This window comes from Athene noctua, chromosome 2, assembly GCF_965140245.1.
Source record: "Athene noctua chromosome 2, bAthNoc1.hap1.1, whole genome shotgun sequence".
Lineage (NCBI taxonomy): Eukaryota > Metazoa > Chordata > Aves > Strigiformes > Strigidae > Athene > Athene noctua.
The window spans coordinates 133540168-133828525 of record NC_134038.1 but is presented as its reverse complement, the minus strand read 5'-3'; the positions used below and the strand labels follow the sequence as shown (position 1 = coordinate 133828525).

General features: G+C 39.3%; 3 protein-coding genes and 1 long non-coding RNA gene across 7 annotated transcripts; 1 reads left to right on the top strand and 3 right to left on the bottom strand.

The window, feature by feature from the left end:
• Positions 1-171409: 171409 nt before the first annotated feature.
• On the bottom strand, positions 171410-174622 carry ARL4A (ARF like GTPase 4A). The gene is made up of 2 exons (XM_074900352.1): positions 174477-174622; positions 171410-174163 (listed from the first exon to the last, which is right to left on the bottom strand). Exon 2 carries the CDS (start codon positions 174077-174079, stop codon positions 173477-173479), a length of 603 nt encoding a protein of 200 aa, XP_074756453.1. The 5' UTR covers positions 174080-174163; positions 174477-174622; the 3' UTR covers positions 171410-173476.
• Positions 174623-175402: 780 nt separating this feature from the next.
• Positions 175403-181638, top strand: LOC141957988 (uncharacterized). 2 transcript variants are annotated; one of them, XR_012633217.1, is made up of 4 exons: positions 175403-175668; positions 176194-176344; positions 178481-178574; positions 179087-181638. It is a non-coding gene; the product is annotated as an uncharacterized LOC141957988 (long non-coding RNA). The 2 variants fall into 2 exon arrangements; XR_012633218.1 differs by lacking the exon at positions 178481-178574.
• A 9141-nt stretch (positions 181639-190779) lies between these two features.
• On the bottom strand, positions 190780-241555 carry SCIN (scinderin). Of its 3 annotated transcripts, none has more exons than XM_074900351.1 (16): positions 241459-241555; positions 235418-235572; positions 233700-233861; positions 221579-221728; positions 206880-206972; positions 204298-204430; positions 202482-202570; positions 202078-202293; positions 200803-200924; positions 200528-200618; positions 197851-198021; positions 197172-197349; positions 196577-196698; positions 194785-194862; positions 193388-193448; positions 190780-192454 (listed from the first exon to the last, which is right to left on the bottom strand). In XM_074900351.1, the coding sequence occupies exons 2-16, from the start codon at positions 235517-235519 to the stop codon at positions 192321-192323; spliced, it is 1902 nt and encodes a 633-aa protein (XP_074756452.1). In that variant the 5' UTR covers positions 235520-235572; positions 241459-241555; the 3' UTR covers positions 190780-192320. The 3 variants fall into 3 exon arrangements, with proteins under 3 accessions (XP_074756452.1, XP_074756451.1, XP_074756450.1); XM_074900350.1 differs by lacking the exon at positions 241459-241555 and adding an exon at positions 240751-240969 and having other exon boundaries at positions 204298-204423; positions 206873-206972; XM_074900349.1 differs by lacking the exon at positions 241459-241555 and adding an exon at positions 240751-240969.
• Positions 241556-256725: 15170 nt separating this feature from the next.
• On the bottom strand, positions 256726-268616 carry C2H7orf78 (chromosome 2 C7orf78 homolog). Its single transcript, XM_074897498.1, has 5 exons — positions 268575-268616; positions 262221-262352; positions 258569-258659; positions 257671-257786; positions 256726-256836 (listed from the first exon to the last, which is right to left on the bottom strand). Exons 1-5 carry the CDS (start codon positions 268614-268616, stop codon positions 256726-256728), a joined length of 492 nt encoding a protein of 163 aa, XP_074753599.1.
• Positions 268617-288358: the final 19742 nt, after the last annotated feature.

Genomic DNA, 288358 nt, shown 5'->3' with positions numbered 1-288358 from the left:
CTTAGCTGATTCACCTCTGGCCACATTTGGATTCACCCTTAACCACATTTGAATTCTGATAAAAGTGACTCAATTATAACACCGAAGATTTTCATCCTTCACCTACTTTCATGTATTTGACATCAAATTATGTTCATGTCCCTTACGGCCAAGCTGATTTCTGAAATATTTGCAAACACGAAGATTGGTCCATTTTCCCCCAAAACACATCATGTTCATCAGAGGAAGAAGCACATCACATGGATATCACTATGTTCTCCATGCACAGTTTATATCTGAATGCAGTCAGAAGGCTGGTGTCAATCTGTGCTGCACTGAGAAACACTTGGAAAAACACAGGTTTTCCCATCACTGTGAACCCATTTCTGGCACTTTTTTTAGCTTCATCTACTCTTAACCGGTTCCAGTAAGGATACTGGGGACTCACAGAGTGGGGTAAGATAACATGCTACCAAAAAAAAAAGGAGTGATGTCCTGGCCATAGTAGTGTAGCTGAAATAAAAATAATCAAAACATGCAAAGTAATCAGAGGCAGACTATGCTAGTGATGAGCTTCAACTGTAGGCTTTTCAAGAGCTGTTACTCAGCTACTGAATTACTGAGAGCTCTCTGCCCAGAATAATGACCCAATTCCCTATAATATCATTTGTATGAATGTTCAGCTTTCCCTTTGCTATCTCAGAGAAGATGCAATAAAAAGAGAAATAAATAAAAGATGATGTAACCAGTTAATCATGTAATGCAGCATTTCCATTGCTAGTAACAGGCCATAAGCTTCATACAGAATTATGAGGCCTCAGGACTGAGGCTGTCAGGGTTTGCTCTGTCTTGAACTTTTCTTGACCTGACTCTAGCTTTGTTTTACTTAGTTTAGCTGTGACAGTGATTTCTTTTATTGATCATGTGCCTATGGCTAATTTATTTCACTTCTGTTTATCTTTTATCTAGAAAGCAGTAATAAGCAGCTATCCTGTGTGGAATGAGGTATTTACAACTTTGCGCAAAGACAAGCCTGGTATGACAGCACAGCCCTTGAGCAGTGAATGCAGGATGCTGTGAAGAGGATCACAAGCACAGGATGGTGCAGATAAGGGCAGAGGCTAGCACTGGAGATGCCTTGACTATAAGCAATTTACTCATAGTCAGTTAAAGAAATGTAGACCTGGAGATGGACAGAACTCGTTTAGAAATTGTATCTAACATACAGAAAAGCACCATATATAGTAAACTCAGGTGTAATGAAGAACTGCACATCAGTGAAGACATAGTAGAGGTGTAAAGTCATGTTAGCAAATGTATAAAAATCACTCTCAATCAATCCTAGAGTGAGCAAGAAGAAACCATCAACACAAACATTATACTCCTCATGGCAAAGGACTCAAGATGCTGACAGTTCACTGTAACACCCCACCACTGCCATCAGCATGAAACCATCAAGCTCAGCAGCCAGAGAAGCAATGGAGACATGAGCCTAACATTAGCAGATGTGGTAGGAACTATTTAGAAAGTGCATGTATAAGAATTTCAACAGCATTATTTTTCTTTCTTTTTCTGTAAGAATTAGAACTAGAATAATGGTAGTTCTTGAACTAATCTATTAAATTTTCAACCATACTAAAATAAATTATTGACTTTACATATAGGGGGTGTTTCTTCTGTGCCTGTAAAAAAGATTTTGAGTGTAAAAATGATCAGAAATGAAGAACGCTTCTGTATATGCTAAGAATGAAAAAAGCCACCTCTCTGAAACAGGAGTACTACCTGTTCTCCATCAATAGTAGAATACTAGCCCAGCTGGCTAATTTAATCACAAACACAGATGATATGAATAGTCTCAAGATGAGCTATGATAGCAGCACATAAACCAGTGTGATACATACAGAATGTAGGTCAGAAACTTCTGTTTACCTTTTCATAGAATAAAACAACAATGAAGGATTCAGTAATATCAAAGAATATTACATTTAAGTCTGGCCACTAACATAATTGCATATTGCACATAATTAGCCTCTAATATTCATTGCCATGACGGATTGTAGAAGCCAATCATTTAATAGGATTCAGAGAAAGAATAGGTTATTTATTTAAAGCAGTAAGTACATCTCAGGAAGGATAAAATGGGCTGAAAACAAAGATACTCTATTCCTTCTGCCAAATATCAGATTTTCATCTGGAAGAAAATGGCATAAAGCCACTACTGACTTCCATCAGGGGGTGAGATCTGTTACAGGAATAACGACTCACATGCCACAGGGCACAAAACAATCTCAGTCTCTGATAGTATTACTCTATTATTGCCTGTTTGCTTGCCCCTTCCTCACTGGCAACTGTTCAAGACACTGTTTTAAACTACAGAGACAACTAATCTGATTCAGAAATCAAAAAAATATCCTGAAGAGCTAGAAGAATTCCTATGTTATTAAGACCACTGTTGATCAGTGACACCCAGTGTATAGGTTCCTGCACTACACAAGCTCCATCACAGAAGAGCAGTCATTCCTCTTCTCAACTTGAAGTTACCATGTTACATATTGTCCTCCTAATGACCTGCCTCAGGAAAAATAACAATTTAGCACATAACCATTGACAAGAAAAGACATTTTAAAAAGGTGATGGAGGGAGACAATTTTATAAAATCTTTACTTGAACAATAAATAAATAATAAAGCCTACATTTTAGATTTATGTAACTGATGAATGTAGGATGTATATTCAAATGTAGAATGTATATTTAAAAAAATAACCCCCTTCGTGAAATTATCACTCCACAATTACCTAGATGTCCTGAATTCTTTTAGGGTTCATCCAAACTATACCTGTTAACAAGGAGAGGAGAAGCACACAGAGGCAGTAGCCCTTCTGACACCAGCTAGAAGGATCAGTATGTTAACAAAGCATAGATGACAGAAATAAGATTTTTATATAAATCTGCTAATATGTAGAATTAAGGTTGTCAGAGACACTGAGCAAAATTATTCATATCTTGTAATTAAACCAGATATTCTATACATAAAAATGTGGTCAAAAGTAAAGTACAGTATCTGTTCCTAGCTATATAACTGTGTTGTCTAGTAAAATGTCGGATATCAGCCCAGCCAAAGGTACCCTGTAATACAGGGAGACAAGAATTTCTTTTGCCTAACATTTCTCTGGGCTGAATATGCCTCAACTTTCAACAGCCAGATACCTTTTTTCCAAATATAACATTTCTGCCCATGATGTTTCAATACCAGGAATTTGGATCCAGAGATAATCCATTGCTATTTCTGGAAAAAAGGGGAATATGGATGTCAAGTTTCTGAAGCTGGATTTGACAGTACCGAGAAACAGGATGCATGCTTCTACTGATTGCTACTTGATTTCATAACAAGAATAATTAAAAGACCACACACAGAGCCTTTTCCTGGCACTTAGAAAAACACAGCAGTTTGTTGTAATCCTCAATGAATTATTGGTGAACGTTTCTGCCTTTGAGTTGCTGACTTCTCTTTGCTGACAAGCAAACAACTGTAAAGTAAAGCTTTCTGTAACCTCTTGGTCTAATTTCATCACAGTTCAAAGGCAGGCACTTAACCAAGCACTTGGGAACCTAAAATGCTATTTGCGTACTGAGGAGAGCAGCTCAGGAAAACTTTCCTAACGTGTTTAGACACTGAAGACACCTTAGGAATCTAAAGCTTCAAGCTTTTACAGTGCATCAATAGAAGAAAATAATGGTCTTTCAACAGGATAAGAGTAAGGCTCTTTGCCTGTCATTTTGCATGATTCTAGCTTTAGCCTCAGTGCTTGGTCAAGCACTTTGGCAGCAAGGTGGGGATGGCATTACTAGAATTCTCTTGCAGCTCGGGTTGGTCCTCTCTCAGCCACCACAGCTGCTTCCTCTGCTGCCTCCCTGCATTTTCCACTGCTCACACAAATTTTCTATTTATTACAGAACAAGGGACATAATTTGTATTATTAGGATAATCCAGTTTTATGCCCAAATAACATTAATAATCCAAAAATACTGAGTTAAACCCATCATCTTCTATTTGTTCACAACCTGAAATTTGCACAGGGGTACTGAATTCATCCCCAGCTGTTTACGGAACTGGCAACAAAGTCAATTAAGGTTCTCCACATAGAAAAGATGGCAGAATCTGCTTCTTAGCTCTCCAAGCTTCATTTCTAAAACTCTGCCTTCCCTCCACAAGGAGCAATTTGAGTAAGTGGTTTCTCCATAGGCAGTCTTCAATGGCCTTGTCAGGAAGCAAAAAGCAAAACAAACAAACAAAACAAACAACACAATGAAAAATAATGGCTAATAAACAGGGAAGTGCAGCAATCTAATCCTATTGTATTTTCTGGTTAGATACACTGGGGACCAAATCCAGAAGTGATGTGAATCAGTTAAGACTGAAATTGGTCCTAATTCCTGCTGTCAAAATCTCTCTCAGGACATCAGAGAGGCAACTGAGGGGGGAAAAAAAAAAAAAAAAAAAAAGCTATCTCATTGAATATTCACCTCCCGGCAGTAATAGAAAAACTGAAGTTCTTATTTTTACACAGGTGGCTTTTCTACATACAATATTCTAAAATACTGTTAAAAAAACCCACTATATATGCACACACATATATAGACAAACATATGTTCATATATACACATATACACAGACATAGACATTACAACACATTTGTTTTAAAAGCCAGATTATTGCTTTATTGTTCCTAATCACTGGAATACCTTACACAGACAATCTGTGTATAGTCCAGAAGGAAATACATGATGTTGAAGCATTAGCATACCAGCAGTGGCATTGTTTTTTTAATGCACACATTTTACTGCGAAAAGCAGCTGAATTAAGGTGTACTCCACATTTTGTCTACCCTGCACTTAAAGAATTCAACCATGAGGTGGTCAGCTGTCTTAATGTAACCAGATTTAGGACTGTCTAAAAGTAAAATAACATAACATTCCCAGCATTTGCCCTAAACAGGGGGATGAAGAGTTTTGTTTTCCCTTCTGTTTTCATAATTGCGAGCAACCAATTTAGTTCATCAGAGGGATGGAGAAAGACAGCAGAGAGCAAGCGGTGTGTACCACCATCACCTTTTTGGGTGTGCATGTCGGCATCAGTTCTGGGGTCAGATTCTTGCCAGTGCAGTTCTGCTTGCATGTCACTACTGCTTTGCCTTCCTCTTGTAATCTCACTCGTCACATACTGTTCAATGCTTGGTTTGATTTTTATTATTATTTTGATTATTTATATTCCTATCTCCTTAATAATAACAAAGAATTCAAGCAATAAGGACATTGTATGTCTTACCGTTGTAACTCTAAGGCTGTTGGCAATTCCTTTCTGGGTGAAAGCTTGAGAAACAATAAGCAAGTTTGGCCCTGCTACTGAATACAATGTTTTGATTTTTTCTTCCTGAATGTGGTTTGTCCTAGGAAGAAAAAAAGGAACTGGTTTTAGGTACTGCTGAGAGAATAATAAAGGTTCCTTTTGTACCATTTGATTTCTGCTTTGTTATGTACCTTTCTCATTTCATGGGGCTAGTAGGTGGGTTTGATGCTCTGAACAGTAACCACAATCCTCTCAAAACTGGACAGCATTTTAACCTTCAGCCACAGCACAATGTCCTGTCATTGGATTACCTTTGACTTTGGAGGAAAATAGCCCTCATTAGATGATATATACTTGCACAAATCCAGCTGGATTTAACAATGGCAGGTTAGGTGTTGAGTAACAGGGGCAAATCATGATGATTTCTTCCTGTAGAAAGAAAAATATCAGACTGTCCCCCTCTAGAAATCCCTCTGTACGGAAGTATCACACCTACTTTACTTTACAATGACAGTTCCCACACTATGACAATGTTCTCAGACTACTTTAACAGTCTTGGGAACATTTCTACTGGCCAAAAAATTGTGAGATCTTAATACCTCTGTAATGGCTTTTGACAACAAACATGTATATCAGCCTGTTCTTAATGAAACCAGTTCTTTGAGAGGGAGGTAAAATCTAGGCCCAGATTCCTCATATTTTGGTGGGTTTTTTAGAGGGGCTGGGGGTTCTTTTTCGTATCCTTATGCACATTTCTTTATGTACATTTTATTAGTAAGAATCAGTCTTGTTAAATTATTAGTGAACTTTTGTGCTGAATTGACTCAGGAAGGGAAGAAGTATTATTAAATATCTCTTTAAATACTTCCGACAATTATGCATCATTTTTCTGACTGAATGTTGTGCGGATGTTCTTCTACTCTCTCATATTCACAATCTGGGAAAAGCAATATTGATCACTACTAATGAGACCAGTGTGACAGACAGTTAGGCCTTACTCTTTAGAGCCCTTTTCTAATCTCAAACTACAAATTGCCTGGCCAGGTCAACGATTGAATAGCATGCATTCATTCAATGACTTCTAATTGCTTTCTAAGTATAATTTGAAGTATTCTGTCATAATAATTTCACTAGATTCTCATTAGTCAAACCACAGTCATTTTTGCTTTAAAATTAACCTAAGATGTGTGGGAGGAAGACAGAGATGGGTCAAATTACTTTCCCATAATTTGTTTTTTAAAGTTTTGTTTAAAATTTTCTTTGAGCAAAGAAGCCTGAACCCAAAGGTTTCTAATCACAGCTTTATTGAACTCAAAAAACTAAAGTTATCACTTCAATAAGTGCTTCCTCTTGTGAATGCAAAGACTTAATTGACTTTGCCCCAAATTTGCAATCAGATGCAGGATTCTCCTGTTATCTTCTTTTCAGTCTTCCTATACCTGGGTGCTTCTCATAAACCTTTTGCATGTATAATTAGTAGTGAGAAACACTTCTTAGATCTGAAGGGTAAGAGATATATATTTGCCATTAAAGTAAATTTTTCAGACCAATGTAATATCATATATATATCCACATTCAGGCTTCTACATAAAATTGGCTTAAATTTTGATACTGTTTAACATCCATGACTCCTACTTACATTAGAAAGATTGTCAGAAAAATCATGCTGCTTTTTCTGAGCCACCATATGTCAGTGGACTTATTCAAGACCCCTACTCAACAGACATATAGGATTTTTTATACTTTAACCACCAAACATTAAACCAATACTACAGTTCTTAGAGACTGTTATAGTAATTAAAGAACTCCGTTGACAGAAGATCAAAGAAAACCACAACTGTAATCCCTCCTGCAGAACCTCACCCTCAGGCCAGGTGCAAGAGAGGCCACCTCAGTCTCTAACCCTCTGTTAATTAGAGTTTCCCAAAATCAGGCCATAGAAAATTGGGGTTATCTGTGTGTCTGCTGATACTTCCTTTTTCTTACATGTGTTTTTCTAAATAATAGCTTTGCTGGATGCTTAAGACAGGTCATTTTCCCAGCTTCAGCTTGGTTTACCTTGGTTTTATTCAAGAAACACTAATTCCATTTCCAAAGAAATAAAGCTTAAGAAAGAAAGTCATACTGTGCCCTACAGGCCTCATATAAAGAAGTTGAGATAGTAGCTCTGCCTTTTTTGTACCACTCCCATTACAGCCAGGAAGCCATCGCATACCACCAGCTGCTGAAAAACTTTCAGGGCTATTGATGCCTGCAGAATGTCTCACAGAATTTCAGCCATGTTTTCATAAAACAGGTTGGTTTAGTTTTTTCCCTTTGTAATGGAAAATATGCTAAACTAACTAAATAAAATTATTTCCTATTTGAATTAGGAAAACTGGAACCATTTTTGTGACAGGTATAAGTAAATATTGGGTTTTTTTCCCTGTTAATTAGCCCACAAATATCACTGGCTTTCTTCTTAATCTCTCACAATTCCAACTTCCTGGGGTGACATGACATAATGAAAACAGGAATCATTATTGTTTCACCTTCTACCTATTATTGTTAATAATAGTACCTCATTCTTACATATAAAACTGCCAATCAGAATGTACAATGAAATAACATCCCTTTAAAATAATACATGCATAAAATCAGAACCATCAGAATACATCATTTAAATTTTCTTCAAATCACTGTGATATTGGGTGTTATTTCTGTAAATGAGGTAGAATTTCATGGTCATTTTCCACTTGCTTTCAATCCAAAAATCGTTTATTACTATGTGGCAATGATAAGCTTTTTGACAGATTTACACACTTTCATCATGTTACACAGGCATAACCTTATTATGAACTTTTCTAACTATCCAGTCTGTAAAAGTTATCTTTTGTCAAAAAATCTAGATTCTTAATAAACCTGCCTTAACATTTCAAAAATTCAAAGGCAGAGAATACAGAGTAATCAACTTACAAGGATTTTGTCTTTAATTCTGTGGGAGAAGCAGCCTGCTGGTTTAATGAATAACCACTAAATGACTGCTATGCTAGTGGATATTGATTTCAGCAGGGGCTACTTGTCTCCTAGGCTGACATTTAATATCTGTTAAAGGGATTCACCTGCTGAGTGACTTCAGCAAAAAGCATTACATTAGGACTACAGCCAAACTTGTTGGGATTAGTAATTCTCCTTGAAAATATATTTCAATCAGCACTGTGAAAAGCCAAAAGCAAGGCAGTTTTGATTTGGCAAAATTAGAATGAATGGCAGTGGATTACAGAAGAGCAAGAACACCACAAGAGTTAACTCCAGTAGTTTTCTACACTGCATGTAATATATGAGGTAACAGATAACCTTATAGAAAGCATCCTGCCCCGATGGCATTGAAAATACACTCTGCACTCCCATGTCACTTCCTATGACTTCATCAGTGTACCTGCATAAACTTTCCCATTCACATTAGGGATGAGAGCTGCCTTGTCCCGTAAGTAGCAAAGATCTTGGGTTCGCAACACAGTACAACACATGCTCTTGCTTTCCTCTGTTTTAATCAATGGAGCAATGCTGGTTTACACCAGTTTGTTCATGCTTCTATTACATATGAAGTGTGAACCCAATAGACCTGAATTTCTTTCTAGAATTTAGAAGCCTTGCTTCATCCTTACTTTCATTTTTTCCTCCACTCTGGCTACTAAAAAGCATGATGTATTCACATGTCTAAATCTAAAACTGAGAGTTTTGTAAGAGTTCACATAGAAGCTATCTAATTTTCATTAAATTCTTAATTTCTTCCCTGCTCTTTGATGCATTACTCCTGTAATGAAGTTGGCAGTACCTTTTCAACTGAGGCATTCCTGCACTCAGAGCTTGATTTCTCCCCCTTCAGAGTCTGATTCCCAGCATTTCTTGTCATCTGCCACAAAATAGAGACCATGACAGTAAATTTCCCTGTTTTCACCTTAGACAGCAAAAGAGAAAAATATGTTGCAGTCTGATCTTCAGACGTGTGTGTTCATCACTGAATATGAATGTTTGGACCAGCTTTAACAGGAATGCTAAATTCAGAATAGTATGAGATAGCCCAGTACCAAGGTACCTTACAATAAAAGGATGAAAAGAGTTATCTGAAAGATGAGAAACCATGTTTAATACCACTTTCTCTAGTTTGGTAGAAGAGGAAGGATACAGGTCTTCAAAATCTGAGGCAAATGACTGAACCATAACTCACGTTTTAGGAGAGAAAGACACCACAACTCAACTCTCTCTTTTTGTTTCTTTTGTGAGAAAGATTCGATGACTAACCAGAGCTATGAACTTTAGTGATGACTGTAATGGGATTTCCTTGTTTTGAGGTTTTTGGTTTTTTACGTTACATTGTGTTCCCTTATTATGTCTCTCTTCCACAAAGGAGTGACTGGGTGAGATGGAGTGCTCTGCGACGGGGGTCAGGTTCTGCTACAATTCCTATCTGCTCAAGGTGTCAAAGGCTACAAGGTAGGCCAAATAGGAGAGTCACAGCAAGGGCCTGGGAACTGGGGGCACACAGCCTCAGAGAAGACATGCAAACTAGAGGGCATAGTGCATAGCTTGCTGCCACTCAGAAAGCTATTGAGCTGGCCAGAAACAAGAACCTTCCTGAAAGGTCCTATGGTACATAAAAAGTTGTTTATAAGACCTTTGTATGGTTTTTCCTGTGAGCTACTTTGAGTTTTCAACTTTAAAAGGCTCTGTTGCTAGTTTTCTTTTAACTAAAACTGGCTTTTTCAGTTAAAATATTGAATGTTCTTTAAAACTCTCCTAGGAGTCTACAATCATGCAAAGATCTAGGCAGATCTACTTTAAAGCTGGGGTCACCTTGGGCATCTGGTCAGAATTAGATTAAGTAACTCTCCACCTACCTTACCCATAGCTGACCTAATCTTATCTACATTTTCCCATACACATCATGAAAATAAGCTTGACAACTAATTTACAACTGAAAATTCAAACTAAGAGGCAGGTAGCCTAAAAGTTAATTCCTGCCGTTCTAAGACTAAGGCCCTGCAAGGATTCCACACAGGGTCTCAAAAACAGAACATTCAATCTTTATTGTCTGTGTTTCCAGTAAGTCTGTATAAGCATCAGCATAACAACTTTTTTTCCTGGAGCTGGCTTATTTATTGCTGTACACCTGTGCAAAACTCATTTTCATGTTACCACAAGCCTAGTAGCACTTTGACTCACTTTGCACTGGCATGAATGATGACAAAATAGCAAGCAGTGACAATCCCAATAGATAGGCTTCCTAAGAAATTAAAATTGTCAGAGATTTTCCAGTATCAAATTTAAAATAAAATATAAAAACCCCAAACAGTTGTATGACTTTTCCTTCTTTTATTCCCATGATGGTTTTAATGGGATCTCTTGAGAATTCTCTCTAACCATCTCTCTTATATGTCTTATTACCTCCTTTTTACAAGGTCATGTAGTGATAGGACAAGAAGTAATGACTTTAAACTGAAAAAGGTTAGATTTAGATTAGATATAGGGAAGAAATTCTTTACTATGATGGTGGTGAGACACTGGAAAAGGTTGCCCAGAGAATCTGTGGCTGCCCCCTCCCTGGCGGTGTTCAGGGCCAGGTTGGACGGGGCTCTGAGAAACCTGGGCTAGTGGAAGGTGTCCCTGCCCAGGGCAGGGGGGTTGGAACTAGATGATCTTTAAGGTCCCTTCCAACCCAAACCCTTCTATGATTCTATGAAGTTGTTGCCAGAAATTTGGATGAATGTCCTCTCAACATTACTATGTATTGTAATAATCTCCCACCATTCTGTTTCAGATTAACAGGCAATTGGGAAAGGAAATAATGGCTTTTATAAAGAAATATATATGACAAGAAGATTTGTTTTCTATCACATTCTGAAAGGTGAACTTCTGGGAATTTTGTAATAAAATATTGCCAGAAAGTCTGGTTTTGCTTAGAACAAATAAAATTTATATATAGAAACTCAAATGAATACTGCAGGTGAAAGGGTAAATTCCATTTCTGGAACATGCTGTTTCTGATTTTAACTTTGTTTCACTAGTAACAATTAAATAAGTTCTTAATGAGCTTTACATAAATACATTTTACTGAGTTAAAGCAGCAAATCAGAGGTAAATGTTTTTTTAAACTAACATACCACAAAAGACCATGTCCTAAATTGAATTGATAAAGGCCATGATAGCTTTTAGTATAACTCCACTGAAACAAATGTACAGAGCAGTGGGGTTTTGTTTGTTGGTTTTATTCTTCCACAAATTGTTACAACTCTCATGTCTGAGCTCTTATCTAAGACAAGCTGCTAGAGTCTCACTGCGACATCAAGTTCAGTTTTAAATTGGTTGTATCCTTTAGAAAAACATTCAGTCTGGATATAAAATGTGCAATAATGGAAAATCCACCTCAACAACTAATGATTTCTTGCCTAGACTTTTAAATATATAAGCCCTTTCTGTATTTGTCTAACTAGCTCTAAACCAGACCTTGCTGCACTGCTATATTTATATATTGCTAGATTAAAATGTCAATAATTTACTTCCAGAAATTTGATCCTGTGCTAAATCCTCAAGACATCACTTAAAGATGTCTTAGAAAAAAATGAGTAATATTCATTGTCCTAGGCCTCTCAAGGCAGGTGTGGTTCATCAGGTAATGACCCTGGGCCGTCCTTACAGTTCCTTCGAGAACCCTTTCTGGTTTGGAGAAAAGGGTGTTCCCGCACAGGAAGGCAGAACTTCTATGTATTCTATGTATGAGGCCAGACTCCATGCTGTGCGAGGGCTAAATGAGAGTTCCCTAACAAAAAAAACAGGTGGTGTGAGTTATTATTCACTGTGCTATGAAGTAATCACGAATGTAACACGGCTCACTCATTTTCATATGCTCTCTTCAGCTTTTTCTCTCCTTCTTCATTTAGTTCTTGGATATGACAAGAATGTTTTTTACAGCAGATGAGGAAAAAAGATATTTTTTCATTCATAGATCATGAGTAGGAGGGAGGTGGAAAAAGGCAGATCATTTCTCAGGCACTTTAGCAGATCATTAAATAGCAAATAAAATGTTAATCTGAATCTTAACAGTTGGTAAGACAACTGAAACAAACAATGAATTTGTATTTTCTGCAGAATCTAAATATCAGTCATTGTAAAGAATGCCTGAGTTTTACTGAATATTTCAGATTATTTTTTTTTCTATTTTAAAATACAATCACAAAGAGAGTTAAAACAAATAGTATCTAACTAAAAAATCTATACAATGTACAAGGGAAAAAGACATTTAGTGTGAGAATGAATGACAACAGGAGAAGCCCTTGGATATTTACCAGAAACAGTGTTCAATGTACTTTAACACATTTTTCTACAGCCTACTTCTCTGCTGAAGTACACTGCTCTTACAAGGTTTCTTCTGTGCAGGTCTTCCTGGCACTAAGATTTTAATCCAAAACCCATTAAATCCAGTGGTAGTCTATATATTCATTTCACCGAGTCCCAGATAACACTTCATGTGAGCAGAAACCAGAGAAAAAGGCTTCTGAATTTCTTGTAATACTTGCATTCTAAAAGCATTTCAATCTGTAGTACAAAGGCACCCCAAAGAGCCAGATATGATTTGTAGTTTCTAATTACTTGCTCTAGGAGAGCTGTACATCTCATTTTTTATATTTGTGTAATGTTCTCCTGAGAGCAGTACCCAACATGAGCAACACTACCCTATTTTCATAACAGTTCAGAAATGTGCTGGGCTATTGCCCTTTCCACCTCTGTGTCCACAGGGCATTGTTCAGCTCAAATTGTACCAGTGAGAGTGTATTTGGCCCCAAGCACTATGTTAACAATATATTAGCTAAAATCCACATGTTATAACACAAGGATGGTAAATCTGTCCTGCAATCTCACTATGCCCCTGGGCTTGCAGCTAAGCACTTTGCCATCTCGAACACTCCTTCCATTAGCTAAGGCGCTTGGGGTGCTTTGGTGATATTTTTTCTCTTTTCTGATGGTATGTGGCTTTGTCTTGTTGCTTTTTCTCTTTAGCTGTGGAATGGTACAGATTTGTTTATGTGCAGCAAGGCTACTGCCTTCAATGAATAGCTTGTAATACAGAAAAAATATGAGGGTCACAAAGTGCTCCATTAGTGAAGCTCTCTTCAGTCAGCTGCCATGTGGATGTAATATTACCAGCGTCGCTTTTTATGGTTTTCCCCAGAGTTTGTGCTCTTTGAAAACTGCCACAACTTTCTCTTATACTTGGTCTTGCTCAGTTAGGAAGCTGGAATCCAGGAAGAATGCACAGCAACACGAACAAAGGTTTCATTGCACATTTCCAGAATTTTTTACCAGAGGCTCTCAAGCATGTTTTGCAAACATTAATTAATTACTCATTCTGTAAGGCACTCACACATCATGGTCTAAATTATATAGTTGAGGAAACTGAGGTTCACCAAATATCAAGCCCTAGCATTTGCAGAGGCTGGGTACCCACTGGTCCCAACAAATAGGAATTACAAGCATTCAGTACCTGCAAATACCTTCCTGCAAGGCTTCTCATGAAAAGCACTGCAGATCTGGGAACAACCCAAGACTCCCAATTCCCAGCCCCTACACTCACTGCTTTTCCCACAATTAAAAGAAAATGGGTGCAGACAAACACCACAAACAGGATCAGACATCTTCAGTTACTGACCATGGCCAAATCAATTATTGTAAACAGGTGTTTTAACATCGACTAGTTAATGCTTATCATCATAGACTGTAATGCTTTTCTATTACAGAGAAGAAGCATCAAGAGACTGACATTTATGATTCAAGAAAATAGAAAAGAAAAATTAAACCCCATCTAGTTAAAAAAAAGAATATTCTAATATCTCTCTGACAATATTCTATGTTGGTGGCAAAACACTCTTCCTGAAATTCTGCATCTAACAATATTTCAGGATAGGGGAATTTCAAAGGCAGTTTCTCCTTTTTAAGGCTAGACAATTCTAATTTGGTCTTAACTTCTTAACTGCTTTAAGAAACAGTTGAAACTCAAAGCAAAATCTTCCCTCACTGCCAAAGCATTTGGATGCGAGCTGCCTTAGCCTCTTCTGTGGGAAGAGGTATATGCTTGGAATAAAGCTTGGGATTTTTTGTTATTCACACAGTAGAAGAACCCTTTCTATGTGCAACACAGATATTGGGGCTCACAGCATCCTTTTACACCATTTTTTTACACTGTGTGGTGATTTTGCCTGGATTTTCAAGCAAAGCACACTGAAGATATCAAATAAGCCCAGGGAGGAAAAAAAGGAAAGGGATTTGGTCTTTGTGTATACATTTAGAACTAATAGCAAAGGATTTTTTTTAATTCTCATCTGATCAGGTGGTTCCAGTTTTTGAACAGAAATTCCATTCCCTTTTCATCTGGAAGCAATACACTAGAAAAGAAAATATCCATCACAGAAGTACTGGGATATATAATTTCCATAAACCCTGGTTCTATTCCCTGCTGTTGTACTGGAGATGCAAAAAGACAGGAAACTTGATTTGAGTATAGATGCTGATACCATTATAGGGATGTATGTTGTTTGAAATTTGAAGCTATTATAGTACATAATAATTATTGCATGACATATATGGTATAAATACATTTTTCCAATTTCAGTGTTTCTACCATAGTCACATAAAGTTGTCTTCGTAGACAGTTGGAGGTTTTATTAGGCATTCTTTTCCTTCTGCACCACCCCTTCTTCCCTGGCACTGTTTAAAACTTTTGTAAAAAACTAAGAATGTCATTAATAGTTTCTGCAGCACCTTTTTTTCCCCTCAGAAGGAAGGTAAATGATTTTAACAGGGGATGCACTGTAGTAACCTTCCCCCCCTTTGGCAGGGGGGGAGTTGAGGAAGGGATGAGAGGGGTTGTACAGGATGGAGGCTTTTATTAAAAACCAACCACTATTCATCCATTCATTTCCCCAACCTGATATTTGCAACTAAATGCAGCTAGAATGTGGACGTTATGTCTCTGCATGTGTGAATTTAAATAAATTCTTATGCCGTGGAGAACATCAGTTTAATTTTGTTCTTTAATTTAAAGCCCAGAAATCCCTTGAGCTGTTTACTTTGGTCTCTACATTATGAACTCTTCAGGCTAGATAGCATGATATCTGTGTCTTGAACAGTACTGAACACACTATCAACTTTAAGCAAATAATAAATAACACTAAATTGTACTCACAATAAAGCACTGTTTTCCTGGCTTTAGAGTAGGCCTGGCAAAATTTCAAAGGTGTGGAAGTTCTGTCTGAATAAATATGAGTCAAAACAAAAGCCCAGAGACTTACTTTTAAGCAAATCCATCTCCCCAGAATGATTCAAGCCCAACTATGAAATCCAGACTTCAGGATTTAGTAGCTAGATGCATGTGATTTATTTCCAGGTTTTCAGGATCTCAGTTCAGCCTCTTACTAAGAGAATACTGGAGCTGATATCAGTGTTACAAGAACATGTTCTACCCTATTTTTAACATGAAGAAGTGTTGAATCTTGGAAATATGTATTTGTTATTAGTTGCTTCTATTGAGAGAGTCCATAGAGAATTGTAAAAAAAAAAAAAAAAAAGAAAAACCCCAAACCAAAACAAGTCCCAACAACCACTTTGCTTTTTTCTTTTTTTTTTTTTGTCTTGTCTTCAGAGAGAGCAGCTGGAGTGGCTCTCTGGAAACTAAACACATAAATACAACTAGAAAAAATAGGAAAAAAAAGACTGTCTGCATGTGCTTGACCTCCTTTGTTCCAAGTCTTTGTAAGTGTATGCACTGAATATATAATTCTTAAAGTATCTATATTATAGTTCCACACTTCTGTTTTCTCTGGTTGTGAAACTGTCTTTAAAGATCTGAAACATCTGCTTTTGGCACTAATATGGAAGAAGAGATAGTTGTTGCTGAACTCTTGGTCAAAACTCAAGTATAATTCTGAACTTTAAAACCAGATTTTTTTTCCGGAAACTTTTAAATTACAGTTACCACAACCATCTCATACTCCTTTTCTAAACCCACAAAGGCTCATGGCCTCTAGGTACTGAAAAACCTCCTCTTTTTCATGATTAACTATCCTATGCCTGACATAATCTTGTTTCATAAAATGCCCTGCTCCCATCTGACAGGCACTAACCTAGCCTCTAACCAAGCATTCCTCTTGATGTCTCCACTGAACCACTTCCATCATCTCCATCTTCATTATATTCTAATGGAACTCCAACCTAACACATACGCTCCCCCCCAAAAAAAATCCCAAATTCTACATTGTATGTCAATGACAAATAGACTTTTTGGATAAAAGGCATTAATAGAAGCACTAGACTTTCCCCTATGAATTAGTTACTATCCTCAATCTATTTCTTACCAGTTTTATTTTATTGATGAAAAATTATAACATACATTTTTTTTCTCTGCTGATTCAATTTGTTGTCCATGTGGAGTGCTCTGGATAAGATACTATTTTTAATTTAGAAATACAGCAGCAAAATAGAGTTAACCAAATCTGACATATCTTAACGAAAATCTACAGACAAAAAGGGAACTATAGAAAACAATTAGAGGTTATTACTGCCCCAATTCATCATTCGAATCATTTTAAATAGTCAGCATGAGTTGTAACTAAAATAGAATTGCAAAATTGCATTTTATTTCACAGCAAGTTCAACAACTGCACAATATCTAAATACTGTCCAGATTTAATTTTTATGGGATTTGGATAACTTAATTCACCAAAGGTCCTTTGAAAATCCCAGCCTGAGCTGTGTTAAATTACATTTGAATAAATGAAAAGAATGTGTATGCTTATGCAAAGGTTAATTAAAAGGTGATTTTACATCCCAGATGAATACTATTTGTTCTAGACTGTAGTAGATGAATACTAGGAATATATGACACCCAGATTTTCTTCTTCGTTGGGGATCAAAGCAAAAACAAAACATGACTCTACTCTTGTGCTCAGCCATCAGGTCTCCTTTCCACAAGACTAACTTTTACCCTCAAGGATATACCTCAAGTTATAACCCCTCTAAACACATTACAAAATCTGCTTTGGTAAGTCTTTACTTTATAAAATATGACATTTCTATTTTATTTTGCTCTTAGAATGCTTTTCTCGAATATGTACCCCTGTCACGCATGTCATCAGTTCACAATTTTTCACCACTCTAACCTACAACAGCACCTCCGCTAAACTCTTCTAAATTGAATTCCTGGTATTTTATCCAAAGGAAGCTTCTCTTCAACAAAGCAACACTGATATGTTTAGAAGTTATGCAAATCTTTAAGAACATAGGCAAAGAAAATACACTAAATGTCACTTGTTTCTGGTTACTTCGGTCACAGCATTTTAGATCTCCCAACAAAGCATCTGAGTAGCAAATGTTGTTTACAAGACTGAAATCACCAATATACCCAAGAGAGACAAAAGACTTTTGTGAAAGCAACATTTAGTCGCTATTATAAAATAAAAGTCCATGTCCTCCCCTTCAGAGACCCATGGCAGGAGAGCAGGAGTAGAGTAACCAACTGATAACTTTTTGCTGGTGTCACATATATGAGGGGTGTTTCTCATGATTCTCTTTAGCTCCAAATAGTGCACAGAAAAGAGCAGAAGGTCCTTAACAGGGCAAAGGCTGCCTAGCAGAGGCTGTTGACTCAAGCAGTTTCAGGATTGTAAAACAATTCCGACAGCTGCAGTTGGAAAACCCCTGAACCCAAATCATGTAATCAGTGAGAAAGATACTCTCAAGAATACTTAGGGCAACCATGCTGGATACTCCAATAATTTTAGTGAGTATGAACATGAGACAAGTTATATAAAAACAGAGTCTAATTCATTCCTGATTCATTAGTGTGTTAAATTATGTCAGGCACGGACAAGTTGTTCATAAATCTGTGCGAAACTGGTGCAAGAAGTAAGGAGGAAGGGGGAAGAAAGAAAAATTATACCTGTTCTAAGAGAAAGGACAGGAAAAAAAACAGAAAAAAATGCAAATGTCTGAGGCCAGACTATTGTATTAAGTAGTAGGATAATTGTTCCTCACTAACCCAAGTGATATGAAACAGAATGAACAGTGAAAACTACAGCTCCTTCTTCATGTGCTCAGTGGCTGCTGAGGGCCGCTGGGACCCCTGCCTTTCACGGTGAAGTGCCTCTGCTGACATTAGGCAGGAGAGACTGGAAGGACTGCAACCTGCAGAAAGGAAAAAGCTCTTTCCTCTTTTTTCCTCCCTTGCATAGCCATGCAGAACTGAAAGGCAGAAAACAGCGCTCGGATAAATGATTTTATTATGCAGGATACAAGAATAGGAAAGGGCTGAGTAAACACATGCAAATAATAAAATTCCAAAGCTTGGTGTCATTAAGAGGCCCAGACTCCCCACTTCATGCGTCTGTATATCATTTCCTTTTCAACAGAGGCTAAAGTCAGTACGGTGACTGTCAATATAGGAAACTGGAACAGTCACATTACCGGGCAATTGTTTGCAGCAGCAGAGCTTTGTCACAGAGGCAATAGACTTCATAGAAGAAACCTCCCAGAACTTTTAAGAGTTCGCCAGTTGGCTAACACTGCAATATTGGGTTCATAGAGCTCTATATTTTTTCAGTAGGAACTGTATTTACATGTAGAAAGAAGGAGGATTTTAAGAGTGCAGGATAAAGGTGTGTTTATTTTGTACCTGATTTCTACCATACAAAAGACTTTGTGTTACTTGCATAGTCATACAATAGTCTGGAAGGTAACAGAAAACTCCTGAATAGAAGGAAAGAGAATGGCATTGGAACAGGAAAGCAATCAACGATTCAAGTGAAATACAAAGGAAGCACTGTGAAGGCCTGGTCTGTAACCTTGACAAAGTTTTACATCATCTATATTTGATGTAAACTTCATGATTTATCTGTCCTCTGAAATGAAATGGCTTCAGTAATGTTACTCTGAAAAAGGAAGTGTGTAAGAAAGGGGAAGGGGCGTTTCAACCCAGTGGTAAAATATGCCTTTTCTTTTGTCTTTAATTAATATGTAGTGTGCAGTCTACAAAGACATTGAATGTGCCTCTGGGTTTCCCATTCTGAAGACCAAAATGTGATCACACAAGATTTGTCCATTCAGCCTGTTAGACCTGGTTCAAAACTATCCAGGACTCAAGTTCACTTTCAAAATTGCAGGCCCCCAACACAATCTCAATCCAGCAGAATGCTCTGTCTGCATCTAATAAAGTTTTTTTGTACATGTATGGTGCACTGATAATAGCAGCAGCTCTATATGGTGGCACCACTTCCTCTGTACATGCACTGACTGAAACCACAAGTCAGCCAGAAGAAAGTGAGCTGTATGATGGAAAGCAAAAGCAAGTTCAGTTGAAAATCTCTTCTATGATTTTTCTATCACACAGGGATTGCCACAGTTCCTGCTTTCATACTTTGTAAAATACTTGATTATCTTCTAATTATTCATTTGCTGGACTCTGAAGATAAATGATAAAAAAATCATTTTAACAAGTTAGCATTTGCTTTCCCTGTGAGCTGCTAGAGAGAGTGTGAGGAGAGAGGACGTAAGTGCTGCAGGGTGCCCAGCAGAAATTATGTCAGCACTGTGTGCACAAGGGATCCGATTTCCAGCCTGTTGAAGTCTGACCTTATTTCTGCTAGACTTATGATTTTCTGAATAGAAATCTGGCAGTCCATTTGGCAGTGAATGGGAGACGGGAAAGTTGGTTCTAGGCCAAAATCAACTTCTAGATCAATTAAACATGCTGTGCAACAGTCTGGGGATATTGTTCAATCTATTGTAAATACAAACACCTACAGAGTTCCTCTCAGAGCAGGGATTTCAAAAGCAACTGGCCAACTCCAGTAAAAGAGGTGAGACAGAAGCCCCGCTTTCTTGGTTTAACAAGAGGATTGCTCATTAATCTGCAAACAGGACTCGCATCTCAGTGTCTGTTACGTGACTCTTGACCCTCACTCTGTGCTGCCCTGCTTTGGCACATTTTCCAGAATGAGCAGAAACCTTTGTCCTGTAGCTCTTTCAGATTTCAAGTCACTGCAGGAGCAATAAGGAGATCTGCTCTTTCATTTGTTTTGATATGGAAAAGTACCTTTTTCTTTTACTTATGCCTTTCACAACCGTGAGTTTTGCTTTGTGCTTCAGTGAATATCTAGCCCGAATCTGTCTCATCTGCTGAGTGGTTCAGGCTTAAAGTAAACCCCTAGGGGGCCATGTTGTGTGGGACTCCTGTGCTCAGTCTGCAGAATCAAATCTTTCTTCTTAAGGCAAGATTTGTTGAAAAATCAGAGCTTGCAATATTTGTACTTTTCCACTTTGCAGAGATAACAGCATGCAGCTGCTAGCATGTTCCTCCCTGGAAACTCTGTATTACTTGGACAATAGCAAAGAAAGGAAGAACAAGAAGAGCGATACCTATGGCTTGTTTGTCTCAAAAACATGTCCTGCAGTTTGTATTCCCTGATTTTATATGATGGGGCAGGGGAATCTCTGGGGCATGACAAAAACGTCTCTTGCTCCTGTCTGAATTTTCTTCATGGAAACCAGGGCACGAAAAGAGCATCAGTAGATGATTCAGTCCTATTCCAGCATGAAGCTGATCCACATCCAGACTCAAGAACTACAGTCTTGGAATATCTGGGTGTATAATTCCTCCTCATCAAGCAAAATCCAGTGATGACATCTCTTCTGAATCTAGTACCAGATGCTTTTTGAAAGAATCATCTGAGGAAAAGACAACTTGAAACTGATACAATGTCATTCGCATTAAATATTTTAATATAACTCTCTGCAGAAAAATCTCATTATTTATATCACTTGTGGAAATGCATAGACCCAACTATCATGTTTTGTTTCTTACTATAGGTAGAATTAGTGAAGTCTATAATGCAGAAAGCAATGGCTATGTTTATTACAAAACACCGTCCCTTTCCTGAAGTGTTGTCTTACAGGTAAGAAGCTACAAATTCATTTTTGCGTTTAGACTGGAAATAAAGATTCCTAAAAACTTGCAGTTGTACAGTTGTTTGTCAGTTTCATCCCAAGAGTCTGGGACATGCCCACTGAAGCACACAGCTGCAGCGGCTGGAGATATTACCGCACCCACCACATTCTCCTCTGTCTCTTTGCTTGAGACTGCTAAAGGCAAAATATATGCCCACAGCTCAGCCACTCTGTTTCACAGTTTTCACAAAAATTGACCTTTGTGGGTAGCTTAAGCTCACGTGTGAACAGCAGCAGTAGCAACCTGAGTATGATCCTGCTACTGCTGCTCAAGGGCAGATGTACAAGGAAATGAGTTGAGAGAGCAGTAGCTGAAAGCACCGAAACCAGGGTGAAGGATGATGGTGGAAGACCACTGGGCAAAGAGCTATGTGGGCACAAAAAACAAACACCCATCCCCGGTTGTGCACTATCGTTGCTCTGCAGACCTGCTGGAGGAATTGCCTGCGTGAGGCCCTGTAACTGGCTTCAGCTTCAGAGGACAAAGGTTAGCCATGATCTGATATTTAAACAGCTTAAGCTTAAAGATAAATTGTAACTCAAGTGGCTTAAGGAGACCTTGTACAGGAACCTCCATGAAGAGATCTGAGAGAGAGAAAACAGGAGCTCTGAAAAGGGGGAAAGTTCTGCAAAAGGGTGTCTATCCACGCAGCACTAAACCTCACTAGGAACAGATTTTGATAGAATGAAAGAAATGGGGCTACTAGCTTTTGGTGATGTGAAACACTACAGATTTACAGTATTTCTGGCTAGCTACCAAACATTTTATTAAGGACTATTGTAAGGAAAAGCCCTATGACAAATGGAATATTAAAAATACAGAATAACAGTTCTGCAAAGCAAGAAATTTTTTTTATTTTTATTTTAATTTTTTTTTAATTCCTCATCAAATGATTGAATCAGCTTGATTGTTCACATGCTCCTGGAATAGTTTAGTCTGGAAGGAACCTCTGCAGCAGGCCCACACTCGGAGTGGAGCCAAATTTAAAATTGGATCCAACCTGCAAATTAGACCAGGTTGCTCAGCTATTACTAATGGCTAACAAATACAAAAAGAAATTTTTAAAACAGTTGCTTTCCAAGCGGCAGGTTTTTCATTCTTTAAATACAAATAATGTGTTCACTGTGCATCTCATTTTATTTCACAGGAGAATGAAGAGACCAGACTTCATGCACTTGATATTACTATGAGTTTGACCTTACAAAAGAAGTGTCCTGTAAGGACTAGGTCAGAAGGGCAGTGTGCACACCCACCCTAACTTTAAAGCACAGTGAGCACAAGACATCCTACGCTGAGGTAACTTGCAGTGTGCAGCTCTGCCTGGGATAGACCTCAGCAAGTGTCTCTCACAGCACAGCTAAAGCACCTCATCGTGGGATGACTAACAGCATTAGGCAAACTGAGGTAAAAATATGGCTTCTTTAACATTTAATTAAAGGTCTTAAATAACAAAAATATAGAAAAATATTTTAAATTAAAAAAACAGTCCTATACTACACAGAGAAGCAAGAAGAGACCTGCCTCAGCAACTTTGCTTAAGTATCTTAGACTGCATCTGTACTGTTTTCTCTGAGATCACTATGCAAATAGAAACTCATTCTGTGTAGCTTATGCCCTCGGTTAGTAGGTCAAAAAGCCAATTAAAAAAAAGGCCTGTTACAAAAATCTGGTGTTTGACTGTAAGCTTCATTGAATTCTCTAGGATCCTTAAGAGGAAAAATACTGTTCAGTGTTATGCAGACCACAGGCACACCTGTCCAAGTCTGTGGACTAGTGGAGAAAAATAAAGCTTGAGAAGTCATGCTTCCATGGCTGACTGACAACAAACAAAAGAGTCTACAGTAAGATATTTACAGCCTCAGTGTATCAAAGCAGGTTTGGCACTGTTTGTGTCATTTTACTTTTAGACCCATGTTTCCATCTCAGAAATAAAAATTATTATTACTAAGACAGTATTTGAAAACTAAATACTTCAAATAAAAACACATTTATTAAAAGCATATCTGTGTGAGAATAATTGTATTGCTAGATGAAACACTTTTTTTTTTTTTACTTTATTTCTTGCCAGTCTGTATTATTTAGCAACAAGCTCTAGTTCTAATCTCTCTACCTCTCTGAGAGCTGCTGATAATGGGCAATATTTCTTGTTCTCCAGCTGCAATTAAGAGTGTTATTCTTCCCAAAAGAAAGGGAAACATCTGTGCTTGTATCATGTTATGTTAACCACCTAGCAGCCGGATCACAGCACTAGAAACAGAGCCTAGCAACTCTAAAGGACTCAAGAGAGTAAGTGCCCAGAGAGCATAAAATACTGACAAGAGTTGGTTACATAGCCATCTCAGTCTGCCTTCAAAAACACCAGGCTTTTAGGGGTGATTCTCCTGGCATCAAAATATGTGCAGTATGTTATGATAAATCAGCTTTACAGGCAGATCTGAGAAATTAAATACACCTAAATTATATAGCAGGGACTGAACCATAATGTCAAAACTTCAGCCTTTTTCTGTCAAGCACAGGTATATTTAGGTTTGCTCCCAGGGGACTATTTAGCTCCTTTCTCCAATAGGTTTCTGGACACACAGGCTCTGAAAAATCTTCCTGGGAAGGTTTAAGGAATGCTGTTAGTCCTTTCCTAGGAACCCCCTCCTCTGAAGGATGCCTGGCTGCAGAAAGAAGTGGTTAAGCCGTGGCACATGTTACATCCTGAAAGAAGGGCAGTAACATCGGGCACAAGAGAGGTAACAGCTTAAATCACAGCAGCTCTTTTCTTCACCGCACATGGCTTGGAAGCTGGAGGTTTACAAAGACCACACCCACTCCAGCCAAGACAACCTGGAAGATTATCTTTACTAATAACTTTATGCTTTGGTAGTCCTGAATGAGTCTAGTTTGATGGCTCATAAGGCAGAGCGTGAGCACTGATGATCATCCTGATTCTTTGATGCTTTCTCATATGTCAGCAAGGTTCACTAGGCTCTTGAAAAGTAGCTTGATGTTTGAACTGCTCATGTTTCTGCTTTCCAGTGTTTAGTTTCCTGTAACTGTGACCTTAACGGTGATTTTTAACTTATATTTTAGCATTATCTTAATCATTTTCATCTATGAATTATCTGTCTCTCATCTCAGTTTTGACAGAATTCTTAGGAAGTTATTTCTGAAGGAATATATACATTTTAATGGCCTTAAATTAAACTGTGGTTCGGAATAATACACAGAAGCTTGCTGGCACAGTGCACTGTGCCAAATTAAATAATAAAAAGTTCGAGGTTTTTTTTTATTTTAGAATTCTGAAAATCCCTTGTAAACCATCAGCAGAATGACCTCCATAATGTAGTTTTGTTTTCAAGTAGCTTCTAGGTTAAACAAAAAAATCCCTATGCCTGCTCCCTGAAAGCACTCTCAGAACAGAAAGCTGCTCCCTATAGCTGCAAAGCTACATTCCACACTGTCCTCATCCTAAAAGCAGTTTATTCCTTCTTGAGCGAGCAACTACCAGGTACACAGCTCTGCCTCTCCTGTGGCAGGATTTACACACACAGTGAAAATAGATGTAAATGGCTCTTAGATGCACATCTGGAGGGATCTCGCCTGCTGTCTGCATGTCAGGAAGTATGAGGGTGTCCAGGCTATGTATGGCTATGTCAATACCCAAAATTACAGGCTATGTCAGCGTAGTGACTTCATGAGAAACTAAATCTTTGCTTTTGATAAAGCAGCAGAGAACATATAGTTTCATTGTCTGTTAAGAAGGGAAGGCATTTCAAGGCAATGTCTTTGAGATTTCTTTGAGATTTTTTTTAACTTTCTTTTTCACTCTTGTTAATGATTAGACTGAACCAAAGTGCCACAATTCTGTTTCCTATGTCCTCCTCCTCTAGTAAATTAAAAAAAAAAAAAAAAAAAAAATCCCACATTTTATAGGCCTGCCAACTACAGAAAACTGTATGTATTTGTGTACTTGGGAATTTTACACACTATAACAACACAGAATTGTGTAGTGGCTGGCAGGAAATTATAGCAATATTTCTAAAACACACATTGAGATATTATTAGAAAAGGATATAGGGCACACTTTTGCTTTGATGCTAAACATAAATTAGACCCCAAATTATTTCCACTGCTAATAATTTTGCTAATTATTTTTCCATTCAACCATTTACTAATTTTGCTTCCACTACACAAAGAAAAAATATATTATTCAGCATCATATAGGTGTGAATAAAAGTATGCAATATATGTTGTTCTTTTCTCAGCACTACTGATATGCAGTCAGTATGCGAGATAGGTTGGCTCAGGCATATCCATTTACTTCTTCCTTGGAATGTGCCACGGGGTCAGGCAGTGCACAAAGGAAAGTAGTTTGAGGGTGGGATTTAACATTTGTAAACCCAGTGCACTCATCTGTCTGCATTTCTCTCATGTTTTAAATGTTTGTCATACCTATTGCAGCAACACTCAGCAGCCCCAGACACACACCAGGACCAAGTTCTATACCTGCACAAACCAAGCAGTGACCCTAGTTTCAAAGACTAAGTCTACAACTTGTCTTCCAAGTAAAAATTTGCTTATTTTCCCTCACCGCCACCCATCCCAGTGTTAAGTCTCAGTAGTTCAGCTAACAGTTCCAGGAAGGTCTATTTTCAGGATACTTCAGCAGCTTGGACTTTATTATTCTATGCCCATCTTATATTAGATCAAATCAACACACAGCTGTGAGACAATTGATCTAGTTTCATAAAACTAGCCAGTACACAGTACCATTTCTAGTAACAGTCTCACACAATGCCATTGCACAGCCAGTGGATACTCACTTGATCATCCAAAAATACCCCAAATGATTCAAGGAGTTATTTGCTATGAATATCAAGAAAGTGAGTTAGTCCCCATGTGCACTAGGGAAGGTAGTCTTTACCAAAGAGCGCAAGAGAAAAACTAGATTATTTGATATCAGATAGCTTTCAATCACTTCAGAAAATCACAAGGACAGTATCAGGACAAAGCTAAGCATGAACATTTTTCAACACCTTAGCTGTTTTTCCAATTGTATGGAAAACATTTCCAAATGTGGAAATACCACAGTGCTGCCATCCAAAATCCATTGCACAGACTGCCTGACTGAGAACGCTGCTCTGTTGGGCTTTGTCATAGAGTGAAAACAAAACTAGACACTCTTAAAGAAACTTTCTCTTCACGAGAAGGTATTGCGGGCTAGGCTCTAGGCCAGATGACAAAACATGATACAAATGTTCTTAGTCACATAGACAATTGCCTGCTAACATTCAAATCCACTCTTCTAGCGTTTCACATTTATGTTACTCTCTTGGGTCTTTGCCTACATAGATATCACTTAAGATCAAATCAAGCAGTTACGACAAGCAGGGCACTTCAGCCCCATCCAGTAACTGAACCTTTGACACCATTTCTAAACACTTCAAAACACAGAAGAAAAAGAAGACAAAAGACACCAAAGCAAGGCTGGAACTCACTGGATATTCTTTGGGTAAAGGAACAGTAAAACAGTTGCCAGTACTTAAAACTATGTTCAGAAATGTCTGAGGCTTGTTCTCCAGATAGCATTTTGATTACATTTTTAGAGTAAGTACTACTTTCCCGGTACAAAATCTCCATGGTCCCCTGAAATCAAGCTCATCTCCTGTCTCTATATCCAAGACTGACTTTAAATTGTCCAGCTACCCGACAGCACAGGTCTTCCATCCTTCCATGTTCTTTTGAAATAGGGCTCCTCTTTCCCTGATCAAATGAGAACTATGGATCCAGACTTTTTTTTCTCCCCAGAATATTCATTCATAGTATTGACATTAAAAATACCTATTTTATAAATGTGACTCTTCCTAACTAGTCTAAATAACTAAATAAATGTTAGAATATATCTTGATTGGAACATCTATATATGGATACATCTCATTATAATTTAAACATTATAATCTATTTAAAAGGTAGATTTAATAATCAGAAATAATGCACTAAGTATAATGGAAACTACTGAGAATTTAATCCAGCACTGATGAGTTTTCCAGTATGGACTCCCAGTCCATGAAATGTCTGTTTTTCTTAGCATACAGTATTAGCTCTTAGAGAAACACATAAACTCCCTAGCTTCCCCAAAGCATAAGCAGATGGGTGAAATAATAGTGAAACACTTTGACATAGCTCATCTCTTTCTATGTGTGATTTAAAATCAACAACAGACTGCATTTTTCACGTCAGTGAAGATTTGGTTAGGACTTTTTCGGTCTGTGGTTACTTTCTGATATCTTTTCTAAATTATTCTGCCATTCTTCACTCAGGACGTGAATATGATGTACAATTCCTATTCTATATATAAATTGTAGAACCTATGCATGAAATATGTATTTACATCTAGGCCCAAAGACATCATATTTTCCACTGAAGCTGCAGAACATCTTCTAATGGCTTTGTGGTAAATGAAAAACTTGCCCAGTTTAAGAGGAGTTCCACTGTCATGCAAAAGCACACACATTTCTCACAGGGTCTGGCAGAATACCCATAAACTCCTGTTTACAGTCTGGTCTTTTTCCACTTTAAAAGAACAGAGAGAAAATACATACATAGAACATCAGATTTAGAAGTCTCTTGGTGAGTGTATAAAGATATATATATCTCCACTTATTTATGAATACGTGGTTCCACAAGCTCTACAGAGTACCATAATCAACCACAGAGTCGAGAAACATTTCAAATTAATAAACACCAGAAGATTTATTGTTCACTAGTATTTAATTAAAAACTGTATTATTGTTGCATTAATTGCTGTGAACCTTTCATAGTAAGTTATATAGAGCTGATTGGGAACATGTGGTATAGATATGTGACAATAATCTGTACGAATTATCCTCTTCGTTCTCTTCAAGTCTCATTCTCTTTTAATCTTGATGCCACAACAAAGGCCACTTTGAGAAAAAGATTGTATATCAGCACAAGTATTATTTATTACAATTGATTCAGGGAAAGGAAAACTGTAGAGAACTTGTGGGTCTAAGAATATTTTTCAGAATACGGAACTGTCAAGTGAGATGATAGCTATTAATTAAATGTAATTTAACTCACACTGTAATTTTAATACTTACCCAGTAATAATTAAAATCTAAGTACTAATAAAGCAATCAAAAAATATTTTCTCATTTTTCATAATTATGGAAATAGTTCCAACCTCAGATCTAACAGCAATAGGATACACTTCCCATACACTTCCAACAAGCACAACTTATTATCCTAACAAACATCAGTTTGAAATTACTTAGGTTAAGCCTTGCAAACATTTGTGGAAGTAAATATAAATAAGCCTTTGAACTTTTTTTATGAAACGAGATTGCTGAAAAACAAGAAAAAATCCCAAAGGGCCCAAAGCACAGGCAGACTGAGCAAGCATTTAAACCATGTGCACAAACCACTGGCTAGTGGCATTGCGTGTCCTTGAAAAACACAGGAATCGCAATAAGAGCAGCAATGATGTTCAGGGGAAGCTGGTCGTCTAAGAAGTGGTGAGAAAAGTAGAACTGGTCTGGGTGAGAATGGTGAGAAAATAAATGGTCTTTTAGTCTTTGATTCCTGATGTGTTCAGTCAAATGTGAGATTGCCCATCTTTTGCAACCTAAGAGGGACTATATAAAAGAAATACCTGCCTTTATCACTATTGATTTATCTTCATAACCAACACAGAAGCTGTAAATAAGGTCATATGGTTAAATGAAAAGTTCTATGAAACCAGATTGTAGCCTCATTACAAGCAAGACTGGTTCCCTATGTATTTGCAGCTCACAGATGGCTGATTTAGCTATTGAAGAAAGAGTCAAGCCTCAATTAAACTTCTCTTATGGCTGAGTTATAGGATTTATCTATTCTTCCCAGAGACATGCTTTTCCAAAACTTCAAAGGACCTAAATTACATCTGCGAACTCAACAACCTCTTTGAAACCAGCTGAAATCAACAACACTCAAAACTGACTTGAGCACACCCACACACAGTGTGAATTTTTAACACATCTTTCTTTGACCTTATAAACTTGGTAAGGCTTGAGTTTTTCTGGCTGCAGAAAAGCATCAGAAATATGTTTGATAGGGTGAAAATTTACAAGAGGATTAAAAAACAACTTTTTTTTTATGATTTCTCACAATTTCTAGAGTGCAATTTTTGCACACTAGCCATGAACAGTATTGCAGTCATGTCACTCACTTCCTTCTGTCCTACCATCTTCAATTTTCCACCCTCTGCAGTGTATCTATCTTATTCACTCCCAAGAATATCCATATGCTTCTGCTAAATTAGGTTATAAGTATTACTGCTTAGATTACTGACTGCTGAAATCTGGTAAACATTACACAGGGACAAACAAGCCTTTTATCTGAGTATGGCAGCTTAGATGCTTTTGCACACCAGAGAAAACATTTCTTCAAGCACTTGTATACCTCCCCTTTCCCCCATCTCCCTTCCTCACCAGACAGATCACCATGCACTGCCTTCCTTTCACTGCCTCCCAAAGACTCAACTTGTAGATCCTCCAAGCTGGCATCTAACACTTAAGAAAGTTGAGGCAACTCACATGTGTGACCAGTGCTTATTGCATTAAGCATAAATATACCACTGCTTCCTTGAGCTCTCTGACTGCTACTTTGTGCTTGTTGTATCCAGCTCTTCTTTATCTTTAGATTGGAAAGCATTTCAGGCAGGCACTTTTTTTTCTTCTCTTTGCCTGTACAGTGTTTAGCTCACTAGGACTAAGTGTGTGAATGAATTTTCCACTGCTACCTCAATATAAAATTATATTTGTTCCTTGCGATTTCAGATCTTGTCTACTCTGAACACAGGCAAGTAGCAATTAGCCTAAATATACAGACCAGCAGTTAGTTCTTTCCTTGTGCAACTGTATACAATCACCGGCTGTAAAACATGTATGATATCCAACCATCCACTTAGTTTGTTTCTTACTTCGTAGCTCACTGTGGCAGTAAATGGTTCTGGTACTGTTATTAACTATAAACTAATATGCTAAATATGTAAGACTTGTCATCTTTGCCATCTGAGCTATTCTGCAGCCATACAAGCAAACCAAAATATAAACAAACATGTAGGCAATGGCTACCTAATTTAGGAAGCACTCAGGCTTTCTCAAACTGCAGGGAGTCAAGTAACATGCACTTTTTGCCCTGGAAGGAATGCTCCCCTGGCCAGCAGACTCCAAACCACACCACATGGTTCAGCAGCAGCTGCTGCTGTGAGGCTTTCCCAGGCAAAATCCCCCAAATCTCTTCCCACTAGTTTAGCCATGTCCCTGCATGTTTCTGCATCTGCCAAGAAGTCCAGTGCCACAGTCCTGACTAGCATGAGTCAAAACCCCCCAAGCTTTTTCTTTTCTTTTCTTTTAATACATTTTTTTTCTCTTCAGTGACTGAAGATTTAAAAGAATAAAAAAGTCTTTTTCAAACAGAAATATTTTAGCTTGAGTTACTGGTGAATTTCCACTTTTTTCCTTAAAAAAACCCCAAACCTTAAAAGGCAATGAAAGAAATTATACTCATGGGTCTATGATCTACACAGATCAGAAATTGCTTACACTTTAGCCAAGACTGAATCTGAACTTTGAGACTGGTAAAGTTTGCTAGGTGTAAGGAGTACAGTGGGAAGAAAATACTTATGTCTTTTGTCAGCTACATGAGGAAATCAAAGACAAGATGGCCAAATTACCTGCCTTCTGCAGTGAACTTTACTGAGTATAAGTAGCTGTTGAATGTATAAAAGTCAGCTCTTTATGAATTAAAAAGGTTTCTGTGGGGGAAAAAAAAAAAAAAGAAAAATCAGCTGTTTCTTCTCTGCTGACCCCCACCCCCAAACCAACAAATGAACAAACAGAACATTATAATGGTATACTTAAATTGCCAGATCTAGACATTTGGGGACTTAATGAGCAGTAGACAGTGAGATCCTTCATGGGAGAAGAGTAACCTGTTATCAAATCTAAGACATATATATAGGCTGAACCAGGAGAAGTCCTTTTATGGAATCCATAAGAAGTTAGAGTCTGGTTTAAGTGGAAGATAATCAGTTATCTGTTTTGTTAAGTATCATTCTCTGTTTTGAGATCTGCTTTTCTTCAAAATATTTTTATTCATATAAATAATTATTTGGTCTATAAATTCCACCTGGTCATGAAGTAGCAGTTGCTTCATCTCTAGAGTCAAAAACAGTCTTGCTGGGCATAGCCTCATTTGCCATGATATCAATGGCTGTTGCACAGAGTCTGGTATAATACTGAACTCAGGTGATTTCATGTCAGGAAAAATGTGTTGATTAGGGGCTTCAAAGACAAAGCACTCAAGACACACCAGTAAGAGTGTATTACAGTCACTGGTGCATGGTTTCTGGACAAAAACCCAATGAATACGGTATTTGCCAATAATGTTTGCATGCCTTGTCTCTTTATTCTCCTTGTGAGGGCTGAAAAAACCTGCAGTCCCTATACAGAAAAACACGGGAATTTCTCAAGGCAAGAGTACAGTGATTACTGGTGTCTCTGACAGCAGCAGTACAGTACAGTGAGACCGACCTAAAACTCTTCCCTGCTCTAGCCAGTGGAAGAGAACACTTTTACTCTTGGAATTTCATCTATTTCACGATGTTTCTTGTTCCTGCTGTGTTCTGGACAAAGACATTGACTTTTGTGAGTCGTTCTTGATTCTCTATTCTTTAGAAAGAAAGAAAAAATGGAATAACTTAAATCAAGCAAGTCCAAGTAAGCACTTGTACTTGAGTTATTAATCCTGTTACATAAGACAGGTTTGCTTGGCATATAAACAAGTTAAGACCACCCCTGATTGAACGCCTGCAATCAACTAACAGCTGTTATGAAGGTTATAAGCAAGATAAGGGCAGCAAGCATCAAATTTTAAAAGAAGCCTCCAAATAGCCTTTGTTCTTTTGTACTTGTAGTTAACAGTGGACATCAGTAGCATTACTTTAAAATAGGTTTTTCCAAAGCACTCTGTAATTCATTATCAATTTGTTTCTAAATTCATGGTTTTCAATATGCAGGACCTACTCACTCCTTGCAGATGTGTAAGTGACACTGTGACTTTAAAAATGAGTGACCTAACATCAGCAGAGAGGCACCTGAGGATAGATGACACTTTCACAAGGGCAGCCTGGAAATGGGACATGAGTTTTCTACTCCTTGCCCTTACCATTCTGCAGCAGCAATCTCTGCCATCAGTTACTTGAATCAGGCATAGAGAGTCATCTTTAACTACCTGTTATGAACTCGTGGGTAGTAATATGCTAGCATTTGCTAGGATACCCTAATAAGTAGCTCTCTAGTCTTTTCCCACTGAAGTCAGCTACTGACTTCCACTAGGATAGAGACAGAACCTACATACCAGAAAACACGCTCTGCAAGGGCAGCCCTAACCAAGACCTAAGTTTGTTTTGAAGCTAAATAGAAGGTTTTGGTAAGTGCAGATGACAACTTAATGCCTAACAAAACCTGTGTCCATTCCATGACAGCCCTCCTGAATGACACATTCAAAGGAGACTGCATCATAAACATAATCATTTTCTCTCTCCTCTCTTTAAACATATATAGCATTAGGCACTTACACATACACATGCCATGACAAAAGACGGTGGTTTTAGGTCTCATGCAAAGAGATATTAAGAACACCATTTCACTGTGTCCCTTGGGACAAAAATTCTGATGTGCACAAGGAATCACGTTCTACATTCTCTCATCTGTACCATTGATTTAAATGGTAGATCAATCTAGTAAAAAAAAAAAAAAAAAAAAAAGAGCCAAGAGATAGCGAGAAAATTACTTCATAAATGAGAATAAACGACAATATCTAGAAATCCCTTCTGAGCAATTTTACACTTTGTGACAGCATAAAAAGCAAGAATCATAAACCTGGTTTATATACAGAGGATTGAAATCTAACCTGCAGACCACCCTTCATGGAAACATTTCTGTAGAGTTTACCTCTGGGTTTTCTGCAGTAGCAAACAGCAGATTTTCCTACACTGTCCAGTTAATAAATTTAGTGAGGAAATCACACTAGCAGTGGAGATGCAACTTGCAAAGTTCACTGCTCCTCAATTTGAAAGGAGATATGATTGTCTCTAAAAAAACCCCAAATTGTTCCTGGGATTGCTACTGTATTGGCAAGAACATCAAAATTTGAGTTAGGGTCAATGTTTGGTATGTACTGTAACTTTGAAAAATTGTCTATATATAATTTTACATATAGGGTTATTCTTGGCACCTAAGGTCTGTTGAGAGCATGGCGTCTTTTGGACAGTAATTTATTAACTGGAAGCTCTGGTCAATATAGATAAACACAACAAAAGCTTCTTTAAACACACAGGTGCTCAAAGCATTCACCGTGCAAGGAGGTTTCAGCTCTACACAGGCACAGCAGCTTCCCATATATTTTCACAAAGGCCATGTAGAACTGCAATGAGCAGAGCTCAATGCAGAACCTGTCCTGCACGAACAGCTCATTACTCACCTTGTACTGTCCTGTGCTTGCACTAACAGGCAAAATGAGACAACAATTTACATGGGAAATCAGACAAGTACTCTGTGCTCAGAACCTATTAAACCTGTGTAAAGTCTAAAAGCACTGCTGTAATATTAAAGTTGCCACTACTCTACCCTGCACTCGTGGGGGTAAGGTGTTTAGAGGCACTCTGCTTTTTCTACGAGGCAGACACCAGAACAAGTTATGCTGTTTGTATATTTAGATCCTAGGCATGTGCTTCTTTTTGTGTTTTAGGAACTAACCAACAGCTGTAGCAGCCTTTAGTAAGAAGTTTAGTGAATACCAGTCATGCTTATTTCACAGCTGTGCTTCCAAATCCTGTGTTACTCTCAGAAGGCAGTTGGGCTTTATTCATGCTGTTGCAGATGACCATCCTTTCAAGGGACAGCTCTCCCTGCTGAGGCACAGCTTTTGTCTTTGAACCACTTTCCTATTTCACGACTGTGAGAGCATATGAAAGACTAAGAGAAAATCAGCAGAACAATACAGATTTTATCTCATTCCTTTTTAGGTCATTAGAAAATGGTGTAATTACTCCAAGAGGAGCATAGTTGATACCATAATAAAATAATGGATTTTATACATCTAACACCACAATTTCCTCACAGAATGAATCCATCTCCAGCTGAGGGACAGATATTTATGCTGTTTACAAAAGCACACAGAATTATGAGAAACATTAGTCCTAACATTACATTCACTATTTAAATTACTGAAAGTCTAAGCACAGTGCATGCATAGCATTGTGCATCCTGTGACATTGCAAACTCCGTAGAATGTTTAGACTGTTGAGTTTGTCATTTCTACTACCCCAAAGAATTGAATTGCATTAGAAATTGAATAAATTGTTTTGTATCCATAATTAAATTCTTTCATTAAAGACATATTGAAATTAAGTCAGTCCATTACACAAACAGTATAAAGCAATCTACATGGAGTAACTTTGACATTATTTCTAACCATGGTTACAACTACTTGATTTAAATTAAAATAACAACACTGCACTTTCTTATGGTAAGAAGACACAAGTCTGTGTGCACAGTATAACAGCATCCTGATGAACCCCTGGAGAAATACTACCACCATCACCTACCACAGAAGGAAAGCCCTCTAGCAGTAAAAAAAATCCCTTTCTCACAACCCTGAGAGGGAAAAATGGTTGTTTGGCTTTTCAGATACTACTAAAAGTCCTGAGCAAATTACTATTCATTAACAAGAAAAGGAAGAGTTGAATTGGGACCAATGCTTGGTATGTACTATATTTTTAAAATTACTGATAAAAAAATCCTGGTGAAGTGTCTAATGATGCTGAAAGTTTTTAAGAATGTATATCCCTTTTTTTTTTTTTTTCCTTGAACTGTATGTTCTGGTCCCCATACATAGGTGTGGGTTTAAAAAACTTATACATGGCTTTGATTTGCAAATACAGTCATTAGCCTGTAGTCACCAAAACCCAGAATCCTAAATATACAAACAACATGAATAACAATGTATTGATAAGAGTAGTGAATGCTTATTTCTCCAGAAGAGCATTCTGAGCTTCCCGGGAAATGATGCTTGAAAGGTCCTAAGAAAAGAACTTAGATGAGTTAAAGTGTTTCTTCAACTCCTGATAACATTTTGTTTATGGATAGGGTTTGGATTGGTTGTTTTGATCATTTTGATCTTTTTTTAATTAATTTATTTGGATAGAAATGTTAACAACATTAACACACTTCAAGACACCCTAAGATTAAGTTCTCTTCACAAAGCCTTCTTTCCAAAGATAATCTAGTAAAAAAAGGACTAATTTCCTAGAGAAATCTTAAAAACAAAACCACTGTGAAAGACAGATTTTTTTTAATAGTCAGACATCTTTGAACCAACCCTTACATACAGCTCTTCAGTTTGTACATGTTGATGCAGCTCCCAAGCCCATGGAACTACAGCTGGGGATCTGGCAAACATTTATCTCAGGTTTGAAAAACTGATGTCAGGGAAAATGATGGTCAATCTCTCCCTACTGCTCATGGTTGAGCTTCAGACAGTCAATCTACAGTTAATGTTTTTCAAAGACTGAAGGGAGGGGAGATGAGTCCAGTAGAGGGAAAGGGAAGCCCAAGCTGAGACACAAAGCTTCACTTCCTGGGGAGGAAAGGTCTTAAAGTAAAGGGGCAGTAGAATAAAAAAGTAAACAGGTAAAAGAGATAATTCTCTCACATGGAGTAAAATCCTGCAAGCATGTTCTCATTTATTTTACTAGAGCAATTTATGACTAAAAGCAAGACAGCAAGCCAACTTTGCAAAGACTTTCTGGTATAACAGGATTTGACTGAGCATTACAGCTTTTCAAGCACTCTTCAACACCTCAGTCTAATCTCCTTTTGAATGTACCCAAGCAAATCCCCAGGGCTTTTCTGGCACCCCAGTCTGTGGAGCCGTTCAAGCCAGGGTGGGTGCTGCCCCAGCTGTGAGGACGGGCCCTGCCCACCCTCCATGCCCTGACGCACGCTGCCACCCACCCTCCCTCCCACTCCCAACCCACGCTGAGCTGTAATAGGGAACTGAACCAGAACTTCTGGAAAATTATGTTTGACTAGTAACCATTTCAGGACCAGTTCCCCAATCTGGTTCACTGCAGAGCCATGGAAATTGATGTACTGGCTTAAGGAAGGAGGAAATAAGCAGTCAGGAAGAGCAGAACCATCTTTCCATCTTTTTTAGCAGCAGTCCCAGCTTAAACTGACTGGGATGTTGTAACAGTAGCCTGTTCTTCCCCTTTCTCTTTTTTTGAAAAAAAGTCAGTCCTCAGATAGTCTCTCACAGCTGTGAGTAAATGAGGACGATTAGGTATGACATGCTTCTAAGGGATTTTCTTGCCCAGAAAAAATGCTGCTGTTGCTACCAACACTATTCCTAGAACAGTCCAGGCTCCAGGAACATCTGCTTGTTTTAAACACATGATGGTTCACAGACTACATGACATGCCAGTCTATAAAACCATTAAGTGAAAGTCTTCGTATTTGCCACAATATTTGTAGACTGTATTCTACCTAGAAATTAGCCTTCTTCATATGACTATCATGTTTAAATTGTGGCATGATGTAGCAGACACTTCCTAGCTAAATGGTACCATTAAATGAAACACTGCATGAGCCCTTGCCCCAAACCCCTTGTTTATTGTCCAGACATGTAAAAGACAGAGGAAAGAAGGGGGGACAGGAATAACTGTGGGGGAATAAATTTTTTAAATGCCCCACAAAACCCACATAAAATAATCCACTAAACTAAGACTAAATTTCTAGTCTACTAGGGATCTGCTTTCACCTTTAGGCTCAAAAATAACTTTAATAATCCATCCTTAGTTAGATTCCTCTGAAATAGACTACAAAACCCATAAACTGAAAGACACGGGAACAGTATCTCTTCCCCCTTTGCTTACAGACTCAGAAAACCTGAAAGAATTAATTTCAATATGGTTGTCAAAAAAACCCCAAACCAACAAAAAAGCCCCCCAAAATATCACAAAAGTTAGAGTTGAGCTGGGTTTTATGTCAAATATGTATCTGAATTTTGTTAGTCATTTGTTTATTTCCCCAGAATTTTAGTAGGAAAAGAATAGCATAATGTAATACTGTATAGCATTATGTGCCATATTTAAATCAGGTTTACCCCATGACATTAACAAAGGGCATAAGACAAAACACTATGAAGTCCAAGTCTAAATAGGAATAAAAATTCAATGATTTGTCCATGATCCTATACAGAATGAAAGCGCAGTACAACAGCATCACTTTAAAGCTTCAGATTATATTACTGTAGCTCAGTTCCCCAAAAAAAAGTTGAAACGGAGAAGATACTGTGCAACAGAATCATTATTTACTAAATTTTTACATCATTATAAAAACATTTTCACAAGCGTTCAAATTAGATTTGGTTAGATATATTTCAATACTGTTTCCTTTACTCATACACTGATCAGATGGAGAAAACAGTGAAGTTTCTACATTTTTCAAACACCTACAACACTATTAGTCAGCAGTTGCACACTGACTTGGTTGCCTGGGGAACACTTATGGGCTGCCATGCTTTTGAGGGATTTTTGTTTGCTTGCTTTATGTATATTTGGTGCCTAGCTACCCCTTTGAAAGTTTTGTGCAATTCACAAATGGTCAAGCATTTTTTCAAAAAGATGCTCCTGAGGTAGTCACATACGTGAGCTAGAGAGGGAAAAAGGGCAGCACAGGCAAGGTAAGGTGTCTGCCAGTCACAGAGTACTGAGGCTATTTCCCTGTGAAATTCTCATTTCAAGCAACATGATATGTTCATTCATTGGATAAATTGCCTTAAAATAACACCTATCGAGCTGTGAACTGTTTATTTTGTACATCTGCGTACTACTACTCATTAAAAATGTACATTGTTTTGTGCTTCCCAAATACTGACTTTTGTTAATTGTTCTTGGAAGAACTCACAGTAGATTCAACTTTTATGAGATGTCTGGGGAAACAAAATATTCTGTCCATAGTTGTTTTTTTTCTTAGGGGTCCAGAACTATAGAAAACAATGATTCTATTAAACTGTTGCAAGAATAGCTACAAAAGCTAAATAAGTTCTTACACAAATTCTCAGTTCCTCTGAATTCAAACAGCCTACACCAGCTTATGACATCTGAGAATCTGAAACATAAATTCCAGTCACTATTTTCAAATAGTAGTGAACCAAAGAGAATGTGAGAATTTTTAGTTCAAAGCACAAAGTACTGCAGTTATGAAGCTCAATGTATTTTAGTTGGGTATATGCACATTTAAGCAGATGGGCTATGGATTATTAGGCTTCTGAAGTAATACGAGCTAGGAATTTACTTCAAGCTTGCAAATTCTCTGTGGTATTCCTCACTTTCCTTGGAACACATCTAGAACAAATTTAATCATTGTGTATTTGTACCATTAAGTTAACCTTTTCTTTTTGCTCCACCAATGAAAACGTTCAACCAAAGCAAATAGCATTATCAAGGTGTACACCTGTGTAAACATAATTCAGCCTTTCATGCTCCTATGCCAAGATTTTTTTATTATAATAATTGAGTGATGATCTTTGTTTCTTTATAGCTACTCTAAAGGTTGTTGTAAAATGTATTTCTGAAGTAGCAGCACAAGCTGGGTCTGGGGATTGACCGCCAGTATGATAGACTTAATTACTTCTGGTGAATCGAAAGGAAACTGTAGTATATAATTGAAATTTAAGAACAAAGGATGCTAATGTTCCAATTCTCTATTATGTACGTGCCTTTATAAATCTAGATTTCACAACATGATTAAAGAGAATCTAAAATATGAAGGAGCACAGCTTATTATACAAGCACATTTTGTCTGTACTTGAACTACATGGCAGCCTTTGATCTGCTTAATGACAAATCACTTTTAACTGAGAACAAAGAAGTCTAACTGTAATTACCACTTGGACATTGGTGATTTGTTTTAGTAGCTCCTGTCAAAGAATAAAAAATAAATAAATGGAGCAGCTACAGCCACTTGCAAGGTGCCTATGTACTTATTGTTTGTTGTGTTTTTAAAAGTCACTTCAGGTACTGCAGATAAATGTCCCCTTTTGTGATTCCCACCAAATAACAAGGAAGTCTGTATAAAATTTATTTGTGAACCAGCTGATTTAATCAACACTGAATGTTAAGCTATTTTTCAGAAATCAATAAAACCTAACAAATCGAGATTTTTACTGACATGAAAACAGTACTCTTTCTGGATTATTTCCCCTTACGCATTTTAGAGTTTGTGGATACATGATCTAAAATAAAGTACCAGACTTGAGGACTATGTGAGAAGCTGACTTTCTAGTAGACGACTTCTGGATAACTGACGAGTAACAAGGATAAATATCAAGGTGACTCTAAGCTTCCCTAACTTTGCTGATAATGCTCTATAGGATACTGTCAAGTTAGGTTAAGTAACCATCTTTTCCTAACTGCTAACAGACCACTGCTAAAATGATTGCAGCATTAGCTCAGACATTATATTGTGCTGCAACTGGTTGGGATGGAGTTAATTTTCTTCACTGCCTCCTATATGGTGCCATGTTTTAGATTTGTGACAAAAATAGCGTTGACAACACACCCATATTTTAGCTATGGCTGAACAGTGCCTACACAGCATCAACACCTTCCCTGTTTTTTCACTGTGTAGGCTGAGTGTGGGCAAGAGGTTGGGAGAGGGAGAGCTGGAACAGTTGACCCCAACTGACCAAAGATATACTACATACCATATAACATCGAGCTCAGCAATAAAACTAGGAGGGAGTTTTTCCAAAGTAACTGTTGCTTGGGGACTAGCTGGGCATCACTCAACTGGTAGGAGGTGGTGATTGCCTTTGCATGACTTGGTGCTTTCTTTTTTTCCCCTCGCTTATTAAATTGCCTATATCTTGACCTATGAGCTTTTCTTGCTTTTGCTTTTCCAATTGTCACCCCATCCCACTGCAGGATGGGGTCTTAACTGTCAGCCAGGGTCAACTCACAACATATATTCATGAACTACAAATATACAGTGTACAAAGGACCTAGGATAAAATATTAAACGTGACCAAGCAGCGAATATTTGATCTTTAGATACTGGCCAGTAGAAAGGTCAATGTTAAACATCAGTAATACAGCAGGAGAACAGCTTTTTAACTTTCTTCTCCAGAAGAAAAAACATGAATCTTTAATCTAACTAGCCTTGTTGTATTAAAGAATTACTGTAATTGGGAGTACTCTGAAGTGTTTCCAAATGTGTACACTGAATTGTGAGAGAGAAAAATTAATACATAGTGCCTGATAGAATAAACATTGCACAATATATGAAGATGACTTCAGAAGTCTAGGAAGATGTCTCAGCCATTTATAAACTTTTTGCCATGAAGCCATATTAAGATGCTATACAAAGCACTTTTATTATATCAATCTTTAGTATCTTCCCTCTATGCCAGACAGCCAGCCATGCAGATTTTTCTCTGCCTTGTAAGCCTTTGAAGCTTGACTGCTGAGTGAAGTAAATCCAAGCTTCTTATTTTTCCCATTTTCCAATGCCAAAATGCATTTCTGTCAGAAAACTACAAAAGCCTTCTGATTTTATTCTGCTCAAGTCTGCTACTTTCATTTTAGTCTTTCCTATGACTGATACATAGCAGAAAAACAGAGATAGTTCTAATACAGTCTATTAAAAGCAATATTAAAAGAAAATAAAAGGATTCTTTCCATGGTATAATTCAAAGTAGCACCACTGCTATCTTGTGGAGAACATGAAGTTTATAGAAGATGAGGATGCCATCTTTCCTGAACACATTTGAGTAAATTCTTCTAAGTATGCTTCTTCTGGTCAACAGCATCAGCAGCACCACTGAAGAAATGGAAAAAGGGAACCGCTGATTCGAAGGCCTGTATTCCTCTTGCCTAAGGTTTATCACATAAAAGTTTGCCATCTAGTCTATGCTAGTCACATCATCTCCCTCTATTGTCAGTGGAAGACAATATAATTTTCTGGAGATTATTTCAATATCCCTATTTAAGACCACTGTAGAATGAAGCCTAACACCCTCTTTCCAATGCTGGAGAAGGCTGTAACTCTCCACTGACCAGAGAAGAATCTTATGTCTGTCTAAAAAATGGATGTGGTTTGGGAGGGTTTTGTTTTATTTGGGATGAATCATAGCCAAAATCCACAAATCTCCTGGCAGTCCCTACATGTCCCTGAAATTGCAAGACTGGGATCATAATATAATCTACCAATCATTTTTCTTAATTTGCTGAACTCACTTGTTTGCCAAAACATTCACCTTACACCTACATCCTGCAGACACCACACCCAGGTATATTTTGGCCAACAGGACACTCAGCAAACTAATCCATTGGGTTCTCCTGATGTAGGGCTTTGGGTTCAGAAGGTGTCCTTCAGCTGAGCAGACTCTAGTACTCTTTTTTTGCATCATTGTCACATTTCCTTATCTTTTTAAGAGAGGGGACCTTGCAGTTGCTGAAGACAATTTTAGGAACAATGCATATCCTTGGCACCACTTCCCAATCTCCCAAACAGCTTTTACTCATTGTTTCTTAAGTACCAAGTTCCTGCTGCAGTCTTAGATCACCTGCTCCCATGGTCCCATAACAGTGGTAGCAAAAAGATGCTCATGTTTGATAAAAGGTACTGAGAATTGCCCCACCCTTTAGCTAGCACCATAAATACAAACACACATACATTTCCTGGCCTCCTCATTCTCGAGAGCTCCCAGTGGCCACGTTAGAATCTGCTATGGACCCTCCAGGATCTTACATTTTATCTTCTCACTTGCCTCTGGCTGTCTAAAACAGTGGATTTCTTTCTCTTTCTCCTGTTTTACAAGCTGAAAGATGCTTCTTTATGGACAGTGCCAACTGATCTTGATGACCAAGTCAGTACTATGTACGGATGAATCTGTTAAAGCATTTAAAATATATCCTTGTACATTCTATATGTGGAAAGGAGAAATAAATGGAAAGAGGAATACTGGCTTGTTTAGGTAAAACATTGTAAAAGACAACCACATCATTTTTTTTAAGCTTACAACAAGAAGTAGCATATGGCAAAGTACACTGGTCATCATGGATACTAATCCATGGAGACTAGATTGAATGGCACTGGAAAGGAAAATGAGAAAATACACAGGAAAATAGATATTTACAAAAAAGCAAAATCCAACAAAAGTCTGAATGTAGAACAAGATCTAGAATCACATGCTTTGTCAAGGGACTCCCTCGGGAATCCTACATCATATCTCTCTCATCCTTTTCTTTCTCCTGCAGAATCAGCAGCAGCACTTCCACTTCCCAAGTTTGTCTGCAGCGTGCAAAATTCTCTGAATACTACTGTAGGGCTCCAGTTTTGTTTCCAAAACATAGGATCTCTGACTACTATCACTGCTTGCTCTCTGATTCCACACAGAAGGCCTGTCAGTTTGAGAGCATTTTGAGCTGGAGGTTACAGAAAAGTAGGGCAATGTTTTCTAATGAGATACCAGAATTAGCAGAAGGCTCTTCTGAATGCAAAAGGCACAGCATGAGCTGAGCTACTTTCAGAAGTCTGCCCCTCTTTCAGCTTTACAGCATTGTGTGTAATGTCTGTTCTACTTTGGGAAGCCTCTGTGTTGCCATGGGCAAGCTGACATCGAAATAGAGAGTTCATTCAAGACTCCAGGTAGTCATATTCTCATGTGCATTTACCTCCACCCTCCCACAGAATACCTGTGTAGCTCATTTTGTATGAGAGCAGTTAGGTGACAGACCACATCCTTTCCTAGTATTTCAGTTGAGCTTTCTGTACCTTTGCTCAAGTTAGTCACCACTTCATTTGAAACTTCATTCAATCTTCTCCCACTCCTGTAGAATTAAGTAACTTCAGGATCTACTTCCTGTACCAGGTCATCACAGAAGATCACCACCCAAACCTTCCTGTCCCATGGAAGCACATGGCAAAAACCTGGGCTCCCCAGCCCTGTTCATCCATCACAATGGCTTGTTCCATGCAGTTGAGCCAGTAAACCATAAAATTCAGGTGTATCATTCTCCAGAGCAGAGCAGATCATCTGCTCCCAAGAGAGAGCCGAATATCAGTCTATGTTCAAAATGTTGACTTGGTTCTGGGATGTGGTCTGCTTCTGCAATACTTTGTTGCCTAAAGTCCAACTGAGTTTTAAGTAAATGATAAACAAAGTGGTTTGTGTTTTCTCTTTAACTATCCTCCCATTCAGTTAGTTGAGAGCATAACAAATTTTTAATCTCTCTAATCTGACTGTGCTTTTAAGAAAAAGCATGGTTAAGTCCAAGAACATGCCTTCAAGAGTAAGAGGAGATGGAATGGCAGCTATAGATTCATAGAAATCAACAGGTATTAGAAGCATCTATTCCATCTTTAGCTTTATAGGTGCCGTGCATAGGTGTTTCTCCTATCCACTACTTTCTACACGAAATGCGTTTCACAATGACTTTGATTTCACATTAAAGCATTCTAATCCAGTAGGAGAATCTATTTGCCTGAAGGTAAGAGGGAAAGTAAGAGAGAGGCCATATTGTCAAAACTTGCCCAGTCCTGCTAATACACAGGGAAAATCCAGCTGTCTCTTTTCCCGTGACAAAGTTATGGATAGTCTAAAACTGCCCCAGGCAATACATTTACTGTATACTGTACCACTACATGCTAGAAAACTCATTTTGAGCTAAGAAGATGAAAATAAATCAGTTTTGTAAGCTTGGTATAAAAAAATATTTTCCTTTTAAAAAATATAGTTTAACAGTGCAGCTTGAAAACCAACACAACACCAAGTTCTAGATTAAAAACCAACCAATTATAATACACAGACTGTCAAGAGTATTTATCATAAATAGGGCAACTTGAGAGCTTTTCATGTTCCAGACTGTAGTTTCAGCATGCCTTTGATTTTCAAACCAGAATAGTCATCCTAAGAGATTTCAGAAATAATCCATTTAAAGACAGAAGAGTATATGTGCAGGTGTCATGGCAACCCCACCAAGGCAGTGCAGATATTGGCACTGCTTTTACTGAAGTATTTATTTTTCCTTCAGGTCAATTAAATGTCTACTAAATGCTTTTTACTTCATCAAACTAAATTTAGACAAATGCAACAGTTGTCAACAATGCACTGTATGAAGCCTTTCCAGCAGGTCCTTTTGGATCCTTTTGTAGATCTCCAAAGCAACAGTTTGCTGCCTGACTTAGATGACATTTTATCAGGTTTAAAAAAAAGAAAAAAAAAAAGAAAAAAAAAAAAAAAAAAAGAACAAACCTAAACACAACAAACTACACCAAATAAGCACACAAAGAAACCCAACAACCAGAAGTTCAGTTAGTAGTTAAAAATGGTGCATGTCCATACTGGGTCCATTGTGCTCCATAATCCACAGCACAGCACTGGTCTTCTCCAAAGGGCATTCATCTGTTCTTCTGATGGATACCCAAAATCTGTATATGTTTGAAAGCGTTGGGTGACACCAGTCACCCAGTAGCCGCACTCAGAGCACTGAGTGATCATGTAACACCCCATGGATGGTGACCCCTTCCTTCTGCAGAGTTCAGGGTACAAATATATGCATGCAATTGCACTTCTCCGAATGAATTTCTGATCTACTTCATACTAAAAAGCATATTTTTAGAGAAAGATAATGTGCTTACATTTGACAGATAATGTTTAGTAACACAACATAAATTAGCAGGGCAGACAAGGAAAGCTCCATCGTGGAGCACACAGAAATTTACAGTCTCTGAAATTTCACCCTTCCTTCGGACTTCCACAATCTTTAAAAAGCACCTGCTTATCAGCACATGCTCTGCAGCATACTGTAAGGGCTCTGATAGAGCACAAAAAAGATAATTTTGTTATAGGCACTATTCATTATGAATTCACAGCACCAGATAAAATCTGCAGGGACAATTTGCAAGTGAGATGCTTACTAAATGTGGTTAAAATTTCTTTAGTCTTCCCTGAAGACTTACTATAGCTAAATGCATCTCTGTCACCTACTCATTTCTGAGAGATCAAAAGGTGAGCAGAAAATCCTGCGTTCCACTTTACAGGGTGGCTGTCCTATGCATATACTGCACTTCCTTCGTCTGAGAAACATCTTGTCAATGCAAACATTTCACATGCATAATAGTTAAATTGGACAACATTCAGTTCTGTAGGACAGAAAGGGCAATGCTTCTCCACATTATGGAAGAAAGCAAACACTGGGTCAAAGCTACAAAGAATATGATGTTCTGCTTCCTTTTCATTTGCCACCAAATTACTTGTATCTAAAATTTAACAGAAACATGGAAAGCCCCATAAGCGCACACTTGGTGTTAAACATTTATATCTGCACTAAATATTTCACAATAAATATTTTAATGCAGTGCAAAGCTAAACACATTCCTGTTGCCTTATTTTGAACATTTTTCTGTATTTCATGGGCAGAAATCAATGCCACACTTTTCACAGGTTTGCTAATGTTAGCTCTCAACTCATCTGCAACTTAGAAGATTCTCTACTACAATCTGTGGTCACTATTATGCAAAGTTAAAATAGGGTGTTTCTGGAGTTCAATGTTTTAACACAAGTATGCAGCCATACCAGTATGTCTGTATGTGTGTTCTAGTACAAAGAATTACAAAGCAGTCGATCAACTCAAGAAGTTTGAGAAATGTATACAAAGCAAAACCAAAAGATTAACCCTTTAAAAAATATTATTGCTCATTCACCATGTTGTATCTTTCAGTAAATAGCCCCCACTTCCCAAAAAGCAAGTTCAAGAGAAAAAACTGCTGCCAGTTATTTCAAAGGAATTTTTTTCAGAAAGGCCTGGATTGTTCCAAATCACTAACCTGAAGTTAATGCACAAAACCCACAACAAAGTTTTACAATTTAATTTTGCATGCAATATTTTTCTCTGCCTATGTCAGAGTAGTAACCAAAATGTTGCCTTTTTATTTCTACATCTTTCCCCATGTGAGAATAAGACTACATCACAAGAATGAGTAAGGGCTGAATAATACTATCCAAAATCCAGCTGCCATATGAATAGAAACAAAATAGTCATTACTAAAACATCATGACATTTAGTTATTTATAGACTCCATTCAGACATCACCACTAGTAAGACAGCACATGCTACAAAGCACTTTTTGAATAGCCTTTCAGAGTACTTGAGAGACTTATTTTACAAGCCTGGACCACCATCCAGAGAAGAGTCATGTATATAAAGATAAAAGTAAAATACAACAGACAAACACATACACTTGAAGAAACAAAAGACATCTAATCACTTCTCACATAAAAGGAGTGTTGAAATGTTTTCCTGTAATGCTGACATTCACTCTGACAGCCCTTCTCATAGAAGACCTATTACCCTCAGAGATGCAGCATTTTTGAAACGTGCTATTATTTTTTAAGAGACCACTTGAAGAAAAAGAAAACTCGTTATCCCCAGCTGGCATACCCAATTAATTGTATCTGTTTTTCTGGCAGTAAAGACTACAAGACAAACTTCACTCAGAAGTATCACTTTCCCTTTTTGACCTGACCAATTAATGTTTTCAGTGTGGTCCTGCCTTCAGGGCAAACTGATTAAATAATGTCTTTGCAAATAAGTGGATCTGTTCAAAAAAGAGCGTGTGAAATCCTGTCTCCACAGATGAAAGGAAGAATCAGCAACAGGCACTTATGAACAGCAATGTCCAAAAGTTTCTTTTAGGCTGTTCTTGGTCCAAAACCTTCTCCTCTCATTGCTGTTTTCAAGGTGGGAGAAAAGACAGACTCCCAAGGCAAGCACAGCACAGCATCACCCCCCTGGAAGCAGATCTGCGGCGCCACGTTGCACCATTACTCCTCCTTTGCTCCAGGTCTCTCATAACGCTCTTTTTCCCTTTCTCCTCGTGGTGCACACGCAAACTTGCCTACACAAGCCAGTAGCCAGAGGCCACTATCCAAAAGGTAATTTGGGCTCCCAAACAAACTCACACCTGTGCTTCAGTGGTGCTGTCCATATACTCCGCTTCACAGGCAGTGAGCCATGCTTCTGACCAGCCAATGCACAGGTCTCCTGCTCTGACAGGTCCACAGGCAACAGGCCAAGGGGCAAAGGGCCTGCAAGCAAAGATCTTCTTTCTGATAGAAGCGGAGAGATTATTTCCTACCATTTGTCCTGGAAGACACGATGTTCCCCAAAAGTGGGGAAGGAATTAGTGACATAGCAATTTTGGCCAGAGGCAGAGATCTGTGGTGACAAGGTATAACAAGGTAATGGGGCAATGTGAATGATGACTTCATCTGCCAGGCAGCTCTGCTGTCAGTGTGCTACCAGGGCAGTGGCCACCTGCCAGACCTAAAGGTGCTTTGCATCATAAACACTCCAGGGTACTTGGAAAGTAACATTTGATACAGTGGTTTTTTCCACCAATATTTTTACATGTAAAAGAAGTTGTGACTTCACCTTGGCTTTTTGTGTCACTTCCGTTGTCCACAATGAGATAGATACATAAACATCTGAAGGCAGGAACTGACACAGCAGCAACAGCTGTACCACCTCTGTTCAGAGATTAAATGAGGGCAGAGAATAATCACTGGTGTTTGACTCTCCCCCATTTTTCTGCCTTTGGGGCAAAGCTCTGTATTGTGTGAGTAGACCGTGTACACAGCAGCAGTGGTGATGTTAGTGAAATGGGGACTGTAGGATCATTTCGTAAGAACCATACTGTGCTCTACAACTACCTAGTTCACGAGCCACACATGAAGAAGTTTATTGGGGTACCCCCCTCCTTTCATTCTTTTTCTCAGATGCATGTTTGTTTACAATCTACCAACAGCTATTACACATGTCTTAACCAGTGTATCCAAAACCATCAGTAAAGATCAAGAGAGAAAACACAATTACTTTTTTTTTATTTTATCAATAACTTTTCAGACGTTTTTATGTAATATGTGATCAGACTTTGACCTAACTTTCACATCCTTGGTTAATAATCAGATTACCAATGCTATCTGATGCATAATATACACCATCAGATTGGGTGTGGGGACTTCACTATTTTCAGGACAGAATCACTGATGAGACATTATTCACCCAATAATTTTTCACTCTTATTGGCCAGGCTGCCTCACAGCACTGTCCATTTGTGTCCTTAAACTCAACATTTACCGTGTGAGATTTCAATTTCACTTCTGCACGTCATACATATTGCTCATGTGATTTCTTTATGTTCCACATAAATATTAGTCAATGGGGCTACCAGCCACGGGTATGATTTGATGTTATAGTATTGCACAAGTCTAGTATATACACAACATCTAGAACAGTGCTAATAACATCACTGTCAAAATGAAAGCTGAACGTGGTATCAACTCTACACATTTTTCCAGTTCCTCTGCCCTCCTACAGATAAAAATTTTTAAATTGGAGACACTACAAAGAGTTTAAAGGCCAAGTCTTTGTCTTTCCAGTCATTAGATGCATTCCTGAAATGACTGTAAAATTAGAGGTTCTGTAAAAAACAAACGTTATTCTATGCTATTGTTTTGAAAGGAAATATGTAGTGATATAAATTAAACATGAAATGCGAAACTTTGCTGTGAGGCTACTGAGTCAGAAATAGAGATGCAGATAATTAATGAGAATATCTGTCTTTGCATATTCACCTCTCTCTCCAGTAGAAGTCATTAATCTTTAAATGTGTATGAAAAGAACGCACAAGTCAGCACACAAAGAGCATGTACTAAGGACACTAAATAAATTAAGAACACCTCACGTGTCAGCATGAGTAACCCATTTTATACTTCTTATCTCTCCAGGCCACTTCTGCACAGTCCTCTTTCTGCTCCTGTTACAGGGACAACCAGGAATTCCTGGGACAGAGTAAAAGGAGAATCCCAGCCTCTATTCCAAATCATTTCAGCGTTTTCTAAGTATACATTAAGACGTCTTTTGGTTTTGATTAACCTATAAAACATTTTGTCTTGTAGATAGATATGCTTAAATGTCACAAAGGGGGAAAATCATAATTATGAATTGAGTCTTGTTAAGGCAACTTGTCTTGCTTCTGGCAGCAAGAAGTCTTTTCTTTCCATAGTGTTTAGAGTGAGGAAGAGATATATCTGTACTTTGAAGCTAAACAAGCATTTTTAACAAGACTAATTCTGATTGTAAAAATAAATAGTAAAGTGAAGAAATGACAATATCTAAGGGTTCTTACTTCTTATCTCCCCTAATTTCTTCAAACACTTCAAAAACGTAGTAGACTCTGTTACACCTTAAAACATGCTTTGTAAGGAACGTTTCCAAGCAGCTCATGGGTAGCTGGATATTTGAAATTCCTTAGCTCTTCCCTATACCAAACATAATAATTTTACCAGGTAAAACAGTTTCAGTATAAAAAAATGTAACTCAAGCCAAAACTTTTTTCTAAGATCCAAGTCTTTGTGCCTGATTACAATGGGCTGTGTCTCTTCACTGAAGGGCTAGGCTGCACTTCACACACTTGGAGTGAAATACGTCGCTCAGTTCTTTTAGTTCCTTCCAGGACCCTCACCTGGATTTTGAGGAAACCTATTCACATTTTTATTCGAGGTTGCAGTCAGGAAGCTCTGCACTGAGAAACCAGTGTGTTTCCTCAAGCTGCAAAAATTGTGCAGCTTGATGACTGCATACAGTGACACTTCCTCTTCTCTTCCTTCTCAACCACCTTATGGACTTCCACGTGATTATTTGCAGGCTCTGGTATCATATTCCTTCCGCAAGAAAACCTGGAAAGCTTCATACATAACTAGTTCTCTTACTGAATTTCTCCTGTATGAAAAGGAACTGTATCTCCTGCCTCTGGCTACACAACTCCAGCAACCACATCTCACACAGAAACCTTTGAGACAGTACTACCCTGACTTACATATTAGAAAATTAAGGCACAAACAATGAAGTTGACTGAAAATGTCTTTGTCTTAACTGCTCTTCAGTAAAGCTTTTCAATTAAAAAAGTTTTTGAAAAAAGTGTCTGATATTTGTAATATTTTGTCTGAAATACTTTATAAGTTTTTCATGAGTTTGCAAGTTTACATTAAAATTTCATTAAAATCAGATTATAGTTGGGTTTTTCTGGTTGAAAATTGCCACATGAGAAAAAATAATGTCAAATTAACCTTATACACAGATCAACTAATGATAAAGGAAAACTACAGCAGAGCTGAAGGGCAGTCCCCACACTTTGGCTTTAACTTAATCATGAGATCATCCCAATGTAAACCTTCAGACATATATATATCCCCATATATAACTTATCTGGGAATAATGCAGTAATATTTACTACCCTGAAAACAGGAAAGGCATTTCACAGCTGAAAAAAAAAAAAAAAACCAACAGTAAAGGTGTGAGGGTCTTACGTACTCTAAATTACATTTTAAATCTATTTATTCAGATGTATGTGAAAATAATATCTGTCTTCCAGAAATACCTTGTCTCTGATGGAGGATCTTGCTCTCTTTTATTTCTGTTCTCACTCTACAAAAAGACTTCATAAGAGCACAGATTTCCTTTAGTTAATATAAAAAAAAACATCTCTAAAAATTCCATGGGTATGAAAGCTGATTTCAAGAGCTAAAAGCTCTTTAATCAGGAACTTATACTCAACAGAAAACACAGCTGCAAAGTTTACATCTCGCATGACTATAGACAGCAGCTGTGTTTAAACCATCAGCCAGCAACTGCCCAGAACAGCAGCTCCAGCTCTTTGAGAACTGCATTAAAATCTTTTTGGTAAAAGCCTATTCCTGAGCTGCCTTTCAGTCATCATCTCCTGCTACCCAAACTACATTCCAGTAATAATCACTCCAAAACTGTGGCTCAAAAGGATTTGAGCTGATCAGGGAACAGTGGCTGAACAAATTCTTAGCCAGCAAGTGCCAGCTAAGGGCTGAGCTTTCACTAGCTAGCTTGGGCAGTTTGCAGCCGCTGAAGGGGAAAGCGCTTCCCCCTACAAAGCTCTCCCCACTCATGTCCTCACACTCCCTCTGCTTCCTTCACATCCATTCTGCTGTTTCTCAGATTCCTTTTGTGAATTAAATCAATTTGCTAACCTGGCAGAAAAGTAACCCAGCAAAAATAAAAATGGATTTTTTTTCATAGAGCTATTGAGTTGAATGGCTTCACAAAGCACAGTGCCAGAGCTGCGAGGGAGGAGGGCACGGGGATCAACCTGCAGGAAAACGCAAGAGAAGAGGTGGAGCAACACATCCCCCTCACAATAGAAATGCTACACTGGATCAGCTCAGGATTGCTCCTGAAAGGGCAACCTAAACCTAACACTAAACCTAACCCTAACAGATTTTTTTTTCCTCTGCAAATAAATACAGGGTAACGCTCACAATTCACATGAAGTTAGTCAAGGCAAACTCTTCTTATATCTGTCAGATCGCTATAAATGGGAAATATAAGTTGTTTATTATGAGGGATCCAATTTAGCAGTTTCTAATTACTCAAAAGTTAATGGGTTTAATGGCTAATTTCCTTTGCAAGACTTCCACTGACTTCAGTTAAATTAGGACCAAAGTCTAGAGCTTTACCATTGTATTCTTACACTAATCTTAGTCTTAGATGCACGCATACAAACATAAAAATACAGCCAGTATCTGATACTGAGAAACACCTTTATGCAAATAAAGTGTTTTGATATGCTTGCTAGCATATTCCTACTTCTTTTGTTATTTTTGATTCAGGCATTATTCCTGGTGGGTTTGACCAAATGAAAACATAAAGCCACTTGCACTAGAACACTTATCAACTCAGTTTTGCATGAAGCATAGCCACAGAATAATGAATTAGAATATTCTGGCTTTGATGTCAGGGAAAAATTAAATTAAACTTTCACTTCTAGGTGTATTTGGTTTCCCAGTAAATACAATACTGCCATGAAACCTTTAAGAGCAATGAGCTAGGACATAAATGAAGGGGGAATACTTCAGTACTTTTACGAATAGTCAATAATTAGTAACGAGAAGTGCACAGAGCTTGCAAAACAGCTACATTTTTTTTTCCTTATCTCACTGAAAGTCACATTCACAAAACTATTATAAAAATATTAGTGGAATTAGAGTTTTGATGCACTCTCTAAAGCTCTTTTCTTTGATAAAAACTTTATCAAAATTAGGGGTTGTTTTCAGCAACATTTACCTATTCCTTCCTTTTACACTGCCAAAATCATGGGTATAGATCAAGTCGCACTGACAAAAAGAACAGGAAAAAAATCTGTTTTTTAAAAAGCAGGTCATTCTTATTTCTTTTTCCCTTGGGTGATGTCACTGAACAGCACTGCTGTGCCTACTGTCCAAGAATACAATCTGTACTAGTTTCTTGGCTTTGTTAGTCTGTGTGGCTTACACTAGCACTACCTTCACTGAAATTTCCCGAATTTAAATACAGGCAAACTAGAAAGATACACTTCAGAAGTCCCCATGAGCAAATTAAAGTAGAACATGCTCCTTTGTATTTCAGATATCTCTCCAAAAAATGCATTACATAAATGAACAATGCCTAACACCCACCAAAACTCCAGCTAGGGTAGAACTGTGCAAACAAGACTACTCACAGAGTATTGGAGTATGCTGAACAGAAACAATTTTGCCTTTATAGTACCACAATTTTAGCTCATCATAGCTTTGCCACAGGTTTTCCTGATTAATGAGGAAGTTCCTGAAATCCAGCTTTATCATACCTACTTATTCACTCAACGTTTAGCAAACACATCCACAACATAGAGCACATGAGAAGGCTGCAGAGCACTCTGGTCACAGCCAAGGCTTAAGCTGTGACGTGGGTGCTAGGCTAGCAAAAAAGGAGGTGCTGCTGAAAGCTCCTCTGCTTCCTCTCTTATGGGATGTGCCCTCCTGCCACTTCCATTAAATTAAGGGACCCTGAATATGCAAAGTAAATCATTTAAGAAGAAAATTAACCTTGCTGGGGAAAAAAGAAAAAAAAAGAAAAAATAAAAAGGTGTTTTCTTTTTCATTATGCAGTGAGCTGGCTAACCCTGAAGACAACAATCTACAAGATTTGTGGATCCATGGACGGTTGGCCACCTGTCCAGGGGAGGATAAGCAGGCTGGCTCTTTCCACTGTCACCTTCCCATTAGATCAACTTAAATGTAAGGTCTCACTGCATATATGGTGCGATTTCATTCAAGTCCTTTTTGCTATGGGATGAACCAAGACCAGGGAGTCCTAGAAGCTGAGGTGTGCGTGGGACTTGTGACTCCTTTGACACTGAAGACAGAAGCTGTGCTGTGCCTGAGGAAGGGAAGCAGACAAGGGTTTATCTTATGGCTGGGGTGATTGAACGACCTTCTCTAGATTCAGGTTCTGTCCCATTCATCTCACTCATGTGTGACAAGAGGTCATTAAGGCAGCTCCTCAAATATAGTCCCTAATCATGTGCACCCCATTGTTCAGGTGCTTGGCTTGAGTGACGGATGTGATAAGTAGAGCTACAAAATTTTTCAACAGGATGCATCTTCCACCTAAAAATCCTAATCCAGTGAGACAGAGCCATCAGTGGTACTTTACCCCCCAGCCTGTGCAGGTGCACAGCCCAGTCCCAGCCCCCACCTGTGCTCACCCCCAGATCTGCAGCCTTGTCCCACCAGCTGTGGCTCCCAGCTCAGATGCCCCTTCCTCAGCACCCATCTTGCAGATCAGTAGCACTCAGTGTTCCTCTGAGGTGGAGACACCCATGCCTTGCCAAGCACGGACACCAGACTACGCATTGCTGCGTCATTTGCACAGGAGTTAACCAGAAACTGAAAGTCTGATTTCACTGTCAGGCTACTGCAGACTTTTGACAGGCTAATTTCTCAGGAAACCTTTGCACAAAAAGCAGTAACACAGCCATGAATTATTCCTTCAGCCTTTCTTAAGTGATATTGTACACCATCTAAGATGCAGATCCCTCAGATACTCTCAATGTACTTGACTGGGCGTGCAAATAGATCAGCTGAGCCCTCCTGAGCCTACTCTTGACCATTCTCTTGGAAAGAACATTTCTGAGCTCACAGTACACTGATTATCCATACTAAGAAAAAGGAAAGGGTGAATTATTCAGAGACTTTATTTAATGTACTAAGATCTTTAGTGGCCATTAACTGAGGTTATTTTTTAGTTTATCCATGAATATTGTTGTGACTTAAGGGGTCATCCATCCAAATAATCTATGCATACTATGGCCAGCATTTATAAATACATACCAGAAAACGATTCCAGCACAATTAACTATTTGCATCTTCTAATATAAGGCAAGCCAACAAGTCAGAAAAATGAAAAGTATATTTCCAGGGGGTTTCTGGAGCTGCATGAGTGACACCTTCAATAAAAGATTGTTGTCAGCATTGTGTTCCTACAGAGTCCCAATTATACTTTAAATTTATTGGGGTTTTTTCCAGGTTTAATATAACTATTTTCTGCTTTTAGCTTCTGTTTTAAATAATAATCCCAATCAGGTAAGTCGTGCTGGTTACATGCATATACGCTCTGTAAAAAGAAAGAAAAAAGTGACTAAAACGAAGAATTTGTGGAAGCCTAGAAACGTCTCTCTTCTCCCTTATGTTTACCAGAAAAGCACTTCTGGAATGGGAAAGGATGCTATTTTAGACTTGGCCAGCTCTGGATTCAGGAGACGTGGGTGCTGGTTTAATGCCAGGACTGGTTTCCCCTCTTGAGCTCCTAGGATGTTTGTTAAGCATGTTTGTGTGTATGTTTAGGGCAAATAGATCATGCTTGTTGTAATATGAATTACTCAAATTATTGGCATAATACTTAAAATGGATTATGAAAATAGCTATATTTAGTCTGCAGCTCTAAATGCTACATGCTTTCCTCACCATAGTAACATAAATGTCTTTCAAATGAAGAGAAAAGAGGAAGGAGCTTGAATTCTCATACTACAGAGACTAAAAAAGTCCAAGGGGGGAGGGAAAGTGCTCACTGCACAAGCTGATGAACTTCAGATAGCAAATAAGAAAAAAAAAAAAATCTAGTTGCATTTATTCTGTTTAATGTTTTGCCAATATAGGGTAACAAACTTGTAGAAGCCTATTATAAAAAGAGTGAATACTCAATGAAAAAATGAAAATGTCTGGGTTTTCCAACCTAAGTTAAACAGGCGAGTTACGAAAACCCATTCCATGGTATCCCAACAACTGCAGCTAAGGAAGGTTTCTTTTTCTGTGTTTCACCCTTCATAGAGAGCCATTTAGTTATTCTATAAATGGAACTGGGAAAGAAAATAAACTGGAACTTCAGTACATCATGGCCACTTGCTGATGGACAGCTGGCAGAATATTTGGTACTAGAAGGATTCTCTTCAACAGAGTAAAGGTATAATAATGAACAACAGATCCTTTATGACTGCCAAAATAAAAGTTGCAGCTGAAACAAAAGTATGATGAAGTTAGTGGCCTTTCAGTGCTGTGATCAGGTAGCATAATTTACATCCTGCTGGCTTTCATTTACAGGTTTTATATACAGACAGTCAAGACCAGGAAGAGAAATTTTGCAACCTAAACTCAAAGATAACATTTATGCTGTATCATTAGTGGCCAGGCCAGGAACCAAGTCAATGCCCATCATTTTGCCTACAGTGGCTCTCCCTGGCCACAGAGTTAAGGTACAGGCAGCCTGCAGGTAGCCTTGCTGCACGAAGGCAACACCAGGCAACAACCCCTTCTGCCCTCCTACGAACAGACAGCAGTGCTGCCAGGCAGGGACTATTCTATCCCTTCTGCTCAGAAGGATATGCGGGATACACAGAGGTGCTCAGGCTGCTGGTAAGACCTAGTTCACAACTTTGACCTGCTGTGCACCAGTGCTTGCTCTGAGCCTGCATGTGTGCGTGTGCTTACAGACATATCACATGGTTGCTAAGAGAGATCAGATAGTCAGTTCAACTGTAGACACCCTGTGTAGTAATCTAAAATGTAGAGTTGAAACCCATGCAGAGTGACTTTAAACTTGCCTTTGAAATGCAGTATTGATCTAGCTGATAGCTCTCATTTAGTGGTATTACTTTAAAAGAAAATAAAAGTTAATTGTCTTATTCCACATGCTTCATAATTTCAATCAGTAACTCCAGACTGGCTACATAAAATTAAAAATACAAAACAAAACAAAACCACAAAGAAACCTAGGAAAACACACATCTACTAACTACTGCTTTGGAGGAATGTGGTGGAGCTGGTCATCCATGTTTGGCACTAGATCCACACTCTCAACTCAAAGCAGCGTGACTCCAAATGGCCTGAGAGGGGATTATAGTGTCTCACAGTAATGTATGCTATTATTATAGGATATACTATGAGTATGTAAAGAATTGGATCACGACCACATTACACACCCACTGCTGATGATTCTTTGTTTACCTGTAGATTATCAGCAATTGTGATCCCAAATTCTTTCCAATATATGTGTAGATCCTTCATGGAGTTCTCTGTACAGTCCACATCTCTAATATTTATTGTAGTGGTAAGTAGCAGAGACAAGAGTGGTGAACTCAATATATCAAGTCCTTCAGCTGTACAGATTCCAATTATTTCATCATCAATTCATTAATACTGCAGGACTAAAATGCCTTGCAGGATCAGAGTTTTTCTCTGGTGTAGTGTTATCCTCAATAAGCAAAAGAAAATAATTGTGAGGTACAATATGGTGAACAGTCATTTAAAACTATGCAATAATGCAATATGATCCATTCTGCAAGATTTTGTGGTTGAAAGGGAAATAGGACTAGGAAACAGCTTTAGAAGAAGAGAAAACTCAACCATCTATTGTTTTTTACTGAATTTCCTGTTAACATTACTAAGGCAATATGGAAAGATACCTTATTCTTAAGTATAAGTCCTTTGAAAATAGACCTACAAATACTTTTGTTTTTCCTTTTGATTTCACTGCATTGTAAGCAAATCCAAGCTTGAAAATACCGGGCATAAGAACAACCTGTGTAGGTGTTTAGATTGCTGTAGAACTGGTCTAATTAAAAATAAACACACAAACAAAATAAATACACCTCAGAACACTGCTCTAGAATAGCCCTTTTGTAGGACAGAGGTTTAGGTGCCCTGCCCCACTCTCATCCTTACACAGAGCTGCAAAGGGGTAACCTAGACTTCCACAAATGGCAATTTTCCCATTCTGTGGCAACGTGTCTGTGGTGTGAAGTCTGCCCCACTAATCCTATGCCCCTCATTTAGAGATTGCAAGGGTGGGATTGTTTTGGGGTTTTTTTGTTTTGTTTTGTTTTTTTTAAAATCTCTCCTCTTAGCTGAAATATGGCTATTTACAAGCCCATTTTACAGAGTACCTCTGCAGGAGTCTCGGACTATTCCGGTTTCTGCTACAAGCAACATACTTGTGGTTTGCGAACGTGAGCACTGTTTCATGCCCTTCTCTTAGTCACAGAACTGACACAAGGAGTCAATACTGAGGTGCAACGCTTCCTGAGCGGCTGATGCTCATCCCTTGCGCAAATTTGTCTTGATAATTAGCCGATACTAGCAAACCAAGTTGAAAAACTTGTGTTAGGATTCTCTGTTATAGCTGTACATATTACAGACTCTTTGGAGAATAAAGCAATTACTCCTTACATATCCATTTAACATACTAACATTGGAAGAAACCTGTATTTTGCAAATACACTTTAACTGGATTGTGTATGTACTATACGCCACATACGTTCATATTCTGTTCTTGCCAGGAAAAGTAAGCCATAGAAATCCATACAGGCATAAAAACTCATTTCGGAACTGCCCTGCATCATTTAAATGGTACAGATTATAGGGTTTTATTAAAGGTAATCACCTTCAGTGACCGATTATAATTTTCATAATAACATTTCAAAATACTGTTTCTACCCAATCTAAGCACTTCATGGAGAGACGAGTTTCCAGAAATTAACACTGATTGTCCTTCCTTGATAAATTACTCTCAACCTCAGGTTTGCGGGTTTTTTTGCCATTGTACTCTATGTTTTATCATTCTTATTCCTGATCAAGGCTGGTCTGTTTGGGAATTAGATTTGGTTTTCAAACACTGCAAAACTTAACATTTAGGAAATCTATACTCTCGTTCACCAAACCACTAAATCAGCTCTATTTCTCAATTTTACTAAGTACAGCTGGCTTGAGATACAATTCCTAAATTTAGACTACAAGTAGATTGCTTGAGAAATAATTAAGTATTGTTACATGGTTAAAAAAAAAAAAAAAAAAAGAAAAAGAAAAGGGCTGTCAAAGACTCATCTCACTCTGAGTAGGGGTGGGGTAATTACATACTCATTTCAAAGTAAGTGAGTCTGATCTCTGCAATATACAGCATCCTGGAACAAAAGTGATCTGTCTCAACTAAGAGTAATAGCAAAAAAACCAAGACCTCAGCATTCTGGCTAATGCTTCAGCCATTGTAAGACTGGATTCAGTGTTCAACGTACCTTATTTGGTAAACTGAATTTCCATTTCCCTCTATTTAAGGTAAGCAGCTCAGGTCAATATAGAATTGTCATAGTTTTTCTGTGGGATTTCACAGAACTAAACATGGATACATGCTTTGCATAGCATTGCAAGTCAGAGTTCTCAGGTACATATGAACTTATGCACACAGAGCAAATCTGACACAAAGCAGAAGTGCAAATTCGATAAAATAATATAATAAAATCTACCTGTGCACATTCAGTTGGTGTATTTGGACTTCTGCCTGGCTGTAACCCAGTCATATATCTAGAAATTCCAGCTAATGTACAAAATTCCTCTGCTTCAGCAAAAAATCCTGGTAGAGAATGAGCAGAGTACAAGGATAACTCTAGCATGTGGTTATCCCTACATCAGTAGGAGTATGAACACATATTTTTATAAAATAAAGATCTAAGGTTTGGTCTCTTATAGAGTCAAAAACTATTTGGTTATGCTGTTCAAAAATATTTAGCTCTATTACTGCTCATGGCAGCATATTCCACATACTAACAGTATGCTATGTGGAACAGCCTTGACATCTAAAAACTACTTTATTCTGAGAGTTAAATCAGCACATTTAGCAAAACTGCTGCAAAATTTTCCCATTTTTGAGTTAGTGTAGATTTAAGAAGATGGGATCATCTTCTAGAATAGGATAACAAGCATAAAAGAAGAATAGGATTGCATTTATGCAGGGGAGAAATATGAAGCCCATCTAGAAAGACTGACACTTCTGTGAACACATCTACTAGGACAATCCCTCCTCTTTCACAGGCTGTAGAATCTGTGTTAGTGTGAAACCTGATGAAATGAAAAACATGGATGTGAAATCAAAGAAAATTTTAGTACAAGGTCACAGAAATGTATCAAACATCACTATGTTTTGACACAAAAGGTAGAATTTCTCTGAAATCCACAGTTGTCTGGAATAAGTCCAGAAAATACAGCAAGAAGCAAATTATCTCCTGTGCAAATATAGATATCCTGCATTATTTTTCATTGAAGCTCATCCACATTCCCAGTCCTTGTATAAACCCATATGTTTTTCCTATAGTGTTATTTTTCATATTAAAAAGCAACTAGATTATTTACATCAGACACATTTCTGGGCCTTTCAACCAAAATACATAAGACACTAATTTCAGGTGGGGCAAATGGTGGGGAAATAATGAGTCTTCCCAGGAAAGGAGTGAATCTAAATAGGTACACAGGAATACTGCACAGAAGATTTCTCCTACACAGTTGCTGAAGGGCAGGCATAGCCTCAGTCTGCCCCCATGGTATAACCATATATACCATACCTGGATGAACACCCCTGGAAGGCTGAGTTGAATTAATTTAAATCTGTTATTTCCTAGGGCACAAGCTTAATGAAATTCTTACTGATTTAAATAAAGGAAAAATATTTGTATGCTTACAGTTTTGTGAAGGGAGCAAAAGGCAGAAGGAGACCAGAAAATGTAAATATTATTGTGCAGGAATAATGAAGGTAACTATAGTAAACCTAATTTTTAACCCAGAATTGACCAAGCTTAAGCACAACATTTTTTAATTGTATTACTTTCCTGTTTGGCTGATTCCTTAGTCCATTCACTTCACATCCTCATAAACAGTTGAACTGACACAAATTCAGGGATGCTGTGGAGGTGGCAACACATGGCTAAAGATTATGGGTGAGGGAGATTCTCAGTGAGCACAGGACTTCCTTAAGAAAAGTTGTATCATTAAAATGAATGCATACATCTTCAAACACTTCTTATTGCTCCTTTCCACAGCTCAGGAAAGAGAGTGGCATTTCACAGATGGAATGGCTTGCTGCCAACCAAACTGGGTGATCTTGCTCTCTTCCTGCCCCTGTCCCTGGTGATGCAGCCCCACTGTTTTCAGTACCTTGGAGATAGTTTAGCTCACTAACCTGGCAGAAGACTAAGTAGCAAGAATAATGACAGATCTGTGTTTGATCAGGGTAGCTGGCATGTAAAATCTCACCCTGAGTGTTGATTTCTGAAACACTTGCAAAAATCTATTAGTTGGTCCAGGTATCATTCAAAAAAAGCAAAGAAGCAGCAGATTTTCCATGCTGGCATTCCTGCTTCCACATAGTCTCTGAGATATGTGGAATTATAGGTCCCTCACTTTGCACTATCAAATTTGATGATTGCATGAAATCAATGAGAGGGGCTACAGTCAGGGAGCAAGCCCTGCTCTACCCAGGGTTTGTATCCATGCCTCTCCACCAGGTGCCAAGGTCACACTCTTCTTCCCTCTGTTCCCTGGGGAAGAGTGGAGCAGCCTGCTCCCCAACTGCCTTCCTTGGACTAAGCTGCCTTCCTCTCCCTCTCCTCCCCATGCTGAAGGAATTCAGTGTTTCACTCAAACTGGGGAAAAAAAAAAAAAATTAAAATAAAATAAAAGTAGTGACAGCAGCCAAAGAAACTGGTTTAATAGATTCACCAGTTATCCAAAAAGAAATTAAAAGACTGGAAAGGTTAAAACTGTATGACAAGGATGCTTTTATCCATTTCAATCACTTTAAGTTAGATCAGGAGTTCTGCAGGTGACTTGCTGTATCAGCTTGGGCAGATGGGCCACTTAGTTTACCCCACAACAACAGGGATCATGATGCGAAATTCAAATTTGCACACAGTGTGCTGAGATCTCAGAGCCATCAAAGAGGTGGAAAAGCGCAAGTATTCTAGTATTAGACTGATTTAAAACCCAGCAATGCAAAATGCTGGCAGGCAATTTCAAATGCCTCCAATTGTAAAACCTCTACAGCAGCTGTCGAAAAGTGTAAAGGAAAAGTATGCAGCTAAATTTTATCATCTGAGGTGGGGGTAAGTGCTGTCACAGAGAGAACATGGTGTGAGAACAAGAATGCTAATAAGCATGCCAACTAGTAAAGGCCAAATGCAGAATGGATTTTTTTTTTTTTCCCAAGTCTGGGAAGTGATTTTGCCAGTTTTTTAAACATTTTAAATAACGTGAGGAGCTTTGGCACTTGCAGAATATCAGAATTCTGAAGAGTGAGAAAATATTTCCCTTTCTTAAAGGACAAACCTGCACAAAGGTGAAGGAAAGTCCTTTAATAGAAATCTGGGGAGTTGCTCTGTGATGATCTCAGGAGAGCCTAAGGCCGCGGTTCCATTTCAATAAGCAGGCATGTTGGGTCAGATGCCCTACCTGTTTCTGAAATGTTACCTGGCCTTGTGTAACCTCTAATTATAAGTTTCAGTGAGAGTCTTTATAAACTACATTGCAACTGGGTCTCTTTATGCATTGTAAGATTTTAAATGGTTCAGGAACTCTGATACATACGCATTCTTCTTTTGTCTTTCCCAAATTTCTCTTCCTGGCCCTACCTCAATTCAAGCAGGATCAGTCCTTAAGAAACTGTTTCATTCTATGGGGTACTAAAGCCAGGAGAAACATGAGTTGGAAGAATTTAAGAAGGTAACTACTAAAAGAAATTAGAATTATACAAGTGATTAGAGCAGAGTAAACCTGGGGTCCTCCTCCATGGTATTAAGAAACAATCCACCTCCTTAGAACTGGACATCCAGTTCCTGACCATTTCACTGGAAGCTGGATATCACTCTGCTCATATAGCTTCACTTCACCATGCAACATTGTCACCTAGTTACTCAACAACACAATGCAAGAGCAGTATGATTTGATGCAAGATTTCTGCAATCTAGTTTAAAAGGACAAAGGTTTGTAGGGCTTCTCCACCTGACAGCCTCCCATTCACAGCCACCAGAAGTTCTGAAATGAAGCATCTCTGTGTTGAGTTAAAACAAATCTAAACACCAAACATTGTATTTATTATTCGAGGAAACAAAGTTATGGGTTTTACCCCCAAAAAAGCAAATTTTCATCAACACAATGTCAAAGCAGTACCTTATGTATGATTGCAGCTGTTGAATGCAAGATGCTCTTGAAAGGTACAGAAAAATAATGCAATAAAGTCAAAGTCTGCAAAACCCTGTCATCTCTTTGAGCTACTGAGACTGAAAGACTTTACTGGGACAAAGGATGTTTCAAAACACCCTTTTGTAACTGCATATTCAAGTCTAATTTGAGGCTTCAAGCAGCACTTGCATTTGGTTTGACACTTGTTTCTTACACATGTTCCTCAGATGGAAGACTGCCAAAATATGCTTATTATTTGAATTATAAACAAATGGTTCTGCTTGCGGAACAATAGGTCTGACACTGGGAAACTTCATGCACTCCCAGGTATGTGTACCATGCTTGAGAATTCGTACATGCTCATCTCTTTCTGTGCTTTCCCTATTAATAGCATTAAAACAAAAGCTAATCACAGCACACCCACTCCGCTAGAAGGTAGCACCTCACAGCTAGTGACACAACGACAGTAATTAGAAGGGTTTTGGTGATGTTTTGAAGGCCAGCCAAATTTGTGTGTCTCTTCTAGTAATTCCAGTGAAAGCAAAACAAGTTCAAAGCATTCACTTCACTCTCCAGAAAAACAAATACTGCAGACTACTAACTGAGCAGACTATTAACTAAGAATTACCAGGAGAAATATTTAAATTCACATATATGTGTATACATATTTGTACGTGTGTGCATCCACCTATATAGACATACATATATATGTATAAACACATAAATTGACCTTTCAGACAACAAACAAAAGACTGAGACAAAAAGTTTGTGACCAAAGACAGTGGTTGGCAAACACACAGAAAGGATAATGAGCAGCATTCATTTCTGCAGTCTCCTGTCCTGGAGGCGCCTGTGGAAGGTGAAGAATTAATCTAAAATGTTTGTTAAATTCAAAATAAAGGCCTAGAGAAAGGGCGTTGACTGGAGAGAAAGAAAGGAGTTGTAGGGAAAAAAAGACACTTTGGACTGGAAAAAGGGAGTCATAATGAGAAACAGAAAGAGTTCAATACCTAAGAAGAGGCAAAAAGTAGAGCAGGAGTAATATAATGTATTACATATGAATACAGTGTAGCCTGAAAGCAAAAGATTATCTTTAAAGGAGAGAGAAAGCACAGAGTGTTTTCCGAACAGCTTCCAATGCTGGTATGCTAACCACCAAACCCAGTGTATGAAGTACCCCATCATCTTCAGATAGATCACATAAATAAAGCACCTCTAGAGTTAAATTGTGGCAAAGGATACATGCCAAAAAACATAACCCAATGATGCTCTATGGCCAATTGACGAAACAATGGGACCTCTCATTCATGCATGCACAAGAAAACCCAAACATACACAAAAAAACCCCCAACGTAAATTTGGGAACTCAGTTTGGATCTAACCTTTCCAAACATTTTGTGCAAAAGGCAAAATAGCACAAAACAAAACCAAGCAAAAAGGCCATTCCCAGGAAAAACAGCAGCCCAGCAGTTAAGAGACATGCTTAGTTTGTGGTAGACAATTTTAAATTCCCAATCTGCAAGACAGGTCCTGACATGCCAGCAGGCAGTACTCTCACCTTTCAGCTATGGGCTTTCCACTCTACCTCCTTCCTACCCCAAATTCCAAACAATATTTTGTCAGATTTTATCCCTTTCAAAAATATACTTGTCTTTGAACAATTCACATATGTCAAACCCAGCATAACTTTAACCACAGAATTTCTAACAAGCTCTTATGACGAAATAAACATGATGACAATGATGAGGGAGGTGTTAAGAGACTCAGAAAACAGCTAATAGTCCAACTTTTATTAACTCTAGTTAATTACACATCTTCCCTTTGAAAATCTCACCCTTGGGGCATACTGCTTTTACTTTTCTTTTACTTCCTTACTGTTTTTCTCACTTGCCTAGACTTTTTTATATCTCCAATTGTTTTAAATTGTCCTTTTCAACTTTCATTAATATTCTCACTTCTCCTTCCCCTCTTTACTGTTCTCACTATCCTTGCCAATTTTTATTTTCATGTTGCATGTTCTTTAGTTGCTTACTGTATTTTCTTCCTTCCCTCAGATCTACATTTCTCTCCTATTTATTTCCTTCACTAACTTCAATTTGGAGACCTAGGACAAATCACCTATTCCACATTACTTCTTAAGGAGATAGAGTAGTTTTATTGAGGAATAGTAGCTTTTTCTTTCCTACACTTCTGAGAAAAAAGCAGATGTATGAGTAAATGGAAATACAGATAATGTAATATCCAGGTAATGTACACAGTCTGCCCATGTCTCTGACTACAGAGCTAAGTATTTGTTTTCTTTTGTATGTCATGTCTCTTTTAAAGTGATTGCCATTTATTTTCTGATTAAAAAATGCTGCTTTGTGTTGATACATTTTTAAGGTCAATCCATAAACTAGAAGATATTAGAAATGTTTCACTTACCTTTTGTGGCACCTTTTTTTCACCTTTAAATATTAAAGTGGAAATTCAACTACTTATTATATGGATGCAATTCACAACAATCAGTATTTTCAAATCTGGGCAGCCAAATCTTCACTGAGACACTTGGTGCCTGGTCTGAAGGTATCTTAAGGTCTTATATGTACAGCTAAACTAGAAGCCCCAAGTACAGCACATCTAAAAGTTGAGTATAATCAATATATGATTGTGCTGTGTTTGTGTGTATGGCGGGGTTTTTGATAGCAGTGGAGGGGGCAACAGTGATGGCCCCTGTGAGAAGCTTCTGGAAGCTCCCCTGGCTCCATGTTGGACCTGCTTCTACCCCAAGGCCAAGCCAACTGGCAACAGTGGCTGAGCCTCTGTGATAACATATTTAAGAAGGGGAGCCTGGGAGGAGGAGTGGGAGTTGTGAGGATGACTTGAGAGAACACCTATGTGAACACCAAGATTAGTGGAAGAAAGGAGGGAGGGAGGGGGAGAGGTGCACCACTGCAGACTCCTCTTAGCCCGTGGTGAGACGGCAGGGCTGCTCCCCTCCCAACCATGGAGGCCCACAGTGGAGCAGATGCCAACCTCCAGCCCAGGAAGGACCCCACACTGGAGCAGATGGCTGCATCTGAAGAAGCAGCCCCGCTGTTGTAGTTCAGCACTGGGTGCATTGCAATATGTGGGGGTGACCCATGCTGGAGCATATTGGGAAGAGCTGCAGCCCATGAGAAGGACTCACACCAGAGAAAGTTCATGGAGGACTATTGCCTGTGAGAGACACCACACTGGATCAAGGGAAGAACGTAAGGACTCCACCCCCCCAAGGAGGAATAAGCAGTAGGACTGACTGTAACCCCATTCTGTGCTCCCTGTGCCACTGTGGGGGATGAGGTAGTGAAATCAGGGGCAAAACTGAGCCCAGGAAGAAGGGAGGGGCAGGGTGAAGGTATTTTTAAGATGTAATGCTTCTCCCTGTCCTAGTCTATCTGTTAGATGTTGTTGTTGCTACTGTCAGAATTAAACCGATGTTCTTTTTTTCCTCCCCTAACAAGTCTGTCTTTTGCTCTTGACTGTAATGGGTGAGCCATCCCTCCCTATCTTTATCTCAATTTACAAGCCTTTTGCTTTATTTTCTCCTTCCCATTCCTGAGGGGGAAGGGGTGAGTGAGCAGCTGTGTGGTGCTCAGTCGTCCTCTGGGCTCAAACCACATCAAAGACATAAATGCACCACTGCTGTGGAAATGTGAGCTGGCTGTACTGACCCTCGACAGGGAAGCACTGAGGACAGCAGTACTTGGATGCAGAAAGTATCACACTCAATGAACCTATCAACTCTTTTAGCTTCCCCAAAGATTTGAGATTTCTGCATCACCCCTCTGTAGCAAGGTCTCTGAATATTTTTCTGATATTTTAAAATCTCTGCTTACCTATTTCCAGAGGCTTAGGCAGGAATTGTCTAATTTTTTCCAGTTTGGTTCTTGATCAAAAAGGAGTGGTCAGCCCTCTGTCCTGCACTAGGCTAATAGGTTTCTGGGAGGTACTCACAGTAAGGAACTATGAGTAGGATTCTTGTAGAAGCCAAATAATATATGGCCCTCTATATGGAAGGCTTTGGAAAGTAAAATGAGAGACATTTCTTGTCCTGTAGTCTATACTGATACTAAAAATGCAAAACGACAGAGGGAAAAGATCAGCTCAGTTGCTACTTACCATCACATTAAGTCTGTCTAAAGGCCAGCAGAAGGTGCGTTAGGTTTCCAAATACTTTAGATCCCACTTTTCTGCCACAAATTAAACACCAGCAGATTTCCCTTTTTTCTTTCTGGAAGCTCTGCAGTGCAAGAGCTTCATAGGAGATGCACTTCATCCCTTCACAAAAATGATGGGCTTTAAATATTACCTGTGACTTGCTGCTTTATCCTTGACCTTTCATTTTTGTTTTGGTGTAGAAAAAGACACTATTTCTGATAGTGGAGCAAGTGAAAAGCCCAAAATCTGTTAAATCAGGTATGAACAGGTTTCTGATTTCTAGCATATAGTAATAAACAACCATCACAGATTAAGTACAGTAAGGAAAAGACAGCCACTAGTCAACTTTTGTTCTCTGGGAAAGCCCTGGGGCCTTTTATCAAGGAGATGGTTTGTATTCTTGGCATTACTTACTGCATAAAGCAGGTCCTTTCTATAAATTTTCGATAGCTGCATAACTGCTGCTAATTTCTAGTGTATTATTCTGTTTCCTCCTCTTTTATGTCTAGTAGCTTACACATATAAATTTATATATTTATCTCTTATTCTGCCTTTATACTGGGTAGATTTAGGGCAGAAAACATATTTTCAGTGTCAGAAGGTGCAATAAATTATGATGAAGCCAGTAATTTATGTAAAGGCAAAGATTATTCTTCTGTGGAACAAAATAAATTTGCAGAATAACATCCCAAACCATAGTTTTTAAATGGTGTGTTCAGAAGAACTTTCCTCCCAACAAATCACAGACCACAGCTAGTCCTTAGAATATCTTTGGTTTAAATGAGAGCAGCAAAAATAAACAGATAAATATAATTTCCTATATGATGCAGTTCTGACACTTTAAAAAAAGAACATTTCAAAAATGAGACTGTACACTCTACCAGCTTCATTACTAACTTGCAATTTTTGCTCCACAATCTGCTTTGGAATTAATAATTATGCTGCACAATGAAGGGTGTTTTTTTTTTTTTTTCCAGTTGTTGTTTTGTTACATGCTCTTGCTCTGCAGAATAAACACAGGATCAGCAAAGCTTATATGTATAGATTGATTTCTACGATGACAGATTACTAACAATGATAGATTTTTTAATGATGTGTCAGCAAGTGTATGAAACTGTGGTTGTGAGGTAGCAACTGCCAAAAGAAGCTGTTATGAATGTTATATAGAAGATACATCGTAGTTTCACTTTTGTCGCTGACAGCCAATTCTGATGGTGTACATTTTATATAAGAAAATTCTTCCTTTCCCTGAATGAGGTCAGATGACAACTCAAAGAGTTGCTTTGTTTTAATCTGTGAGTAACATATTTTAAGGATGTGAACAGAAACTTCCTTTTTCTTTTTTTGCCCCTAAAACTACAGCAATTACAAAAAATACGGATTGATAAGTGACTTCAGTATGTGTTATGAAGCATGGACACCTACAGCAAAAAAGTGTGGAAATTAATTTTTGTAAGAGGACTAATTTGTATGTTTAATACACAAAAATGCCACAAAGTTATTCAGTTTGTTATAAATAAAACAGTAAAGCAGCTAGAAACACATTGCAGCATCTTCTTACTCTTTAGAACCAAAAAAAAATAACATGACAGATGCAATACATGCTGGTCAACAACAAAGATTTCCCTCAGCCATGAACAACTACACCAGCTGTCTCTTTACTCCAATTTTACATATAGTTTGCATGCTATCCTCACACTACCAGGCAACAGTCCCATATTTGCCACACTGATTTACCTATCAGGTTATTTGGCTCATGCCATTTGCACAAAGAGGCAACAGACACATTTCTCCATAATACACGGAAAAATAGTTCATAGAGAGCACGATTACAGAAACACCAGAAATAACGTTATTATGCCTCAAAGTTTTTGCACCACACACAGAGAAGCAAGGAGGTAAAGGAGTACTGGGTATGTGACACTTTTCACTACACTCGCTTGCCTTCGTCTCATTGCTGTCAGTGCACTAGCACTCTGTAAGGTGTTCCTAAACATAGGAACTCTGTTCCTAAAATAAGGTAACACTGAAGTAGAGCACGGGGGTTATTGCCATCTTTTAGGTATGCTTCAGGATTTCTCTATAGCAAGGATGTAAATATAGTGCTAATTAACAGCTAATATGCAGCCTTGATACAAGCATATAGGAATCCTAAAAACTGTCTTCCATACTAATAAAATTTATCTCAGCTTAGAACAGAGACAAAATATCCCTGACTGCACTGCAGGTGACAGCTAGTTTATCTATTCATGTGAAGGGTGTGGGTGGTACCATTCCTGTGCTGGTAGCTTAAATGCAGAAACTTCAAGCAGAGTCTAACATGAATCCTTCCAGTGCCTTTTTGAGTCATTTGTTTGCTTCAGGAACTAATCACCTTGATATTATACAAGAGCTGATCCACAGCACGTTGCATGTCTGAACTGAATGTCTTCACTGATTGTGCCGTAACAAGGACATCAGAAGTTGCAACCATCGTTCAGTTATTGCCACAGCAGAACAGGAGTTTTAGTCACATTAAGGCCGTTAAAACCAATGCAGCGAAGTGGCCTGTACTGCTTTAGAAAGCTCCATCACTAGCAAATTATCACTTGCTCTCTTTGGGCATATGTAATCTCTTCAAAGCTCTGTTCTCTCTCAGGTAGTTCAGCCGTTCTGTGAAGGGGCCTACGTTTCACTACAGCTGCTAAATCTTGAATTTAAAGACTAAATACACTTCTCAGGGGCTTTAATTAAAAATATTTCTGAAGTGCAATATGCATCTCTCAAGATGCACTTGAAACCTAACAAGCGAGATTTTAATCTCCTCACCTATAGTAATCACAGCAGGGGTACTAATGAAGACAGCAAGGACATATTGAGATTGAATTCAGTTTGTGCTGCTACAAAGGGTTTGGCCAAAGAAAAACCCTGAGACTCCAAACACATCAGTGGGCTTGTCTGAGTACACAAATCTCATTAGCAAAAGAAACCATGCAAGTCCCTCAAAGAACTGGATCTTTTCTGTTTAGTTTAGCTGAATTCTTATTCCAAAACATCTAAAACACTGCCATTTCTAACACGTGTCTTATCAGTGCATTCCAAGCCAATACAACAAAACTGTCTTAAAATCAAGCATACAACCAGAAGCTTTCAGTTCTATCCTGTACCAATGCATTATAGGCAGTGCAACGCAGAGAAGAAACTTGTGAGAAAAACACAAACGCACACGCTTAACATCTTGGTAGCCTGTGGCTGTTCGGAAACTTTTGGATTGAAATTCCTCATACATAAATCCACAGCCATTGTGATATCTACTGGGGAAGGAGAAGTTGCCGTTCTATAATTCAAAGACCGTATGTTTCAGAACATTCTTTCCGATCATCACCTGGACATCTGCGCTGAAAAGGCAAAACAACGCTTAAATCAAAAGGTATCCAACTCAGAATAATCCTGGCTGATAGTATGTGCATGCAAGCCTCTTATTCTAGGCATGTAGCAATCCTGATCAGTGTTTACACTTTGAGAAGCAGGGACCACCAATCCATTGTGCCATACTGGAGACCTCAGGAAACAGCACAGATACAGAAGCCCATATACGCAAACATGACAAGGCAAAGCACTACAAAGTTTAATTGCTTGTTGATTAAGGCTCTAGGCAATGTTATTTAAATACTGCATATATTTTTAATTTTTAAAAATACAGGGCCTTGTAACAGAAAAGAATATGAGCATCATCTCTTCACTACCTGTACAGTACAAGTACCTGCTGAAAAAAAGGGCCAAAACTATGCACTAGCATCTCAAAGGAACAGGGAAAACATTTTGGATTGGTTTGTTTATTAACAGGTCAAATGTGGAGGAGGATCAGTCCAGAAAACATCCACTTCTAGTTTTGTGTGTTCAAATATATGTGTAGCATTCCCACTTCCTTTGCAGTAATCTTTCATAGCAGATCCCTCTGGTAAGCTCTGTGGTAAGCGCAGACAACAGTAACAAAGCCCAGAATGAGAAATAATTAAATTCCAACCATAAAATCTTCAGCACTCTTCCTCTATAAGGGAGCAGCCAGTTCTGTGAGTTAACAGTTTGTATTACAGAAAAAGCCCTTAGTAATCAAACTACTAGACAAACTGTGTTCAGTGTTGGGTATCATTAACACCAGTAATTTACTGGGGGAAAAAGCACCAACAAAAGAGCAAAAAACAAATAACCAACAAGATCTACCAATATTTAACTAATGTTCTTATTGCATATGTTCAGCTCTGCATTTATTTATTCTCATATATAATGATCTAAAGAATTACCAGTCATGCCACATATCAAATGTAAAGAAAAGATCTATACAAAGACAAACAAAAATGGCAGAACCCTTTTCAGACATCATTCAGATAGCATAGATGTTCTCTTCTGGTTCTATTTCATAATATATTTTTGGAGAAAATTTACAAATAAACTTATTACAGTTTAGAATCATCCATTTCTTAGTGAGTCTTCATACTCATCAGTGATGGCAATATTACATGATTATACATTAAATATTTAAACATAATTTAATAAATGGCTCACAAGTTCTATAACACTATTTCAATGGCCAATAGATTTCTCTAACACATTTTATTGCAAGTGAGCAGGAATTACATTTGTATTTCATATGCATCTTCTTTCCTTTCCATTTTCAGCTCTGTGAGTAGCACCAGATGATGCTGAGTCTACCATATGGAGACTAGTGCAGGCAACTGGCTTGCATCTTTACATCTGTATTTACTGAGATAATGTTCTCCTAATGCCTAGGGGTTTTTGTGTTCCTTTGTGTTTTATTTATAAAGTAGGACTCAGAACTCAAAAAGTTTGGTTCACATAGTTCATTTATCAGCATGATTAACCTGTGATAAAAAGTTAAGCTGATAAAATATTTTTATCAAAATTGTCAAATTCACTCACTGGAACTGATTTTTTTTTTTTTCCCCCCTCAGGAGAACAAACTCTATCAGAAGAAAATACACTGCTAGCAATTTTCAGTCTCTCTCCCTTCACCAAGTTTTTCGTGGAGACATTTAAAAGCTTCCAACCTTATCCTGGGTGATGAAACAGGAAAACTGCAATCACAAAGTACTTTGCAGACTCACAAACCACTTCCTGCCCAGCTCCTCTGATGCATTTTGTATAGAGAAAATAAAAATACAAAAAACTGTAAAGAGCCATTATCACACAGTTCCCATTTGCAACAGGGAAACAGAGTTAAGTAGGGGTGCAGATACATCCACATTTGTTACTCAAATCAAGACTGCACTACAGAAATAGATCCCCCAATCATACCTGCTTCCTGCATTTTCTTTTGTATTGCAAAGCCATCTCTTGAATTGGGTTTCTTTCTGAGAAAATAAACTGTAAGATTCTTTCCAGGAGGACACCCAATATGCTCCATCCTCTACTAGATGTTCAGTCTAAGGGAGCAGGCTAGACCTACCCAAAAGCAAGCCATAAAAAATATGCATTGTGTGGACATGCATTCCTCACAACCAACTGGTCTGCTGTACAGATCTACACATAAAGTACCAAGCTAACTTCTAACATGAGCATAGACTAGACATAGCCTAAATGGTATGGCTTTTCTCCTGAACATAGCCTGTAATAGAAACACTGGCAACCGTACAGTGCTTAAATACCTTTAGAAGCGTTTTAAACAAGTAATCAACTCTGGGGGACTTAATCTAAAGAACAGTGCTGACTGTTATCCAAAGTCAAAAGTTGCTATATGCTTATGGAACAGAACTAATATGCTGATCAAATCCTCATGATCAAAGTCAGTTTAACTTCTATTAAATTTAAACCTAGAGACATGATACACATGCAGATGCCTAGAGGTGTATCCCTGAAATTTCTTCTGGGGAGTAAACTACCCTCACGTATACAATTCTTTAAGTTGTTTTTCTGCCCTTATTCAATTAAATCATAGTAAACAGAATTAAGAAAAAACTGCTAGTACAGATAGTGTGTTTCTTTCCTCCTCTTGACACATTATTCTGATGGAAAAACTCCTACTATCATCTGTTAACAAAAAAAACACTGCAGCTGCTCCTTTTTAAAATAGGAAGGTTTTCATATACTGTACTTGTGATTCAATAAATAATATTCTAATCTTGCAAGATATCACATCCTGTCACAGGTGTATATGTGTATAGTTTTATAAATATATGTATTTGCATATATGTTTATTTGAGATATTCTCATACATCAGAGCTAGAAATCACCATGTCTTCCAGCAAACCTAAAGCCTAAGAAAATCTAAGAATATATTTACAAAGACCAACACAAACAGATACAGGCATGTTGTTCTGATGTTCCATGCTGGCTTGACACCAGCCGACGTGGTACAAAAGCTGTTAGCACAGTTCTATAATCAAACCAGCAAACCCCGGGAAAAGCTAATAGCCTCCAAGAGTCAGGGTTTAACACTTCAGGGTGTAACGTTTGTGCACTAACATGGGCACAGAGGGCTTCCAGGCTTGGGACAGCCCATTCCTATCCTCACCTGGCCGTATGCATATATTCTAAAGCAACAATTTACAAGTCGTTAAAGTAAGAGCAACAAAGTTTCAGTAAAATATTGCTCTATCTCCCACATGCTGTAAGTATACATATAGTAGAATCTCAGTGCACTGAACGGTTGAATTACGAGATTACACCCAGAAAACACTACAAATCCTGTCCAATTGCTAAAGATCTACCTTTTTTAATTAGAATCATAGAATCATAGAATAGTTTGGGATGGAAGAGATATTTAAAAGTCATGTAGTCCAACCTCCCTGCAATGAACAGGGACATCTTCAACCAGATCAGGTTGCTCAGAGCCTTGTCCAGCCTGATCTTGAATATTTCCAAGAATGGGGCATCTACCACCTTTCTAGGCATCCTGTCGTTCCAGTTACATAATTATTTGTAATAAAAGAAATATCAGATAGAGCTGGTTAAAATATGTTCTGAGATTCACAGCAATGTTCCCGAAAAAGCGGGGGTTTTGTGTTGGTTTTTTTTTTAAAAAAAAAAAAAAATCAGATCTAGATTTTAAACAAATTCTTATAGGTTGAAGACTTGCTAACTTAAATCTCTTACCCTCAGAGAACAAAAAATTAATAATATATGTTTCCCTCACTACTTTGACAACATATATTTTTCTGTGCTGGAGAAACATTTATAGGAAACAAAAAGATCATGTGTTCTTCAGGCTGTTAATTTGAGATTTTCAAAAGAACAAAGCAAATCAAAAAATTATAAACTATCACACACTTTGTTTTCCTTATTTTTCCCCTCTCACTTGCATTATGCCCCAATGACTGGGTGTCTGGGCACTTACTGAATCCCAGGCCAAATTCAGACAAGCCTGATCTCATATGAATTTGAAGGAGTAGTTCCATTTGCAGTCCAAGGCAGCTGACACCATGACATCTAGATATGTGAGACATGAGGAAGTGTTTGTGACTGCAATGCTACCTTTGTAGGGAAAATTCTGTAATTAAATCAGTATCTAAGCTTCCTTTTGCTTCATTGAACACATTTTGAACTTGGGAATCTGTGGAGATGAAACGATTTTTGAACAATGTAACATCCTTGTAGAAAACTCATTGTGCTCTAGCATTTTCTCTACGTTTTAGCTGGAACACTGTTCTTAAGAATTTTTCCCTTAAAGATCCTTGAAGAAATCCTGTACACTATATAATGTAATTTCCTGTCAGCATGAATGTCTATGCAAACAACTGACACCAGGGACATGCATAAATTATCCATGTTTTGCCTCCTGGCCTCTAATATAAAAAGGACCGTGGGATGGAGACTTCAGCATTAGCAATTTTGTTCAAAAGTAGCTTCACGTTACCTAGGTAAACTCTTAATCCTGAAGAAATTCAGTTTCTAGGCTTGAGTCTCCAGTATTGGTAGAAGCACCTATGAAACAGAAATGCCATCAGCCACTGAAGAAATTCAAAGATCCTTTTAAAGATATACACACTAAAGGTCTGTGAAGATGGAGACACTTTGCCTCAGACACTGTACTTCAAGTGAAACCGTACTGTTTGAAGCAGTACTGGCAGTAATAGCTTCACGTTCCACAATTGAGGCAGTGCTGATATGTTAACTACCTGACTGTTTTTATAAGGTCAAGCAGTCTCACTAAGTAACCATCAAGTTAAGTAGTGCCTTTCATGAAGTACAAAATGAGATGTCATGACTTTTTTCCCTACATTTGGCCATAATAATCTTAATTTCCAACTAAGAAAAGCACCTATTTATATTTGAACCTGTCCTTCGGCAGTATGATAAAGAATTATTTTTAAATACAACTTTCATATTTCTATGAAGAGTAAAGACTCTTTAAAGGTTAGCATAGGAATAATGGCCATGGTGTTTTGCGCTCACAGGGAAAAAAAAAAAGCAATTATGCTTAATTAGTTTGATGAGTAATGCTTACCTAAATTAATGGTGCCATCTAAAATTCAGCTCACTCAATCTATCCCAATTTGTGTGGCAATTACTTGTTTTGTGGACAGATAGCACCAGGTCCTGACCTTTATAAATTATAACAGTGGTACAATGGTTCCCTAGATTATTGCCTGCTGAATGGCATAATACGCATGTGCGGGTAATAAAAACACTGTTAAATACAATTTAATGAGCACTAAGGCATTAATAGAAGATGGGCCTGATTCACTAATGTCTGGCATCTTGTTGTAATGAGAGTATAAAAGGCAACATTTTGGAAGCCCTCTAAGGTGCCCAAAGATCTTGACTGAAATTGGAGCAGAGCTAAGAGGACATCAGGTGATTTAGACGTGCATCTCTGAGACATAGAAGAGAAAGTCCCACCTAAAGTGATTTCTTACATTGGTGTTTTACTACTTTCAGACTTATTTTTAAGTAAAATAAGTAAAAGTAAAGTAAAGTATAAGTTAAAGTAAATAAATAAAAGAGCCCTCTCATCTGCTTTTTTTGTTTTCAATTCTGAAATTATTAAATTAAAATCTCTGGTACATCTTCACAAGAAAATGAACCTTACCGGTGCCACAAATATTTCAAAATTGTTTTCAAGTGTTTCTTACTTTCTAAGAAAGGAAAAGTTGTTTGAAGCCTATAACATTAAAATAAATATTTGGACTACTTCTGATCAAGAAAAGGAGATGCTAATATTGCAAGATAATTTTCATTTAACTTACAAATGGCTCCACTGAACCGCTCCTTTGTTGGCAAAAATCAATGTGGTGTAAACGCTGTATCTCATGGCAGGTGTAGTTATCCTTCCCCACTTAACACTGTGGTTTCAATAAGCCATCGGTTTTGCAGGATATGTCATGGTCTGAAATAGTTGGCAAGTTAACTTTAGAAGATAGATGTTATTGCATCAGCCCCCTTGCCATGTATAACACTTTTTCTGGGGAGTCTACCTATTAAAATCAGAGTGGCAACTTGTAGCCCAGCAATGGCATTAATTGGTAGGACTATGATTGGCAGAATTTTGCATGTTCAAAACAAAGAACAGTTCACAGAACTAAATTGAATTTTTTTTAGAAGACAGACTTTTTTGGATACATTTTTTCTCTTATTTTCATCTTCCTGACAAGATAGAATACCAGAAACCCAATGGGATGCCAACTACTGTGAGATTTGTAGCCAATTTTCAGTACAAAACTTTAGTTTGTTCATCTAAGCTGCAGATAAGCAAGCCAAACATTTGGTTGTTTATCTGAACAATAATATATCTTTTGAGATTCCCTTCAAATTATTTCACTAAAAGAAAGCAGAAAAGGATAAAGATATTTAATCTCCTCCTGTTAATAGACAAGTTTGTCTATGTGCTTGGCTTTCATCCAAACATAGTATCCCAAAGTATTTCCCAAACAACAATTAATAATAATATATTTGTTTTGTTTCTACAATGTTTTCATTAAAATTATGAAGTCAAGGTTTAGCCAACACACTTGCATATGACATTAGTAGTAAAATGAACACAGGAAAAATAATCCAGCTTGATCTAAGAGTGAACCTTATACCTAACACTAGTTCTTTGGAGCAGAAGCTGAGAAAGGTCTGCAGTTTTTTCTGTAAAGATATTTATTGAGGCATTAATGAAAATAATTTTATTAAACTTATGATTGGTTTCTCGAGGATTACATTGTAACATATGGGAAAATTCACAGGAAAATAAATCAGCCCCTTTGATCATCAGATATAGAAATTAAGGCATTTAGAAAGATAAGGAAGAAAAGCATCTCCATTAGCATCAATATAATGTTATTTATATACTCTGAAGTATTTGTTGGGGTTTTTTTCCCCTTAAACAAAGGTCCCTGAAAGTAGTTTTCAGGATGCAGGCACTATCCTTGCTTTTTAGTTATTAATGACATAGGCTTGAATAGGCTGCAAGATCACTAATGCTGTAATTCAATCATATGTGATCTAAAGGTATCTTATTTTTCACATTTCTCTCAAAGATTTTAATATTATTTAAACCCTTCAGCCAAATGCCAGTTTTATTAACCTTTCTTTCTCCTGTTGCATGTGGCCACATACTGTAACAAATGCATCGCTATATGCCTATCTTAGACTAGTGGCCATACACACCACGGCTTAAGTAGTCTTTGGATACCACAAAACAAATGTTATGCCTTCACTACAGTCCCAAGTGTGACTGCAGCAACAAGAGAAAGAATTTGATTCGATCAGCACCAGCATTAGACAACAGACTTCACTACACCCTGTCTGTATTAATAGCCAAGGTCCTGGGTCCTGGTAGCATGCACCAATGCTTTTGCTGCTGTAAATGTGCCCCCAAACATAAAGGAAGCTCAAATGCAGAAGTCTGGAGTCACGCTGTGCAGTGTAACATACCACCACCACTGAAATGTACCATTCCTCCTGTCTCTTCCCACCTTTCTCTCCTCCACCACTTACTTTGTACCGCCTCATCAGGCAATCCTTGAGAACCAGTTTGTTTTCTGCCTCTCTTAAAAAGGTAGAAAACTTCACAGGAAAAAAAAACAAACAAAACCCCCAAAACAACAACAACAAAACACTAGCCCCAAACAACTGGGTATTTTGCTGCTCTTTTGCTGAGTTAGAGCAGATCAAAGGAGGATCTGGAAATCTTTAGGGAGGCAAGTTATTGGGACCAACAGAGCTAAGAGTCAGAGAGAGGAACAGGAGGAACATGGTGGAATGGGAAGTCTCTGAAAAAACAGCTAAAATATCTAAGCAAAATATTCTCCATTACATTTTTATGGAGAACGTAGAGGTACGTGAGTTTTATGGTATCATTTCAAGTGATGCATAAACAGGATGACAGTGTCCGTAAGAACTAAAAACAGTATAATGATTTCTTGCAGGTTATCTTTTTTCTTATAAATCAGCTAGGTTTGTTGAAACAGCCATTACCTGTGTCTGGACAATGTTTCATGTAAACCTTGGTTAATTATTTGTAAATGGAAAACATATAAAACTCAGCGATTCCTAAGATTTTGACCACAAATCAAGGGGAACTGAAACACTCAGAACACTTCCAGATTAATTTAATTCAAGTATCAGGAAATTGGACAAGACCACAGTTGAAGCCTGACTGTATAATTTACATCCAAATGCAGCATTCTATCTCTCAGAAGGAACCTCTGAATAACTCTATGTATCCAGGGATACTGGATAATTTTACGCCACTCATTAATATTTTCTGCATTTTCCTAAGTCTAGGATATATTTTAAATAACTGATAGTATCAGAAATAAAGTTTTATTCTATTAAAAAAGGACATTTTCCAAGAATTTGCAAATACGGATAAATGCTGTTTACATTTACTAAGCAGAGATGGCCTGAGAACCTTTCTTCCCAATGTATTTTATTCTGGTATTTTAAAGTTTTAGTTATATTTCAAACTCACGATACTGAAAATGAAAACAGTATCTCATATTTCTCTGAGCTATGAGTTCTAGCTTTGAGCAAGTGCCCAGAAAAAACTTTTTTATTTGAAGCTTGTTCTCTGTAAAGTATGAGTGTGAGTAGCTATACTGCCCATATACACCTCTTTCTTTTCTTGGAATTTTATACTTCATATACCTTATTCACAGCCTGAATCAGTGACTTTAAAAAGCATGGAGAAATCCTAAAAGAATTCCACTACTTCTTAGCTGGGCACAACTTCTAAAAACACAAGTAACAAAAAACAGTTTAAATACCTGAACACAAACAAGACAATGTGCTTTACTCAGAAATCAGACACATCAGTAAGTCCTAACTCTATATGAACCATATGATATATAATGATTAGTAATTTATTTTTGGGACTGGACAAATGCAGTGGAATAAATTGTCTAATAGAAGTAGGTTTCACTATGTACTTAAGCAAAGGCACAAGGGGTCCTAACAATAACCAAAAAAAAAGCAGTCTTGAGAAAGAATCAGGACATGAAGGAGTCAGCAAATCAAAGCTCCATGTAAAATATATCTATTTGCTCTCAGAAGGTTAATAGGGTCACAAAATATATTTGAAAAACTAAGGTTGGTCCAAACTAGAGCACAGATGAATTAAGTATCACTATCCTGAAAGTCACATGACAAAACATGTTGGGTTTTTTTTTTTAAGTTTCAACTTTCATTTTCCTTCACAAGAGCTACTGCTGTCATCATCTGTGCAATGTCCATGAAAGTTTCCCTTGGAACAGGACTGAAGGATTCACTTGCAGGATGACTCGGCTGTAGCCCTACATGATTATCTCTTTGTCTCTCCTTTTTTGTCATCTCCTCACTGCAACCTGAACTATTCGGGCTAAGAGCTAGGCCTTTGCCACTAACAAGGCTTCTAGTCTTTTCAAAGGCTTTGAGCTGGATCTTTATGGAATCCAGATCTAGGGACCAACTCAGACATGAACAGCATCATGGGGAATTATCAACCCACTGAGAAAAGATCCTTCTCCATCGAGTTGTATATTGTGACTATAGAACACATTTATAAAAAGAAAACAGAGCCTCAAAATTGCTTTATCCACAATGGTGAAATAACAAATTAGTGGTCACATGCTATAATCTGAGGTACTGTTAATCTTCTCAATTTAGCAAATTTAAACCATTCTGACTACTATTCACATAAAAGCGATTTGATCAAGAATATTAATGAAGAAGTAGTTTTAAGTGTTCAAATGGAAAGATACCTAAGAACTAGAGAAGCAAAAATTGCTTGTTCTTCTTCTGTAACTTTTACCAAATCCATTATCGTGCAGTCTTCAACTATCACTTCACACCTTGAGGCATATAACATTTCTAGTCACAAGTAGCAGGGGTTTTTTGGGTTTTGTTTTTTTTAGTAGTTTTAATGAAGTTTAATGTTTCAGTCACACACCACAGAGCCAGAAAATTATAGCACAAAAAGATTTCACCTAGCCCCACAGAAGTACATTTTTTGTTAATTTCATGAAAGAAAAACTAAAAGTAATTTTTTTTCCTATTTAGTAATCTTTTCCTTTACAGAGTTCCTGCTACCACAAATTAACTTCATCTGAACACAGAAAGACAAAACCAGGGTTCTATAATTGTTACAGCTGACGAAAATGTTACATTATAAGGATACCTTTGATACGAACTTATTTATTTATAAAATGTAGAAAAAAAAGGTCTGCTTCCAAAGTTGTAGAAAATAAACTGATATTCTGTTCCTACATCTTTAAGCCAGCTGCCAGATTCATGCCTTCTGTTACTGTAGTGCCCATATAGCACTTCCTTGCAATCTTCAATCAACCTGTTGCAGTTTCCTTTTTGCAATTTCCAGCTTCAACCCAGATTTTTCACCATTGTAGGCCCCAGATAATTCCAAAATGTCTGTTTATGTTCTTTTCAAGTCTTGCAGGCTGCTCAATCTGCTGGTGACAGCATCTACTTTTTCATCTACTTGATTCTATTTAAGAAATAGGCATAGTGAAGGCAACAACCGTATTGTGCTGGGTTTTACCTAACACAGAAATGACACTTCTATCAATTTGTCTATTTAGTTGAACTACTCACATTGGCAGCCCAGAATACTCCTTCTTATAGCATCTCATCTTTCCAGTTAATCTCAAGTTTCCACAACTTTATTTCAAATACCTTCACCAATTCACCTGTAAGCTTTCATGGGATTCTTAAATTGAGACAAATACCTTCCTCTAGAGTACTGCCTCATCTAGTGATGCTATGAAAACAGCAGAAAACACTGAATGGCTCTGGCCAACTTAGTGCTCCTAAAAAATGGCTATGTATATCAGTACCTCAGTATGGTGGTACTGCTTGCTGAGTGCTCCAAACATCTGAAATCCTTTTCTTTTGATGCCTCCTCTGTGAATAAGTGAGTGTATAAAGATTCCTTAATGTTCTTGAGACAAGATGACCTCACAGGTTAGTCCAAACTTACAAGACCCTTGTTCACTCAACTCCAGCGTCTATTGACCAAGTCATTTGACATTTCCTAGGCCCCCAAAGGTGGTAGCTCTGCAGGGGAAAACCTCTTCCTCCTGAAGCTGAGATAGTCCCATCCAGTCTTGATATGGTGGTGTAGGTTCAACATGGAGCCAACAAAATAGCTGGTACAGCTGCATGCTTAAGCAAGGAGAAGTGGGATGAAGCACAGTGTAGACTGTCACATTAAAATCTTAGCCTTTCTGCCTTCTTCACTACCTTTAAAGGTAAAAGCAGGGCTCAACTTAAACACACTTCTCATATTTATGTCAATACTACAAAGGTTATTTCCCTGTAGTTATCCCAGATTAAGGCTTTCAACCTGACTGCTCCTACAATACCTGCGTTCGCTGTTTCTGTCTATAACCTTACATCACTGCATTTTTTCTTTTAGCAAGTATTTTTTCCTTTATTATTTTTTTTTCCAAGTTCAATTTTTCTATCTCAAATTCCTTTGTATTTCTCCAGAATTACTCTTTAGGAAACCTACCAGGATTCCTTGCATATGTGCAAAAAATGAAGATTACTTGAGTAAAGATTATGTTTTCTGATGGCTGATATCCCAGACTCAAGGTGACAGTAGTAATCATATGAAAAATAGTACCTTTGCTGATCATGTGAAAGGGAACCACATTTGTCATGCTCCCTGTCAATTTCCTCTTCAGGTCTGTACCAAACCCTGGATGTGTAGTCATCTTGTTGCTATCCTCAGAGTCACCAGAAGGAGAGAACATACGAGTTCTCAACCCTTTGATCTTTGTCTGCCAAGACAGTAAACTCACCTGCTAGAATCCATCCAGATATTTCCATCCTCCTGTTGTAGGTGTACAAAGACTACACAAGTTTGCTACACTCTAAAAACACTCACAAAACATGCTGTAATGCTCTGGATTCAAAATCTGTGTGCAATGGAACTAGGACTCTGCATATGGGGAAAGCACAGCCTCTGATTCCTTACAGGATTAACTTTGGACCATCTAATGAAAAGCCCCACAGCTATCAACATTGATTGCTGATCTCTATTTCAGGAAATGACCGCAGCTACTCCCTTTATGATGACAAAATATATAGCTGCTCTTTCCCTCCTACAGGAGAGACTTCTTCCATGTCATTAAGATCTTTTCTGCACACATTTACATCCTGCTTGCAGGTTACCAGACAGACACTCAGTTCTTACCTTGAGCAAGATTAATCTCTAATACATAAGTATTTTTAAGATCATGACACCCTCAGGACAACCAAAACCCATTTTATCTGGTATAATCATTATTTGGTATACTGTTTGGAGCGAACTATTAGTGTAATCCAGATGGGAAAGTTGGAAGATGAAAGGCAAGTAAAAGATTTTAAATGGATGGAGAACAGTTTGGTTTCTGAATACAGAAATAAAAGCATTAGTTAATTATCAACATTAAATTCAAAATTACATTCAAAATTAAACAATTTTCCTGTGAGTAGTCTTAATGTGTTCATGTTTGAATGAAAATCAATGCATACCTCAAGAATAAAAACAACCCATGAAATTGACTACAGACAAATGTGAATATCAAATATTAAGACTTTCAACCACTTTTTCATTAGGGTCTCAGCTCCTGAACACATAAGATCTTGTGAAAAGCTTAGCTTTTGTTTTCAAGAGATACACACTTACTTAATAGACTGCAAAGAAAAGACTGAAGATTTGAATTATTAAAGGCTCAGAAACTAGAAAGCCAATAAGACCTCTGAAAATAAGAGTAACAACAACAACAAAAAATAAAGGAGCAAGACAGTTTCACCCTTTGGCAACTATTTCAAGATTTTTTAATATGTAGTATCAATGATAATGAAGATGATAGTGTGGCTTTCCTATTCCATAAAAAACTACAAGTAAGGCTACTGTTATCTCTGTACAGAAGACTATGCAAAATACAGAAAGTGTTATAATAGCACTAATAACACACAGAATAACCTGGAAGAAAAATCTCTGAATTAATGAGAAGTTTCATTAGCTAAGTTGCTTATCCTAAGAATTTATAAAATTATTTTTTAGGAATGTTAAATTAAGTGAGTACAAAATGCAATGAGGAGATAACATGGTGATGAATGAAAACAATTCATTCCTGCGATGTCTGCCACTCAGTGCAACACATGACAACAAGCTGCATCTGCACAGAGCCCTACCAAACATCTGAGGTTTACATAGGTCTATTCTAGCTGCAGAATAAGTATAAACATACACTCAGGAGAAAAAAAAATTGCTTAAATCAAGATGAAACTGAAAAGATGTCAGTCTGAAACATGACAGTGGACCGCCCTGATTTACCTTCTTCTGACATGACGGTTTCTTTCATGTGTGGTTTTGTGCCTTTAGAAACATTACTATTATCAGATTTCTCCATTTTTTATGATTTGACATTTAAGACTGAGACAGTTGTGCCACTTCAGTACTACATGTAATTATGTTCATACTGTATTGATCAGCACAAGAAATGTTACTGACCTGGCCAATAGCTCTAAAAGGTCTACCAGTTCAAATTCTCCCAGGAAAATGTAATAAATGGGAGCACTAACCCCTTTGGGATTTTTTGTGGCATTATACCTTTGTTTATGCTCAACTTCCAAAGGAGTTAATACTTTCTTCTTTATTGCATTAATCAAATCTGTTAAACCAAATTATTTGGAATTAGGTAAATTATGCCACATTGGTTATTCAGACAGAATCTAGTTTATTTCTGACACATCCACACTATATTTCACCTCCCTAACTGGATTTACTTGAGTTTCAATACGGAAAGCCTGATTCTAGTCTCAGTTTCCTATTGGGGTTATACCCAAGTGAATGATATTACAACACAAATGACAAGATGACCTATGACCAGATGACTCAACACTGGTTTTTTGCATCCCTTTCCTCACCAAACACATTCAGTCCTAGTCAGAACAGACAACCTGGACCACAGGCAACTGTCAGGTTTACAGGGATTATACACCCCAGCTGCTTGTTTGAATTAGACTCACAATTAGGCCGCATATTAGAACACTTACTGCATATGAACATTTTATCTACAACTTTTAATCACTTGCAATAAGGCCTCCTTACATGAAAATTTTGTTTGAACCCCATAAAGACAACCTTCAAAACATAACAGATTATAACGCTTGCCTCAAGATCTAGATCACAAGTGATAGCGTCCTGTCTTCTACGCCCAACATTTGAGTAAACTGGGACACCACAGAGAAAGAGTTCAAGCAGATTAATTGCAACAGATAAGAAGCAACTATGAGACTAAGCTGAATCGCCAAGACTCTACAAACACACAAAAAGGCTGACCTGGTAAAAATAGGCCTTATTCTCCTTCTGCATGGCTGACTACACTGGAGTTACCCTGATTTACAGAGTAGTTGCGCAAGTCTAAAACTGTTGCCAGTTAGATCAGAATCTGGCCAAATGCCTACAAATGCAGTAGCTTCAGATGCTGGCTTAAATTGAAACGACAGATGTACTATCACATGGCGATCAGGAAATTTGTTCTGCTTTCTTTCCCAAATTGCTACTGACCCCAGCCATATCCTTATGTCAATAAGGAGGTGTGAAAACAGGAATCTGGGGAAAGAGTAGACTATTAAACAGCTTAGAAATGTCTTTTAAAATTGGGTTTATTCCAGTAAGACTTAAATATCTGGTAGTCTTGCTTCAATACTATTTTTACGTTGCTAAAAGCAGTTACCTAAAAATCCTGGGCTCTTTCCACTGGCAGCTTCCTCTGTCTTTTATTTTAATCATATAAAAACTAAATAGAAATCTTTTCAGACCCAAAAGAAAGCTGAATGCACTGTAAATAACTGACCCATTTCAGGCTTTCTCTTCCATTGTGACTAATTCCATCTTCTGAGATAAATGGAGAAAAGATTGACTAAACCAGAGAAGCTTTTTAAGTTACAATGAGCTTTTATGACAGTTACCATGTATTGGTGTTTCTGTAATGGAAGGGGTTCAGGACAGCACTGAAAGTAGCTTGCTTCTTTCCCAGATGATCTAATTGACCCCACTGGCAGAGGAAGTATAGCAAAGCAAGGTACACCCTTCCAAAACACGGCCCTTTGTTGGTAAGAGTAAATGCACAACTTAGTGAAAAGGAAGGGTTTATAAACCTTGAGATCAGGACTATAGCAGAACAGCTTTGCCAGTGGTATTGTTGTATAACTCCAAGTATCTCAGTATGAATTCAGCTAGTACCAGAAACCTGCAGCCTGGTACAGGTTGCTCTGTATGGTGGTTAATCCTACATTTTCAAGGCTTCTTCCCTAGGCAAGAAACCATACCCACAAACAACAGCTCTGAGAAAATTGTTTTACCTGCCCCGGGTTCTTTCATCTGAAGTAACCATATTTGTCAGAGACCTTGTCCTTAAACATTCCTGACTGACATTCCCATAGCCAGAAATCTTTGTTTTCTATAGCAAAGACAGGTCTTGAATGGTCCAAGGTCATTGTTGGGCTCCAAGCAAGCTAGAGGAATTGAAAATTTTTAAGCATTGTTTGAACTACATAAATAAGACACCTTGGAGTATAGGCATGAACATGTCTCAGCTGAAATACATAAATCAAATAAACGAGGTTAGGTACACCTTTGCATGCTCCATGAAGAGCCATTGCCAATGGCTCCCTATTGAGCTTCTACTACTGCTTGAAGGGCACTTACAGATGACAACAAAGTCAAACTGGGTGGTGGTAAGCAAGCTAAACATGGGTAAGAGCCACAAGCTGCATATTAAGACACTAGGAAAAAATTTTAAAACCTGGGGGAAAAAACGAACAAACAAACAAAAAAAAACACACCACACCAGAAAAACACCACAACCAAAAAACCTCCAAGGGCCATGCAGCACCGGGGCAGGTTACCCAGGGTACTCAGAGGGACTGCAAAATCCCCATCTTTGGCAGTTTTTAAAATTGAAGATAGTGGTGGCAATAATCCTTCTTTGAGAGAAAGGTTGGGCTTTGAGACATCCCTTCTAGTGACTTCTGCTGTGATTCTGGGAAAGCAGAGTGCTGGGTAGCATGGTTCAAAGATGGTTGAAATGCTTTATTAATGTGTTGTCAGAGCTAGGTAAAGCAAGGAGGAGCAAGCCACCCCTGAGCTGGAGAGGCAATGGAAGTGCTTCCACCAGGCCAGGGAAAGGTAGACTCCAGGGGAGGTATGGTGAATCACAAGAGTGTAATAAAAGAGGGGTAGTGAGGCCTGAACTAGTGAGGCAAAGTAAAAAAACAGTGGCAGGTAGAAAGGGCTAGGCTTAATGAGCTGAGGAGCATAATGAATTTTTTCAGGTCACTTGAAAAAGGATTGAAATATACAAAGCTGTTACTGAGGTACAGGATATTGACCAGTATTAAAGCTGCCTTATATAAAATGTGTTCCTGCATGGAGGATTTGTTTAGTACCATCTGCAAGGCAGGAACCGTTGGCTAGATCAGCTATATGTAACATCTTGCTTTCCAGAGTTATGGCTTAAGTAGACAAAAGATTTCCCAAGATAAACAGATAAAAGATCATTTTATGAGTTTAATACCAGTGTTATGGTAGCTATGAGTCACATTCAGAGGGACTTTTTATATTTTTAATATTCTAAGTTATGAGCTAGGAATATTAAAGAAAAAAGTAGAATATCCTTTACTTGTTTAAACTGTCCCTACATAAGGCCAGTTTCAGGTAATAAAGTAATGGTAGACACCTAAGCCAATCATTTTCTTTAGAGAAGTCAAGGCTTCTTGGAGTTAGTTCTCTGTCCCCATCTTGCTGCATATCATGGAGGTATCATTCTTACCTCACTGTTCAAACAGAGATCAACAACTAATCTCCTTTTCAGTGTTAAGCCAAGATGCCCTTCTTCATTTCAATCAATTTATACTATGTTACCCAGACTGAGTAATCTAACACAAGTGTGACAGGACTTTTGAGATTCAGTCTAGCATCAAGTGATCTTCTGATGACACAAAGCAGTCACATCAGCCAGCATAGATGTTATTTAGATTTGTGAATGCTCCATTAGGTTGTCCATATTTCCTAACCATCTCTTCCAGACATGCTGGCAACTGCCCTACAGCGGACAGAGAGCACAGAACACCCTCAGGGACAATTGTACTGGAAAATAAAATACTAGACCTCTCAGCCTCAGCGATTGTAAACAAGAGATAGATGTCACTCCAATGAAATGAGACTGCTGTAAGAAACAGTGGAGTTGGATCCAATCCAGGATACTTCACAGTCAATAGTACAAGCTGATTTTTTTGTATTGCATGAACATTTTGTCTCATACACTGTTACTAGCCTATGACATACTAAATATTTTTATTTAAGAAAATAGAGAACAATAAGCAAAGCAGAGGTCCATCCTAACAGAACGGGATGTACTGTGCTGAACTTCCTGCATGCAGGGAACGGGAAAGAAAAAAAAAAGGGGGGGGGGGGGGGGGGGGGGGGGATGATTTCCAGCTAATTGTTTATGTTCTAGTCTTTGGCAGCTATGCCAATAAAAGCACTGAATAATGATCCTAAATGGACCAAAACAAGAGAAATTACATGTTCAGCAATTCTTTGCTATTTGAAATCCAGTAGTGTGTTTTATTTGCTTTTCAGCTGTACTTTGGTGTGGCCTTTCAAAAGGAAATAATCCTGTGAACAAAGTATCTGGCCAAGAAACAAAAGGGATGCCAAGTCTGATCCACAGGTGATGAGTACTTGGCCAGGAACCAAACTTAGGCTAAATTAAAGACAATTAAAACAGGCAAAATTGTCCATCTGCTTGCATACTTAATATAGACAGAGTGTAAAAAGGTGCTAATAATCTCTGAAGAGAAAACCTTACACTACATGCTGAAGACCAAATGTCCAGCAAAAACCTCTGCTGTACAAAACAAGACAAAGCAAGAAATTTGGAAACAAAAGAATTCTAGCACAGCACTAATATGAAGAACTCCCTAATGTTTTCATGTTTATTAGCAATAAAAAATAGGCAAATTGTTCAGATCCATGCGAATTACAGAATTTGACCCTCAGATTGACATCGTTTACATCTTAACTGTATCAGCTAAAGGGATAGCTAAGAAACTCTTAGAAATATAAATCAACCTGAGACTAGAGTGTGTACTGAAATAATGTGTGTGAGCATCTTCCAAGTCCTACATGTGGCATGCATAAATGCAACTCCATAAAAAGAAGCTATGTATCAAGGAGGGATATGAATAATAAAACACCATAACTACTTAACTATGACATTTTTATATAACAGAGATTCAATCTCTGTCAAAAATCTAGCACAGTTAGAACCAATTTTGGGGGTATTTTTCTTAGTTGTCACCCACATGCATACCAACTTGCTCTTCCCATGAGCCAAAAGTTAGATAGCTGTGTTCATTAATGGCAAGTGGGACACCCAAATTCAATTTCTTGGCTTGACTCAAATCCACATAGCTAGAACCTTGGTCTGCTTTTTACTCTATAGCTGAATCTCTCAGTTTTCCATTGTCCATAATTAATCCATGTGTCCCATGCTGTGTGTTCCTGCTTTGCCCTGCACCCATAACACACTGGTTCAGGAAATCAAAGCAAAAGACTGTTCATTTCTTGCAGGTATTGTAGGTTTTTGTGTTTTTGAGTGAGATGCTTGAACTGGTCCACAGTGGGGTCAGCTAAGTGCTAGTGCTGGAACAAGGGAAGCAGCTGAGCACATGGCATAGCAGGAATGAGCAGGGGATCAGGACTGCCTCTTTCAGCAGCAGCCTGTGTTTACATTTTCTTAGCACTATCCTAAATCTACATCTTCAGTTTCATAATTATTTTAAATGAGTGGGTTGTGGGGTTTTATGGGTTGATGCCAAAAACTGTGGTTCCACCCTTGCTCTCTTGGCTGTTCATACCTTTGCTTACCCCTTCCCTCCTGCCAGCACTAGTATTCAGGCAGACATGCAATGAGCCACATTTGGAAACTCACTCTTGGTTTTGGTTACTTTTTCTTGATAAAGACAGAAAGAATGGAAATACTTTTCAGATACTCAGGAATTTTTAAAAAGTGATGTTATTACTTTCTCTTGCAAAGAAGAGATGTACATTTTTAGTATATACTCAGTGCCTCACTAGTGAATATTCATAGCTTCAAGCACATTCTGATTACTTTTAGAAAAGCTATTTTTTGTGCTTTGAAATATTTGTAATGGCTGCTTTTTTTTTTTTTTTTCCTTCCCTTTCCACCCCTCCCCCTATATAATTTGACTAATTTGACCCTGGGCAAACACCACAGGATGAAAATATATTACCACCTCCAAAAGGATCACTGATAGGAACTGGAGAGTTTAATCCTACCAAGTGCCTACAGGCACCTTAAATTACTCCTAATGTTAATGAAAGTTCAAAACACCAAACGATGCAGGAGCAGGGCTCCTGCAACCTGGATCCAGCTGTAGAAAAAAAGTGTCAACAAAAACACAGCCACTGCTAAGACATTTGGGTTTGCATCATAAAATTATTAAATGGAGATGGATTAATCTCTCTAAGGAAAGGACATTTTAGCAGGCATGTTTATTTTGGTCTCCCACAGTTGCTGAGCAGACTGCATCAGCTCTCCGCTTACTGAATTGAGTGCTACTCCAGTCTGAATTATGCTCCATAACGCAACAGGACCCACACTCACTGTAACGTTTCCAGACCAGCAGCACCATGGGTTTGGGCAATCCAGACCTAAGCTCCTCAAAACCACCTGTAACCCACAGGTCCTTTAGCTCTTGTTCTTCATCAATTCTTCCTCTAAAACTCGGAAGAAAGTAGGCAGAAGAAATGAAAGGGGAAGAACTTCACTTGTTCCCCAAGTAACCAGCCCAAAGGTGGTAGCAAGTACTTCATTAGACATGGTTGACATTCTATACCCATTTAGAAAAATATCCTGAAACAGAGTAGCAAAGAATGCTCAATATGAATGGCAATTAATTTATGTTGCACAGATGTCACTCATTTCACTAAAAACCACAAGATAATAACTCAGGTATCTTTTCTCTGGTTACATCCACAAGCTGTAGCTACTCATCAGAGACTAAGCAAGATCAGTTAAGGGACAGTAGTAGGACAACATAATGGGAAAAGAGAATTTTAGGAAGTTTATGTTTCTGGAAAATCCACTGAGTTCAAAGTTTAAACACACTTTAAACACATCCTCTGATGCTCAGCTCTAGCAGAGACAGATACATTTGTTGGATCATTTTAAAAGATTTGTACTGAATCTCCAGAAAAGATTTCCAATGAACATTCTACTTTAACAAGAGCTCTCACAGCACAAAAGGCATAACTTGTGACTCTACTAATCAAAAGCACAAGTTCAAAATGTAATTTTCCTGATAAAGGGGTTGGGTCTGAGAAATGCAGTACTCTGAGACCAAGCACAGAAAGCAGCAAGTATATAACATGCTTTTGTTTCCTGAAAGACAGACAATTTAGAATATTACCCATCCCTCGGGCTGGCTATTAACCCTAATTTTGAGAAGAGTGAGGTTCTTATCTGTGGATATGCTCCAGGGGGAAGAGGGCAAGGGTGGTTGTTTTTTCCACGTTTTTTCTAAATGCACGTATCTTCATGCACACGACTAGCTTACCAGAGGGTTTAACGCATCCCTTAACCTCAGAAGGCCTGGACTTACACACAGCCAGTTGTTCCTGAACTCTCCAGCTCAAAGCTGTTTGTATCAGTGAAAATACAGAACACACCCACCAATCGTATCCTTATCAGTCCTAGCCCTCACAACTGTGCATCATTCATTTTTATTGCTGGAGAGTTTGTGCTTTTTTTTTTTTTTAAGCTACACTAATTAACAGAATCCAATGAAGTACGTCATAAGATTTCTCCAGCAGAAACCCAAGGGCTACTATTTCAACTAGAAAGCAATCTTATAAGCAGAGTTATTATTGGTAGGAAGAGATTAGCTTGCCTTCAGTACCACTGGAGTGCTGATAGCCAGAGGTACATGCACAGTGAGCACACAAGCATGGTATGAGAAACCAGCCAGGATTGCAAATAAGACTGTGCTGCCAGTGAGGAACTGGAGGAATTGAAGCACTAGGAAGAGTCAATTTAAGATGCCCTCCTGTCTCAGCACTGCTCAATTTAATTGCCTCAAAGGGCCAAGTTACTTCAAGTACCCCCATCGACAGCATTAAACTTACTTCAAAACTCACCAGAAACTTTCTGCCCTCAAACTTGAGTTCACAACCAGTTTTTGTTTAGCTCAATAGCTATAAAAGCAGGTGCTTAGGTTTTACATAAAAACTGCTGTTTAAAGAAAAAACAAAAAAGGTACTCTGCTAGCAGTATATTCTTGTAGCAAATAAAGGCCTAGGTAAGCTATGCACTGATCTTCTCAATTTGCTGGCAAATTTTAACACTACACATTCAGACAATAAAAATAATTCAATGCTGGAATTAACCCAATATTTGAAACTTTTCTGCTCTTTCCACATTAAGGCAGATGATTAACTGGAAAAAAAAAAAAATTAAAATTGAAGCTCAAAAACAATAAACATTTAATCACACATGAACTGTTTTACATCCTCTCCACCACAAAACCTGCAAAAACACTGCCAGTGAAGAAAAAGAACGATGTGACAAGAAGAAATAGCTGGCTTTTGCCCTGAGGGTTGTCCAATATAGCACCACTTGGTGAGACTATATCTCAAGTTATGTTAAATTTTTATGTTGTGTTGAATTTTGGACCCCCAGAATTCTTAAATGCTCCTTGAAGTCTATTCTGTCAGGCCTTAAAATGATAATTGTAATCTGAGGCAATAACTAGAAGGGAAGAAGGTTATGATGGAGAACGGCCTTGGACTTTCTCCAGAGTATATGGTTTGCTGAGGGGAGTAGGCAAAACAGGACATGTGTTTGGATCTCTGTAACTTGTCACATGTTGGCAATGCTGTCTTCATTGGCAGCCCACAGCTCTCAGCTAGGCTGTGACCTGCAGCACTGCAAAAGCCACACAGATGCTCTCCTTCCCCCTCTGTAAAACTTCCCCAGGAGGAGCAACATCTTCCACTGTTATAGGCAAATACCCATCAGAGACCGAGTCTGAGATACCTCTACTAAAATAATAATGTCATGTTATGAAGCAGCTGATGGAAAGACAGAAACTGTTAGAGATTAAGATAGGACTAACAAGTATTTATTGCTTCTCTGTAGGCTTCAGATGAAACCACGCTGATCAAGGAAACTCCCTCCCCACCCTCCACTACCTAATAGCGTCTTACCTCAAACACGTCAGCTAACAAAGCTCCATGACAATCTAAAATGCTTTCATAACCATGATCTGGCCAAAGCTTTAACCTGCTTTTACTTTTGCAGTGGGAATAGGGACAGCTAAAGAGCCTGTGAACAATCTCAGACAAGCCTTTTCAGACTGAAGGGATAAAAGATTGTACTAATTCACTGTGAAACCCCAAAGACTGCATTTGAACAGTTTAACTTGAAGGTCAAGCCAATCTGTAGAGTTAGGCAAAAAGCAGACTACCTAATATTGCTGAACAAGACTTAAAATCTGAACTCATAGAAAGCACTTTCTTTTTCCCCAAAGTATGTGAATACTGTGAATGCACTTTGAATTGTTCACGTTCATTTGATATTTACCAAACTGGTCAAACACCATTTGAATAGAATTGTGGAAAATGTTAATGAGTTATACAATTATTAGAGCTACAGGTCAAATATTAGTCCCCAGTGAAAACAGAAGACATTCAGTTGATATAAACTGGCCTAGCTCCCTTCAAACACTGGAAGCAACACTGATTTATCCAAGACAGGAACCTTTGTAGAGTTCAGACTTATTTACAAACTTTCTGCTGTTTCAATCAATGACAAACATATTTCAGCTGGCAGATTATTCACTAAATAGTCATCATTAATATTATTGTTTATATTAGCTCATGAATGACCACAAGAGAGAAGCAGTTTTGTTCTATTTCCTGATGGAATTACTTTCAAGTTCAAAAAGCTTTCCAGAATAGAACTTGAATAACTTTAGTCCAAGCATTTGTGCGTGTATAGGTTTGTGCAAATACTTGCATGCTGAGGGATACTGACCAGAATTTTCAGAACCAGTTTTATTGACAAAGCTTATTAAATAACATTCTACTGAGAACTAATCTGATCACTATGATTACTCATGGAAGAAATTCAATTTTCATAAAATATATTTGCTAATGCTTTCTGCAGCAACTACCAGATGCTATTTGTAAGACAGAGACTGAATTATAGGCAGGAAAGAAATTAAACCCATGAAGCAAGAGATAATCGGTGATCCTTCTATGATCTCCTTATTTTTTTCTGTCTAAAGCTGAAATTAAGCATTAGTCAGTTATTTTTGTTATAGGGCATCATATGGCTGTTACACAATACTGGACTGAACAAGTCTAACATCTCAAGGCTGCAGAAAGATGGATGTCCTCCCTCCACATCTTCTTCCCCTCATTTCCAGCTGCACGTTCCCACAATCTCCCTTGAACCTGCACTGGAACAAATACACCTAGCCATATAACAGACTGTTTTAACTTGCTAGTCCAGTGGGGAAAAAAAAAAAAAAAAAAAAAAAAAAACAAAAAAAACAAAAAAAACACCACGTGAAAAAACCCTCATCATGAACAGTTTTTTGTCGAAGTTGTGAATTTAAGCACCAACCACTCTGGTGACCCCCAGAGTAAGGGCAAAGCAGAGCAAGACGACAGGTCCTTGAGGCTGGGAGCAAGGCACAGACAGAAAAAAGGGGAAGAAGCAAGGACAAGCTTATAGTGACAGCCACTGAACTGGCTTAACACGGGTATCACCTCCTCATTCTATCAGAAAGCAGTACAGTCTTCTTGCCCATGCATACACTGTCAGTAGCTGTGGTGCATGTACCTTCAATACAGTCTCCCTAGCAAATATTAAATAGATGCTCACTTATAAGACGTTTCCAGGAGATACACTTCTAAAATATTCATTGAAACACCCATGCTCATCCAAAAAAAGCTGTTTGTATGGTGCCCTGTTTGCATGACTGGTAGGAAAGTAATATGCTAGTGTAGAAATTACACTGGAAATAAGGCTACCTCTTTCAGTTAAAATTAGTTATGCTTCAATGTTTCTAGTTCCTCTTTAATATAGGAGTACATGCAAGATCCTTGTATACATCAACAGCTATAATGCAGGTGTTACCTAGACTAGCCAAGTATTTTTCCCATCTCCCCACTTCCATAGCCAAGAGAAACATTTGTCAAAGCATCATTGTTTTGCTTGTTTTCAAGCAGAGCAAAACTAGGCTCTCTTCACTCTGGAAGTCATATTTACTTAAAATCATTCTCTTGCACCTGAAAAGCCTTTTGAAATAAACATTCTCAATGCTCAAATTGTCCAAGGGGCACAAAACTGAGAAACAGATTGGGTGCAGCATGGAAGTCTAGAAGACACAACAGCAGATGACTTCTTTTTGTTCTTAAATTTGCCCTATGAAGCAGTAAATTGCTTAGAACAGAGGTACTAGCCACCCATATAAGCCCAGCGTACAACATTTCCATAGAAAATAAACAGCCAAGGAGTCAGATGAGAGAAGAGAAATCATGAATCAAACCCTCAACAACCTAAGTCTACGTAGCACTGTCATTTTCAGCTTTGCCATATGGCTTACCTTAGCCGAGATTCAGATTTTGCTCGTCTATAGTAGCAGTTTTACATGCAATTCCAGGGTCAGTGGCCCAGCTAGAGCTGCCCCCTCTGCTCCTCCCTACCCTGTACCACAGCAGTTAAACCCTTTGACCCTCTGGCAGAACCACTTGTGAGGCCACAATATGCATCAGATGATGTTTATTGATCCACTACCAATTGCATCAGGATAACTGATAGAGAAACATGTTTCAGGGTTAGGAATCCAACAGTTAGGATTGACCAGGAGCGTGCTTAAACTATTTTCATCATCTAAGCTGTTACATGAAATTGCAGCCTGCAGTAAGGATGTACATTTCTACTGTCATATACCTTTCTTAATGACTTAGGCCTATCCAAAGCTGTTGTAATATGTTACTGTTATGACCAACATGAGAATGCTCCTGGTTTCAACAAATTTCAAATTACCTTTTGCTTTCTCACAAAAGCATTTCACAAAAGCTTTCAGATGATCTCAAAAAATGGCAGTGCCTTGGAGGATCTATTTTTCAGAACAAAACAGATTTCTCTTAATCTTTGAGGTGTCATTTTTACACCTGTACAACATGGGTAAAAATATTTTAGGGACAGTTGGCCTTCCTTGCTCTTTCTAAAGTAGTTTTACTGATATGACAGTGCTTCCCACTGAGCTCCCATGGCAATAAAATGAGTTTCTTTTCCAAATGGATTCTGATCTTCCAGGAGCGGCAGGGGAGGGGGGGGTAGTCAACTTCAATGTTTTCCAGGGGGATTACCCTGGGAATTTTTTTCTCTAGCACTGGTAGAGCCTGAGAGCATTTCTGAGGCACAGCACGTACTCCCTTGGGTATTACACCACTAGAGTTTGCTCCCAGTTTCGTTAAAATAACTCCACCCTGTTCCAGCAAAACAGAGCTACAGTTGATCCTGAAAGTACCACAAACAAATTCCTTAGCACTGATCACATCAGGAGAGACCTATTACTTTATAACAACTCAGTCTGAAGTACATACTTATGACACAATCTTTGGTTCTTCCTCGTAATGAGGGAAACAATTGTCTGTATTATTTAAAGATAGGGCTTAATAGTTCTGCCACTGTTAAAGGTTGGTTATTGCTTTCTTTAACATCTTAATGGTGTAGGAAGGTGACTAGCACTTGATAAACAGACATCTGATAGATGCCAGGTGAGGAGCCTGGAAAAGGTGAACCTCCGTTTCCTTAATTAAAAGAGATGCTACTCAGCACACAAAGCCTTGAAGCTTGGGGGTTGCTATTAGACCTGTATATTGTTAAAACAAAGGATCTTTATGGTAAACTGTTCAGTCTTTTAAGTGTTCATTGTGTTTATCTAGAAAGTCTTATTCTGGATTTCATTTGACAAACTGCCACTACTTATCAGGTTATTCTTGTCACTGATGTGACAAAATAATGTATGAAGGGATTTTACATTGTATCTGATTTCCCTCCAGCTAGCTGTAGTCCCTAGCAGTTAGGGAACAGCAGTATGGAAGTACTCAAGGCAGAAAATAAATGTAGTTTAATAATAAGATTATAAAAAACTTATCTTGGAGAGCCTTTAAAATTAGTCTGTCTGTGGAAGTGCAGCATATCTAGAGGAAGTTTGGGGAAAGTACAATTCTACTTGTATTACTCAAGGGGACTAGGAAACTTGGAATTTTGGTGGTTTAGAAGAGTCTAGGAAAACAAATTAACAGAATAAGGGTAAAGATTTTTAAAACCCCAGTCTGAATTTTGAACTGAGAAATGTGAGAATGATGTGTAGTGTACCAAATTTTTAACTATATTTGTTTAAAATAAGCTCGATACAAAGCTGTCATCTTAATGTGAAAAATACTTCTAAAAAGGCCTATAGAGTTATCAGGCTAAATCAGATAAAGAATTTAGGTTAAAAGGAAACACTTAAAATCCAAAGCTGTAAATCGGACCATAAACCAACCCAGACGCAGCCTGACTGTATTGGGTGTGTGTGTGGGGGGGGGTTTTGGTAGTGGTGGAGGAGGCTACAGCGGTGGCCCCCTGTCAGAAGCTTCTCAAAGCTTCCCCAGCTCCATGTCGGACTTGCCTTTACACTAAGGCTGAGCCAATTAGTGACAGTGGCTGCAACTCTACAATAACATATTTAAGAAGGGAAACCTGGGAGGAGGAGAGGGAGTTGTGAGGAGAACACCTATGCAAACACCAAGGTTAGTGGGAGAAGGGATAAGGAGGAAGCGGGGGAGGTGTGCCAGAATAGAGACTCCCTTGCATGAGAAGGCAGGTGAGAAGGCAGGGCTGCCCCTGTCACCCGTGGAGGTCCCTCGCGGAGCAGATGCCAACCTGCAACCCATGGAGGACCCCACACCAGAGCAGGTGACTGTGCCCAAAGGGACTCTGTGGAAAGAAGGAGCCCCTCTGTTGCAGTTCAGCACTGGGAGCACCGCAACACCTGGGGGTGACCTATACCAGAGCAGCTTGGGAAGAGTTGCATCCCCTGGGAAGGACTTACATCAGAGAAAGTTTGTGGAGGCCTATGTCCTGTGAGAGGAACACCATGCCAGAGCAGGGGAAGAATGCAAGGAGTCCTTCCCCTCAGGAGGAAGGAGCAGCAGGACTGACTGTACCCTCCCATTCCCGGCCCCCTGCCCAGGGAGAAGGTAGAGAAATCAGGAGCAAAACTGACCCCAGGAAGAAGGAATGGGTGGGCAAACGTGTTTTTAAGATGTAGTAATACTTCTCCCTGTCCTACTTTGTCTGTTAAGTGGTGATGTTAGTGTCAGAATTAAACTGATGTTCTTTTTTCTTCCCCTAATGAGTCTGTCTTTTGCCCTTGACTGTAATGTGTGAATCATCCCTTCCTATTCTTACCTCGATTCCTGAGCCTTTTACTTTATTTTCTCCTTCCCATTCCTGAGAGGGAGGGCTGAATGAATGGCTATGTGGTGCTCAGTTGCCTGCTGGGCAGGACACTGACATCACCAGGTGCCCCATGCACTGCCCTTGCCCATGTGCAAGACTGAGACTTGGCTGAGCCGCCAAGTACCAGTCTCCCACCCAGGCTGCACAGGGTCTATAACTCTTCCACATAAACTCCCAAGGCATCTAGCCCAGTAAGTAATCTCAGAGCACATTTATGTCTTTTTTGACATATTCAAGTTTCCCTCAAAAAAGAAGGAGAAGAAAAAAAAAAAAAGAGAAGTTGTAAGATGCTTTATTTAGGGAATTTTGAGGTTCTTGTATGTGACATATTAAGCCAGGGACTTGCACTCCAGCTGAAAGATAATCAGAGGAGCTAACACCCATGTACCTATTTCTCAAAATGCTTTTGTAACAAAGACCATTTTCTACCAGGCCTGGTGAAGCTATCTTCTCATTCAGAAAAAGAAATAAATGCAAGGTGTATGGGAGCAATAAGAGAAGACCGATTCTGTAAGTTGTCATCAGACACACAAGCAGAAGGGAGGCTCCCGGCCAACCTTTATTCCTAGAACAGTATATGCATCTTACATGGTTTTCAGAGTCACTGGATAAAATGAATAAAATTAATTTTTAGGTCAAGATTAGCTAGAAGTGCACTCCTTTCTTGGATTTCCAAAGAAGGAAGGGCAAGGGGACTATAGACCCCTTCAGCTCCTGGGCACTTACTCCCAGACACATGACACAGTCATCATCATCCAACTCTTGTATAAGGAAGTTTAATGGAAAGACGTTACAAACTAGAACAGTACATAACATATCTCTAAGGACTCCCAGATCCAACTATCACGTACTGACTCTTGCAAGGCTGTTCAGCAATTCGTGATCATAAATATTTCCAACAAGGTAGAACAAAACCTGCTCAGCTTACAGTTCTTACCCCTACATATGATACATAAGGATACATACAATACTTATGAGGCATGAAGATACAGTTGTAATTGTTTTAATAGAATAACTTGAATTATTTAATTTTTTTTGCTCCTTATTTATGAAAAAAAAAGTTACATAGTATCTTTTTTCCTCCCATTAATATTTCATGCTAGAAAACTTAAATATTTATGCATATTGAGAAAAGTAGAAGTTATCTTCCTTCAAAACGGTCTAACTTCAGAAGAACAACATGGTCTTTATAGTCACTTCTAAAACAAACTAGATGGAATACTTTCTTTTTACTGCAAAATCTGCTCTTAGGCCTTATGTCCACTAACAGATATAAGACCAAACGGTTAAAAATTCAGCCTAAGTTATTTCCCAGACCTTTGGTTCAAAGGGGTTTTCTAAGTATAACATTTTGGTTGCTCCTTTTTTTATCATGAAATCATTTTATTCAGGTTTCTGTGCAAAATTAAGCAATAATCAAAAGAATCATACCATTAAAAGAGAGGTACAGAAACACTGCCACTGGTGATATTTCCCTCAGGCTTTGAAGGAGAACACCATCTTCAAACTGAAAGACTTCAGCAGAATTTAGGTTTTAGGGTACCAGGCTGTCACCTTGAAACCTCAGCCTGAGTAGACATGTAGGCATGGCTGCATTCAGAATTTCCTCTTCTTCAGCATTACATGTTGATGAGTTTTAAGTAATTCAACACTGGTGACTTTAGACAACTGCCTGGTCCACACACCAGCTATCTGCAGCCTTCTGGGACATCTAGAGATGCCACAAACAAACCCTTGCTAAATCTTGCTGTCACAGTTAAAAATAATTTTCCTCTTGTCTTCCCCCTTGCACACCCTATTTATTCTATATCTCTGCCAAAATGTTGCCTTCCCAAAGCAACGCTGGCAGACAGAAGTGTCCACCACAGCCACAATATTGTATGGTCTGACACGGCATGGCTCCAGCTCCTTTTTTAAGACAGGTTTAGCTGGGCCAGCTGACAGGAATATCTCCCGCTGTCCAACACATCCCTCCTACAACAGCTTTTGTCTTGTAACAAGGCAGCTACAGAGGATGTGTATCCATACCTCAGCTACCACAGTCTGCAGATTTTAGCAGTGTAAAGTAGGACAGTTCAGAAGCAACTGTCCCTTCCAACTTTTTTCACACAGACAGGGCAGACCCTGTTTAGCAGCAACAGGTAAGTCTCCCTGCAAGCATGATTCAGAGACACGAGTGTAAGCTACAAGGTCAGTTTATGATCCGAGGTAGCTTTGGTGTGGGTACATATTGCCTTTTCTAGCTCTGATACGGAGACTAGCAACTCCTACAGAAGGACAGAACAGACAGCTGCAGGTAGTAACTTTTTGATCTGCCACAGCACTTTCTTCAAAATCATTTGTAGCACCCTTTGTCTCCTATATATCAATCCTAGGCACATGATACATAATGCTCTGGATTGCATTCAAGAGAAGACACATCTAAACCACAGTTACTATAGCAGCAAATGTATTGCTTCTTTTCAGCTTAAGCCAAGTTGATTGTGGAAGCAGCACAGTCCAGAATCCATCATCATTAATACTACTCAAGCTGGAATTTTATTCTTGCCATGCCATGACACCCCTAACATTTCAGGTTTGCACACACAAAGGCCAAAGGCCTACACCCTATGTAGGCTTACCTGAGTCAGCCTGAAATCAGCTCAGGGCACTGCTGCACTGATGCTTTAAAACCACACTACTGTGAGAAAGGGCAAGCCACCCTCCCTGATGCCAGTTCAAACTCATAACTAGCCTTCATCTGTATCAGCAAGCAGATTCAACTCAGAGCTGTCTGTACAATCACTACTACTGGCTCAAAAGAAAGAATAAGACTGTCTTAAAATTTTTCTTGACGGGAGAATGGACCTCTGGTACACAGGAATACTGATTTCCACCAGTGTTAGCCAAGCATAGAATCACACCAACAAGCACCGGCAAGATTCAACTATAGCAGCATTCACATGGAAACCTAGATAAAAAACTTCCTGGAAGCTAAAGATGTTTTATGTTGCCACATCTCTATTTCTTAAGCTAGTTTACTTACTTCCAGACTAGCTCAGGTGTACTAGAACAAGCTACAGACACTCTTCTGACTACAATATGGGTTGTGGAAGTGTGAAAAAAGGCACAGTGAACTAGATGGAGTTCAAACGCCATAACCCAGGTTAGAGACCCTACATCACCTGAAACAATATATAAAAACAAACAACCACCTCTCTTAAAGAGTTCAGGGCAGGCACTGTTCAGAAGTTATTTTAATTCACAAGGGTTGGGTTTGGTTTTGTTGTTTTGTTTTTGTTTTTTATTTAGAGCATTGCAGATTCTTCATAAATCTCTTCATTATACTCTGACATTTCATACAAAAGCAGATAGACATATCATGTTAATGTCTGGTTCAGGCTTTACCAAGAATGAGACGGGGAATGGAGATCAGAACCAACACTCCTGTTTGGTGAATCTGTTCCACATAACATGATGTTAATTATGTTCTAGCCAAATTACGTTTTTCTTCTGCAGTCAGAAATCGAGTCTCAACTACTCCCCCTTCCCCAGGTTTGTTTGGTTTTTTTATAATCCTGAAGAGTATGCGTGGAGATGGTAGATGGATTGTAAATACCATGGCATTTACCTTTTTTATCAGGCGAAGCATTAGTAAGGTATGAACAGCCTGCGAACACTTCAGTATCTCTTCAGACCAGAACTAGAGCTCTAGTCACATAGACACTGAACTCAACATCAAAACTTTGTACATCACAGCTTGAATTCTAAGGTATTTGTTTTTGAGGGAGGAGGATTCCCAAGAGCTTGGAAATGCGACTTTTTACAGGCAAATTTTCTTTTGTCAGTTTCCCCATAATAGAAATCCTATATTCAGGCTCACATCAAGGTGAAAAATAAATGTTAATAACCTTTGTGAACACTGTAAAGGGAAGATGGGAGCTTCACTACTTCAGCTGTATGAGTTAACATTTGTGTATTAAGAGATCATTCTTTAAATAAATTTTATTTCAGAGTTGTCTCTCTATGAATTTTAATGGTTTGTTGTTTTTTTTTTTATTTTGCATTAGGTGATTTCTAAAGGATGACTGTAGTGATGAAAAGCACAGGTCTAGTTCCAAGTAGAAGCTCCTTAACAGCACAAAACCTGATTTGAATGGAGTTACACAGGAACTTTTCTGAATCAAGTTCTTTGTACAAAAATATTACTTATAAAACATCTACTCTAATAATGGACCCTATCCTTTCAGGCATCATATTTTCTATATGTGAACAAGTGATTAATCCAATTCAGTCATCTATGTTTCAGCCCTGAAGTATCCTTAGCTGAAGGTTTGTTTCTATATAGTCTTTTTCATACAGCAGTTCTTGCCAACCGCTTGAGAGTATGTACCTTTAAAAATAATCCAGACATAGATAGGTCTACACAACCTTAAACAAGTGCACTATCAGGCGAAAAATGTGCCATTTGACATGAGATGCCCGAGAGGTCTTCCATGTCTTCACCATAAACTGGTGATAAATTCCCTTTCTGCTACAGACTTTACTGAGCGGGTAGCTTGGCAGGTCTGAACACATGAATCAAAGTACAGAAAATCTTGGTATGAACTGTGCCTGGGATGTGCCAATTCCCACAATGTCTCTCCTAATTGCATTTTTACCCCAACTGATTTGCCTGCAATTAACAGTTCTGCCTCCCCTGTCTTTGACACTGATTTAATCCCTCAAGAAGACAGATTGTTGCAAAAATTGCTCTTGGCTGGAAGGATAAAGACCAGAGTGCCCTCAAAAAAGGGCAGGGAGAAGAATTCCTTCCTCTGGCTTTTCAGAAGTGTAATAATTCATTTGTGCTCATATCTTTATAGAAATGAAAGCCAGGGACTCCCCTGGTGGGTAGCTGTTATCAGTCAGATACTATCATTTTCCCCAGACACCTCATCTCAGATCTACATAGATAACATGCTTTAGTCATTTAGTGCAGCCTCATTTACATAAAGCACAATGATTTACATTGACTGAAAGGTCTTGGCTATCTTAGAGCGAACATAGACAAAGCCATGTTCACATGGAGTTTGGCTGGCAAGAGGTCCTTTAATAAAATAGCTTTGGATATTTCCAATTATAAAATTTCAGCTTTCCATAACCTTTATCAAGATGTATTGATGCCAGGTGCGATTATCCATAACAAAAGGGCACAAGTGGCAAAAAGAAAATTTAATAGCTCTGTCACAAGCAGCTTCATTCCTCTTCCTGCAAACACAATAGAAATCACATCCCAATTTCCATACGGTGAAGACAAGTTAATTTCCTCCCACAGTGTGTTATTCTGGACAGTGGTGCTGCAATGCATGTTGAGGTAGAGAAGAAAAAAAAAAAAAACCTAAGTACAGCCCTTGAACAAATAACTATTAGTTCAGTCATCATTGTTTCTTCTATCTTACTTCTATTCAACATCCACAAACACAAGAAAAAAACAAAAAGTAGCACCTCAGTGTGTTTTGCATCTGATATTCGTTATAAGACCCATACAATAGCCTCAGCTTGAAGCCTTAATGGAAGGGAGATCCTCCAAGCCCCTCCAGCCCAGCTTGAAGTTTACATTCATCCCACAGTTCCCAAATTCAGGCTTCCATCCTGCCTCAGACAACCTGTGGTTGGAGATCATTGTTCAGGAAAAACTCCTGGAGAGCTGCAAAAAGTAGAAGTTATTCCCACATCCAACATTAAACAAGCCTGTGAATCTTTAGAAGGTGAGCAAAGAATGGCTTTTTTTACAGGTCCACAACAGGGCAGGTATGAAATCTGAATAGGATTATATATGAATAGCAAACTCCCTAGTTAGCAGGAATGTGTCCGTCAGACGATGGAGTGGGGTCACCCACCTCTGTTTCAGTTGTAAGAGCAAACCATTTTATATGGAACTCAACTCCATAAATAGTTGCCCTTTTCCCTAATAAAACTCCATCCTCAATCTCTCCCACATGCACCCGTGGTTGCTTTGTTTGCTACACTTAGTTCTGCATTAAAAAATAATAAAAAGCAGTTTCAATAAGTGATCTCCAAGCCCATGTTATTTGTGTAATGAGCAGGGATCAGGCAAGAACCAGGATTAGTAACTAACCAGATCAGACACAGTGGGAGTCAGTCCTCCCACTCCACAGCAGGCCTAAGATAAGAGATACTTGTTTAATGAGGTTGGCAGCCACTGCTACGATAGGGTGGGGAAAAAATAATCGCTCACAGCATGCCAACTTTAAAAGCTGACACCCTAAGGTAAACATGCAGACAAGGAGCCTTTTTCAATTTTGTGTAGTCCCTGATCTTGATCCCAGGACAGCCTGCTCCTTCTGTCCATCTCCATTTGCGCACACTGCTGTGGCTACCGCCTCCCTCCCACACCGGTGGGGAGGTGCTGACAGTGCTGATGGACACCTTCCAGCTATACCTGGCTGAAACGGTCTCATGTTTCTTAGTGGCTGGCATAGCAATGTACAACATTTTTATGAAGGGCACTGCCTGTAACTCCTTATCACAGCGCTTAGGTGAGAAGAAAATTGCCCTGAAAGGACTATTTATCTCACCAGACCCAGAGCACACATACAGACAACAGTAGAGGGGAAAGCCTCATGCTAGGGCTGAGCTCTCAGGCCTTAGAAAAGTTCTGTTGAAAAACCTTCCCCCTCCATCAATGAGCTGAAAAGCCAACCTATTCTCACTAACAGCCTGACAGCTCAGAGCTGCCATCCCATGCGGGCTGTGAGGCACTGGGGGAAGAACTCATCTTTAAGGCCGCCCTGGTACTCTTACATGCAAGATCCAAGTCCAGGTGCCTCCTTGCTGCAGCTGGTATGGGTGGGAGTGCTGCAGGGCACCCATCTGACAGCAGCCACACCATTGGAAATGGAAGAGAAGCAGAAACTGAATGGATCACTTGGTACCAACCCACACCGGGAAAAGCATCAGAGCTGCACTGTCCCACCAGAAGGCAACAAACTCAGAGTTACTCCCAGATACAGACAGTACCTGTCCCAAGGATCTCAGCAGCTCATTAAGCTGAGGTAGAACCACGACTGCCATGTCCAAGAAAACGTTTACTACCGCTATTATACCATCCCTTGCAGGCTCAGCATCCAGAGTGATGGACATTCTCTACCCTTCTCCACGGAGAGGACAGTGACCTTCCTCAGCCTGATCTTGCTGTTGGTGGTGTTTTTATAAATGAAAGGTAGCCCTGGCAGCTGCTGTGAATTTACAGGTGCTACATGGTAGAATAAAACAGTCACCCTCTCCCAACCGTTTGCTATCTGATCTACACAGCACATGCAGGGCAGGTGAGTGGGAGGCAACTTAACATGTCTATATTCACACACGCACAAGGAACCACTCAGAGATCAGCTCTGCCTAGAGGCTGACAGGGAAGCAGAGGTGGCAAAACTCCAGAGGAGCAGTCCTCAGCTGCACTCCCTGAAGACACAGGGTTAGATGCACCTCCCAGGCTCCAGGCTGCTCTTGAGGAACTGGGTCAGCCCCAGCCACATGTTACAGCAGTTTCTAGAGATGCACAAGGTCCCGTCAATAGACATGTGGTCAAGGCCATCAAGGCTGCCCATGAGCTTGAAGTTACACAAAACTAAAGCTCTGCAGCCTCTCCCCATCCCACCTCTGCAGCAAGGGAGTGGGAAGAGGCCTAGGGAGTGGAACGCTTTTTTCCTTAAAGCAAGAGTTTTCTCAAAAGTTTCATACACTTAAGTGTCCAGAAAGAAGAGGCCAGAAAAAAGGTCTTAAGTGAAACTGAATGGAGGTAAGTTTAAAAGAACCCCCAAAGTTGGCTTTCACACTTTCTGTCCAACACAGTGTTTTCCCTCCACTTAAGTTCTGTTGCTTTCAAAGACCAAAAGCAGAAATTTCACAATGATACCAACCCACAGTATTATCATTTACAGTACCTTTTTATTTCAACATCTTTCACTGGATAGCCTTCCTCTGAAAAATCTATGCTTTGCTGCCTCAGTAGTACTATATTCTATTCAAGTTCAGTGTGAAAATACTTGGAACTTGAAAGTAAAACCCATACAAGGATCCAAAATTACACAGTCATCCCAAAACAGAGATTAGTATTGGTTTCTTTACATTTTTCCTCACTATTCTAATCAATGTAACTAAGCAGCTTATATTTTGGTGGTGAAAAGGATTTTATTTTGTTATACTTGTGGGGTTAAAAAAGTATTTTTAGTTAATATTAGGTCTGCTTTAACTCATCTCCCCACTCTACAAATGCAGATCTGGTTTCAGGATTCCTTAATTTGTTCTAGTAAACTCTGTTAAGGCCAAAAGAAACAATTTAAGTACTACATAGAGCTCTTTGCAGGAAACTATACTGAAGTGGTAAATTTCTGGATTTTTACTTTCTTAATTAAGAATCTGGAAACCGAGTCACACATTATCACACTACTGAGCCTCTTAACAGTGACTGGAAGACTGACTCCGGTTAAGACCCATGGACAAGATAAAAGCTATATCTGTTAGTAGATGACCTGGCCCGGGCAGACAATCCTTTATAAACTCCATGACTTCTTTGGAGGTTTCAGATGGGAGCAACAGGGCACTAATCAGTCACCTGGTATTGACAGTAAAACTTCAAGAGGAACAAAGAAAATAACCAAATTTAACATCCTTTTTATATGCAAAGTATGGTAAACTGGGAGATAGCAGAAATGTCCCAGTCAGAATTATTTTTCTCCTTTCAATGCTGGCTTCCTTGCTTCACTGCTCAGTACAGTATGTTCCATCTTCCACTTTTTTTTTTAGAAGGCACATAGGAACTTCAGAAAAACAGCACATGCTCACAGAGAAAAATCTTGCAGGACTGGCAGATACTTGTGATTTCTGAGTATCAGTGGGGTTTTCTAACTACAAATTGTTCAGATGTTGTGGGCTTGACAGAATCTATTCCAAGCTTGTTGTTTCCCTGCTCTTTTTCACAGATTTAGAGTCACTGATGAATGCTATGTGTACCAGCCCAGATGCTCTGTTCTAGTTATAAAACAGTTTTAGTCAGCTAACTGGATAAGAGAGCTTAAAATAGTACAGCCCTTTATTCTTTATCAGCTTAACATTTTCCAGTGTGCAACACTAGACTCCGAGAAGTACAAACCAGCTTACTTATAATTTACATACATTTTCTGGGGCATTGTTTGATGTTGTTTTAATACTGGGTTGAAAGAAAATAGGGTTTAACTCTTTGCATTGTCATTCTAACCAGTGACCAAAGATCTCAGCTCACTGAGCACTTTTCTGTTATAGCAATTACTTGCAAATTAACAGACCGTTTGAAGGGATTTTGCCTTTCTTTGAGTTACAGAAAAGACCCTGTTGCGATTTGTGCCTTGTGTCCTGAAGCCAAATTCTGTTTTCTAGACTGTCTCTAGACACTGGAAAGTGTCTTACTGTTTGGCCTTTGTCAGAACTTAGATTAAAAGACCAAGCTTTCCCTTATTCCTCAGCTGCACAGCTGACATACTGTTATGCTGCCATTACCAAGACTACTTATCTGAACCTCTAAGATAAGGAGCAGAGATAAAACCTTCTCCAGTTCTAATCATTGCAGAATAAAATATCAAATAACACTTATTTTAAGACCAAAATAATTTTGACAAGTTGCATCTCTCAAATCCCTAGTGGCACCGTGCCTTTTGGCAAAGCTTGCGACACAAGTCGTGCCAATAAAGCAGTTTGAATTGAACTGCTTTTTTGCCCAATCCCGCTAAAACCATAGTAATTGGTTCAGACGCAGAGGCCCAGCTGCCTCAATGAGTTCTAAAGCTACCAGCCAATCTCGACTATGATTTTTTCAAGCCTGGCAACATGAAATGTAAAGCAAATGTTCCTTTTTCACATCACTGGCCTGAAATGTTTATTCCAACCTGTCTGATTTTCCATGCATGTTCACATCCCCAGGACATGTTGACCAGTTTCAACCAAATATACCAGGAGAGAAAGGTGTTTAGTTCCTACACTTTTAAAGAAAAAGAAAGGAAAAACTGATTAGCCCCTAACCGGAGGGGGCTATGCAAGTACAACCCAGAAATTCTTACAGAAGGAAGACAAACATCTCAAAGACAGAAAAAGATTCCCTCAAAGCTCAAACCATTTTAAATGTCAGAAAATCCATCAAAAAACACAAACATTAAGAAACCACCGTTCAACAGCCAGATCCTTTGTCCCATGTAACTACTTGGCTTAACAACAGTTGAGGTTTTTTCCTCCTTATAGAAAGGATTTTCCAGCTCTAGGAGGGAATAGATATTGGTGTGAGGCTCAACTTCCTGTAAAAGTACACATTCTCCTTGGGCAATTGGGAAGCACTCATGTCAGAAGTGTTATATCAGAACCTGCCATTTTGTGACTCACTCAACACATCTGCCTAGATATGGCTGTCAATTTTATCAAAACCAAATATTAACACAACAAGTAATAATTACTCCCTACACCAGTTTCAAATACTGTGTAAAAATGTGTCACCTTCTTCAAGTTTTTCATTATTGTGTATTATCACAGCACCAGCCATATCACATCTGAACCTCCAAAGACAAGGACAAGACCTTGGTAGTCTTTTAATATTAAAACAGCGACAATACTTTGGCTGCCACTTGTGATCCCTATGAGAAATGCAAATGCTGTTGATTTTCACCAGTCCTTTCCAGCAGCAGTTTCACGTTTCAAGGAAATAATGAAATAAGCTTTATTCTACCTATTGAAGGGAATTAAGTATATGAACAGAAGCTAAGGAGATGAGCAGGCTAGACAAAAAAAATCTCTTTGGCATCTTCCCCGATTCAGAATTGCTTTGTTATCAATTTTGTTTATAAAAAAGATTGGGGATCTCTCTAGTTGACCATTCCCTCCTCCCTACGCTCTATTCTTCTAGCAGGACTCCTCTAATCCACTTGGGAGCAGCAATCATACAGAGGAGAGTCAAACTGATAAAGCTGTCCTTCCCTTCTCCTCCCCATCATTCTTTTTTCCTCTTGCTGACCCAGCATCTCACACATTATCCCAGCCTGCCATGTAAATGAGCAATTAATTCAATCTAATATTTTAGCATCCTGATGACATATCCTGTTTCCTTGCTGAATTCTCATCCTCTGGGACTTATTCTCCAGTTCTGCAGTAATCCATCCCAGGATAGACAACCTGCATTTAAAAGAGATATTTAAAAAAAAAAAAAAACAAAAAACAAGAAAACCACACTTAAAAACAAATTAATCCTTCAATTTATGTTACATACTAGAAGGAAACAAGAGAACTAGGAATTCAGAAGAGTTATGAACTATTATCCCCTTTTACAGTCTGCTTTGATGCTATTCTAAACTAAGGAAACAAGATACTTCCAGTTGTCCCTTATTTGCAGCTGCTCTGTAATTTATTTTTTAGGGAAACTTCTGGAGGGTTGAAGACTCTAGGGATTCTGCAGGTGCATTGAACTGCAGCACTGAACATTTCTAACCTTTAGAAACGCATTCGTTTATGCTACCAAAATCTTTTTTCCCTGTATCTGCATAAATAAAGTTGAACAGCATTTTAGTAACTGAAGGGTTTCTAATGTAGCTCTGATCTCTTAAAAGTGTCAGACATACGGATTTCCCCTGGCAAAACTCCTAATGACGTACTAGTCTTACCGTAACCAGATAGGAAAGCAGAATAATTTCCCTTATGTAGACAGGAATGTGCAGTATATATCACGACCTGGATTTTGATATGTCATTTACATCTCACATTCACTGACTGCAGTAAGCTTGGTATAACTAGGATAATGCTTTTGTGAGAGCATGTCTGGAGGCCACTCAAACTACAGCAAAATACTATCAAGAATTATAATAAATATCTTTTCATATAAATATGGAGAGAGCAAGTAGTTGTTTTTTATTCAAAAACACTTATATTCCAGTCATATACATGGTATTCCTGACAGTTGAACCAGTCTGAAAGCTGGCTACTATCAGGGTCTGATGCAGTCATAAACACTGCTATCATGCTGCAGTAGCCTCTTGGTTTCCATCATACATCTTAAAGTAGCTGACCTGAAAAAAAAAAAAAAAAACCAAAACCACAACCAAAAACAAGCCAAACAAAAAACCACAAAACAAAAACCAAAACAACAAACAGAAAAACCCCACACCCTCAAAGCAAAAATTTTATTCCAGATTTACAGATTTTAAAAGTTTGTCTAACCTCCCTGAAAGACATTAACAGAGGTTGAGTTACTGCTATTGTAGAGAACACACCGTGCGAAGGGGGCCTGTACCATTGGGATTCAGTGAGCCATGCAATAGGCAGTAAGTATTTTTGTGGTTTTAGGCATCTGTCCTCAAATTAGTCAAAAAACACACAATGCAGTTGCACATGGTTTCACACTGTCCATTTTACAGAACCCCATTCCTTTAGCTACCATTCCTCATGTTTGGAGAACAGGGGGATACAGGGAGATGGAAAAGTCCTTGGCTGAAAGAGCATTATTTGTGAAGTGCTTACTCTGTAGCAAGTAGAAGGACATAAAATACAGTCTGAAACAGAGGGGAGGAAAGATGTTGAAAAACCTTATCTCAACAGTTGTGGATAGGCGAGTAAAAAAAATCACTAGTCCTAGAGAATCTTGATGTATCCACTGTTCTGTACCATTCCCAATCTTAAAAGCAGGAGCATGACCCTATTCCATTCAAGCTTACAGTTTAGTCTTTAGGACACTGTGTTTTAAGAAATTAACGTGGGCTAATACAGCACCCAGAATCTGAACTCATGCTTCCCGTGTGAAAGCTGGCTGTGTTCTCCCCTGTTAGGCACATGCTCACAGAAAAACAAAACAAAACAAACAAAAACCAAAACAGACTAAAATTGGAGGTCAGGCTACAGTTACCTGCTTGACAGCAACTACAAGGGCCAAAGAAGTTTCCTGTAAGGAACAGGCTTAGATTCATTATGGGTTTTTTGGCTTTCTTCATAGCATCAACACAATACACCTGGATGCCAAAGAACAACATAGTCCAAGGTTTATTGCAGTTGGGGCATATAAGGCACAGTAAATAGAATTAGTGGTGAGCCTTGGCTATTCTCCATCACGTGATTAAGAAAAATAAGACCAAAATGAAGTAACTAGGGGACCAGTTCAGAATTGGAAAGATATACCTGAAGGCCAGAGTACAATGAGCCTTGGAAATTTAGAAGAGACTTATGCTTCTTCCTACAAGAGTCCAACATCTTCAGTTCTAAGAGCAACTGGGACATGCTAGCACCATACTTCCAGTTAGAAGAGTAGCCTAGCTGACCAGCGCCTGAGATGCAGTATGGAAGCAGCTTTGAAGTCTATCTGCATGTGTTCAGAAAAGGCTGAAAGTCAAATCTACAAAGGAAACCTGAAGTACTTAGAAAAATGATGACATGGCAGGATATGCAGAGCACAGAGTGGCACAGAGTAAGAAATAGGATTTATTCTCCTTCTCAGTGTGTTCCTTCTCTAGTGCAGCCTCATTCTCTGTAACAGATGGCATATCAAGCATGTGTTGGGTGAGCTTTGCTAACGTTTAACATTTTGGAAACTGATTTCCTTTAAGCTAGGCATTCACAGAGTTATGTGTGACAGTTGTAGTGAGTGAAAGCTGCAAGGATGCCTTTCTGAGCTGCTCCTACCTTACAAAGAAAACACTCTCCCACTGAGAAAGGCTTAAGAGGAAATTGAGAATGTGGGGAGCTAATGCAAGTGGTTGTCCCAAAAGCTTCAGGGGAAAAAAAAAACAACTACCCCACAGCCATGAATAAAAGCAAGATTATATAAGGAAAGAAGCCTACAGGAGGTTGTAGGCTATAGAACTTCCATATAGAGAAGCATCTGCAGTGTAGTTAAACCCTTTGGTTAGAGCAGAGGGAGACCCTCCACACTTCCACAGAATTACCCAATTGTGGTAAAAATACAAAACAGTATGGAAAGCACTTTTTGATGGAAACAAAGTAGTTTTCTTGTAAGAGATAAAGATGCTAAAGAGGTCCTCACAAGGCATGAGTATGGGTCTAAGCCAAGAAAAGGATGAACTGACACTTACTTTTCATGTCCGTCCTTGTCTTAGAAGAGAGTGACTCTCTGAGCTGTCTACAACCTTGAACAGCCAGAGGGAAGCAGGAGAGTAGACCAGAGGAAGCCCAGAAATACATAAACTGAAACTAACCATGGGGAGTAGCTGAGATTAATATAAAGTTGGACTGGATTAGATCAACTAATATGAACCTGCCTCTTACTGCTTGTTAAAATAAGAGTGAAATCTTCTGATGCTATGCATCAGAAACAAGCTTCAGTTTCACAGCTTCATTAACCAAACATCACATTTTCAAGTATTTTTATTTTCATTTTTATGTATCTATTATTTAAATATATGGTATAAAAGACAAAAGGTCTTACTTATATCACAGTTTATTCATTCCAGTGAAGATGTTGCATTATGTAAATGATACCTTTTGAAGTTGGAACGGAAACTGCTATGAGGCACTTCTGGGATCCATTCTGATTTCCTAGATATTTGCTCTATTTCTATATGTGACTGATGGAATTGCACGGAAATAAGGGTTTCTTTGTTGGTGTCGATACAAAAGGGAGAAAACCGGCAAGTAACAGAAGAGCAACGCAACAAAAGGTTCTAAATCAGGCACTTCAAAGAGCATGGGCTGGATTCAGATGACTTATTTCAGCACTGCAAAGGTGCACAGACCAACAGGGTGACTCAAAGAACTTAAGCTAGGAATTTGTTTCCCCTACAGTCAGCAGAAAGAAATGGATGCCTCTGAAGAACAATTCTAAGCATTTAACTGAGGCAGCTTTGACTTCAAACACATCTGAAATTAAACTAGGATAGGGAATCAATGTGGGTCACAGGCTATTCTATTAAGCAATCAAAACACAGACGTACACTGAAACCCAGTATAAGGGCATGGAGCACCACCTATATTCTCTAGTGGATGTCCCAAAACCAAAGCACAAAATGATAAGAAAAAGTGCTAGGTCATCCTTTTGACTTGATGTCATTACCACAAGAAGCAGCTGACACAGCTAGAGGCTCAGGACTTGCCTGCAATGCAGAACTGAATACCTGTGGGGATGCCACAAAAGTCAAACCCAAGGGTGCTCCTTACAGATGTGCCATGTAGAGGGGCAGGTGTTTCAACTGTATGATCACACTTCCACAGCCTGGAAGAGTACATAACACACAACCCAGCGTCCCAGCATCTCCCAGACATGATCTGAAAATATGACTCCAAACCAGAGCTAGGAAATTAATTTAGCAGATTGAAGCAAGTACATGCCAAAGCTGTGGAAGTGTTTTCCCAATGGCAACAGCACATCCTACAAGAGGAGCATCTATCACCAAGAGTTTCCCTGCTCCCAGTAGGACTGGCTGGCTGAACAGCAATAGCCACTCTGCTGGAGATGCTACCCCTTGACATGATTTTAAAAAAATGGCTTAGTCTTGCAGCATAGATGACACTGATCTGCTGTTACTAGCTTTACTGAGCCCTTCTGACCTTTCAAGGAGAAAAAAAAAAAATAAATGTGGCACAGTCCCAGAAAACCCCATTTGAACACTCTCAGGGAGCTGCTGTTTTGATTTGTACCAGTGCTCCCGTACAATAGGCACGATGAGACCTTTGTCTTCAGAAACAAATTAAGAAGGCTTTTACCCCACCGTTTCCTTTCCATCCCCTCAGGAACAAGCATGAGACTGACATGGATGAGGAAACACACAGTGGCCCTGGCAGGGACAGAATAAGGGAGTGTTAAATCCTAGTTCAAATACTGCTATTTTTGACTGATTACGTGACAAACACAAAAGAGAATCTCAGCACCGCACACAATAAACCTATGAAACTTGGCAGGTTTCTTTGACACGTCTGGGAAGCAGCCTGCTGCCACAGTGATTTTGCTCCTCCCTCAAACTGACATGGCTGGGAAGGAAAAAAGGTTCCGAAATACAAACAGAGATCAGGGACCATTTGCAAGGGGATTTAACAAAAATCTGCTTTTTAGGTAGAACAAATGTGATTTTTTTTTTTCTTTTTTCCCCCTGAAAACACAGTCCAGCAAAAACTTATTTTTAAATCAGCAGTAGGAATACTAAACGTAGAATTGCTCTGTATTTGCTTCTGAAAGTCTATTTATAAGAGTATTTTCAGTGTGACCAGCATTTTCTTTCTCCTAAGATGATCCCCACTGCTGGTACCTCAGGAATAGCTCAAGGAGTTTAAGAAGTAGGATAATGTCAGGTGCCTGCTAGACTTTAGCCCCAAACCTCACGTAAACCTTTTTGGCTCATCTCCACAAAGATGACGGTAAAGTGCTCAGAGTGGCCTATACTAGCACTAGTGGAAACGTATAGGTGCTGACAGTGAGGGGGAAAAAGGATTGTCTTGCAGCATGGAGGCAAGGCAACTGTATTTTAGACACCCTTTTTAGCATGAATCAAGAGATGATGGGCAAGATATGGAAATCAGAAGAGGGCTGAGAGTAGTCAGATCCAGAAATCTGTTGGTTTTTTTGTTTTCTTGTAATTTTTTAAATTAATAAATCTTTCCATGCATTTAAAATTATTCTTCAGATCAAGATACAGTTCAGCGACTTTGAAAAGCACTATTTTTATGTCATTATCATGAAGAACCATGACCTATGAATTCTACATATGTACATTTCATTTGCACGTTAAAGAAACCCTCTTAATTGGAGGCAGTCATTTAAACACTGATTTTCTATAGTGCCTCGTGATAATTATTCTGATGCCAACACTTTAAAGAGGAAGGTCAAAAGTCAGAAGCCAGTCACATGTTATCAAGAATGTCCTCTAGAGACATAGTCTGCTGAGAGTTTTACTCTAATCCTTCCAAGGTATTCCTTAATACTAACAAATCTGCAGCTAACCCTCTGCAGGAAACTCCTGTGCAGAATGTAATGCCTATCCAAGTTTATTGCAGAAAAGGCAGAATTAAAACAAGAAAAAATATTTTGCTGCTTTTATAGAATGAGATTTTATAATTTCTATGCAACGTCTATGAGCATCATTCAAATTTGGCTTTCAGATTTTTCTTTTAGTCAACTTCCAAACTGTACTTTCCCAATACAAAATGAAATAACATTTAGCCTGTGACCATCAGCCACAGACACTACTGGAACAGACAGCGTAAAATCAGCGTTGCACAGCAAGACTGAAGCACACTGACTGTATCACGTGTGTGGCTCTCAAGGAAGCTTCCCACACACAGAATGAAGCAATGAACAAATCCCCTCCTCCCCCTGGATTTTTTTTACTCTGGAATGCCAAAAAAATCCCTGGGGAAAAAAAAAAAAAGAAAAACCCCACACAAACAACACACAACATATAAAAGATCATCAGACAATATTTTAATTTGTTCTCAATTCTGAGAGCACAATGCAGAAAACCTGAAAGATATAAAGGCCATCAAGGATTGCTCAAATGTACCTGTATCTACTCACTTTAATAAACCAAATCTGTGGGATTATTCAAATAAGTAAGACTATAGATCAAAGTTATATACTAGAAGAGAAAAACAGAGAAGGATTTTATTGTGAGTTATCATGGTAAGAAAATATCACACGTTAAAGGCAAATCATAAACAAAATATAGAAGTAGGGTAAAAAAAAAATTGCTTTCAGTCTAATTAAAGCAAGCCTCATCCCTGTGCTGTAGTTAGATTTCTTCTCTCACTACCTTTGCAAACAAGTAGCATATTGTTCATATGAACAGACAGGAAAGTCAACATGAACTGTTTCTCAGTCACCACTGTAGCTAGATGGCTGTCCCAAGACATGGCGGAATTACAAAAGGATGGGCTGCTTGCTTCCTGCTCTACTGCACTGGTGAAAAATTAGAGCAAGCCCCAAATACTGAAGAGCTTAACAGTTCTTTTCTATCTTCTGCTTTCTTAAACACATTTTTAATTAGGCAAAGAGGACTCATACAAATCAAATGAAATTATGACTATTAAACTATGTCTCTTGGGGAAACTTTTCAGCATGTTTAGCAGGGAATCAGATAGACTTCTCCTTTAGCAGCAATGAGAGTTTTGCTCCCGCTTCCTCTGCATTACAGTTATAACAGCCCCTTCTCCAGCCAACCCTTACAAGTTCCATCATTTCTTTATATGAGTTTAGACTGGGCCCATTAAGCACTAGGAAACATGCATATTGCTTATTTATAACTGCAGGCAGACATGGGCAGGGACCCAGGGAGATTCCAGAACGATGTTTTATTATGAAAATAAGGAAGCAGAAGGTGTACCAGAGCTTTTATTGAAAATAATCTCTTTTTCATTGCTGTATAAAAGTAAGGTTTTTTGGTGTTGAAGAGGATATATTTGTAAAATTTCATCATTGCCAGATAAGCAGGACAGCCCAGAATAAAGCACAGATATATAAATAAGCACAGGTCCTCTCTTGGAAGGCATCCTGCCTCTCTGACAGACCAGACATCACCATGCTACTCCCCAGGGTACTCCCCTCCCTCCACAGCTCCTCCAGGCTAAAGCAGGGCAGAACATGAAATTACCCCCCAGCAATGCTGGTGGTGGTACTGATAAACTCAGGACTTTAAAGCCCTCCATCAGAACCAAGGGCTCACCATGTACACCCACATGACACCAGTGTTAAGTGGAAGGAGATTACTACAATGCCCATATTTCTCGTTGTAAAACCACTTTCTGCTGTAGGAAGAATGGGAAGTGGTCATTCAGTTGTATTTTTTTTTGTGCTACACACAATTCATTACAGAAGAAAAACAACTGCCAAAACTGCATTTTTGTTTATCCTGGCTCCATAAACAACAAGATCGTCAGTGAGCAGTTTTGCTGGATGTTCCTTTTGCCCTTTTGACCCACTTTTCCTTCTTTGATTTTGAAAGAACTAGAAAATAGGGAAATGAAACGTTGACACATGCTCCTCTTTCCTTTTTGAGCTCGGGAAAGGCTTAAAAAACTTTTTAGATATGATCAAGCAAAAGCATTTATGAAAACATACATGGTTTTGAAACACTACATTGAATTTATTTGCATTTCTGATTAATTTTTACTACATGCTATCTGAAGTTAGTTTGCCTTTTAGAATTTAGTAAGAGAAACAGCAGAAGTATTTTAGAAAAAAAGATAGTTTTGTCCATATAGAACCGAAAATTACTCATAGAAAGGCCATTTTCTATTGTTATAGAATTTCCCAGTTAGAATTCATTTTCCGCTTTTTGTATCTATTAAAAAAAGATATTAAACCAGAAATTTTTTCACATCTAATGTTTTCCTGTAAGAAAATAGACTTCCTTTTCTTAATTTTATTTAAGCTTGTATACTGCGTAAATAAATAAAGTTCAGAAACACGTCCCTATAAGCAGGCAAGAACTGAAGTGATAGCTTGGTGTAACTTAACTTCACATGCAATGCAGAAATCATTTATATGATTAGAAAGAATTGAACCTCAGAAGGAATAAAAAATCGTAAAACTTGGAACCTGAACACACAGCCTGAGGTATTCAACTGTCTGCTTTGCTGGAAACTAAAAGTAAACAAACAAACATAACACATAGCAGCTTTTTCTAGTACCTCTTGATAAAGAATACTTTCCTTCCAAAACCAGCAAGAAACCGAAAGGAGCTGGCAAAAAGATGAAATCCCTTTACACACAGTGTTTATGCTGAAAACACAGGCAATAAAGAGAATGTCAACTGCAGCAGCTCCAACCTTGTTTGTCACTAAATTAACTAGAGAGCCAACAAGGACAATGACTCAACCATTCATGCCTATTAGGCCTGCGGTGAAAGGCTCCATTCACTCACCAGCTGGCATGGTGGAAAGCCTATCTAAAGATGTGAACAAGTGCAAGGGGTAGAGGCAGCCTGGCCCCACTGCAATCTGAAACCAAAGCTGCAATTAATTATATATGGAATGCAGCCAGGCACTCCTAGCATTGTAACCAAATGGGACCACACAGAGAAAAGAAAATCCTTTATCGCATAACATGCACTACAGAAAGACAGTTAGGGTTCTTGCAGTAGAAGAGATTTTTAAAAAAAAATTCTTTACAGGACTATTTCTTTTGACAGGCTATGTGAGTTTATACCTTAAAACTTCAAGTTTCAGCTTCAGTTTTATTTCCATTGAAAGGCTTATGTGCCTGTTCTTCTACCACCCAATTCAGCCACTTACAGATTTTTTTTTTCCTTTCATGTATGCTTTTTGTCCTCACACTTACAGCAATAATTTTATATTATTCCAGTGCTTGTACCCTAGATACATTTAAATCTTCTGCATCATCACTCAAACGACTTGCAAATCACAAGTCTAACCTGGGTAGTTCCTGATAGTCTCAATCACACATTGGCAGAGTCTACAGAATCCAAGATGCTGTAGACATGTTTCAGATGAGACCAGCCTCATAACTTCCCTTTAGTGTAATTCTCCAAGACTGCACGAATGTTTTCCCTTTGGTGAAAACTGGATGTAAAACATGTTCAAAATGACAACAAAAGTGTCTATGATCAGCCAAAATGATGGAATCCCATCAACATCACCCACATCACAAAAGAAGAATTCCCAAAATTTGTCTGAGATGCGTAGTGCTAAACTTGTATCTTCCCATCATGATCATCATTAAACACTATTACAGTACTATTTTGAGTCTGCAGCCAAATTAGGACCCCAGGGTGTATTACCCAGCATACATACTAATAGTAAGGTACTGTGGCTGAAGAACTTTGCAATCTAAATCAGAAAACAAACAAACAAACAAAACCACCAAACTCTACATTGTCCATTTCTTTTGCTAAAAAGACGGACACACACACAATCCACAGCAGGGCCAGAAAGCAAAGAAAACTGATCCTAGGAAGGGGTTTAACCCCATATGTACCCTTCTGTATCTTAATCCCTCTTTGCTCATTATTTCTGTCATTTATTTATTTTCTTAATTAATTATTGCAAGACTCATTCCAATATACTTAAACATCTGATTCCTATTCAGAGTGTAATACTAAAGTCGATGGGAAGCTGGTGACTTAAATAGAAGTCGTCTACAGACTTTGCAGAATGGGGTACAAAGTTATACGAGGATGGGATATTACTTCAAGCTTATTTTTTACAGTGTCAGTATATCTTGGACTTCAAGGTACTAAAATACTGAACAATAATTAAACAATTTTTATGATCAATAAAAAATCATGAAGGCAAAATGAGGTATGCTAACAGCACAGGCTGTGAAGGTATGCATCTGCTTTATTACAAGTTACAGACAACCAATCTTAGAACCCTTCAGAAAGGTAACACTGCAACTGCTATTACTTATTATGAAGGTATGTAAGGCATTCACTGTGCAAAAAGTGTATGATTTAATGCCATGCTGGAAAGCACTAAAAGGCTGAACCAGACCCAGCTCAGTGCTTGCAGTATAGCACTTCTTTTACTGCCTAGCATACTACTTGTCAGCAGATGTTATTTTCATGAACTGTCACCATGTATTTTGACTCAGAGGAGAAAGGACTGATTCAATGTGCATTCATGGATACATACACTGCTTAAATATGCAGAGATCCAAATCCCCACATAATAGAGCACCAGTTAGCATCTCTCAGGAACACTGGGTTTGTGAGCAGGAAAATACACTATCTCTGAGGATGTTTGGAGGGTGGGTGCTTTGGATGGTTTTGATTTTGTTGTGTGGTTTATAATTTTTGCTTTATTTATGACTGAGCATTCAGGGTCTCCATAAGGCCACAACATGTCAAAAAATCACCTTGAAAAAGAGCAAGGGAAGTTTCAATGACCAGGTCTGGCAGCACCAGCACCCATCCAAGCAGAAGAGGAGCCTGGCAGAGGACCTTGCCAATGAGACAGTGCAAATAGGCATGCCGGAGTTCCTCTCTGATGTCAGTAGCCTCTGTACAGGTAGGCAAAAATATGACAAGCAGTAGTGGGAGTGCAGAGAGGGGCAGAAGAAAGGGACCCCTTGGGAGCAGAAAGCCCTGAGCCACAGCCGGAGCACAGCTGGCTCCATACTTGGACAAAAACCATGAGGAGGGGGAAGGAAACACACAAAAGGAACCTTTTGGCAGCAGCCTGAAGTTACATCCTCTATACTGTATTGTAAAATTCGAACTTCTCCTTAGAGTCAGAGAACTATATAAACACCTCCACAGCATGACTAGGCAGCAAAAGCAGGTTGCATCCCATCACACAAGAAAAGACACTCATCCCCAAAGCATGGCTGAGTGCACTAAAAGGAACCCCAGTAAATAGATCTTTTGTTTCATCTGGTTTTATCTCATGCTGGCTATTACAGGGGGAGTCCAGGTTACCCCAACTGTGCAAAATACCTCTGTTAAAGGTAAGAAAGTGTTATCATCCTTCACAGATGTAAAAAGACTAAGGGCTATATTTTCAACATGATTTCAAAAAAGTAAATAAACAGCAAGTGGGATTTTCAAATGCCTGTAGGTACTTAAGACTACTAATGATTATGCAAAAAGGGGAAGCAGAGAGAGAAGATAGCACTATAAATCCTGGACAACTAATAACTTGAATCAGATGTGGCGGATTTGACACACACAGAAGTAGTGGATCTACCAGCTGACCACTGTAATCCTCACCTCAGGGGAGCAAAAGCAACATTTCAACCATATAAGTATATATACACAAATATAAACTGATATTCACCCACCCAATCCCTTTCAGTCCTATTAAATTGGACAACCTACTATATAATGTGAAAAACACTTTGACACCAGTTGTCCCATGATTTGGGGGGTGGAGGAAGAACAAAAGACCCAAACAAACAAAAACCCCACATATAACACAAATATTTCATTCTAAAAATTAAAAATTGTCTCATTCAGCTGGACTGACCACTTAGCTTAGAAACCAGAAACCCTCACGTTCTGCTTTAGAATTTAAACTGTCATTAAAGTCAAACATCAGATATAGGTATCGTGGGCGACTATGGCCCAACCCAATCTCTTGCCTTAAGTGAAGAAGCCAGGAAACCCACAAGCAGCTGAATACAATGCCAGTGTGGGACTTGTCTGCTTTGTACCACTGGAATTTCTATCAATTACCAAACAGAAGAGTAAGTGTGACTGTGCAAGGCAAGTATGATAGAGATAGGGGGGTCAGGGGGAGGAAGGGAGGCAAGTCACTGGAAACAAACACCAATCTCGGACAGCTTTCAGATGCTTGACGACATCAAAGTTTGGCTGCAAAAGTCCCATTTATGTTGGATTCCAGTTGCTAGAATGCGAAATTAACCATTGTACCCAATAGTCTTATTTTTCAGACTGGATGTGAACTGAACCTGAAGCACTGCAGTCCAGGGTCATTTATACTGCTGAGAGACCTAGTCTACAGCAGAAGGCCTCTCTAGGCAAGTCTGTAACATTTTTAATTGGTTCCAATTTACTGTTATTTAATAATTTCCATTATCCAAAGAAAAAGAACACACAAAATCTGAGGACATTGAAAGAAAAAAAAAGTGAATAGGCTGTTCTACTTTGATAGTACACTTTATTCTGTCTGACCTACCGTTGACAGTAATCCTTCCTCTAGTTTTCATAAAAATGGCTTGCTTTATAATCAGAGCAAGAAAAGTCTGTAATCACTTCACAGCAACCCTGTCTACAGGATTTGCTTTTCTTGTGCCCCACAGAAGTTACTTGGGGAGCACAAAAAGTTGTGGATGTCTCAGGATGTGAAGTCCCCGGCTCCCGTGGAGGGGACTGTGCTCCCACCCCGGTACCAGCTTCGCATCTGCACATTGCTTCAGCGGTGACTTACTGACATTTACGAAGCCGGTACAACCAACCCTGAATAATGTGTTTATAATATCTAAAGAAGAAGAAAAGAAGTGCTAATGAGAAATCAGCTCATTGTCATCTCGTTTTTTCCACATCTTCAGTTATTTGTCATTTGCTTATGTCTTCTGACTGACAAGATTCATGCCAGCTGCCAGCTGAATGGGAGCTTTCCAGTGACGCCTAAGTAGACTGTTTGTCTTCATTAGTGCTTTGTATAAATTCATTCAGCAAGGACTTTCAGACTGCCATTAAGCAGGTCCCGTCTTTCAAGTTTTGCTGCCCCGGTCCAACATGGTTTGCTTTAGCACACTTTCCCCTGCTTTTGTTAGTTTGGCATAGGAGAACCGGTTTCTAACACCCCAAGTTATTTCTTTGTGTCCCATCACTGCAGTTTCGAAGCACTCTGCACTACAAGGGGAGAGGGAAAAACGTACACACACTACTTATTTGGGGTAATAGACTTCATTGTATTGTATAGTTGCTTTCCACTTTTCTTGCATAAAAGAAATTAATAATGAATCCATATCAACTAGATGACTGAACACCAAGTAAAAGAGAGACCTAGCCTGACCTTTGATTTTTATGCATTGATAGACTGATGGGATAAAGCTGTAGTGAGTGGATAAAAACGGCACATAACCTCAGTAGCTGAAGTTGAATGCAAATTATTTTTAAAGTGGGGGCAAGATTATTGTTGTATTTCAAAACAAATGTCCTCCAGCATGCTTGGTAATGGTTATGCAAAGCTGGCTTTAGATACAAAACACTGATATGGAAGAGAAGCACTAGCTGAATTATTAGAACCACAGAGAATACAAAGAAAAGCTTTTTTTAAAAAGTTCTCAATGACAATAACATATCCTTTTTCTACTTGTTCCCCTTCTAAGATCTGATCCCTTACTCCTACCTATAAGCATGGTCCTCTTGACATTAAGCTTTTGCCTACAATTTACCACCTTCTCAGACTATTCATCATAGGGAATATATGCTAACCATAGGATGTATGCTATGCATTTCTCTTTCAGGTGTTGCTCTTCAAAAGAGCCTGTCTTCACCACAGTTCCAAAGCACTACCAAGAGAACACAGTCCTTCAGGACATGGCCACAATCTACTATTGTGCTATACATCTACATGAGGCACCAGGGGTTCACAACTGAGCCATACAAGAGGTGCTGGAAGATTATGGCGAGCAATATTAAAAAAAAAAAAAAAAAAAAAAAAAAAAAGAGTAACAAACCTTGCTACTCCTAATATAAAAATGTAGGACTAGGTCACTGAGTCCTGTCTCCCTTTGTCAGAAACAAACACACCATATAGACAGAACAACGGTTATCTTAAAATAAGTTAGGGTTATCCACTGCATTCAAATATATTTATTATAGGAATGCTCTAGGGTAATCAGTCTTTGAATTCAGCCTTAAATGTCTTCATGCTAATATTATGAACCCTATGATATCCAGAGTTTTTTGGGGAGTGAAAATTTATTTTCAGAGCATCTACAAGAACATTTCAACTTTCATTTGGCTTTGATCTAAAAATAATTACTTCTGGCTTTATTACCTTATGGTTGTGAAGTTTGGAAGTATCAAAGCATGCTCAAAGTCAGCGGTAAACAGAAGAAGAATACAGATATGCTAGGACATTTTTGAGAATGGTCTTCATATATGACATTTAATTGATAAAGAGGATAATGCTCTAAACATTTCTATAACTTACTATCGCTTTAAAGGACAGAAAGTTCAGTAGAAATTAAAAAAAAAAGAATTTAAGAGAGTCTTGTAGAAGGTGACAAACACCAACAAGTTCTCTGGAGAAAAAGGGAAATAGTGAGATCATTCTTAATAAATGACAACATTTACTGGCAAAGGTAGATTTTCCAGAAGAACAAAAGCATTCCAAGATTTCTCATATACAGTCTTTTACAAAACTTTTCAGAAAATGTTTAGGAGGTTTTTTATTGGATTTTCAGAGCACAGCCTTGTTGTTAACAGTATTCTCTCTCTTTAAAGTGCACCAGACTAATACATTTATCATCACAAAGCCTTCTACAAGTAAAAGGCTGAGAATAAGTTTCAACATGAGTCTCTAGGTGTGTAAATCTCCATATATATTAACATATGCATCCAAAAGCTCTGGATAGATGTCTTCAATGCTAACTATAATGCCTCATTAGCATCTTCTTTCAAATCACTTAGCCTAATTTAATAATTCTTCTGCATTTGATTTACTGCATGTCAGATACAATTGCACTTCTGAAAAGAAAAAAAAAAGGTAACATCTTGTCAATGGAGGAGATATGTACCCACTGAATGAACTAGTGTTCTTTAGAGAGTATCAACAGATGTCTGCGAAAATTAAAGCTCTGTCAGTATATTTATTTTTGCAATTCATTCAATTTTTGTTCTGGTGAAAGGCTTTGAGTTAAAAGCAGAGCATTTTATTTAACTGCAGGACAGCTTCAACATGGATGGCAGCAATGCAACCTTCTATGCATTTCCTAAGCTGCTGTCTACTCTCATTGAGAGACTGCTCTGGAAGTCAGTTTTCCATATTACTCATTTGGTGCATGAGCTAATTTTAGAAATACCACACTTTTTTTTTTATTATTATTCATATCAGTTTCAAATTCCTTTATTTCATCATCAAAAGGCATGAGCAGTGAAAGCATGAACTTCCTGTTGCTACTCAGCATAGCAGGCCCGCCGTGTCAACCCTGCACTGTTTTAGTCCCATGATAGATGAAGTTGCCACATGCTGGTTTCTTTAAAGATCACCACTCCTTTTCAACTAGAAACAAACTGTATCTACAGAATTCAGGTTTCACTACATAACCAAAACCACTGTGTAACCAGAACCCAAGAAACCTTGAGATTATTATTAAGTGCTGCAATGTTATCACAGCACATAAAATCATGAAAGAAACAGGAACCACTTTCTTCAGTCACAAAGGAAGGTCATGCTTTCTCTCAGAAGAGATCCTGTATTGTGCCATCGCCTGAGTGTCTCAGTCAGACCTGTCTTTTCTGGGAGAAAGCATAGAGTCATAGGAGGATCTCTGCACACATCAGGACTTTCCAGTAAAATGAAATTGGTTATTCACCAGAGAAATGCAAAGCCTGAAAAATTCTGATTGGGATTAATTTTGTTCATCAATTTGGGTAGATTTTGACAACTTAGGTAATGGAAAGAGTCCACATATTCATACCATATTTACAAAAACATACATCTGGTCTTGGACTGTAAAATCTATGCACTACTTCTACCATATAACGTGAAGAATAAAAAACCTCTGTAGAAAAGACTCCAGGTACTACCTACAAAGAAAAAAAATCACAGGCTACAAAAAACTGCTCTCAATTTAGTTCCTTTGGGCACTGTATTACTGGAACAGTAGATTTTTTATTTTTTTTTTCCCCCTGTAGTCTTTGATGTCATAAACACTTTTACTTCCTGGTAGGGGGAAAAGAACAATCCATTAGTTTTTACCTTATTTTGTTGAAGTTAGGAGAAGAAGACTCTCAAAGCAGAAGAGCATAAAAGGTCCTTCATGCTTTCTAATTGTCTTTTCATACTGTCTTGGTATTGCCTCATAGATTGATGATATTTTATGTTAATTAGGAGAATATGCATGAAACAAAAATGAAAATGCTTCTTTTACTTATTCTTTCTCAATATCCTCATTTAACAGGACAAACAATAGTAGGGTATATTTCCAGTATTTTTAGAGCAATATTATCTTCAAGACGACCAGAAAGAAAATTATTTGCTGGCTGTTAATGAATATCAGGTTTTACCATTCATTACTTGTTCTTTATCTCTTGAACTGATTTTCTTTTCCCCTTTTACCACAAAAAATACAATTTAGGAACTGTTTTCTTGTTTACAAAATTATTTATAGTACATCTACTTTCCCATTATGTTTCTCCATAAATTTAAGTCCTCAGGAGAATTTCAAAACTGATACTCCAAGGACTGAGTCTTTGTTGTAATATGTTGTAAATTCATTCTGATTTTTATCAGCTTCAAGAAAAAATTAATTATTATACACTTCTCTATTCACTATTAGCTAAAAAATAGCTTCTAAACATGCAAACAAAACCCACACCTGAATCTAAGATATGAATTTTACTGTTCTGGCCACAGTAAGAGAGATGTTAATAGACACAAGCTAACACCCCATATATCCTTCTGTCCTAAATAGGATAAAGCACATGAGGTCTGACCGGCACCTAATTCTTTAATTTAAAAGAAAAGACTGGGGAACTGAGCAGCAGGAAACAAGGACGAAATGGAGAACTTGAAAAATTGTGTCTTGAAATACATAGGTTACTGCCATCTGTTTGCTATTTCTGATGTGAATAGAAAAAGGAGGGACTAACTGCTGAAAAAAAAAAAAAAAACCAAAACAGTAAGATTTGACATCTACATGCAGGTATAATATGCCTTTAGAACAGTTTGCCCAGGAAGGATGTGGAATTTGTATCCTCCAAGATTTCAAAGAACAAACAGTAACCATGCTTCTGTGAGACTTAAACAGAACTATAGCTTCCACAGGTTGTTACTTTCTCTGAAGTCAATGAGAAAATTTGAATGTGAAAGTAAGTAACCTTAAATCAATAGTCTCTATTCTAAACCATATCCAGAGCAGGATAAAAAATCAGCAGTCCAAAATATTTAAAACATAAAAACCAGCCCCAACTCTTACCATTTACTTACATGAATATGTTGCTATTTGTTTTAGCAGAAAAGGAGATATTAAAAAAATCAGCAACTTTATTACTAATTTAATAATTTCCAAGTATTTTACTTTATTTTTCAGAAGGCCTACATTCAGAAGAGTAGAACAGCTAGCCTCATGCCCCAGTGATGATGGTAAGAAAACACAGAAAATCCACTCAAAAATACTGAGGTAATTGTTTCAGGAAGAGAATATTTGTTTACAAGAAAATTACAAGGTTTTTAAGAGCTGAAGCCAAAGACATCAGTTAAATTCTTATAAGAACACTTCCAAAGCCTAAGCCATTTATCAAACAGCTCACAAGTCCCAGAAGCAAAATGCTCTCTACAACCAGCATAAGGACTCTTTAGAAAAATCAATTTGGTCCCCAATAAGGTTAAAGTTATCTAAAAGCATTTTAACACAGATAGGCAAACGAGGAGAACAAGAGTTAAAAACCCACCCCCAATTATATCAGTAAATAGATATGGCCAAAACTGTGTCATGAAAGAAAAAATCTCTGGAAGCCCCAGCAGAAAAGAGGGTGTCAGAAGGAAACGGTCAACATTCAGGACCTGGGAAAACTTGATACCAGAACAAATAGTGGTAGCAGGCTTAGTAACCTCAAAGTTCCAGTGCTTTCTTTTTTTCCTCCACAGTTCTGTAACTGTACAGACTCCTCTGTGAAAAGATAGAGAATAAATGGGTCTAGAAAAAGATGCGTTATTTTTCCCCTTATCTATGCTTCATATTATCTATCATTTGCACCCAGACAACAATCACAGAATCACAGAACTGTCTAGGTTGGAAAAGACCCTGAAGATCATCTACTCCAACCATTAACCTAACACTGACAGTTCCCAACTACACCATATCCCTCAGCGCTGTGTCGACCCAACTCTTAGACACCTGCAGGAATGGGGACTCCACCACCTCCCTGGGCAGCCCATTCCAACGCCCAACAACCCATTCTGTAAAGAAATGCTTCCTAATATCTACTCTAAGTCTTTCATGACGCAATTTGAGGCCATGTCCTGGAGCATCCTGTCATGGTATTCCAAAGAATACTAAAGCTATATTTATGTGAACAATTTGAAAAATAAGTTTTGTTGACTTCAACTGCTCAACTGGAAGATGACCAGGAGCACACTGCACTGACTAAAACCTAAGAACTCATTAACCCTATGATTAAAAGGAAAGCAGAAAAAATACAGTTGCTACTGCTCCTAACTTCTTATGCTATTTACTGGGTTGCGCTTTGCAATGGCTAGAAAGTTTGCTAAGGGCAGTATATAAAACTATCAGCTCATCTTTAGCTACTTTGCTCCAATGTTATGGGTTACCATCCTTCTGATATAGCACATATTGTCCCAGTAAGCCTATATTTATAATCACAAGTAAATGCTTCAGCAGAAGAGTATTAATTATGTTGTATGTTAATGAATCTGAATACGCTTTTCCAAACAGTATTTCCAACAATTGTTTTTCGTAGGGTTTTTTTCCCCACTCCTTATGTGAATACCATTTTGCCCAGTGTAATGCCAAGTCATTCCAGTTGCCAGCAACAGCTGCGCTCACAGCACCATCCTCTAAGGAAAAACAGCTTTCTAAATGCTGTAATGCTGCTTTCTCACTGCTATCTGTGGTAGAATAGTTACAATAGACTGTGGGTGAAACTCCACTTTCTGTAGAGGTAAAAGCTCCAAATTCCTGACAGTGTTTAGTATGACACTGTCTGACGCTACCCACCTGAAACCTGCATCTTCCACACAACAGTATGCTGGGCTATCAACTGAGTATTCAGACAAGGTTTCTGCAGCCATACAGTCCAAAACCTAATAACGCATCTAACAATTTGAAGAATTAACTTCATTAACCAGTTGTGATTGCCAGCAGAGATATATGTTAGTAAGCAGGGAAACGCAGAGGAGTTTCTGGGGGAGTAGACACTATGAACTCTTTTCTAACACAGTAAGTGCAGTCAATACCTTGAGCACTTTACTGGGTGGTATCTGCACGTCAGGAAGTTGGGAGCGGTTTCATAGCTTTTCTGTGATCTGTTATTCTGCACCAGCGTGCCTATCTGAGCAGTTACTCAGTGTAAGAACCTTCATCTGCCCTCTCCTTTAGTGTGCAGGTCATTTTCTTGCAGGCAGGCAGGATTATTTAGCTATTATGTGTGGCAAGATGATTGAAAGCCTAGGAGACCTACTTTTAGCAGGTCAGCCCCAGTGTTGCAGGGGTGCCCATAGGGATTCACATGCAAATAGCTTTAGAAATGACTGATGGGGATGAAGGGGGGAAGGGAGGAATTGCTGTTGACGTGGCAAGGTCCCACATATCCATGAGAATGAAGACAGCATAAGAATTATACACATTTAGACCTCAGCATTATTCATACCCATCACCTCTCACTGTTGTAGCAAAGCTAACCACAGTCAGTGATTCAGCAACGCTGGCCCTCCACGCAGAGGCTCTCCTGCTGAATGCAAATGCAACAAACAATGAGTAATTTCAGTTCAGCTTTGTGCTTATTCTCCTTGGAAGAGAAACTGGCTGTTCCACTCACACAGCATAAGTGAAATATTTTCTTCAGTTCAACACTGAAGAGTGCAACAAAAATTCTTAAATTATTCTGCTCTCACTACAGCTGTTGTTCGCAGCTACAGTGACACAGGGATGAACAAGAAGAGATGGTGTTTTGAAGAGACAGCTGCTTAAAGAACATCATTTCAGCCAATTTTCTGTACTTACAGCAGATATCCCTTGGAATCTGTTGAAGTGTCTTGTTAACAAACGTTAAAACTTTATCATAAAACCTGACCACGGATATAGTGGGGGATTTTCTGGCCTTCCGGCTGATTTAATAAATACCTGGTGGGAGAAAGCAAACATGTTTGCTGCTGAATGCCCATAAGGAGCACAGGACATTGGAACAGCAGAACAAAAGACAAGGAGTGGTGGGGGATCCTAAAGTAGAGATAACATTTACACTTTTTTCCACAGCAGTATTTGATTAAATAATCCACACAGGTAACATTATCAATCATTTGAAGTCTTTAAAAGAGACATCTAGTGTTAAGTAAAACATTCCTGCCCTATCTCAGCCAGGAGAACCGAGATGGCTATAGGAAATACAGGATGACATTTTCTAGATAATCATAATGGTCTGACTGGTGTTCACACCTCTGAGCCACTCCTTCATCCCATAGGAAAGTACTTCTGTTTGTTTACCTTTATGCAGGAGTCTAAAAGCTGTTAAGGAATTTAGTTGCCCTTTAGCATATTACAGCCTCTCCCTCTGCCTACTTGACTGAGCAGCTGTTCATGTTAAACCAGAGGGACATAACAGTAAAATTCAGCTTTGTGAGGGGTACAGGAAAACCAAGTGAGAAGTATGCAAGAGGGCTCTGGAAAGGACAGAGTGAAGTTAAATTTCATTTGGATATCCAGAATGGAAGCTGTAAGTATATTATAATTACACTCTAAGTGTATATCTCCAGTTCACAGCTCTAATAAAACTTCATCAAAACTCTGATCTGTTAAACCCTATTTCTACTGCAACAAAATTTCATACAGAAAATTTAGAAAAGAACAACAGAAGTGGTGGAAAAAACCCAACTGCCATATTTGATTAGGAAAAAAAAAAATATATACCAGAAGCATATATATAATCAGTTTTCAAACTGAAAGAATACAGCAAGCAATTCTTTTTCATGGCTGCTAGGAACAGAAAAACAAGAACTTTAGCTTCATTTGCAATAACTAACAGTCAGCTTAAACACTAGAGGAAATTCGGAAGACAGAAAGATATGAAACAAAAGTTAGACTAACTAGGGAGACTGGAAAGTCATTGCTGAAGATTTTCAAGGGCAGACACTAGCAGAACACGTGTTAGGAAGGTCCGAGTACACTTGACCTCACATCAGCACAGATTAACTTGTCCCTGAGATTCCCCCCAGCCCACAGCTCCAGAATTTGTATAAGGACAGAGAATAGAAACTTTTATTTGCAGAACAAAGCAAGTTTCAGTTCTTCCTTTTTCTTCAAGGGAATACAGTATGCCTGTCTCTGCAATCAAGGTATCTTTTAAAGCAGTCACCAAACTATTTCCAGCGTTGTTGCTGAAGATAATGTCTGCTATGATTTTAAGTCATATTCTCTAGTAGATACTCCTACTCAAAGAACCTCAGTGCACACTCATACTGTAAACTTTTTCACAAAAACTGCAGAGGAACCTTGGGTAGGCATCAAGTAGTTTCTAAGTAAGGTCTATCTCATTTACAAGCTCTGAAAAAGAAAAAAAAAAAAATCAGTCTTGCTCCATTGTACATTAGGGTTAGCCCAAGCAAAACTAGAGCTGCCCTAGGACTGGAGCTTTTTCGCTGAAGAGATAAAGAGCTAAACTTGGGAGGACCACCCCCCAAAAAAAATTAAATAACTTTCTTTCATGAAGTTAATCATATCCCTACAGTCTATTAAAAAAAAAAAAAACAAAAAAAAACAAAAAAACACAAACAAAACAAACAAACAAACAAAAAAAAAAAAAACACGAAAAAACCAAACACCCAACCAAAAAACCCACACAACAAAACAATTCCTCCTGCAATCAGCAAGGAAGGAGAAACAGATACAGTTTATGTTACCCTGACCAACTGTGTTTGGGAGGGAAGTGTTCAGGCCCACAGTTATGATAAACAGTCTTTATCTTGAGGTTATTATTTGTAGGAAGAAGGTATTTCAGTCAGTCCCTTTCTCTCTCTTTTACACACTGCATTTTGAAATTATGCACACCCTCTGGCCTATGTAGAGAGGTATCCTGTGGACCTCTTAGTATTTGCATAGCATTTCCAATTGCTATTCCATTCCCAAAATGCATTTTTTTATCTCGCCCAAATCAGACCTTTAAAGTTACCCTTCCAAACAGGACTTGGGATCAAGCACACCTAAAGTTATCCAGCAAAACTTTCACATTCCTTCAGTTTATATCGGGATCACCAAGAACATCTGCTTTTCCTTCTTTGTTGTTGTGAGCATAGTTCCCAGTGCTTTGCTGAATAACAAGTCAAGTGCTGCCTCTTGGTTTTGTGCTTTTTCCTGCTGTTTACTTTCTGCCTTGACCTCCTGCCCTGCCACTCACAGCCGATGTGCATTTCTTTTGTGATTTCATCTCAGGGACACCTCTTTTGCCCATGTTAGAAGTCAGTCCTTCCAAAAAAGGTCTCTCACCTTCCATGTCCTACTACAACTTCAGCCCCATGCTTTTCCCACCACTGGCACAAAGTGTGCCAAACCTGTGCATGTCCAAAAAGTCACAACAACCCACTTGTGCTTACACCTTTATATTACATATGCAAACCTTTGTCATTAACTACTTTTCCTTGGTTTCTAGTCATTTAAGAAGTCCTAGAGTAATATTTTTTAGGATCCTCTCTGCAATGACAGAAGGAGGAGGATATTTTTAAAAAAAGCCACACACACATTAAAACCCCATCCACCTCCAAGATTCCTAGCTTCCAATCTTGGTGTTTTAAGAAATTTATTAGAAGATTTTTTTTTTTTAGCTAAGTCACCTAAGATTACTATAATACTAAAACATTCGTGTTTTATATGGTAAGCCACCTTCCGTGACAAAATAGGCTCTACACTGATGTAAACACATGGCCCTGCTAGGCAGAAGATACACTCTGTGATTTGTTTTCAGTTTGGCAAGCACTAGGGAAGTCATTACTCTGACAGGGACAGCTCTACTCTGACCCAGATGGCATCACCTGTTCTAGCTTCAGAAAGCAGAGGGGCCAGTGACCTGGCAGGAAGAATGCTAAAACAAGTGTCATGAATAATTAATTGATCAGGAAACTTACAGCAAGGGAATGAATAACGTTGAATATACACTCAAAATATCTAGTTTCCATACAAAGGAGAACATTCAACCTCTTAATCAAGAGCCCCCTTTAAAAAAGGAAAGTTTTAGGATGAATCATTTATATTTCTCACAAGCATTCTCAAAAACTTTGTGGCTCAGTAAAGAGGGGGGAATTAAGAGTTATCCATTAGAAATAGGGAAAGCATTACTTTTTTATTTCTGCTCATCTCTCTCTAGCCCAATTTTGTTGTCAATACTCAGGATATGTAAGGGGTTTATTTTTAAATCTTAAGCCTCAGGTGGTGAGGGATGCTTGCAGGGTGACAGCAAACAGCACTGCATTCCAGGGGAGCAGCCACTTCTCCTAACAGGGCTCTGGATCAGGCAGTACCTAGCTCTGTAATTAGTAAGGAAAAGAGAGGTGAAAGACTATCCCTTCCATCTGAGCCAGTCTAGGAACTGGTAACTCATGATGCCTGCACTGAGTGAGGGTTTCTGTTGACAGGTATTAGCCAGGAACTTCTTGGCACGCAGGCATGACTACAAGGAGCATGCCTGAACTCGAACAGAGGATTGCCAACAGTAAGCTGGCAATTCAGGATTCATTTATTTACATCTACACTTCTCTGGAAGCAAATAAAAGATCACCACTTCAGTGAACACTGCTTCGCTTGAAATCAGTAGACCCTCTTTATGCAAAGAGGCTTGCAAGGCCACACAGCAAAAATGAGAGAGAATCCACATTCCTTTACCGTGCCAGCAATGATTACAAATAAGAGACAAAAACACCCCAAAACAGAATAACAGTTGGATGGTCTTCTGAGTCTGAACTGCTGCCAGTTACTACATTTGGAATTAAATAGGCAGAGTTTCACCTAGTCACTACGCAAACTACACTCTATTTCACACATAGGTCTTATGTGAGACCTCAACTCCACGACCCCTTGCGCTTGACACTTCTAACAGTGATCCAGAATGAGCTAGTATGACCAAAATATTGCTCCTGGTCATTTAAAAGAAAGCACGTTTTGAACAGAGCTGACAAGGGCAAGGCTTAAAGCTCTACTTCTGAAATAAAGCTCTGTTGCATTCCTGGCATGAAGTACAACAAGCTGTGGGATTCTGTTTTGGTCCCAGCCTTGGTGCTGCTGCGAAGCTGAGTGCATGAGGCAGCAGGCAGCCCCAGGCCACCCTGCTGCACTTTGCATGGGGTTGTTTTCACCCAATATACGAGCTCTAACAATTCTGCAGTAAACTGAGGAATGTACAACATTTTCCTTTAAGTCCCAGCTACTACACTGGGTGGGGAAAAAAAAACACCAATCCCGACACTAAATTTCAGGTTTACTGCCCAGGATAGAAGTTCAGGAGGTGCACTGAAACAATGCAAAGGTCCCTGGTTTCCAATTACAAGACAAAAGCCAAGCCTTGTGCTAATTACACATTCACCTGACCCAGGAAGCTGGAGCTTCAAGGACAAAATCCAAACACCTTATGACTCAGTGGTACGAGCATCTACCTCCTACCCAGCACAAGAGGCAGCCTTTGTCAGCACCCTGTGCTTTAATTGTTCCTGTCCCTTCATATTAAACGTCAAAAGATTCTGCTCATGAACTATAAGGGGAAAGCTTAGCCTAAGTCAATGTCATAAAAATGAAAAGACACCTTTGTTTGCCAGGCAAACGGTGTTTGCCCAGTGCTAGGCTGTTTATTTCTGTGGGTTTTGCAGTACCTTGTTCTTAAACTTCAAAAACATTATTTCTCTTAGCTGAGAACAGCATCTAGCAAGAATGATAAGACCTCATGCAGGAAATAAGTAGCTCTTCTGACAGGCCAACTAACATGAAAACAAGTAATAAATTAGCTGCAAAATGGAGTCCCTTTGGATGCAGTGCCTGAGCACATTTGCTTCGTAATTTATTTTGCTAATACATACAGAATTATTCAGCCTTCGAGACTAAGTGAGGTTATTTGTTAGCAACTGACTTCTCATTACACCTGTCTTGATTTTCTTTTCATAAAATAAAGATCCATCCTGAGGTCTTAATTCATTAATTGTTACTCAAGTATCTCACGGCTGCAATCTGGAAAACACAGTCAGGTACAGAGTCTATGTATCCCATGTCAATGCTTGGAATGTGAGAAAGAACATGGCAGCTCAGACTGCACATTTTCATGGAATCCATAACTCAGTTTCTTTGGACATGAGGAAAAGGAAATTCATTTCTTTGGTCATAGTTTCTCTATATTCTCCCATGTTCTTGAGCTGCAGAGAAGGGGGGATATTAAAAAAAATATGCTCCAAGCTACCACCACAGCACCTTAATAAAAGTGAATAAAGCAATATAACCCAAATAGAAAATAAACACAATTCAATGAAGTCTGAAAAAACTTTTCAGTTTGAACCTCAGGAATTTGTTTGTTTGCATCCATATTTTATAAATAGTTGGCAGAGTAAGTTTGCCAATGTGGACATTCAGAGTAAATTAAAAGCAAACATTGAAGATCATTCATGAGAAGCAAGTTTTTATGCAATAAACATAGTAAGTATAGGATTTCTTATAGTTACCTAATCCAAAACTGAAGTCACAGACTACATGAACAGCCCTGCTGAAAAGCAAAATGAAAAAGTGAAGCGTTTTTCAGCAATATTATCTAATACTGAACACTTTTGACCAGCTACCCATGTGATTTATGTATCTGATCATCACAGCTCAGCTTTCAAATATCAAAGACTTTCAGCTTACTCCTAGTGAAGCAGCAGAAGACCAAGGCCTCTTCTATAAAGTCAGAGAAAATACCTTTGAGAATAGATGATCCTTTTCCAAACAGCTGCTCAGGGAGCTATCTCAAAGAAGCCCCATACTTCAAGGCTTGCAGCCTGGGCTACACGCAGCCAGAAGTCGATCAAAACCAGTAACACCAACAGGAGTTTTGGAGGCAATGGTTACTGTTGTCTGGGGCCAGGGCACCCACAAGAGCATTTTTAAGGACCATGTGGGAGAGATGCAAGACAGAAGTGGAAATGAAGTGCTGCAGCACAGCCCTGCTCGCTCAGGTCCGCCAGCCAGGATTTTCATTTGTATATCCCTTCTCACCCCTTTCTCTCTTTCCCTGTGTAAGGAACAGACAGAAGGATGAGGCAAGCAAGCTCTCTCCTCAGTGCAGGGATTGCTAGAAGAGGTAGCATGCTGTCGGGCAGGTCCAGCACAGGGCAGGCAGAAAGGGGATGAGATACTGGGGCCACATCAGGAAGCTTTCACAATTTCACTATCCACAAAAGTGCCATCCACAGAGCACTTGCAGTTACACCAGCACTTCTCACCACCACCAGTTCATCAGTAGGATGTTTGCCTGAAACACAGGGGAAGGTTTTCAGCAAAACCCCACTGGATTAGCACTATCAGCAGGGGCCACACATCAGGAGCACGCTGACCTCCAGCCTTTCAGTGCTGTCATCCTGACCCTTTGGTCCTACTTGGGCAATTTAACAAAAAAGTCTTGATATAGCTCTCAAAAAAAAAAAAAAGTATTACTTGTTTGTAACATTTTTAAAAATAAACAGCTTCCTGTCAGTATTAATTGAAAACAAGTTTCTATGGTGAGGGCTGCTCTGAAAAAAAAAGAAAAACCCAAACCACAAATTCTTTATCAAAAGAAAACATTTTTCGGGCACACCCAAAAACACTGCAGGAAAAAAAAACAAAACTACTTGCCTCCACAAATATTGCAGAAAGTTAAACTCAAAGCCAGAAAACATAGTTCCATGAAGAGAAAGGTGTGGATTAGAGATACCCATAGCCGTTATAAACTGCAAGTAGGTGAGATGATTATTCAGCCTCTTGAGGTTTCCAGGTAGCGGAAAACTACTGAAGCTATGCAAATCATTTTGAAGCTGCCCTCGGTATAAATTTATCCTTGCTGTAGCACTGCTATGTTCCAACTTCTAATTCCATTCAGTTCTATTAATAAGTTCTCTGCAGAGACCTTGACTTTCCATAGAAAATTAACCAAAACGCACTATGTATTCATACACTTGGTGGCATGTATGCATATGTAAAATAATGCATGCTGAGATCCTGCAAAAAAATAGGAACCAGGGAGTTTAGAAATAGACAGGAGAATCCCCATGTTTCTGTGTTGCAGTCAGTTTGAGACAGATTTAGAATGAAGGATAAAGTGTTCACTACAGTACAGTTTTATATATATCCACTGAACTGGTGTGTTTGTTCATCCTGCTCATTGAAATATCTCACAAAATTGGTCTTTCAGAAGCTACAAGCACTGTCACTGACATTCACAAAAAAAAAAAAAAAAAAAAAAAAGGAAAAAAACCACCAACCATCCCCCCACCTCCTGCATAAACCCAAACACCTTCACCTGCCCACCTGCCATGTTTTAGGAAAATCCAGACCTGTTGAATAACAGTTTTCCAGTATAAGAGTATGTGAAATTACCAGGTAAAGCTACATCGTGGTTTAACCCCAACCAGCAACTAAGTGCCACACAGCTGCTTGCTCGCTCACTCCCCCCCAACAGCAGGATGTCAGGAAAAACAATTGGAAGGGTAAAAGTGAGAAAACTCATAGGCTGAGATAAGAACAGTTAAATAATTTAAATAAAATAATAACAACACATTGTAATGAAAAGAAAATAACAAAGAGAGAAAAATAAAACCCAAGGAAGCCAAGTGATGAAAACAATTGCTCACCACAAACCGATGCCCAGACAGTGCCTAAGCAGTGGCCCTCCTGCCAACCTTCCCCCAGTTTTCTTGCTGAGCATGTCATCATATGGTATGGAATATCACTTTGGTCAGTTGGGGTCATCTGTCCCAGCTGTGTCCCCTTCCAAGTCCATGTGCACCCCCAGACTCCTTGCTGGCAAGGTCATATGAGGAACAGAAAAGGCTCTGACTCTTTGTAAGCACTGCTCAGAAATAATTAAAACATCCCTGTGTTATCAACACTGTTTCCAGAACTAATCCAAAATAGCATATACTGGCTACTATGTAGAAAGCTAACTCTACCCCAGCCAAAACTGGCACAAACTATCCAACATTAACTAAGACAGCTGGGTCTCAAGGACAATCTCTACATGTCTCACCCCATAGACTCATTCTTGCATTTTTCATTAAACTGCCTCCTCCTGCACATATCTGAACACACTAAAGCCGTCAACATTCGAACTATATCAACTGCCAAGATTCAACAATCTGTACTTTCCCTAATTTTACTTTTTTAGTTACTATACCAAGTAAGCAGACACATAACCAAAAAACACCCACGAAACCCCCTTTGACCTTCAAGCCATCCTTTGAATTTGACATTGGAGAACACACTCTGCAAGCAGGTGGGGACTTTGGCTGACACATGCTTACCCCAAATAGACCATCTTCAGTCATATGGAACACCTGCTTCACACCTGCATCAAGTGGGAGGCAATGCCCTTAGGAAAGTAAACTGGGCAGTACAGGAAAGTAAAAAAGGAACCCATGAGCAGAGATTTACATTAAGAGCAATGATTTTTCCTCTAGAGCTGCAGGGAGTGTCATCATAGTCTTTATATTTTCCCCTAGTTATCTGCCATCAGCTACTGTCCATCTCAAAAATAAATAGGAGAAAAGCAAGCAGACATATTCTAATAATAAGTCCTCACACAAAACAGAGAGGCACCTTGGGAGCAGGGATCAAACACAGAGAGCAACAGATGGTGTGTGGGGTGGAAAGCCTGAGGGTCACAGCTTTCAGAGCAGGCAACTTGAGAAGAATGAAGAAAGAAAACAGAAAGAGAAGAAAATACCTGATTATTATTCAACAGCACTAAACAGCAGCCAACATTTTCTGAAGGCATCCAAGGGACAGCAAACTGTCCCCAGGAGTGTTGAGTGCTGCCCCAAGCCAGTAGACCTGAGATCTGACCAGGCACTTGTGCACTGATAGAGATGTCTGGAGCTCCCTCCCTGCTTGTAAGCAATTAACAAAACAAAAATGTTTAATGGCAACAGTTTGCATCTGGAAATGCTTTACCTGATCATCACCCTCAACCTGTGGCACTGAGCCATACAGCAGTCTTTGGGAGGAAAGCATGCATCACTGTCCACATAAATACACATTGTCTGCTTCATGGAGGTAGACCACCATTTTTAAGGGTCTCTCCTTACGTCTACTCTTCACTCCAATGAAACTGAGATAACATTTATTATATCCATAACTCTACAGAAAACTTCTTTTGCAACACTCTAGCCTCCCTTTGGGGCATATTTTCCACTGCTGGACACCTAGATCCCATTGCTAGAGAAGAGTACATTGTTACAACTGACAGATACGGAGTTTGACCTACCCTTCTTACACACTTACTGTTTCATTCTTTGGAGTGAATCTTTTTTTTTTTTTAAAAAAAAAAAAAATATGGATATCACACTCTTGTTGTATACCACGCTGTTTATAGTACCCCAAGCAATAAGCAGCTCATGTTGAATTTATGACAGCGTAATTGGCTGTAGTTTCAAATTTGTGAGGATAAGTAACCTAGCTATAACTTCATAGCAGCTGCAGGAAAGCAGTCACACTGACTAGGAATCATCCTTCTCAAACTAAATCCTGCTCAGACAACTGACTAAATAGCTGTCCCTTGATTTTGTTTTTGATGAAAAATTGAAAGCTGCTAATCTGTAGAGTAAATCTCCATAATTTCACTTTTCAAAGACACAAGGTTTTGCTAAGTTTGAACTCCAGAGTCCTTCCTCCACACCTTCATCCTCCCTATCTCCTTCTGGCAGGGACAGGTTTGAGTACGTGTCTGCACAACTCCCTGGCATATTAATAGCTGTCAGGGCTGGGCTCAAGAGCAGGGTGTATTTGTGACCAAATAACCAAGACACAGATTTATACTTTTTGTGTGTGTGCTTACACCTCCCACAGATGCATTTTGCTATCATAGCAAGGTGGGTGTATCCTTATTTTATTAAGCATTAAGAGATAACCGCAAGATCCTTAGTTGGGCATAATTGATGCGGTTCTGAAGATAATCTTGACTCTGCACGAACACTGCCAGGCTAAAGCTGCTTTTTAAAAAAAAAAAAAAATCATAAAGTAATGGTAAATGTCTGGTCTAGCCCCTCTTAAAGTCAGGGAAAGTTCCTTTGCTCACATCAGGTTTTTTTAGAAATAGTTCCTACTGTGAAGACAGCAAGGAGACTAACCAGAGTACAGCAAGGGTTTAACTGTACGATCTAAGTTCAACTGACTTCAGACACAAGTTTAAAGAAGTTTTCTTGTCAGAAACGCTACACATCAAACGAGTTATTAGAGAACATCTGCCCATATTTGCAATTCCATGATGCTGGAATCCTGCTACAATCTGTACAGCAGCACAACACAGAAGAAAGCGCAGCACCATGCTTCCATCTACGTGCTCTCAGACAGGCTTTCCAGAGCACGGCTTACTGCTGCTATCTTGCATAATATACTTCTGGAACGTAGCCAGTGCTGCAACCTGATGTAGATCTCTCATTTGAGATTTGTGTGTTAATAAAATCGAGTGAAACAAAGTTAACTGGTTTTGTTACTGGTTAGAATTTAGGAAACAGATTATGATATCAAACTAAGTTATTAGGTCTTGGGTTTTTTAATTTTTTAATATCAGATGCTAGACAGTTAAAAATTTATGATTGGAGATGCGGAAGAGTATCTGGCATCAAACAAAATAAAAGAACAAATAAAGTGTTTCCCAACTTTGGAGCCATTATACTATTAGTGAAGAGAGTTTTTAGCTGCTCAAGCAGATAAGGGATTAGAGAAACTCTTATTTATGAAACTGCAAACATAGTTTTTACTCTATAATTTTTCACAGTACTGTATTAGTGCAGAAAAATTAATTCCCAGATGCTTTAATTTTTTTTGTTGGAAGTATCTGGACTCAGTTCATTGGGGTATCCAAGACATCTACCTAAGGCTGTATGTTTAATCAGACTCTATGGGACCTGTACCCTCCTGAAACAGCAGTTAGAGGCAAAGCAGGAATCACTGAAGTGCCTGGTGCTGTTTGAATTATCGTATGTTATCAGGCAAATGAACTGAGGACTTTCAAGCAAGATTATCTGGAGAGAAAAAAAATACAAAAACCCCCCACCCCACAGAACAAACAACTTCTCAGCAATAGAGCAGATTCTTTCCCTAGTAGTTCCACAGCTAGCTGAAATTTATTCCTACAAAACGGATTGTTTCTTTTTATATAGATTTTATTTCACAGCTGCTTTCAATGATGTAATCAGGATTTCTAAGTTTATCAAGCCATAGCTCAAAAACCTGACATGTACCAGATGCAGAGGATACAGTACAGTTAACATACAGACTCCTCATGGTGAATATTGGTACCTAAAGTTTTTACTTCTCTGACTTTCATTGCCTCAGACATGTAAATTTTTTAACACATCCTATAGTGTTAGAGCTAGCCTGCAGTTTGGCACTGATGAGGAAACAACATACACCCTATGCCCGATATGTAACAAATTAGTTAATATTTTGACTATTTATACAAGATTGTGTACCTGCTAGTATTTGTGCTAGCATTCAGACCATGAGTATGCTAATCTACTTCAAATTCAATTACTTAGTGACTTCGCAAATTACTGCAGTGCTTATCAGCCATTAATACTTCCTTATTCTTGCTTTAACATCTGCGTCATAGCTTATAAAATAGCAAGCTAAGCCGTGAAAGTGAGAGTCACGTAAGGTTGCAAAAGTCCCGTGGGACTGCTTGTTAAGACCTCGGTCTCCATCCCAAAGCCTAGTTTGGTCAGCTTTAAGAGATCCCTCAAACATTTGAAATACCACAGGGGCTTTCCTAATTAACCCTTGGTTATACGATTATACATAATAAGCGCCTGAAGGCTGCATTTCTCTTAATTCAGACACCTTCATATAGACCCAAACTTCACTTCTTTCTTCCTGGAGCTGCTGGCAGATACTAGATAATGACTCTTCTCATCAGGCTCTTCTAGGACCTGCCAAGAGTTAACTGCTACTTTGCAATCCTAACAGGTCTCTCACAACAGCATGATGCATACACAGGGCCAGGGAAGAAAGCAAAAAAAGAACTAGAAAGGACAGTTTATAAAATGTTCTGTTTGTTGTTTTGGTTGGGGCTTTTTTTGTTGGTTTTGTTTTGGGTTTTTTTTTCAGAAGAAGGTAACATCCCCCACTTTACTATCAATGCCTTTATGAGAATTGAATACATAGGAAATAAAGAGTCCTGGAGCTATCTGTACAACAAACTAAAGCCAGCTAATTAAACCTGATAGACACTTAGATCTGCAGTACGTACCCTCTAAACACACTGTTCAATAGGATTTTACTTACTACATTTGCAGCGGTTTTTGGCTGAAAGCTTTCCTGGCTAAAAAGAAAAAAAAAAGAGCAGAAGACGCTCTTTGGTTGCAGCTGAAGACAAGGATAGAACACTGATGGCCTCTAGAACAAGATCCCCAGCCTCACTGAGATGAGTCTCAACCTCAATGAGACAGAGCAAGCAGGTAGAGAAACCTGACAATACTCCAGATACAAACAGCTCTGCTCCTTGCTAAGAAAACCTTCTAACTAAAGAGGAAGCCTCATTTTTACTGGAAGCTAATCAAACATGTTTAGAGTTGCCGGACAAAAGGAAAAATTACTTTTCTTGTCAAGATTAGGAAAAGCATTGGTACAATCAAGGTCAATCATTAGGGTGGTAAAACAGCAGGAATACCATGAACTTGGAGATATCACTGCATGAAAACCAGTCAAAACTTGTTCTCTCTCACTAGAGTAATGCCCAAGAGAAGAACTGGGTTGTATATCAGCAGCATGAGCAGCTGGAAGCAACGAGGTACATTCCTAACAAAAATACTTTACATCAATTAGACACCTTTCATCCAAAGCATCTTACAAAAGGAAAAAAATAATTACCCTCCTTTTACACAGGAGGACTGAGGAATGCACACTTCATGTAACCCACTTGGATGTCAGACAGGTATCTGTTTGCACTGCATACTGCAGGCTTCTGCCAAGCAGATGAAAGTTTTTTCAGTTCATGTGCCATGATGGAAAAAAGAAATGTCTGTGTGAGCATGTTAGGACAGCAGCAAGCCCAACTTAGCAGAAAAAGCCTTTCAACATGACTTCATAGCCTCAGGCATGGCACTACCTCAGCTAACATGGTCATCTGGTTTTAAAGCAAAACTTATAGGGACATACGTGCTCAGATCTGCTTCTGCGTCAGAGATTGGACAAAGAGATTTACAAGCCTGACTATGTAGAAATTAATAAGAGCTTGGCTACTAACTCCACTAAAGCTAAACGTTTACCACAGAGCTCTAACTTGCATTAGCACTACCCAAAGTCACTTTGTAGTGTAACATGCAATGGGCAGAGACAAATCTCCCAGTGCACAGCCTAGACAACAGCAGAGCCCAGCAATAACTTGGGTGTCAGTCCTCTAACATAAAAAATTGGAAGTGTCAAGGGTTCATCTCAGTTTTGTCCAAGACCCAACAAATTTGCACTTGCACTGTCATAACAGCAAGGCTGTTTTAACTTAGAAAGCCAACTGGTGGTAAAATGAGAAAATCACTCAGAATGCCAAGTGCAAAGCAAGTTTATTGAGGAAACATAATGTACTCTAAGAGAAGAACTTTATAAGAGAAACTCCTGGGTAATTATCAAGGGAGGTAGATGTTCTTTTGATCAGGAAGCCCAGCCCATTGTTAAAAAAAAAAAAAAGTCCACTAAACATAATAAAAGCCTATTGTTGAAAGGCACTGTATAAAAATAAAATTAAAGCATCAGGTCACGAGGTGGGAGGAGTGGCTACACCACCTGGTCCCTACTAGGAATGCTATTTCCTAAGAATTTGCAACTACCTACTCCAATGGAAGATGACATTCAGATGAACTGCCCTTTTTTGATGATGTTCTGATACAGTCTGAAGAATTCAAATTAATTTCTTCCTACACCTCCCTTCACATCATCTACACATGTTTTTGCTGCATTGGACTGTATCACAAAAGTATCCAATTAAAAAAACCCAACTGGTCAGAGTAGCTGTGCATAAGGTTTTGGCATCAGTGCTTGACTGATGTGTACTGACTCGAGGGAAGAGCTCAAAGATGCTCTAACGCAATTTACAAACAAGAATATGGTGCTGGTTATCCTGGTGTGTGAAGAGGCTGCACTCATAAAAAGAATAATGTTATCTGAGAGAGAAGTATGTGTGTGTTAGTTTTGTGCTGTGTCACCAAACAGACATTGTTTCTTGCAAGAACTTTCAGCTAAACTGCAGCAGCATAACATATATGTCCCTACTGGATCCACAATATTTTTGAGCCATACTTAGCTTGCTTCCCCAGCTACAAACATGAACAAAATATTTCTATCCCAATAAAGGGAGGAATTAGATTATTATTTATGTGCAGAATCTTCCATACCCAATTAGCTACAGACTGTAAAAACAAGCCCACGTTTTTAGGAGGCAAAGACAATATGCACTACTTCTGCGCTATATCCTTGCCAAGGAGAGTGTTTATGATTCAGAGGGTGACAAAGCTTTTGTGTCTGAGCGCCGTGTGCATTTCAGGATGTGTGCTATTTGGAACGGCACACTTCAGAGCAGTTCAGAGATGCCATGGTCCATGCTGTCAACCCTGAGTCACCTTGACATTTCTGAGATTATGCATCATTGATATGATAGCCTCAGGGCTATAAACCTTCTTTTTAATACATTATTAATGATAATGGCTGTTACAGACTGACTGCATAGTCCTAACACCTCCTTTTCCTCTGAGAAATCTAACCAAGACTATTGTGTGCACTTCACACAATAATATCCTGCAGGTCTAGATTAGGTTTTTCAAGATCACAGAAGACTTGCAAGAGACTCAAGTGTCTCAGTGTCTGCACAGGAAAGTGTAGGTCAGATCCCCAGTCCACTCCTTGCTCTATGAACCAAAGGACATGGGAACTGCAAAGGCACCAGTAGCATAATATATCACCTAATACAGATCTTGGATGCAAGTTCATTGTTTCAGTTAGCCCCACAGTTAAACTGCACTTGATGGTTGTAGGGAAAAAAAAAAAAATCTAGGTAACATAAGTATTTTACATATGGAAAAAAAAATGTTTGCCTAGCTCTCAAATTGTACACAGAATTGAAGAGTAACATTAATAGACTATAAAGGAAATTACACTGGAGACGGCCTTCAGTGTATCAGGCACACCTTAGCTAGGTAAAAATCAAAAAAAAAAAATTGAAAAAAAAATATCTGTCTGAAGATCCTTCCAGAGCTGTGGGAGGTTTCCAGAAGCAGAAATTGCATACAGCTGTAGAGCTTCATGTTCCTGGTACCAAGAAAGAGCTCTGAAAATGGCATCTGCTTTTTCCACCTACCTCCCATTGACTTAAAGTATGTCCTTCAACAGCTGCGTCCACCAAAGGAGCACCAGGCCATGTAGTTTATCCTAGAAATTTAGTGAGCTGCCTGGTGTTGCACCCACACACCCCACCCTCATCCTACTGGTGAAAAACACTTACAAAATACCCTCTCCCCCTCTGTAATAAAAACAACAGTATTGCTGTTTATGCTTACAAGACTCTTTTAGCCCATCACCATTTCCTCAGCTTCTCTGTTCTTAAGGAAAAAACCTTCTCAGAAGATCAGTAGCTATATTCCTACTGCTTGCATGCGCTTTGCTTATTTGTGGGCAGCGATACAAGTATGTTTGATGTGGAACCTCCTCTTCTTTTACCTGCTTAATTACATACAGGAGTACAGCTGGGTTTGTTTGTTTTTTTTTTTGGGGGGGGGGGGTGTTGGATTTTTGTTGTTGTTGCTGTGTTTTGGTTTGGGTTTTTTTAACAACTGTCCTAAATAAAGGTCAGAAATTTCATATACACTCCTTTTTCTCAGTGGGTTAGGCCAGCCTACGTGTTACAAGCAGAAGTGCCTGGCTGAAAGTCTTCCATTATCTCTTGAAAGTCAGCACTATATGAATATTAAACAACATTACATGGATATTCATCTCATGATCTGATAACATTGTTATCTCCCAAGCTCTTGGCTGCAGAAACAGGCAGCTCATACTCCCGCTCAGCTTTGCACATCAAAGGAAAAGCGACAATGGCAGAGCTTTGAAAAATGCCTCAAACTGGCCAAAGTACAGAACTCATGGGCAGAGCGAGCACTGTGTTTATCAGGCAGGCGGGTGTGGCCCAGGCACAGGGCAAGAGCCCAGCCACGAAGGCAGTTGTCAGAACATCCCTCCACAGCTCTGACTCAGCTGAAAGCTGTGCGAAAGGAAACGCGCTCTTCTGATTTCCAAACCCCACCAAAGCCATGCACTCACTCCTCAATGCTGTCATAGCAAAAGAGGAAAGGGGCTCCTCCCGAACAGGGAGAGAAGAAAAAAAAAAAAAAAAAAAAAAGGAAAAAGTTTAGACAAGATCAGGGAGAAAAAAAAAAAAAAAAACACCACCACCATATGGCATCAATGCACTTGACTCTTTCTTTGACCTCATGCTGACGCTTGACTTGTACAATTTGGGAGGAGTGAATGGAGCCACATACCTTCCCTCCCCCAGCAGAGCCACAGCAATCCAGTGCTGGCACTGGGAACTATTATATTCTGCCTCGGTGCTCTCAGCAGCTGTAGGACACGGGGGTCAAGGGGTGGGGGGTGTGAGGGGCAGCCACATAATACAAAACCAACAAATACACATGTGTGCATATTTGCATATGCATGTATACACATCATAAGAAAACTGCTTTTGAAGAGCTCTGAGCCAACTGTACCACATGCTTATTCCTGCAGTACGTTTTAAAACAGTTGCCAGAGTTCAGAAATATGAGGTCAAAATATTGCCACCTTCTCCTATTTTACTCCAGAATTCTCATTTCACTTTTAGACAGCTTTTCAGATGTTCAGCTATGTTTTCTCTACACTAAAGTATGGTATTTTTGATATCTCTTATGCAGGCGGACACAGAGGCATGACTTTGCAGGGAATGAAAAAAACAGGATCATGAAATAAGAGAGCAACATAGCCACACATTTCCTTCTGCCTGCGTTTTTTTTGCTCAGCATAACACCACTTCTCAGGTCCAGCTAATCAGCATTCATCAGTAAAACGTCAGGTATCAGGGAGCAGCAAGAGCCCTAGAGGTGTTTATCTTACTCTTCTCTGAATCATGAAGCTTTTCAGTGAGTATTTTCACAAGACAAGAGGATTGTTCATGAGTATCTTGTAGATCAGCAGTGTGACTCTGCTTTTCAACAATCACTGCGAAAAGGACAATAGAAATGCAGCATCTCTCAGGAGCCTCTAGCAGTTCACTATCTGTCATTCTAGATATTTGCGATTTTTTTTGTCCCATAGCAAAAAGAAAAGCCTGTTAATAGGCACCTAGAGAATATGGAATGATTTTTGTAATGCTATAAATAGCCAGAGAGGTTCCTTGTCCAGCAAAAGCAGGCCTGTGCTTATACCCAGAGAATGTAGAAAAGGAAGATAATGGTTTGTTTTGTTTAAGATGGAAAGACTTTGGTAGAGAACAGTTGTATAGTTACCAATTTTTATACAGTTAAATACAACAATAAAATCCTAAGTGTATATTTCAAGACAGTTACAACACAGACTTAAAGACATCTGAAATAGAGCTTGTATACATGATTACCAGTATAACTATACAGACAGATTCAAAGTGACTGTAACACTGACAGGGTTTTTTTTTTTATTTGCTTATTTTTGCTGGTGCACACCACTGTACGTACAGTAGTACTGTGAACCTTGTCTTCATACGATAATCTTGCAGAGCTGGGTTGCAGCTGCACATTACAGGTATTTGCACTACAGTAATGTTACCTACTTTGGAAGTCTGCTCCTGCATAATGCCCAGCTCCCTCTCCTCCAAACTTCTCTCGTTTTCATCCATTCACAACGTCTTGGCACATTTTGAATTCTCCTCCTGATTTTTTTTTTTTTTTTTAATTTGGAATAGGCCTTCTCAAGTCCACTCCCAAATCTTCCTGTTCATTTTGTTTCAGAGTCATGTTTGAGGTGGTTTAATTTAAACAAAAGAAAACCCAGGAAGAGGTAAATTGTTTTGGGGGTAACACGAAGTCAGCAACAAGAAGTTACAGCTCAGCTAACAGCACACATTGCCACATGAACTATGGCACCTTCCTGAAAGGGGACACACAGTACTCTCACTGCAACTCCAGCACTTCCTGCCATAGCCTCAGCTTTGAGATTCAATCAGACTGGCCCTTCAGCATGCTGCAGGGCTTATGAAGAATGGTTGCCACAATACTGCAGTACAACACTCTAGAGAAGGAATGAAGACCACAACCCAACCAAACAAAAAGTCTGTGGCCAGAAACAGCCCATAATGAAATACAGTTCAATAATCCCCCCAAACTGATGGTGTTGCAAGACAGCATCTGCTCTCTGGTGTGGTGCCTGCATGCCCCACTGGGGATTAGCTAAATCCATGGGGCTGTGCAAGCCTCCTGCCTCCCAGCCCAACCCTAGACACATGCTACAGATCCAGTCTCAGAGATCAGGTGCCCTCTATCCCCCTTCACTTCCACCCACCAAGCCACACATGCCGATTTCTTCCAGCACAGCATCATCTGATTAACATAATAATGTTTTAGACTAACCATGAAATTACAAATTTATGGTTTGGCTTGCTTCCTTAAATTCATCTTATATCAGACCATATTTTTCAGAGAGGTTCCACCAAGATGGAGAAGAGACCTAAATAAAAGGAGAGGAAAAAAAAAACCAAAACCATATATACATGCACTTAACTATTTTCCAAGATGGCATCCCTGTTAAAACAGGAATGTAAGCTATACCTTGTCTTGATATGTGTGTACTCATGGGTGTGTGTAGTTTTTAAAATACATGTTCAGAAATATACACCCTGATTAGCTAGAGCACCTCTAGTTAGAGAGCTATGTCAACCAATTAGACTGGGGTCAGGCTGGTTAGGCTTTGCAGGGAGACAAGGCAGGTCAGTTGAGGAATAGCATCAGGCCAATGTAGCTATGCTGTTTGTGTCACTGAAGCTAACGCGGCTTGTACTGTGCTATATGGACATATCAGCCACCTCAGAGCTAAATAAGGACTCTGACCTACACTCTGAAGAGTGGATACACCCATGTGTTTGCACAGAATTCCTGTTTGCAGATAAGGGCAAAGTACATGCAGGTAGTTAAATTCTCTACAGGAAGGCTTTGGAATCCATCAAGCTTTTCTACTGGGGTTGCAAGTTGTAGAGGGTACTTAATAAAAATAAGTAAAATAAAAATCACATGACTAAGAAAAAAGTCTTTAACCTCACATGGTTAGATGGATTAGTGTCAATTAAATCTTAATCTGCAATGGTTTAAAGCAGTCATTGTTTTTACATACACAAACACACATATTCCCCACCACCATTCAAATCCATTTCCCACTATTCAGAAGTACAATGATCGATAAGACAATGTTTTGGCTTTGTTAAACTAGCTTAGATGCCATCATGAAAATAAAAAGGTAGAAAAAAGAATAAGCAAAACCCAAATGTTAGTGGCATCCAAGGTCAAAATGTGATCTAGAATTAAAAAAAAAAAACTAAACAAACAAAAATCAGCTCTCAAATTAATTTTCTATTTGAGGAGTCTTTAACCAAGCACTTCTTTGGTTTTGACAGGTTATGGGGTTGAGCCTTGATTTACACCTTCCTTATGTAATGCATCAACAAAAATTTGTACTCTTACTCTAGGGTTTTTAGTTTGTCACTCCTACTAGGAATGACAAACCAGGTCACCACCCATGACTAAAAGCATCATGGAGGATGACAGACATAATATGCTTCTGGCCTGAACTTGCCATAAATTGAAGTAACAGACAACTAAAGCTGGGTACATGCCAACATTTAATAAAAGTGTTGCTTCAAGAGTGGAAAGTACAAACACTATTTGTTGTTAAGAAGTTGTGTTAAAGTCATGCACTACCACTCTGGCTCATATGACATAGGTAAAGTTCACATGAACTTTTACAGTGGTCTCATCCATTCCACACTGGAGTAGTATCACTTTAAAGACAAGTTAATCATAGCAGGATGGGACAAGATTAAAAAAAGGACAGAAGACAACTGTGTGAGCATAAAAGCAATTTAAGCCAAACGCCACCCACCTCCACACTGCAAAAAGACCTGTGTAGTCAAGAACCCACGGAACCAGACCTCAGAGAGAAATCCAGGCCTGTTTAGAACAAGTCTGACTCCATACATTTATTTTAGGTCCAAATTAACAGTGGTCACTACGTTGTGGGTGACCTGTTCATTACTTCATGCCATTTATAGTTCACTATTTTTCAGAATTAATGTGAAATGGGAAGATGCTCCCACAGGCCCAGTAGCCATCTGGTGCTATTGCTGTACTTCATGAAAAATTCATTGCCATTTTATCATAGTAGGTTATTTCAGAGATTTTAGTGATTTATGTTTTATAAGCAGAATATTTTCTTCACTTTTGATGTTTGCAAATCTGCTTCAGCATCACAGTTCAACAGATTATGTTCTTTCTGGCTTCATCCTGTGGATTTCTAGCAGCCTTGAAGGCAGAGCAGCTGAAAAAACAGTTTTAGTAATAGCTTTATAAAATGGACATCACAGAGTAGTCTTTTCTTCCTAAGCTAAATAAAGCAAAAATCAGTGCCAGTGAAACATATCCAGACATTAAAAGCCACATTACAGCTCTAAACTCCCATGCAGCCATTCAACTTTGACAAAGCTATCTGTCAAGTAACACACATCTTCATTTGACGTTCATCCCAGCTCAAAGAAATTTTACATTTTCATCATGTTCTACTCCCAGGAGATTTTGCACCTAGAAATGTTTCAGCAAGCTGTGCAGAGACCAAAAGGAAGTTAGTGGGTTAAGAAGTGCACAGGCTAAACTCCTTCTCGTGAGTGCTGGAGGAAGCATCAGCAGTGCAGCAAGTGGCTGGACTTGTAACCAGTCATCAGAAGCTTGACTGTAACACCTACCCTGATGCCATCCTGTACCACACCAATACAAGTTGCCTGTCCTGTAGATTTTGACTTAGAGCAATTAGTTTACCTGATTTTTCTTTCCCCTGCTTCAGGCTAATATGAATAAGACCAAAAGAATTTGGGTAATATAGCCAGGCAATTCCTTTAATCAGAATGAGAGTGCTTGTGAGAATTGACAACACCTGAAGAGCAGGTGTAGAATATGTCCCCAAGAATTCAATACATAACAAGCTGCAATAGGAAGGAGCTACTAAAATTGAGAAGGAAGTGAGTAAATATTCATAAGTTCTCATCAAAACTAAGATCAACTTTAGCAGTCCCTTTTCATATCTGCAAGTACTTTATCAGCCCACACAAGACTTCCATCTCAAGCTCTGCAAGTTACCTCAACCATGGGTACTCCTATATGCTGGTTAGGTACTTTTTTTGAGTCTTAAAAAAAAAAGAAATATTGCCTTTACCCAAGCAAAATCCTAAGGCAGGTACTTTACTTTTTTTAGTTAAAAAAAATTTAAATGAGTTATATTATAGCCCTGAATGAGATCATCAACTCAGAGAAGCATGCAGAAAGTAGAAGGATGAAGTGAAACAGGAACATTGCCTGAGTATGTAGGGATGGTCCTAGGGAGGCTGAAGCTCTCCCAGAGCCAAAATTCTTAAAAAAAAAAAATGTAACAGGCAACAACAAGGGCTTCTCCTGGTACAGAGATGGCAACAGAACTTTTAAAGAAAATGTGTTTCTGTTGCTGAATGGGCTGGTGGACTGGGTGGTAACAGAAGCAGAAAAGTCTGGTAAGGTTTGCTCTCAGGCCTTTTTGGGCCCTCTACCTAATGGAAGAGTCTGGGAGATCAGACTGAATATCCAAAAGGAGTTACCAAGAGGAAGTGGCACTCAACTGACTTGATCTCCTTCAGTGAAAAGAAGGGCGACTATGAACAAAGGAGGAGCAGTGGATAACACTTACCTGGAATCTAACAAAGCTTTCAACAGTCTCCCTCAGTATCCTGACCAGCCAAGCCATAGAGGCATGGGCTGAATGGGTGGCATATAAAGGAAGTGGAGAATTGTGTGGACCATTAGGCTGAAAGGGTCAGTAATCAAAAGCCCTTGGCTCCCTTGGAGGAGGGAGAATCCAAAAAGATGACCAAATACCAGACCAGGCTGGCCGCAGAGGTTGTAAAATCTCAATCCTTGAGATATTCACAATTTGACTGGGCAAGTCTCTGCACAACTGTACCCAACTTCAAGACTGGCCCTGCTTTGAGCAGGGAGTTCAACTCCTGCAAGAGTTTGATTCAATTATCTTAAATGCCAAGACCCAGGCTGTTCTCAAGTACAACTCATGTGAAGTTTCTTTCACCTGAAGAAATGAAGAAATACCTTGAATTAGGATTTTCAGAAGCACTCAGTTCTCCCTGCTTTCCATTAATTTTTTAAGATGGAAAATTCCAGTCTCTTAGAGAATCTGAGCAGAATCCACAAACAGGCAGAAGAGATTATAAACTGCCAAGTTTAAAAGAGTAAACTATGCAAACTACAGAACAGCTTGAACTTTTAGCTTTCCTGCAATATAGATGTCTGCAAGGTCAGGCTCTGGTTGCTTTGTTAAGTAAGCTTCACAGGAAATACCTACACACCCAAATAAACAGTAATAGCGGGAGAGGCAAGAGCCCTCCTACCCTGTCATTTCAGTAAGATCACCTCAAGATGGGCTTAGAACCACCTATTTGCAAGCCAGTCAGTCAAACAAATCCTTGAAGTTTCAAGGAGCAGAGAAGCTACTTTCTGCTTTCAGAACACTTCTTTCCTACTTAGGACAGAAAGAGACCATGGCCTCTCTTCACCTATAGCCATCGTCACACAGTATCATTATTACCAACTGCTGTGGCATAAGGCAGGTGGCTGTTTATAGTTATTGCTTTAAGATGATGATAAATCATTTCCCAGGGGAGAGAGTAGAGCCACTGAACCTGCACGAATTCTCAGACTACTAACACCTCTTTCCAAAATCAGCAGGATTAGCGTTCAGCTAACAGAAGTGAGAATAATCCCCTACTTCCTTCCAGTATGCTCTCTGGAACTGTTTTACCCATTCCAGTCAACAAGGGACAAAAACCACCAATAGAGAGGCTTCAGCATGGTTTCCTAAAGCATTTTAAGTTTACAGTTTAAAAAAATAAAAAAAAACCAAAACTATAATAGTCAAAGCACAGTATTCCTATTGGAATGAATCCAATTTAGATGACAGTACTATGAAGTTTCAGAAGCCAGAGTTGCCCCTATGTTTTGTTTCATTAACAGTATGCTATAGTTGCACCCCAGTTCTGAAAGTGCTGGTCTTACATGAGGCCACATAAGTACACAAGCATTTAATCACTACTCTCAAATTCCTCCCACTTTCTATCATCCTGTATTCCACTCTTTCCTATTCATCTCATTTAAATTACAATGCTGAGTATTGACATTTTGGTCTGTGTTTGCATAGCCCTTTGCACAATGATGTGCAGGTCCATAAGTAAGTCTTAAGCACAATGTTTGTACAAATAGACCAGTTAGATTCTACTATAACAGGAAGAGTACTGCTCCCATTACAAGTTTCTTCAGTGCTTCAGTTGCTCTAGTTGCTTGTATAGCAAGGGTAATCCAACTGCTGTCCCAACTGTAAGAACAAAGTCACCAGCAATATAACATGAATTTGCAATAAAGGAATATTCCCACACTTTAGAACTGAACTCCTCTCTCCAAAAAAGGTAAACAGGTTGGCTTGGAAAAATTAAGCATTTCAGTCAGTGACAAATCAAGGACAAGATTTCAGAGTCAAAAATCCCTTCCAAGGAAAAACTAGTTTTAGCCATTGTTAACCTGAGAGTCCTTCTGTTTAACTGTCTCCATCAGCGTCAACCATGATTGCTCATCAGTATTCCCAGTGCTCAGCAAGTCTGGTTAATAGCCTGAAGCCCCATCTGTGATAGGCAGCATTTACTTAACAAGGAGATATCCCACAGGCTTCAGTGGGATTGCTTACTGCTGCTCATGCTATAGCAGGCCTCAGACAGTTTGTACTGGTGGAAAGGAAGGAGATAGAATCTGGTACTCCTCAGCTTACATTAGAGAGTCTTTCTGCTAAGAAGAAACGGAAAAGGAATCTGAGTCAACACCCACTGAAATCAGTGGAAAGTCTCCATCCTTCTCTACCCACTTTTCTTCCCCTCCTCTCTCCATTTCAAATTCAAAGCTTGAGCCAAGCATATGCAAGTAAGTAAAAGACATGTTTTACTTTTGGCTGCATCCATTGAATCAGACCCAGCACTTCATTTTGTTTTCCAACCAGAGCAAGATGACAATCAGTTTAATAGTTTTTATTGCTTGCTGTATGTAGATATTTCAGACACCTAGCTCATTTTTAAAAAGCATTCTTCAAACAACACCCCCTCTACATACACAATTTGTTCACAGTATATTTTTGAGTTTGTTGCAAGAAAGCATCTTCCAGTGCAATAAATTTAAACTTTCACTTTTAAAGGATCATAGCTAAATTGAGACTGTTCACAAAAAGATAAATATAGTTTAAGATAAACACATTCTTACTAGAACATTCAATTACAGTGTTACTGTTGTAACAATAGTACATACTTGTACCTCACCACAGCTAAGAAAAAAAATAAGAGGCTGACTGTCAGGCAAGTGCTGAAGAAAAGTTCTTGGATCATACCCAAAAAGAAGTGGTCACATCAGCTGAGGTGGCATCAAGCAGCATGACTGATATTTCAGTAACTCACTTTGGTTTTCATTAAGCAAGGAATGCTGATTCATATAATCTAGCTGTCAGGTTTAGCCAGCTAAGCTGCTGCAGAATCATTTCCTCAACCTAAAACTGCCCGTGCACACAGTACTGGACACCATTAGTAGTCATCTGCATCAGGCAGAGCAAGTAGGAGTCCAAAGCTCCTATTTCAAGGAGTCTAGAGCCTATTGCACTTTGAGATGTACAGAAAAGGCAGATTGCCTCAGAAGCCAATTTAAGTTAAGCAGCAAAGAGACAATATACTTTTACTTGTTCATCTGAAGGAAACAGTAACCAAAATTAAATATTTAAAGTGCACTGACCAAGGAAGTATGCGAAACCCACAGTTTTCCCAAAATCCAGCTGCATTACCTAGTTTCATTCAGGCTCCTTACTGGCCCCACTTGGTTTTGAAACATGTAGCACTTGGCCCTTGTAGAAAAGATCTAGGCTATATCAGCTGCCTGAGACAGTTCTGTGATACTGCTGAAAGGACTTTGCCTCTGCCATGCCCTGGCATATGCTATAAAAGATATAGTAATGAGGGAGGTGGCCAGCCTTTCCTCCCAGGTGTGCCAAAGCCACCCCAAGAGCATTCCAGAGAGTGATAATAGACTTGGTCAACAAATGAGGCTTGGAGACAAGCCCCAAGTCTGCTGTGCACAGCCAGGGAGGCAAGTGGTCACAGTAGAGCAGTAACATCAAGATAGTAACAGCTCAGGGGAGCAAAGCTTTGTAGTCACCATGGCAGATGACAGGTTAAGAATATTGGAAAGGAAAGGGCTAACTTCTTAGGCACTGACAAAGACTTCTCCATACATGCAAATGGCTATAGCTGTGCTAACAGATTCACCAGCATTGGCCCCATACGCCTTCACAAACTGTAGATGGAAAGAGACTTCCAGATAAGCATTTTGTTTCAAGCAGAAGTGACAAACATCCCTTTGAAATTAATCTTTTCTAACTGTTTACCACTATTAGTCTATATGATCAGATGCAGTAAGATGAGAAAGACCCACTAAGATCGCAGACTTGCCCAAGATAGACTAGTAAAACTGGAAGATCTTCCCTTATCTGCAACTTCATGTTATCAGCAAAGCATTTGTTGTGGTATAATGCTTTAACTTCACTTACCTCACCAGCATAATTATACCAGCACAAGCATTTATTCTGGTGTGATCAAGTCTACAGCACCGGTACATGTAACGACACTGCCAAGGTGTCATCCTGCATCAATGCTTTGCCAGGTAGAGTTTCAAAGATGGATGCATGAAGCCCAGCACGTAAGAGGAGAATTAACAGATACAGAGATACAACTACATCCTGGTTGGATCTGCCCTTTTAATACCCTCTATCCCCCACCAAAGAATGACTGGTACAGAAAAGATTACAGAAAGAATGGGTGTATGAAATACTAACAGTGCAATGGTAAGACTTAGAGCTGGGGACAGCAAACAGAGAAGTCTCCCACGAGAAGGGGCAAGGGAAATATTCCCAGAGGCAGCTCTGATCCCTTACATTTGATCTTATCCCCATATCACAATCTACACGTTTTTTGGCAAGATGACAAGTAGATGGAGAACAAGTTAACTTCTCTATCAGTGGGATGGTTTGGCATGGTACAAGAGGCACATATCCTTACAACTACAAAGTCAGAAGGCTTAGCAGAACCACCCTGTTTACTTAACGAAGTGATGTAAGCCACACAACCACGCAAGCATAACCTTTGTTCTTTCCTCCAGCTATCCCTGTTTTTCCTCAATGCCCTCCCACTAATTTCAAGTCAAGTAGTCTGTAAGCCCTAAAGTGGATACTGCATCTTTTTAATGCCCAAGTGTTGTCTGAGTAGGCACCAAGAAAGTACCTAATCACAATAAACCTGAATATAATTGTTGACAAATAGAATGTTCCTAGAAATTCGTTATATATGTATTTTACCATTAATAAATTCTGCTTTAGGAAGTTGAGTGCTTTGAAGAAATGATCATGATTCACAAAGTATATGTGAACATCTCTTTATACTAATTGTTTGGGAACTCCTTAACAGATGGTGTTATACTATCATAACTTCAATTCTTTATAGCGATGTACATAAAGACGGTGAGGCCCACTTTTGACGTGCTTAAGACATGCTACTCACGTGTGTAACAAGATTATGGCATCTATTAAGCCATTCTATTGCAGATAAATTCCTGATTTATGAAGTTTGTCAGAAAAAAAAAATACAATAGCTAAGTGGAACATCACTCAACTGACCTGTAAGTTATTTGCCTGTGCATCACAAGACAGGCAATTAGGATAAAGAGAATTGTACCAGTTTTTATTATTATATTTTAAGTCTCAGCAGGCTTGATTTCAGTAATTTCAAGATCTTTTGCCATTTCACTACCCAAAGAGACACAGAAGTCACAATGAAATTGGCCAGAATTAAAAGCAAATCAGATTTAAAAGCTAAGACTGTTTCCACTTTAGACAATGCAGCAGAACATCATAATTATCTGCTTTTGTCTAAAATACATGAAAAGCAAGACTGGACAAAAGACTATGAGGGACCAAATATGAGTTGTGACTGTGTATTTCTTAAATATTATTACTATTTTTCATATATAAGACCATGTTTCTGGCCTGATGCAAGCAGCACCACAAGAGGCAAGGGGGTGAGCCCCAAGTTGGGGTCTGGCTGGGTGGGGGAAGGAGGGATGCTGTAGGCTGCAGGCAGTTCCCCTGGCTGGCAACACTGTCAGGGAGGCTGGGGAACCTGCAGCATCAGGCAGGGACAGCCTAAGCTCTTAGTGCTGTCACAACAAGGTGTTAATTTAGAAGGGAGTGAAGAAGAGGCTGAAACTTCCGTAAGTACATACACACACACACCTTTAAACCCTAATAAATCCACACACAGGAAGCTAGATGATGGTTTACCATAAAAGAGGGAGCTTCTCTTTCCAGTTTACATAGTTGGAGATGCCTCAGCAGCGAGTCATCAGTTCCCACGTCAGAGGTGACCAGCAACACAGACAGATTCTCTCTGCCAGAGCATCTCCTCATGGCATAGGAAGGGCACCTAAGCTGTTCAAGGCACTTTGCAGAAGGTGGCACCTTACAGACAGCTATATGGCCTGTCCAGAAATCCAGATGCCATAGCCTTCCAGTACACAGGTATTTCCCAGCCCCAGGAGCAGCCACTTGCTGCCCCTTGCCTCATGGACTGCCCAGCCAGCAGAGGAAGCAAGGGACTGGTAAGGCTATTGTCCCAGGGGAGATTAATTGCATCCTCCTCCCAAGTGTTATTAGGTAATCTAACCATTAATCTAAGAATTTGACAGGCCAACAGTAACCAACTCTGCCATTACTGAGTCTTTCAAAAAGTTATTTATATTCATCTCAAAAGCAGCTACAGCTCACCTCCTTCTGAAAGGAAAATAAACAGTCTGATCCAATCAAATAATGTCTCAGATTCAGACCTTCAATTCAAAACCACAATGCAACTGGAAACAAAAGCAACATTTGTTTCGTTATCATCACAAGCTTCTGTACATGTCTAAAATTCTCTAGCCAAGAACTGATTTGACCAAGAGGATTTGAGAAGCTGTCAGCAGACAGTATCACTTCAGAAGTTGAATATGAAATTTGAAAACAAAGAATTTCACATCAGAATTTAAAATGCAATATTGCTTAATAGTCAAGTCAGGTATTGCATATGTTGAACAGCCCCACACTAATTGAAGAAACAAAGGTTAAAGATACCATACTTAGGAATTACTTTAGCAAGCACAACATTTCTAAAAGTAGCATTTTTTTCCCCTTACAATATTAGTGGGAGGAACAAGAAGAAGAAAAGGAGAAAGCATAGGTACCATTAAGGTCAAGGCCTGCCTTTCTTATGCACTACACAAATCAGTAGTCAAGCAGGCCGAGGTACTGTACTATCACCCTCTGAACAGACAGTTCCTTGTCCAGAGCCACCATGAGGTCTCCAAGCTTTATTTGCCAGCTTTCAGAGGAGTACCAAGTCCTCATTCTTCTGTCCTTGCAAGTTAGGAAAAAAAGAAAAAACCCAAACCCACAACAACCAACCTTAACACATATACTCACCCCCAACCAACACATCAAAACCCCAAACCAACCAAACTCCAACCCTCCCAAAACAAAACACCACAAAAAGCATTTTACTACTCTTTGACAGTCATCACATCCTGTAATTGACCTCACATACTTCCTGGTATCCCAGAAATTATCAAATGTAGTAAGTTTTCATCCTCTGATTTCACTCTTTTTGCTTTCCAGTTTTCTGAAGCTTAAAGCATTATAGCCTACAAAATTTCCCTGCTCTGCAGAAACAAGCTTGTATTTTGATCAATAGAGTGGATCACCATAAATATAGTAATTGCATACTTACACAATTTTCAAAACCTTAGAATCATTGCTTTGATACTGGAAAAGACCCCACCATCAGTACACTGTACAGTGATATAACAGAAGTGAATGCGTGTGAGAAAATATCAAAACAACAATCATAAGCAACCTTTACAGATTAAGGCAGACACTTAAGAACTGAGGTTCATCTCTTCTTCATAAAGCAATTTCAACTCTTTTCTGGTGATGGCAGCCAGTGAGACCAATGACACCTATTTAGGAATCCTTTTGAGTCTGTAATATTTCTTGCAGCTTCTCAAAAACAAATGAAACAGTACCATTTTATTGAATTATGATTTCTACATGTTATTATTTAACAAACATCAAGGCTTTAACTCACGATCCAGAATTCTTCAGCAACAACAGCACTGGTTTAAGGTATTGCCACCATTCAGCCCCATCTCTTGAATACCTGCATGGCCCCCTCCAGTTGTGCTGGCATACAAGTCCAGCCAGCTGCAGTCTGAACTGATAAACTGGAAGATAACCCAGAGATTTTACTGAAGCCAGATCAGCTCACTACAAGGATCATAATACAGCTGCACAGGCAACCATGCCAGCACCACCACAGGATGTAAGGCAACATTTTTATTAAATATTTCATACCCTAAAGATACAGCCAAAGAATCTAGCCGTTTACATTTTTTAAAGATTTTTAAACTCTTCTGCCTCATCCTATGACTATATAGGAGTCAGAGGTACCAATTAAAAAAATAATCCAGCCTTAGTATTGGAAAAGAGCTTAATAAGTAAACATATAGACCATAATCCAAAGGTTGAATAAACCCCCCCAAACTTACTTTTTAGGATAATTAAAAAAAAACTGATAAGGAAATTCTAACACTGGAAATAACACTCTTAAAAGACTGCAAACTTTGGCTACAGGAAAGCCTTTATCCAGACAATATTTCCTGGAAGAAGCAGCACTCCACTGGATTATGTCCCTTTTGCTTCATCACAGTGAAGAAATTTAGAAATAGTTAATACTTGGAAGACACAGAAAAGTTTCTGAGAGGAGATGCTTAAGGAGCTTGCCATAACAAGACCAAGCATATGCTACAAACCACAGAAACAGCACAGTATTTTGTCAAAGCACTAGGAGGAGGTGTCAGGTACATACTGCCTGGACCAGGACCTTCCACATGCCTTGGACAGGCAGTGAGGAACAAGCAGACCCATCTCCCCTTCTCTTCCAAAGAATCCTGAGGCAATGTCATACCAGCTACAGAGTCCAGGGCTTGCATAAGAGGAGGCAACAGCCCCCCATGGGCTGCACTGTGGAAGTGTGTCAGAGACACAAGCTGCAATGGGAACCACCATCCAGGGCAGGTCTCAGGCTTGGCCTGTCTTTGCATTTCCACCAAAGGAAGTGTTTTGCTCCTTACCGATTATCAAAAGAAAAAAAAAAAGTCCGGGCCCTGCCTGATGTCTCCGTCTGAACAGATGAGAAGGAGAAAAGAGCTTGTCTCCAGTCCTGCCTACCAAGGCTGTGCAGAAGCATTACACAAGACATCTGTGCTGTCCTCCCCTGGTTGTTGCAGACCCTCACGCTCGTCAGGTTCTTGAAATGAGTCTGATGAAGACTGAGTACACAGGCTGGGCTCTTCCACCCCTCCCAAGGTATGACTGCTCTACAGAGGCAGAGGACTTTGAGCCACAGAGCCACCTCCTCAGCTGCAGCATACCGAGGCTGCACACCAGGTATCTTGACACAAGACTGCCAAGAAGCCTGAGGCCTTGCTGAGGAGAGGGAAGGCAGGAGACCCTGGTGACACCACTGTTACTGGGATGTACCCTGTGATAGGGCAGCACCTCCAGTCCAATCACACAGAGACAGGAGTTTCCCAGACAGTCACCACTCTTAGCTTTGCACTCCATTTTCCATGGAGGAGAGCATGTACACATCTGTAACAAAGAGCCTCTCCAAACACCTAGCAGCCCAAGGGTCACCAGAGAAAATAGCCATGTAGGAAACATAAGAGACATTGATGACTGCTTTTCCCATGCCAACTCCAGCAAAAGATAGATCATTTCACCAAACCAGTACAAACTGAAACAGCACCATGGTGCACAGAGAAGGTAAGCATCAGCACCTACCACTGGTAGCAATAACCATCCCACTACCAGTCCTTCAGAGGGACAGAAATATTACTCCGTTCAACTCTTATCATTACACAATAGCCTATGTCAGAGTGACTTTAATTACTTGCCCCAGGAAAGATTTTATGAGCAGCATGGCACATTTCAGAGTCCACAGAGGTCTGACAAAGCCTCCACCTGGTCAGGCAGAGGAGGGCAATGTGGATGGCATTGCTCTGCAGCCCAGAGACACCAATGCTGACAGTTTCTAGCTCTGGACACCACTGACAACTGACCAAAGAAATGCAGCAGAGGGCTCTTCAAACACACGAACAACGAATTAGTCATTAGTCTCCCTATCAAAATATTTCTCAGGAAATCCTATCCTGTTTTTACATTCCTTATGAAAGAGTAGCAAGGTTACTGCAACACCCTCAGTGTTCTCTTTGAGCTTTTTTAATGGCAAGAACAAGGGAAAAAATTCAGCAGTCTTGAATACAGGATTATTTGATCCTTGTCAGGATTTAAGGGGAGCTTTTCAGAATCACAGTACAGGACACAGATGGAAACCTGTTAAGAGTCCAAAACCATCACTTCAGAAGACAGACATCCAAGGTGCAAGAGGGAATACACAAACTGGATCCTCATTCACAGTGAGCTGCTTTTGACACTTTTTATCCCATAGAACACACACTGTTTGGAGGATTCCCACCACCAAGCTGGGCAAGGCAGACTCCCAGAGCTCAAGCAAGTCTAGAGCTTGTCAAAAGGAGGGTTCTTGGCTGCTAGCACACAAACATGACAAACATAACCCAAGACCTACATCGACTCAGCATGCTGAATAAAAGGAGCTCTCCCATGTTTGCTGCCTAGTTCACCAGCCCTGTTTCAGAGGGCATCCATAGAGCTTTGCTGGTGAAGGCCACCGAACTGAATGGCTCAATAGGAGTACCACTGTAGTTCACTTGGCACCAGAAAGAAAACCCAAATCAAAACAACAAAAACCCACAAAACAAAACACCACAACATCCCAGAACAAAAAATTTGAAAACACGCCCACCAAAAAAAACCCACCAAAAACCACACACACCTCATCTTATAAAGTGTTACTATTACCCAAACAAAACCTGGAGTAATTTGTTTACTGAAGTTCATTTATTAGAAGGCAGTTATTAGGGCCAAATAGATGTAAGAAAAGCTTCTCTAATTAAATTTAACTTATTGCCTACAAACTAGTGTTTACAACCATATTCAATAGCTTTTTTTTTAATATAATAGCTTCTAAACATTGTTGTACCTTCACACAGACTGCATTTTTGGGGGTTTAAGTCTTTTTTCACACATCTACATTTCAATTTGTAATAATAATCACATCAAGCTGAAAAAAAATCAGTAGCCCAACAACATTACTACACATACTAAAAATGAGATGAATGCTTGTTGGAGTCCCATCCCAGGAACAGGGAAAACTCTACCCTACCCAAAACATCTACACATATCTGTGGTCAAAGAGAAAACAAGCTAAGAGGCAGGATACAGCTTTTCAGCAGCAGTCTCAGTTCAGTTTAGATGTCTTCACAATACCAGTTTAATCCCCTCAATACACAGAGCAAACAGGATATTTACAGAAGCAGATAACATCAGCTTTGGAGTTTATGTACACTTATTTTCTCACTAGAGATAACTGATACAACACCATAGCACCTGGTCTCACATCAGGGATAACAAGCCTTCAGGAGGTACACCCTTACTGTTCTTTCAAATAACAGTATGGTGATTTGGGGGATGCAGATCTCCCAGTAAGTCTGCACAACAGCTTTTTTTTTTTAAGATCAAACAAGCACCTCAACAAAAGTCTCATACTTTTCCCAAGACTACAGAAATGCACAATATGCTCTGTTTAGTCATTCACTGAACACCAAAGCTCACAGCACCGTGCCTTAAGATCTTTAATTTCTGTGTCTTCTCTTTCCTGTATTACATCTTCCAGCATTTCAGTTTATCTTCCTAAAGAAATAAGATATGTAACTTCACAGCATTAGCTGTAGTGGCTTTTGAACGCTTTAACCACTAAGAAGTTTGGCCATAAGAGATACTTAAGAAAGTATTACGTTATTACAGTTTTCACAACACAGGGACAAGGGAGACCCCTTTTCATACTCACTCCTAAATTAAAATTTTCTCATCAGAAAGGCTATCAGTTAGTCATACCTTGTTAGAAGGAAACCTGGAGACATCAAAGCACTTCACAATTTCCTCCACTTATATAGCTCCTTACTCATATCTTGTTTCTCTTCTCAGGCCACTTCTCAAAACCAGCTAGCAAACTTTCTTTTAACAAAACCTTCTCATCCCCTAACCATTTCAGCCTGATTGCTGGTAGCTTTTCTGTAGTCACATGAGAGCGATTGCAACTCTCAACACATGCAGAAGCAGGCACAGGTGTTGCTAGACTCAATTACACTATCAACAAGTAGGTGGGGATTTACTTACAGTTTCAAAAAAAGAAATGTAACATTTCATATCTAAAAGCTTTTATAGATGGCACCTTTGTTGCACAATTCTACAGTCTTATCTCGCTCCCACTGAATTCAATGAAAAGCTACCTTTGCATACACAAGGAGTTAGAGCCATAAAACACTGTAAGAGGAAGTATAATTTGGTTTACTGATTTCTCCAGCAAGACTATCTGGACTGTGAAATGTAATGTTCACTGCAAATAAAAGCTTTCACTTCACTTTTTCTTAATATGTATTAATATACTGGTCTTTGTATTTTCCTTCTACAAACAGTGTGATCATTGATTGACCAGCACCCAGAAGCACTCAGGTGGCTTTGCTAAGGAAAAGCACTGCAAGAGCCTCTCAGCTGTCGCAGATTGACACAGATTTCAAATGGCAGACACCTGCATTTTCTAGCAGAGTAGCTGGCACAGATTTGGGGCTATCATTTAGAATATAAATATAGACAGTGTAAAAGGCAGGTAGTCTCTATTTGAGTTAATCAGCTTATGCTTTCAGTAGAGCAGAGAGAGAAACAAGCCATGCCACATGGTGATTTATCTGACCTGCCTTAGATACCACTCCTGAGCTAATATGAATTATACCCTAGACAAACACATTTCTTTCCATGAATGATAAAAGCATATAGAGGTGCCTAAACTATACAAAAAAGCACCTAATTGGTTGAAGTCTAATATTAGGTAAAATCAATCCTGACTGTTGTGCCTGTATTATACTATAAACCCACAGCACTGCTCCTGGGAGGGCATTATAGACATGGTAAACTTTCCTTAGGGAAGTAAATAAGAACAAGAAATCAGGTTGAGGGGAAGGGTAATCTAAACTTAACCCAAAGCACTTGAAGTGAGCAAGGATTTTCCAACACAAAATAAATAATCATGGCCATCCCACTGAAAGTGGAAGTCGCTATTTGAAAGGAAGGAAGGAGAACCTACATAGGGTTTGTGCTCTCTGTAAAATTTGCTGGGCAAAGTAAAAGTGAAGAGCATGCCTAGTCCGAGTAGATTAATGCTCCGTGGTAAGGAAGTGCAACGGCTGCTTCGTGTAGGCATGTATGCACAGTTAAAATGAATGCAAAGGGAGGATAAAATATTGCAGATTCAAACACTTGGATTCTACTTCCCATGTGCAGAGGCTTAAGTGAACCCATAAGGAAAAAGCCAGAAGTGATTTAGGTCACACTAAAGCCATCATTAATACAGGATCCCTGTATTAGTTCTACCTTTAAGAAAAAATGCTCTTCTGTGCAAGAAGATACTATGCCCAGGCAAGCTATGCCCTTAGTAACCCTTAGGGTAATCTCAGGGTTATCTAGATGGGGTGAGCAAACATCAAAAGATTCAGTACTTCCACTGAGACGACTTTTTTTTTTTGATGGTTCAGAAAACAGCCTGGAAATTTTATAAGCATGGGCTTTTCCACTAGACAGAGAAAACCCTGCATTTACTTTTACACATCACCACTACTAAGAAAATGCACTTAGAGAATGAGAGGACTTGAAATTGTATATTAAAGAAACTAAGGAAAGGTATGTCTGTTTCTGTTCTCTGTATATATCCAATCTTACAACTGTTACTGTATAGGAATAGCTCTGCTGCCACTGATGAGAGAATTTCACTCTGAGCTCCACAAGTTTGTGTCATGTGTGTAGATCTGATTTGCAAATGCTAATGATTGCAACTTTTAACTTAAAAAATGTTCAAAGGTTTCCATTTGGAACTGTGAGTTCACTTCATTTCAATAAACAAAATTAATGTTGAGCTAGAAAATGCAGCAACATGCAATAAGGTTTTTTTGTTGTTTATTTATATTCCCCACTAATATAGATTTTTATTTAATGTGGTAAAAGGCAAAATTAATACTTTGTGCCAAGTTTCAGACAAGTGTGAAATCTCAGGGCTTATTAGGTTATTAAGCTTCTGAAATAAGGATTTATGTTTATAAAAGAAGTGCTGACGCAACCTGAACTCTGGGCAGTGGTAATGCCACCACAACAGCATGGTTCATATGCAGTGTGAACAGCCCAGATTACCTTATCCTAATAAAATGAAAGATTTAAAACTGAGGAAATTATTTCAAAGAATCATATTTCTAGTGCTATCATGTTTGCAGTCACATTTGGGTTTAAATGATGGGAAAACATGAATCTATTTATATATTCTCAAATTACACCCACAAAACAGGATCCCAGAGAAATTCTCACAAACAGGGTTTGCAAGAATGCAAGAGAAGTGTGAGTAGGTAGGTGTGTGTGCCTAGATGGATTATGTATGTAATCAACATGTAAAGCTCTGTAATGCTGAAAATACTAAATTGTTGTGAATGTCTAAGGGTGGAAAGTGCATTTTACATGGATTATCTGCCCTAGTTCCTGTTCTTATTTTTGGAAAGCAATCAGCTCTTCGTGAGAACTCAGCACCACGCTGAGCCACCCTGGGGCTTTTCATGGCCCAGCCCTTCACTTTGCATTATCATCTGTTAGCAGCCACATCCTGTGCAGACTGATTCATTACAGCCAAAGAAAGGCACTGAGAACAGGAGACCCTCTGAATCCTGAGGTCTGAAATCACTGTAACATACTTCTCTCACTGTACTATATAAAATAAAGCTATCTCTTCCAAAGAATTTCCAGACATTTTCGTTACTATTTCAAATAAAAGCTTACTTTAAGATGATGTGTTATTTTAACTCAAGATCTTTGCATATCATCTTTACTTGAAAACTTTCATATACCTGATTTAAGGAAGACTATGTTTCTATCCCAATGTAATTCAAACATAAAACTGAATAATTTTGAGTACTTTTGCTTAATAGCTATGGTCAAATGCAAACAAAAATCAGGTACAGATGATCCAGTTTATAAATATTTATTCACCAATGAATATGAAATACATTATTATTTTAAACTGTGGTGATATTTTTTTTTCCTGTGAAGCTGGAGCTCATGCAGTCAGAGATAATACAGTACGTTGAACTTGTATTTTTAAACTCTCAAGTGCATCTGAAATGGTACGTTTTCCTGATGCCTAACTATTGAACACAAATATGTTACAAGTCAATTGATAAATCCAAATTACTGTTATAAGTCTATTACTTTCCATTACACTGTGTTTCTGTAATATTTTAATACGCACTTTTAAGCATGAATTTAAATGTAAGAGCAACTATGAGATTCTTGCTTTACACGTAGATGAAGAGATTTCAAGTATAAAATGACCAGCATGCAGTAGCTGGGCTGGACCAGTCTTCAGTCTTAAACTTCCAGCTGTCAGCATTAACTCCAGTATTTTGTATCATGTAGTTTGGTGTATTTGTTTTAAAGTTGCGATGTACAGCTGAGTCCTTATACAGAATTTTTTCAAATGGTCCTCTATCATGATTACAGCAATAGCAGGACATAAGCAAACATTGTATATAAGCAAGTTATGATGAAGTGGCAGAGATACAATTGCTGAATAACACAGAAATATAGTTTGCTGGTACCAGTGCTACCATAGCACAGGGTAATGCATGCGCATTGAAGTAGCAATATGAGATCTGTCAAAAAGCATCAGTGTGGGCTCAGTCCATGAATCCCATTTGTCTCCAGCATAACCTGACTGATTATAACTGAATTACAGTGACTTTAAATGTACAAGTCAAATTTCTAGCTAATTAAAATCAGGGAGGCTAGTATTTCTCAGGTTAGCACAATTAATCTCCGATACAACATACAGTATATTCAAGAAAAATGGAATATATTTGATTCAAATAGAAACTCAATAGCTGGAGTTTAAGGGAAATAGTGCTACTAATAATCTGCAGATTGCCATTTTACCCTATCACTTGTAACTGGAACCAAATAGGAATAAATTGTGTTTGCTGAGACATTGATAATCTATGTTTCACAAAGAATCAGGTTTCTTTGAAAAACTAAATTGACCCACAGAAACACCTCAAATAGCTAAAAACATACATCATGGATATATAAATGCAGTCTTACTGTAGAGACGTTACAGTCTGCAAATGGTTGAAGGCATCTTAAAGATCATCATGCAACTGGTGTCAAAAAACCAGTGGTAGCCCAAGCCTACAACGGCATTCAATAATTATAAGATCAGCAGAGTTCAGCTAATGTTAGAAATAAGAAAATATTTTTAGAAAATGTCCCTCTTTTAGGTTATCTATGTCCATGTTAAGCCAGCTTTACAAGAAGACTGGTTTTAGCTAACCAAAGTCACCGCAGCAGCAGTGAACACACTTTCCCAACCCTATTCAGTTACAAACTCATCCCTGTAACACCCGACTCAATGACATTCCAGCATCAAAACCTGTTAAATCTCTCAGGACAAATGACTTTGGAATGGGAAAGCAATGAAAATGTTACACTCCAAAGGAAATTATTTTTATTTATCATTCATAAAGTGGTAACAGAAGATAAGCAGTTACAGGGTTGGTGGCATCTCAGGACTGTGTGTGGTGTCTGGAGGTATCAGGCTTCACACCTTTACCTTGCGTGACCTAAATTCTACCATTCCGCTATTTTTAGAAAAGACCTTGAAATACAGCAGCCTGTGAGCCAGCCAGGAGCCGTCAGCACATTTAACAAGGCTCAACACCCCTGCTAACCTTCTCCTTTGTCAGTGCACTCTGAGATTAATGTGGTGATTAGGTGGCTTTCTTAAATGAGTTATTGTTTCATTTCAGCAATAGGAAAACTACAGTGCATAAAACAATAAGGATTTTTAAACCAATTAAGCAGCCTAAAAGCATATCTATTTCCCTTAAGGCTCAATATATTTTGAAAAGCTAGGAAGACCCCACAGTTTCAAGTCTTCTCTTCCTCCACACACCCCACAGCCAACAACTGTACTTGACTTTCTCCTTTCTAACTATTCTGTCATCTTTAGCTCTTAATTCTGATTGAACAGCTGTGTAAATATGTAATCTTCACAGCTCAGGGATTATCATCTTTTACCTTCCTGAGTTGTTTGCAAGTAGGTATTTAGTCTGGAAGCACTGTCTGGCTTCCCTGCCTGTTTTTTCTCCTTAGATTTTGGCTTTGCCTTTGAATAAATTCAGTATGTGACTACTTGGTGACTGTGCCACTCACCAGGCCCGGCGGCGAGCAGGCTGGCTGCAGGCAGCGTCCCCCAGCCACCACACGGGTACTTGCAGTCACTCATAGCCAGCCCCAATAAAACAGGGCACTGGCAGGGAGAAACTCAAGTCCTTAATTCGCTGCTTGGGATTTTTTTCAGCTAGGTCTTTGAAACTGTGTTTGCTTCTTTACAGTTGGTTTAAGAAGCCTGACTAATGCTATGAAGAAAGGCAAAGTTACCAGCTATGTATCAGCCCTGTATTTTGTTCTCAGATAGGTAGGAAGGCTGTGGGAGCCCATATGACAACCCCAGGTGTAACCCTGCTGCGAAGTCACGCCATGTATTTCCCTTCAGTTTAAAAACACACTCCAGAGTTTATCCACACAGCTCTGCAGTCTTGTACTGCTCCTAAAAATAATCACAGCCTACAGAGCAGCATGAGAGGGGCTGGCCTTTACATACCTATGTCAGTCAGGATTAAAGAAAATAAAAAATAAATGCTTTCCTTATCCCCCAGAGTAAGCAAACAGAAGACAATGTCCATTCACAGCTCCCCTACACATCCCCTCCAGTAGGGACAAGAATTGTTTTTAGCTCGGGGACACGAAGCTACGAGGTTGTAAACTGTGACCCTCTCAAAAGATGAGTCACCCACCAGTGAAGTGATCGAAAACACTGATCCAAAAAGCACTGATTCATGCCTAGATTTCTCTCTCAGAAGTTAAAGGAAGACAGCATTATGAGCACACGTTTGCTAGCCTTCATGCATTGCAATCCACCCAGCTGAATCAAGACTACATGTTAGGGGCAGTGCCCTATATATAGTATATGCAGATTGGCTATGTTTTTCACACTCTGCTTTACCAAATCCTTCTTTGCAGCATTAACACAGTATCTAAATCCTCCTCCCATGCCAAGAATGACACGCATCTCTTAACAAAAAGTTTCAGCCAGACATTAATTAACACCCTGCTATTTGTAAACAGATGATCCAAGATGCAGATAATCCCCCCTCAAGAAGGCAGAGCTGCCCTCATGCAGACCTGCTGGGGTCCAGGACTTAGCTAGCACCCGCCCGACCAGACTGCTACCAGCTCCTGGCTGCTCTGTGACTACCGTGTCTCTGGTAGTAAACTCCTACAGGACCAAAGTGCTCTGTAAGGTAGTACGGAAGCACCCAACTAAGTCAGGCTGGGAACTGTGGGCTGGCTGTGGGTACTGCTTTCCACACAAAAAGGATCAATCATGTCTCAATAAAACATGAAAATTAGAAGAAAGGTTTCACTTATCACGTAGCTGAAAACCATTATTTGTATTTTCTCGAATGTAAATGCACATTCAGCACAACACAACTTAAAGTCATGTCAAGAACATGACGGACTCTCACCATATCCTACAGTACTTTTTCTAGCTGAAATGGTCATAAGCTAATACACAGCTACACAGCTAGAAAACAGAGACCAGATCCTGAGGGCTGGTTAACTTTAAATGACTGCATGTTTATAAACAGCTGAGGCAATGTCATACCAACTTTTGTAAGCTAGGACAACAGCGATAAGGTTACAAGACCTTGTGGCTTGTTTTTGACAGTGCTGCACTGATTTAAATGCACTTCCATACCTCCTTAAAGTAGAAGCAGTTAAAGATACTTAACTTTTTCAATGCCTTGAAGAACAGTGCAATTTGTAACCTATTTTAGCAAAAATTATTTTAAAATTTAAGTTGTGCAACTCCAACATTGTAACAAAATTACACCTGCTTATTCAGCTCCTCTCAAGATTTTCTTACACATACCAGTATTTAGGCCAGAACTGTCAATTCATCGTACGGAAGAAAGTGATCCCAGGCTGACAGAACTCTGCCAGCAGAAACTCAGTTGGCTGAGATACCAAATGCTCTACTTGCAATTAGCATTTTGTTCAAGTGGAAGACTTTGTCATAGTAAGACAGAACACAGTGTTGGAGGTACAGCTACATTTGTGTATTTTACTCAGTTACTGTAATATTGCAGCAAAACAGTTCTGGTACAGATAAAGGTATAGGTTGAATATGAAACTCATCCCCCACCCAAAGTCTTCTACTTCCAAGTCAGTATTAAATATCACACGGTAACAACAATAACATTTTAGAAACACTACTCCCCACCCTCTCTCACGTCTTCCCCCAGAGTGCTACAGATCGGTCATGTCTTTGTATTCAAAATCATTCACTTAAGTTTTTATACACATAAGACTTTAGACTGTCACCAGATAAACACTAGCATGTTTAATACAAATAAAACAGTTGACTTTTTCAAGCAGGATGCCTTTTCAACTGTTCCCAATAGAAGCCTCATGAATATTCTAAATGAAGCAATTATTTGGAATCATACAGTTTGTTCACTGCATACGGAAGAGCCAGCCTCAGCCTAGTAGCCCTGTGTTAGCCAATGTTATACCAATTACAACCCAAATTCATAGGGCTCAGCAGCACTTTTTCCTCAAGACTGACTGTCAGTAACCTACATTTTGACATGCAATCAGTTACATAAACAGACATGAAAAAAAAAATCAGGTTTGCAAGAGAATATCTAAACTTCTCTCTCAAACTTAGCCATTTTGATTTGCAGGCTAAATGAAGTTTGCCTTGCCTATGTTCAGGTCCTGAAACTAATTAGAAGCTTTCATATCTCTTGACACATTCTACTTAAATCCTAGGAGGAAATTCACCCAAGGTTTAAGTACACGTGAATCCCTCGGACAGCTTTAGACATATGATCCTGAAGATACTAAATTAAGTACCACCTGTGAGTACATGTGATAAATGCCCAACATCGCCTATTAAATATTGCATGTAACACAAAATAGGTTCAGCCACATAAGATTTTTCGAATTATGCAAGATCTATCACTTCAGAACGGAGTCACTGCAGTTAGTATTTCTTCTGTGAATATACAGACATGCCACTCATTTAAAGTTTTTAATGAGATACCTGCAATTTATAACACTGTGACGTTTACGAGCCTCACCACATTTATACCTTTGGTTTTCAACAGAAACAGTTCTACTGTTACTAACATCACATGCACAGAAGCTGGTAAGAACGTACCGCTGCAGTACAAGAAGTCAGACACCTTCTCTCTGCAGGCTTGTTTTGAATTGTTTATTGAGGTTTAAGAAGTCATCCACATTTCTATAAATATAGACATTACTTGAGTAAGTGACTTACAATGTCACCAGTGCAGGTACATATATAACCAACATACAAAAGCTCCACTGGAAGCTACTTCAGTTTATTCAAAAAGGACCAAGATGTCATTTAAAAAAAACAGCTGTCACTTTCAGTTATTGAAGACACTAAAGTGCATTTTTGGTTACCTCCTGGACGAACAGCTGCTGGTTAAAAAGATTGATTTTTTTTTTTTTTTCAAACATACCTAAGTTACATTGATTGACATTCATGTTTGTAGCTGTCATCCTCCTGATACATGGCAGCAGGTAAGAAAAGTCTATTACTTTGCTGGTTGAGTAAGAGGAGGAAATAGATTTTGCTATTTCTTTTTTTCTTTTTTACTTTTTTTTTTTTAATCTGGTATTTCCAACAAAAGTTTAAAGAGAATCTAACATTCTGAATTTTTACAGCACCACTAAAGTTAGTCTTAAAAATCCAGGCTCTGTTTTAGCCCTTTTAATTGCTAGCCAAGTATCTAAAGAGTCACTTGAAGCTCTGTACCAGTAAGAAAAACTACCCTCCCTTTTCCGTCAAGCACTATCCTGCCCAGTTAACACTGTTTGCACACTCTGTAAACAAGAACAGCTTAAAGCATAATTAAAGCAGAACACAGGCCCATCTTGAAAATCTTCTTCCCCCACTCCCCCCTCCCCCCAACCCCCGGTAGTGTCAAATGTTTGAGTGTATAAAGCATTATTACATTCCTAACCACAAAATACTTTAAGAGTCACAATAAAAAAAAAGCATACGTTGAAAGTGACATAGCAATACCACTTTAATAAAATGGGGTACTTCGGAGAGATACAAGATGTGCTCTGCTAATTCTAACTCCATCTTTACTTCATTATAATTTTGTTTTATTGCCAGGAAAGTCACCAGTAGAGCAAAGAATGCTGCGCTGGTTAGAACCACAGCAGCCAGAGTTGTTCTTTATAGCTCCTTTACTGCAATTAATTTACTTTTAACTTGATAGTAGCAGGACATAATACTCATAATCCAGAAATAAATTACTAATTTTGAGTAACAGTTTAAACCTGATTAGCACTGCATAATGAGGAATGGCTACTTCTAAAAAATAAAAACCTTACATACCAAAAACATGCTATATGTTGGGAAACCACTTTTTCATGCTCCAGCATGTTGTCTACATTTTTCACTTGTCAAAAAGTCTTTCTTTTATCAGTTGAAGAATCCACAGCACTTGAAACTTCAAGTATTTGAACTGAACAGGATTCAAATTCAAAGTGCCAAATTAAAAAAAAAAACCCAACAACCCTACACATGTAGCCAAGCTTTCATAGAAATCCCCAAACAAGGTAAAAAACAGCCTCTCAAAAGAATGGGTTACTAGCTTCATACATGTTTTTAAAGCTGTATAATGTTCACCTAAACACTCCACTTACGAGCATTAAAAGTTTAAAAACACAGAACACCTTCAATGCAAATTGCTTGCAGAGGGCACCCTCAAACATATGAACACAACACTAAGCAAAAAACCCTCATTTTATTTGGCTATTTAGACATCCATGTCACATATACCCACCCATCCATTTCCTGATAGTATTACATCATCTATTAGGGCTTCTGAAATAATGCAGAGCCATAAAACTCAGAAGAGACTAGTTTTAAAAAAAAAAAAAATTCCATAACTGCACAGCCTTCCACACGGCAAGGTTGTGCAACTGATTGTTTAACGTAGCTAACTTAACGGCATCCAAACAAGCAGGCCTGGGTTTGGAAGCTGTCTTATGTCAAATTTTGACCAAGTAACTACTCTAAAATAGAAAGGTCAAAATAAAACTCATCTCTTCTTTTTCTGCTGCCTCAACATTTTCCTTCGCTTAATTATCATATCATGTAGTTTCTCCAGTCCCTCTTTGAGTCCATCTCCAATGATTGCACAGGTAGGCTGCAAATGCCAGGGAGTTGAAGAACTCAGCTCACTCATCGCTAACATTTTCTCAATTTCAGAAAGGGAGAGAGAGTTCCTCAAGTCCTGCTTGTTAGCAATGATAAGGACAGGCACTCCTTGATTTTCAGATATCCTAGTGATCTTATGAAGTTCTGTTTTGGCCTCCTCCATTCTCTCAACATCGACAGAGTCCACCACAAACACAATGCCATCGGTGCACCTTGTGTACGACTTCCACAGCGGCCTCAGCTTCTCCTGGCCGCCTACGTCCCAGAAGTGGAAAGTGACCGTTTTCGAGTTGCCCAGCGTCACTTTGATTTTCTCCGTATTAAATCCTTTAGTGGGGACAGTGTTGACGAACTCATTGAACTGCAGTCTGTAGAGCACCGTCGTCTTTCCAGCGGAGTCCAGTCCCAAGATGACGATGTGGAAACTCTGGAACGAAGGCAGGCTGGAGAGGATCGGTGTCTGGTCCGAGAGTCCATTCCCCATTGCCAGCAGGGGAGGTGACAGCAGGCTGCCACGAGCAGGGGCCGGCTCCCTCGGCTACGCCCGCCGCCGCGCTAGGCTGGGATCCTGCCAACGACACCAGCGGCGTTAGCCCGCAGCTGACCCCCCTCCGCCTCCGACGGGGCTCCGCGGCCACGACGCGCCGGCCACCGCCAGCGCCGCCGCCCCGACTGCGGAGGCGGCCGCAGGCAGCACGACGCGGAACGCCACACGGCCCCCGCCCGGCCCGGCCCAGCCCAGCTCAACCCGGCCCAGCGGGCTCTGCCGCCCCGCGATGCGGCGGCGGCCGGTACCGACACTGCAGCTCGCCGAGCACCTGCGCTCCTCACCACCACCGCTGCCGCCGCCGCCCCGCCGCCAACCGCCGCCCCTCGCCTACCGCCTGGCTGGCCCCGCTGGCGGGCACGTCCCTCAGCGCGGGGAGGCGACCGCCGCCCGCCACCCCATGCTCGCGCGCCGGGTCCGCTGCCGGTGCCACCGCCGCGACTCCCCCGCATCTGGCGGCCGGGCGCCTCCCAGCCCGCGCCTACCCCCGAGCGCCCCGCCCCCCAGCCCCCATTGGCCCCGCCGCGCGGCGGGGGCGGGGAGAAGGGCGCACTACGCCTCGCCTATTGGCCGCCAGCACCAGCCACTCATCGGAGAACCTCATTCTTCTTTACAGTCCTCAAGCGAACGCCGGGGCCGAGCGCAGCCCGGGAAGGCGCCGCGGCCTCCGCAGCGGCGGGGGCTGCACCGCCCTCCGCCCAACGCCCCACCTGAGCGACCCCGCTCCTCCCCCCGCGGGGCGGAGTCACTACCTTACGCGGCTCCCTCGGGGAAAGCCGCCGCTCCCGCGCCCCGGCGGGCGGGCGGCGCCAGCAGCCACTCGCCCCCTGCGGCGGGCGGGCGGCAGCGCCCCGCAGGCCTTGGCGCCCCGCCCCTTCGCCGAAGGCGCCTGCGCTCATTGGACGTGGGTGCTGTCACTCTAATCGCGCCCCCTAGCAGCCTAAGAGACGTCTCGGCGGCGCCTCACGCCGCACCTGCGCTGCTGCCGGGGCTGCGCAGCCCGCGGACGGGGGCGGCAACGCCCATCGCCGCCCGCCCGTTCCCGCTGGAAGCGCCCCCGAGGGAAGCCTCCCGGGGCGGCAATGGGGGCGCCGCTGTGCCTCACTCTGCTGGCCCGGCCGTTGCGTCACCCCCCCCCCCCGCCGGCCCTGTCTCCCGCTGTAGCCTAGCAACGGGCTTCAAAGCGGCAGCCGGCGGCCCCGCCTCCCCCCGCGGCGCCCTGACCACGTGACCCACCGCCGCCGGCGGGCCGGAGGCCGTTCCCCTCCGGCGGCGGCCCCCAGCACCCCCGTCCCCGCCCCCCGGAGCGGTTCTGGGGAGCCCCGGGTGAAGGGCGCTGCCCGGGGGGGCTGGGTGCCGCAGTGCGGTCGGTGCTGCTGTCAGAGCCCCCGTAAATGGCCGTACAGCTCCTGATCCCTTGGAGTGACGCAGCAAGTATCGCAGGCTCCGAGGCCTCGTGCCTCAGCGGCTGTGGCAAAGCCCGTTGGCTGCCTTCTTCCCACCGCCTGGGACCTCTGCAGGCCCCGGTACGACGAAGTTAGAGGGGAGGGAGGTGCTGTGAGTGGGGTTTCTTGCTGTTGTGGCCTAAATAAGAGTGGTCCGAGGCCTCAGGCCCGGCTGTTTGATCTCACTGTACTCTTCTTGCCTTTCACTTGTCCCTATGAAACAGGAGACAAACAGTCCCGGGGGAGCTGAGAATAACTGAGTGTATGAAATCCTCCTCTTAGACTCCTGGCATAGAGATAGAAGCCGTGCTCACGTCTGAACAAACGTAAATGTCACCTAGTTTAGTTACAAGGAAAGTTTCCCACAGCACGAGGATATGTTAAGTAATTCTGCATTTTAATATCCAAGCCTGATGTAAGCAGTGAAGGCTTTCAAAGTCAGAGCTGATTGCTAGCATCTAATAAGACATTTTCATACGTCATTGTTTCCAGAGCATATAGGTTTTAGAGGAGGCCTGGATGGGTATGTTGTCTCTGATATTCTTGCTGTCTCTCTATCATTCTGTTCTTCCCACTGCTCTCTTCATTAATGTATTTGCCATGTAGTTTTCATACAGCTGTGGCAGTGTAGACGGCGACTTCTGCCTACAGTGGATGTACACCAGCCCGGTGTAAAGTACCAGAAGTGCACAAAAGGATCAGATGTGCTGACTTCAGAGCAGGGCATGCTAGAAAAGTCTTCATCCCTAACCCTCAGGTAGATAAAAATTACATCTCTCCGATAAAAGTGTATGTTTAGCTGCTAACTAAAAATATTGTGCTACAAAGGTCTACTGTTCTGTATGTTTTCTCTACTTCGTACCACAATCATCCAAGTCTTTGAGCAGCTAGGTGGGCTCCAGTAAAAGCAAGAAGGTGTCATTTTCAGTATTAACCTTGCGTTTTTTTCGAGAGGACTTTTGAATTTCTTGATACAGCTGCTGAAAATGAATGATTTTTTAAGAATATCCTGGCAATCATACCTCTTTTTTTTCATTTGAAAGCATTTTACTGTATATTTTAAATCACAAAGAATTATGATATATAAAAGTGAAGTAATTTAATAGTAAAAGGACACTTTATTGCAACAAAAATTCCACAGTGTGCTGTAGGCAAGGTTTCATGTTATTAAAGTGTTAGGATACCCATTATAGTCCTACTAAAAATAGCAAAATTCTCATTTGCTTACATCTGAGATTAATGTTTCACTGCCTTTATCTTGCTTAGTTATTTACATCCTGATCTTACAGATTACTTTCTTTAGAGGTAGTGGTCTGTTTGTATAGGAAAGTGATTTTTGCATCTATGGAAAAGCAGGGGTAAGTTACTACCCCTAAGGCCAACCAGTAAGGTTTCTGATTTGGCAGTGTTTTACACTACTTTGGCACAGCATACAATGTAAAAGAAAAACATTTATAGTGGCAGTAAAAGTGGGCCCTAGGTATTTCATGAATGGGTTTTAGTTATTTAAAATTGGTGGAAACCAGAGAGAAATAACTTGTTAAGAAGTATTATTAGAGATGATAGATTTATTCATAAAACTTGACAGGCTGAAATAAGTTGACCCTTATCTTCACCTACAAAATTATGTATTCCCTATTTTTAATGGAAAAATAAGCCTATTAGATATTACAGTCTTCTAAACTTTTAATGTCTGATTGCTACCAAGATCTGTTCACACTTTAACACAGCTTTATAATAACATATTTTAAAATTAATTCCACGAGGAGGGATATGGTCCAGCTCCTGCTTTTATTTGAGGTATTTTAATTTAAAGCATAAAATGCAGAAACATTGCCTTTATCTCTTGCTCTGCTGAAAAACAGTCAATAACAGATTTTGGTGTCCTTGGAAAGGGACAGACAGAACTGAAGATTTGCGAGAGTATAGCATATCCAACACACTAGGTGGAGGACAAATCCCGTTTATTATGCGTTTCTTTGGAAGAGGAGTTTTATGACATCAGGGAGATAATTTTAAGATTAGAGGGAAATTAACATCTTCAGAAAAATGAGCATATCTGTAAATATATACATGAAAATGATCCACACTGTCCAGAAAATGCTTGGAGAAGTAGATTGTTCTACTTTTCTTTCCCTCCCTACAGTTAATTTATTTCATCCACCTGTTGTAACTTGCTATAAGGAGAATTATGAACTCTCTGGGGCAGGGACTACTTTTCATTGTAAGTCTTCTTAGTGTTTAGCACCTTGATCTTAATTAATCCCTGTAGGCATTTCTGCAAAACAGCTATTAAATAACAATCCAAGTTGATCAACTCCTCCCATGCACTTCATGCTACTTTAAAAGTCAAACGTGCAGACTGGGCAGGTGTTCCAGGTGTTACGAAGGGAGTAATGGTATCTAAATTAGTGGGAGTGTAAGAAAGCTGACACATTCACCCCCTGATAATTGAAGGCGATGGTGAAGCAAGGCTTTGATTATTCTGTAGAAGTCTAAATGAAGGAGGTGTGCAGTAAGACGTATACTCACTTTCTTTTCAAGTATGTAGCTAAATGGGGAGGGGGGGTCGGCTGCAATTAGATGACAGGTGAAAATAACTACAAGATACATGTATGAGAAAACAGTGGAAAAAAGGCTCAAAGCCATGTGCAGACTTTCTAATGCAAAACAAAAGAGGTCCCTAATTTCTGTGTTGGGGTCATTTCACATATTTTTCTGACTTCCTAACTTGTCGACAGCTCTGAGTTCTTTCTGGCTCATCATTCCTTAGCTCATCAGAACAGCTGCAACTCAGCTTCTTTGGGCTAAAAACTTTCTCCCCTTTCTTTGATACTGATTTACCAGGGTAAATGGTAATACATTATTTTTTACATTTGTTTCATACATACAGTCTACATATATTTTCCACACAGAAGAGGTAGCCTGGAACAAACCTTTGTGTTTCAAGAAGCAACACCTGCATAACATGCAGCTTCTTCACTATGGTAAAACAGGATTATTTTTTAAACTCCTAAATGGTCCGCAGATAATTTTGGTTCAGGGCAGGTTTGGGAGGGCCAGGCTTACAGTGCTGCAGCAAGAAACTATCTCTCATATGGAAACAGCAATTCATGGAAATTAAAAGCTAGCATTCATGAGAGGTTCTCTGTAGCAAAACATTAAATCAGAGCTTTCACTTAGTGCTGGTCGTTCTAAAGGTAGATTCCAGTCAAGTAGATACAATTGTTGTTACACAACCACATCTAGTGACACAGCAGATGAAAAATTCTTTTCAAAGCGGGGTGGGCTCGAATTTCCTTGGCCAGATAAGTAAGAGATGTCCTTTTGTTTTGACTAAATACCATCATTCTGTAGAACAGGCTAATAACATTTATTATCCAGTTCAATAACTAATCACCTTAGCAGTTATTTTTTAATAACACTATGTGTTGTGAGTAACATGCAAATCAAATGAAAAGTGAAACACGACAAATGACCCAAATCCTATATACTGCAGATGCAGAGGGATATGGCCAGAACTGCAGAACAGTAAAGGACAGAAGCAAATATGAACAAATGAAGAAGGAGGAAGAAACCAGCTGCATCATGGAGCTGAATTAGTTGTAAAACGCAAAGAAATGAAGTCATAAGAAGGATGAAATTACTGCAAGGACAATGCACTGCCAGCTACAGGTAGCTGGCACATAGTGATGGGATCTCAACACCTCTGTCTTCATGAAAGAGATGTGTTAGCAACCTCACACCACAAATTCTTACTGCTTGAAGCTTCAGGCAGATTTCTCAATGTGTATAAAAAGAAAATCAACTGCATTTCAGTACAATGACATGGCAGACCTAGGCTAGGGTGTATTAATATATGTGTAATAATGTTTATTATTATTACAGTAACCAACTGTAGCTTGGTTGTACATTCAAAAATTGAAGTTACTCCTCTTCAACTATACCCTAGATCTAAGATAAGAGCTAAAAAAGTATTGCTTTGAGATAACGTTATATGGTTCTAAAAGAACACCAAGTTCCTACACAATACTACAGCAGTTTCACCATGGATTTTGAGAAACCCCTTGAAAATGAGCAGTAACAGTGAAATTGCTGACAAATTGCAACACATGAAGTTTTGCTCTTAAGACTGTCTCTTAAATTGGCATAGAAAATGTTTTGCACAAAGAAGTCTTTTATCATCTTTGCTATGTCTGATGAGTTCCTTTATGATAACTTACATGCTGCATGAATTATTTTGCTTTGATTGTTAAAAAGTAGTCAGTGGTAGAAAATCTCATTTATTTCCTCACAATAAATAACAAAGCTTAGAGCAGTAGGAGGTGGAGTTGCTATGTGTTACAATTTAAGTTACCCTTCTGATTAGACCAGTTAATTAAACCTATTCTCATTTGATGTGTACCTTCACATGAAGTCTTAACATTTACATTTTACCACTTTCATTTTCGTAACTAAACATTATGCCATATAGCAGGCTCACAAACAAAAAGCCTTGTTCGTTGATACTGACAGTCACACTGAGTTGGGCTGTCAATGCTGCTTAGGTGTGTTAGCTGAAAAAAGGTGGTACTAGCTCATAAATGTTCTTAGTCATACTGAGCAAGTGTAGTCTCAGGGTGACTAAAATTAAAATCTCCACCTTCCAAGTTCTGTGAATTTTGGTTGCTTCATCCTCTGATAGGATGGCTGTAATGGCAGTGACTCTGGCTTTGCAGAGTCTGGGGAATGGTCTGACCGCTTTCTGTACTTGTGGTTGTGTGAGTAGCTCACCTTCTCCCTGACATCAGGTGGAACAGCAGAACGGCTGTCCCTGACAGCACCTATGTATGAAGGACTTGTAATGCAAAACTCTCTACTATACCAATTGTTCATTTAATAGCAGCATGTAATTAAGGTTAAGCATAGATCCTATCTTCATATGATACAAAGTTTGTAGTCACAAAATCCAAACCCAGACATACAACTAGTTATGGGGTAGTTTTAAAGAGTGGAAAAAAGCATTATTGTCAAGACACGCCTGGTTTCCAGTCTTCTTACCCCACTAAGCAGCTGGCACAAAAAAAACCAGCAAAGATGTTTCTTTAATAAATGGAAAAATACCTCCTACCTTCATTTTTCAGTATGTGAGGCAAGGCTTCTGCAGCATGAGAAATTCCAAAGTGTTCAGTGTGTGATACCACATATGAGCTTTACAGCCTTGGCTTGCATATTTTCTTCAGTGGTTTATACTGACCAAAGACATCTGTATTTATATTCACCACAGCAACAGGTTCCCTGCCACTCACTCTCCTGCCCCAAGTTGTTTGTGACACCATTTTTTTTCTAGAACTACTGACATGAGTCAAACACACCCTTTTGCTGAGAATGCTGGCCTACTCAATGCTACTATTTGAAAATCTTGCCAGTTACAGCACAGCTTCCAAGAGCTTTATTTTCTCTCTCAGAAAAGCCATGGGCACTTTAGAGCTTTTTTTGTGTGCCAGGGTTATTCTAAATAGTTTAAAATTCTAGCAAGCTGAGATTTCAGTATCGGCCACAGTTTCCTCACAATGCTTTTTCTGAATAGGGTTGCATAATTTTAAATACATCACTTTAATACAATGGAAGCGGTTTGCAAGCAGATTAAAAGTACTACAATTTCAAATACAAGAGCAGCATATGTTTTATTTTGTCTCTGCATAGCTAGATTTAATATGTGAAGGTATTTTCCTCACTCCAGAAAAATAATGAAAATATTAGTAGTATGTCAGATACTGCTGTTTGCTTTGCTATATTGCTAGCATGGAGTAATCATGAAGAAAAGAGAAAAAATACAATTAAACTTTTGCTTTTCTAAAGAACTTTCTAAATATTGTCTAAGTATTTAACATAAGGGTGCTGAGATTTGCTGGAATTATAAAAGATTGTCTAAACAAACAGGCTTTGAGCATGAGAACTAAGAAGACTTTTTTTGATGAATTTGTATCTCAGTTGATTGACTGTAGTGGAAAAAGAGATGCAAGTTCTGACTGAGACTTGTGACTAAATGCTTGTGGGATGAAACATTCATTAAAGTCAGTTATTTCGTAATAATCCATCCGCTTGCAACAGTTACTTACTTAAAAGCTATGCTTTGTCCTCCAGGTACTGCATATATCCAAAATGAAGTGCGAGGACAGAAGCAGCATATAATATAGCACTTAGTTCACAGAGTAAGACTTAGCATACAGTTAATGAAATGCTTAAATGACAAGCACAGTTCACTGAAACTTGTTATGAGAGAATTTCAGACGGTCACAAAAGACAAAGTGCTGAAGCTCCACTAATTTGCAGGGGCCGGCCTGTCCCTGTAGCTGCAGGGGCAGGGGGCGTGTGCCTGCGTGGTGTGCGCACAGCCAGCTCTCGGATGTGTTCTGACCCTTTTGGCAGCAGCTGAGTGGAGATACCCATCCGATATATAGGGTCCACTGTAAAAACAAACAAGCTGTTCATCTGTAGTAGCTGTGTAAATCAAGTTAAGTGGACACCCTGAAGAGGAAATTTAGTTGCTCATCTCTCCTAAAAAAGTTATAGCAGCAATAGAAAAAGATTTCACAGAGATTACAGTGTATGAAAATAAAATTTTATGGGAGATATGCCTAAACTCCCAGGAGGGCTGTGAAAAATCTGAAGTCTCTGCTTCAATGTATAATGTTGTAGGTAGTACAGTGATAGTGTCACAGCTCCTTGAGCTTGGCATTCAGAGGCAACAGCTAATACAAGTCCCTACTGAGACAATGAAATAGAGCACAAGCAATTTGTTTGATGTTCTCCAACCACTGTTATGTGATTTATCAGTGCTCCTAATAACAGGAGCTTGCAAGTGCTCCTTATAATTCCTGGTCACCTACGGAAAAGATACACAGGGAATATAGCTATTCTCTTGCTTTCTGGAAGCTTCTCTTACTTAGATGAGTAAAAAGACAGACCTGGCTTCCTAGATACAGGGGGATGGTTTATTTTTATTTTTTAAAGAAGACAATTTATTAAGAATTTTAGTCAGATAACTGAACTCAAGTTTAGTTGTAACTTCTTTAATGAGATAAACAATACATCTTTAACTGATAAATTAACTTGGTGTTTTGTAAACCATAGAAAACTGATAAAGTCCACTGAGCATCTGTGCAGTCTGCTAGTCTCATCCTCCACAGTGCTTGCTTCACTTCCTACCAGAAGTCTTTCCCAGTCACTTCATTTTAGCACTATAGTTGTGAGGCATTCGTGAGTTTTCAAAAACTCTGTCACTGAACAGATCTTTCGGTCAACAGGCATCTGAAGTGCACAGGGGAAAATACCTAATCTGGCCCAGTAAAATAAAACCGAATTTTTCATTCAGAATGGCATATGCCCCAATACATTGCTTGCAAAGAAGAACAGACTTCTGATTGGCTATTTATTTATAAAACAGCAGATTTACTGGGGACTAGGAGTTTTGAGCTAAGACTTATTGGCATTTTCCCCTTTTCCAAGCTAACAGCACTCCGAGGTGTAGCTCACAAACCATGATGTAGTAGGTCTACAGCTTTTCCAGGTGTGTGGCAGTTGCATTCAGCCCTTGAACATGTTTGGATTTTGACCAAGAGATTAAATTGTTTTGAAACAGAAGGGTGGAAATTAGCTTTACAGGAGGGCAAATACAAAAGGATAAATACTCCCTTGCTTTGATTTCTAGTATTAAAAGTAGACTTCTATCAGCAGAATATGAACTAGAGGTAAGCATTCTAGATTGGATTTTTCTCAAGCCCAAACAGCTGTTTGGCTGCAAGTGATAAGAACTACAAAGTGTCAGTGCAGCCAAAGGTGTTCTTTCCCCCAGGGTCACAGACCCTTTCACCAGCGAGCCTCAACTGTTGGGTGAAAGTTTGTCTCTTACACGAAGACACAATGAGCATCTGATACTTGTATAAATACTGGATATTTGTTGCAGTTTCTAAAACTTCAGGAAAAAAAAGAAAAAAAAAAAGGTAATTATTCTTCTCAGTAACAATATTTAAGAGTTTCAGTGAGAAATCTGAGCCTATTGTTGTGGGCTATGTGAACATAGCAGAGGGAAAAACCCTTATCCTAGGGAGCTCACAAGCTTTTATTATGGTTAGGTGAAAAAGGAGGAAGAAACAAACAAAAGAAAAGAGGAGGATGAAAGAACAAGGTTTCTGGGAAGACAAACACTGTGTGGGTGAGGAGCAGTAATTTCAGCTTATTGCTCAGCCATAGTTTAGAATTTTTAAGTCTTATCAGCTCACGAGGCCTTCTTTTTAAGTTAATGGTAAATCTCAAAATTACTTCAATGAATGCAAGATTGGGCCTACTGTTTGCTAAAGTTTAGAAGTTAAGTCGATTGAAAATTGATTTGAAAGCTGATCATGAGTGTGCTAGGCAGAAAGCTTTCTTTCATGCTCCTAAGTTTCAATTCTTGGATGGAAGCAACAGTAAACGCACTTTGAAGACCTTATAAAAGCTGTCTCTGCAAAATGATATTTGCTTTCATCTCACAAAGCATAGGATTCAAACAAACCACATTATACGTTCCAGTTTCATAATACTGAAAAAAAGTAGAAGTCTTTCAGAGAATCTGGCACCTAACAGCTGTTGCCACTAGAGGTGTAAATTCTACTTATGTAAAAACCTGCCAAAATATTAATTTTTAAATACGTACATTTTTTAAGCCTTATGTTGACATCACAGCTTTTTGTCAGAATATAGGTTTCCCTTGCTCTGGCTCTCATGGCCACGCCACACTACTTAGCAGGCTTTAAACAAAGTAAGGAAGGCAGATAAACTTAGGCAGGAACAGATTGTTTAGCTGAGAATTTAATCACATCACTTAACTCCAGTGAATGGAGATAATGCTGCAAGAGCCACTAGTGCCGAGTTCTGCAAGGGTAAACTCTGCAGTTTTCATCTCGTATTTGAAGGCCACCTTCTACACCTCCACCAGGACAGGACACAGAAAGATTTCTAAGGAAGAGTCTGAGCAGGACTTTAGGAAGCAGAAGCAGCAGCAGCCAGATACTATAAACATTTTTTTCCAATTTACTTATTCCATTCAAGGCCTCTCTGCTGATGGGATATAAAAGGAAAATAAATCAAATAATACCTCTTTATTTAAGGAAAAAATAGGCACGGACATACTGTAAGCAGTAAGGGACTATTTAGGGAATTCTTCATGCTTTGAAGTATTTGAATTTCAGATGGCAAGTGTGAGGAACTGAAGGGGTGAATGCTTTCAACATTCATCAAACTGTTTGCTGCCCTGATCTTCTAAGGAGGACCACTAAACATTGTCTCTATTGTGTGAGTTTGATACTTTGTATAAACGATGCAGGCCTTGCTAGACTGTGTCCTTGGAGAAGAGATAAAAGATTGATAAGAGGGGAGCATCTGCCCCAGAAGGAGCCAAAGGCTGCATGGTTGCCCAGGAAGCATGAAGTCAGCAAAAATGAGCAGTAACTGGGGGAAAGGTAAAGGTGGCAGAGGGAGATCCTGACCACTGACTCAGTTGGACAAAAGGGTTAATACACCCCATCCCCCCTCAATGCACATGAAGAACCCATGCTCCACCTTTTCCGTACCTCTCATTCTAATGAGTTCATGGAAAACCCACCTCTCCTCATCTGGTATGAAAGTCAGCTGATAAGATGAATTTAAAAGGTGACAGAAAACTTTGCTGGGTGTGCATCCACCACCCAGGATTACCAGACCTGAGACAATGCTGGAACCTGGGGTCATGATCCAGATTCTTTGACTCCCTCCCCTCCTTTTTTTTTTTTTTTTTTTTTAATTTCTTACAGATTTATCTGTAAGAGACCACATTGCTTATTATCCTTTTCCAGGTTTAAGTTGTTTCTACTGAAAGTAAAACATTTCAACCAATCATTTTCTGTCATTTCACCTTAATTTAACCCAAGGGGATCATGAAACCTTTATGACTCCCCGAGCTCCCAGTTCGGGTCGTAACAGCAAGAATTATGATAGATATATGATGCATACAGCTCATGAGTAGATGCAACCCCAATGTGATTCTTCAAAGAAAGAATCAGAAAGCTTTAAAGAGGACAAATGGTTGCATCCCTTCCTCCTATTTTAATGACGGAAGGCCTCTGAAACCATAGGTCATTCTGTGAAAGCTGTTATTATGTCTTAGAGATCTTACCTGCTGAGTCTCACTTCAGAGCCCTGCCCTTTTGTTTAGGGACAAAATCAGCACGGTCTTTCATCTCAGCATAACTCCAGATAGAGAGACTTTTAGGTGACCACCACTGCACTCCCTTCAAATCACTGATCTTTGAGTCCTTGCTGAGGATTGATTGAAGGCCCAGCAGTCTAGCACATAAAGCATATACCTCCTTCTGTGTTTTTCAGACCTGTGATAATTCAGAGTTGAGATGAAACGATAGCCATTAGCAGTCACCACAGAGTCCCTAACTCCAAGCTTTCACTGTTACAGCACTATGAAATGATTCTTTTTATGTGAAACCAATAGCAGCAGCCAGCAGACATTTCACGAGTGAAGATACCATTAAAATGCAAACCCAAACCCTCAAAACGAACAAGATGTTTGGCCATCCTTCCATCTGTAGTCAGCAGGCACATTTTGGTCCTCTCAGTTCATATACTTTACCTTGGACAGGGGCCCTCATGCTCAGCCTCTGGCTTGAAGCCATGTCAGCTGATGTCTGTTACACAGTGTAATTCGGTAATGAAAGAAGAAAGATCCAATAAATTATCAACAACTACAGTCCTTGAGTCACCCAGAAAATAGCACTTGCCAGGAAAAAAAATGGGCTGTACTGCAGAGAGGCCTTGTACCTTTAACAGCAGCAGCCCCAGAAAAATTTAAGGACCTCACTTGCCAGGTCAAAGTAAAGAGGCACCTGACGATTTTGCTATTCCTTTGCAAACACAGCAAACACAGCAGAGTCTTGTCTTTCCCTCACACTTACTATCCCCAGAGCAGCTGCTCCTGATCTGGAGAGGAATTTGTATGGACCTGAGGCAGATGCACATATAGTTACAGCTTACGAAATGCTCTGACCAAACAACCCTGAACTGTACCGCTGGGGTGGTGTATTTTTGCTCATATGTGTTATATCATAAAAGCTTTACTTCTCTGAGGTGGTTCCTGCCCTTTCTCTGCTGCCCCATTGTTGGTGGAGCTGCACCTGTGCTTCAGCAGTCTCCAAAACATTGCACTTGCCTTGTCGTCTGATCTTGCTCTGAGCAAGCTCTGTGCAGCTTGGCACTGACAACCCTGGCAGCTGTCTAGATTATGAGCAGTACCTACAAGATGACAGTGTTGAGGAGTGACTTCGCTGTTGTGACTTCACAATTGTACAAACACATGGTAAAAGTCAGTGCAGCTTAAATACACAGGGAAGGGATGGAAGAAATCCTCATTTAAAAGGTGAAGAGTAGAAGCACCAAAATGCAGTGGTTTACTTCAGGTTACACAAGGATGCACAGACCACAGAGAATGCAGGTTACCAGAATCCTTGTTTGCTGCTTTAAATACAGGACAAATTTCATCACCTTTTCTGACACTATCTTAAGATGACTTTGAGCTTTGGGAATTCACATGTGAGATATTTAGTTAGTGGGTGCTGGAGTGCATCTGCAAACACTAGAATGGGAGAGAGTCTGGCAGCAGAAGGTGTGTGAGATATCTGCTGTTGACTGGGACTGTCTAGCAAGAAAGTAGGGGATTGTTTGAGTAGGCTTCTTGTCTGTTGTCCTTGCTGATAAGACATTTACTGCCACTTCTGTCTCTGCCCTGCTACAACAACTGACTTCTTGCCCAGGTCCAGTAGAGCAGCTGGCTAGTGGTGGGAAGGACAGCAGTCTTTGGCAACAACAAAGATACCTACAGCCCCACTCAGCTGGTTAAACAGGGACTCAGCTGTGCTGCAATCCTGTTACAGGAAACCTACGACCTTTCCGAGCCACCTCTGTAAAAACCTAATCCCGGAGGGAAATTTTGTCTTAGGTTCCTCCTAGCAATGATCTCTTTTAATCAGGATTGTTGCTGTAGCTGGTTCTTCTGTAGGAAGGGCACCAGACAACACAAAGCATGGTGAACTGTCAGGTAAATGATGTTAAAATCACCTGATTGCATTCAGCATTGATGTTAATATTGCTAACTGCTGTGAAATCACCCTGAGTCACCTCTGTGAAATCTGTTAAAGAGCACTAGGGAGAGCTGTGCTCTTCTAGTAATGATCAAAAGACTTTGTTAGAATAATCAAAGCATTATTGCTGCTAAAGAAAACCTGTCTATCTCCGGGCCTTGTTGTGGGATGCCGTTCAGATTGTCCCAGCCTCGCTGCTTGGTTTCCCGATACATTCCCTAAGAAACATCGCATGTACCTTCACTGGCCCTACTTGCCCCCATCCAGGCTATTTTTCTGAGCAAACGATCTATAGTCTACCAGACAATGAAAATTAATGTTTTCACTTGATGCTTTCATTTCATGTGTGTGGAGACCCATGTTTCACTGCTGACTGATTAAATGTGGTGGTAAAAGGTACAGTCTTGTGGATCTCAGTACACTCAGAGCGTCCTTTTGAGGAGAGAACACTTGCAGGACAGAAGTGTGGATGCACTTAGGAAGAAGCTTTGTACAGGATGATTCCCCTTCTATCTTCTCCCCTGGAACAACTCACTTTGCTGTTATTTAGAAGAAATCAGCTTATGTGCTCTGATCTGTAGGGACAGATTAATTTTTCCCCTGTAATGCAAATATACTTCAATGTCAAGAGGAAAATGACATGCAAGGGGAGAAGGACCAGAACAGTCATCGACTAATTTTATGGCATGGCAGGCCTCCCAATTCCCATCGGTCTGCCCTTCTCTCTCTTGCACCTTGGAAGCTTTAATTGAAGTGAGTGTAGTTTATTGATTTTTAGCATAAAGGTAATGTGTTAATAGTCAGAGAAGGTCAAAGTAACTTTAGGCGAGTCTAGAGGAGATGTAATGAGACATTAAAGACATATAGTGGATTAAGGATCTGACTGTGTTTTCAATCAAATCAGAAGTTTATTTGATTTTAGCAGCAAAAGTCCTAGCCATAAGAAGGGAAAAGTGTGCTATTTCAAATTTATTGTCTTTAAAAAAGAAAAAGCAAGGATCTGGAAAGTCAGCACATTAAAGCATCATCTAACTTTGGTTTTATGATATTTATTTTGGCCTTATATACTTGCATTTGGCTCAATTAAGACATAAAGGTACAACTTGAGTGGGATGCTGAGGAGCAATTATGTCCTAAAGCAAAGTTTGAAGGTTTTTTTCAAGCTTTCCTATAGAGAAGTGGACTCTGAAGAGCAATTTCAGTCCATGGAAAATAATAGGCTTGTTTTGGCTTGCCTTTTTTTTTTAGCCTTTTCAGATCCAGTAAAAATGAAGACTACAAGAAATTTGCAAAGTTTGTAACAAGAAATGTTCCTGTAGCCTATAGAGATGTCTGAGAGCACCTCTCGTTATAGTCCAGTGAGCAAAATATTTTCTGTATGATTCCTTAGTTCTCCCATGAGGGGTGGTCCCACAATCCAACTGTGTACCATTTTCATAACTTTCTTGTTGTTGCAGGTGAAGCCTATGTGAGTCTGAACTGGCAAGAACAAACTGTTCCGTTGAATTTAATTACATTTAACATGATAATTTACAGCAGATCTGATGCTATATAGCACTGTGTGCTATGGTCAAAAGACGTATTTTGAGCAGTGATTCCAGAGACTGGCTCCTCTCCTGTGTACAATCTCTAGTTATATTCTAAGATTATGCTATTTTTCATAAACTACCAATACTATATAGTATTATGAATTCTTTTGTCTTTAAGGATTCCCAACATCTTTCTCTTGCAATAAAATTCTATAAAACAAAGATGAAAAACGATGCTGTATTTACAACCAACAGAACATATGAATACTTGCTGTATTGTTTGTAGCATAATGAAACTGCTAACCCCGGGTCTAATTTTGCCATTACAAATAGAGTGAACGTACTATTACTGTATGATAATAATGCAAGGTATAGCTTATTCTTGACTGAACTTGACTGTACTGTATACAATTGCACAATTCTTTCTATTCTGGAAACAAGGCAGATAGGTTCGCTCTGTGTATCCATAATGTTATATGCTTAAATATTTTCTTGAAAACAACTTAATCTTTACTATTTCCAAGCACTCATAGTTGATCCTGTCTGTCCTCCCTTCCCCTCTCTCTTCAGAGAGAGAAAGAACTAAGTCTTTGTGTGTACTGCACATGTATATATGAAAAATAAACTTCCTCTCTAGCAAGTAAACCCAAGAACAATGTTGCTAGCAGCTGTTATGCTTAAAGCCTAGTTGAGAACACTGGTCCGTTATGAGCTCTCAATGCTCTTCTCAACATCAGTCATCAACGTGCCAGGACAATGTATTGTAAACCAAAATGCCCAGGCCAGACCACAAAAGCTCCTCTGTTTTGTGAGAAGGAACTGAAAAGAGGCTTTCACAGTGTTGCAGAATATGCTGGCAGGCTGCGCCAGTTCAGAGTCCTCAGTGTTCCGGAAGATATTTATGTACAAGGAGGGCAAATCTTGTCTAATCCTTGGTTAAGAAGCTACTGTAACAGTTATTTTTCAAAAATGAGAAGAATCATATGTATGTGTCAAAGACAACCATCAGATAATTACAGGCTGCTCAGTGGCTGCATGAGTGCAGTAGCTAAGGAACTGAAAGGTCTTTGTGCTCCTTCCAGCAGAAGGACATCTTATCTACTCTCACAAATAAAAAGCAAGACCTATCCTTTAAAAACTAACATACACCTATTTCCTCCTGTTCTATAAAATAGTAATTTTTATAGTCAATCGTTTTTGCAAGCAGAAAGTTAAAAAGCCAAAGAGTTTGATAACAACAATGGTAGTTTTTCTTAAAGATGAAATCACAAGCTAAAAAGCAACCAGTTCTTTGATTTTCACTTAGGTTTGTAAATTCCAAGTTGTTGGGAAGAGTTAACCTTTCATTGTGTAAAACGGTGCCAAAGTAAAAACAAGTAACTTCTTATTACATTGTCCACCTAAAAAGGAAGGTACCTGCTGGGTTTTTTAGGAAGTTTTGCTAGACATCAGTGGAAGCACTGAGCAACAGTGTGTCAAGAGAGAGGAAGATCAGCTTGGCATATAGAACACTGGGGTTTGTAATTTTATTTTAAATGAAATTACATTCAGATACAGCCCAGTTATATTAGCAGAGATTTAAACAAATGTTTAAAGCTAACAAACTCCTATAATTAATCTCTTAGCTTCGCAATTATTTGTCATTATGAGCCCAGACTAAATTCACTGTTTTGCATTACCCAGATTCAAAACCACAATCATGATAAAAAAATTACAAATGTCTAAAAGTTCACTTTCCAATCTAACTTATAAGAATAATAAAACCATTGAAATGCCTTCATTAAAAAGACACATTGACATGATTTACAGCTGTACAAATTGCTGTTTAAAACAAGCATTATAAGATAATTGATCAAAGCAGTACTAAAGATTTGAAGCAGAATTTTTCCTGCTGCCCTTCAGTAGACTTTTCTGGCTAAATTACAAATAAAAACCACTTTGAAAATGTACTCTTAAATTCACCAGAAGAAAAAAAGCCCCAATAACTGTGTCTGAGAGAAAAGAGAAGGCCATATTCCGTGGTGCATACTCACAGTCCAGATTCTCGCGATGTGGACTGCTACTGAAACAAGAGGTTTCCTCGTGCTTGATGTACTTGATATTTGACTAAGACCTCAATAGAAAACACGTAGAAACACATCATGTGCCTGACAAGCTGAGCAGTCTGCACACTGGAAAAGAAGCGAGTACTGCTCACTAAGGCAATCGAGACAAACTGTGGCTTAAGTGCATACTGGTTAAGGCAGAGTATGTGTTTTTGAAGCTGTTACTTCTTCTGCTTCCACTTATAAAGGCACTAGTGCACTAGAGTGTGTTTAAGAGCTTTGATTAAAAAGACCTGGTGGAGCTGGAGGTGGTTCACAGAGATAAATCTAAAGAAATTCATTACAATGAGCTAGACAGTCTCTCAAAAAACCTCTGTCAACTTGATATTCTTACAGCCATTCAGTCCAAAGCTCCAAATATATGTACTAAGAAGACAAACATGTTAAGCACACCTTTGTCAAAATATCTATTCCTTTTTTGCCCCCTGCAAGACACTGTTCCCACTCTGGATCAGGCATCATCTGAATTTTTACGTGAGCGTGGCAGTATTTTGGTGGAGTAAGTAAATCATGTTCAGTCCTACCCTTGCAACAGATGCAGAATTAGTCCTTTATCGGGCCAAATTCTGCACAGTATTACACTGACCTTAATCTAAAGGAATTTCTTAGTTTGGCTTTTTAAGTGAAAGCAGAATTTGACCCACTTTCGCACATTAAAATAAGCTGATCCACAGCTTCTGTTTGAAGAATCAATAGATTAAACAAATTATTGGTAGCACTTTCCACATTTACTACACAAAAAGCCCCACTTGCTCTATTTGATCAGTTTACAATTATCATTCATCCTTTCCAGTGCTGAGAATTCCCAGGTTATTCACAGAAATGTATAAAAGCTTGGGGAAAGTGTAACAACAGATGCATCATGTTGCTGCATAAGCTTATGCTTAAAAATACTAGAAAGTAGCTGGTCTCTGATCCTTCTTTGGCTTGAAGCTGGAGCCTCCTTGGATAGATCAGTTCTTCCATTTGTTGGAGTCCCAAGCCAGGAACCAGCCTGTGAATGTCGGGGGTTCGTGCCCCTGCTTCACAATTATAATGGGGGTCCCCTTATCTCTGCCAGAAGGATCTGTTTCAATATAGCGTTTGGCTGAAAACAGAAAGGAAATAAAACATGTAATATATGAGTTCATTCCTTTGGTATAAAAAATACATTAAAAGCCCTAGTGAAAGAACCCAGGGCTACTACAGTACAGTATTCAATTAAATTATTTCAAAGGCAATGAAAGGATCAGGTAATTGCTGATTTCTCCCAGCTGCCAGTGAAGGAATTGTCCAGGAGGGTAAAACAGAGGGATTGTTGCTCTGATCAATTCATTGCCATACAGCTGTGTTTTGGCTTTAGAACAGAAGAAAGAATTTGCTGGTGCTGTGCAAACAGCACAAGCTTCATTCCTGTTTTTCCTATGTGAAAGCCTGTATAGTTTCCTCTGACATTGCAATGTGACATCAGTACATGTCAAAAGCACAGCTATGTAAGCCTAGCTGCTCCAGGGAAATATCTGTAAGCATTTTTAGCACAGACTTTGTCAGAATGGCATCACACCAGAGATGACACATAATTTTTCAAGGAGGTGCACTTCACATTAATTGTCTTGATTTGTTCTACAATTGGAATATTCTCCCCCAAATTTAATGCAGTGAAATGTGGCAGTGTAAGGACTTGAGGATTTGTTGGCATTCCTATTACTGTATACATTAGTGTAGGGTGCAGCTCAGTAGGTATGTCCTTTTAAATTCTCTTTTCAGTGCAGTTTCTTTTCATGGAGCTCTTTAAAAAGCTCTGCAGCCTAGTAATGCAATCTTGATTAATTTTACTCTTTATAGATTTACAGATAAGAAAGATACAATGAGTTTTAAAGCACATCTCAAGGAGAAAATAATCTTCTGCAGGACTAAATTCTAAGTAACCCTTTTAAACACTGTAAACGTTAACTAGAATTCTTCTACATCATCCTTTTCACTTCTTTAAGTCATATTGGTGCTACTTCACTCAGAATTCTGCCAAATTTATTTGATTTACCAGATTTAATGGATTCCTGTTTCTCAGTTTCATTAGCATCCTTCCCAATCCAGACAAAAACCTGCAAACAGAGAAAACATAGCTCCTATGCTGTTATAAGGATATTGCGTACAGCAGGTAAAGTACAAAATAGTTGATTCCGCTAGGAAAAAGAATATACACTATGAAAAGACTACAGAGATACACAGCTCTCACAAACCACAGCTGATGATTTTTTTTTTTCCCTTGAGAGAGACTGTTGTTCTATCCTCTGAAATCTCACCACTCTCTTGACACTGGAAGGCCAAACTTTTGTGTGCTCTGAGGAAAGGAACCCTAATTACCTCTTCCATTGATATCTTTTACAATTTGCAGAGGAAATTGGTCTTTAGGGGCAAGTAAAAACACTGAACAGGAGCTATCTCTGATGTGAGCTCTGTGTGTGCATCAATGCTTGTGCCCTGTGATCAGTGCTACCCAGGGTAACTGCTAGATAACCCACTGAATAACCCAACAATCAGGGCCTCCATCTGCAATCCCCTAATTTTTTTTTTCTGCCAAAGATCTTTTTGGAAACCAGCTACATGTCCCAGACTTCTTTGCTTCTGACCTTCTTTCCTTCTGACTGTATATCCCAACTACTTTCCATCCAGCTCTTCCACCCACCTTCCCCCGTCACTCCTTCCCACATGGACCTTGGACACTCCTTCCTGTTTCCAAAACCTCAGCCTTTTTTTCTTTAAGGATTAGGCTGAAGAAGGCAAATAAAAGTGTGGGATCCATGGCCTGGTCCCCTTTCCCTCCAAGGGGAGAGGAAGGGTAGGAAGGATATACTGTGAGAAACAGATGTGACCTCTGCACCTGCAATAAGTTTGCCTGTCATCCAAAAAGCTCTCAACATTTTCAGTTTTCAGTGAACCTGGGAAAATGATGGAGATGGTTTCTGTCACCCTTCACCCAGTTCTTCTGAAGAAATCTGTGAAAGCATCTATCTAGTGTTTGTCCTCTTCTCTAGTGAGACTTTTTGTAGGTGCTGCTGCCACATGGATTTTGTGGCTTTTGAATACCTTTTATGCAATAACTTTCTTTTTTTAAATTGATAAATTTTACTCATAAAGTCAAGAACATTACTGAGAGCCTTTCAGAACACTGTTGGGGCTTATACTCTTGCAGCCTCTATTGGTTTTAATGGGAAGTGCCTGATATCGTCTCACATTATGCTTGGAAATTCAATCATGTATATTCACACTAGCATATCATATAGCTTAAAAAATATAGCTCCCTCTAGTATAATTTAAAGAAAACAAAACCTATTCCATTCTCACAAACATTATTGCTCCTCCCATCTTATGATCTAAGTGGTTAAGAATAAATTAGCCTTGTTACCACAAAAAGCAGTGGTCAAGTACACAGCTTACCTGCTCCCAAGCATCCAGCAACATGACATCATCTTCAGCCAAATCATCCTGAGTGAATTCTCCTGGGACCTCCTCAATCTAAAAAGGAGATTATGTGTTGTGTTGTTTTTTTTTTTTTTTTAATGATTTATCAAGATATTCTGATTTTGCACAGATCGAAGATATTTTTAAAGGATAAGTCCAGAAACTGGTATGGAGCTCCTAAAGGGTCAAGCCCTAAACTGATTTGATGAAGGTGTCAAGGGTGTTTCACTGAAAGGAAACAAATTGCATAAGTGGATGTTCTATGAAATCAGCTCTCAGCTTGTCAGAATTGGTAGGATATCCTCAGGAGAGGCAGAGATTTACACTGTAATTGTGACTACTGTGTTGGGACTGAAGTCTGCCAGAAGGGAACAAGGAAATTTCCACAGAACTCCTTGTACCAAGCAAACTAAATCAATCAGCTGATATCAGCGGATATATTCATGCAGCATACATTCTTTAATAAGGAAAAGAAACTGCTTTGGTTTGCAGTGGGTGAGTTCAGTGATGAAATACACACTCAAGGAAGCTTTCCAGTCACTTGACAATGGGACATTAAAGTTGACTAAGCCATCAAGGATTAGTCCCCAAAGGAAAGGCAGACTGCTTGCTTCTTCCAAGGATGTGCAGGCAGATAGGAAAACAGTTTAATGTCATTCTGTATGAAAATGAGAGATAATAATGTAGCTAATGCTTGACCCTCTACTTTTAAAGGACTGTCAAGGGTTTTGGCTATGCTTGGTCATGTAGGAGTGCTAAAGGGATGGTAAGCTGATGGTGTAAGACATTCCTTTTTCCCCACCCTGTGTTATGGTGGTCTGAAGGTCAGAGTGATCTGACCTACCTCTTCTAGTGAGCTATAATGATGGTGATTCTGTTACTAGAGAAATGCTACAAGAAAGAGGGGATTTCACAGAATTTGGAGGGAATTTAAAACAAAAACCAGAAAGTGTATAGCTCCCAGAAGACTATTATAGAGAGTTTGGTTCCTATTACTGTATTTCACAGGAGTGTTTTAGAAGCTTGCTAGAAGAATACACTTTACTACTTTCATAAGATTTTAAAGTCCTTACTAAAGGATTCTATTTGTTTTATCTCTTTCCAGATGAATGGGCTGTGACTTAAGGAAACTGCAGAAGAGGTAGCCAACTATGTCCCCTACTTAAAAATTAGTGTGTCCTTGCCAAACAGCGACATAGTATTGCCCTCCCAGAATATGGTAAGTAATTAAGCCTGAATCACAGGTTTAATAGCCAGCCAACAGCTCTGGGTATTTCTGCTCAGGAAGTAAGTTTTCCTACCTCCCTGAGCACAACTCAATACCTTAGAGGCATAATTACATGCCTTAAATCTCTATGGAAAATTTCAGGCTCTTAGGGATTTTTGGCAAGGGCTTGGAACATTTCTCTTCCTCACCACCACTATCAAACACGTAAGGGGCAAGGCACTGACCTGCACCTTCTCAGCAAAATGATAGCGGTCTGGCAATGCTCTGCAAGAACACAATTGCTTTTGACTAGGCAAATGCCTTATCTTTTTGCATCTGCAAGCCTCTAGTCCCAGGCTGGAGCAGGCTCTGTGTGCAAATGTCTGCAGTATTAATTCTTCTGTCCATCCTTTGCATTTGGATTGATTTAAAGCATCAAACCTCAAGCATGACTAACTAAACCAGATCTTCAAATTCATTTAATGTCTGATGATTCTCAAAGCAAAATATATCAGAAAATACGTAATTAAAGAGCGAGGAAAGTATCCCTCATATACTCACAATAAATCTGCCAGTCTTATTAGAACAACCATACAGGCGAGGGGGGTGATCTTCAGCCTTTGTCAAGAGTTGTGATGAAGTCTGATATTTTTTTTTACCTCCAAGTGCTTTCCAGAATTCCTCTGAAATCCATAATAGATAATTTATTCAGCAGTGGATTTAACATTTTATGTTTATAGCTTGTTAGATACTGTTTCAAGAATCCCCAAACAAGATCTTCTTTTCTGTTTCAAAGATGGTTGCATTTTGTTACAGCTCTTCCTGCAGTTTGTCAAAACAACCACAAAGATATCACTCGCAGACCTAGAAAGAGCAATGCACTATGTCTTGCTCCCCTCCTAGGCACTCAGGATGAGGAAAGGACCACATTCCTCTGCAGCTCCTGCTACTGTCCTACAGACTTTCGGGGCATCGCACTGCTTGTGCATCAGCCAATCCTGCATACATCTCCATGGTGAAATGACAGGTTGGATTTTCAAAGGGAGAGAGTGAGCATATACTTCTGCCTATAAAATATATGATCACAAACACCATTTAGGCTGCAGCGCTGTGTATTCTCAGCTGCCTATTAGCAGCCACGTGGCCTCATACTAACCTGGTTCCTGGCCTTCATTTATCTTAGCAGTCTGGCATTTAAGAACGCTGGCGATGTATTGAGCCCCTTGTTCCTCTTCTTTGTTTGCTCCTTTTCCTACCCAGGTGTAGCCAGAGCTGTCTGGCAGTTTCAGAACAAAGACATCGTTGGAGTTTAGTGACATTGCGTCAACATCAACCTAGATTGAGAAAGAAACTTTTATTCTTTATGTTTTCAAATACTGTGATCACTATTTTACATTGTTTATATAAAAGGTATAGGTAGATGTTAATCAGCTATGCTTTTTTCCTTCAATTTTTGCCTAGATTTATACTGATATATGTATGTATGTATGTAGAGAGGAACTTGAGACAGGGAACTGACTTGAAGGGCAAAATTTAGGACTGTTTGGCAGTAGGAAAGGCTATCGCAAAAGGGTTGCTGATTTCTTGTCTATGTCAGCTGACTCTTCGCTACACATTTTCTTACAGTTTCCTCTGAAAGATGTAGATTGGTTGCAGCCAGTTACAGCATATTCTCTTTGATTTATTAGATGGGTTGGTCACGTAAGGCAGTGGATTTGATTTGGAATGCTGTGTTCCTACCAGATGTGACCACCCAACAAGATTAGCTGGAGAAGCTCGTGGCAGCTACACCATTTCCCCAGGGAATAGTGGGTTTACTTAGCAGGTGAACTTACCTCCGCAATCCTGGTAATGGTTGCCAGGTTCCTGCGGATTTGGAAGAGTCGTGTGCGTGGAGTAGGTTTCTGACCTTCCTTCTTGGATGTCCCATCCTTGTAGACAATAAGTGGTTTGTTTTTGAACAAGCTCAGTAAATGTGCAGGCTCTTTGCCTTGGCTGACTCGGATCTGTACATACGTAAAGAAATGCAATAAAAAATACAAAAGGATACAGGTAGTTATTTTTGGTCTTTGTTGAATAGCACAGTGGATGTTAGCCAATAATGCTAAGTATGTTACCACAAATGAGAAGTGGCAAGCTGAGAAGATCTAAAAATATAGTTCCAGACACCTTAAAGTTAGAGCATTTGTGAGATTTTTTTTTTTGTCAATCATGCTGACACAAAGACAAGATTCAAACTTCTAACATCATGTTTAGCTGATTAAAATGGCTGCTATCTACTGTAATAAGAAAATTACTCTTTTTCAAAAGAACTGTCATTTCATAGAGTTTTATAGAATGATTTATTTCCCGTTAAAAACTGTCTTGGAAGCTTAGGTGCCCTGTATTTGAGCAGAAGAGAGTGGTTATTCATCCTGTTCATTATTTCTATGTGTATTCTACCTGAAAAAGGGTGAAAAAGATGAGCATAAATCTTGCAGAGGCTAACATGGATCACAGAAATGAACTTCCATTACAGACACAAAAGATATTGCAATATCAAAAAACACTGAGCTATGAAGAACGACTATTTTTAGGTTAATATATGGTAAAAGTTATTTGTATACAACCATTTGTTCACCTTTTATAACAATACCACCTGCCAGGGTGGAGGGCTGTGACTCCCTGCCTTTCACTCCCAGGAAGAAAGGGATAAAAGGGGATGAGGCATGCTGTGTAGCCAGCAGAGGAGGAGAAGCAGAGAGCCTCAGGCCTTTAGCCCTGCCCTGTGGGGCTTGGGGCAGCTGGGAGCCGGGGTGGCGAGAGGGGCGCGGTGGGCAGCAGGAGCAGGTCCTTTTTTCCTTATCTCACAGCTGGATAGACTGGTACAGTTGCCCGATAAGGACATCCTAGGACACGTTTACTTTTAGGTGCCAAAATGCGGCAGGATTTTACAAATGCCAAAAATATCCCAACAAACCAGACCCGCCCCCCAAATCCCCATCCCCATCAAAAAAACATCCAACCAACAAACCCACAAAAAAAAAAAAAAAAAAAAAAAAAGCGGAGAAAAACATATTCCTGCAAAACGCACAGGGAAACGGCTTCTTAATAGTCAGTTGTACTGTAGTGCCATCTAGTGATCACAAAATTGTACATTTAAACCTTTCAAATAATGCTAATACAGACGTTAAGCACAGGTAAGTCTATGCTAGGTAGCCATGTACGTGCATACAAATGCACACACGCATATATACGTGTGTGTATGTGCATATGCGCATACATCTATACATACATATCTATATATTCCTAATTCCACTGGAGGCTAGAAGTACTTTTAAATATGATGTCCATTGCAGTGAGATGGACCTCCTTCAGCTTTAATAAAAAGGCTTTTTAAGCACATTATTATTGCACGTCTTTGCAGTGTATTATTGCTGCAGTATTAGTATTGGCCTTAGTTATGTGGCAGGATCATATTGTGCTGAACTCTGTCCAAATATAGAACATGTGTTAGGAATATTTCAAGGAGTAATTACCTAGAAGTGTTCTAATCCTTTCTTAATATAATTTCAATCATAAATCATAATTGATTAATAGCTTAAAGTATGGTCTTCCATCTAAATTAACTGTGCCTTGGTGGGTGGGGGAAGCCCTGTACTTTGGTAATTAAGAAATGGGAAGCACAGAATTATCTCCTACTGCTTAGAAAATCTTTGCCTGTCTGTCCCTAGTCATCCTCCAGCTCCAGTCCTTCTGTGAAAAGATGAGACCTCTCACCTCTCCACCGACCTGCCACTCCTCACCAGTGATGAAGAGATAGCACACATTCTAGTCATGCCAGGACTAGCACATTTCATCACACCTTTTAGCTGTCAGTGTCCTGCATACTGCCTTGCACATGTCATTTCTGCAAGTGAGGATGTGTCTCCTGCTTTCACAGAGTTGCAAGCACTATAGGATGGGAAAACCCAAGTTAACCTTCCTTACTATGGCAGGGACAAGCCAGACCCTGCAACACAGTTCCTGCAGGCTCTCATCTTCTGGCTGTTATGTGGTTTTCGTGTTTCTCAGTTTTGGCCCTCTAAAAGTCAGAATCTTGTCTGGGCTAAATATCACAGCTTCCTACTTAATCAAAAGGAGACAGGGGTGCTCACACAAGTCTATTGCCCTGTCAGACACCTTCTTCAGAGTGAGTTGCCCTGGGAGGATCTTAGCCTTTGGTCTCCGCTCACTATGTACAAAGCCTGTAAGGCTAAGCAAGACTAAAACCTAATTTTTAGAAATAAAGTCAAAGGAAAGAAAGAGCAGGTTTAGGTTGTGTTATATTTGTGTTCTTTTGGACACTTACATTCAGAAAGGATGATTCAAATGGGAAATCTCCAGTGACTTTAAAAGGAGCCCATGGTGCTTGGCTCAAAACAGACATGAGCAGCTGATATTCCAGTCTTCAGAGCTACCTCCTCCTTCCAGTTCTCACTGACATTTGTATATATTGCATACTCTGCTGAATTTTATCCAAAAGACACTAACCTGCACAGCCTGACCGTTCAATAGCCGATCCAGCTGAACAGTCAGAAATGCAGATGCAGTCAGTTCATCTTTTGTAGTATGGGCTCCTTGCCTGAGGAAGACAAGGAGAAAGACAATGGTTAAGTCCAGTTTCAAAATAATCCCCAGTTTATACTGCATGACAAACGCACAGTGAACAACCTTGCATTTACTTGTGGTTCTACTCAACAGGACATAAAGTCAGTATATAATAATATTCACATGCTGCAGTTCTGTGCAAAGCCAACCAAACATACCATGTGTAGATGATCTGCCCTTTAGGGTAAGTGTAGAGGATAATGTAGCAGTCACCACCGTAGAACTGTCCGTATGTCTCAGGTTCCACAGGAACTCTGCCACTGCTTTCCACACGCCAGATCTGGGGAAACAGAAATTACTGGAGAATGCTGAACTTCATCCTGAGACTCTTCAAGAAGCAATTTACTATGTCACCCCTTGAGTGACGTTTGTTTCTGTTCCCAAGCATTATGGAATAAAACCAGAAATAATTCTTCATGCAGTAAATAGATACACCCTGCGCCCACTGAATGAATGAATGAATAATGACCATCAACAAGCAACTGCAGTACACTTTTCTTTGTCTTCATGCTTTAATGCCACATGATCAACTCATAACGCTATGCTGAACTTCCTTTCTTAACATGTTAAAATGATAATATGATATGAATGGCACAACATTATGATTCATCCTAGAACTATCATATCATTTGGGAGAGGCACATTGTAGTCAGATAACACACTCTTAGGCAGATATCTTCCTAATTGATTCACTGCAGCCCAGTCCACTTAACTGCTCTCCAAAAACATACTGTTAAAATTATACAGAAAAAAATGTTTCAGAAATAAGCTGCTTTGGCTCAAGCCTACTGACCATCCAAAGTATGAGCTTAGAAATCTAGAAAACATACTAATGAGACTGTAGGTATTTATCTTTTTTCTTCCAGAATCACAACATGCAGATGTGTATTCAACACGCTGTCTTGGTACAATGCCAAATCAGCCTTCTGTAGTCCGAAGATATTCCTGCAGTGGGATATGGATATATCTAGAAAGACTGTACAGTCATCTTTTTCTCTCTAAATGCAGGCTACGCTAGGGACAAAGAAGGTTCCCCTAGAAAGCAGACACAAAATGAATTTCTGACTCCAAGGGCAAGTTTTCCCATTCCAAATTTCAAGCTGTTAGAAGATTTTCCTTAGAGTAAGGATCATATTTCAAGCATATCTTTAAGAAATATTGTGCAGAAGGGGAAATGTTTCTGCTGTTTGATTTCTACTGATGACTGATAAAACATCTTTCATAAGCACCAAAAAAACATGACCCAGCATACAGCTGACAAAGAGATTCACTTTCTACATCAAAGCACCTTTTCTGATGGTAGAAGGAACACTGCCACTAACGTAGTGTTACTCTACACAACAGCATAAATGGCAAAACACAGAGTAGCAGCTTATCCCGTGACAGAACAAGCTAGGTAGGTAGAATACAATTTAATGCAACACAAAAATTACCTCTACTTTCCCTGAACCGTCATCAACCATGTTATGCTGGGCAGCCATTTGTGGAGACTCATGTAACTTGGTAGCATCAAATTCAATCTGCTCAATTTTAGCCACTCTCTCTGTGACATATACTTTGCCAAAGCCATCACTTTGATCTTTATCCTTCCAGTCTTTGAAAAATTGTTTGAAAATTGGTGTTTCACCTCCTTCGGGAAGGACTTGAATCTGAAATGAAGCAAGACACATGAAATGGAAGGAAACAAAACTGACACAGTTACTCAAACAGAAACTTTTCTGAATTACCTGTTAGTGAAACTTATAAGCCCTTAAAATTATTTTTTTTTTCTGATTTAAAACCAAAGTCTTTAACAGAGCTCATGCTCTCCTGGTATCATCTCATAAACAAATCACACCTGTGTGCTGGCAGGATAATTCATCTGCTGTATGAATTGTTCAGCATTCTTCATGGCAGCTTTTCTCTCTTGTGGGTTAGCATCTTTGCCTGGTTAAAACAGAAGGATAACATTACATGGGAAAGGGCAAAGAGCTCACAGATTATGCAAAAACAAGATGTTCTTGAGCCTCTGCTCTGGCCTCAGTCATGAACAGACATAAATACTGGACATAGTACAAGCAATAAGATTCACACAAAGCTGAGTGGCCAAAACAGTACCTCAGTGACTTTGAAAACAGTTAAAATAATTTTTTTTTAAAAAAAAGGGGACATTGTTTTTTGCTTAGTGTGTGTGTTTCTAGATATCAAAAAATGCCACTCATAATACATGCTTGGTTCAAAGTACAAGAACATCATGGCTTTTTTATCTGAATCCTCCCTCGCTGAGCTGCAATGTGTTAAATAAAGCTGCTGTCCAGAACTGCTTTCACTTCTTTAGGCAGTACAGGTAAAAGAAATTCCCATTTTGTCTGGCTGTGCTGTGCAATTTACCACCACCCTTCCCCATCCATTCCTCCTTGTTCAGCCTTGCTCAGTGTCAGACATCCCTGGAAGTGTCTGTGGGTGATATGGTGTACCAGGTCTGTGTCCCAGGTGGCTGTCAATGATTATACTCCAAAGACCTCTTAACGTAATAAGACACATTGATAAGCTATTCATTGTATTCCATTTTGAATGAAACTATTAGCAATGTAATTCACGCTCCTCAGTTTAGCGGTCTGAAGATTTCCAGCAGAGATGGTAACTGCAGCCTCCCAGTGCAAAGATGAGATGCAGCCTAACAGGGTTTTTCCACACATTATTGTTACCAACAGCAGCAAAATGGGGATGCACAGAGGAGCACACAGGGCCTCATTCAGAGGGCCTACATTGTATATCAATGCCTGATCCTGTTGGCTTTGGTTATTCTAGAAGCAGTCAGGTGGAGAGTGAAAACCAGGAATCAGGGGTCAGGTAGACCTTAAGCCATCAGAGCACAGTGCTCCCAAAATGCTCTCTTTGAAAGGATGCTTCCCTAACTGCAAATGAAGCATTCCAGAAAAAAAGTTTACAATGCTCTCTGGACTGACTTCAGCAGTTTGACAACTGCATTGCTTATCTGCTACTGCACACGGTTAAAAAAAATGCAAATGCCACAGAATAATTAATACACTGTCTGAGACCAAAAAAGGAGATATTCAGCACTGGATGCAATGTCAGCACCACAGCAATCCAGCTACAAGGTTTCCAGACCTAATACCCCAGTAGTAGTATTCTCCTGGGAAATGTTCAGCAGACACTCCTACAAGCACTGATGATACACATAGAAATATTCACAAGAAAAAAAAAAGCATCAATGTACGTGCAAGTTTATGCTTTTAGTTGATGTGTGGGACACTCACCTTTCAATTTCACACCTCTGTGGAGCGATGTATGGGAATATAATATCTACACACCATCAGTCTTTAAGTGTCCAGATTTTGTCCCTGAAGATAGGGATTTGATGGCAATATACAAAACTTGTAGGATTCTTTATATTTGCTTTATAATTGCAATTCGATGAACATTTAAGCACCCAGGTTTACAGATGCCTCAAAAACAGCCAGGATCCATAGACAGGACTTGGTCTTGAGGCCCCTACTCACATGAGCAATCCCTGTCCATTGACTGCACCAAAGTAGAACTGTGTGCAGGGTACTGTGTCCTGCCAGTATTAAATTCTTGCTAGGGTATTGTGTCGACTCCTTAGATATGTCTATGTAGCTTCTTCATTTGCAACAGAAGTGATCTCTTACCTTTCCACACAAAGATCTTCCTTGCAGCACCATTGTCCAAAATGAAGCACTCCTCAGACAAAAGCATAGCCATGCAGAAGGGGTTTTCCCCTGCTACCATAGAGACCTTCATGGATCCACTTGCGTCTGACACCTAAGAAAGTAATAATTTCAAATTTAGATCACCTCTGGCTTTTATAACCAAATTATTTTCTGCTCCCAAGATTGCTATAAAAATCAGTCGCCATTCCTATATAAATGGCTGTATGAAGTTTGTATGATGCTGGCAACTAAGGGAGGCTTTGGTTTCATTTCATTTTATATCCAGTAGAGGGAGATGTAGTGTTAATTTTAGTGAGTTTGTTGGCTGCCTCCCACAACTTAAATCCATTTCTCTTCCACTTTCAACTGCTCATTCAGTGAACACCTCACAGTTAAAAATCTGTATTTTTTTCAGCCTACCCTACGCGCCCATCTGAACTGGTGGAGTCTCTAGGTGTCATCTTCTGCTACCAAGCAACTCGCAGTGAAGCCAAAGGTACATGTACATGCTGAACACTGCATTTGAAATTATAACACAGTAGTCCTAACACTGATATTATCAAGTGAAATAGGTACATTTTTAGCCTACAGTTCTTTAATTGGAAACTATCATATAAGACCTATTGCAGAATCTGCTTTGTAACCTCTACCAACACTGTAAATTCATGCAGACCTTTATAACCTTTTTAAATTCACTCCTGCATAGCTGAAAAGACCAGTTATTACTACTGAAGTTATTACTATTGTGGTTTCCACTTTCCTAGCAGTTTTTATTTCCTTTCATAATTAAATATTGATTTTAAATACACTATTATACTTTATATTGTGTATTATGGAAGCACAAGATGGAAATTACCACTGCATACAACAAATAAAAATCAACTATTATACCTACTGTGAGGGCTCACTGTAGACCTGTCTCCTGACTTTGACACTTCCTGTTATATTGCAGCATGTTTACATTTAGCTAACAGAGCTACTATAGCAGGACCTGTGAACTTAGAGGAATTTATTAGATATCCACAGAATTTTCTGAGAGTTCTTAGGATTACAAAATTCACTGCAAACACTTCTCTCTTCTCTAGTATTGTCCTGCTACAATGGTCCTGATCATACATGCAGGCCCTCTATTATATATATATATATTTTTTTTTTTTTCCTTAAAACCCTGCTATAAAGATGTGCCAGATTTTTTGGCAAGAATGGAAAGATTAATGGGAACTAAACACAGCACATAGACAACAAGGACTGAAAATGGCCTTGTAACATGGATCGCCTCATTATATAGGCTTCTTGTGAACCCCAGCCACGCATATTGGTAGGGGAGGGATCACATAACAGGCAGGGAGAGAGGCAGCTCTATCCTACCATGGTCTGTGGGGTGTAGGAGCTGCAGAGGGAGTGACTTATCCTCTCTAACACTTCACAGCAGCTTGGAAGCTACTGTAGGTGGCATCCAAAAGGTCACACACATGGGGATCCAGTAGCACTTAGTACTGTCAGTGTTGCCACTTGTTGACCAAACCCTTTTAAAGTGACTATGGGACTATATGCCAGTGGAAGATTCTTTTCTGTCACGCAAACCAACCTCATTGCATGAGCCAGAGCACAAAGTGCTGAAGAGAAAGTTCCAGACCTCAAAACTAATGAGAGCTTGAAAAAATAAGTACTCTTCTTGCAGTCTTCAGGACAAAATAATCTCTTTTTTATTGGGAGGAGGAAGGATAAGGTATTTTCTAGATTTCATTAAAAACATCTCCCTTTTCCAAATACTTTCTCACTTCTCAAGTGGGAGAATACAAAAGAAAGGGAAGCTGGGGCAGCGGGGAGAAGAGAGAAAATACAGGCCTGGAAATAGGTTTTTTTTTTCAGAAAAAACAAATAATTGTGTAGCCTTGTATGTAGGTAAGATACTGTATCATTAGTGGAAGAATAAATTCCATGCCTAGTCTAAGAAAGAGCAGTGTGCCTAACATGACATGAGGAAAAAATGTAACTTCACTGAATGTAATCATAAAACTCCTACTGATTTAAATGGAGTAAATATTTATCCCATTTTGTTTATAGGTGATTTCTGGCAGTGGCATTGACCTAGTTAGTGTTAAGCCATTGCAGGTGAGGAAGGAGGAAAAGGGCACTGAAAAGGAAAGGAGTTTTGCAAATTCCTTGGATTTATATATAAAATATAACATAACTGTGCATCTCTCAAACTCTGCTAAGAATAAAAAGATTATATATGACTACTAAAACTCTCACTATTATAATAAAAAAGACAGGAAATTAAGTTTGATTTAAGACCAGTTAATTCTCTTAGATCTGTACTGAGTACTTCATAGGCCATGCTTAACTTGTTTCCTGAGTAAACAGGACTGTAATCCATTTTTTTTCCCTCATATTACCTGGGCTGTCTTGATTGACATCCTTTGAGAAATTTGTCCACTGGCTGCAAATCAACTAACACAACTGCAGTTTTGTAACTGAAGTCAGAAGTCCATATATGAGGGCACTACGTGCATGAATACTGTCAAGTGTACCTAGCTAAAAAAAAATAAACGACTTGCCATATATAGTTTAGCGCTTCTCCTGTTTGTAATATCAGCCAGTTCATCATCATCATCTCCACATTCGGGAAGTGCTGGCTTGCTCCCTAAAACCTGTACAAGAAAAGAATAATAAATTCAATGCAGATAGAAAGTAGGTTCTGTAGTATAAATGCCTAAGCACTGTAAAGTGTTGTCCCAGTAATCAATTAATTGGTATTATCTTTACATATAATCCAATCTAATCCAAACTCATGGGTGACTTGTTCACAAACATATGGGTAATTTTAAGTAACTGTCGGATCTCCAGCAGCTTTATATCGACATGCTATCTCTCCTGCAGACCAACATACTGGTCATCTATAGACTAGGATAGGAAATGATATATAGAGAAAAGCTTCAAAGGATACATATGCACACAAATACACAGAATAGAAAGGTTTATGTGATCCTGCTTTGTGTGTGTGTGTGTGTATAGGTCTGTCTTCCCCTCCTCCTTTCAGTAACTTCTAAACTGTCAGTAAGCATGTCTTACAATTTTTGGAATGACATCACTCTTAAAATGTTTAACAATACTAAAATTAAAGCAAACAAAGTGAAATATATGAGTTGAAATTATCTTTTAAAATATTTCAATAGACAATATAAAATATCAGATTATGAGTTCAAAAATCTTAAAAGTTACAGATTCTTAATTATTCTTAATTAGCTAAGGTCTCAGAAAAAAATTATAGGGTGACAAAACCATTTTCTTGATCCACCACCAGAATATAAGTTTTAACACTGTGTTTGTTTTACATCATAGTAGTTTTACACCAGGGTTAATGTCATAACAACTATCACTACAAAAAATTTACAGAGGTTCATCAAGAATACGTTATGGACAGGCAGTCATTATTAGATCCTAGTTACTTATTGTTAATGATCTTTCCTTAATAATTCATATATGTCCAGATCTAAATGTTACATACATAATATTATGGATTTCTATGAAATTATGTCCCAGAGTGAAGGTAGCAGTAATTGATACATCTAACTAAACATTAACATCAAGTACAAGGGCAGTGCCAACCTTCCTACTGACACAGTGCATTTGCATATAACATGGAGTTACATGCAAAAATACTGTAAATATTTGATCACAGGGAAGCCTGGCAAAGCATACAGCTGCAAAGAATTTGGGAAAAAAAAAAAAACAACGAATGTTTCCTGAATTTACACTACAGGGCTGCAGATTTACAAATGTATAGGCCAAGCAGGGCTGCATTTTCATAGCAGAGTGCCACCATGCTGGTGAAGGGCTAAAAACAGCAGACACATGTGGCATATCAGCACAAGGTTTCTGAAAATGCTTTTCCTGCTAGGTTTTCCCACTTAACAGCAGCCTACACACAAGCTGTAGGGCACCAAGAATAACATTGTCATTGTAATGCAAGGGTCAGAAAATTGCCAAATAACAGGCATGCTTCTTTACTTGAACAGACACTGAATGACTTTGAGGGTTTTATAACATTTGACTTTCAGTAACAATTAAGAGGGTAAAAAGGTCTTGTTAATAAAACTTCTGGAAGTCCATACTAACTAGTTCTCTGCTTAATTAGGTATTTCCAGAAAAAACAAACAAACAAACAAAAAAACCCCCACCAAAACCATAAAAATTGTGATTCCTTATACAGTTAAAGTCGGAGTTTTCCATTCCCATGCATATAGAATACCTGTGGCACCTTTGTTGTAAGTCACTTAAAACGATAAATTGCTTTAAAAATTTTCTGCTTGCCCAGGGGTCTTTGAAAACTATGTGAGTGCCATTCATATTTTCATATTTTTAAACAAGGCTAAATAGTGCCGTTCGGTGTTTGTGAAAGCATCTTGACAGAAACAGCCTCACTATTCACAGCACAGTCTAGGTGCTCCACTCTGGGGGCAATTAAACCAATCAGCCTCTATAATTTAAAGACTGGTCTTTAAAATTGTTCCCAGAAGAGTTTGCTGGCCTGACCTGTTGGTGTCTTAACACTGCATTTATAAATGTTTTTCTGAACTAGATAGAGAATTATTGTCAGGGTCCCTAAATCTTATCTTAGGAAATCTCAGTTCATCAGTACTTGCATAGAGAGAGTATGTATGTGCAGGTGCAGTTACAGGATGAGATGAACTGCCCTGGAAAGGACAGACACATTCTGGTTCTGGGGAAATCCATTCACACCTCACTAAACAGCAGCTTGCACAGTAGCTTCTATGGTCAAAGCTATCCCTGTGCTTCAGCACAGGCAAGCAGAAAAGGATTACTCATTTTTATAATTCTTCTGCAGTTTCTCAGAGAAGCCCAAAAATAAATGGAGAGGAATCTTGAGGGTGCCCCCTGTTGCATTTGAAGTCACAGTTGCCTGTAGATCCTGGCATTTTGGTGACCCTTGGTAAGATGGAACAAGATATACTTCTCCTCTCACCAGAGAAGAAAATCCAGGACTTGTGAGGAGGGCTGTGCAGCCAACACAGGTGTTAGAATCAGCCTTGAGCTGAATCACTAACAGTTATATACTGTGTGTTGGTATCAAAGCCAGAAGATGATACAAGGTTAAAATGACTTAAGCCATGTGAAGACACCAACTGTGAAGAGGTGAAGCATGCGCTATATATACTCAATATATGGAGTGATACAGTATGAAATCCATATAGTCAGTACACTTTTGTATTGCTATAAACAACTTATGTCATTACCAACACAAGTTAATTTCAGTTTGTATTACAGACTGGAGGATGACACAGATCACAGAAGGAAAAATTCTGTACCTAAACAGAAAGCAATTTATGCTAAAAAAATGTTAAGTTCTGTCTCAAAGAAATTCCTTGCAGAAAAGTTGTCTTTCCTTCTTCTAAGGCAAACTCCTGTGCTATGGCTGAGCCCACACGCAACACACAGATGTTATGACAACTGATAATTTTATCAATAAGATTACGGAGTGTGTACTGAACAACAGCTGACTGCTATACTGAAATTGGGTTGCTTCATTATATAAGCATATGGCTGGCTGAGTTGCAGCTCTTCAGGGCACCTCGCCTTTATACAGATAATTGTCATGTGATGCATCAAAAAGAAAACAAATCATGCTAGCTGAGACTATAGTCAAAGGCTCCCAAAGCTTTTCAGCAAGGTTCCCCAATAACAAGACTTAAACCAACAGACAGGTTAAAAGGTGTTGAGTCTTCTGATTCTCATCTACATATACTCTTAGTTTCACACAAATCCTGTGGTAGCTATACACACAGGACCTTCCTTACCCATCTAATTGTCCCTATACTGATAGTCAGGCTGTTCCACTGGGTCTTTACGTCTTATGACCCAGTGTGCTGACAGCCCTAGGATGGCTCTCCTGGGCTGCTCTGAGGTTTGAGACCCTGACTCACAAACCTGCCAAGAAATCAGACCCACAAATCCACCCTACAGATCTGTAAATAGCAATGCTCTCTCAGGGGTGCAAAATAGCTGAGCCACACTGTTCCCTGACGTCCAACCATACTGGCAACTTCAAACCATACCTCTCATAAATACTCAGATGCACACACAAGTTTTAAAACCACTTTTTAAACCATTATTATTATTTACTGCACTAGAAATAATCTAAAGAATAATTGGGGGCCCTGAAAGCATACCTATGCCCCACCTTTCTCATTCTTTCAGGTTTAGCATCTTTCTTTGCAGCTGCTGATTTCCAGACACTCTTCATATCACTTCACCTTATCTGCCATTGACAGATTAATGTGTCAAACCACCCTTCCTTTGCTCTCCGTTGCTCCACCACAGAATGATGCTTATCATCTTCCCACCATTGCTTCCTGCATGCAGATTTATCAGAGTCCTGGGAAAAAGCACCAGCAACTCTGGCCTCAGCAAAGGTACACACAGATGTAGTGCCACCATTCTGCAGTGACCGCCACTGTGCACACTCTAACCTCACGGTGTATGTGACACTGTTTAACCCTCAAGGCTTAATCTGTTTCACAGCTGTTTCAGAATAAAACATGCCCACAGCTGGCTATGGCAGAGCCGACCTTGCTTTACATGGCTATAGCCTAATGCCAGCTTACCTCTCAATGAGAGCATCAGACTGCCGAGATAGCATTTTATCAAAAGTATTCATTAACTCCACATCTTTAGATCTTGCCTATGGGGATACAACAGGAAGTCAATTTGCATTAATTTAAGAAGTTTTGGGGTTTTAAGTTCTGTTAAACCTTTCTGTTGACGCTCTTTAGTAAGTGCAAGAATATCATAGGGGAAACCACCAGAACATCAGTTTCTCTACAACAACTGCCCAAGTCCACTTTTATCTTGTGATAAATGCAGTTATCCTGCCTGCAAAACCATAATCTCGTTTCATATTCTCACGTGCATGAGCTCCTCTCTGTAAATATCTGCACCCCATCAGAGAGTGAAATTCCACTCTATTGCCCTTAAAAAAAACCAGAAGGAATGTGACAAGGTAAATAATTTAAAATAAAGCAATCAAAATAAGAATTTTAGCAAACATTGTCTTCATAACTGGAGAATCCACCTCTGCATCATAAAATAGTTGATATTGACTTAATGGAATCAAGAAGTTCAAGGAGGTCAGTGAAGCTGAAAATCCAACTAGGAAAACAATGCTTGAAGAACACGTCAGGTGAAGGTTAATTAAAAGAGAAAACCAGTTTCGTACAGTTTAACTTGTGTACACTAGCACTGTGTTTGTGTTTCTTCTTACTACACACAGTCTGGGTTAGGTTTCTCGGTCTGAAACTGAACTATTTGTTGTGGCTGCGATCCCAAGTGTCAGATCTCAAAAAAACACAAATTCCCCTGTTTATATGCTAACAGCAATACAAAGAAAAGCAGGACATTTACATAGCTTAAAGCTGTCTTGTGGGTCTGATATATTACTTAATATTTCTGGAAAACAATCAGGATTAGTAGCTCATCATTTACTTTCTTACACACTATGACATAAGCAAGTATATCCCGCTTCCACAAACTGAAGGTACATGTGTAGGCTGTGACAGAGAATAAATCCTCTGTGCAGCACAGTAGGTCTGAACTATAGGCACAGCATGAACTCATTGGCAGATAAAGGTTTAGATATTTATTGACCTTCAAAGCAGAGAAGAATATTACAAGGAATGTCTCTCTGAAATAAATACCGCCTGAAATATCTACTCCAGTAGCCTATAAAAAGAAAAAATCCAGCAGAGAGAAGAAAGGATGAATATGATGCAGGCCAGTAGCCACCTGGCTGACCCTGGGTACCAGCACAGACATACACCCTGAGGCTCATTGGGCAAAGGGCTTCGCTGCTTAAGTAACTGGCCACAGTTTCATTTCCAATCATTTTGGCTCGCTAGTTCTTCCTGCCAGCGCACAACCACTGCAGAGGATATTATGCTCCAGATGAAAATTACTTTTGACATTGGTCAGATTATGAACAGCCAAAGATGTTTATTTCATGGGTTATTGTAACTTGGAGCTCTTTCCATCAATCTGAGCAAACATTCATAGTCTTACAAAAAATTACATTCCCATCAGAAAAAAAAAAATCCTTTCACTAAACTGCTCCCAGGTAGTTAGCAGGATTTCTGCCTGAAATTGCCTCTCACTAGCAATTCCAGCAACAACAGATGTCATTACATGCTCACTTTGAGCAGACCTCCCACCTGCCTGAACAGTTATTGAAAATAAGATGGAAACAGCCATAACATACTGAGAAGTGGACACAAGGATGTTTTATGCTAACAAACAGTTCTGGCATGGTGCTCATTTTTTTTTTTTTTTTGGTTTTACCATGTAACTTATCAAAAGGACTTTCTGGTACTAAGGTCTAAACCTGATCTGTGTGCATTCAGCCTGCCATAAAATAGCAAAACACATAATTTGCTGATGGCACTTTTGACGCATAAATGATGGCCTACATTTTTAGCAAGTTGCTGTTGTCTCAAGAATTTCAAATGCAAATTATAATTTTATTCATCACTCTATGCTTAACTTCCTAAAAATAGGGCATTAGGCTTTGGCAGTTTTTCATACAATATTTGCAACTTTTCATATCTGTCTGGGATAATTTGTATACAAAACCTTTACTGGTATAACAACATTTTAACAATTTTCCGCTCTGTGAAACAGGCCATGGATAACATGTTCACAAAAAAAATTTCTAGATCAGTCTTGAGAGTATAAATTTGATGTTTTTCAATAGTTTCCCTCCAAGGTAAAACAAGCTACTTTCTGTCCTGCTGGGACTGCACAGCTGGCACTATCTAAGCTATTTACAGCTGAGCCCAGGTAGGCATGAAATGAGTTGAGGAATCCCCAGCCTATGTTATCTTCAAGTGTCTGGCTTTTAAGATGTGTCCAAGATGAACAGTGATCCCACACTAAAGAAATGGGGAGTGTGAATGGCAGTAACTGCAAACACAGCAGTAAACATTACTGCTGCTGAATGTTGAGAATTAAGCTGTTCAGTGACCTGCCTACCTGCAGCATAATTAAAAATGCAGTAAGTAATCAACCACCCCTACATCTTTTTTGCATTCATACTAATCCTTTCTACCTAATTTTAAAAATCTTATTCTTTTGATACATCCTCCTCTGACACCTGCAGAAGTATTAGAAATGAGACCCAAATCCTGCAGAGACTTGCACATATGCTTGAGATACCTGTTTTTTCTGCTTTATTGGGACATAAAATTAGACACACACTGAAGTCTTCGTAGCTTTGCAGTTCTCAGTTTGAAAGCCCTGTGAATAAAAACCTTATGTGCTGCACAACAGCCCATGCTTAAGTCTTGGAAAATAACAGAAATAAATCAGTAACTAATGCCAACAGGGAGCCTCAGACACAAATATTTATCTGCTAAAATCCACAAAAGTCCCAGCTTTTTGTTCCTTAAGTGCCACTACACAGGCTGGTCCCAAGGCTGTGGCAGGCTGGACCATATCAATATTGGTGTAAAAAGAGGAGTACGGCAAATACCCTGTGGAGCTTGAAGCAGCAGGGAATGAGCTGGAGGCAGCAGCAGATGATCAGCAACCAGCAACCCTCCCAGAAAACCAGTGTTCCCAGGGGAAGTACAGCAGCTGGAGGGAGAAGCAGGCAGCTGTAACACATAGCAGCATCAGGGTGAGCTGAGGGAGCTGTAGCAAGGTATTTCAACACTCAGTCCTTGAGATGGGAAGGTGGAAAAAGCTACTCAGAGCACTGAAATATTTTCCCAGTGTACCACTGGCCGTATTCGCAAGCTCAGCATTTTCAGTCCCATATAGCCCAACAGATCAGGTATGCCAGGGGATCCTCTCTGGTATGACACCCAAACTCTTGCATTCAAGACAGAGCACAGATTTGTACCCTAATGTTTAAGAAAGCAAACCAGAGTATTCTGACAGACTTTCTCTAATGCCTCTTGATGAAGCTTGAAATAAATATTTATTAGGACAGAAAAAGAGCAAGAATGTTTTTTTCACCTGGTTGTATAGGAGATACATCCTGCTTAGCTCTATGAAAATCAATTCCTCCTGTTAGTTTAAGTGCCCTCCACTAACCAATTTCTGGTTTTAAGTTCTTACACCTCCTCAAAATTTGTTTAAAGGAGACCATATGTTCAAAGAGACTAGGATTTATAGCTCTTAAAAATTGGAAGTTCCATCACTGATTACTCCAATTTTAAAATCCATCTTCTGTAATTTCATATACCTCTTATTTTTACAGGCAGATCCAGGCAGTATCAAAGTCATAGGCAGCAATGTAATCAAAAGACCTGGACCTAATAAGCTGCTCCGCAGTAAATACAATAATTACATTTACATATTTCTTTAGTGTTACACACTTGGTGGTAGTGGAAATATTGAGCAATCCCATGGCACTTGGAACACTTTCTTCTATAAAGCTGTTCTTCACCCTTGCCCAGATATGAGAGGACTTTTACTCCAGTGTTATATGGCCTGGATAGAGAATAGCAATCTGTGCACATGCAGGCTCCACTGAAAAAACACAATTTTTTTTCTCCCTGAGCCCTCCCTGCACTGCAGAACTTTCACTTAAGAAAATTCAAAGGCAACTTTGAGCAGAGATCCCTTGAGATTTGCTCTGCACAGGGGCTGGGATGAGGCAGATCTGTAGGAAAAAAAAAAAAATACTTTCAAGGTGCATTTGCCTTGGGGAGATGCTGGATTCCAGGGACAGCATATTTCTGAGTTTTTTATACAGCAAGGTAACTCTGCCCTTTCAATTCTTCTCCATGAAATCCTACTGTTACCAGAAAGTACATGGAAATAACTGCTAACAACTCCACGTGGAGGTACCTGCTAACAACTCTTTATTTGGCCTTGTCTTCTTAATTATGCTCATTTAATAACTGAAAATTATAGCGGTTCTTCATCAATAGATTTCTTAATAGTCTAGCACAGAAAGGAAAAAAGCCATTACAAACTCCATTAATATTCTAACATGTAATTATGAGATTATAATTGGCTAACGTGGTAACCCTGCAAGCTCTACAGCTGCTGAAGAAGAAAACATAACAAAGATGAGTGGTTTTCTCACCCATAAGAATGCAAACAACACATGTTATAATTTAATTGCAAGCACTTCCAGAAGTTCATTATGATTTTAGAAATTCACTAATATACCTAGTGTAGAAGCATCTTTCCCAGCATATGAAATTAGGTTTTCGAACATCTATTGTTAGAGCTGTTCATAAATGATTTAGTTCATGTCATTCAGTACAATATGCCTGAACATTTTCTGAAGTAAAATTTCTAATGCTGGCACTGAAATTTGTATTTAGAGACTTAATTAGAAGCTGACTTTTAGACGTACTTGCCACCTGCAGCTCCTATTCAAATTCCTGTCATTTAAGTACCTGGCTTCAGGCAGCCAAGAATGAAAACTGCAGCTTGAAGAACATTATGGGTAACTCACAACATTTCTGAAGAGTCCTTCCTTACCAGTTTCTGCCATTCTTGGGCAAACCCCCTGCTGACTTTCTGCTTGGGTCTGGGGAAAACACTGGGCCAAATGCTCAGCTGGTGCAAAGCAGCTAAATTGTACTGAAATCCACGCCACGTGTGTTTTGTCTGAGTACAGGCTGCATAATTGAGTGCTTTAAATGGAAATTTGCATCAAGAAAAAGACTTAATAAAGGAGATATACTCAGTAATTAGAAAGAAAACAGGATGCCTGGTTTTGACAGCTTGAAACCGGATTCCTGCAGGGCAATGGGTTTGTACTTTGTATCCACATTCATACTCCATCATAAATCTTAATTAAACAGTGTAATGATTAATAAACTGCCACTCCTCAGACTGGACAGATGTTGCACGCAGACATTGTAGTATTTTTCTCCCTGGACTACTTTGAATTTGTATCCTACATACTCTTACTGTTCAAAACAGCAAGACCCAAATTGTGTTCTTGGTCACACTTAAATATATCCAAATCCATTCCATTGAAGAAGTGTATTTGTCTTCCTGAGGGGTAAATTTGACTCACAGTTTCAAAGCAGCTTGAGGAAGCTGTCTGTTCATTTGAGTAACCAATGCAACTATGGCTAGTCACTTTAGCTAGTAGTTCTGCTATTTTCATGCCCATTAGCTTTCTTAAGTGTTTGCATTCTCATGAAAATGTAGTTAATTTCTCTGTGTGTGTCTGACTGCATGGCTGAGTCTTGGCATTGGGGACTGGTACAATTTCCATTGTCCTCACTCCTCTCTCAATGCTTTAATTTTCCTTTGTACATGACTCTTCAATACTACCTCTGCCCTAGGACTGAAATTTATTTCTAATACTTATTTCACAAAATTCCCTGGAAGCTTGTCCATTTTTCCAACTGTCTCAATTTAGATAATAAAAGAGACTCCTTTGGTTTACATATTCCCAAAGCCATGGATAACTTGGCCTAATATGATTTCATTACAGTATTTTTGATATTGGGCATTTTCTTGCTAGTGAACAGGTCAAGATGAACCATAATAGTTACATGCCATTCATACCTTATGAATCCACAGCATCTGAGTAAAACTGTGTACAAGCTACATGATGAAATAATTTAATCCCTAACAAATGCCTGGAGTTTGTATTCCACAAAAGAAGTTACCCCTCCTCCTCCATCACCCTCAATCCCTGTATACAAATCAAACAAACTTGTCCTTAGCATGACTTAGCCTCATAATACAACCAAAAGCAAGGAAACAAGATGAAATGCAATGTTACAAGAGTAGCAATAGCTATTTCTGATTTTGCAGAATTGTGATAGCAGACCCTACTCTTACTGTCTCTGGGAAAGAAGCAGGTATCAAACGAGCAGGGCACACACTGCTCTTCCAGCCTTATGCAGTGATCCATGTGACAGGACCAGAGACTGTAGGAACCTGCCTAGGTCCTTCAGAGAAGCAGGCCCTTGCCCTGTCAAACCCATTTATGCTAGTTACAAGTCACAGCAAGCCTGAGTTTTCCCTAGCTACCTCACTGTACTCTGTGCTGCTCTTTATTTTGTAGCAAATAATTTAGGGGCATGAATTTAACAAGGAAGGAGGGGGGGGGTGGTCCTGCTCTGCTGTCCATACACACAGACATGTATCCAGCTAATTTAAAGTTTACTGGAGATTGACATTGTGGTGGTGTTTGCATTCTTTGGGTCTCTAGAGAAGCAGTCTCTGCAACTTGCATTTGCAATGGAATCTTCTCATTTTCTGTGCTTTTGAGATTTTACCCACATGACTGTGTTAGCACTGTGTAGTGCTACCAGTCCCTTTCCAGGTACAGAGGTGGAAAGGTGTGACTGGCTGTAATATGATCAAGCCACTCTCATACCACTGTGTGTAGTATTTATTCACACTACTTGCAAAAACAGTCATCACTAAACACAACGGCATTCAGGAATTCTCAGGATTAAGCATTTCTTAGGTACTTGAAAGTAAAAGGAGAGAAAATAAAGGCTGTGTTATGAGAAAGGAAGAAGAGGTTCCTTCTGTTGCTCAATATGTAAACAAGCATAAACTAGGTGAATATTTAAACAAGTATTTCATGAGAAGTGAGTTTGCACTCATCTGTTCCAAGGTCACTAGAACTCTAACAAAACTAGGCACACGACAACTGCAAATGCTGAGTAAACAAAAAGTCATGGCATTTTTTTGTTCAAAGCCAGAAGAGTGATTTCAAAGATGTGTACTAACATGATACAGTGACCAAGCTGACACAAGCATTGCTAAAACCTGTTTTTGGATTAGTCCCATGCAGATTAAAAACTTCCTGTAACATAATTTGAACATTCAGGCCTAAGATTCAGCAGAATGAGTAACTATTCAGTTGTTTACCTGTGAAAATCAGAGCAGAGTTGGCATCTGGTGGATTTTACTATGGACAGCTGCAACTGTGGAAACCAGTCATAGTTACTGAGCAGCAGCAGCAGTAGTAATTTATCCAAGGTGGTCCGTTTATTTTTTAAATTCCCAAGGCAGCAACCCTATTCAGCACTGCTTATTTAAACCTGCCAGTCAGTACCTCACCTAAAGTGCAAACACGGAGGTGAAACCACATAGAATAAATACTTTCAATGTGCTTGCACAGAAAGTTTGTCTCTTCTTCGCAGTCGAAGAGTTCTAGTGATTCTACAGCATCTTAAGAGATGGCCTGTGCACCCGTTGCAGGTCTGAGCTTTCCAGACACTCTGAGAATCCCAAGTATGAGCACAGGATGGTCACTGTGTGTTCCCAAGTGGCCCCTGGTCACTACTGCAGATAAAAAAAGATATTGCCACTGTCAAAACTACTCATGTACCCAGCTTCTAGTCACTATCCTTTCCCAGGGCAAGTGAGCTGTATCTTGCTGGCCTGCCACAGCAATTTATCCAGCCCTACAGCATGCTCCAGACAGCATTCTCCCATGGGCAAATTGTTCAACCAGTGCCAGCCTGTTCCTAGTTCTTGCTAAAAATGGTAGTTGGGAACAGGCAACCACCCTTGTCAGAACTGTTTACCTCACCTGCAGCTCTCCAGCTCCCAACAGGAAAGCCAGCTGGCTAGGAAACACAAATCCAGCACAACCACTGCTGCCTCTGCTAATCCCATAACAAGACAGAAGTCTGGCAGGATTTGTTGAATCAGCCTGTGTTTTACCCCCATGTTGGGGCACAGGAACAGCAGTCTTGCTTTACTGGCTGGGACTCATGACTCCGCACTTATGGATTAGGGATAAGGTCACTATCAGCTCTTTACATTGGTACTCACGGTGGATATGTCAGCCCCGGCCTGCTGAACACTTTTCTAGCAGCACTGCATGAGCAAGTTTAGCCACTGATGTGGAAGCAGATTTCTAGCTCACAAGAAGGGGAATCATTCCTGACATTTATCAGAGCATATAACTTCAGGAAATCTCATTCTGATTTCGGTGGCATACTGGATGACAAAATGATTAAAGTACATAATTATTTTCCCTAGAAAATAAATCAACCTTTTCCTAGAAAACCTGGAGATGGCAAAACTCCACCCTTCCTGATGCAGAGGGAAGAAAGAAGTGCAATGCTAGTTTCAGGGCAGTCAGCCTGGGCAAGTGCTACAGCAAGTTAGAGGCAATTTTGTGGGAGCAAGGACAAAGCAAGATAAAGAGCACTAGGAAATGGGTACTATTTGGGCAGGAATAGAGATTAATAGGTTTTATATGTTTGTAAGGTTAACTACCCTACTGGCTTATTAGCAGCACATTTCAGAGCTTGGACTGGGACAGTCACAGCTGAGCTGTAAATCCTGTTGCATGGGCAGCACTTCCAAAAGCAAGGCTACCCAGCATGATGCAGGCTAGAAGCTAATCCCTACCTCCCAACAAACTCGAATCAGGCTCATTACAATGGTGGTGATAAAAGCCATGAACCTACTTGCATTCAACTACCCATTTTTTCTTCCCTCTGTATTCACAATCCAAAAGGAAAAGCAGAAACTTCTTCATACACCACTGAGCAGGTAAAGATTTATTCCCTGATACAGTAACAATGCACTACAGGATCAAAATGCAACCTTGGTGATTTTCCTGCTCTTAATCATGTGTTAAGGTTGCCACAAAACAACAGTTGGCACGCAGCTGAAAAAGTCTGGCAAACAGATGTAGGGTGAGGCCAAAATATCCCTGCTGCTCACAGGTTGTCCAGGGAGGAGGCAGCTGGCCTCCTGACAGCCATCCCTGCAGCCAACCTGTGCCCTTGCTGTGGTGGCACAGAAGTCCAACTTTGCATCTGTACCTTAGTCGGATAAGAGATGCAAAGTGCAGCTGTTCTGATCAATGCTCCCAACTCACACATGAACTTATCAGAAACCCCAGGATGGGCTTGGCAGTAGGAGGCTGCTGGTCAGCAGGTTTCCACGGTGCCACCCAGCCACGGCCCGCAGCAGGCTGCTGCAACCCAATATCATGATGCAAATAAGGAGCAGGAGGTTGGACTCTAATTGTTAACCTGTGCTCTTTTCATAAAAGTTATAGGTGTAAAATATGTGGCACATCAGAGCTGCTGTGAGAATTCCGTACAAGAAAGTAAAAAGCCAGACAGAGGACTGTTTGGTTTTGTTGTTGTTTTTGTTTGTTTCTTTTTTTTTTTTTTTTTCCCTTCAAAAATCTCCAGTGCACTGGGTGTCACTTCCTCTACTTCTGAGCACAGCCACATTTGTACTCATAACCACAGGCAAAAAGTCTTCATAAGCAGATGAACAGATCATCCAAAGGTGTCACCACAGCTAGTACAGCCAAGGGCTGGTTTGATGGCATGTTCTGCTGCTTAGGCAATAACTAGTTATACTCTGTGTGACCAAACCGAATGCAAGCACCATCAAAAATAATGGCATACCTGTATGCCCCATTAGCATAATGTTAATTAAATCAAGTTAATCTGAAGTACAAGTTAATATTCTAATTGCATACTTTCTATTTTATTGGAGCACTGCTTTATAACTCTGCTTCCTTCTTCCTTCTTTTAAAAGAATGAACAGAAAAAACTTAATTTAGCATGCCAATGCCAAGTGCCAATGCTTTTGTTAGTATGCAGTATCCAACAACTCAGTGACAAATAATTTTTTCAAGATCTGAAAACTCGATAAATTGGGGGTTGGGTTTTTTTTTTTGCATTCTACTTTGACCAGCTCAGTTCTGAAATCAGTATTCTGTTTTTTGAATAAGTGGTTAAACTTTCTAAACGTATAAGGGAGGGGCTTACTAGAGTTACCAGAGGCTAGATGCATAAGAATTTGTGGTAGAAATGGTGATGGAAAGCAGTATGCCTGGCCCCATGCATCTCCATGCCATTTGCTACATTTGTTGACATACCCAACACAGTAATTCTACGTACTTCCTCTTGTTTGGCGCTGTCTCATCCTGATGCTGCTCTTTCCTAATACAGAGCAGCAGATAGTGTTGTTCAGGTATGAGCTCTGCTGTTAATTCAGTCACTTTATAGCTAATTCAAAAAAGCAAACATTTGGTTCTTAAAAAGTATTCTCAGATGACTGATTGTATCAGACATTTCTTCCCAATAAACTCAATATTGCTTGGATAAGAGTGGAAAAGAAGTATAAACTGGCCTACCATAATCTAAATCTGAGTTCCTGGAGTCCTTGAAGAATATGAAGTTTGAACCCAATCCTATTTAGTTCCAGAGGTGTAAACACATTTTATTCACAGCTATTTCAGTAACTGGTACACATATTACAGTACCTCTATGAGCTTCTCTGGTTCACTCCCTTCTTCCACGGTAATTAATTTAGACCTTCCATTTCGTTCATTGTCCCGAATGCCAACAGCAACTTGAGTAGCCTTCAGCCTCTCGTATTTATTGCATGATGAGCCACACCACTGATAGATCTCCTAAAATAATTAAAAACACACGCATATTAGCAATAAGATTCAACACTAAATGAAATTATGAAATTAATTTTATTAATAATTATCTTACTTGATTTAAACCACCAGATCAGTGACAATACATCTATCAGAAGATATTTACCAAGACACATAGATATTTGTATTATGCAAGATATTTATGCAACCTAATTTAGCATCCACATATTAGGAGCTTGCTTGATCTCAGAATAGTGATTTTTGGTTTGACTAAGTTTTATCCCAAACACAGATAAACCTTCAGCTATCTAAAGAATATCAAACTCCTGAATTTGCTACTACAAATTGTCTTTATTTTTATATCTGGTAGTTCCTCTTCTATGCTACTTCAGCAGTGCTGGTTCTCATCTGTGGCAAGAAACAAAGTAATTTCAAAACCTCAAGGAAAACCCTGACTGTTTCTGCTACTCAAAGGTAAAGTTAGATCTTTCGATCCAGTTTTTATTTTGGTGACTTTTTGCTGTATAATGGTATTTGTTGCGCACTCTGCTGCGTCAAACCACAAAACTAGGTCAAAGGCAAATGAATGACATAGGTGTTTTCAATAAAAAGTCTTCACAGGAAGATTTTTCCTCAGTGTATAGCTGATCCAGTGCTCATAAAAGTTTATTAACCTCAGATTAATGCAAGCCCTTCCAACTGTAGTTATCACAAATGTCTTTATAAATTATGTCTAAAGATTTACAGGTCAGGAATAAGCAGTTTTTCTGGTGAGTTAAACCACCAAGTTTCTCCCCAGCAGAAGATGGATATAAACCTGATCCCCCTTCCTGGCTTAGGAACTGACTAAAATAAAGACAAGAGGCACATCTGTAAAACATGCTTCCGTTCAGGAAATGCAGCATCTACAGTAAGCTGCTGGCACAGGAGCAATCCCTGTGATTGCCACCTTTACAAGGAGCTCTTCAGACACTGCAGCAGCTGAGTGCTGTGATGGCAGTAGCTCACTCCTCGATATCATCTTACAGGCCCTCAGGGCCTTCCTCTCATCTGGCTGAATAGGTAGTGGCCAGGTATGCTCTGTACTGTGACAGGGAAAGCATAATTCAACCACAATGGAGCATGTTCCCAAGGGACCTCTCAGGAAAGGAGCACCACCAGAACCAGGCTAAAACAGGTCACCTAATCCAGTTACACCACACACCAAGGACCCTTAGTTTTGGCAAGTCCCATTACTCATCCTGAATGCAAAGCATTTCAGAATAAAGAATTTTAGATTTCAGTCTTGATAAAAATTATTAAGAGGCGGAACATAAGCTGCAGAGCCACTAGATGCTGAGCTGGAAGGAGCTAGTCAAAGGAAATTAATCAGCTTGGCTGGTTGCTTTTTTTCCCCTGCTCCCTTCTTCTGGAAGAAAATAGTTTAATTCTTCTTCACATAATTCTATCAAATAGCTCAAATAGTACAGCAATAAAGGTACACAGTAATTTTCAACTTTTAAAAAGTTTGAACTGGTTTGTCTTCATCTACAATGCAAATAACAAGGATTTAATCAGAGCCCTCACTGAGTAAATTACTGGGGTCTTAGTTTTAGAACGTATATACAACTGCATAAAATGTAGATTTTTGGATGAAAACATGTTTAAATTCAAAAAATGCTTTTTAAGCTATTTCTGTTGACCGCTATTGTTATTTAATGGTACTTGAAGTGGTGGCTGGGACAAGTAAGAGATGAAATATAGCTCCTCAGTACTAGCAGATGCAAACTTTTAGAAGACAGCTAACACTGATGCCACCTGCATGCGAAACAGCACTAGAAACTTCTGGTATTTACTTTTCACCAGCCTGGAAAAAACCCCAAACTCAGTGATCTCACAGACAAGTTCCCTTCAGAAGCATCCTTCAAAGACAAAGTTTTAAGTTTACATCAGGATTACACAGAGTCCCAGAACTGAATCCCTTTTAACTTCCAGATATTGTGCAAGGAAAGCGATGAGGTTTTCAGCTTGCCTTTACCAACTTGACTGTAGTCATAAGACAAAAAAAAAAAAAGAAAAAAAAAATCTGCTTCCAAGTTCTGGTTTAAATACTCTTAAGTATCCAGAATCTGGAGACATACCTGGCTTCAGGTCTGAACCTTATCTTAAATCTGACTTTTGACATTTTCACAGGAAACGAAAATATCTGTGCATACTAGGGAAAACAGAATCTTTTTCGGAAGAGTTAATGAGAGACTGCCTTGACTGTGTAGAAAGTCAAAAGTTTCATTTTGAGCAGATTTTAAAATATATTTACTACAGCCATGCATCACTTCAGCCATCTTGTCCCAAAGTCTGGGAGGCTTCCGAAAACATGGACTCCTTTAGTTTCTGAGAATTTCAGCAACCTTACTTATTCTCATCTTGGCCTACCTCCTACTAATTGAGTTTATTTGAAATTATGTGAGAAAACAGGAGTCACTAGATATATAGCAGCAATAAATAGGAATACTTTATTTCCCACAGTCTATAGAAGCAATGAGAAAGAAGACATACATAGAGAATTCGCGGAAGAGGTCAGGCAGCTGTTGCCTTATCACAGCATGTATGCTGCAATTCATGGAGATTACTTGTTCAGAAAGGTTAAAAGTTCAGTTTCAGTTGTACATGTCAGCCTTCTCTTGGTCTTTTGGTAACTGGCCATGCAACCTCAAACAAGTATTCTCATCTACAAAATGAGCTGTGTTTACTGTACTGACCACAAAGGATACTGTGAGACTTAAATTGTCACTGCAAATTACAAAGACCTTTACTTCTCAGACAATAAATTCATATTTTCTTTTCTTAGTGTCCCCTAAAGCTCCCACTGCACAGTGTACCCTAGCTACCCTGCATTCACAGCATATTCCCCCAGTTTGCCTTCAGTCAGCAAGTGACCAAACTGAGCTCTTTTGCAGTCCACTAGCTGGTTCTAGGCTTCAAATCAGCCTGAGGAAGAAGAAAGATCTTTAAAAATCTATAATAATGGATTTCAGATTTTTCGATCTGCAGACTTTATTATTTTCCTTATGGAGTCCACACCCCTAATCTACAGAAACATTTCCACAAAATAATGTGGCCTAAATACTTTTGTCTTAAACTAAAATAAATACACATTAAATTGTTAGCTGTAACCTTGAGAAACCTTGTGTGTTAAGGTTTTCTCCTGCCACATAAAAAAACCCTGACTCAACAAGCAGTGTCTGAAAACATCCTTGATCTGGAGTTCACATGAACAACCTACGCCTTCCTATAAATGCCATCTTCCCTGGTTATTTAAAAAAATATAGATTTTAAAAGCTAGAGAAACAAGAATCTGATTCTTTTCAGCACTAGAGAATAAAGAGAGTATTAAAACCCTGAAAGCTTAAACATCATGTACTGTATAATCTAATAGAAGGAAGTGAGCAGCCACAAGTCACGAAAGTCTCCCAAAGTATATAATATTTTACTGTATTTCCTATGAGCACTAGACAAATGTCTTAAGTATTCAGTGTTACAAGCTTTCAGAAGCTTAGGTTTAGTTAAATTTCTCTTCTCAATTAAATTTTTCTCAACTATTTTTATACGTATCTAATTTTGAGGCCTCATGGTAGAAGATCAGCTGGATATTTACAAGTTTGTCTTCCTGATATAAATTACCCATTTCAATCTCTAGGCAGATTGGGTTTTTAACAATTTAAAGCCAGAAAAAGAGATTTTTCAAAGTTAAAGCCTCTTCTTGACAAGGCTAGTATTTAGATCTGGATTTACCCGATATACAGTCAGCTAGTTATCTAACCATGTCCAACAGACTACTGAGCTTTTGGCTTGTATTTTATTATTCATGTATTTAATTTTAGACATAAAGTGCTCAACTAGGGCCATAATATGTTATTTAGCTCTAACATACTCAGTGCTTTCACAATTTCTTAGCTGTGCTACACCTTCACTATTTTTAGGTTTGTTTTGCTAACCTTATTTTGAATTGGAAGGCTGACAAAAAAAGTTTCCATTAAAATGAAAATAGACTTCAAGTGTTCACTCCCCTCAAAAAAAAAGGAACTTCATTCATCAGTAATTCCAGTGCCAACCCTAGTTTATTTTCAGAAGTTTGTACTAGCAGTATTTATATATATATATATATATATATTTTAATCTCTTTAACAGAGTTTGAGAGAGATGCTAGGCAAGAGAGCTATTCTGCTACCTGATATTAACAGCCATTGATATCAGTGCAATTGTTGGATCACAGTGGGACAATTAGCAGCTGAGGGTGAGAAAATGTTAGTATGAATAATTACAATGACCACCCTAGAGGTCCTGAAGGAGGTCAGGAAGGCAAACTGTGTGTGTGTCATGCATGTTGCAATCATGCATCCCTGTATGGAGGGGGGGCTGTGAAAGCACACCTGCCTTCCAGCTCCAAAACAAAAAAAAATAGCTTATTTCAGAAGTGACAAAACCAAATTTTCCCTTCTAACACATAACATTCTCTGTATTGAGCTGGTGGGCTGCTCAGTTTGGAACCAAATGAAAATACACTCTGCATCCTGGTGTGTTTTCTGGGAAACTTAGCCAAGACTATAAAAGCAAAAGCCAAGAAGCTTAAATCTGTGAAGAACTCGATTTTGGTCTAGTTACAAACATGTCCTGAATATACAAGTGTTTTAAACCTGTATCTCTGTGAAATACCTAGTAATTTCCATGTCCATACTGTAACTGCTGATTTACATTCTCTTAAATGAAGAGACATTAAAAAGCTAAATAAATTACATTTTTCAGAACTCTGAAGCAAATTTGTGGCAGAACTTCAATTTTTGTAGAAAACAACAGTTAAACATTTAATAAAGTCTTACTAATTTTAAAATAAAAAATTAAGATTTCATTAAGGAAAGACTTTAAGCCAAGTATCACAAGCTGGTGTGCCTCCATTCTTTGCTGGCAGGCCCTGATGCACCCTAAACCTGTCCACCTTTGCCTACATCACCTCAACTAAAACAAAATTACCACTCTTAGTTGAGTCAGCTACATCTGTAGTGTGGATCTTGTCATGTCAACATGACATAACTTACACAGATGTAATGTATGTCAGTCAGGATGTCTTCTGTTCCTCTAAATCACAACATTAGGTAAAGGCACAGCTATGAAGCAGTGAAGCAGAGGGGACTTAGTGAAAAAAAAACAAAACAAAACAACCAAAAAACAGGCCTTCAGCTACATCTGCTCACTCCTGTGAAACACCATACAACATTTTTACCCCCACAACTCATACAGAAGGGCTAAACGCAAAAGAAGGTTTGTAGTTATTACTGCCTTAATTAATCTATTTTGGAATAAGCTGCTTCTGTTTATTAGACAGCAGCAGATCAGAGCCTGGGCAAACGACCACATCACAGAAAGCCACTGTAGTGGTTTCACCATGGGTAGGTAGAAGAAAGGCTGATGAGCCTTGTAAAGATAGGTGAGTCAAGAGGAGAGGAGCTGTGATGCATTCCTAAGTGCTCACATGTGAGTGAGCCTAAAATACCACTTCTTGAGGGAAATAAAAAAAAACCTAGCAAAGCTAGAGGCAGATTGAACATGCATGAATACCAGCAAGGCTTTTACACATATCTTATCATGCTTCTACCAAAATAATTAACATGCACTCAGCTGAGACTCCACTCATTCTCATGTTCATTAATAAACAGCTGTTCTGGTGAGGCAAGAGTTCATTTTAGCTGAAACTGTTAAAGTCTAGTCTCTTAAATTAAACAGATTTAAAGGAAAAACGCCAATACAGAATACAAATAGACTTGGAAAAAAGTTTTTATATGAATTACAAACAACAGAAACACTTTCAATGCCTTCAGTTCTCAGTAAAAGCATTTGGAAAACAAACGCGTATTGTTTGTAATTCAAACACCAAGTTTTTGGAACTAAAACAAAGAGTCCTAAACCAAAAGTGTCGAGGTTTGGGTTTTTTTGAAGTAAAGAAAAAGTGCTAAATTAAGAAAACAAAGTCCAAATGGTGGGGAAATAACTGAACAGTAAGACTGAATATAAGTGACTAGGATACAGCACTTTTTGTCAGTTCCCTGACATTCAGGTTTTTTTAGGAACTGACATATATATAAGAAGAGTGTTTGGACTGAACCAGGTTAATATAGGCTTCTGGAAACATTTTTCTCCTTAAATTATTCAATGTTTTTTCCTGTCTTGACTGCTGAATTTTTGATACAGGCAGGGAAAAGAAAAAAAAAATAATTTCACATATTCATCAAATTGGCCTTTTACATTTGTTGAAACTGTAATACACTGAACCATTGAAAGTTGTGGAGTTTTGATAATCCAAAACTCTGAATTCCTTCAGCCAGAATGCTGCTGAGACCACCATGAGCTTGGCCCTGGTACAATTACAGTAGTGTCTTTGTAACCAATCTTGTAGTCTCCCATTTGATTCAATCAGAACAAATTATCAGAATAAAAACAAGTCAGATGTACCACTCATACACTTAACTACATTAATGTTTCCCTCTCACATCTGTTTTACCCATATATTCTAGGAATAGCTGTTGCTGTATTGCAGTGCATTAAAGGGTTAGTACCAGGAGTATATTCATTCTAAATAACAGCTCAAGCAGCAGAGCATCTGGATTTCCTGAAGCATGATGAAGAAAACTAACTTAACTGAATCCTTGTGCATACACGTATGTCCTGTCCACCTTTGCTGATGGTCTCTTTCAGCCACTTTTCTGCATACAAGTCGGGGTGAGGAGAAGCATACCCTGAATATTCTAACTGAAGTGGAAGGAAAGAAAAAGGCTGAATATTTATTTTTTTTCCATCTGATTGCTTTGGGACTGTAATAATTTCCAGAACATTAGAGTTTACACTACTGGAGCTGTAAAAATAATTGTTTCACAGATTTACAGAAAAATGAGAGGCTTGCTTAATAAGATACACTGTGCATACATACAACCACATTTTTAAGCTGTTAATAAGTCCATAAAGTTAATAAAGAACAAAAGCAGCTTAGTTCTTCAAGCTCTGCTACTTGTTTGGCAACTCCCTGCTACAGCACAAGCAATCGTTTAACTCTTAGTCGAGGGAAACTGGGGAAGAGGTTAGTTGTAGGAGAAACATGTGAATGAAAAACATGGAAAAAGGACATGACTAGTTGGTAGCGCAAGGGAAAGCAATTTGAAAGAGAAACTTGCAGTGATGAACTCCAACATGCAAGATTCTGCTCTTCCAGTCCTGTTTATACCCAAACAGTGACTTTACTAAAGCACTTAATATGTTGATTGTGAACTGGTTTCTCTAAAGGAAGAGAAGCAAAGCCACACAGAAGAGATAGTGCAGGCAAGAAGGTAGGGAGATTACAAAAGCAAGCAAAACTACAACTGTGCTTAAGGTTGCAATGTGATGATGAATCATACCCCATAGTCATAATCATAAAGCAAGTATCTGTTGGTCCTTTACTGTAAAATGCAGAAGTTGATTTTATTTTGTAAATATAATGTATAGGAAGCTAACAGTTTTTATGAAAAGCAGCTGTCAAAAAAACTAGCCTTTTTGCTTGATCTATTTTTTTCTAGTGCCTTTGTGCAAGACAGCGATCTTTTTCCTGTTGATATACCTATTATGTCAGGACTTCGAGTATACTGACAGATCCATGATCACACCAGTTTTATTCAGTCTTATACTTTTGAGTTTTCACTTGTGATTCATGGAGCTCTTGAAAAATACATATATTGATTGCTGGATGGCACAAGTTGTTTTTAAGCACATCACAGGCTCTTAAATTTCAAAGCAGCAACCTCTTGGCTGTTTATAAATCAGTTTACAAGCACCACTGTAAGAATGGAAAGAATGGACAGAGTGCATTCCACCTTCAGTCTTAACTTGACATCTATTTATCACCTCACCACCATATGCATTCTTCCTTTGGGAAGAAAGGTAACGTTTTGTTAGCAGAACTTTGATTGTACTGAAAAACTTTCCAGCTTCAGTCAGGCCCAAGCTCAGAACTGCTTGGTACTTATCACACATCCCCCCTTCCCCTCTGCAGCCACTTAATCTCGTAGCACTGCAGCTGTGTCCCATCAAGAGGTAAATCAGAGAGAATTGAGTCTTACATTTTACAAAGCTCTATGTGAACAAATGTGTATTTTTGCTGTTCACTAAGGACACAGCATCACACAGATTTCATACAGCAGAGATTCCCAAACTGAGCTGAGAAGCTTTCAATAATCTGATCACTTCATGTTGTTTTATTGTATTACTACTCTCATTACTTCTGCTCCCTCTTGATAACTAACCAAATTATCAACACATCTCAACATTCACCTTTTGTACATCACAAGTATACAGAGGGCGAACTTCACAATATTGCCAAGTTTCCTTCCCACTTTAAATCAATCACTAAGTAAACTGACAAGAGATTAAAGTCTTTAGCACACCTTATCAGAAATATACATGTATAAACCATATTAACATATGCATCTGAATAATACTAAAATAAGACTGGGAAACAGTGCGTATGTTATTCACTGAATGGCACAGTGATTAGTCTTTTTCCATCCCTTCCACGATCATTTTCCATGCCTTCTCATGTTCCTTGCTGTTTTGAACATTTGTCTTGGTCACGGAGGAAGAGAGAGCAATGTGGCTAAGGGGAGGTGGCCGGAGGATGGGGTCATGCAGGGAGAGCTGCATCTGGAGGTAAAGGGGGACAGCACAGAGCAAGGCCAGAGAGTTTACAGTCACCAAGAACTGCCAAACTCATCCTGGTGCCTCTCACATGGGACACCAGGAAGACCTCCAGCCAAAAGGACAGGATGGAAAGTATGGCAGAAGACAAAAACTTCTGGGAAGACTTGAGCACAGCTATGCCAGGACAGGACACACTAAGCAGCACCTGACAAGATAAGGTGTGCTTTACTCCAGGCCTGTACAAAGCCTTCTCAGCAACTGCCCTGCATTTGTCTTACCTGCCCTGTCCCAAAGGCTCCCTTACAGGGAGATTCCCAATTTTATCAAAGTGTTATGGAAATCCCTTGCAGAAAAAAAAAAACAAACCCACAAACCAAAACCATAAATCAGTGTCTGGCACCCCAGGCACCCATCCTGAATCACCCATTGCACTGGAACATCAGTCTGGTGATCATAGCACTCATGTCATGGTCTTACAGAAGACTGTTTGAATAAAAAGTCTTTACACATTACCCACAGCTAATGACTCCACTCATATCAAAGACAGTGTTTTCTCTCCCTTCTGCTTCGGTTCTAGCCTGGAGAGTTCAAAGGAGGTAAGATAAGACCTGGGCAGGATATTTGAAGTGCTGTAAACATGGTTTAGTAACTTATCTAGGTATGAGGTAACTATCAGAACTTGAACTGTAAATGTGAACCTAGCGGGAAATGCACATAAATACTCTTTACTTAAGGCATTATCACCAGGAAGGAAACCTTAGTGACCAATAATGACTTTATTCCTGATCATTATTACCTTTCTTAATTTTCCCTTATCTGTTCAAACCACGGGTTTGAACTACTGCAGTAATTGGGCTCAATGGGAAAACTAAAATGATTTTTCATTATATTAGATAAGTGGCTTGACAAAATGTAAATGGAGATGGACTGCACAAGCAGTTCTGCAGTCCATGGAGACCATCCTTCTGGTTAGCTAAGAGACTGGGGAAAGAAAGTGTCAGAAATTCATCTTATTTGACATGCTACAGTAATTTGATATTCAAAGCACTGACCATCAGCTCATTATTTTATGCAACTACTGGCCATTATTCTCAGACAATGATTTGTTAGTGCCCTGTGATAAATCCCAAGACTTGAGAGCAACCCTATTTAAGATCCATTTTATTTCAGTTAAGGAATATACTTGAGCCCAAATCCTTTTTTTCTTTTTTTTAAAGGACCCTGAAATTCAATTAAAAGTTCCTTTAACTCACCCATTTAAAATAAGCCTCTAGTCATAGAAAATTTCAATCTGAAATACAGTTATTTCAGCTTGAAATATAGTCCTTATAAAACATACTCAGGATTTCCACTGTGATAGTGTATCTTCTACCACACCTGTTTCTCTATAGGCACTTCACTAGAGTCACATATCTTCATCTTGAAGTATGTCACACATTGCCTTTTAATCTCCCCCAGGAAAGGTCTGGTTTATTTAATAACCTATGATGGAATTACGATGAATGTCTGGATGCTGAAACACTTTTTTCCTTAACTTGTTAATACACCCAAGAAAACCCATCCCTTGTATACCACTGACTCGGCAAGACCAAGAAGTGGTCTTAGTCATGTGATTTGACTGACATTTCCTATAGTGTGGTAGAAGAGAGATCTGGGTGTTCACATCTAATCTTTCTTCCTACAAAGGCACAGGGTTGCATTGCTGCTTGGCCTCTGTCTTGTCAAACAGGAAATCAGAAACCAGAGTGATGTTATAATAAAAAAAGGCTCACTCAGTATGAGAAATCAAGACTCTAAACCATATTACATTTAATTGCTTAGTGACAGTGCTTTCCTCTCAGTACATCTCATCAAAAGAGATGAACCCCAAGCTACACATATAGCACCACTATATACCCATAGTGCATTTCATTGTGTCATTGTGTGCATGTATGTCTGCAGTGTGACCCGAGTAGCTACTTTGGGTGAACTGGGTAAATGTATCGCAGTAAGGGTCAGGACAAGTCGAATTCATGGAGTATACCCAGCTCCATAGGGTGTCCATGGAAGGTTAACTCAAGAAAACTCAAGCCCTGTGACAGCCTGACTGCAAATGCAGCATTTTCTGTCAATGTTTAGTTCCAACTTTCCCATCTCCCATGGGCTAACTCTGAAAGGGAATAGATGATTTGGGTTTTCTATGTAAAGTGACACTGAAACTGTTTGGATACTGATCACTTGACTGTTTCAGATGATTAGACAACACTGCCATAGGAGGAATGGGGTATTTTAGGGAAACGCTGGTTGGTGTTCTGTCTGAAGGCTACTAAACATAATAAAAATCAGACTTAACCAATATAGCTATGTGATACCAAATATCTTGAATTGTCACACTAGGGCATGCTTTTCAGAGGAAAAAGCCAAATGCATAACATGAGTTCAGAAGAGCTCCTTTTTCAATAGGTCAGGGAGCTCTTCTCTGAAATCTTGCTGAAGTAGCTGACCACTTCCTTGCAAAGCACTGCAGATACTGCCTTGTAGATAAACTGTGTGCTTTCATTTCATTTCTTTCATATGGTCTTAATTTTGTACATGTCAGCATATCAGGCATGGGAATAATTTCAAATCGATAACTAGCAACTAACTAGTGTGGACTACATCCCAGCTGCTACTTTTAGGATCAAAAAGTCTTAATGTGATTTCTGAGGTGACAGTACTATAAGTCACCTGAAGCAAGAAAAATTATCTTACCTGTCCATGTGCTTCCACACTGTCTCTACCTGCTTTCAGCAGAAAGCCTTAAAGTATGGGATTGCTTCTCAAGTGATCTCATGAAATATTCAAGTAATTTTGTAACACATTGCATGACAAGTTTATTATGACAACTGCTTTTGCAGCTATTTAAGGTGAATTGCCACAATCAAAGTCTTAGGAAGAAATGTTAAGAGAAAGGTCCAGTCTGTGTTCTGCTCTGAACCCTAGCACTGGTCTCAATCAGATGGTAGCTGGTGACAGAGTCAGAAAGAACTTACTGTGAACAGCTTAAGGTTCAAACATCAGCAGTAAAAAAAAAAAATCAAAGCCTTGAGTGGGAAAGGGAACTGTTTCCTGAAGGATAATCTGTGCATAGTTCAGAAAACATTTAGGGCAGCTTTGAACCTTCAAAGTGTTGTGACACTAAAACTGATTTTCTAAAGCAGATTCTTTCTATCAGTTTAGGGGGGTGACAAAACCAGTTGTGCATTTCAGGGGATGATTCAGACCTTAGAAGGGATGCCGTATCTCTTACTTTTTGGTGTGTTTCGCACTAGGAAAGACTTACAGTTCCAAGGTCAATAATGAAGCAATCTCCTTTGTTGAAGCTTGTCCAAGCCAGGGGAACTTCTGTAGCCCTTACAACTCTCCGGCCCTTGATATGTAGAAGCCTCTGGGCACTCAGATCATTAGTAACAACATGATTAAATCCAGAGGCAACACCACCTGCCTGAATAAAACAAAACAAAGCAGCAAGCTTTATTTCAGCTTGATTTCTGCAAACTTACCTTTCTGCTGCAGATGGCGAGCTAACAGGGGAAAAAAATAATTTATGCAATGAGACATGAGCCAAAATAATATCGTTTAATAGTGCTGACCACTGACCAGCCAGACACGGGTAACACTGCTGCTGCTGAACTCTCAGGTGTGAACCTTTATCTGCGGGAGCGGATGCCACCCTGCTTCAAAGGGTTTTCAGATGAACAGGGACAGGGAAAGCACAGGATTTACAGCAATCTCCTGTATCACCCAGAGGATGAGGTAATACTGAACCACACTGTTAGGAGAAGAGTCAGGAGGCTGTCAAATAAGGACTGAGGAAAAGCAAAGGAATACACAGCTCCTGTATGAGTTTTCCCATCTTCCTTAAATCTCAAAGGTCCAAGTGGTTTTAGTGCCTGGTTGTGTATAGAGGGAGGGGTAATTTCACAGCAGCTCCATAATTTTATGAAAGGAATCTTTGAAATTTAGGAGGCAACCTAGCAAGGAGCACCAAAGTGGGGGAAATGAGACCAAACTGTTGATTTCCAATCTATAAAGTGTAAGATTAATTCTAACTTATTCCTGTAAACTGGCTTGGCTGTCTGCCTCTGAGGCAGTATTCCCCACTCCTTCAGGAGATCCAGACCTTGGATTGGAATAGAAACTGGCTCTTGAAATTACAAAGGAAAAAAAAAAAAAGTAGAAGAGTGGGCAGTCACTACTAAGGTCTCTTACACAAGCAGAGTTAAAAGCTTCAAATTGGTTGTGTATACTGTGACAAGTTACAAACCTCCATAATGGGAAAAAAAAGGCTGACTGAGCAATGGTTCCCAGAGCTCCTATTATAGGGAAATTCCCAGAAGATACATTACTTTATTCTTAAAAAAACCCACAGATATTGCAAAAAAATCTCCTTCCAAAGATTCAGCTTCTGGAAGTGACACAAGGAGTCTGACATTACAGCTTTTTAAAATAGAAAGTCTTCCTAAAAAAATATTTGGGAGTTTACTTCAGAGAAAAAAAAAACTGCAGTAGGACTATAAAAGTACCATTTTTAGACTGAAGTGAGGTTTTGGTCTTTTCCACTCTGTTCATGTTTTCAACCACTTAAGCACATTGGGTCCTGCATTTGAACAAAATTATTTGGTCTGCAATATAGACATGGTTTCTGTGCGATTTACTACCTCTCAAACACAGAGAGTACCTACCGTGAGCTGCCTTAGACACACAAGTATGAAATCTCAGGATAGCCTGATTTTTTTTTTTTTTTTTGGGGGGGGGGGCGGGGGGGAAATCATTGAGAAAGGTTTGCACATATCAGAAAAGGCATTGGTAAACAAGCTGCTGCTTTCTGTACAAGTACTGGGACTCCTATGGTTTTAAGACAGATAGCTCAGATCTAAACCCACTAAGCATTAAGAAACAATTTTAAAATTTTTCATTTACAATGCAAAATATCTGATTTTACTTGGGACACAATGTTACGTATATTTTTAGAATACATTTTGACAGCTGGCTTTTTACCTTATATTTAATTCCTCCTTTGAAGTAGCCCACAAACTCAGTAGACTCATATCCTTGAATTTCTCTACTCTGCACAGGCTTTCCTCCTAGATAGTCATCCATCTGAACAGCAAAAATAGCTGCAGCTGTGCTTTCATCCTGGGTACATTCTTTCCCTGAAATAAGATGAAATATGTCTATAAAGCACTAATATAACTTTGAATTCTGTCAAAAAAAAAGTGACAATCAGGCAATGCCTTCCACAGGTTGTACAGCCCATGTATATGTTGAAACAAAGCACTACATTGTACCAAATGCATGACCAACCAGACCATTTTTAACTACTTGTAGAACCGCCTTCATAAGCAAGAAAAAGTGAAAGTTAGCCAAGTTTGTCTTTGCTTAGGCTCTTTGAAAAAGAGAGTATTTTAATTCAGTGAGTTTAACATGGCAAGCACCTGCAGTAATGATTTTTGAACTTTGAGTTAGAGTGCAAAGACAAAGGACGGTCATGTCAAAGGACTGATTAGATGGTCAACCATGTATTTATGCTAAGAACAACTCACAAAGCCAAAAAGTTAAAATAATTGAAAAGCAGTCCTCCTGACACAAGCAAGGGTATTTTGCTTAAATATCTTCTACTAGATTGCCTGGTACAGCTGGGAGAAAGAAAAGCAGCTTTGGGGCTCATATTTGCTTCATGAGGTCATACTTTGTTTTGTACCTTTCAGAGATTAGCCTCTTCCCAGGACTGTGACAAAATGGCCTCCATACCTAGTGTGGTGATGGCCTAATCATGCTGCAAAGCAGGCTGTATATTAAAACAAAACTTTTTAACATGGGCCCATACGTTTTGATGAACATTTTCAGCAATTTTGACTGTTTCAAGAAGAGCACAAGTAGGATGGAGTCTCAGAAACCAGGCTTCAAGAACTTTTGAAGAGTAAGGAAAAGTGAGATTTTCCTTTTAGTTTTTATTTTTTCTTTCTAAATAAGAGGAATATGCTGGTATACAAGCAACAGTTCTCAAGAGCAGATTCTCACATTAACAGTCTGGACAGATACCTCTCACAGGCTGTGGGAGAAGGGCAAATGTGTAGTGAGGTGCTCGTGTCACAGGAAGCCTGCTGATGAGGTATTAAGAATAAAGCATAGGAGAGGGGGGACAGGGATGCCTAAGGCGATCACCAACCTAGCTCCTCTTTTAAGGAGAACAAGTGCCCTATGGTCCAGCAGCACAAAAGCCTCAAGACAACTTTGCACTGCTCACCAACTGTGCTTCTCCCAGAAGTGGTGCCACTATTGCCACCACCATAGCTTTTGTGGGGACACAGGTGCAACAGGAACCCCCAGAAAACAGCAAGGATGAAATATGGAAGGGATCCAAAAAATAATGGAGGCATGGGGAAGAGAAGAGCATGAGGTCTGCCCAAAAAAGGTAAAAAGATATTACTGGAAGTAGAATGTAACACACGAACATCTGGAAAAAAAAAAAAAATCCCCATCACTCACTGATAGCACATTGCCACAAAGCAAGTGCTTTCTTAGACCTGGGTACCACCTTAAAGTTAGCAGTAAATTTTGAGGCTTGTTTTGGGGGTTTTTTGGGGGGTGGAGGTTTTTATTTGCTGTTTTTATTTGTTTTGGTTTTGTTTTTTTTTTTTTTTTTTTTTAAATAGGGTTATTAAGCCCATTAGGACTAGATACTTCAGATTTACTGCTTGCAGTTACACAACAGGGTTCACGGTCAAAAAAACCCTGGTTTTAGAACAGTGTTAGAGATAAGAACCACTACCAGGCTTGGTGTCCCAGCTGCTATGAAATAAAATACTCAGTGAAACCCTAGTTAAAAAAGTGAGCATCAATCCAAGTGTAGGTTATTCAAGCTTACATGAAAGACAGATTTACCTTATAGTCTGAGACACAAATGACTATAAGCCAGAGTACATATGAAAAATACACAGATTTTTACCAGACTAGATCCTGATTCATATGGACAGGTCTTGCCACTTCATGTCTGTGTAAAAGGATTCAAAACCAGTTAAAAACATAATGCATTTTTTTATTCAAGATACTAAGTGTATTATAGCCAGTCTTGCTCCCACAAGTAGCCTCATATCAGCACAGCACATGCTGTTTCCACTAGTGATGGTTTCAATTTTAGACGTCTCCCTTAAGCTTAGTTTAACTACAAAGACATCCCTCAAGTGTCAGCGTGGACAACTGAGCCAGGATCTCTGAGTAAAGTTAAAAACGGAAACAGCTACAACACAGATCCACACCGATTGCTTGGCCATGCCAACATCACTGCAGCACCTGAGTTGGCTTGTTCAGAAACTACCTGACATGGACAGCACTTCACTGTATCCAAGATATTTGGTAAAACAGGGGCTTTCGCATAAGAAGCTTCAGGCTGACAGAACAATTGTTTGGTCACTTTAACCCCAGGACAAGACTGTCAGCGCATCAAGGTCTCAGACCATCCTCCCATGGTCTAGACGACCTTCTAACCCTTGGGTATGCCCACGCAATGTATTAGGAGGAAGTTTCCCACTATATAATATAAAATTCATTGATCTGCTTTTATTCTGAATTTAGGGTCTTTTTTGATGAAGTTAAAATCCATTTGCTCTATGCCACCATTATGAGGTCCCCACAATAACACAAACGCCAGACAGGAGGAGGACCGTACGTGGTGATGCAATTCTTATCCCTCCCTGCCCTCCTTGTCGGGCTGCTTGGTGCTAGGTGTGATTCCACCTACATTCCCCCGAGCCATACACCAATCTGTGGAGATAAGGACTGACAACCCTAATGAGCCTGTCTCCTGCCCCCACTCTGATTGCTCCGAAAGGGTTATAATGGCCCATCATCTCCGGATGGCCTGGCACACCTGTGCCTGGGATGCGGTCAGATGGAACAGTAACAGGGTTGCATGTTATTCAAATTCTTGTGCAACTGCTGGAAGGTACCATATAGTATTTGACAAAACTCAAATTATCTTGGACCCTATAAACTGTGACCACCAGAGAGAACTTTTGAGCTCTTCTGGATTGTAGTGGACCTGTGACCAGCATCTCCCCTGAGCTGGGACACCTCTCAGGTACCAAAACCCTTAAGGTGTCATCTGCTCCAGATGGAAGGCCAGGGTGAAGTCAACCTGCTCGAGCTTCAATTATCACCCGTTGAGGAATGCCAAGGCATTGTGAGTATTTGCTCTAAACTCGAGAGGAAAATTGTCTTTGAGCTACCTTCTATTTCACCTGTTTATTGGTGTGTGTGAGTATGTACCCTTGCCCTTGTGCCTGTGTGTTTGTCCCTTTTGTGTTCATTTTACTGAATCCAAATACCTTTATTTCTGTATGTATATGTCTGGTTTGTGTATGCACATGTATATATGTATAAATTAAGGTACCGTTAAGTAAGTTAGAATGAATCTTGTCATTTTAGAATCTAAGTCGCTTTTCTATTTTGTATTGACAAACTGTTGTTATTTATTAATAAATCTAGATTATTTTTACTAAACCATTACTGTGTCAATACTTTCATCCGCCACACCATGTCACCAAATGGCAAGGCCCTTTTAAGTATATAAGTCAAAAGTCTGTAAGGTTTCCACCAATCCAATTTCACAGGAGCTCTTTCCATTCCAGTGTCTGACAGGTAATGACAGCTGTAACTGTTCAGAGATGCCTTATGGGAAGTCTTCAGAAAGACCCTAGCGAGGTCTTCCTGGCCCACAGGTTATACAGCTTTTGCTCATGAGGGAGAAGTTAAGTGTATGTAACAGCAGTGAGAATCAGTCAGCAAAAATACCAAAATTATTAAAATTCCAGCCCTGGGTGTGACTACCTTTTTCCATACACCTTGTATGAAGTTCTGGTCTCCTGTTGCTAGTCAGCATGCAGCGGTGTTTGAGCACCCCTGTCCCACTACAGGTGTATCTTGCAAGCAGGAAGGGGTTTCCCAGGAGCTATCTACACTGCTGCCAACCTGCCAGCTGCACAAGAACAATGTGTGCCCAGATTACCCACAGCTATTTACAGTTATCTGGATATCACCACATCAGCATGAGATGCGCATCAGTGTGTACAACTAAAGCTCTTTAGGCAACAGCAAAGAGGTTTTAATTAGTGCAAGTGTCGGTCACTGTTTTGACTTCCAGTTGCAAAGACATCTTTTCATCTTTCCCTGGGAAGCATTTACTATATCTTAGCTTCTACATAAGTAGTTCTAACTTCATCAACAAAAGTCTAAATAGCCAAACCCTGCTATTAACTAGCAGCACTGCTGACATAAGAACATCTGACAGAAAATCATTTACGGTGCCATCTATGATTATACTCTTGTCAGAGATGGACACTATCCCGTGTGCCAGCTGGATAGCTCATAAAACACGCAAAACTAAACAAGCTTCAAACATTTATGCAGAAACAATCCCAGCTTTATCTGCTATTTTTCAATGCGTTCAAAAGCACAAGCGAGAATCACAGCAACCCAAACACATTAATGCTGATACATGCTGACCTGTCTTTATGTGCATTCACCGGGATAATTGCCAACAAACACAAACCTGATGGTGAAACAAGAAGAAATAGATCTCAGACAGCTACACTGCTATGACTGTGGTCAGATGCCTTGGTGACCAGACAATAAAGTCTCAAGAAATCTCCAAAAGACGAGAAAGCCATCTAAAATGCATCCTTACATCAGATACCTGTTTTGTTGTAAACACTGTGCTAGCGAAGGTTGAAGGCAAAGGACATAAGCCCAATTCTAGTATTCCTCGTTACTTCAGGAGGGGCTTTACTGGGCTGTCAGACTGGTATTAAAGAAAAGAGGTTTTACAGAAAGCCTGGCGACTTTGCTTCCAATCTCTGTATCATCAGAAAGCAAAACTAGTCTAGCTGAAAAAGGCAACACCCCACAGCGCAGTGCAACAATGCCAACGGGAGGTGAAATTTTGGTCCTAGTGGGAACAGGGGCAAGAAACCTTTTCATCTGAAATGAAGGCAAGCTTTCCCTTGCAAATCTTGGTTGGATGCAGCCAAGACTTGACTTTAACTTTCCACCGCTTTTCCAAACCGCCCTCCCAAAGCAAGCAGACGTCCACCTTTGTGCCACAGCCCCCCTTCTCACCCCCGGAGCCCCTCAGCAGAAGAGGCACCCAGAACCGCTGAGGCTTGGCATCGCCCCGACCCTCGGGGCAGCCCTACTTGTGCTGTTAAAGCGCCTCAAGCCGGGCGCTCCAACGCACACGGCCCTCCCGCAGCGGCAGTGGGGAGGGGGATCCACCTCCCCAGCTCCCTGGCGCCCAGCCCCGCGGTGCCGCTCCCGGTGCCGCTCCGGCGTACCCAGCCAGTAGTGGAGGCGGTAGGCGACGGCGGCGCCGCGGCGGGCGGTGCACAGCACCAGGTACGCGTCCCCCACGAAGAAGTCTCCGTGGCGGCTGGGGGGTACCGGCACCAGCTCCAGCTGCTCGACGCGCCACACCTGCAGCCCGCTCCGCTGCCCGGCCTCGGCGAAGACCGACGGGGACCGCTCGGGGGCCATGGCCGGGAGCGAGGAATAGGGAGCCGGGACTCAGCGCTGCTCGCACCGCCCCACAGCCCTTATAGCGCCGGCCCCGGCCCCCGGGCGGAGCGGGGCGGAACGGGACGGCCCCGCCCGCAGCCGCCGGGGCGGGGAGCCCGGTGAAGGGTGGGGGGAGCCCGGTGAGGGGAGCCCGGTGAGGGGTGAGGGGAGCCCGGTGAGGGGTGAGGGGAGCCGGGTGAAGGGTGGGGGGAGCCGGGTGAAGGGTGGGGGGAGCCCGGTGAGGGGTGGGGGGAGCCCGGTGAAGGGTGGGGGGAGCCCGGTGAGGGGTGAGGGGAGCCCGGTGAGGGGAGCCCGGTGAGGGGTGAGGGGAGCCCGGTGAGGGGAGCCTGGTGAGGGGGGTGAGGGGAGCCCAGGGAGGGGGGTGAGGGGTGCCTGTGCCAGCCCTCCCCGGCCCCCGCGGGCGGCCCCGGGCAGCCCGGCCGAGCATTTTTAGTCTTTAACACGCCTACAAACCTCACCCGGCATACCTTTTCCTTCTCTGCCCCAAAGCCGTCGCGGAGGTGTTGGGAAGAATCAGCCTTCCTTGCTGCAAATGGGCAATTAGTGTCTTCTAGAATGAGAAGGGGGGGGGAAAATATCAAGAAAGCAAAGCACAACCAGCCTAACCTAACCCGGGTAGCTACGGGTGTTACTGTGCTGTGCATTTGGTTTATGTAATTATCACATCTGCCTTGTTTTTGTAAACTGCTCATATCGGAATACAAAGAGTTTTTACAGCCTTGCGCTTGCTGCTGAGCTCTTGTTTGTACCACAGGTTGGAATGGAAGAGCACAGCTCTCATTCTCCATCCAGTAATTCCATTTTGTTTCTCCAATATTGCAGGAATCTTTTTGTAGGGAGGAAAATCTTGTATCGTTTTGAAGATTCTAGATGAAGCCCGGAATTTTTATAAATTTCCCTTTCTCAGAAAATGGAAAGTATTGTGTTGGTGTTTTTCCAATACCATGCAACAACAACCCAAAGGAGTTAAACCTAGTTCCTACTTGTCCTTTAGAAATGGTTGGTACAGCATCCTGGCAGGCTGTTACAACATGAAAATTATAGCAAATCACTGCTTTCAACTAATTCTGATAAATTCATCTGGATAGGATACAGGTAGGTACAGCTCAAGCTGTCAGTATATCAAAAGATACATTTCAGGGAGCGCTGTGTTTAGGTCCATTATCATAACCACCTGAATTAATTTTGAGGGTCCTGATTTCCCTACTACTTTGTTTTAGCAAGTTAATACAACCAGAGTGCAAGTATCCACCTGCAGGTGGATTGGGGCTACCTCAGTAAAGAGGGAGAGGCACTGCTAAACCCAACAGAGCAGCTGGAGAGCAGCTTCCCTGGCAGAAAGTTTAAAAATGCACCACATCTAAGAAATGCTTTTAACTGTCTTCCCTGCTTTCTTTTCATACTGTCTGGTGTACAGTATAGCTATTGAGAGAAAAGATGCCGTTACACAATGTGTACCTACTACCACCTCCCATTGTCGTGAGCATCCTGTCATCAGCTTGCCAGACCGAGGTGTGCAGGCACCCTCAGCTCTATTTCCACTGTTTAAAAGAGAAACCTGTGGGTGTTCTGCTTTATCCAGGGTCCAGCTGAACATGTTACAGCTCACCTTCACCAGTTCATGGCCAAGCATTTTATTCCTCATTCTGCCAGTGCTGAGGGCTTGGTGAGGCTGAGTCTGCTTGATAAAGCACTATGCATCCCAAATGAAATACATTTCTCAAGACAGTTCCCCATCTGAAGATGAAAAAAAAACTTTAGAAAGAACATCCAAAAAATTCCAGCAGTTCCAGTTTCAATATAGTATCAGATGTTTCAAAATATTCATAAGCGGTTTCTCAGTTTTACCCTTCCATCTATGCCAGTTGTTCTTTTCACTTTTACTCACTTAATTACACCAAGCCCTTTTTCTTCTTCTTCTCATTGCATGCTTTTTTGCATTCTTGTGCGTTAGTTAGCTTTAGTCAGTGTGGTAGAATTTACCACATATTCTGTAATTGTACGGATTTACTGTTTCTTCTGAAGTTGGCAAGTTGCACTCACTTTGGAAATGTGCTGGGCTTTGCCCATACATGAACTCAAGCCAGCCCCGTGTTACGCAGCCTCATGTCTACCACTTGTCTGCCTGTCTCGCCAAGCTAAGGTTGTTCGTGCACAGACTGCACAGGCCAGTTGAGTCAAATTTACATCTCCTTATTCTAGCTTTAACTTTTCAATCGACAGACCAAATACTACTCTCAGCTGTAATCCCCCTTGCTGTCATGAGATGCACACTAATGCTATTTGTCCAACATTGACTGTGCCCAGTATCACACACCAATGGACAAAGGTTCATGACACAAGTTTAATTGTTTTGTCTCGGAGTCTGTGGCACAACGCAGACACAAAGGATGTTAGTACTGACTGCAGAGTTTTCTCATGCTCAAGTTTGTTTTACTAGGATTACATACTATCACTTATTGGCTGCTAGCCTGGGTTGAAGTTTGTATCATAAGTGCCAGGATATTTGTTTGTACTCTTCAACATTAATTTTTATCTCTCTGCAAATCTTGCTTTTGCAATCTCACTCCTTATGAAAGTCGTACTACCTTTTGTCTTGATCCATTTCCATCTATTTTTAATAGCAAAAATAAGCACTGGCATTGTTAACATTACACAGATTTTCATAACATTTTAAATAATTAAAAACTTTCTAACAGGCAGTTATTCAAAAATGAAATATTGAAGAAGAAAAAGAGAAGTAACCTAGGATTTGTACATTCAAAAAGAACAGATGAAATTACTTTTTATGTACTTTTCCATGTTGTTTGTTGTAGTAATTGAAGTGGAAAGGACAACAAAACAACACAGGTTTTGTTACTCAGAAGTCCTGGGTCAAATTGAAATTACCTCAGTCATTAGAAATTGCACTGTAATGGATTTCAGACTTCCTTAATGTTTCAAAGAATTCTGCTCTAATCCCCTAAAGATTATATTTTGCTGATAAACTATGGCTTTCTCAGAAGGATGGCAAAGGCCTAGTGCTGTTTTAGCTTTGGAGTCACAAAGTGTTCTGGGGGGGGTGGTGTTGGTAGCAGAGGAGGGGGCTACAGCTGTGGCCCCCTGTGAGAAGTTTCTCGAAGCTCCCCCAGCTCCAAGTCAGGCCCACCGCTGCACCAAGGCCCGGCCAATTAGCTGTGCCTCTGCGATAACGTATTTAAGAAGGGGAACCTGGGAGGAGGAGAAGGAGTTACGAAGAGAAGTTGTGAGAACGCCTGTGTGAACACCGAGGTCAGTGGAAGGAAGGAGGAGAAGGGGGGAGATGCACCAGAGCAGGGATAGCCCTGTACCCTGTGGTGAGACGGCAGGGCCACCCCCCTGCCACCCAGGGGGTTTTACGGTGGAGCAGATGCCAACCTGCAGCCCGTGGAGGACCCCACACCAGAGCAGGTGGCTGTACCCAAAAAAGTCTGGGACTCTGAGAGAAAAAGAAGCCCAGTTGTAGTTTGGCACTGGGAGAACTGCAACATGTGGGAGTGACCCACACCAGAGCAGCTCGGGAAACGCTAAGGCCTGTGGGAGGGACTCATGTCAGAAAAAGTTCGTGGAGGACTGTCTCCTGGGCGACGGGAACTGCGCTGGAGTAGAGGAAGAATGCGAGGAGTTCCCCCCACCCTAAGGAGGAAGAAGCAGCAGAACTGACCGCACCCCCATTCCCTGCTCCTTGTACCACTGAGGGGCAGGAGGTAGCGATACTGGGAACAAAGCTGAGCCTGGGAGGAAGGGAGGGCTGGGGGAAGGTGTTTAAGGTTTAAGTCCTTCCTCAAGGCTGATGGCCAGTATTGAATTAGAGTTTCAGGAACTAACAATGGAAGGAATGAAAAGGGAATGTGAGGAGAGAATATTTTCAAATGTCACAAGTGTTTCCTTCTGCAAAGTTTGTTTCTTCTTCACCAAATACGCCACATATCTTCCTGAACTCTATGACCCTACCTCAACAATGGGATTACAGATGTTTAGTTTTTCTTCCAGTTTCACATTACAAAGTTTGCTGTACACAGAGTACATGTGTCAAAAGCACACTCTTGTTCAGTCACAGAGGTCAGCCCCTATTCTTATCTGTTCTGTTGCTGAATTATGAATCAGTAGTTATTTCAGTTTTACTCAAATACTCACAAATACTGTGAGTTGACAGATCTAAGCTATATTCTTATTTCCAATATACTTCTAAAAAAAAAAAATAATAAATGCTGATACAGTATGAGCAGAAGGAGAATTAGACCATACAGCTTTAAAAGCCAAGTTATCAAAACCAGGCTACAGAATTATCTTACCCCTTGTTAATTCTCTCCATTCTCTCATCATCCCTCAAACCATCCTGCTCAGTAGCCTGACTTTAATGGGACAGGCTTTAACAAAGACAGAACATGCTGAAGAAAGAATGAAACCTAGTTTCTTCTTTACTGGCAAAATTCGAGTCACGAGGCTACCAGATGAGAGGTATGCAGAATTCCAACCAGTCCACTGACATAAAAGTAGTAAATCCTCCTTTACCTTCAAGAGATGAGTCTGGGTTTAATCCTCCAAGTCCAGAGCAAATAAAGGGCCTTGTGTGGCTTTGAGGCAGGTATCTATCCAAGGCATAGAGAGAGTACGATTACAGTTATGCTATGTGCTCCGTTTGGCAACTGGCTGGCTCTCACCTACGCCCTGCTCTGCTTGCATGAGCACCCTCTTATTCACTGTGGCAGTGTCAGTGCTCCCTGTACAGGCGGTGAGGGGGTTCTGTAGTGGCCCCCACCATTCAGCTGTGCAGGTAAGACACCACATGCTCAGCAGCTGAGGAGCTCTGACTCTCCAAATTCATTCTTCAGCAATGCCCCAAGTAGGGCATGCAGAGGAAGCAGTCTGAATGTTGGCTTCAGTTAAAGAGTCTAGGAAAACATTTTTGACAACAGGCTAGTGAGAAGTGAAGTGTTAATTATTAAGTACGTTGTAGTTCCCTGCATTTTTCTGATGTTCTTCCCCTGAAATATTCAATAAGTAGCATAAAAGCTTAACTGATAAATTCTGATTACATGTTCATCCCAAGCCACAGTATATTATATCTCAAGGAGTCAGAGAGCAGAAATTGAAACACTCTTTTCAGCAATCCCCTATCTTCCATGAGACAGAAGGTCTCCTTCATGTTTATATGACACAGCATTTTATTGCATGGTCATGGGAGTAGACAAGATTCAGAAAAACATTCACAGACTCATCATTTTACCCACCTTGGCTATCTAGACAGAGAAATACTGTCGTTATTCACATCAGTGATTTATCAGCCTGTCCACGTTTCCTGCTCATTGGTCTACCATAGGAATAAATCATGCTGTTCTCTACAGATAGGTGGCTCAGTAAGTTTCACCAAAATGATCCTCCATATCCATAAGTTTACTTCCTTATATTTAGATATAGTGGTCTCAAGTTTGCTGGAGAAAATCTCCAGGTCTTTACAAAGAGTTCAGGTTCAAGTTTTCAATGAACCAGTCTTGGCCAGAAATAGAAAAATGGAAAGGCCATTCTCTATTAAGAAAGATTCAGAGGTATTAGCCAGAAATAATTTCTCGGAAAGTTTGATTAAAACAAGGCTACTTTATAACAGTTGATAATTTTGCTCATTGCTATGAAACCTCTTTCACCCTCTTTTCTCAATTTCCACAGTATTGCTGGGATTCAATTGCACACTGCTTTGTAAAGCAAGATGCCCCATCAGAAATGGTTGGTTCCATTCATGTCATTCACATGGTGCACTAAAGGTTTTACTCTGTCCTAAGGCACACATCAGTATCAGCTGATTGCTCCAGCTCATCCATTTGTTTTGCGTAAGATGAAGTGGCAATGTTTTGGATTGGTGACTTTTTTCCATCACAAAACATGAAGTGGCATCACTTTACATTACAGAGGATGGAAGGCAGTAGGGAATTAAACCTGTTACTGGAATTTCTTTCTTTCTTTCTTGTGTAAAGTTCAAATACATAGCCCTTTTAGGCTAGTTACAGAATTTGTCTGGACAGATGGACATTCTGTAAGTGTCAAAGAGTGGTGTTTACCCATTCTGAATTTGAAAATACTGTAATTTTCATCTGACTATAAATTCAGAATAATCTTTTGAGTGTAAAGGAGTTGTAATTGAAGTTTCTTATTTGCAGCATACAGGTTTTGATGACGGTTTAAGTTATTTTTGAATACTTGGAAAAGAACAAGAATACTGCCACATTCCCATTTACCATCAGTGCCATAATTGAAGTTAAAAGCATCCAAGTAAAACTGAGAAAAAGAGATTTACCCAAACACAAGAAATGAGCAACAATTTGAAGAAAGCACAATCATCTTCTGGACCAATTAGTTAAACACGCAATATCCATTGAGCTCATAGATCAACTCTCCAATGAGATATCCTTAAATCTGTGGAAGGAGTGCCTGAATTATTGGATATGGCAAGCAGGGGAGTTGAGAGAACTCAGGGAAAACAGCTTTCTCCATGTGCATGAACCTGTGGCTCTTCCAGGCATCTACTCACAGAGAGGGAAGGGGAAACAATAAAATCTGTAGAAATGTGGTAAAAAGCAAAACTGCTGGTAGTTATCTAAACTGAGTTAGGATTTCAGTTTAATTCATTACATTCTTTAAATGGTAAATGTTTCCTTCATTAATTCCTTGATAATAATTCATCTGAGAAGGTTACTAAATTTAATGTAAAAAAGGAACAATCTTTGTGACACATTAAACTACGACCCTAAGGAAAGGATATTTTTGCCAAGATTTTAATTGCAGGTGTATTTTGAAATAAAGTTATTCTGACATAGCTTTTTCTCTTGAATGAATATATGTCAATGCCTTTATGTGTTTAAAGGCAATGTGTGTGAACAGCAGAGTACTCAAAGCATGTACACCTCCTACCCCTGTCTAACAAGTAGTGGCTCTGAATTCTCAGGAATAAGCTCACTCATTGTAGCTAATTTCAGTGGTAGATATCCATGGAGTAGGCCAGATTCTCTATTCCAGGCAAAACGGTTGTAAGATTAATTTAACTATGAATAAAAATAGGTTTTAAGCTTATAACTTTTCAGAACAACACAGATCACTGTATTGGTATGTCTGCTTTTAAAATACAGAGTAGCTCATTAACAGGTATCTACAAGTATTAAGCTGAGTATTTCAAATTACACTTTTTGTCAAATCGCATATATGAACTTATTCTGGGTTTGGAAACCATGTATTGAATCTATTTTTTTTCCAAAACATTCATTGACCTTCACATAAAATTTGAAATACCTCTAACAATTTTTTCAGTCTTTAATTCACTGACCCTGAACACTTAATTCAGTTAAATATCTGAAACAGAGAAGAAGGGGAGGGAAATATGAGAAAGTGGAGAAGACTTTCTGTTTTCTAACTTCCTGAAAAAAGTCTGTTTGAAAGTTTCTTGAATTTGGTACACCAACCTGGGAAAATAAACGTCTTCTAGATTGTTCAAAGCATCCCGTTCTTACCAAGCTCATATAAGATAGCATTTACGCCTCCCATGTGTTTTCTAAAAGCTCAAGTGTATTGCTACACTTCAACTAATGAAGGGCTAAAGTGGTTTCAAACTCGGAGAATAACATATTTGAGAATTGTGAATTTTGTTACTGTGTGTCAGCTTTTATATATTAGCCAAGTTTAATTATACCAGCACAAAACACTAATCTCTAACAAGAGTCCTGTCACAGCATTTTAAAATTAATACTCTCAGCATTGCTTTAGTTTGAAGAGGGCAGGAAAGTTTCCTTAATCAGCCTTCCCAAATTAAGTAGTTTCTAAGATCACCGACACTGGGGATCTGCCCATTGAGTTTAGCAGCTCTACAAGCATGGCTGTCTGAAGGAGAACAAAGGCATCCTTAAATTTGTTTCTACATCGGGCTCACCAGATTTAACTTCTTCCTTTTCTCTGAAATATTGAAAGTATACTAATTTGCTAAAAAGCTGCTGAGATCTGCAAACCTGCTGGAGGCGGCTTTTAAAATAGTTATCTTTTGGTAGCACATGTTCAAGATGGGGTCTTGATGTTGCTCAAGAGGTCTGAAGAAAGATCTATTTTAAATCAAAGCTTGGGACTGATTCCTGTTTCAAGAATCCGAGACATACTTACTGGAAAAGGACACAACCTCTCTGTTTTCTGATTAGCACTATGCATATAGAAAATATGGAGGTGCCTCGACATTAAAAGTTGTGCTGTCAACACAACCTTTATTTCAAAGTTGCTTTCATAAATCTAAGTGACAATGAAAGACATGGAGAAATTTTTTTTTTTTTTGGTCACTCATCAAGAACAAGTTTTTTCATGAGAAAGTCTGAAGAACCCACGTTTCATATAAATTCAAGTCTGATTAGCAAATCACGCAACTCCCTCAGCCTTAGACTCCAAGAAAAAAATCAATCTTATAGAAATCAGTTTTCTTAATGTCTTGTTTTAATGAATTTATTATTCCAGAGAAGGCATGTCCTCAGAGACATAAGTATACTATATTTGAATAGCCTGTTCTCCTGTCTTCTCTTCCAATTTCTGTATCCACTGACCAAGGGCAGATACCAGGTAAAATAAAGCGTGAGGTAAAATGCATAACTGATGGGGGACAGATTATTTACACATCCTCAACCCTAGCCAGCATTAGGCATAGTTCCCAGAATAAATGAATCCTCTTACTGTAAAAAAAAAGAACTAATGTCTCCAATATTTATCATCCCCTCATTTCCTTCATGTCAATAATACTATATATATTTGTACTGCCAAACAGAACTACAGCATTCACTCCTTCCAGAAAAAAAATGTTGAACAGTTACAAAGCACTCTTTAGCTTCTCCCTCAAATCAGTAATTTAGGTACCTCTTTTCCCTGGGTCTCCATTTTATCCTCCTAAGGTAGATCCCATGCCACTGTCTCGGTGCAATTCTCTGAGGTCTCTGGCACTCTTCTGTCCCATGTTTCTGAGCTTTGCTCTTGAGCCTTCTTGACTCAATCTGTCTAGAAGCCAAACATAAGCGTTATCTCTATTCCACCCTTTCCCACTTCCTTGCTTTATATATATGACTTCTGGAAGTACATTTCTCAAATTTCTACTTTTAAAAATAAAATCCTGAACAGCATAACAAAAGACTGGGGGATGACCACTCTTACAGGACCTACAATGTTATGAAACTGTGATAAACTGTGTGGTGCTAGGAAAAAAAAATAAATTAAAAAACCCACCAACGAAACAACCAACTAACCCCCCACCCCAACCCCCCAAAAAACCCCAGATCAGTAAAGTCAATAAATGAATTTGATAAATTTCATGGTCTTTTTTCTTCAGTGACACAGTAACACAGCACTATGCTCATGGACTGTGTGCTTGAAATTCCAGTTCTTGAAGTCACTTACAGCTTTGTCCAACTCTTCCTGGATTCAAGACAAACATTTTCTTTACTCAGTGCAAGGTAGCCAACATTATGTCATTATACAGCCCCTGCGTGCTTGGGCATCCGTCAGCTTTTAGAGACATGATCAGAGAGAGGGAAGGGTGCATATTGATAACATTGTTTTAAAATACACCAGGCCCTTATAGTCCCCTTCCTTCCTTGCCTTTTCTACAAGGCCAGAAAACTTCCTCTGCTGGGAAAAGAAAACCGCTTTGGTGTCCTTGGACTTTCTCTGTTTCCAGTTATCTTCACTAGTAATACAGTTTGTTATTTACTTTCAAAGGTACATAACCATCAACAAGAACAATTATCCTCTCAGGAAAACACGTACAGGAACGCATCTGTTTATGACTTTCCACTGGCTGCCAGGTGATTGCTGTTTTCCTATCCATCCCTTGAGATGAACATGCAAGGGGTATCACCGCTACTTTAGTTACTATCTTTTTCAACTGTGTAGGACGCAAGTGAAAATATACTGTTTCTCTTCACAAAGTAGAAGATGGTAGTTAGAGTCTGCTGAGGAATACGCTATTACAGATAATTTTATTATGCTAAGTATAATTTTAGTACAGCCTACATGACAGGCGCTTCCTTGTTTTATTTTTCCAACTAAGAAAAGGCCTCACTGGAGGGAAAGTAGCACTTCAATGTTTATAAAGCTTTATGTTTTAAACAGGTACAGAATAGACCTTGTGTGTTTCGTGCACTGCCTGTTGGTTTGTAACTTGAGGAAGTCCCGTGGTACTAAAACTAAACTGGCTCTTTATTAAAAAAAACATGTGCAGGCATCCTGCAGTGACAGAAGCCTTTCCGGCTATGCATATCCCTCTGCCTCCTCCAAGGCCCTTTCTCCAGAGCTACCTACCCGCCTTCTCTCCAGTCTCCTCTCTGCTTGTTGCCCCTCATCACAGTGTGCACAAAATTCAGTCAGAAGATTCCCAGCCCTTCCTGAGCTGCTACAGTCAGTGGTGACAAAGAGGGTATTAGCCTTATCGAAATAAAAAGAGGCATCCCAGATCCTTTTTCATTTAAGCTTCACTCATTCATTTAGTATTGCACAGCTCTCTTACATGTCTTTTTGGATGCAGTTAGTGCCTTTTAAAAAACAGTCCCTTATTTAAAACAGATTAATATTTTTCTTCCTTATGTGAGCAAAACAGCACATGTCTGTAGAGTGTCAGCTAACTGCAGTTGTGTTATTAAGGCAATAAAATCACTCTACTGCTATCACTGTAACATGATAAGGTATAATGCAATGCTCAAAGCAATGTTTAATGGAGCAGAGAAGTATCTGGCAGAAAATTATTCCTTACATTTTTTCCAGTATGTTAATTTTAATCATGGTCAATATTAGATTTTTTTTATTGCGAACAAATCTGCTATGTTTACCAGTTTTTGTAAATCAGGTCTCAGAAAGATCTTTGTAAATAATAATAAGTCTTTAAACTTTTGATTGTTAGTCTAATGTTAGCCAGGTTGATTGTTTTTTGGTTTTTTATGATTTTTTTTTCCACAGGAAAGGCACACAATTCGTTATTTCAAAGGCCTAGTGTGACAAGGATATTAACACTTTCACCATGACCAGTCTGATCCTGGGTCCTTTTACAGCACCTAAAATTTGCTGATCACCCGAGTACTACATGTGTATGTGCTTCATTTTTCAAATGTATGGGTTTGTGACAGAGGGAGGATGCGGAGAAGTGTCTTTAGTTGAACTTGGGAATAAATTCATGACAAAATATAAACAAAGTTATAGAAATGTTGACAGAGTTTAGATTAGAATTAGGAGTCCTGTGTATAATTCAAACACTGATTTTAATCTGCATGGTAATCATTCACGTGAGTAGGATCTCAGTTCAGGAAATCACAGGACACATGACTAAATCTAGCCCAAAGTACAACAGCTTTAGAGATAACATTGAATTTGAAGTGTACAGGGGGGTGGAGGATGTGCTGAACAGAGTTGTTGAAATCTTTATGTTTGTTTTATATAAAGATAGGTAGGGTAAGTTCTGTACATATGCATTTTGTTAGTATTATTAACTTACAGAATCTACTGATTTGTCTATCGAGTCAGTATGTGTGGGTGGCAGATCTTCTGTGTAGCACTTGCTTCTTCTGGTCATTTCTGAGATCATGGCATTTACTGTTAATCTGTAAGCCTGCTTCCTCCTTTTAGTATTTCAGAAAGTATCCAAATTCACTCTCTGCATTTATATAGGCTGTAGATGTTTTCATAAAGCAATTCTAAAGGAGTGATCCAAAAGTGCTGCCTAAAATTAAAGAATTCACCTCCATAAGACTGTTCCAAAGTACACTGAAGCCACTGGAAAAATACTGACTGGCTTGGAACAGATTTTAGATCAGCAGCATATTTGGTAATGGATACTGGTCATGTCTTGTACGCTGAGCTAAAGAGGTGTCTGCGCTGCAGTTGACTGCATGCCCAAATGGCTGACATAGCTGTCAGCAAGATTTACAGTGCATTTTCCCCCCCACAATGAGAATGCAAAAATAAAAAGGATGAAGAGATTTTGCATGTATTTCCGACAGCCGAGGCATGAGAACACTGCTTTAGCCAGTCCTTGATACAAAAACTACACTCTGCTTTCTCTGACGTTTAAGAGCATTGTGAGGCATGCAAGGGGAGATGGAGATTAGCCTGAATGCAGATACCCCTTTGGGTTCTGGAAGAACTCAGATATGTGACAGAGGGACAAGGAGATGCTAAGCTGGGGCCAGTGTGAAGAGCTGCCACAGCACTCTGCACAGGTGAGCACTTCTTCCCTGTGCGCCTATGAACCATTGCAGTGGGCAGTGATGTGCAAAGACACAGCAGAAGGCTGGTGATGCTGCACTCTCGTGAACTCTGCTGAGTGCTGGAGTGCACCAAGTTGACATTGTATCTGGAGCAGAACTGCTTTCTGGAGAGGACCTAAATCTCCACATTGTATGGCATCATTACCAGCTCCTTCATACCAAGCCACTGCATTGTGCTGGTAAGCCTGGCAGGGTAATGGGGTCTTTTAGCTGCACAGCTGCCCAGCGGCACTACATCTGTCTTTCACAAAAGCTACAGCTGGGTGTCACATGTCTCTGGGAATTTGGAAGCAAGGTATCTGTCCTGTCAGTAGCAGTAATGCTCTTTAAGCTCTTCCTAGCAAAGATGTGGTGTTGGGGGAAAAGAAAACTTTATGCTTCTTCATAGTGTTCTTAACCTGAATGGTTCTTTTTTTCGTGCTTACATATATTGTATATGGTAAGGGCATACAGTATATGTAATAGTTACATCCAAGTAGGTGAACAAACTGAGCCAGCATTTTCAAGGAACTATTAGGTCTACAACTCTCAGTTTAGATTCTTAGGATATCTCTTATTGTATATTTGGCAGTAAATAGCATTATCCATGCATAGATTTATTGCAGGTACCTTAGTTTCCTTAATAGCCTTTGTACCCCACAGGTTCTATCAACTTGCACTCTCCTCACTGCAGAGCAGCCCCGTGTTTCTTTCCTGGCTTCTCTAATGAAAGAGTGAAGTTGCCTAAGCCAGGAAATGAGTGTCTAACGTGTCCCATGTGTCTCACTCCCCACTGCAAACAGGGACCCCCATCTCATGGGTAGAAAGAAGATATACTTCTGTCATCTACATTTTTAAAGATGAAGTGTCATGCACAGAAGTTAAAGACAAGTTCATTCCTCTTTTCCTCACAAACACTGGAAATGCCTCCACATCTGTCATAAGAGACCAAGTTACCTGCAAAAGTTTGCCTGAAACTGACTCTTCCCTTCTGATTTTGGGACAATTCATTTACCTGCTCTGTGCCTCCTTTTTCCCATCTGTAAAACAGCTAAAGTCAATAGCATTCCTTTGAAGGACTGCTATGTGCATCACTTCATTACAGTGGCACCCCTATTCCTATAAAGAGGCCCAGCTAAAATTTTATTATCCATGATTAGCATAGATACAATGCTATTATATTATTATTATGTCTACCAACAAGATGTGCAGTTCCTAACAATCCCTGAAATATAATTTGTCCTAAGTCTGTCATTTGCCATGCATGGAGAAAGTACCATTCACTAGGCTGGGTTTGCCTGGGATTCAGAAAATGGGAAATTTCCAGGCAGAATGGGGACTTTATTTCCAAACCCAAATTTGGGGAATCCCAAATTTCAAACAAATGTCTGGAGATGCAATACAACTGCTCCCTGACTGGTAGGAAGCTCTCTCACAAAAGATTTTTTAGCATTTACATCTTACACAATTTTTCTTTTCACTAAGGGTTGCATCTGCAAAATCCTGGAGACATGCCAAACTCCACAACAGTGCACATAGAGCTATGAGATCATTGCTTAATGTATTCTTACTAGTGTCCCAAGCTTTCCACAGTGGTGTGTAGCTCACTCTCTTTTGGAAAGGGCAAAACAATCTAATATGCAATTTTCTTATGCTAAGTCACTATCAGGGGTGCATTTACTGTGCAGCTTCCAGTTTAAATCTAGAGATTTGAGTACAAATCTACCTCTAGATATGCCTTCAAAACCCTCAGCAATGCACACTATGACTAAAAAGTGCTTCCCCCTGTTACACTCAATAATCCTACACACTGTTTATAAAAGGAATTGAAACTACCTGACCGTGTCGAGTTTTCAGCAGTCAATCCTGTAGTAATTAGAGTCAAGAGTAAAGCAGCTGTTCCTATTGAAGGAAGTGTGGGAGGGTTCATTTTGGCATAGTCTGCTGATCACCAGCTGTTGAGTGGAGGGGACATGGAGTTTCCAAAGCAAGCTTGTGATGGCACTCAGCCCCTCTAGTTTTCAGGAGTGTGATGGGCTGCGACATTTCTTTTACCTCCAGATGACTGAGGAACTGGTTAGAGAAAAGAATTAATGAATTGGAAGAGTCCTTAAGTAATTTTTTGCAATACAGAGACATGTATATATAGAGAGGAATTTGCTGAGTAGAAAGAGATAACAATGCTGCCTTCCATGTTATTTCAGAAATCAGGACCTAAGGGAAGGAGCTCAAACTCTCGGTAATAAACCAGACAAAGTGCTTTTAGTGTGTTTCTGTTCCCTGCTGGTATTTACAGTAAAACCCAGATATTTTGCTAAAATATTTGAACATCATTGATAAAGGGAGCTTTCTCTTCCAGGTTTTGGACTGTTTGAAGGATCTAGGCCTGCTTTGTTAGAGTAGGCCAGGACTCTCAGAGAGCTCATACCTGACCTCACAGTCTTGTGACAGCTCAGGATCACTAGTGTCTTCCACAACATCTGCAGATGAACACATTTCTCGGGTCCAGAGGGTTGGTACATTAGCATGAATAATGGTGTGTTCTCCTCAGCACCATGCTGTTTAGGCTGAGGTTCCTGTGAAAGGAAAGACATTGTCATTTAAATAGAGTTATCATCCTATAAGGTCACATAAGTATCAGTCATGATGGGAGAAAATGCAGTTTTACAGCAAATTGGTTTCATCAGTGAGAAGATCAAGACTTCCCCCCATGAGAAGTCTGTTCTAGATAAGATGGAAGAAGGAAATGGTGTATTTCATGGACATTTTTCTCTTCCTCCCAGGACTCTGGAAGCCAGGCATAGGGACTGTGTTGGAGGGCACTGTTAAGTGTCAGCAGCCCAGGAACATTGAAGGAGAGGTGTGTTGGAAGCTAAAAAACATTAAAAAACAGCCCTATTTTCTGCTTAGAAAGATGCCCATCATGACCCTGCTTTGAGTGGGGGTTACTCCCCAAGAGTAATCTAATTTAAGAGATTTGACAAGTGGAAATATAGATCCTGGCTATAGCAGCAGAAGACTCTGATCAGACAAGTGTATTTTTCCAAGAAGCACAAGCTGTTCCAGCAAAGGTCAGTGTTGTGACCGGCACATTTTCATTGTTTCATCTCACTCAGATTATCAACACTGCAGCTCAGACTCTGAGACAGTGCTGCATTGTCTGCATGGATACACTGAGCCCACATAAACCACGATCATCCTGGATGCTGCAAGGATCTCACTTAACAGTAACTTTTCCCTAGTGCAAGCCAGCATGAGGAAAGGCCAGCTAAGCTATCTGCTTTTTTTGCTCTGGACTCAAAGTAAGGCTTGGGTCTATTTAGTTTAATTGGGTGTTGGTGTCCTCCTGGCCCTCCCAAAACAATGGAATTATGGCTTCTGTCAACAACTATCAAACCTTTATCATCTAGGACTACAGGAGAGCAAACTCACATTCGTCCTCTGGACGAGACTAGGACCAGTATCCCTACTCTAGCAGAATGAACACACATCTCTGCCTGCCTCTCCCTGCTGCAGCTGGCACAGCTTTTCCTCCACACACTCCAAGAACGCTGTGTGAGCACCGCGCTGCCATCTGTGCCTCTGAGAGCAGAAAAGTAGAGGTGCATCACAGCTACAAAGTGAAACAGGAGTGGCTGTCATGAGAATGGTCTTTGACAGGTTCATCAAAGAACTCATTCTCCGATGTGTTTCAGACTTGGATCAGAGCACATGTTGAAATGCCTAGAGACATTCGTGTTCAGCCAATTCACATGTTTTACAAATGTGCATATTGACTTGCCACTATTCAGCAGAGTTATGTTTACAACTCAGAATCTGTCATCACCTACACTGTTCCCTAAACAATTTTATTTTCCCCTCAACTCACTATTTGTTAATCTCAGTAATGCTAATGCAAGTTCTTTTATAATGAAAATTGAGACATTCTCCTTTTGGAGATGTCTACATTTAAAAGTGTTTGATGTGTATATATATATAAAACACCAAAGCATCCACCCAGTACCCGCATAGTCTGAAACAGTCTGTGTCTTTGTACTGTCTAGTATGAACATTTTAAACCCTACTAATGAATTGCCATGTGCAGTGCTGTATAATTTTCTGTTAAAGGCTGAAACAAGAATGTGCTTCTCAAGAGATTATCTTTCCAGACTCCATCAAAGTCAAAAAGATCTGGAAACAGAATTATATTCTTGAAAAGCTAAAGGAAATTGATGGTCCATGTCCTTAGATCTCCAGTACAGTGACATTTCCCTTAGGACATGCCAGCTGTCCCCTCAAGTACAGCTTTTGTGTGGTCCAGAACACTCTGAAATCAATGTAATTCAGAAGTAATAATAACAACAACAACAATAATAATAATATTTAAAAGCTTTTAATGCAGAGAAAAGCAGGAAGTTGTCTTTTAATCTGACTAGCAGTAAATGAAGCAGATTTAGGTGGCCAGAGATTCTTTGGTAGTAGCAGCTGAGGATCCCATTTGCTTTCGCAAGGCTTGTATGTAAGAAATCTACTATCAGAGTCCTTTTTCTTTCCTTTCAGTGGTTCAAGTCCAGGATTTGAAAATATTAACAAAAAAAAATTTATAAACTATAGGACAAACTGTCTGGACTCTAGGATTTGAAAAGCTATGTTTATTGTTAATCAGATAGGATTCCAAAATAGGAGCACCCAGACATATATGGTAAAGATTATAAGCAAAAAAAATATTCTGTCCATGGCCTTTCTGTGGATGTACAAAGAAAGTAGCGTTTTATGCTACATGGTATGGATGTGTGTGTGCTTCAACTAATGTGTAGTTAATTATTTTCAAATAAGATATCCTTATAAGAGGTGAAGCTATAGAAACTACACTGAAGGGCAGATATCCCATTATGGACTATCCACTAGAGTAGTAATGCAGATATGGACTATCTACAGTGAGGACAGCAGACACTGGCCTTGATTCAGTTACCTGGGAATAAACCACCATTACAAGGTTAAAATTGCAGTCTTATCAGCAAATCTACATTGGCAAACAGATTTTTGAGCTAATAATCCTGCTATATCAGGTATCTTTAAAACTGAGTGTCTTTGCATGAGTGAGCTAGTGTATTTTCTGTGAGCTGAACCTATTATTTAGAGCTAGGAAGCAGACTTTCTCTCATACTGAAATTTAGGGCAAAACATTGCTTCTTGGTCATTAAACTTCATCTGAGGCCACTTCAGCCAGATGCAGGGCAGTACAGGGGTTCTATGCTCTTACTCGTGCTCTCTAATGTTCACGTGCTGATTCCTGATTTCTTTAATACAATTAATTATGTTGTCAAGGTCTTACCTACATTTAAATGCTGTGATTTTAACTTCAGATTTAAAGGATCTCTGGAGTAACTTGTCACAAGATTTGCTAAATTAGATCCACTACTGCACTTGGAAAGGAAAAGACATTGTAACATCAAATAAGCCATCTTGCCTAGAGCCAAGAACACTGAAGTGAACTGTAGAGTAAACTTTACATGTTGGGTTTAGGTAAGGTAAAAAATATAACAGTAACATTTCTGTTGACAAAATGCAAGATTTGGGAATATTTATTAACTGTTAATTAACTTGTTAACAAGTCAAGCTGTTGAGTTAACAAGAGTTACGGTTTTCCATTACCCTAAAGTTCTTTATTTATGCAGCTCCTGTCACCATGGTCCTGATTGCAAATGAGTCCAATGGCCTCCTATTACAATACAGATGAGGAATAATAGTAGAAATGGAACATCCTTCTAGAGAAAGAAGATGTGATACTGAAAACACAGGGGATGCAATTTGTTGGAATAAATGTTGCGTGCTTTGGAGTTATTTGCATTATTTTTCAAACCTTTCCAGTGAATGCAATTAATTATTAACATGTGCTGCAGTCAATGCATTACAATGAGCTTAAGAGCTTTCTGTTGCTGGAGAACTGATGAGAAGGCTTAAAAGCAAGGCTGAAACAAAGGGGTCATTTAACATCAATAACACATCATTTTTTAGATATGTATTCTCATTGTTTGGAAGCAAAAGTGATTTTGCATTCAAAGTGCATAGGATTTTAAACAACCGGTAATGTTTTCTGCCTCTTGCAAGAGGAAATTCTGAGTTTGGTTGCTGGTAGAGCTGCTCTTTACCAAACCACAGTTTGCAGAGTCAGATAGGTATAGGACAAGATATGACACCAGCACATTGGTCTTAAAATCTTTCTGAGACAAGGTGTCTTAAAAGGGTGAGTTTTCTCCATCAGCCCATTCTTTACAAGAAATTCACTTCTTCATGTAGGTCACTATTAAACTACATTGCTAGGTACACAGAACTGACTATTTTCTCTGATCTTCACAGGTTGAAATGGATATCATAAACCAGTTGATTTCTTGTGAGTTACAAGATAGAAAATCAATAATCTGATGTTCTGGAGGTATCAGTATCATCTGCATGAACAGGAAGATACGTTTCTTTGATTAACTGAACAAGAAAATCAAAATGGTGGGCTTAGGCAGAAGAATGAGTACCCTGTGAAATCAGGGAGGGAACATAAATGTGTGAAGTTACATGTCGAAAACTTGATTGTAATGAATGTTTAACTGTGGTTTGATAGGTGTGATGCAGTATAGGAGAGGATGCCACAAGGAGAAGGAAACACTATACACTAGCAATTTACATTTCTTACTTGTCACCTTTCTCTTAATACACCCCTTTTTCTTTTTTTTTTTTTTTTTCTGACTTCCATTTAATGAAACATTTCCCATTGGCCTGAATGGTGAAGAAGGGCCTCCACATCTAAGTGAACACAGAAATTGCCTTTTTTTCATGTGTGTATACTTAAGAATCTTTGATCAGTGCAGCTAATCTTAGGTACATTTTTTATTTAGAGATCTTGCACCGAGATTGATCATTTCCTTTTAAACTACTGACAATATATCATTAAGGGTTCGCTCCAGGGGACATTTTAGTGGAGAAAAACAAAAAAGAGTGAAATTCCCTGTAGAGACAAGTCCTTAGTTTTACTGAATTTTTCATTGCTGTACAGCCTACAGCCTTCTAGAACTAAGTAGTCAGAAGTTTCAGTTGGCTGACAAGTTAATGATATGTCAAAGCAATTCTATGCACAATTTTCCTCCAGACCTCAGAGTAGAGGTCCCCTCCACCTCTGGACCAAGTCATGAGGAGAGTCTGTTGTTAGCAGGAACTTACCAGGAATTTTTGGCCGCAACTTGCTTTTTGTGCCTTTTTCTTAACTCTTTTCAGACACACTGTATTATATTTACTTGTTTCACTTAGGTAGAATTTCACCAAAGAAAACCATTAGTCCTGAGGTTAGAGCATTGACTGGTGACACTGAAATCCCCAAAGTGCCTGATTCATAACAAGGATCTGAAATTTGATTTCACACTCACAGCTAAATACTTCGGTCATGTAGTTATCAGACTTTCTGGAATTAGCTTATTAAAACATTAGTTTTCTCTTGATATGGATCATGAAATGTTCTGAAACCTTGAGATAATTTCTTAAGATACAGATGCTATAGATTATCTTGCTATCGTCAGGCCCCCTGAAGTGGTGAACTTAGAAAGCTCAACGTTAGAGTTGTGGGACAAACACGCTTTTTTCCCCCTTCCACTGGTTTTGCAAATTTACATTACTGGTCAAGATGGGAAAAAATAAGACACATTTACTTAAAGAGAAAGGTTTTGTTTAGCAGATTTTAAGAGAAATTAACATTTAATTGCTATTATGGAAACTCGATCATCTTTAAATAAAGCATATTTTCCTTGAGACAGAATATCGCTGGACAAATATCTTTGGGCTGTAATAGCTAACTAGTAGTTTGCTTTTAATTACCTTAGGTAAACTCAAAAACAGGGAAGTTAGATTCCTGCTATAGCAGCTTGGCAAATAAATGAAGACATGATTTATACCCTCATGAAGACAGAAGGAGGAAAAAAATATTGTTTTCCATGGAAATATAACATTGGCTATATGCCATTTATGTGGTTCTTCAGTAAACTACATGTCCAGATATAAATGTTTGCTTTGGAAAAGGGGTTTTGTTTACTGTCTCAGTTTTGTTTCTTATTTTAGAAATAGTAAGTCTGCTGAATTGTCTTTAGACAAGAGTCTTTGAATGGCTCACAGGAGATAGGAAGGTTTGTAATTAAAAGTTAACTGAATATGGATATAATACTAAATCTTAAGAAAAGATTCTTCTTCTCTCTGTTTTTATGGCATCTGAGTTTAAAAGATATTACAAAACTAACAAAACCAAAGACTGAGTCCCCAAAAGAAAAAAAAAAATCATAAAAAAACGACCAAGACCCATTTAGACTGAAGATTTTTCTTCCTTAGCAGTTTTAATGTTGAACACATTGATTTTGGGGGAATATACCCATCCAAGTTGTATCTTGGATTTTAAAATTTTCTTTGCAACTTTTCTGGTCATAATTTAGTTGTCAGCTGTTGTGAAAAAAGATCCGTTTCTTGCCATGTGTTATGAACAACAGCTAGCACAATGAGATGCTGGTCAAAGTTAGGGCTGCTCAGTGGGAAAATTACCATAAAATACTTCCATCCAGCATGTCAAGCAGTTCAACAGCTACCTATTAATCTGGGGAAAGCAGAAAGTACAGGCAGATGTATCACAGAGAGCAAGGTAAAGATGAACTGATTAGCCCTGATGTTTATATTTCGATCTGCTCTGACAAAATGAAAACCATCTTGTCAGCTACAAAGCAAATTAAAACAAATCTCCAAACCTGGATTTATCAGCTTTCCCTATGGAAGTCTTTTTGGCAAATAATTCCTGACTACAACTGAATTGTCTTTTAAAGTTAGATCCTAACTGCGGTACTGGCTGCTGGGTTTTCTTTTTCTTGGCTAGTGAGACTGACATCTAGTGGCTCCATTTACGGATCCCCAAGCATTCTCTTTCAGCGTGTTTACTTTCGAACTGTGGGAGCCAGACACTTTACCTGCCTATAATCACGCGGTTTGGGGGCTTCATGCACACCAGTCTCATATTCGCCATTCTTCACAAACGGTATTTTGGCCTCATAAGAGATGATCCGTGGAGAGCAAGTGATAAGATGAGGCAAGTCCTTTTTCTTTTATGAGAGAGGAAGGAGCAGCCTGGACCTAAGACTCAGAGGTCATTTTTGGCTTCAGTTCCCCTTTTCCCTTTCCTCGTGGCGTCCGAGAAGGGTTGGATGATCTGTAGAGCCCGGGGCTAAAATCAGGAGGCAGCTTTAGCCATACATCTGTATTGGCTTTGGGTTGCCGAACTACAGTTTGTTGCTGTGAGAAAGGCTAACCAAGGCTCACAGAAAATCTTGTTTGACTTTCAAATAAAAAATGTCTCTTGTCTTGATGGAGGATGAAGATAATGGCCTGATAATGGATTTTTTCTTCTCAGATATTGCAATCCTTGGCAAAAAGAAAAAAACCCAACACACACATCAGAACTTTTATTACTGATTGTTACTTGCAGTCTGGCTAGCCCTGTCTGTATAACTTAGTACATTCACTGAAGATAATTGTATACTTGTACTTTAATATTATTTTATGCCTGCGGTTAGATGAAGAACTATTGGTTCTCAATTCCCTCTTTCTCTCAGTTCTGCAAAGTAACCCAAAGAAGAAAACTCCTAACCCTAGAGAAAGCCCATCTGAAGCCAAAAGCATGGATGTTCAGGAATGTACATGTTCATAGCAGCCTGTAGGAACAGGAGCTCTGGTTTTTATTTTGTCCAAAACAAAGTAGAAACACAAATACATCCTCTCCTTCACATTTTTATTCTTCTCTCATTAAACAGTACATCCCTGAGGGGAGACTAAACATGAGACTAGACATGCAGTGCAGCACAGCACAGTGGGGATTTGGTGTTAGCTGGGCAGTGCTGGATACACACTAGCCTCACTTTGCACAAGTAGGAGTGACAAAACAAACCTCAAATCAGGGAAATGTTGGAACTCCAGTCTCCATCCCTCCTGATGCATTTTCTTGTTTCTCCGCATTCTTGGGCCCACCCAAGCCACAACTTTAATTAGAGCTGCCCCATTACTATCCTAATATGTGCCCAGGTGTTATGTCCTGCCATGAGATATCTCATCAGCCAGTGCCACTTGAGCTTCACCTTTTTGCCCAGAGGGAGAGGGAGGCCCTTTCATATACCCAAGGATGCCTCTAGACAGGGTGAAAGACCACTGAAGCAGCATTAATGCCCTAATAGGCAGTAAAGTACTTAGCTCTGTGCACAAGCTGTATACTGTTATCTCTGTTCTATCTCTTGCTAATCTTAAACACACTCCCAGACTCTGTTACCGTTTTCACACTATATTTGTAATAGTAGGCTTAAAGAGTTCCTTGTATGTCCTGCAAAATCCAGACGAAAGACATAGATCATCAGGGTATTGCAACAGGCCCAAATGCAACACATTTTCCTACTTCCTTTAATGTTCAATGCTTAGGAAACCTGAAGTAAAACTATAACCTTACAACTTTCTCTTCTTTGAACTTATTCAGTCTGAGGGCAGAATGTTGGCTTTTTTTCTAAGAGAAGATGGTGGTCCACTGAAGTATAAGGCAAGTGGAAATGTGTGCTTACCAGCAAAACTGTGTTTCTGAAATGAGGATTTGGGTAGGCAGCTTACTGGAGATAAAGTAAGTTCCCACAAACTGTTTTTGGAAGGTCTCATTTCTGTGTTGTCTTTTTTCAGTTGATTTTGGTTCCCAAGGCATGCCCAGCTGCACTGTGCTGTCAAGCTAGCCTCCTTCCAGTCCAGGACCCCACTGGCTGGAGCACCCCCAGTGCAGAGCAGCAAGACTCTGCTGCAGCACAGCCTCTGGGAAGGGGCCAAAACTCACAGTCCCTACTCCACAGATTATCCTCAGGCTATCCAAACACTGAAGCACAGCCTGGCCCTGTTTCTGCTTGTGAGGAGGTGAGCAGGCTTGGGTGGGCTTGGGTGGGCACTCTACTTTTGTCCTCTAAGGTGGCCTAGGGTTCCCATCAGGTGTGTGTCGGAGGGCGGTCTACAGGCAAGGCAGCTATCCCACCATGACCAGCTGCTGTGTTTATTGGATCATTTTATAAATTGGGGAGAAAAATTGACAGCGGATAATACATACATTTAAAGCAGCCTTTGCTTGTTTTGCAACTAAAAAGAGACGCTGGCAGACTCACCAGGCCAGCTTTAAGTACAGGTTAAATAGGGAGATGCCAAGGTCAGCAGAATGAATCGCAAAGGCACTTCTGCTTTTCTAGTCTGTGCCAAAATTGTAATGACCTAGACTTGGCATTGCTGCTGCTGCTGCTGCCATCACAAAAATACTGTGTATGCACTTGCCCCTCCCCAGGTGTCAGGAGCAGAAAGGTTCAGGCCGGCTGAGATGCACGTCCTTCTCTGCCCCTCTTCCTCTTCCTAGCACTCATCCCTCTCCATGGCAATATCAATCCAATAGTCTGGAGGCAGAAAAATTCAAATTTTTGCCTATATTACCAAGAAGTCTCAAAGCTGTGCAACCCTTTGCAGAAACTCTGTCAAAAGAGCAACTTTTCTCCATTTTATACACTGGGTAACATACACCACTAATTTACTAGTGACATGAATACCCATTTCCTCCTTACCTCTCAGTCCTCCACCTATTTTCTCCAGCCCTAGTTTTGTTCCTAAAAACAAGGTTTTGCATCCAGAGAACTTTCTAAAGTGATGCAGTTCTGTGATTCTCCACTAATTTCACCAAGGCAAAAAGTCTGTATTTTCACACATCCCACCTCTACCAGCTTTGTTACCATTGGTTTTCCATGCATATATTTGTATCCTAGAAACTGAAAGTCACTGATCCAAAGCACCTACAGATCCATATGCACAGTGATGAATAAGGACACCAAAGAGATGCAATGAACAGAAAAGATAGAGATACCACTCACCACTCTGCAAAAACAGGGACTTCCTGACAAAACTTCATATGCTTTATTGCAGGCAGCTTCTCTTTCCTCTCTTCTAGGGGAAGTTAAGCAAAGGGATAAACTTGTAGCACACCCTTATTCAGGGAATTGTTTATTCTTCCGTTGTACAAAAGAGCTGGAATATACAGTCTACCCATCTGTGTTGCTAAGAAACGGGGCGCTGTTGCCTTGGGACTTGATTCAGAATTCAAAACTGAAAATAGTGTCTCAGTAGACTGCATAAATGCAGCTTGAAACCTAGCAACAAGGCCACGAGTTCAATGTGATTATCCTATATGTTAGAAAACAACGGTATTAGAAGGAAAATATGATTGAGGAAAAGAAAACAGTAATTTGAAAATAAAACAGTACTGTTGTATCACCAATTATCCTAAGGGATGGAACTATCTTTTACTAAACATACTTTTATGACCTGTAAGATCTAATGCTTTGCTGCCCTGTGCTTTGAGAAGGTTCATATTTACTATAACAATTAAATCCAAAGCAGCATCACTATTTACACCAGTATTTCCTGAATATTCAGCTTGTGCAGTATAAGTGATAACAGAAGAGTCAGGATAGCAAAATTAATTTCCAGTTTGTCTTTCAGTTTCCAAGAGCTCTGCCAACAGAGTAATTTAATAGTTGATACAGATGCCTTGAAATGATCACACTTTAAATGGTATAGATTGTATAACTGGGAGCAATTACTTAACCTCATACACATAGACTGTTTTCTGTATTTGCTTATGTGCAAGTGAAGTACAAATAAGAATATAGTATATGTATAAAATTATAATTGTTACTATCACCCTTCCACCTTAAGAGATGGTCATTATGTGCTGTTGGAAATGATATTGGTTCAATCAACTATTTCATTGTAAAATCTGTTCCCTGTGGTTGCAGAACTTTATTACACAGCTGAAACTTTGGCCAGCATTCTGGCAGAGTAGGCCAAGTTTGAACCGAGTTACAGTTCTCAGCTGAGTAAAGAGGGCTCAGTTTGGTTTTTTTTTTCTTTTTTGATGTTTCATCATAGAATAATAAAGAGCTATTCTTCAGCTATGCAATATGATTGCATACATAGTGGATTTACTTGGAGACAAAAAAGGAAGCAAAATTCAGTGGTGACAAATCACCTAGAGCCACCTGAACATTTTTCACATTTGTTTCTCCTTGTTTTTATTTTAATAAGTACACTATTTCCAAAAGAATATAAGATAAAAAAACCTTTCTTCCTTTAGTGTTTCTAAGTCTGCAGCACTTCCATGTAGTTCTTTCAATGTTTATATTGTTGCAATTGCTCAGTCAGGGTCAAAAGAGTATCCAGGAAAATACCTTTTCTTTTTGTTTGTTTGGTTTTTGAATGATATTCAGAACCCTTTGAAAGGGTACACTGTACACTGATACAATACATTTTTCTGTATTTTTAAGCAAATTAACATTTCTTCAGGCTTTCAGCTGAAAAGGAAATTGGAGGTTGTAGCTGCCATTTGTGATAGGACTTTGTGTTAGCTCAAATACAGAAAGGTCTTACAGCAATCCTAAAGTAAATGGTAAGATATAATTGGATGATCCTTTCCAAGTTTATGCTTCTTGAGATACCTACAGTTTTACTGAAGAGAAAATATTGTCAAACAAAATTCTTTAAAATAACTTAAAGAAATAAAATAGTTTTGCATTGCCAGTAGATGGCAGCCTGTTACCTATTTTACAAGGCAAAGGCGTTTTAAAGCTAAAGAGTAAACCTTTTTGCTCTACCGCAATGAAGCAAGAGGGCTTGAAATTTTCCTACACAAAACTACCATGTTTTCAGCTAAATATAAGCCCTTTATATACTTAAATAAGATTAAGGAGATCTTAAGAGTACAAGCTGGAAAAAGCAGTAAAGCTAGTCAGGATCCTAGCCTGAGCTGCAGAATCTTCTTAGGAGCAAGCAAGTACAGACAGAATATCATACTCTGATTTAACCTTGAAAACCGTGACCAATGGTATCTATACTTTCTACCTCGAAAGAAGACATTTCAGAAAAAAAAGAAAAAGAGAGAGAGAGAAAAAAAAAAAAAGAACAAGAAAACCTGCCCGTTCACTATTTACAAATGGTAAAAAAAAATGGGATGAAAAATATTTTGTTCAATCACTGTATCATACAGAAACATTATCAGTCAAAACCCAGACCATAAGAAAAACACATCACTTGACAGGATCATTAGCATGACCTTTTGAGCATGTTGTGTTCTTCAGTGGTTTTTAGGATTTTTTAAACTTGAATTGTTCTATGCTGTATTGATTCTGAAGAGTCAAAACCAACCAACCAAACAAAATAGTTACTTTTGATTTTGAAAACAGACAACTCTTATCACCAGTTTCCAGCCTATGTTAGATATAGAATTTTTCCTTTCCTTAGGCTCTCAGCTTTTTGGGATAGTGACCTACCTTTTTCCTGTATTTCTGCAGTAGCTGAACCAAATAGGTTCAGGGTCCTTGTTTGGTCTATATTGTAGCAATGCTCCAGTGATAACTCAAGAAAAGCAGGAAGATGTCACTAGGTGTTTGTAGTTCTGATTTAGTTCATACACTCATGCGGAATCTGAGTACGTCCACTGAAGTCGGTGTAAAAGCATCGTGAATCAGAATTAACTATTTAAAACTACTGCTGGAGCAACAGGAAGAAAAATGAAGTTACAGGGATTTGCATTACTGTGTGAAATGCTGATCAGTATGTGACAACAGGGTAATATTTCATTTTTCCTCAACTAGGTGATAGTGCGGTGTTTGAGGGCAAATGATGGCTTCGTATTCCCTTTCTATAACTCATGTAAGTAAGGAACAAGCCTAATGATTTCATAAATCCACTTACTTCTGAAATCTTATTAGAGACTGAGTAGAATGTATCCTGGTTTACACTAAAATAACTTTCATTTCCCTTATTCTGAGTAGTTGTTCATCAAGCCCAGGAAGTAGAGGCATGTCTACCCTATGCAGTGCAACTCTGAAACATCCCAGCTAACACCAGGATCAATGCCTACTCGTCCAGGTCAAGGTGATACATCCATCGCCAGTAATTACTCTTCCTGTTCAGCATCATGCAAACATAAATCTATTTCAATCAAGTGCTGGAGTTAAAAAATGTAAGCCAGCTCAGAGCTATTTTAGGCTTCTCTGCACTACGCAAGGAGTTGTGAGGATAATTCCTTATCATTATTTCTTCCACAGAGATGAAGGAAAAAGGGAATAGTCTCAAGGCTAGGTAAGGCAATTCCTATTTCTTAAAAATGCAATAGATAGGAAAAACAGCTGGGATACCTATAACAATAAAACAAACCAAAACCAAAACCTGAAAACTAGCTCAGACACTGCTCAAATTTGAGTTCTTACAAATTTCTCTTTATATCTGGTTATGCCTTCAAACACCTCCATTATAGTTTATCTTGAGATATTGTATGACACAAAACTGAAATTCTCACCTGTTTTTGCTGTGAGAATTTCAACAAAATGATTGTTTAAAGGAAAACTTAGAAACTAAGTATTAAAAATAATAAGAAAATTTATTTTCTCTTTGCTAATCCATTCTGAGAGCAGTCTTTCATTCTGCTGTTTCCAAACCACATAGAAATGAAGAGGAGATAAACACACAACACAGAGTAGTCAGCAGTAGAAATGATAGCACAAAGCTCTCTTATGGTTTGCAGTGCCCTTCTAAAACAAAATTAAGCCAGACAGCAGTATTCTCCCCCACATATGTCTCCTTTTCCAGTAAGAACACACAAGTGTGTGTGTGTATGTGCATAAAATCAGCTTGTAAATATTTGGTGTTCCTACACATTAAAATAATTACCACCCCATAGTCTCAGTCTAAGACAAGTTACAGCTTTAGCCTTTATCACCAAGTTCTAAGTCCCTCACTAACAGGATTTAATTTACTCAAACTGCTGACAAAACCAAAAGAGGGAATCTACATTGCTGTGGATTTGAATCATTATATTAGTTTCTGCTGAAGTAATGACGTTCCCTTTTCTGAGTTCAAGTCCAGTGGGATTGGATTCCCTGAATTTTTAATTAATTAAAAGCTAGAAACTGTGACAGATGGACAGATTGGCTCAATGTATATAGATTACATTTATGTGATTAAATAGTTCAACATTTTTTTTATGAGCTAGCTAAGGTTATCATCATACATTGGGCATTTATTTGCCTGGTTCCACTCTTTAAGGTTTTTGTTTTTAGTCCTGCTTTTTCTGAAGTCGGATAGCCTTCCTGTAATCTCCATAAGGCTGGAAACCATCCACCTAAGAGGCTGGAAAATAACCACCAGAACTAGGGTCTTTACATCTGTGTAGGTGATATAAGAGGAATAAAGTATCTCAGTTGAAGGCACCAACACATCCAAAGACTGCTAAGGAAAAAAAGGAGATTCACAAACTGTTTTCTAAATAACTTGTACAAGACTATTTCTGCATGAATGACAATTTTGAGTGGCTATAACTCAATTTTATCACACCAATAATGCAGCCAAAACGTCATACAAATGATACCTAAAAGTGCACATTTACCATTAGCTGTTTATTTCTGTCGTTTAAAATATTTCAGTCTTCCAACTGGGGTGAATAAATTCTCCCAACAAGGACATGCCTTTTTATTCTGTACTTGTACAGTTCCTACCAACAAAATCCTGCTTCAGGACTGCAGCTTTTATGCTCTATAACATTGTAGGCAAATACCTACCTCGCACTAGCAGAGAAGTAGGAAATTGAAATATTTCAAGTTACCTATATGAAGTTACCAAGCCAGATTGCTCAACCACTGGAAACCATCTGGAGAAAAGGTATGTTTCTCATTAAAGAAGTGCTGAAAGAGTTCACTCAGAAAAAGGTCTTGACTGAGGAAGGATTCACAGAGATATAGGAGGAAAACCCCTGGAAATGGTTTCTTTCAGGAAAAGAGAACTAGAGGTAGAATATTGCAATTTGTTCTTAACAGTCTGTTCTAGGAAAATTCATACTGCTCTTTCTCACTTTTCCCCCCTCATTTACCTTTCTGGCTTTTCTGCCCTTTCTTAAATAAGTTTTCCCAAAGGCACCACTATCTTGGCTAAGGGGCTCAGGTGCAGGTTGCAGCACAATACACCAAACTACACCATAAATTTGGTGTCCTGCAGTTTCCACATTTATGTTCACAGCAGACCACTTGATGGATGAGAGATGAGGATTCAAGCTTCAGTCCAACATTCATACACAACAAATAATTTAATGTATTCAAGCACAATATATAGACTCTATGTAAAACATAATAAATGTTAGAAAACATGCTATTCTCTGAGGGTTGTATATTAGTGAAAATTATAACATCATTCCCACCCCCTGATCTAAGTAGGGGAGCAGTGGGTAATAATCCTCAAGTACAGAGCAATACAAGCGTCTAACGTCTCCTTACAGACCTTGGTTTCTTTAAATTTTACAGAAGTCTATATCTGTGTCTACAAATAAAGAGCAATGCAGAACAATTTCATGATCTCATGGAAATATATCAAAGAATGGTATTTCCTTTAAAAAGAAGAAACAACACACCAGAAGAAACAGGTGTCCTGTTTCTTGAATTAGGTGTTCGTACAACCCACCGGATTGTTGCAAATTGAATCCTGGGTATCTAACTCTCCTCATTCAATATGCTCTATCTCAGTCTTGCGAATTACTTTTTTAGCCAGGTACCTAACCTGGAGGCAGTGTGCAATACTAAGACATCATTTTGGATACACCCTGCTGACTTTTCGATATTCATAAAACATTATATATAATTTCCTACATCCACAAAGGTATGTGAATATTTTGATGGCAGAGTATCTGAATACCAGGTCCTATGACAGGAACATACGATGGTGTCCTTACCAGTACCTTTAACAGGCTGTAAACTGGGGAGAAGAAAGAGTGAGATGCAAGAGAAGGGAGAGGGAATGGACTAGTCCCAGAGAGCATCACAGGCATAGATGTACGGTATGGAAGGAGGAACTGAGACCAGTCTTGATTAGCCCTGCATTCAGACTTCTTGCAAACGGTTAACAAGAGAAAACCTACTGGTTCTGTCCGTTCTGAATAAGTAGGGACCTAATAAACTTTCTCTGCAAATTGTCTTTGAAAGGCAGTTTCAAATCATTACCTTGTCCTCATTTGCTAAATACAGATAAAAGTAATTTTCTGCAGGATGTTTTTCCTAGTAGGGAACAAATTTCTTAAACAGCAGACAAAATTTGCTAGAATTCATAACTGCCTATTAAGGACAATTTATTTACTATATAATAAGTCCTTTCCCCTTTCAAATTAATTTCCAGTAATCCCCATATTTCTCTAAGAGATGAGAATAATTATATTGTCTCTGCTGAATAACTGTACACCATTACATTCCTTTAGCTAAACATAGTTTATGAAACAGCCAAATGAACACTGTCTTTGTAATAAAGATCTGCAATTCTGAATGCTTTATAGTCTCAATACAAAGTTCTATGATTAGAGACTGAATATTATTTCAATCAACCAGGATTCTTTCAGGTAAATTGACTAGCCATTTTCTAACACTTTCGATTGTAAACTGTACAATAAGGAGTTAAAAATTCTGAATTCCCAAGATTTTTTGTTCAGTGTTTCAGAAGCCAAATCAAGTATAATTTGCATTACTACAAAGGTGCTAATAAATATACACTGCTTCCAAAGGTGTAATATAAACTCAGTAGATTGTGTATATGCACAGCTCTAAACCACTGATTCATTTATAAATTGAAATCATTAATTCAACCACTGTATTGCAATAATGTGTCCCACTGTAGAATTTATGACATATTCCCATGAAGGTGGATGGAATTTTCTTTCATTATTAAATATGCTTATCCCCCCAAAATAAATGGAAAACAGTAATGAGTAAGATTGATGTAGGTAGATCAGTGCATGAAGAAGCCTGGCATTTATTTAGCAATAAAGTACATTTCCAAAGAGAACACTTCTCTAACAACACTCAAATATTCTTCTTGTTCTCTTAAATATCTCTCTGTCTTATATTCACAATCTTTTTTCTTGTGAAAAGTGTTTGGTGTAGGCACCCTCACACTCATGAACTAGACCTTTGTATTGGAGTTCCCTTGTGACAGAACCATGAAAAGAGACAGCCTCTACCATCCTTTGCTGAAATACGATTTTTGACATGTTTCTCCATTCATTATATTTTTCTTTCTCCTTCTATCTCAATTTTAGACTTGGATGTTTTTCCTTTTACTTTATCTTCTCCCATGATAGAGCTGGTAGGATGATGTAGCATCTGTTGGTGGCTCTGCAGAGACTGGGACCTTTTCCTGGCTAAGCTGAATGTTGAGAAATTAGATGTACAGTTTTGTTTAGTGAACTGCTCCTGAGTGCATGTCTTTATTGCCCACTGTACAGGGACTCTTGCACATTCAGGAAGGGAAAGCAAATTTCAAGAAGCTGTTCTTTATGACAGATTTGTACTTTGTCCTATTCAACACACTTTTTCAAAGAAAATCCCAGATTCTACAATTCTCCCAAATGAACTTTGTTCTCTGTCTGAAACTGTTCAATTTTGATCCTTTTTTGTATCAACAAAGATGTTGATGTCACATGGAAGTGGTACATACCTCTTAGTACACAAAACTGTGCACTTACTACAGCTTCATGTTGTATTTTTGTCCTCATGACTGTTCTTTCAAATGTCCACATTAGTTGCATGGTTCTCATTGTAAGGAGGTGCCACCTGTCAGAGTGATCTGTAATTTAATTAGAACAGCAACACACTCAAACAGACTTTGTTACTATCCATTGTTTTATCTAAGGCTCATTCAGCGATTAGTCACTAATTTGAGAAAGTAGATGTCAACCTCATTGCTTGGTGAAATGTAAGCATGTATTTAAGACATTCCCTGAACAAATGTAGGTTTAATTACACAGGTAAAAGTCTTACTGAATCAAGTTGCTTGCCCTAAAACATGAACCTGAGTGGTACATGATTAAAACCTAACAGTGCCCAGTATTTGGTGTGCCAAGATCTGATAACAGCATTCTGTACATGGTATCTGTGTAAATGCTCCACAGAGTTCCAAATGTAACTCTTCTAATGCAAGTTCCATAACATATATCAGGGCTTGACTCTCAGTTGTCTTGGCAAAAAGATAATGAAAAATTCATTCGAAGGGAGAGCTATCCAGTGAGCATCTTTATCTCTACAATTTCATAAAAGCTATTTAAATAAAAATAAAATGGGACATCATCTTTGGCACTCACAATACTGCATATTTATAGTTCAAAAAGTAAAGTTAAAATCTTCCACTGCAAACTAAACAGTGAAATATGCTCATGCTAATAGAGACCAAATAAAAATCAAGGGGTTTTGTAGCAAGAAGGTTTAGACCTATACAAACTCCCTTTAATAATGGCTGATGTAGAGGGTTAAATGTTTGAAAAGCCAGGCCAGTGCAGCAGAGTTCAGTGAAAGTTTAGGAGTGAAACCAGAGGCTAAATCCTAAAATCAGACTGGGATGTGTTATCTGGCAGGCAAGACTTATGCGGGTCTATATCCCTCACTAGATATAATTTGAGCTGCTGTTCTTTAAGCAAGAGATCAACTACAAATATTTACTGTAAAAGACAGGCTATTCCTGTTCTGGGAGGCTTCAAATGATGTTGCCCAGTTAGCAGATATTCTGGAATATTTCCCCTGTCCTGCATCTTGAAAAAATAGGTGGTGAAACTAGCAAAGGATGAAGTCACTACATATCAACAATCACCTGCAAATTCATGACAAGCTTTAGGCAGAACTTCTGTAACAGTGATTGGTACTGCAGAAAAGGCTGCCCAAAGCCTCTCTGAGTTCAAATTGCTTTGAATCAGGACAGCTGAAGGTACAGACAGAGAAGCTGTTGTCAGAGCTTTGAAGAAAAAGAGCTAGATGCTTCCTTCTTGAAATGGAGTGGAAACAGTCACTGTCATAAAGTAAAAGAGAGTGGTGGCTAGCAAAAGTTAAAGTGCTCTTTTACAGGCTTCTGTGCTGAGGCTTCTTCAACTGGATGAACGACTCTTCATCTGCACAGTACACCTGCAGAGAGAGCTGGCTAAAAAAACCTGTGAATATGGCCATGTGGATAAGTGTTGACAGAATGAATATTAATACCTGAAAGCCTCATTTTTATTTTTAGTTTATTTTCCCAAGAATAATGGTGTTTACTTTCTCCCAGGAAAAATGCATTGCATAATCAGAGGGAACTGACACTGAAGAACAGTAGAGACACCAGAGAGTTAGACATTAGCAGTTTTGTGGAAGATAATATAGAGATAGGTTATGTATCACAGATCTGAAGGGAGCAGAAAGGTCCAGTTTTCTTTTGGATGATAATTTAGGTGGGCATAGAAATATTATAAACATTCATAAGAAATGTGCTGCCTAAATTGGCTGCCATCATGATACCACCCTGTAAAAATTCAGATACCCCAGAAAGGCCAGGATAAAGTCACAGGAAAATCTTTTTTGTCTCTTAATATTCATAACTCATACTGACAATAAATTCATTTGCTGACATGACTGATATTGATTAAATTTAAGGATGGTCGGATAGATGGAATGTATTTCCACCTCAGAAAATTCCTTTTACTGTTTGGTCATTGTAGCATTGCTGAGGATCTACTTCAGACAGCCTGACTGAAAGAGCTTTGCTCTGCATGGTATCACTGTCTCCAGTTGCCACCTAGAGTTACTGCTGGCATTTTCCTTACAAGGAGCAAGAGATGTTTTTCCTCATCTGTAGATACTGAAAAACAGACTACAGGTTGACTGAGTTTCCAGATCAGCTGCTGCCATTTCAAGAGAGGCACCCAAAAGTCCTTGTAATCACTTCCCATCTCTGTTTGTTTGTTGCTAGTAAAATACTTGCTTTCTGCCCAATTTCCAGCTTTCGTGTCTAGGTCTCAGAATGTAATTCTGACCTCTCAGAAAACTCAAAAAAGTCAACAGATTAAAACAAATGTTACTTCACTTTGGGGTGAGAGTATTCTCTCACTTCCCCACCCCATGTATGCTGCAGAATGCCCAGGTCTGGAAATATATATCGTTGGGATGCAGAGATATGTGAAGAGGATTGTAAAACTGTTCTTAAGTCTCTAGAAAGGTCAGAGCCCTTTAGCTTGTTTAATGAATTTAATTCACACCTGGCTCTATGCCAGGTTTATCTTAAGACACAAGTTCAATTGCAGATGTGATGTTGACTTGCACATAAAGAGCAAACGCAACATCCACCAAAGAACTTGATATGCACCCTCTTCATTTAGTAGGGAAGGAAGAAGGGAAGAGATGAAGCCATAGTTCCTAATCTTAGAGAATTGCTTCATGAGAAGGCAGCAGGAGAGCTCTTTGTTACTTCTCCTAGTGAAGCTGGACCACTGAGAAATCAGGAATGTAATAACCAGGAATTAGAGAATGAAAAGTAGTGAGCTGACGCCATCACTCAGTGAAGGTCACTGTCCTGGGAGATAGAGTTGTGGGTCCTCTTATGGAGACCATTTCTCCATATGAGTCATTGGAGTCATCGTTTTCCTATGCCTATTACTCCGCCTCACTAGATGGCACAACTTCCCCTGTGCTCTTTCTGATGTGTCTGTCCCAACCAGGCATGCAAGTGCAGTAAAAAGAACATGGGATAGGTAACTGAAGCTCTTTACAGCTTTGTGCTTAAGCAAAACCAGTTTATTTCTGGTCCAAGGCTTAAGACATTGTGTCCCATCTAAGTCACATATGCTTCCCACATGATTGTTCAGTGATAGACAGAAATCAAACAAGATAGTCTATCAGATCCTGCAAACAGCTGTCTTGACACAACTGAATAGACGGAAACTTCTTAAGTCAAGATATCATGAAATTATGGTTTACTATGTCAGGAAATAATAGTATTACTCTAAAAAAGAGCACAGCTTGTTTCCTTTTACACAGGTCTTGCAGCTTTCATTCTGTTGACTAATAAACCTAGGATTTCACGCAGAATGTATTTCAGTTGAATACTCATATGGCAAATTACATGCATACAGCTGGGTAGAATTGTGCTCTTAATTCTGTGCCAAAACCCCAGTCCTGAAAGATATACTAATCAAGCTGGAAATCACAATACAATCTTTATGTTACTTTTAAATTCACTACAGGCTTTACATTATGTGCATTTAAATGAAAAAATTGAAATAGATCAACTATCCATCCCCCTTTCAAAGTTAGGAAATTTTCTAGGTGTGTCATGACCAATGGAACAGTCAAAGCTTCCCTATGTCAAAGACCTTAAAACGAATTAATTTTGTTAAAAGATTTATGACAGGTCACTGGTTCACAACTGTCTTCAGTTCACAGCTGAATAGTTCCTGTTCTTGCACTTCTTTGTATATAGTTGAAATCCACATAACTAAGCATTGTGAACATCAGAAAGCTTTTTGCAGCTCCATGGCAAAGGGCACTTCAAAAATTAGTTCTCAGTAACCAACACCCCTGCCTGTTCTGACCTGGAACACCTGTGAAAATGAACTTAGTTTGTGATGATAATGATGTATCTGTGATTTGCTTTTTCACCTTCCTGAGGCCACTTTTTGATTTGTTAACAAAGTTACAGACAGATAGTATGCCAAGAAAAATATGATTTAAGATATAAAATGCTCATATTTAGTTTTTTATAAAAGAATTAATAATTTACTGAAAAATAGTCTTTGATATATATCCCTAATTCTATCTTAATTATGTAGTGTAACAGTATACTTTGCTTTTTGTAATGTCTATCTTTCCAACTTTGTTTACAAAATTTAGCCATGCATATATTTTAACACAAGGAGAATTCACACTGATTGGACCTGTTATAGACTGTTTAGTTTGAAGAAGAGAAGGCTGAGGGGAGACCTCATCACTCTCTACAGCTCCCTGAAAGGACATTGTAGAGAGGCTGGTGCTGGTCTCTTCTCACAGGTGATTAGTGACAGAACAAGGGGGAACGGCTTTAAACTCCAACAGGGGAGGTTTAGTCTGGACATTAGGAAAAAATTTTTCCCAGAAAGAGTGGTCAGACAGTGGAATAGGCTGCCCAGGGAGAGGGTGAAGTCACCATCCCTGGGTGTGTTTAAGGGTCGTTTGGATGAGATGTTGGGGGATATGGGGTAGGGGAGAACTTTGTAGAGTAGGGCTGATGGTTGGACTCGATGATCCTGAGGGTCTTTTCCAGCCTGAATGATTCTGTGATTAATAGGTTTCAAGAACTTCCTTGTTTTCTTGCTGCCTGTTAAAGCAAAGGGTTAATTAAATTATTTTACACTGCTTATAATTTTCTGTTAGATAATTTCGGTGTTTGCTGTAAGGTAAGTTGCCTTAAAAAATTTAATATACTCCTGTATAAAAAGTAAATCAGGCTAACACTAGCTCATGTAGCAAGTCTGAGAAAGAAGTGGGAATTTTAAATTTAGTTTTCAAGATGAAAGCAGCTGTTTGCTTTTAAGAGTAAATGGCACATTGTAGAGGGAGCACAGGTGCCTGACTTATCAGCACAAATATCTAGACTGAGCAGAGCATCACAATAATGTCACTGCAGGGTTTCCAGAACTAGACTCACTTGTTTTCAGTTCTCTGTAATATTTCAACACATGGACATTTCTAATGCCTCAGTAAGACATCTACTATCAAATGTCATTGAGATTAAAATCTGCACTTTCTCACCAAAGATATCTCAGGCAAAACCTGGATCCCTATTAGCATAAAACCATAACAGTAGCCATATGGCTACTTGCTCCCTCCCTCCCTCCCTCTTTGGTGTTTCCCTTTGTAGTGTCTGACTGTCTTACACCTTATTGTCATAAGGTGCCCAAAGTCAGGGTATAACTGCTTACACTTTACATAAAAGCAGTTGGGACACAGAATGTCTTGGTCAGATAATGTAATTAGAAGCATTCATTGAAGTTAAGGCTACAGTGAGCTTTCATCAATATTAGGGATATATGCAGAAAACTCTTGTTCCTAGCAGGAATAATAAATGGTATTTAAAAAAAAAAAAAAAAGTGAGAGAATAGGATGAGTCTAATCTAGCACTTTCCTTGGTATATCTTCCTACTTTTGGCAGTCATTGGGTGCTGTAGATGTCGTTCAAATCTCTATCTTTAATGGTTCTCAGATAGCTTTCTTGGATGAATTTATAAACTTCATTTTTTGAACTATTTAAACATTTGGTATGCCAAAAATTCCTTCTAATTATGCAGTTTGAAAAAATACTTTTTTCTTTTAATTGGAAACTTGATTAGTTAGATCATAGATTAACATTAGATAGCTCTATAGTCCTTGTTTTATGAGAAATATTTTTGTTTCCCATTTGTTTTCTTCATCCCACTTAAGTATGATAAATCCCTATCATATTCTCACTTTAGTCACTTTTTCTCCAAGCAGAAGAGTCCTAGCTTCACAGGGACTCCCCCTAACCTGGAAGCCAATCCCTACCATGAGTGTCTTCACCACTCTTCACTGTACATGAATGAACACAGACTGAAACATGTAGGCACCCCACAGACTCATGCGGGCTTATAGTAATGTATTCTGTTCCTTTTCCAGTAAATCTTGCTGCCTTGTGACTGCAGCTGAGCATTAAAAGCACGTTTTCAGAGAACCATCTACAATAACATCTTCTCTTTTCTGAGTGGCAATAACTAGTAAGAGCCTTTCATACACAGTTAAGATTATTGCCTTGTCCCTTGTTCATTATTTGCATTTATCAAAGCAAGATTTCATCTGCCAGTTTACTACCCAGCCACTCACTATATTTCTTCATGGTCCATTTCATTTTGACTACCCTCAATTATTCGGATCCTCAGCAAATTGTCATCTTCCTATTCACTTTTTTTTTTTCCACCTCATTTATGCTTATATTGAAACCTGTGCTACAGGTGCAGATTTCTGTGTTTCTTACTGATAACCTCTCTCTCTTCTAATAACTACTAATTCATCCCTAGTGTTTTTTCAAATATTTTAAACAGTTGTTACCCCATAAGAACTCCATTCCTGCAGGAACATCTGGAGCTGAGACCAGAACGTCAATCACAAGAACCACGTGCTCAGCTTCAATTGCCACATACTCCTAGGTGCCCAAGAAAATTAAAACAGCAATAAGTCTAAAAACTTATGTCAGCGTTTTCTCAGTCCTTTTGGAAATGAACAGTTAGGCATCCAAACCACATCATCAGAGTCCAGAAACACAGAACATTATACCTAAGATACTGGTAGGCTTTATCTGCTGGATACTCTCCCGTGTGCTTAATAATCTTCTATGACATGGTTCTCTTTAAAATTCAGTAGCAGCTTCCACTTTCCTTTAGCGTGTGTCCACGGGAAGAGATGAAGACATTCTTGCACTTTTCTTTTTATTTGATGAATATGTGGATTATATGTGTGTCACTGGACAAAAACCAGTGCCAGGGCCAGGGCAAGGACCAGGTGCTTTCAAGTGAGTGTTCACATAAACATTGTCAGTAAACACAGGCTTGGACCTAATCTCTAGTATCATAAGGTTTTTTCAGACAAAGTCCTATTTTCAGTATTTCTCAGTGTCGCTAACCTCAGTGCATTTCTCCCATACAGAAGAGTCAACATGTCTCTTTTGCTTTTAGGCATTTCAGGCATTTCAGGCACAGCTCCACAGTCAGCACTTTAACAGTATTCAGCGGTATTCCAGGGTTACCTCTCTGTTACCCCACTAATTTCCAGCAGTTTAGCCTATATCTTCTACCTGTATTCCATTGAGAGAGGGAAGTGATTTTGATGGAAATAGAAATATTCCCAGGCAAAAGTTTGCTCTCCTGCTGGCATCACACTAAATGAAACATGAAACTAATACTGAAGTGATGAGGGACAGAGATTGTCAGAGTTTCAAGAGGCTGTTTTTAATTAAATGTTCAAAAAAAATGTTAAAAAATTCATTTCCATTTCAAATGTTTACATTTTGCATTGGATGAGCCTGGTTCAGTGGAAAAAACACTGTCTGTCCAACAGGATGTAGGATCCTCTTGTAAAGTGTTCTGGTAAAACAGACCCATTATCTGAGAACCGTGGGGTCCATCTACTTTGCTAATCCCTCATTCTTTCGTCTCCAACCAAAGAGAATGACTTTAGTCCCAGGAAACACTATTCATTCAATGAACATTTTCTTTGGGAGAGAGGTTATACAAAAAGAAAAAAACACCTTAATCCAAACCAAACATTCTTACTCTAACAAGTTCCTTCCTGCCATTGGTGTAAATGGCCGTTTTCACTAAATAAAGATATTACTTAGATAGAGTAAATAAGTGCAGAATCGCAGAAATGTTTTCAATAAAGCCAGTGTCTTGGCATCTCAGAAAAGAAATTTATTCTGCATCTTATTTCAGTATAATTCTTCCAACTAAACTGTTGAAGCTGAGGAGCCAAGCTGTGCTATGTACCTGAGTGACTACCAAAACTCTTCAATTTGTGGATAATACATGCAATCTGTAGATCATGTTTTCTTAAATATGGGAGAACTGACAAATATTGCAGAAGCTTTAGAAAATTTACAGATTAGTACCAAAATAACAAAGATTTAAAGGTTAGGTGCTGTGACTCTAGGAGGAAACCAGTATATCTGTTCAACCTACCAAGACCTTGGGTCCCAATAAGAGGAAAAAATGTGTATTTTCTTTCCTCAATGGTGACAGAGAAGGGGCAGAGACAGGTGCTGCTGCATTCTTGCTGATGAGCACACTTGAGAAGAGGCCAGTGGCATACTGCTTACCTCAGGAGGAGGAAGGCTGCAAATGTCTTTCATGATTTACTACAGCTTCTGAATGACTGTGATTCCCACTGCTGCTACAGCCGGTGACACATCTTGCTCCACGGTGCAGCTTATTGTTTGTAAAGATAGTCCACAGACATTATAGTTTCTCTGTGGTTACAGTTTGTGCTGTTGTGATTATGTTGCATTTTGGAAACTACACATTAGCATGTATGGAGTAAATATATTGCACATTAATTAACGATAGGAAAATAATGTCCATTGGAAAAGAAAGCGGGACAGTAAATGCTACAGAAATCCAACCATCAAGGAAATCATTCTATTTTAGGCATTCCTGACTCAGACAAGCAATTACTGAGTAACAGGCCCTAATAAGCTACTATTCTGGAGTCAGAAAAGCCCACAGATCAGCAGTGACCTGATGCAGTCTTTTGGTGGAATTTCTTTCCCATGTCTCTAGCCACCATCCTTACTTCAGTACCTGCTTGTCACCTTGTCACCTACCTTCCTTTTCAACAAAATAAAATGGCCCCTATGTCCCTTCCCTGAAGCAGCAACCCAGCTGCCCATTACCTCTTCATCTGCAGAGACCACCTAGCCCTGAAGTCTGTGTGTCATGCAGCATTCAGAGACAGAGCTGTGGCTGACTATTAGCTTCTTTGACATCAGCTGTGGCTGCCCCATTGCAAGCTGCCTGGCTGAGCAGCAGTGCCTTTCCTTGCTGGCCGTTCCTGCCTCTGTTACCTGCTCACTCAGAGTGGTAAGTGAGAGAAAATGTTCAGCAGGACATATGAGACCCATCTGCCATATACCTTACAGATATACTCTAAAGGAATGTGTAAAATCTATAAATTATGCATGCAAACAAAAAGACTTCCTCCTAGGCAGCTTTCCATATTTCCACAAACCATTCAATTTTGATTTTTTCCAGTCCGTTTGCAAGGCAAAACTTCTAAGAGTGTAAGGACTTCAGAAATAGACTAAAATGTCCAGACAACTTTGGAAGCAGTTTCTCAGTGGCAACTGCAAATCTGAGGAGACTTCTTTATAATATTTCATGTTTATACTGTAAATGAAATATGGTACTTTGTGTTATTCTCCACATATGAACAGATGTGTTACCATAGTTTAAACACTACAATAGGTCACTGAGATGAATTAACATTTACTTGGAAAAACAGAAGGCCTATCATTCAGTTTCTGTTTATAAATAGTGCCAATATAGTGTTAATCTGCATTTCTTTGTTTCCACATATCTCCCTCCCATAACTGTTTTGAATTAATCTTATATTTTCTAATTAGAGGAATAAAAAAGAGGAATAAAAGGTGCAAAGCATCACACATATCCAAGAACACAGACCCATGTTCCAACACTTTTATTTAGATATAGCAAAATCGTAATTTGGGAGTATGTACATTATAAAAAATAGTAGAACTTGGTTCTTCATGACTGAATATCACACACAAGCATCAGCTACAATTACAAGGAGTATGTGCAAAAGTATGAAAGAAAATGGACAATAAATACTCCAGGAAAAATTATGAAGTAGGTCCTCAAGTATCTCCAAATAAAATTTGCTCTGTATGTATTTATTAAAAGATGATGACATGAAGTACAGATCTTTCACAACATTACCGTCCTTTAGGTTTGCAATCCATATGAGATGCAATCCAAGAAGTTTGCATGCTCCATATACTTACTCCATATACATGCTACATACCACTTTACCACCAGTTAGATACTCTCTTCATATCTGCTATATAATCAACAAAAGGTAGAACAACTTCAAAGTCTACTAGAGAGGCATCAGCCTCCCCTCCTATGACCAGAGCCACTCCACCTGGCAGATATATTCTTCATTCCCAACCCAAATGATACCTCACTATTTTTCAGTCTTTCGCATCCACACTGCAGAGACAGTCTCCGTCTTGCATAGTCCACACACCCTAACCTTGCAGGACTGTGACAGTGCAAGACCTACCATTCATTCCACACTTTTCTTTGTTCTTTTATCTCTGAAACCTTTCCCTCGGGTAACTAAGAACTTCCTCTGTCTGTTAGTAGGGATCTATTAACAAAATCACGCAGAAGGCATGAAAAGAAGGATTTTTAAAAAGCATTCAATCTTGGCGCTCAGTTCTGTCCCCGCCCACTACAGTCTATGGTAAGTCACCTGGCTTTTAATGTGCCCAAACTTCTTTTGCCACAGTTTGAGAGGCATATAAGAAAATAAGGGGGTCTGAAGTGACCTAGGATTTCAGAAAACTGAGAAATCATACAGAGTGGCGGAGATAAGGGGTGCTGGAACTGATGTACTCCCTAAACATGAGCCCATTTCTACATGCGACTGTGAATAACTACAACTAACAACTTCTCCCATGAGTTTTAGAAAAGTCCTGAGCTGTTTTTACTGTTGCTGCAAGAAATGCCTAGCCAATAAAAGAGATTGTGACAGAAATCTCATGCTTAAAGAGATTATAGATGAGGTATTTAACATGCATGGCACCTGGGATCCAGTTAAATGAGGAATGTACACTGCAAATGCTCGAGGGGATCTATTAGCAACAATGTCCTGCAGTGAGAGTACCCAGCAAGGTAACAAAATCATTTGTAAAAAGGGATTCCCTAGAAAAAATAAATCATTAATGTGTTCCTGCTGTGCTAGGAGGATTCATGACTTATGGAGATACAGCGGTGGTAACCTGGCTGGAGGAGGAAAACAAGGGGGCCCTTTTACAAGATTGATGGTGTTATTTTATACCAACCAAGTATAGAGGGGGAGTAAAACCAATATGTCTAATGACAGCTCACTAGAGAGGTTATTTATACTGTGCCAAAAGATTTCAGATGCTGAACTGAAACAACCATCCACCAAGGAAGTGTGGAGTAAAAACAGTAAGTTGTAAGACTTGAGACTTAGTTTAGTTTCCAGGCTAAAAAGATGTGCATTAATTTTATATAAACAGTGAGATTTGATGGGTGTTTGGTCTCAGGGTTTCTCCCTTAACCAGTATCTAATCATGGTGTAAAGACTGGAGTTCAGCAGAAGCTTGGCACATGACCCAGAGACCTCAAATTTTTGCAAAGCTCCTACCTCACAGTCACTACTCCACTGTATATGACTAAGGGTGAGATTCCAGTTCTAGATTCAAAAAACGCCACCATTTCAGATGCTCTTTTTGTAACGGTCAGACGAAATTTCAGAACTCTCTCTTAATGTGGGAGTCAAGTTCCATGAAAATGAATGAGAGAAATCCTATCAACACTAACAAGCACTTAATCAGAATCTAAAAGAAAAGGAAACTAACTGCATACATCAGCTCTTTCTCAAGTTATACTCTTTTGACAGTAAGAGTCTGTGTAATCTGTGACTGACCTTCTTCTAACATACTCTATTTTTCATTGGCTTACTCTGGGATGCCCTTTGATAGTAGAGAGTTAATGTATTTCCTGGCACTTAAAGGCTTTTGAAAATTCCGACTATCTGCTTCACAGACAATTACTTAAATTCGCTAATGTTTACTGAATGTTTTTGAATCCTCTGAAGGAAAGCTTTAGATAAGGTGATGGTATTGTTGTTGTTCTTTGTCTCTGATAGCTTAGCTTGGGATTTGCCTTGATGCTGAACAGAACATTCAGTGTATAGCTATAAAGCTTCCAGACTTTGGAAAGATTCCATCTTACTTCTTAAGCAAAAGAAGGGAAAAAAAAAAAAAAAAGGTATTCATTTTTTTCATTTTTTTTTAAACCCCTGATGATATATGCAGTTATAAAGAGTTTCATTTTTAAGTACCAAGAAACCAAACATTCAAATGTGACAGCATCTCTCAATAGTGTCCTTTGAAAATGGTCCTGGGAGGCGGGGCAAAATATTACTGATTTATTCCAGAAGCTCAGCATTTACATGAACAGGAAATATACCCCATGATGGTCCCTTATAAGCTACTACCTACAGCCAGGAAATTGAATTCATTACTTTATGCTTTTAAACCTGGGATTTGGGAATTTAGATGACGAGTGATTCTCTTTATGGAAGAACATGAAAATTTCTCATGAGATTTTAGTTTCCTTTTTTACAGTGCACTAATGTTTTTGGTTTTCCTATTCATTCATTCTGACATGTCAAAATATATTAGCATTCTTTTGAAAAATTATAAACAGAATGAAAAGACAGATGCTTTCAGCATACTCATTAACTAGTTCAATAACTCCATTTTGTTCTTCTCTCAGGTTTTGCTTCCTGGAGTATAGTAGGTTAACCGTTGTCTTCTTTGCCCAACCACTGCATCTGAAAAAGGGAAAATACTGAGTAAAAAGACTGATTAAAGGTTGTTTGTTTGTTTGTTTGTTTGTTTTCAGCATCACAACAGTGTAATATAATTTCTAAACCTTTCTATTGCAAGGATGATCCAAATGTCCAATGCAGCTTTCTGGTTTTCATTGATTTCTCTTGAAGAAAACAGTTATTTCACATTTTCTAACAGTCCATTTTGTGTAAGTTTTGCAGCCCTTGAAACCCACAGCTCTGGTTGATTAATTGAGGTGGTCACACATGATCAGTCTGAAAAATTGCTTTGGAGCTTCTGCTATATTTTCCTTCCTATCTGCCTTCTAGTTATTAACAATACAGTGTCCACTTCTGAGCTCCTCAATACAGGAGAGACATGGACACTCTGGAACAAGCCCACTGAAGGGCCATGAAGATGATTAAGGGACTGGAGGAACCCTCATGTGAGAAGAGGCTGATAGCTGGGACTGTTTAGCCTGGAGAGGCAGCTCAGGCAGATCTTATCATTGTGTAGGTAGATTTGTCCTCCATGCAGCTTCAGTGTTTCTTGCATCAGGGCTTCAGGGCTCCTTGTGGCAATTAAAAGGTAAACTTTGCAGTAAGGTAAAAGTGCAGCTCTGAAGTTTCTAAAATAGTATCCCATGAACACCTTCTTCTATTTTTTGATTGGAATGTGTTTATCCACACTGCCGCTTTGAAAAGTCCAAGACCCTGTCTCCAGACAGTCACACTGAAAAAATGTAATATAATCATTTATCCACAGAAAAAGCAAACTTTGTCTCCATGAGACAATCTAAGGAATGCCTGTAAACTGTGCTTGCAAAGTAACATTCTGCAAGTCCCACAACAAGAGGTAGAGTGGAGTGAAATGAACCATATTGAGGGGAGAAAAAAGGAAATAAACAAACAAACACCACAAATTGATTAAGCTTTCATTTTCTGTATACAGCTTCACTTTATGTTAGAGAAAACATAACTCTCTTCCAGACAGCTATATCTTTCTTATTGTATTAGAGGAATTTATGATCAGATGAAAACCTTCAGGCTAAGTGTCCTCTTTTGTATGACATTTTTAGCAATCCACTTGTTTATAGCTGTATTTGCAATCATATTTCTACAGACCATTTTTTTCCTTCTGTAATCTGAACGCATTTTCAAGGTCTTCAGTGGGAATTCTGTTCCTAAACATTTGCAGAATTAAGTCTCTAATGAAGAAGTTGGAACACAGCTATCAAAAAATTTACAATTATATGCAGAGCTGAGGCTGAATTCTAGGCTGCCTTGTACTATGTAAGGCATAAACAGCAAAATAATTAATATTTCAGAACCTATGCATGTTATTTGGTATTCAGTTTTCAACTGCTTTTAGTTTAATTTCTTAATCCTTTGGACCGGAAAGCTGCCTGATAATATTCATAAGAAGTAAGCAATGATCTATATTGTAACAGTTATAAGACAAATTACAGTTCTACATGGAAGATTCTGCAAAGAATATCATTTATTAAAGTTTCAAAATTGCATCACAGTACCACCAGAGAAACAAAAATAAGAAGGAAACTGCAAGGCGTAAGGAAGAAGGAGAGAGGGCTGAAAACAGCTGTGAAAACAAATACCATCTCTACAAATAATATTTTTAATGTCTTCCAATTCTTTTATGTATAGCAATATCTGCTTGAGGCAGTGCAGAAGGGTGCAAATGAATATATCCTCAGCATGCCAGCTGTTGCTCTACAGTTAGATACGTTATTTTATGTCAGGCAATATTTAGGTTTATAAGAAACCTCCACACTTTGTTTTCGAATAGGTGGCTCCATGGGATTCCATTGCCAGGAGCAGCAAGATCAAATGTACTATCTCGGATTACAATTACCAACTCATATTGCAGAAGCAGGAATTAAACCCACAGTCAAAAACAACGGGATGCAGAGGCAATAATCCCACCCTATGAAGCCACCCTGCTGGTTCTTCTTAAGCAAAATTAAATGGGTAGATATTCATTAAACTGTTTGGAATGTGGTAACCTGCCAGGTCCACTGACCACACTTGATTTCAGTGGGTGGGCACCTCGGTGAGAAATCTGATTAGTAGGAGATAGCTCAAAAGCCTCAATGAATGTTTTGTGAAATAAGACAGCCCTGCTGTGCAATATTGTTATATCTCAGCCATGCCCTGCTGGGATAACAAATAAAGCAGAGTAGTTATAGCTATAAAAATTTGCCATATGACTACAATGCAGCAAAAGGATTAAACTTCTTTTAGTGATGACATTCAGCTTTGATTCTGCCAACATCACCAGAAGGGTGAGAGACTGCTGAACAATGAAAAGAACCATAGTTTTCAAACAGTTTCAAACATGGCTACCAAATACGTGGCCCCGTTCTGGTGTAATCAAGTTCTTGGCCATTTTGAGTTTTTATATTTGGGAAATTATTTGTTGCACAACAAGATGGCTATCTGATTGATATGACAGAATTCAGACTGTAAAAGAGTATAAATTTTGAATATACACACTAGCATGCTATTGTAAAACTGTATCTTATGTACTTTCACCAGTAGTGTGCTTTTTGTCATAGGACAGGGTATATTAGGGTGCAGATGAACAACTAATTCATCAAGTGCTTTGGCTTGATCTCTTTGACCAATGTCACTTGTATTCCCAGATTGTCAAACCTTAGGGCTTTTGACACTCATTTTTAAAAATTTTTGAAGAAAACAATTAAAAAAATACCTCTGTGAAAAGCTTTTTTGAAACAGTGTCCCTTAGTGTCCCTCCTGCAACTGCTGATATGTTAGTAAGAAAGATAAAGGCATAACCAAGAAAAAGTGCCGTAAGTTCCTAAGACAAATTTTGTCTGTCAACACACGGCATCTAGGGATATCAATAACTCAGTGGACCCTGAGTTTCCTTCCTCCTTTAACTGTCACTGTAGTCTAACATTTACTCTCATATTAGATCCAGACTAGATAGGGCCAATTTTTTATTCATTGCTTTGTTAGGTTCACTCTGAAGGAAATCACAGCAGTGATGAAAGCTTGAGTGAACATTATTATTGACATCCAAACCACTACATGAAGGT

What these genes read in the sequence shown, in the direction of transcription:
- ARL4A (XM_074900352.1), bottom strand. Translation starts at nt 174,079, where the DNA reads ATGGGGAATGGACTCTCGGACCAGACACCGATCCTCTCCAGCCTGCCT.
- C2H7orf78 (XM_074897498.1), bottom strand. Translation starts at nt 268,616, where the DNA reads ATGGAGGTGTTTGAAGGCATAACCAGATATAAAGAGAAATTT. An exon ending in AACCGCGTGATTATAGGCAG is followed by an intron (nt 258,660 to 262,220) that starts GTAAAGTGTCTG and finishes TTCCTTTCCAAG; the next exon opens with TGCAGTAGTGGATCTAATTT. An exon ending in ATCACAGCATTTAAATGTAG is followed by an intron (nt 257,787 to 258,568) that starts GTAAGACCTTGA and finishes AACCACTGAAAG; the next exon opens with GAAAGAAAAAGGACTCTGAT.
- SCIN (XM_074900350.1), bottom strand. Translation starts at nt 240,949, where the DNA reads ATGGCCCCCGAGCGGTCCCCGTCGGTCTTCGCCGAGGCCGGGCAGCGG. An exon ending in CCATTACCAGGATTGCGGAG is followed by an intron (nt 197,350 to 197,850) that starts GTAAGTTCACCT and finishes TTCTCAATCTAG; the next exon opens with GTTGATGTTGACGCAATGTC. An exon ending in AAATGAAGGCCAGGAACCAG is followed by an intron (nt 196,699 to 197,171) that starts GTTAGTATGAGG and finishes TATGGATTTCAG; the next exon opens with AGGAATTCTGGAAAGCACTT.